General features: G+C 31.4%; 29 protein-coding genes, 1 long non-coding RNA gene and 1 other non-coding gene across 52 annotated transcripts; 19 read left to right on the top strand and 12 right to left on the bottom strand.

The window, feature by feature from the left end:
• The first annotated feature begins 13361 nt into the window (after nucleotides 1-13361).
• On the top strand, nucleotides 13362-18455 carry LOC124823735 (protein YLS7-like). Its single transcript, XM_047296028.2, has 4 exons — nucleotides 13362-13603; nucleotides 13814-14922; nucleotides 16122-16396; nucleotides 17482-18455. The coding sequence occupies exons 2-4, from the start codon at nucleotides 13959-13961 to the stop codon at nucleotides 18283-18285; spliced, it is 2043 nt and encodes a 680-aa protein (XP_047151984.1). The 5' UTR covers nucleotides 13362-13603; nucleotides 13814-13958; the 3' UTR covers nucleotides 18286-18455.
• A 5736-nt stretch (nucleotides 18456-24191) lies between these two features.
• On the top strand, nucleotides 24192-29564 carry LOC124823734 (65-kDa microtubule-associated protein 3). The gene is made up of 13 exons (XM_047296027.2): nucleotides 24192-24403; nucleotides 25170-25256; nucleotides 25385-25591; nucleotides 25783-26028; nucleotides 26150-26359; nucleotides 26463-26618; nucleotides 26707-26866; nucleotides 26948-27099; nucleotides 27205-27292; nucleotides 27680-27753; nucleotides 27899-27973; nucleotides 28157-28424; nucleotides 28799-29564. Exons 2-13 carry the CDS (start codon nucleotides 25185-25187, stop codon nucleotides 29272-29274), a joined length of 2184 nt encoding a protein of 727 aa, XP_047151983.2. The 5' UTR covers nucleotides 24192-24403; nucleotides 25170-25184; the 3' UTR covers nucleotides 29275-29564.
• Nucleotides 29565-41561: 11997 nt separating this feature from the next.
• On the top strand, nucleotides 41562-48523 carry LOC124823733 (AT-hook motif nuclear-localized protein 6-like). Its single transcript, XM_047296025.2, has 5 exons — nucleotides 41562-42355; nucleotides 44279-44346; nucleotides 45086-45217; nucleotides 47337-47498; nucleotides 47841-48523. Exons 1-5 carry the CDS (start codon nucleotides 42022-42024, stop codon nucleotides 48132-48134), a joined length of 990 nt encoding a protein of 329 aa, XP_047151981.1. The 5' UTR covers nucleotides 41562-42021; the 3' UTR covers nucleotides 48135-48523.
• Nucleotides 48524-49357: 834 nt separating this feature from the next.
• LOC148194579 (uncharacterized) lies at nucleotides 49358-49888 on the bottom strand. The gene has a single exon (XM_088096733.1). It carries the CDS (start codon nucleotides 49886-49888, stop codon nucleotides 49481-49483), a length of 408 nt encoding a protein of 135 aa, XP_087952859.1. The 3' UTR covers nucleotides 49358-49480.
• A 1508-nt stretch (nucleotides 49889-51396) lies between these two features.
• LOC124823732 (damage-control phosphatase At2g17340-like) lies at nucleotides 51397-57889 on the top strand. The gene is made up of 13 exons (XM_047296023.2): nucleotides 51397-51574; nucleotides 51911-52079; nucleotides 52860-52925; nucleotides 53154-53220; nucleotides 53385-53453; nucleotides 53757-53897; nucleotides 55846-55974; nucleotides 56082-56168; nucleotides 56603-56677; nucleotides 56756-56833; nucleotides 57176-57253; nucleotides 57398-57460; nucleotides 57557-57889. The coding sequence occupies exons 1-13, from the start codon at nucleotides 51397-51399 to the stop codon at nucleotides 57629-57631; spliced, it is 1275 nt and encodes a 424-aa protein (XP_047151979.2). The 3' UTR covers nucleotides 57632-57889.
• Nucleotides 57890-69980: 12091 nt separating this feature from the next.
• Nucleotides 69981-75106, top strand: LOC124823731 (uncharacterized). 2 transcript variants are annotated; one of them, XR_007027671.2, is made up of 3 exons: nucleotides 69981-72324; nucleotides 74315-74540; nucleotides 74717-75106. XR_007027671.2 is itself a non-coding variant. In XM_088097811.1 (1 exon), the coding sequence occupies exon 1, from the start codon at nucleotides 70178-70180 to the stop codon at nucleotides 72326-72328; it is 2151 nt and encodes a 716-aa protein (XP_087953937.1). In that variant the 5' UTR covers nucleotides 69983-70177; the 3' UTR covers nucleotides 72329-72521. The 2 variants fall into 2 exon arrangements, 1 of the variants encoding a protein (XP_087953937.1); XM_088097811.1 differs by lacking the exons at nucleotides 74315-74540; nucleotides 74717-75106 and having other exon boundaries at nucleotides 69983-72521.
• Nucleotides 75107-75163: 57 nt separating this feature from the next.
• Nucleotides 75164-76148, top strand: LOC148194578 (uncharacterized). The gene is made up of 3 exons (XR_015781500.1): nucleotides 75164-75605; nucleotides 75694-75769; nucleotides 75881-76148. It is a non-coding gene; the product is annotated as an uncharacterized LOC148194578 (long non-coding RNA).
• An 11371-nt stretch (nucleotides 76149-87519) lies between these two features.
• Nucleotides 87520-88573, top strand: LOC124823730 (DUF1442 family protein (DUF1442)). The gene is made up of 2 exons (XM_047296021.2): nucleotides 87520-87634; nucleotides 87727-88573. Exons 1-2 carry the CDS (start codon nucleotides 87578-87580, stop codon nucleotides 88336-88338), a joined length of 669 nt encoding a protein of 222 aa, XP_047151977.1. The 5' UTR covers nucleotides 87520-87577; the 3' UTR covers nucleotides 88339-88573.
• A 3381-nt stretch (nucleotides 88574-91954) lies between these two features.
• Nucleotides 91955-95221, bottom strand: LOC124823729 (receptor-like serine/threonine-protein kinase ALE2). Its single transcript, XM_047296020.2, has 4 exons — nucleotides 94539-95221; nucleotides 93809-94069; nucleotides 92839-93696; nucleotides 91955-92716 (listed from the first exon to the last, which is right to left on the bottom strand). Exons 1-4 carry the CDS (start codon nucleotides 94966-94968, stop codon nucleotides 92232-92234), a joined length of 2034 nt encoding a protein of 677 aa, XP_047151976.1. The 5' UTR covers nucleotides 94969-95221; the 3' UTR covers nucleotides 91955-92231.
• Nucleotides 95222-113291: 18070 nt separating this feature from the next.
• Nucleotides 113292-115847, top strand: LOC124823725 (F-box/kelch-repeat protein At3g23880-like). Of its 3 annotated transcripts, XR_007027668.2 has the most exons (3): nucleotides 113293-114656; nucleotides 115292-115323; nucleotides 115548-115847. XR_007027668.2 is itself a non-coding variant. In XM_047296015.2 (2 exons), the coding sequence occupies exon 1, from the start codon at nucleotides 113458-113460 to the stop codon at nucleotides 114634-114636; it is 1179 nt and encodes a 392-aa protein (XP_047151971.2). In that variant the 5' UTR covers nucleotides 113292-113457; the 3' UTR covers nucleotides 114637-114656; nucleotides 115548-115847. The 3 variants fall into 3 exon arrangements, 2 of the variants coding, with proteins under 2 accessions (XP_047151971.2, XP_087952380.1); XM_047296015.2 differs by lacking the exon at nucleotides 115292-115323 and having other exon boundaries at nucleotides 113292-114656; XM_088096254.1 differs by lacking the exon at nucleotides 115548-115847 and having other exon boundaries at nucleotides 113292-114656; nucleotides 115292-115324.
• Nucleotides 115848-117042: 1195 nt separating this feature from the next.
• On the top strand, nucleotides 117043-121809 carry LOC124823726 (P-loop containing nucleoside triphosphate hydrolases superfamily protein). The gene is made up of 8 exons (XM_047296016.2): nucleotides 117043-117300; nucleotides 117383-117460; nucleotides 117556-117776; nucleotides 118333-118405; nucleotides 119059-119343; nucleotides 119642-119785; nucleotides 120703-120753; nucleotides 121581-121809. Exons 1-8 carry the CDS (start codon nucleotides 117064-117066, stop codon nucleotides 121647-121649), a joined length of 1158 nt encoding a protein of 385 aa, XP_047151972.2. The 5' UTR covers nucleotides 117043-117063; the 3' UTR covers nucleotides 121650-121809.
• A 2715-nt stretch (nucleotides 121810-124524) lies between these two features.
• Nucleotides 124525-126586, top strand: LOC124823724 (berberine bridge enzyme-like D-2). Its single transcript, XM_047296013.2, has one exon. It carries the CDS (start codon nucleotides 124738-124740, stop codon nucleotides 126376-126378), a length of 1641 nt encoding a protein of 546 aa, XP_047151969.1. The 5' UTR covers nucleotides 124525-124737; the 3' UTR covers nucleotides 126379-126586.
• A 680-nt stretch (nucleotides 126587-127266) lies between these two features.
• LOC124823728 (uncharacterized) lies at nucleotides 127267-128366 on the top strand. Its single transcript, XM_047296019.2, has 2 exons — nucleotides 127267-127607; nucleotides 127968-128366. The coding sequence occupies exons 1-2, from the start codon at nucleotides 127393-127395 to the stop codon at nucleotides 128170-128172; spliced, it is 420 nt and encodes a 139-aa protein (XP_047151975.1). The 5' UTR covers nucleotides 127267-127392; the 3' UTR covers nucleotides 128173-128366.
• A 138-nt stretch (nucleotides 128367-128504) lies between these two features.
• LOC124823727 (pfkB-like carbohydrate kinase family protein) lies at nucleotides 128505-130880 on the top strand. The gene is made up of 5 exons (XM_047296018.2): nucleotides 128505-129125; nucleotides 129271-129681; nucleotides 130085-130219; nucleotides 130409-130525; nucleotides 130598-130880. Exons 1-5 carry the CDS (start codon nucleotides 128943-128945, stop codon nucleotides 130733-130735), a joined length of 984 nt encoding a protein of 327 aa, XP_047151974.1. The 5' UTR covers nucleotides 128505-128942; the 3' UTR covers nucleotides 130736-130880.
• Nucleotides 130881-132044: 1164 nt separating this feature from the next.
• LOC124823722 (CLP protease regulatory subunit CLPX3, mitochondrial-like) lies at nucleotides 132045-138292 on the bottom strand. The gene is made up of 14 exons (XM_047296010.2): nucleotides 137797-138292; nucleotides 137607-137704; nucleotides 137407-137486; nucleotides 137036-137086; nucleotides 136407-136481; nucleotides 136244-136321; nucleotides 135345-135401; nucleotides 134855-134925; nucleotides 134642-134741; nucleotides 134304-134408; nucleotides 133526-133588; nucleotides 132734-132856; nucleotides 132476-132628; nucleotides 132045-132341 (listed from the first exon to the last, which is right to left on the bottom strand). Exons 1-14 carry the CDS (start codon nucleotides 138183-138185, stop codon nucleotides 132267-132269), a joined length of 1518 nt encoding a protein of 505 aa, XP_047151966.2. The 5' UTR covers nucleotides 138186-138292; the 3' UTR covers nucleotides 132045-132266.
• Nucleotides 138293-138666: 374 nt separating this feature from the next.
• Nucleotides 138667-139970, bottom strand: LOC124823723 (22.0 kDa class IV heat shock protein-like). Its single transcript, XM_047296012.2, has 2 exons — nucleotides 139636-139970; nucleotides 138667-139505 (listed from the first exon to the last, which is right to left on the bottom strand). Exon 2 carries the CDS (start codon nucleotides 139399-139401, stop codon nucleotides 138826-138828), a length of 576 nt encoding a protein of 191 aa, XP_047151968.2. The 5' UTR covers nucleotides 139402-139505; nucleotides 139636-139970; the 3' UTR covers nucleotides 138667-138825.
• A 769-nt stretch (nucleotides 139971-140739) lies between these two features.
• On the bottom strand, nucleotides 140740-143622 carry LOC124823721 (alpha/beta-Hydrolases superfamily protein). Of its 2 annotated transcripts, none has more exons than XM_047296009.2 (6): nucleotides 143074-143597; nucleotides 142027-142138; nucleotides 141815-141908; nucleotides 141511-141688; nucleotides 141364-141433; nucleotides 140740-141273 (listed from the first exon to the last, which is right to left on the bottom strand). In XM_047296009.2, the coding sequence occupies exons 1-6, from the start codon at nucleotides 143481-143483 to the stop codon at nucleotides 140971-140973; spliced, it is 1167 nt and encodes a 388-aa protein (XP_047151965.1). In that variant the 5' UTR covers nucleotides 143484-143597; the 3' UTR covers nucleotides 140740-140970. The 2 variants fall into 2 exon arrangements, with proteins under 2 accessions (XP_047151965.1, XP_087952032.1); XM_088095906.1 differs by having other exon boundaries at nucleotides 140978-141265; nucleotides 143074-143622.
• An 8004-nt stretch (nucleotides 143623-151626) lies between these two features.
• On the top strand, nucleotides 151627-156892 carry LOC124823719 (PHD finger protein At1g33420-like). Its single transcript, XM_047296007.2, has 5 exons — nucleotides 151627-152417; nucleotides 153267-153393; nucleotides 154061-154276; nucleotides 154742-155362; nucleotides 155802-156892. The coding sequence occupies exons 1-5, from the start codon at nucleotides 152081-152083 to the stop codon at nucleotides 156637-156639; spliced, it is 2139 nt and encodes a 712-aa protein (XP_047151963.1). The 5' UTR covers nucleotides 151627-152080; the 3' UTR covers nucleotides 156640-156892.
• A 3843-nt stretch (nucleotides 156893-160735) lies between these two features.
• Nucleotides 160736-163359, top strand: LOC124823720 (peroxidase 47-like). Its single transcript, XM_047296008.2, has 4 exons — nucleotides 160736-161028; nucleotides 161724-161912; nucleotides 162032-162194; nucleotides 162689-163359. Exons 1-4 carry the CDS (start codon nucleotides 160774-160776, stop codon nucleotides 163066-163068), a joined length of 987 nt encoding a protein of 328 aa, XP_047151964.1. The 5' UTR covers nucleotides 160736-160773; the 3' UTR covers nucleotides 163069-163359.
• A 1919-nt stretch (nucleotides 163360-165278) lies between these two features.
• LOC124823704 (zinc-finger homeodomain protein 4-like) lies at nucleotides 165279-167939 on the bottom strand. The gene has a single exon (XM_047295981.2). It carries the CDS (start codon nucleotides 166233-166235, stop codon nucleotides 165636-165638), a length of 600 nt encoding a protein of 199 aa, XP_047151937.1. The 5' UTR covers nucleotides 166236-167939; the 3' UTR covers nucleotides 165279-165635.
• An 897-nt stretch (nucleotides 167940-168836) lies between these two features.
• On the bottom strand, nucleotides 168837-172331 carry LOC124823718 (SET domain-containing protein). 2 transcript variants are annotated; one of them, XM_088095704.1, is made up of 6 exons: nucleotides 172206-172331; nucleotides 171620-171992; nucleotides 170894-171090; nucleotides 169899-170172; nucleotides 169756-169790; nucleotides 169457-169678 (listed from the first exon to the last, which is right to left on the bottom strand). In XM_088095704.1, exons 1-6 carry the CDS (start codon nucleotides 172214-172216, stop codon nucleotides 169591-169593), a joined length of 978 nt encoding a protein of 325 aa, XP_087951830.1. In that variant the 5' UTR covers nucleotides 172217-172331; the 3' UTR covers nucleotides 169457-169590. The 2 variants fall into 2 exon arrangements, with proteins under 2 accessions (XP_047151960.1, XP_087951830.1); XM_047296004.2 differs by lacking the exon at nucleotides 169756-169790 and having other exon boundaries at nucleotides 168837-169678; nucleotides 172206-172330.
• Nucleotides 172332-175122: 2791 nt separating this feature from the next.
• On the top strand, nucleotides 175123-187397 carry LOC124823717 (uncharacterized). Its single transcript, XM_047296003.2, has 12 exons — nucleotides 175123-175470; nucleotides 175912-177356; nucleotides 177555-177562; nucleotides 177880-178061; nucleotides 181479-181539; nucleotides 181641-181739; nucleotides 182325-182419; nucleotides 182809-182922; nucleotides 183440-183507; nucleotides 185965-186075; nucleotides 186386-186617; nucleotides 187104-187397. The coding sequence occupies exons 2-12, from the start codon at nucleotides 176011-176013 to the stop codon at nucleotides 187212-187214; spliced, it is 2427 nt and encodes an 808-aa protein (XP_047151959.1). The 5' UTR covers nucleotides 175123-175470; nucleotides 175912-176010; the 3' UTR covers nucleotides 187215-187397.
• Nucleotides 187398-190714: 3317 nt separating this feature from the next.
• On the bottom strand, nucleotides 190715-191971 carry LOC124823703 (uncharacterized). Its single transcript, XM_047295979.2, has 2 exons — nucleotides 191787-191971; nucleotides 190715-191528 (listed from the first exon to the last, which is right to left on the bottom strand). Exon 2 carries the CDS (start codon nucleotides 191521-191523, stop codon nucleotides 191131-191133), a length of 393 nt encoding a protein of 130 aa, XP_047151935.1. The 5' UTR covers nucleotides 191524-191528; nucleotides 191787-191971; the 3' UTR covers nucleotides 190715-191130.
• A 556-nt stretch (nucleotides 191972-192527) lies between these two features.
• Nucleotides 192528-192601, top strand: TRNAI-AAU (transfer RNA isoleucine (anticodon AAU)). Its single transcript has one exon. It is a non-coding gene; the product is annotated as a tRNA-Ile (tRNA).
• A 1390-nt stretch (nucleotides 192602-193991) lies between these two features.
• Nucleotides 193992-195082, bottom strand: LOC148194577 (uncharacterized). The gene has a single exon (XM_088095604.1). The coding sequence runs from the start codon at nucleotides 195059-195061 to the stop codon at nucleotides 194096-194098; it is 966 nt and encodes a 321-aa protein (XP_087951730.1). The 5' UTR covers nucleotides 195062-195082; the 3' UTR covers nucleotides 193992-194095.
• A 7259-nt stretch (nucleotides 195083-202341) lies between these two features.
• LOC124823715 (eukaryotic translation initiation factor 6-2-like) lies at nucleotides 202342-206590 on the top strand. 2 transcript variants are annotated; one of them, XM_047296001.2, is made up of 8 exons: nucleotides 202342-202453; nucleotides 202915-202989; nucleotides 203104-203200; nucleotides 203330-203415; nucleotides 203784-203828; nucleotides 204598-204728; nucleotides 205943-206053; nucleotides 206137-206590. In XM_047296001.2, exons 2-8 carry the CDS (start codon nucleotides 202980-202982, stop codon nucleotides 206392-206394), a joined length of 738 nt encoding a protein of 245 aa, XP_047151957.1. In that variant the 5' UTR covers nucleotides 202342-202453; nucleotides 202915-202979; the 3' UTR covers nucleotides 206395-206590. The 2 variants fall into 2 exon arrangements, with proteins under 2 accessions (XP_047151957.1, XP_047151956.1); XM_047296000.2 differs by having other exon boundaries at nucleotides 202364-202453; nucleotides 202931-202989.
• A 3851-nt stretch (nucleotides 206591-210441) lies between these two features.
• Nucleotides 210442-219579, bottom strand: LOC124823714 (T-complex protein 1 subunit gamma). 12 transcript variants are annotated; one of them, XM_047295999.2, is made up of 13 exons: nucleotides 219369-219579; nucleotides 218887-218948; nucleotides 217610-217682; nucleotides 216218-216285; nucleotides 215961-216030; nucleotides 215649-215717; nucleotides 215488-215559; nucleotides 213942-214015; nucleotides 211917-212579; nucleotides 211718-211843; nucleotides 211520-211624; nucleotides 211368-211442; nucleotides 210442-211085 (listed from the first exon to the last, which is right to left on the bottom strand). In XM_047295999.2, exons 1-13 carry the CDS (start codon nucleotides 219391-219393, stop codon nucleotides 210897-210899), a joined length of 1671 nt encoding a protein of 556 aa, XP_047151955.1. In that variant the 5' UTR covers nucleotides 219394-219579; the 3' UTR covers nucleotides 210442-210896. The 12 variants fall into 12 exon arrangements, with proteins under 12 accessions (XP_047151955.1, XP_087952582.1, XP_087952577.1 ...); XM_088096456.1 differs by lacking the exon at nucleotides 219369-219579 and adding an exon at nucleotides 216450-217038 and having other exon boundaries at nucleotides 217212-217682; nucleotides 218887-218954; XM_088096451.1 differs by lacking the exon at nucleotides 219369-219579 and adding an exon at nucleotides 216540-217038 and having other exon boundaries at nucleotides 215961-216090; nucleotides 217212-217682; nucleotides 218887-218954.
• Nucleotides 219580-223578: 3999 nt separating this feature from the next.
• On the top strand, nucleotides 223579-240084 carry LOC124823713 (uncharacterized). 5 transcript variants are annotated; one of them, XM_088096082.1, is made up of 23 exons: nucleotides 223585-224052; nucleotides 224261-224305; nucleotides 225024-225086; nucleotides 226410-226509; nucleotides 226610-226751; nucleotides 226844-226946; nucleotides 227035-227097; nucleotides 227200-227259; nucleotides 227384-227488; nucleotides 227640-227750; nucleotides 231214-231255; nucleotides 231387-231494; nucleotides 231569-231753; nucleotides 233202-233491; nucleotides 233577-233698; nucleotides 233844-233886; nucleotides 233971-234062; nucleotides 235553-235601; nucleotides 236508-236578; nucleotides 236715-236834; nucleotides 238116-238216; nucleotides 239033-239081; nucleotides 239673-240084. In XM_088096082.1, the coding sequence occupies exons 2-23, from the start codon at nucleotides 224264-224266 to the stop codon at nucleotides 239715-239717; spliced, it is 2106 nt and encodes a 701-aa protein (XP_087952208.1). In that variant the 5' UTR covers nucleotides 223585-224052; nucleotides 224261-224263; the 3' UTR covers nucleotides 239718-240084. The 5 variants fall into 5 exon arrangements, with proteins under 5 accessions (XP_087952206.1, XP_047151953.2, XP_047151952.2 ...); XM_047295997.2 differs by having other exon boundaries at nucleotides 223583-224305; nucleotides 226410-226497; XM_047295996.2 differs by having other exon boundaries at nucleotides 223584-224305; nucleotides 227041-227097.
• A 12417-nt stretch (nucleotides 240085-252501) lies between these two features.
• LOC124823712 (uncharacterized) lies at nucleotides 252502-255475 on the top strand. The gene is made up of 2 exons (XM_047295990.2): nucleotides 252502-252785; nucleotides 254794-255475. Exons 1-2 carry the CDS (start codon nucleotides 252618-252620, stop codon nucleotides 255316-255318), a joined length of 693 nt encoding a protein of 230 aa, XP_047151946.1. The 5' UTR covers nucleotides 252502-252617; the 3' UTR covers nucleotides 255319-255475.
• A 9622-nt stretch (nucleotides 255476-265097) lies between these two features.
• Nucleotides 265098-267038, bottom strand: LOC148194576 (putative UPF0481 protein At3g02645). Its single transcript, XM_088097245.1, has one exon. It carries the CDS (start codon nucleotides 267036-267038, stop codon nucleotides 265227-265229), a length of 1812 nt encoding a protein of 603 aa, XP_087953371.1. The 3' UTR covers nucleotides 265098-265226.
• A 4390-nt stretch (nucleotides 267039-271428) lies between these two features.
• On the bottom strand, nucleotides 271429-273506 carry LOC124823711 (putative UPF0481 protein At3g02645). The gene has a single exon (XM_047295989.2). It carries the CDS (start codon nucleotides 273480-273482, stop codon nucleotides 271650-271652), a length of 1833 nt encoding a protein of 610 aa, XP_047151945.1. The 5' UTR covers nucleotides 273483-273506; the 3' UTR covers nucleotides 271429-271649.
• Between the last annotated feature and the right edge of the window lie 2907 nt (nucleotides 273507-276413).

Raw genomic sequence — 276413 nt, 5'->3', positions numbered from 1 at the left:
ATTAATGGATGAAGTTTGACTAGGAATAGTTATGAGATGGAGGAAGGTGGAAGAAACATATAGATAGTGGTGTGTGCTAAAGAGGATGATATTTTGCTGTTATATGCAGCATATAGACATATGAGTATATATGGTGCAGATTAATTTTAGATAGTGAGAAAATAATACACCTAGCTAGCCTCCTCCGCGGTCTAAGGGAACTAGGTCACTCATTCACATCACATGGTTAGTGAGAGTGTGTTGGTGGGATCAAATGCTCTTGGGATATATTTTTCAATGCCTACTTGGGAGTCTCAGAAGGTGTAATTAAGATTTAGTAATTAAGATTTTGATGAAGGAATTAGGAGATACTATATATGTGCCAAAAGTAAATGGAGTCCTAATTAAAGGCTTGTTTTTTCAACCTTTGCCTTACCTTTAGCCAACCAATGGAAGGCCAAAGGATTTGTATGTTGCGTTGTCGGAAAATGAAAGAGCAACCATGAGCCCATTCTGCATTGATATTGATGCCTTTAAAAAGCAAACTCTTGCATTCCTTCACCCTTCTTCCTTCCTCTCAGTTATTCTAACTTTGTAATAATTTTTCCCTTCTGCTCCTATACAAAGACAGCTTGCTACTTCTATTATTATATTCTTTCATTCACCTTTTGCACATGGAGCAAAAATTGGAACATAAAAGTATAACTGATAGAGCCTTACATTACAGTATTGGGATGCTCCAAATTGATTTTCTTTTCTTTTCGTTTCTGTTCATCTTAATTAGCTTTATTTCCTCATATATCTCCCTTAATCCAATGAGATCCAATATGTCCATTAATTGCATGAAATCGAGGTGAATATATATAGCCGCAGGGATAGGGATATGCAGTTAAGGAACAGAAAATTATTGACCTTGCTAAATCCTAGACAAATGTTTTTATATATAAAAGAGAATTTTGGGGAAGGAAACCTCAAATTGTTCTTGCATCCAATGAGTGAAACCTTGAATGTGGCACGTGTCATGTGAAAATGGCTAATATACAAGGTCAATCCTGTTCGGTAATCCTAAACTGATTGAGTGTCGCCTTCATAAATCTCAGTCAATAATCAGTAAAAAGAGGATAAGTTTGAGAGTGTTCACGAAACATAGAATGTGGATTTTACTTTGTCCTTTTGTAAGTATGCAACGAACCCATTTGCACAATCTAGGAAGATATTAGATTCTGAACCCATTGTGCGAAGTACCCAAGTACAGCTTTACCTTAATAATTCATGCCAGACATTGTGCAACACTTATAATTAATGACAGGTTAACAATATAATGAACATCAAATCCCCACAAAAAGTGATGAAAAGGATGCAGAAAAAAAGCAATATTCTTAAATGGTAGGTTAACCAAAGATCAAGCATTATAGACCCACCTTTATCATTGTTTTTCACGAAACGGATTCCTCTTTATGTAGTAATGTACAATTGAGGAGGTTTCCTGAACCTTCCTGAATTATAGACCAAAAAGTTAATCATATATACTTGTTCCTTTGCAACTGCAATTTGATCAGCACTGTATACATAGAAAGATGAAATCAATTGATAGATACGTTCTATGAAGAACAATTCCAGCTTCCAAATTATATACAGATAAACGTTACAGTGTTGATACTCAGATCTCACCTAAGCCATTAATGGAGCTTTCTGTGTTTTCATTATGCTTGTCTTGTACACGTTGCAGTGTACAAGTAAACACACATAACAGCATACTCTCCACACCAACATCATTCAATGCACCAAGAAAGTTCGAAAAGGAGGTGTTGTTTGTTCTGGATGGTACCATCCTAATCTAGTTCCATGCGTGGGGCTATGTAAGAAGCATATATTCGTTGCAAATTCATAATCAATCACAGAAAAGGGTGCATATTCGTTGCACCATGCGTGGGGTTATATAAGCATGCATGTTGTCTTGCTTGCTTGCACGCTGGCATGCCACGAACACCACAAATTCCTCAAACAAAAAATTATGGGGCTAAATGTCTTTCTTTTGGAGAGTGCTCAAAAACAGCTACGTGAATTCATTACATCTACTTATATAAATACATAAATATGCAGTCCAAAGCATGTGTACTATAATGGTGAAGAAGAACTGTGAAGTTTGCAATCATAATGTGTGATGTCACTTTAGGTCCTAAGATCATGTATATATATAGTGATTACTCGAACTGATTTTTCCATAAGTGGGGCAGGGAAACCTTTGTTTGAGAAAGCTCATATCAGTGTGAAAGCCATGGAAACATAAAGATTCATTTGGGGCATGAGGTGGGTTTCCATGGATGGATAAAGTCAAAGCATTTCTTCTATACTTTCGGCTCCAGCAAATCTCATTCATGACTATATATATCTTCCACCTTCAAATCAAAATTAGTTTATTAATTTTCCACTGTCATCATATAGTTTGTTGGAAGCTTTAGAAGAAATATAAGTAGTGTTCTGATCTTTATACAAAATAATTCAACATTTCGTAGTCTACTTCTTGAATAATCTTTCAAACAATTAAAAAAAAATCATAATTAAGCCTAACCTGAAAAAGTTCCTAATTGGGTCAATCCAATATCGTTAAAATAAGCAAAATCCTTTTCAAAAGTGTTAATATGACATTGTAGAGACCTTCAAAATCAAGACATACAGTCTATATTTTCTTCAGAGTGGATTTAAATTACAAAGAGTATTTAATATTTTTTGATTAAATAATAGTTTTTTTTCAAATAGGAAATTTACTTCACATAAGTGATATATAATGTTATATATGTTAATTAATATAAATTTATATAATATCTTGTTTATATCAATCAAAATTGATGTAACTTAATTATATTGATGTCTTAATAAATAGTTACAGGGTTTAAAGTTAATATTAATTATTTGTTAATGAATATAATATAATTTGTATATTTATATAATTCACTCTCTCCTCATTCTCTCACCCACCATTACACCAACAAAATAAATTCCAACATTCATTTAGAATATAAAGACTATATTTAATAACATCAACATTTAAATGTCATAGGTAAATAATATCTATTCTAAACTAAACCATAAGTATTAATCAATATTAAATAAGCTACTAATCAGAACTAAGTGTCTATATACCATACTCTAATAAATACTAATTTCTAATACATTAAAAGTTTTTTTTTTATAATAATTTTTTCAATTGTTTGCATACCCAATGACTCCTCACTGAAAAACAAAAACTGTAATATATAAGGATAATAAATAATAGTATTTTTATATTTTTCAAAAATAATTTAGATGTGTCATCATATTATTAAAAAAATATACAACACTAACATATTTTATGATCTAGATACCATGCAGGATACAGTAATCACAGACAATATAATTGTCTTCCTTTTAAATAATTAACAGTGACAAAAGTATTTTTCATTGATAACTGTTGAGCTAATTGTAAGAATTCTTAATGACATTCTTATACACTCTATGATTTCACTTGCATAACTTTAATATGTTAGTAGATACATCATAAATGAATTATGCATGAATATGTTTTTTTATATCTCTTTGATCTTCAATTTTTAAAAATATATAATCCTTTTAATTTAATTATGTTAATTGTTTTAAAATACTAAACAGTATTTTTAGACAAGCATTCAACCGTTTATACAGCTTAAAACGTTATTTAATACATAAAAAAATTAATGTCATTAAATTTAAAAAATTATATTTATTATTTTTAAATTTTGAAGAAAAAAATATATCCAATTTTATAATAAATACAAATTTTAAATTTAAATCCAAGTTTAAAAACTACAAGCATATTTCATTCAATATTTTCTTTCCAAAAAAAATTATCTGACTCTCTCGTTCACAAAATTATCTTTTATATTTTATTAGTATATAATTATCACTTTTTATATTTACAACAAATTTTAACAATGCGCATTGATTTTTGTATGACACAAGAAAAAAAATATATTATCAAACAACTACATCCAAATATAAATATGTACTTAATCAATATAAAATATAACCAACCAAAATTTTCGTACAATAAATATATATATATATATATATATATATATATATATATATATATATATATATATATATATATATATATATATATATATATATATATGAAAAGGTAGTCTTAAATGAAATGAAAATGGAATCCAGTGGTGAGAATTGTTTTAAAGAGGACCCAGAAGCCAAATGATAAAAAGTATTTAAAAGACATTTTGAAAATAAAATAATAATAAATGAAAGGTTCTCTTTTCATGCCGAACAAACACTCATTTTGCTCTCTCTCTTTTCTCTCTCTGCCCCATATTTGATAGAGACATAACTCTGGCTTACCAAGAACCCATAAACAGTGCTTTTGGAAATTAAGAGTCTCAAATTCACCCAATAACTATGTAGTAATAATAGATGAATTAAAATAATTTTCTTTAATTTAGGAATAATAATATATTAACACATTTTTTTCAACATTTAACAAATTATAGTATTATTTTCTCATTGATATTAAAGTACGTTTACACAATAATAAATAAATAATAAATAAATAATAATAATGTGTTAAAATATTATAAAAAAAGTTTTGTCAACATAATTTTTTCTTTAATTTAAGGGGTAAATGGATTTATTAGGACCTCTCATTCCTGAGAATTGAAGGGGTTGTGTCCCACTTTGAGTAGACATTCCTTTAATAAAATAATAAAATAAAGGTGACTAAACAAAGACTTAGATGATGTTCTTTCCCTTGTCTTTCCTCTTTTGCCCCCCACTCATCAACCATAATGTGCACGTGTGTCATCATTATTGTAGGCACGTACTAGACCCAATTATTCATTCTCACAAGTCACAACCACGTGCATTGCAATGCCAATCAGCTTAGTTACCCATTTGAATAACAACTTTTAGGCTTTTACTTTCTACACCCTACAGTTCCTTTGCACATCTTTAAAACTTATAAAATATCCATTTTACCCTTTTAAAAAGTGATTTCTGAATTATATATTCCGGAAGCTTTTTGGAACAAGTTTTCCAAAATAATATTTCCCACATAAAATTTTTGGAACATGAGAAATGTGTTATGGAATCAATTTTTTTCAGAATGAGATATTTGGAAAAAAAAAATTCTGAAACACATAAAATGCCTTTCAGAATAGGTTTTCTGAAATATTCATACATGAAATATGTTTTTAGAAGAAATTCCAGAACATATATACTTTGGAAAAAGTTTTTAGAAACAGATTTTTTCTTTTTTTCTTTTTTTCTTCTTCCTCACAGCAGTATGACGTTACTGGTGGTAAAAGTGGTAGTAATGGTGGTAGACATTTTAAGTTAGTTTATTTCATAGAAATTGGTAATAGTTGAACCAAAAGAATTATTTTATTTAAAAAGTTTACATAATTAAATACTCATGAAACTCTTGAACTAATTTATTGGCTTTTTCTAACATATTGAGTATTTTATTTTTAATAATATTTAAAAATTATTTGGTTAAGTTATCATAATGATTTCCATTAATAGTATATTATTGATCAAATTATATATTTGTATTAACATATAATTTTTTTAAACTTTATAAACTTATGTATATTTTTATTCAATTTTTTGATATAAAAAAAATATTTATATTATATTAGTATTGTTTTATAAAAACAATAACTTATTTGATTTTCTTATAAATATTCTTTCTAGAAAAAAACCATTTTTTTTAAATTCCTTTATTATGTTAAAAACTAAAAATAAGTTAAAACTTAATTTATATATAATATTTTTTAAATGGTTTATCAAAATAAGTTTATAAAAAATTTCAAAACATGAAAGAAATAAAAAAAAATGTGTTTTTACCATTGTATCAAAATACAAGTAATTTTTAGACTTATAAAAAATTACTTTTTTAAATTTTTTTAAATTACTTTATTTTTAAGCTTAAACAAATTCAACCTATATTATATTTTTAACTTTTTAAAATAGTGGAACTATATATCTAAAATATGATTATAATTAAAAAATTATTTTGAATAACTTTTTATAAAACTAATATTTATATGTTCTTTGAAAATAATAAGTTTTCATGATTAGAAGTAAATACAAATTAACTTCCATTTTTCAAAATCTGTACAAAATAATCATTACATTCTATCAAAATTATTTTTTATTAGATAATAAGAAAAATTACCATTATACAATAAAATTTTCAAACTACAGTCTTTTCTATACTCAACGTAGCATAAAGATGTTTGGAGTAAAAAAACATTAGTAAAATATAATGTGAAATTTGAAAACTGAAAGAGAGAAATAGTAAAGAAAATAAAATAATTAACTATTAAAAATAAACTAATTTAATTATGGAGATTAAGTACATTCTAATTCGTGTTCCAACCTTCTTTATAGAGTGATGCTTCCTCCACTACCCCATCTTCTCACTACACCTTTCTAATTTTTTTTAAATTTCAAATTTATCCTTTTTATCTTTTATTTTTACTAATTTTACTTTTTATTTTTTAAAACCCTAATCTCAATCTCCTCTCACTTTCCCTTTCACTCCTGTTAACAGAACATTTTCCATTTTTTTTCAAATTTCGCGAGATTCACCAAACACCAAGTGATCATTGAAGAGAAGTTCAACTCTTGTGACCTAAACAGTTTGGTTTACAACGGTAAGGGTTATCTCCTGGTGCTTCAGAGTTTCAAGTTTAAGCATAGATTTTCAAGTTTGATTATTAAAAGACAAGAAAATGGGGAACAATTTTTTAGCATATTATATTATGGAATCAAGATACTTCAAAACTCATCGGAAGTTATAAATGTTTTAAATTTATACGATGCATAATTTGTTTTTTTTAATAAAATTTTGTGTTAATGGAAGTGGAAATTAAGAGACAGAAAAAAAAAGTGACAGTGGAGGGGTGGGGGCTTGTTGCTGAGAGTGAAAGGAACATCACTCCTCTTTACATGAGATTTTGGGACTGAAACTTTAAAAAAAAACCTTCTATTAAGTGACTCATAAATATATGATCTTATTTTAGAAGAAATTAAAATAATTAAGGACTCAAATAAGAACTCCTAATAACCGCATGGTGTGTCCAATAGTGTGAAGGGTGTTTTAATATTTTCCTAGCAGTACGAGGAGTGAATTTACTGATTGTGTGGGTGCAGGAAGCAATAACCCTACTTTTATTTATTTTAAATTAAAGGAGTTGGGTTGTTTGGGTTGTCCCTTATGGTAAGGACTCGGTGACATAATAAAAATGTCTACTATTGGACAAAAAGCGTTGTAGTTAGGATTTTTTCTTTATGTACCTATTTTTTTCCACCTTATACTTCAACAACAGTTAACACGGGAAATTTCAGTATTACTCTTCCCTAAATTCAACCATTTTTTGTTCGTAATTTTGGATTATTATATTTACAATATAATTTAATGTATTTCAGATATAATTGTTGCTTCATATTAGCGAGTGAATGCCGAATTCATTAAAAGAAGATTCTGATTCAGTAAGGGTTATTTTGTAATGCACTTGTTATATTTTTTGGTTAGTTTTTTCATATATTTTTTTAAGTGGTTATGTCATATATTTAATTTTGGTGATTTATAATGTTACTTAGTGCTATAAAAAAGTTTGTTTGGCTTAAAATGTTATTCTTGATACCTTCTTGACTATGAAGTAAAATGCTTTGTTCCGTTGTACGTGACATTTAATAGGTGTGAGACAGGTGAAAGAATGCACTTCAGCTTTACTCTAATTTAAAAAGACAACAAACATCCCAGTTCTTTTGGTGAGCATACATGTCAAACCGAATATTCTAAGATAAATTGAATAGAGAGAGAAGATGAACCGTGAATATATATATAGTTGTTTTATTAATCTCAAAAACTGTTTAAGTCATGTACAAATAAACTATTTATAGGAGATTCATTTCTGTTAGTAATAACTGTCATATCAAAGTATACATGATAATAGAGAAAATAAAGTGCTATACAAAATACAAAGAACTGACTTAAAACCAGTCACTTAAAAACAACTATCAACTCTGTAAGAATAATGCTTGTACTCTAATATTTTTCATCATATACATTTTTTTAGGATGACAATTTTCCTTACATGTTCTTTTTTCTTCTCAGTTTTTTCTTATGGTAAAGTTAGAATTTCTTTAATATTCTCTTAGTGAACTTAAAACAACTGCATACTTATTTATTATGCACTAATGAATCATTTGTAACATTATTGGATCATTTAGGTTCAGACTTCTTTTTTCTTATATATTCATCTTTTTACTCATTTTTTACTCGAGACGGGTTAATATTCAAATTAAATATTAAAATATTCCATTGTTAGGTTTTTAAGTTGTTTTACTTATAATTTGACATCTTACTTATCTTTACATGATATGAGGATAAACCTCATACACAATAGATTTATAAATCATTTTTTGATTATATATCAATGATCTTATCATTTTTATCTATGTGAGACTTTGGACACACATTAAATTCAAATAATATACCTTTATTAATCTTATTCATTTTTACCATAAACCCTAACATTGCCCACTCTACTTATATATTAATCTAACTTATTTTTATCTTAAACCGTATCACTAACTCCTTTTATGTATATATGAATGTTACTTTTTTTCCCTCAAAACCCTAACACTAACCCCTTGTGCTTATACACTTACCGTACTCGTTTTAACCTTAACATCAACTCTAATCTAATACAATCATGTCCAAGAAAGAGTACAATTATTTTCAAATTTGAATCTTCAAGAAACACAACAAAAATAAATCAAAAAAGAATGTGGAATAAAATAGGGATGAGATACCACAATCTAGTATATTGGTAAGTCAAGTGAAAATTCGTCACAAAGATGTTAATCTTTGATAAATTCAGAATTATAATCCAAGAAACAAGAAAAACAAAATATGTTCCTCAACTTGATAAGTTATCATTGATTTACATGTAAATGTCCTTCATTTATTAGTAATATTCTATGCAATTTCTTTTTTGATAGTTGTTATTTATTGTTGAACAAGTGCATCTTTCAATAATTATTTTGGAACGGTTGTATTATATAATTTAATTTTGTTTTTAACTCCTTTTCAAGTAGTTGACTTCAATTTTTAGTTATTACTTTGATAATGATTTTGATATAAATAATTACTCAAGGTCTAAGATTTAGATATAAATGTTCAAAGCACAAGATCAAGTTAAAGATTTTAAATTTGTGAAATTGAGTCAGAGGTCAAAATGTAAAGTCGAACTAAATATAATTAAAGTGTAACAATGTCAAAGATATTTTAAGCATAAAATTGAGCCAAAGATATTTAGAATATAAAGACAAGCTAGGAATGTTTAAGACTTAAGATTGAGTTAGAGATGTTCTAAGTCTGGGAAGCTAATGTGTTTTATATGGAACCAAATTACAAAGGTTTAAGATAAGAGCCAAACCAAAAATGTTTCACAAGTTGTTAGGCACAAGTTGGCCTGGATATAAAAGAATGTACCTATTATGTGTTTTTTTTTAAATAAAGAAAATAAAAACACAAGCAAAAGCTAAATTTGTAACATATCAAAATGAATTGGTTAAATATTTTTTATTCTGTGTATGATTAAGCTTGACAATGTGAGATTAATTAGCCACATTTAATCAGGTGCATGAATATAAGTTTTTTGTATTTCATAGATATGGGTTTATGTGTCACATGAGAAAAACAAAAAACATATAAAACAATATAGATATCTTAATATGTGAAGTCTAATAAAAAGGACATTTATGACAAGTTTTTACACACTTTTGTCAAACTCTCATTCTTTGTCAAATAACCTGGGTGTGGTTACGCATATGTGAGTGTAAGATTTGCTCTAAAAAAATTATTAGATGCTCAATCACAAATGTTTGGTTGCAGCCACCCACCCGAGTGTTAAAAGATGCACTTATATAGAAAATTATATTACAAAGTTGACTAAATTATTGTAGTTACATCCACATGAAAGTAAACAAATATGCTCATATAAAAAATTGTACTAAAGATTCAATCATAAGATATAAGAATACAAATTTAGTTAGGTTTAAAAAAATCTATCGTCATTGAACCCAATTAAAAAAAATTGTATTAAACCAGGTTGACTTCCTCTATTTATTTTTATTATACTTAATCAAACTCAACTTACCTTTAATTTTAAAACATTTTCTTTAGATATTAAGATTTTTTAGAAAATTAACTATATTCTTTAATATTTTAAGAATTGAGTAATTTAATATTTTAAAATAAACATTTATTTAATTGGATAATAAAGTAATTTTGACTATTAATATTAATGTCATTTAATAATTTTGATTCCATTGAGTTGACTTGAGTTTGGTTAGGTATTAAGTTTATTTATCCTTAATATTTTCTTAATTTATTCTTTCACCTAAATAAATCCGTACCACTGACAAAAATATTTTTAACTTTGTGGTGCAAGTTAAGATAAGATCAGGAATTGAGATATACATGTAAATCTCAACTCAAATAAGTTAAGATATGAATGTATATAAGTTGAATTAAATACTTTTCTTTCCCACATAATTTTAAATAATATCTCCCACTAAATAAGTATAATTTAAAATAAATTAAATGAGAATTATTTAATAGGACAACTTTATCAGACAAATAGTTTTCATAAAATTTGTGTGAATAACCTGACACAAGCACAACAAATTCATAACAGGTAAAAATAAATATATACTACGAACAGCGAAAAGACATGGAGCAACTACAGGAATTCGTTAATTAATGTTTATTCTGGAAAAATAAGGTGCAATGTAATTAAGCTAAGAGCTTTTTTGGTAAAGCTATCTTATTTTAATGAATTAGAATTTAATATTTACATATTTCAAACATAAAACCTTCTGTATTACTTTTTAAAACACAATTTCATTTTGTGAAATCTAACATCTATTTTTGTGAAATCTAACATCTGTTCTTATATATTACACAATTTGGCTGTTACAGATAAGTCTAAAATATTAGTAGAATTTATGTACATTAAATAAAACTTCATTCTATGTTATTCTTATAGAAGATACTATAGAAAAAAAATAAGTTTATTTTGTTTATAACAATTATCATATTTCATGATTAGATACCTATATAATTTCTATTACTTACTTCTTTTTTTCCTTTTTAAATGTTTTTCCCACTTAAACAAAGTCTCCTAGAAATCTAGTTAAAAAGGAAGACTATTTCCATGATTCCCATAACCCGTACTCATAATTTACTATTGGAATCACCAGTATGAGATCTATATGATTGTGTATTAAATTGTGTACATTTTCATATGGAATTTTGGCATTTCTGTATTAAATTGTGTACATTTGTATCAATTTTCCCCAATCTAAGAAAGATGAAATGTAATCATATGTTTTTGAGTTGTTGATTAAAAGAAAATTATTTGATCCCTATTTTGTATATATTTAAGGTAAATTAAGAGAGAAGAGTAAATCCTGCAACATTTCGCCCAAGCTAGAATGATCTCGCTTAAGCTAGACTCGTCCAGGAAGCCATTACTTTAAAAGTCATTTTCGCTTAAGCGAGAATAATTTAGCTTAAGCGAGAATTCAAACAATATATATACTCATGAGTTAGAAAGAAGACGGAGAGCGCAAAGAAAAGAAGACACAGAGCTACCCAAAGAGTTTTTCTTCCACTTTAGCGGTAGGATCTTCTTCTTCATCTCTTAGAATGTCAACGGGCACCATGAGTGGTTGATCTTTTCTCTCGGGATTGAATGTAATCGATTCGAACTCGGATGTAATCTAGTGATATTTATATATAGCATTTCTGTTTTATTCAATATTGGTATTTTTGTTCTGCTCTTAGTGCTTGATTCTATCTAATCAATAGTTTCATGAATGTGGGTTTTAGTTTTGACTGGAAAGTATTTCTAAAATCTGATTTGAACAAGAATACTTGATATCATGTGATGCTAGGATAGATTTTAGTTTATCAATTGCTTTTGACACTTGATTATAATGCTGGACAATTTGTTGGATATGTGAGGAATCAATATTCAAGGAACTGATGTTATAATTTTATACACGAGGAATCGGTATAAATGACTTTTGTGTGTTGCATCAATATTGGTAATTTCAGTTGCTATATGTTTGTATTCACCCAGATTGCAGACGAGTGAGATAGATAAATTCAATCTCAACTTCTCGTATTAAACTTTCTTTAACTTATCTGCTGTTAATATTTTACTTTTACGCAACGTAGTATAAATTATCAAAATCCATTATGAATCAGTTTGAATACCCTTGTATATATGCTGTTTAAGATAAATTTATCTATTTAATTGAAGTTGTTCCTCGTGGGATCGATACTCTTACTTAAAAATCATTATACTATAGTTGACTATTGGTACGCTTGTCAAAAGTTCAACAATGATACACTTTTTCATAGAATATTACTGAAAACTTCTTTTATAGCGTTTTATGATGAATATGTAGATGTATTCATGGCCAATTATATCATATGTATATATTAATGATGTAGAAACGAAAATAATAAAAAATGTATTATAAATATTTTATTTAAGTCAATAAAATTTATTGTATTTCCTTTTTTTTTTTAAAGAAAATCTTAAACAACAATAAAAAGAAGAACTTGAATAGTAATATATATATATATATACTGTTTTATACAATGATCAAAGCTAGCAACAATTCATTAATAAAATTTGCATATAATTTTAAAAAATCATTCCACTTTTAAATATCTCACCCTCAGAAAAACAAAATAAAATCAATTTCACATTCTAGTAGTTAGTCAACATGTGACAACTTGAATTATTTATTATTTTTAATGATCTTGGAGAATCTAACTAATCACTTTTAGTAGTTATATGTTTTTCCTTTACCAAACTTAATGTCGATACATTATTTAAAGAAACTGAGTTAAACATAACTTAACCCAACTAAAATAATAAATAATTCAAGATTTTATTTAAAAAAGAAAACGACAATAAATTAAAGATAAAACTAAATTGTGTAAATTGTCAAAACATAACGGGATATTTGGCTACATGATCCACTGTACTTTGAATTTTGAAGTGTGTCCATTATCAAAACTTTGTCATATCTTTTGATAAAATATGTTTTGGATTTTTGTTGAAATAGTTAAAGTTCAATTTTATTTTAGTATTCAGTTAAAAAAATAATGCATTTTAAAGTTTGAGAGATTAAAAATGGACTTTTTAAATATTAAATTTAAACCCTTAAAATTTGTAAAGGGGAAAAACTTATTTTACCTCTTTTCTCATGAAGAACAATCGGCGAAAGGTAAAAAAGCACATGCAAGTCATATAGAAGTTTGAAGTGGCCATGAATTTTAGGTAAGATTCTTGTTGTTGATTAGCTACATCTGAGACTCTTTCTCTCTCTCTCTCTCTCTCTCTCTGTTTTCGATCACCTTCCATTCCTCGGGCACTGGGTCAGGCATCGGAAACACAGGCAAAACTTGTTGGCACTGCACCCAATTTCCTCGTTGTTTCGGTGATCCAACATTTTCACCATTTTCTTCATTCTACATCCGGAAAATATCCTCACTAAGGTTTATGCTTTTCTTTCATTATGTCTTCCAAATCTGTTTTTTTTCTTTTTCTTTTTTCTTTTTGGTGTACATTTTCTTTTCGGGGTATGTTCATTTTCTTGAAATTTGTTTCCTATTTAAAAAACAAATTTTAGGTATTTCCGCCTCTTCATATTTTCGGTCACAATTCTTCGTATCCTATTGATTTATGTGTTTTTGTGGTTATGACAGGGTTTCTCTTGGTATTGATCTAATCTCAGGCACTAGTTACCTAATCTTTGTGTTTCTCATCACTGAAAGCTTAGATATTTTGTATGGTTTTGAAAGATTTCGTGCTTCGGGATTTAGTGTTGAGCTTTATTATTAAACGAATGACATGGCTTGGACTGCTCTCAAAGGTTCTCCCAGAGCATCTTCTCATCCAAGGCCGCTTTCTTGGATTGTAGTTATAGTAGGAGCACTGGCTGTTTTCTTATTTTGTGCTTCCTGGGTTCTTGTATCTTCCCCAATTGGTTCCAGGGTTCAGGGTTATTTTTATAGTGTAAGTAGTTCAGAAAAGTTAGATTTACCTGTTTCTCCATTGAATGAATATTCTATTGATGATGGTCACTGGAATACGAGTTTAGATCATGTTAATGATAAACCGCCGTCTGAGAATCTGCAATCTTCCTCAATTTCCAACGAGGTGTCTAATGATAGTAAGATAGATCAAACTAATACTAAAGCAAACTCGCAAGTAGACTTGGGTCAGTCTACTCCAATGAACCTTCCAATGAACAAGGAAGTGAACAAAGATCCCGCAGTTTCTAGCTCAGGAGAGCCAGTGACTACTGTTGGCGACAGTGCGGATGTATCCAACAGTATCCTACCTTCTCAAGAAAGTACAGATGTAGCCAATAGTGGCTTGCCTGCTCAAGAAAGTGCTGATGCATCCAATAGTGGCTTGCCTGCTCAAGAAAGTGCAGATGTAGCCAATAGTGGCTTGCCTTCTCAAGAAAGTGCAGATGTATCCAATAGTGGCTTGCCTGCTCAAGAAAGTGTAGATGTAGCCAATAGTGGCTTGCCTGCTCAAAAAAGTGTAGATGTAGCCAATAGTGGCTTGCTTGCTCAAGAAAATTCACAAATTGATTCGAATTCAAGTAAAACTATGCCATTGTCAGGTTCCAATTCTTCCAATGAAACAGGTAATATTAGAATGGAAGAACCTGCTTCTGTGGCTTCGATCAATCAATCTACTGTTGTAAGTACCGTATCAAATGAGACCTCTTCGTCTTCTGATGATTCCACATCAACTGCTGTTCCAGCTTCCGTAGAGAAGCCAGAAAGCACATCCTCTGCTGGTAAGCTGGTTTGGTAAATTCAGGTTTCACTTGTAATCCTTTCACCTACACTAGCTTGTTGTGCATGAGTCATTGTGTATTACCCTTCCTTTTATTTTGGTCTTTGTGTGAATTTTCAGTAGGGTTAATTAAGAGTGAAGATTGTTTTCCATTTTTCACGATTCATAACTTTGGATGATCATTGATTCCTATCTAGGAAACTTTTATTTGAATTTTACCTGTATGTTTTGTTTAAGACACTTCTGATTTTATATTGTTAATTATGAAATGAATTTTGTGTAGGTTTTATCATTTTTGAGAATTTAACTGCATATAGATAGTATAAATTATGCAGACTGTATGACAAATCTTACAATTGCAACTATTTGCAATAGCAACTATCTTGCTATATTCTATCTTATAATAGCGCTTTTGATTTCAGCTACTATCTGTGTCTTTTCAAGATTTAAAACAGTTTTTACGCCTAAATAGTGTTGTTTAAGGATATTTGATTTGTCCCTAATTTTATGTATTTTGTTGTGTAAAATAATAAGTGTGATGTTATTTATCTTTAATTTCTTTATTTATTATTTTTGTGTATTTATATATGTAGTATAAATTATGTATCTTTTATTTAATATTTAAAGTATCAGCCATCCCACTTCCCATTTTAGAGTTGGTTGCTATGTACTGCTATCCACGATTCATAAATATGATGGGGAGCATAAAACTGATTATGTTGTGGGTTGGAATTTTGCCACTGTGCCTTGAGTAAGTTAGTGTTGTGTGAATGACCAAATTATAATATATAAGTGAGTATAAATCTTACTTTTGCAAGCTGGTTTTCTGTAGAGTTGAATTAAGTTTAAATTCATTTTCTAAGATCATATCAATGTCTATTCAAGTAAGGTTTGTTGGACATATTCTGTTAACCACTAATGGTACTTTACCACACCACCCACAAATATTGGTCAACACATACAAACAAACATAGAATCCGAACCATTGATCTTACTCTTGTGTTTTTTGAAGTAAAGAGATTTCATTTGTGTTGCTTCATATTTTTGAATGTTCTCAAAATATGTTAATTGTTGGAAGTTGGATCTTGTTACTAAAATTCCTCATATATATAGAGGGATAACCTTTTTTCTCAATTATATCGTTTGGAATTACAGTGTGTCGTGAATTTTTTAATTGTTGTTCAACGTTCTGATGGGCAGGTTGTGATCTGTACCATGGACATTGGATACATGATCCGTTGGGACCATTATACACAAACAATTCATGCCCTGTACTGACACAGATGCAGAATTGTCAGGGTAATGGGAGGCCTGACAAGGATTATGAAAATTGGCGATGGAAGCCCTCTCAGTGTGACCTCCCACGGTTTGATCCGAAAAATTTTTTGGAGCTGATGAGAGGGAAGACCTTGGCTTTCATTGGAGATTCAGTAGGCCGAAACCAGATGGAATCAATGTTGTGTATTCTGTGGCAGGTTATTTTTTTATTCCTTATTGATCTAATTTGTGTGGAAAATAAAATGATTCTAAGATGATACATATTTTCAGTGTTTTGCTAACTTGTCATTGTTAATATCTTCTTATGGCTGCTACATATTTTTTGTGATTACAATCTTTTAGATACATGTTACTGTAATGGCCAAGGTCCACCTCTTTGTATTTCAATTCAATGTACACTATATATAATATGTTCTTTTGCCGTGCTTGTGAGATCCAAGTATTCCATCATATGACTATCTATCATTACTTATACATAGTAACTAGAGCCTAGTTGAATCCTTGCCCGCCGGGTGGACCCATTGTTCATTACTGCCTATTTTTTTTTCCAAAAAAATGTGTTTCTTCCCTATTTCTGATGTCCTCTTATCGTTTTGTCTCCTTTTACTGCTGTTTTACCCCATTTCCACCATATCTCCGTCTGTTTCCATTAGCACTCCAGCCGACAACCCCACCATTTACTGCAAATCATAGATAATCTAAAGGCTACTCTTTCAAGGGAAGGACTTCATGATAATTCTTTAAAGAAACGTATGGGGTGGCTTTAAAGAAATTTGTATCCTGAATTATTGACATAAGCATGATAATTCTTTAAAGAAACAGATTGGGATTGTATCATCAACATGTGATCATAGTTTGGCATTCATATTTGTTTTGTTTAGGGTCACCTGAAGAAATAAATTGTCTTTCTTATTGATTTGGTTGCTTATCAAATCATACAAGCTTAGATTTTAAACTTTCAAGAAAACCTCTTGTCACTTTTCAAATACATCCTTTTTAGCATCTTGATGCAACACCTGATTACTTTTATTTGAGACATCTATCTGTGATATTTATCCTTGATAAAAATGTTTAGGAGGTCAGACAGCTCCAAGTGGATGGAGTTATCGTGTGGCCTTGGTGCTGCACCTGCACCATGCCATGTTCACGATAAAAATGGTTTGTTTCCTGGCAGTTTCGTGCATTTGACTATAAATATACATATACACATACGTAGGTTTCTGGATATCGGATTATGTGAGTTATGACGGTGAGAAGCTTAACTAAAATTTTGTACTTTCAGGTAGAGACACCGAAGAATCGGGGAAATCATAATATGCAACGTTATTATTTTAGGTCCACTTCTTTTATGATTGTCAGGATATGGTCCTCGTGGCTTGTCAAACTAACAACCGAACCATTTGATTATGCTCCAGCCGGTGTAGATAAGCTCCATCTTGATGCCCCAGATGAGAAGTTGATGGAACACATCCCAAACTTTGATGTGGTGGTTCTTTCTTCTGGTCATTGGTTTGCCAAGAAGTCTGTGTACATTTTGAACAATGAGATAGTGGGAGGACAGTTGTGGTGGCCAGACAAGTCTCGGGAGATGAAAGTTGATAGTGTTAAAGCTTATGGTATATCTGTTGAAACAATTCTAACGGCTATTGCTACAATTCCAAATTACAAAGGGCTTACAATTGTGCGTTCCTACTCACCTGACCATTATGAGGGTGGGGCATGGAACACTGGTGGATCATGCACAGGGAAGGTTAAGCCTCTAGCACCTGGTGAAGGGGTGGAAAACTTGCACACAAACATAATGCATGAGCAACAGGTGACAGGTTTTAAACGTGCTTTGGAAAAGTCAACAGATGGATCGAAGTTGAGGCTAATGGATATCACTGAAGCCTTTCAGTTCAGGCATGATGGTCACCCTGGCCCCTACAGGAGTCCTGACCCAAATAAGATTACAAAACGTGGCCCTGATGGAAGGCCACCACCACAGGATTGCTTGCACTGGTGCATGCCAGGCCCTGTTGATACCTGGAATGAACTTGTCTTTGAAATTATTAGGAGAGAATTTGAAGGTGGAAGTGCATCATGAGATTTGTTTATTCTTTTTTTTACTATTAAGCTCTGTGATGTGCTTCTGCACTCGAGTCAATAGGTTGCGACTTGTGTAGAAATGTGACTGTCTTTTTCGAGGGATAAAGGTAGTTGTACCACTTGAATCTTTTCATAGAATAATATAATATATTTATTTGTTATAGATAAGTTAATTTATTCTTAGATATTGGAATGATAAACATTGTGTTGAAGTTTAAAGCTAAACAATGTTCTTGTTTGGAAAATTGTCTGAAAGGCCAAGAGGAAAATGGTGGATTTCCAATAACCTTTCAACATATTGTGCTACCTTTTTAAGCTATCCAGCCTTTTGAGAATTTGGCAAAGGAAGCCAAATTGAGTTATTTCTAGGTAGTATTTCAATCTATTCTTAGTTTCTTTTCTATAAAACTAGTCTAAGATCCGCGCGAAAGTACGGTTCTTTTTCTGTTTTTTTTTCTTTTCTAAATATAGATTAAAAATTAAAATAATAGTTATTATATTAAAATAAATAATTTATTTACATAATTATATTTACATGTTATACTAATATATACAATATTTAAATAATGAATTAGATAATATGACAACAATATTTTTATAAAAAAATAATTAAAAATAAATAATATTATTTTAATATGGATTATTTTATGTTAAAGTAATGAAATATAAAAAATACAGCTAATATACCAATATTAATAATAATTATAGATTATACTAATAATAATACTATTAATAACAATAATACTAATAATAATAATAAGATTAAAAATAGTATTTATATATGAAATTGTTTATTTTAAAGGTTTAAACCCTCCGTTGGTCCTCAAGTTTGTATGAAAATCTCAGTTGGGTCCTCAAGTTTTTTTCTGTCTCAATTGGGTCATATTTTTTGTAAAAATGAACACATTTTACCCTAACCGTTAAATTGTAACAAACGGCGTTAGTTGGTGCTGACGTGTTGCATAGTTACGTGAAATTTTTATTACGTGGAATTTTTATTTAATTTGAGAAATTATTACATGGCAACTCTATCCTCTTCCCCTCCGAGCCAACTCCCTCCCCCTTCGTCTCCGAACTCGTCTTCCGATTCGAGCCCCTCATAATTGCTCTCGAGTGCAGAGACCTCTCCGCCGCTCACTCCCTCGTTTCCCTCGCCATCTCCTGCGGCTTTAGAGAGAGTGGCATTACCAATGCCAAGAAGCGCGTCATCATCGCCATTCGCTGCTCCATTCGCATGGAGGTGCCGTTGGGGGATACGCGCACTGTCATGGTCACGCCCGAGTATGTTCGTTATCTCGTTCGGGTCGCAAATGACAAGATGGAAGCTAATAGGAAGAGAACTCAGAGATTTTTCGAAGTTTTGCTGTCCACTGATTCCTTGATTGCTGATAGCGGGGACCGTTTGTTGCCGACGAATGAAGCTTGCAGCCATCTTGAAAAAGTCTGAATCTTTGAATGGTTGGCAGGGTCTGTGAGTTCTCCTGGTTCTGGTCTATCAATTAGCCATTTTGATATTGTCGGTGAACCAGCCGAGAAGCTTTTCCTTTGGGGCCACTCAGCTTGTGTATTGAATAAGGCTGGTGACAAGAAACTTATCATTTTTGGTGGCTTTGGAGGCTTGGGAAGACATGCCAGGAGAAATGGTTTGTTGCTGCTTGATCCATATTCTGGCAATCTTGAAATTGTTAGCACTGTTGATTGTGCTTCTCCCACTCCACGATTGGGCCATACAGCTTCTGTTGTTGAAAATTGCATGTTTGTGATTGGAGGTCGGACTGGTCCTGACAAAATTCTTAGTCATGTATCCTTGGAAGTTACTGTAATTTAGTGAAAATTTATTTCCACCCAGGTAATGCTTAACAGCATTCTTGTGTTACAACTTTCAGCCCCTTTCCTGCTTAAAAGAAAGCCCACTGATAAAGCAACTTTTCAGTAATGAAAAAAAAATTGTACACTTGTTTTTAAGATGACTTTATGTATTGGATGAGTTCTGGTATCAGTATTTTAATTCATATGCATAAACGGAACAAGTTGTCCCCTGTTACTATTTCCAACTACATGACAATCTGCAGAAGAAGTTTTTTCGTTCAAACTACATTGAATCTGCATACGTCTAATTTATTCTTGCATTTATTAATTGTCTCTGTGACTGTCGCTGTCTCCGTTCTTGAGCCTCGTTCTTGAGCCTCGTTCTAATCCGGGGATTGGTAGTGTTCCTAAAGCCATGAAAGGTGAACAGGTTGCAGTTGGGTGGCGCCGATGGAAGGAAGCAGAGGGGAGGGAGGAGAAGATCTAGTTCTAGTCAAAACATCACCACGTGGCCTTTCAATTTTAATGCACAATGCCACGTCAGTAAATGAAAAATTCCAGCTCACAAAAATTTAACGCCGTCTCACACTACTTAACGGTTATGGCAAAATGTGCTCACTTTTACAAAAAATATGACCCAATTGAGACAGAAAAAAACTTGAGGACCCAACTGAGATTTTCATACAAACTTGAGGACCAAGGGAGGGTTTAAACCTATTTTAAATTATAAAATTGACATTAATTAATTAGTAATGTGTAATAAAACATGTGATTAAAATTTACAATTAAATTTTTAGGTTCCTACGCAAACTAAAGTATTCAGTGTAAGCATTTTTCCTACATTTACAACATAAACACAGCTTTTCATGAATCAATGATAACTGGAAAATCATAAAATTTCACCAGAAACAAAAATAGAACAAATGAACTGTCCTAAAGCAACAATACTGGTTAAGGAGACAGAATATGTTTATTTATTTTTCACAGAGAAACTGCTAACTATTGTCAAAGTTTTATACAATGATAAGAAAAGAAGCATTATTATATAGGAAAATGATACTTGAACAACCATTTTTGACAACATTTAGACACGCGCACACGTGTCAAAATCTGAGTGGTCCATTTTCATTTAATTTTTCCAACTGGACCACTCAGATTTTGACACGTGTGCGCGTGTCTAAATGTTGTCAAAAATGGTTGTTCAAGTGTCATTTTCCTATTATATATAATTCCAACGTACACAAATTCACAAGAAGACATTACTTAGCTCGTTAAAACAAACAAAAATTATATTTAAACTTGTATCTAAAAGGAAATAAAGGAACTGATGAATACAAAATTATGTTGAAATCCATTTCATGTATTATGTATGTAATTATTACCTTCGTAAACATAAATAAAGAGGAAATAACTGATAGCAAGACCGATGGGAATCCCAAATCCAAAAGCAAAAAAAAGAAACCCATCCAATTTCAAGCTTGTGGCTCAACTTAAAAACTCTCATTTGGTTTAATTTAGTGAATTATACAATGATATTGTACAACAACATGGAAATGTTATTTGTGCTTTTGATGAACAATCTGCAAAGCTAAATTACAATCTACAAAATCATTCAACAACAGATTCCAAAAGAACATAGTTAATAATAACATAATAAATTAAAAAGCATAATGAAACAATATTCTCATCATAACTAAAATATCATACTAAATAATCTGATAATGATATATATTTAGTAATAAAGTTCTGATCAACCGTGTTTCAGATAGTATAACAAAATTGATTATGTATGAATACTTATAATACAACTCTCATAACATTACCTAAATTATATTGTAAAATTAATCCTATAATAAAATTAGAGCAACATGAAATTGAGATTACAGTTTTAAAATAGAAAATACATGCAAATGTAGGGAGTTTAAAAAATTGAAATAAATAGAAATGTGAAGTTTATGTTAATTTTTTTTAAGTAGAAGATATAAACAACTTAAAAAACGAATCTATTAGCATATGGAGTTAAAACAAAAATGAAATTGAATTTAAAACATTCTAAACAAAAGTAACATGCATGTATAAGTAATTTAGTGTAAAAGACATTGTTGAAAGTCATTGACTAGAAGAAGACCAATTTTAAATATATAAGTGGATGTAAATTTTATTTTAAAAGTTGACTTTGCATAATTGAAATAGACTTAAAATCTATTTTTTAGACTATCAATTAATATCTAGTATCAATTGCCAATAAGATCCAAATTGAAATTATTCCAAAACTTTACAATTTACAAAATTGGAAAATTTTATGAAAATCCAAAAATTAAAACATATAGCACACAAAACCATAAAGTAGAACCAACAAATGTATTTAAAAATAGTATATCAACACCTTAAAATTAATTACCATTAAAAACCAAAAAACAGAAGCAGTAAGACGTGTACATTTCAAAAAAAAAAACACAAATGTCATTATACAAAGCAAAAACCATAATACAAAAGATAATAAAATAACTTAAAAACATGTCTATTTACCATTTATTTCACTAAATTCAATCTCAATCATATAACTTTTTTTTTGGAATACATCTTAAAAAAAGTTACCAAATTATATCAACTCATAAAGCACAAAGAGAGTACAACAAACATATATATTAGATGACAGGTGATGAGATAAAAGTTAATTTGTTTTAAGAAATTAAGCCCTTTTTAATTAATAAATTATTAATAATTAGAAACTAATCTTAGGAGTTTTTAACATTTTTGTATATCTTATATTCGAGGTATAAAAGTCTTTACCCAACGGTTTTAAAATTTAATTATATATTTATGGGTATTAAAAGTATGACTCACCAAAAAGATTTTTTTTAACTTTAATTTCTTATTTTTTAAATATAAGTTTCAAATTAAAATTAAATATGAGTCGGACATTATTTTATTATTGATAAATGGTGAACATATATAAAATATATTGTTTGTTTTTAACTAACCTTTATTTTAAACATTGTAATATGCATAAGGAAAATCACTTGTTATTTTTATTGTCAGTCAATAAAACAATTATTACACGTGTAACTGTAACTTTTAAATATAGTTGTTGTAAAGGTAAATAAATTTACTACTATGATTATACTAGTTTGAGTGTTGAAACTTTTACAGGTAATTTTTGTCCACTAAATTGTCATGATTGTGATTGAATATAATATATATATATATATATATATATATATATATATATATATATATATATATATATATATATATATATACTTTGTTATTAATGAATTTCAATTAAAAAATGTTTATTCTAATGTTTATAAATATAAAATGAATCATAAATGAAAGTTACCTACATATGTTGTTATTATATTTATAAAGTACTAAATACAAATACATAAAAATATGGATTTTAAAAACAAAAAAAAAATATATCTAGCCATTATGCTCTGACTCCGATCTAAATTGTACCACTTTAATTATCAATATAATTTCAAAATGTTAGAAATATAAATATTCTGATATTTAGCTTTTACTTTTATTTCAAGAAAAAATTATGCAAAATTGAAAATGTTAAATAAAAATTAATAAACATTTTACATTCCTTAATAACTGCATTTGTTTGGTGCGAGAAATATCACTATTTAACAACAATACCTTAACATAAACAAGTCAAACGTTATACTCTTAAGTACGACACCACCCAAATTAAATCATCCTAATTTAACCAACAAGCAATTTAAAAAAAAAACATTAATACTATTTAGTTTAGTTATCAATCAAATTAAATAGAATTCCAATTTAAAAAAAAAGAGGCAACTCTCCTCACTAAAAAATTATCAACTAATCGATAATAAAAATAAATAAATAATAGAATCCCAATTCTATCCTTTTAAGTTGGTAGTATTACTTAATGACTTTCTCTCTCTTCTGAATTTGAAATTCAAACGCCTTTTTCTTTATAATTTCCCATTTCATCGTATTTTTTAACTTCAATGTTTTTTTTTCAAAAAGAAACAAATTTTGATTATTTTTATATCAGTTTTTTCAAAGACAGATAGGGAGAAGAAGAAGGGCAACAATTAATTCAAATCAAAATCAAATCCACAGCGAGCGCTTTCGAAAACGGTCCCTTTCTTCAAAACGGCTATATTTCTCTCTCTCTCTCTCTCTCTCTCTCTACAATTCAAACTTCAAACTCTTTCTCACGAAAACCCATTTTCATTCTCTGAGAGAAAATAAACTCATTCCTCTTCCAACAGCGACGACGGAAAATCTAAACACGAGACAATTCATAGATCACTTCTGTTGTTCAGGTCAGTTATATTCTCGCTCGCTCTTCACATTCTGATGAAATGCACCATGTCAAATTCGTAATTCGAAATTGAAACCCCTTTCTAAATCTAGATGCGTGGAAATTCAGTTTGTGTCGTTGACTGATCTGTTTCTTGCTTCTTGAACCTGCACGAGTTTACGATTCGTTTCTCGCTGTTTTGAAATTTGAATTGCATAGCTGCTTCCACTTTCTGCTAGCTGAGATCGATGTGGCGCTTATCTGAGTCGGATTAGTACGATATATTTTTGTGCTCTTCTTTCCTTTTCAAATTTGAGTTCTGATTGAATTCCGGGGTCGCTTAAGTTTTTTGTTTCCCAGTAGTGTTTAGTTGTTTCTATTTTTCAAATTTATGAATGGATTGAGAAACTAATGTGCTACTTCAGCACTGGTAGATATTTCACTCATATAGTGTTTCTCTTGAGTTCTTTTGCTGAGTCCTTGAGATAAAGGTGTGGATTTTAGGTTTTTGAGGTTCTTGGACTATATTTCTATATTAGTAATTCACGGTTCAGCAACGAAGAATTGTTTGATGGTTTCACTCACAAATATAGTGGAGTCATAACATGATGGGGACGGCTGCGTTTTTCGCATTGCCGCTTTAGCTTCGAAATTTGCTTTTGGACGTAAATCAAAATTAAAAATCTTTCTGTCACAAGTGTTTTTTTTTTCTATAAATATCTAGTTAATTTAGACAGAATTGTTTTGCCATTGATCTTTCTGAATTTTAATGGGAATGTGTCTGGCAGATACAAGTGCCAAAAATGTCCAAACCTCAAAATGATCCCCTTCTGCAATCGGAAACAACTTGTGGAACACTTCTCTATGAGCTTCAGGTACGTATTAAATTTTGATGCGATCGTCCTTCTAATTATCCCTTTCCTCGCATCTCCAGCAGTTGGGTTGGAGAATATTCTGTAAGGTTGTGAAAATTTGTCATTGTTTGCCTCATCTCTCTTTTTAGATAATATGGGACGAAGTTGGGGAGTCTGAAACTGACAGAGATAGAATGTTGTTTGAGCTTGAACAAGAGTGCCTAGAAGTATACAGAAGGAAGGTAGATCTGGCAAATCGATCTAGGGCTCAATTAAGGCAGGCTATCGCTGATTGTGAGGCAGAACTTGCCGCTATTTGTTCATCAATGGGAGAGAGACCAGTGCATATTCGTCAGGTTAGATACTTTAAGAATTGCTATAATTTATTTGCTGTTGGTTTTAATACTCGATTTGTATTAAAAAAAACTGCACCCCTAAGTGGATGACCACCCTATAGCTTACAAGCTTGATTTTTTTTTTGTCAAGATAATTTGTTTTACAGTTAGACTGCTAATTCGTTTGTACATTATCCCTTTCGTTTTTCTAGACTGATCAAAATGTTGGTAGCCTCAAGGAAGAGCATGCAAGAATTCTTCCGCAGTTGGAGGAGATGCAAAAAAGGAAATCTGAGCGTAGAAATCAATTCATAGAAGTCCAAGAGCAGATTCAGAGCATTTCAATTGAAATACATGGTCCTAGAGAGTATATTTCCGCTGTCATAGATGAAACTGATTTATCCGTGAGAAAACTTGAAGAATTGCATAGGCAGTTACATGCACTTCAGATTGAGAAGGTCAATTATCTGCTTATACTTAAGTTATTTTGAACTGTTTCTTTGACTCAACTCATATCATCACCTTTTCATCCTTCCTTTTGGCTATGTGTAATCGTGCTCGTATCTTATACGCATGCAGAGTAGTCGCTTAAAGCAAGTCCAGGAGTACCTGTATACATTAAATTCTCTATGTTCAGTGCTTGGTTTGGACTTCAAGCAGACAATTAATGGAATTCATCCTAGTTTATTGGAATCAGAAGGATCTAAGAGTGTAAGTAATGACACCATTCAACAATTAGCGGTTGCTATAGAAGAACTGCGGGAGGTTAAATTGCAGAGAATGCAGAAGGTAAAGATTGAGTTAGAAATTAATTGCCAATTTTTATTTAGTATTTTGTGAATTTTGTTGTTTTCCCCTCTGGTTATATTTGTAATAACTTAGGGTTTCGTAGCTCCAAGATCTTGCTACTTCAATGTTGGAGCTCTGGAACTTAATGGATACCCCTGTTGAAGAGCAACAGATGTTTCAAAATGTTACATGTAATATAGCCGCTTCAGAACATGAAGTAACTGAACCAAACACCTTGTCTGTGGAGTTCATCAATTTGGTGAGTTACAAGTAGCTTGAGGGTAATAGGATTATATTTCTTGATTTTTATGGTTCAAAATTCATGGAAAAGTAATAATGTCATCCAGGTTGAGGCGGAAGTAGCTAGGTTAGAAAAGTTGAAATCAAGCAAGATGAAAGAGCTTGTATTAAAAAAGAGAACAGAGCTGGAGGAGATTTGTCGAAAGACTCATTTGATTCCAGAAATAGATAATGCAGTGGAATATGCTGTTGAAGCCATAGAATCTGGTAACTTTCTACTTTCTACCAAGTTCACTGCAATTATTTTCTCTGCGAACTTAAAAGTATGCCTCTTCCTTTTTTATGCAGGTTCTGTGGACCCTGCTTGTGTGCTTGAACAAATTGAACTTCAGGTTGCCCACGTCAAAGAAGAAGCTTTTAGCAGAAAAGAGATACTTGAAAGGGTTGAGAAATGGTTGGCAGCATGCGATGAAGAGTCTTGGCTTGAGGAGTACAACAGGGTTAGTAATTTGTAACGTGCTTCAACATTGCCAATTTTGACCCACTTTTTAACCATAGCTACATTTGAAAATTTAACTATGTATTTTGTTTTATTTATCCTCCAGGATGATAATCGATACAATGCTGGGAGAGGTGCTCATCTTACTCTCAAGCGAGCTGAGAAAGCTCGTGCCTTGGTCAACAAAATTCCAGGTACACAATAATTACCATATTTGTCATGATTTTCTTATTTGTTATGTCATGGCTTAATTTATGCAACATCAAACTGAATCACGAACTAGCATAATATTATAGTGGATTACGTATTAAATTGTAGTGTTGTGAGTCAGACCAAAGTTTTCATGGAGCGTCATCAAAGGTGCCAATTTGGATGTGAAGTTCCATAAGCAATTATGGAGTAATGAGCGCCAGTTTAGTTATTTGTTTGGTTTGATATTGTTTTCTTCAAGCTAAACTATATTGGTCTTTCAACTTCATTTCTCTGCCGTGCCATTTGATTCTGTTTGTTGGATGAAACTTCTTTTTCCTGCCTCTGTGTTTGTGTATAATTTCAAAATGGCCTCTCTTTTTTGCGTGTAGCAATGGTGGATGGTCTGACTTCCAGAACTATTGCATGGGAGAAGGAAAAAGGCATTGAATTCACATATGATGGTGTAAGTGCTCTGTTCAAGAAGCTAGTTCTTAGTAGTTATTTTGATGCATTGCGGGCGGTGAGGAGTGAATTAAATACTAGTTTCTTTTTAGTTGGTTGTTCAAGCAAATCTGCTTCAAAATGTCCTTCTGTTTTGTGGTTTTCAGATTCGTCTACTCTCTATGCTTGAAGAATACACTATATTACGCCAAGAGAAAGAGCAAGAACGCCGTAGGCAGCGGGTAATGTCTTCTAATTGCATTCCAGATAGATTTTCAACTCATAAAACCTTTAATATTTCCCCTAGCTCTCTGTGTTTTGAAACCCTGAGCAACATCTTTTTTTTTTACTTTGTATATCATTCGAGAAATAGATGTTTCATATAATTTAACAAAACTTGTTAAAATGCTATTTTTTTGTTTCAGGATTTGAAGAAACTACAGGGACAAATGATAGCGGAACAGGAGGCACTATATGGGTCAAAACCAAGCCCTTCCAAGCCCCAGAGTGTAAAAAAGGGGTCTAGGATGTCAACAGGAGGAGCAACTAGTAGGAGAGTCTCGCTTGGGGGAGCAATGCTTCAAACTCCAAAGCCTGATTCAAAAGCTACTCGAGCCATGAGAAAGACTGACAAAGGGCACCAAATTGAGCATTTAAGTTACCTGGATGATGGCATTTCAGGTTTATCAGCAGGTGCTTTCATTAATCTCAACTAAGAAACATAACTGGTATCAAACTTTTATTCAACTTGTCCCCAAAAGCCAGGCTCGATATTGTCGGCCCATTTATTCCTCTGTTTTAGTAGAAAAAAGCTCCATCGGATTCAGTACACTTAGTTTTTTACTTGTTTGATATTAAAAAATGGAAGTCTGAACACATCACAGCCGGTAGATTTTCCCTTGATTTATTGATTTATTCCTGTCTTATACGGCACTTCTCATTCCCTTTATGTTTTGTCTTTCATACTAAGTTGCACAAACATTCTACATGATGTATTACTATCTATATTCATTTGTAATTCATGAGCTTGTTTAGAACTAATTGTTTCTTTCCCTGTGTTTGAGCAGCTAGAAGAGGGCTGGATATTGCTGGCGTTCCTGTTAAAAAACACTCATTTGGTGCTGGGACTCAAATCATAGAATCTCCTCTGACACGACAACCTTTTTCTCCTATCTCTTCTAACAATGTAGCTTCAAAAGCTAATGTGGCAAATGCTACAGATGAACATAAACCGGGTGAGAAGTTGCAGAGAACACTGTCGCTTAACAATGTACCATTCACTACTCCCTCCAAGACAGCTACTACTTTGGTAGATGAAGAGAATAGAACTCCAAAGACAATGCCCATTCCTTTCCCAGCTACACCATCCACAGTATCAATTCCAATGAGTATGGCTATGACTCCAGTTCCTTCATCAATTATAAAGAATATAAACTTGAATCCAACTCTCACAAACACAGTAGTTCCTTATGGAAATGACTTGATTCAAGAGATTGATTATTCCTTTGAGGAAAAAAGGCTCGCTTATATGATGTTAGCATGATTTTTTCTTAGGTGTTTTATTTTACTTCCTGTGATGGATTAATCACAAGTCAATTGTAATTGGCTTCCTGATTGTGGTGTACATTTGGAGAAGTGAAACAGACGTACACTGATTTGAGATTTTTTTTGCGGTCTAATTGTCATTTAGTTTTCTTCATTGCAAAGATTGTTTCATCTAAGAATGGCCTTGCCGTATTTTGAGTTCAACAAAAATATCTTAATGGAGATGGATTATTATTAACACTTTGATTCAATATATTTGATGATGAAATATAGCATTTACTTGCCTTATTGTAATTCTCTTGAGTGGGGAGCCTTGATTGACAAGGGGTGATATAGGTGTTTGGGAAGATGTGTCCCGTGCAAGTTAAATCGTATCATATCATTCTCTAGCTTTTTCTTTTTGTCTTGCCACTTTCTCGACTTGTATCGTCAAAATTATTTATTATTGACTTCAATCGATTCTGATTATAGTGCCATCGAACCTATTCATTTTTCATCGGCTCTTCATTTGTCGCCTTGAAAGCTATATAAAGTCATCATATTAGACAACTCCTTAAATTATTGAACAGAAAATATGTGTGGACATAAATAAAATCTTATGGATTTTTTTGGTGATTTTCACACATAAAATTTGTTAATGAATTTAGGTAAAAATTCTCCAATAAAATATCATTTCAGTTCTCCAAAATAGTAAAGCCTTCCACTTAATTTTGGTGTTCTTTTGCTTGCACATAAGTCAGTGATCAAATGTAAGTCAATATTTTATAATAATAATAATAAAATAATAATAAAGCTTAATTAAGTTTTAAGTTTCTCACAAATATGAATATTTTTAACTGAGTTTTTATTATAATTTTTTTGTCTATAAAATATTCAGAATATTTTTGAATCAGGTCATTATTATTTCTTTTTTAATTTAATGACATGATTACTGTAAGGGTGTGTTTAATTTTTCACTTTATAGGTTATTTCTCTAAAATAACATTATATAATCAAGAGTTTGAACGAATATGAAGTTATATATTTGTATACGTAAATTTATAATATTGAAATTTAATTAGATTTAATTAAATTTTAAGTTTTAAGTATTTTAAATTATTAATATTTATTTGTTGAGTACTTAAATGTTTTATATTTTCCAATGAATATATTTCATTTAAATTTTCTATTAAATATGTGACATGATGATTGGTGTATTATTGTGTCTATTTTATTTTATATTAAAAAATATATAACTTTTGTAGTTAATATAAAAAGATATTATGATTAATATAAAATAATACTAAACTTTACTAATTTCATTAAAAGTATGATAAAAATATTATACTCTTCTTTTATGTTTTCGTCTTATTATGTAATTGGTAAAAGATAATTCGACCACTACAAACATGACAACCTATATAAGATCTATGAAAAATATTTACCTTAATAGTAATAATTTTATTACTAGAAGTAATAATTTTTTTTTATGAATGGAAAATATAATTAATAAGTTTATGTAAAAATAAAATGTGGAAAGCTAAATAAGAAATTTTGGTAACTTAAATCGTAGAAAATTGTGGTGATTTTAAGAACATGGGTTCAAACTCTTTTCTACCTTTTTGTTTAAAAAAAAAGAAAAGAAAAGAAAAAGAAAACAAATGGACAAAGAAACTTTCGGTGATTGAAATAGCAAAACACCAAAACATCTTTCGGTGATTGAAATGATAAAAAAAATAAATAAATATATATAATAATAATAAATAAATAAAAAATAGTACCATAATCTTGGCCTATAAATACCAAGCAAGGGGAGGGGGATTTTGCACCAAGAAGTAGAGAGAAATCATAAGATTAGGAAGAATTTAGAGTAAGAAGGATTTTAGTGTGGAGATTCTGGAAGTTTTCCGTGAACAACCTCTGATCAAGAAACCAAGTCTGGAATAGAGGTAGAGGAGCTAACATTTCTAAGGTTTTATATTATGATTTAGTATTGTTTTATTAATATTCATGTCTTGAAATTCTGTGTGAATATTGTTAATGAAAAACATATGTGCTTGGTGTATATCTATCTATATTTAATTTCTGTGTTAATATTATATGCTGTTGTTTTGAATCTGTAAATAAGAAATTTGTTAAAAACTAGTTGAGGAACATTTTGGCTAAGGAAAGACTTGGTACTTAAGTTGTCCATTGTGACACACCTCTCTTTTCTGGAAGTCTACTCGATAGGTTCTTAACTTAAATTCTATTGAACAGATTAAGTATTGTTAAACTATTATGCAATATACTCAATTGATATAAAATATGTGATGGATTCATCTTTCTGGAAGGATAAGAAGATGTCTAATCGGCTATGCCAGATTCAACTTCTTAGTTTCCCAAAACGTTTATATTAATGTTATAATTGTGATGGTAGGATAGAGGAATCTTAAAAACCGGAGTTGGTACATCCCTGATCATAGAGCAACCCTGGTCAAATCCAGTAAGTTGTGACTAGTCATATGTACTGGTATTTATGGTGAGTTTGATTCGTCAAACATTTGATTCTTCTCCGGTGACCATTTATAGTGATATTTTAGTATTGTTAATTTACTTTGTGATATATTCATTTTGTATGATTTCTGTGATAATTGTATTTTATTATATTGGATTTGAATTTATGCATCTGAACATGATATGAGTATTATGAGAAGATTTTGTAATGGTATAATATGAGTTGAGGAATATGAGCATGGTATGAGTCTCGTGGAGAGATTCTGTAATGATATGGTATTAGTGTATATGTTGATGTTGAGGGTCCTGTTGTTGGAGGTTATCCTGATACTCTAATAGTCATCCAGTCTCAAGTAGAGAAGGATTAATTATGTGGTGAGAGGGGCAGGAAGTCCTGGTCTATGTGACGGTTTTGGACATAGTGTTGAGGACTAACCTTGTGGATTGTATGAAGTATTTTGGAAGTGTATTTGTAAGAAGAAGTAGAAGTCATCACAAGTGCATAACCTCCCGTGACCGCTCATCAACGTATCATCCGAATGAGTGTCTATTGGGTATTGTGGAATGAGTGTCTATTGGGTATTGTGGAATGAATATCTATTGAGTATTGTGAGATGAATGTTTATTGGGTATTGTGGGATGAGTGCCTATTAGGAATTGTGGTATGATGGGATGAGTATCTATGGTGCGATTGTTGTATGATGGTATGAGGGTGTCTGACATAATTATTATATGATGTTTGTTGAGTGTATCAAAGTAATTATGCATGTTTTATAAATGATTTGTTGCATGTTAGCTCATCCTACTTGTTTGTGTTTGTGTTTGTGCGATGATCGTATAATTCGTTATAAGAGAGGAGATGAAGGAATGTCGTCTGATTCAATGCCAATGAAGAAAAAGATAGAAGAATAAATTAGAAGAATTTGAATTATATTTATGAGTTTGTAGTTGAAATTTACGTTTAAAACATATATATATATATATATATATATATATATATATATATATATATATATATATATATATATATATATATATATATATAATGATCAAGTGTCCTTAAATGTAATGTTACAATATATCAATTATGAATTAATATATCAATTATCAATTAATTATGAAGTGTGAGACACAACTTATTAAACCGAAATTAAATAACAATTTTCGGTTCTGTAGGGTTAAATAGCCTATCGTTTTAACATAAATCAACTTTATTTTAAAGTTTTCTATATGAAGTTTTATTTTATTTTCTTTAATATAAAGTTTAATTTTATTTTCTTTAATATAAAGTTTAATTTTATTTTCTTTAATATAAAGTTTTATTTTATTTTCTTTAAAACATAAGATCTAAAAACCTATTCGTTATTTCAAGGTCACGTAACATCACTTTCACAACAGTAAGACATTTAGTTTTTGTACATCTAACTTAAAAATATTTATAAAAGAGATTACATGACACGGTATATTATTAAAAAATGTGAGAGACAAAATTAAGATAATTTAAAATTGACATATTAATATCACCAAACGCGTAAATCAAATCATACATCATTCTAATTTAATTAATAATTTTTAGTTTGAGATTATTTACTTCGAAAACACATGTGATCTCTTAAATTAAATGCAAACTTGGGATTCTAAACTTGAGTTTAGGCCATCGGGATGTTAAAACTGTAATGGCACCAAACAACGTAATTCACAAATACATTAAGTTCGTACTTAAAAATAAACTTTTTTTAATTATTTTTTATACAAATAAAGACAATGACAAAATAATTATTACTTGTCTGCTTCCAAAGAGTCGTTTATGTGAGACAAAATGACTTACAACGTGAAGATATAGAAAATTGTATTTTAAAAGTGATAGTAAATTAAAACAGTGAAACTCAAATATTTTAGTAATAAATGGTTTTAATATAAATAATTTAATTATAAATAAATTTTATTATTTTAAAATACATTTTCTTTTTATAAATCATTTTTTTAGAATTTTTTGACTTTTTTCTAAGAATTATTCTTCTCTGCTCATCTAATTGAAGGACTAAGATTGTATAAGTGATTATGACAGCGAATTCTTTCGATTTAAATCAATTATTTTCTCCATTTGAGTAAATTAAGTTTCGACCTCGTTTCTCTGGTCCTTTCTTTCTTCTGTTGCATGTGGGACTCGCTCATTTACATGTAATGTCTGTGTCTTCTATAAAACTCTCTCTTGATCTATGGTATTAATGGTATACTTTGATCATGATTTTGTTGTCTGTAAGTACATATAGAGCTCCTTAAGTTGTGTGAGCGGTATAGGGTTCTTTAGAACGGTTGGTCTTCTAAAAGGTAAGGAAAGCTAGATATGTTTGTGTTGTAAGTTTGATCCTTGTATGCATGTTAAATTGATTTAGTTATAATTTCCATATTTATGATAGTGTTGGTTCATTTAAATGTGTGTGATTAGTTATTTGATGATGAATTTATGATGTGATTAATTTGGATGATATTGTTGTCATGAATTGTATGTTATAATGTTGTATTGATGTTTGGAATTGGTTACAAAGTTTACGGAGTAACGAGTTAAAAATCTAAGGATTTTGTAGTTAAAATGGAGGTTTCGATAGTGTTTGAATTATGAAATATGGTATTACAGGTCTGTTTATATGTTATTTAAGACTTATTGGTATCTTAAGTTAATGAAATATGATAAGAAAGAAGGAAGAGTAAATGTGGTGGTTTTAAGAAGGTTCTAGATCCATTTTGAGGAATTGAGATTTTGAAGGAATAAGCATAGGAAGAAACTGAGTTTTTGACGTGGGTTTTTAGTTATTTGAAACTAGGTTGTTAATTAAGAGGAAACTGAAGTACAAAAGGATTAGTAGTTAATATGTTGAGTTTTAAGTAAGTTTTATGTTCAAGTTAGGGGTTTGAATGGTGAGATTCTAAATTAGGAGGTATGAAAAAGAAGGATGATTTGGGGTTTGTTGTTGAGTCATTTATGACTTATTTGTAACCTTTATCTATTGAAATTGATGTTAGAAAGAGTGTAAATGGATTTTGGTAACTCAAAGAAATGATTTTGGTAACTCGGTAGAAATAGTCAAATAAATAATGTATTTTGATGATTAAAAATAGATAATTATAAATATAAATTTAAATAAAAGTCATGAAAATTATATTAAAATAATATCAAAATTTGTAGAAAGGATTTGTAAAAATAATATTTAAAATAGGACGTGAATATATGTCATTCAAATAGTTATGTGGGCGTAACATTGTCTCATGCACAACGTTATTTAAAATTAAAATGAAAAAATTTGTGTTTCCAAATAGTCTAAAATTATCGAAAACAAATGTGTGACAAACTCATCCATTTTCACAATTCTACTTTAACCTTGTGTTTGTTTCCGACGACGGAAACTATGAGAGTAATTAATTCGCTAAAAACTCGAAAATCAACAAAGAATTACACGAAAATAATATAAATTATTTTTAAAATCTTTCGTCGCACAAATTTGGAGACAAGGATTAACATTCAAAATAAAATAGGTATATATATATATATACTTATTTTGTTATATTTATCTATATATATATTATTTTTATATAATTAGATTTTATTATATTTTTATAATAATATAACAAATAGAATATAATATAAATCATTGCTAAAATAATAATATTAATAATAGATAATAGTAATATAAATAATAATAGTAATAAATTAATAATTATACTAATAATAATATTTGAACTCGTATACTTTGTTTTGACTCGTGAGAGGAAACAAAAATTACGTGTTTAAGCCAATTAAATAACTTCACATATTTAATATGAATTATACATACTCATTGGGCAAGTCATAGTGTCGCTCAACAAAAGTGGTATTTTTTAAAATGAAAAGGTTATATTGGATTTTGGGAAAGATTAATGTGTATAAAAGTTTTAGAATGTGATAAATTATAGTTAATTGTTAACAAGAAAAATATTTGGGATGAAGATGTGTAGATATAAATGTGATAATGACGTGCAATGAAATAACATAGACACATATTTAAGTAGCTAGAGTCCATGAACGTTCCTATGACGAAAACTTGAAAGATAGTCTTTCTCACATCAATGCAGATATTTTAAGGGATGGAGAGTGCCATGGTTTCCTAAAATTTTTGAAATTTGAAATTTATATATTAGAAATTTATAAAGTTAAAAAAAATAAAAATTATATATAATATATATTGGGAACTTATGAAAATTAAATTAGATATCTTTTTATTTTTTTTATAAAACACGACATTTAAAGTTATTAAAATAAAACAAAATTAAATATTACAATGAATAGAAATATTTATTAAGATGTTTATTTTATTTTATTTTATTTTATTTCTTGTTGTGCTTTGAGTTTTTCACAGGTTATACTCGTATTTGACTCCCACATGTTTTCTTTTTGTCTAAAGAAAATATGGAGTTAGATACAAACTAACTGTTGTTTCTTTCATTTATCAGATGCTATCTTTCATTATTGAAGAAAGGGAGGTATTTCTCTTATCTAACTTGATAGTAAAATATTAGTTTAATAATTAATATTGTTTTTTTTTATCTCATGAGTTTTTATATATTCATTTTTACTGATGTAGAAGAAAAAATAATGTATTATGTGTTTTTCATAATCAATTTTTAATTGTGGTTGAATTATCATAATTTTTTCTTATAATAGTTACATGTTTTAATTTTTAATTAAATCATATAAATTATTTTTTAATATTTACATTTTTTTAATTAAAATGATGAAGAATAAAATAATAGATTTTTTTTAAAATAATAAAAGAGAAACTACCTGTGAAGATGAATTTATTGTCAATAATATGATTATTTAAATTGAAAAAGAAATAACTGAAAATTTTATTTTTGATTCAATATTGATCAATTGAATAATACGAAAGAAGGAAAGACATTATGATAGATATGTGTAATATCTTTTGTAGTTTCAATTATATTAAATTATGAATTAATATCTATTGTATTGGTGACAATAATATATATAGATAGATTTTGAATGTATTATTTTGACTCTTCTAAATTCATCGACCAAGATCTACTGCTAACATGTTATAATGAACTAACTCTTTTATAATTTCGAATAAAGTCGGAGTAATATATGTCAAAATCTATTATTTCGAATAAAGCCGGAGTAATATATGACAAAATCTATTAGAATTCTTATGAATGATGCAAATTTTATAAATGAATTTGTATAAATAATTGCTTGCAGTGAATGAATTGTTTGAAATTGATTGTTGTTTTTATTAATTATTGAGCTATATATAAGTTTATTTATTTTTAAATATACTAATTTATCTTTTGTGATTTTGTTTTTATTCAGTGTAATCACACATTTTTCACAAAAATAAAAAACACTATATGAGAGATTGAATAATCAGTTAGTCTTATAGTGGTGTAGACAATGGAATAGCTTATCTATTTTTTTTTTATCGTAGATAATTCTCCATTATTTTGATTAAGAATTATATTTTGAAAAACTTTGTTATGTAAGTAAAAGAGAGATATTTATATAGTTATTTTTGCTTAATACCAATCATAAAAAATGTTTTAATTAATAGATTACTTCTACTGATCCGGAGTGTTATAAAATTAATTATAATTTTTTAAAATAAGTTATATTTATGATGAAAATAAATTATTATAAACTATATTATAGATCAATCACGTATAATAATATAGTAGACCAGTTATCCATGAGTTGTTAAAGTATTTTAACAGTACAGTTATCTTAAAATAACCATAAATTAAAAACTTTAAGAAACCGTATACAAAAACAAACCATAAGAACCCACCGAACGGTCCTACACTAATACAAAAATAAGCACAAGACCGACGGTCTTACTCCAACGAAAATCATCCTCTCCTGCTAGCGCCTGCTCCAGAGAACCCTCATCACCTTCTGCTCATACCCATAGGGTGATCAATACAGTGACAAAGACGACCGAACGAACAACATGACAAGACAGGAAATAAGGGTAAGCTAGTGTAATTTAATTAACCATGTGAACATGCAATTCAGACACACATATAATACAATCATACATATATATAAACCATACAATCATGTTATAACCGATCACTTTTACTCTGACTATCCGGATTGTATGAATTGTATAGCTACGACGTTTTTGCACCCGGATGGTGTAGTAGCTGGGATGCCCTCAACAGCTGCCATCGGGATTAGTTCGTTATACCTCGTCCAAGTTACACTTACGGACTAGGACCTCCTGCCATTCTCACACATGAGTTACTCCTCTTTACGTGAGAATGAGTAATAACAAAATATCAGGATAAACACCAACTTAGCAATAACTGCATTCATACTTTACAATTCCATAACCATCCATGAGATATTCCTCCTTGCAATTCTCTTTCTTATCCACATATCATACCATACTTCAATACCAACATACTTCCTTATCCATAACACATTTAAGTCAAATCAAACCGAATAGTAAAACAACCACCACCCTTGAGCACGACCGAACGTAAAAGATCAATATAACTTATGAACAAGACCGAACGGGAAAAACTCTCCCTACATACGAACATGACCGAACAGTCATTTAAAGAGTAAGACTCAAGTAGGAGTCGAACACATGAACTTATACTGAACACTTATGATTTAGAACGAACACTATTGGCTTAGACCGAACGCCATTGACTTAGGCCGAACACTATTGGCTTAGGCCGAACACTATTGAAATAGGCCGAACACTATTAGCTTAGGCCGCACTCTATTGGCTTATGCCGAATACTATTATCTTAACCGAACACTAATGGCTTAATACAAGTACGATATTGAACACTAGTATAAAAACGAGCGTTAATAAGAGACAACACAACCCAATAATATCGATCGCTAACACTATCATAAATGCTAGTACAATATCGAGCGCTAATACTAGCATACTGCTAGTATAAGACCGAGCGTTAACAAGAACGAGTGCTAGTACAAAACCGAGCACTGTACCGAACGAGCGCTAGTACAAGATCGAACACTACCAAGAATAAGCGCTAGTACAAGACCGAGCACTATTAAGAACGAGCGCTAGTACAAGAACGAGCGCTAGTACAAGACCGAACACTACTAAGAACGAGCGCTAGTACAAGACCGAGCACTACTAAGAACGAGCACTAGTAAAGGACCGAACTAATAAGAACGAGCGCTAGTACAAGACCGAACGCTATCACTAGCATAACGGCTAGTACACGACCGAGCGCTAACACTAGCATAACTGCTAGTACAAGACCGATCGTTACTAAGAGATCTCACCACCTACTAAGAACGATCGCTAATATAAAATTGATTACGACTAGGAGACTGACTACTCACCTAAGACTGACCGGTCATGCACGGGTAAGACTAAAGAGATCGAACCCACTTAACGACCGAGTAATAAACATGAACGAGCGGTCAATAACGAACACTCAGTTTCTACCTAATTTTGCAGATACTTCTGCAGATTTATGAACCAGCTAGGTTTACCAAAATAAAATATTTTTCCCAAATTTCACCATCACACATCCTCACAATTCACTCGGCCATTGAACCAAAATTATGCAGAATCTCAAACCTTACGAACATAGCATATAACAGTCCACACCAAGATCACCGAACATCAAATAATTCAATTTCACACACATGCAGAATCATGAACAACATATTCATACATCAAAATCCAAACAATTAAATTAACTAGCTTCCCTTACCTCAAAGCAACTTGACAACTTTAACTTCTTCACAGTTTGCTAACCCGCAAGTGATACTAAGACAGTCTACAGACTTTGGATCGGTGAAAGGAAACCAACTACCGAACCAGAAACATAAATAGAATCAGAATGAAAGGCTCATGAACACATGCAAGACCGCACAATGCTAGCATGTGACAGGAAATGCATAATTTTTCAAAAAGACAAAAGAATTGAACTTACCAGCTCAAAACAACACTTAATCGGTGCAAAGGAAAACTCTTGACACCATGAAAGCTCAGCCACAGCCTGATTGATGATCAGATGAAGAAAAAGTGAGAATTTGTAGAGAGAAGGGAGATGAAAGGTAGATGATTCTGTTTTACAGAGATACAGAGTTTGAAAATAATGAGACTATCTTTATTTAAATTTTCTATTTATATGCTCATACAATATTTGGTCTCTTTATTTTGACACATTTGTCTCCCTCATAACACGACCGGACTCACATAAATTAGTTTAGATGAAAAACTATATTTGTTATTTAATATATTTTTTAAATTTTTTCTAAAATGCTAAAAAAGATAGAAAAGCAGGGCAAAACATAATTCCTAAAAAGCCGATTTCTACTCTGTTTGACAATGCCCCCAATAAGTGATTGGAGAACAGAAATAAGTTTTAGGTGAGTCTAATTTTCAACACGAGCAATAATAATAATAATACTTGTGTAATAAATTTCTTTGAAACCTTTGTTTGGGAAATAGTTAATTGATAATAAAAAATTGAAAATAAGATTAAAAAGGAGAAAAAAATAAATTGTAAGGTGAGTTGAGAATAAGAAAAAGAGAAAATCAAACCATAAAATATTGAAATAAAAAACAAATTTTAAACATTAATTGGAATATTTTTAATAGAAATAAATTATTTAATAAATTTAAAAATAGTTAAACTTATAAAAGACTTAAAAGTTAATTAGAATTAAAAGATATTTTAATTTTTTAGGAGAAATAAATTAATCTAAAATTTAATTTAGAGAAAAACGTTAATAAGTGGTGCTACAGACCTGGAAGTTTTATAAAAAGGTAAGGGTGTTTGAAATATCCAATAACAGGGAGAAAGATGTGAGATTTATTAGGTTAAAAATGAATTTTGATTTGTATGAATGAAGGGTGAGAGAGAGAGAAATGGAAACTAAAGAAGTGGGTTCCACAGAAATGGTGAGAGAGTGGTACCAATACAATAGCTAAAAAGCTGGGTAATTTAGGAGTACAGTAGGTAGCAGAGGTTGAAAGACCTGACGTACTGTAACGGGTCCATCATATCAGAACAGTGGTACCATTGCATCACTCATTAGTTACAGTACCTACCCAGAATTCAAAGCTAGCAGATTTTCAGCATCATAATAAATCTCAACAAAAATTTTCTGCCAAACATTAACAAACATCATAGTGTGTCTGTCTTTTGGTTTTATGTTTGGTAAGAAAGAGGGAAAAAGTGGGGAAACAAGGAAACACTGGCTTGGTCAACAGAAGAAGCTGTGAATGGGGAGGAGAAAGCGGAGAAAAGAAGATGCAGAGAGCATGCCTTGTGTTCATTACAGTGGCATTTCCAGTAGATTCACCAAATCAAAAGGGCATTTCAAATTTCAACATGAATTTGAGTTTCTTGGTCAACTTTAAGTTAATTTAACTGAAAAGACAAAGAACTTGTCAGTAGTTGGGAAAATGTAATGGCTCCTATCTTAGCTTTACAGCTTTGAATATTTATTTTTTAAGAAAACCTTTAAATAAATAAATGCCGGTTTTATATAAAAAAAGCCATTTTCTTTCCTTTTCAAAAATGTTACGTATTTTTTTAATGCATTCAAATTAAGTATCTGCATTCACAGTCATTTATTAAATCACCTTTATTAAATTTCCAAGACGGACTTGAACCAATTTCTTAACCAAATTTTATACTTTCAATTTTATAATTAAAATATTAATTCATAATTAAATTCCCATTATTTAATTACTTTATTTTAACATTTATTTAATTTTCCAGTTTTTTTATCAACTTTATTTATTTACTCCACCTTTTCCTGGAAAACCCTAAATTCACATACCACTCCGGAGAATTTATGAACCGGAGTTTGTATTTTTCTCTGTAATTCTAGATTTTTTTTTCTGAATATTTTCTGTTCATTTCCAAGCTTTCTGTGTTCTACGCAATGGTGCAGATTTGAGCTTACAGCACTGCGATTTTCTCGGAGGCCAAGCTCAAACTGCTCCAATTTCGTTTCTGGGATTGTTTTCGCCATTTCATACAGCAATTTTTTTGTGCCTTAAAGTTTTCTGTGAGATTGTAAATTTCCCGTTACCCAAATCTGATTTCTCTTAAATAAGTTAGCATTTACCCCCTTTGAGAATTTCATTTTTTTTTTTGTGATTTTTTGGCTGATTGGGCGTGGAAGAGTTTGAATCTTCAATGGTCAGGGTTTAAGTAAAGTTTTAAGGTTTTTAGGTGTCTTGGTTTTTCTCTGATTTGCATAAAAATGGAGGGAAGAGAGAGTTTTGGTGTTGTGGTGGGTGATGAAGCCCCCGAGAGCTTCCATGTTGCTCCTAGAATAATTGAGAACAACTTGGACTTTTCAAGGGCCATCGTGCCTGCGCCGTCGACGGAGGGTAAAAAGAAGAGAGGGAGACCGAGGAAGTATGGGCCGGACGGGAAGGTGGCTGTGGGGGCGGTGACGGCGCTTTCGCCGATGCCGATTTCATCGTCGATTCCGTTGACCGGCGAGTTCTCCGCTTGGAAGAGGGGTAGAGGAAGGCCTGTTGAATCTATCAAAAAGTCATCGTTCAAGTTTGAGGTTGAAAGCCCTGTTCAAGGTATTATATAGTTCTTCGATCTTTTCAATTGAAGACTTTGAATTGTAGTCTTTTAATTTTAGTCACCGCTGATGTTTTTAATCTTTTCGCCTAGGTTTTATTTTTAGTTTTTTACTGTTTCATTTGCAGTTTTTTGAGATACAAGAGTATCAGAGTCATAATAAACGAGTGAATCCTTCTAACCTGTTGGCCCTTGTCATTTAGCTCTTTAATGGAAGAGCATCATAATGTTTTTTTTTGGGAGTTCCAACTGATTTGATTTTGGGGTAAATCATTTGGACCAGTTAGGTATTTACTTTGATCTTGTGTTTTAGCGTGCAGTGAACTTTTTGGACTTGGTTTTTTGCTTTTGTGAGAGGTTATATAGGGGGTGGTGTGGGAGGTGCGAGTGGACCCAAAGCTCTGATTCCTTTTCAGATCTGAATACAAATTGTGAGGTGGATGGGGATATTTTGTGGTTGACAAGTCAGGTTGGTTTTTGTTTCAGGGTAGCATATGGTACTCTTTATTTTTCTTTGTGAGGGGAGGAGGATTGAATTTTCTGACCATGGAAAAACGGTTAGAGTAAATGAAGGGACCAGCTTATTTGGTAGGTTGAGTCCAACAGTGTTTGATAGCTGATGTGCCACGCTTGAATTGGTCTAAAGTCTACTCTAATAATTATTTCTTGCAGCATGTAAAACTTCCTTGTTGAATATTGGCATGATTGGAAACTGGATTTCGTAATTGCAATATTGTCGGGAATATTTTTGAAAAGTGGAGCTTATTAATTAAGGGATGCGAGAGTGGCTTCAGAGACTGATAGTGATAATTTATATAACATTAAAATGCAATGAAGAGATTTTCAAAGTTCATGCAGGAGATCTGTGGTCTCCTAAATTTGGACGGAGCATTATTGAAGGTTATTGGGTGGACTTTCCCATGTGTTGACGTTTTTATAAAAGAGAGTTAGCACATATGGGATCATCGTTAGATCATTATTAATTTTCCTTCATTCATTTTTTTTTGCACAATAAAATGTTCTTCCAATTTTGGGTGATTTTAAACATTGAATCAAAGGTAAAGAAATAAATCATTACATAATCCCTCTTTCTCTTATTTTTTGTATTTTATTCTATTTTTCCTTTCTCGGGTAACACCCGAACATACCGCTAAGTGCTATATATAGTTCCACATCTTGACAAGGAGATATGTGAGCTCTGAAATGTGTTTTTCAAGATATTAGGCATACTTGTGCTGTGTGTACTTGGTGTTCAACATGACTTCCATATCTTTCCCGATGTTTCATCGTTTATCCTGAATCTAATTCCACATTCATAATTGCCCTGAACAAGATTGGTACCGGGTTCATAGGTTTGGCTGTCTTTGCATTTGATGGTTCTGTAGGAGGTCTAGAATATGACATAATGGACTTGATAGTTTAAGCATAATTCCGGGGTTGGGACCAAGTTATGGGGTATCTTGTGTGGGTACTGGATAGGTGTGGCTTCTGGTATCCACTATATTATGGTATAGTTAGCAGAGGTTAGAATTTAATAAACAACACATAGAAAGACGGATGTTTATAGACGTAACTGGTGGCACAGAGTAGATTAAGGGTAATGATGAATCTGAAATTAGTGTTATAATAGGGTACATTAAATAGCCTAAGTCTCTATCGTGTATATTTTGATGTGTGCGATTCACTATTCTGTCCATTTAATAGACAAAGAGGTAAAGATAAGACATATGTGGCTTGTTGAATGCATCTTCTATTTCTGGCTAAAGAGTATAAACATGATTTATTCTCCCAAATTTATCTTGTTATTTTGAAACTTATTTCTTTGATATAATCAATTACTTTATATGACGAATTTATTATTGCATTTTCTTTCATTTTGTGTCTCTCTCCTTGTATTTATCTTCCCATGTATGCATTTATAGGTGATGGAATATCATACTCCGTTGGTGCCAATTTCACACCACATGTTCTCACAGTAAATTCTGGCGAGGTATTCTTCTACATGCTGAACTTTATTAAAATAGTTCAAATCCAGTCAATTTGTGTTTGAATGCCATATATACATTGTGAATGCAAAGTCCATTTATCTTGGTTACACTTCATTTATTTTTTCATGAAAACAATTTTTTCATGAGAAGGGAGACAACGTAATATGTTCTTTTCTCTATGTATATTATCCAAACTCCATATCTGTTTCTATGCTGTATATGTTTTCATTGCTCATTCCCTTAATAGTGTTTTTATTTTGTCCTTTACGTTTAATATCCAATAACATTTCTTGTGATAATTTTTCTGCTCAGTACTGATTGTAAGGAACTAGGATATCAATTAGATTATTTGATTTAAATGCTAATTTTCTGTCTGAGAGTTAGCTAGACATTTTAAATGAACAGTGCCCCTACTTGCCAAGTGGTGGTGAGCTTCATTTGATTGGAAGTTGTGTAAAAATAAATGAAACAAGTTATTTCTAGTGATCTCTAAATTACAAGTTTGTAATGTACAATTTATCCATGAATTACGAATTGAATTGGAAGCATGTTAACTTCATTACAATGTTATCATAATAATTTTTTTTTTTTAAATCTGCAACAGTGACATGACTAAGTTGTGTGGATCATATGTATGATTGTGTATTCATTACTATGGATGAAAAGTACCGACTACATGTTTTAATTTCATTTTTTGTGCTGTGTACTTGTTTTTGTCATTTTGTTATGGTCTTATACCAGGATGTCACTATGAAAATCATGTCCTTCTCACAACAAGGATCACGTGCTATATGCATTCTCTCTGCAACTGGGACAATTTCAAATGTTACACTTCGTCAACCATCTTCTTGTGGAGGTACTTTAACATATGAGGTGAGCTATATCTTATGTCTTCGTCAGAACAAAATAAGTTAAGATATTTGTTTATCTACTAGAAATAAACTTCATAGTACTTATTACTAGTTACTGGTGCCTGTGTTATGTATGCAGCTCTGTTTATATGGCATTGTAATATATTGGTATTAGATATCACACGCTATTTTTTTTAAATGCCTTTTCTACTTTACAAAGAATTGTGCAGTTGGATGGAAGTGCAAATGGATGCATCAAATGCAGTTTTTTAATTTTTTAACAGAAATTGATTAAATAATCAGGGTTTGCTGGTTAAACATTTTCATTATATTTGATTTTGGCTAGTGGACCAGGATAACCTTTATTATTTGATTAAGCTTCTCATGAAAACTTATCCGAAGCTGATGTTATTAGTTGCACTAGTCTTATGAAGTGTTTTGTACAAGAGAAGTTTTCCATGTTTGTCAATCATGAATTTTGTGAATCATGAATCCTAAATGACTAAAATCTGTTTGGTTAGACGTAAGTATTTTTACCAATACAAGCTTCCCAGAAAAAGTGATTCCAAAAATCATTTGATTAAGCTTCTCGTGCAAAATTATCTGAAACTGATGTTATTAATGCATTATACTTATGAGGTGCTACAAGAGAAGTTTTTACAGGTTTGGCAATCATGAATCTTGTGAATCATAATTCCTAAGAATGACTAAAATCTGTTTGGATAGCCTTAAGCATCTTTACAAAGACTTATTCAAGCTTCCCAGAAGTTAAAGAGTAATACCAGCAATTTTAGTCATTCGCTACTTAAATTATTAAATAAGAGTAACATGGTTTTTTTATCGTAATATTTTTTATTTAATTTCGGGAAATTTACAGTCACTCTTCCCGCATTAGAACAATTTTATGGTAAACTTAGCTAAAAGCATTCCTGAGAACATTGTTTTGTGGGCATATTACTTGTTAAAGCATAACAGAAGCATGGGAAATAAACATTTCAACTTCCAATTCTAGGAAAATTATCACTACAAGAAAATATCTAAATAATGACCAATTTTAGTGACAAAAAATAATTGGTAATTATATAGATACCAATTTAGAAACTAAAAATTATTGGTGACTAAAATAACTTCTGAATTGGTCACTATAGTGAATTGGTCACTATAGTGAATTGGTCACTATAGTGAATTGGTCATTATGGTAAATTAGTCTCTAAATTGATCACTAACATTAGTTGCCAAAAGTTTTGGCTGCTAACATAACTGATCTCTAAGTTTGTCTTTAATAATTTTTAGTTTATAAATTGGTATCTAAATAGGCTACTATAGGGACTAATTATTTTTTGTCACTAAAATTGGTCATTATTTAGATATTTTCTTGTAGTGTATAAATTTCCCTTGTATTTCAGCTATGATATTCTTTTTAACTAATTTTAAAGTTACATATGTACAAAGGCTATTGTAATTTGTAATTGTTCTTGCTTCTTAACTACGAATTCTAGATTTGAGAGGCTGTTATGTTTTTATATATTCATGATTTCTTGGTAAATTTATTTGTTAGTTACCTTAACAGGATAAAATAATATCTCTGAAGAGTTTGTCTTTAACTGAACGAAATGGTGTCATGTGATTCATGTAACTAATCTCTCCTGGTGGGATAGGACTTTTGTTGTTGCTTTTACCTCTATAACTCTACACTATGAATGTAGTGGTTGGCATCATGTTAGTTGAAGACCGTGGATGAATCCCCCTTGTACAGTATTTGTTTTTGTATCCACCTGTCCCAGATCACTTTATTCAACCCACCTAGACATGCTAACTTATAACCAAACCCACAATTAGTTTTAGTTTCCATGCTGCTCACATCTCAAAAACCACTTTGGACCACCTCTTTTTCTTTTTTCTTTTTGAAAACTAATGTCTCTTTGCATGTCATACTTGTTATGGGTATTAATTATCCGGTCTCAGGATAAAACTTACATTGCTTTTGATTAAATCAGTAATTTCCTCAACAAAGATATCTCATCCCTTGTGATTTATTCATTAATATCAAACTGATTTTGCAAGTATCTTGAAATTTTGTTTGAGCTATGACCAAAGTGAATTGATTAAATATGCTCAAACTTACTCTTTTGTTTTTACAGGGACGGTTTGAAATTCTTTCCTTGTCTGGTTCCTTTATGCCAACTGAGAATGGAGTTACAAGAAGCAGATCTGGTGGCATGAGTGTCTCTTTGGCCGGTCCAGATGGTAGAGTAATGGGGGGTGGGCTTGCTGGTTTGCTGGTAGCCGCTGGTCCAGTTCAGGTAGACCTTATGTTACATAGAAGGGATATTTAATAAAATATTCAAGAACCTTATGACTTGTTAATCTGAGATTTTTATAACCTTTGTAAGGAAACATGATAATATTAATTCTATGTAGATATTGATTGTTCAAATTATTCCCATCATCATAAAGCAAGTTTTAATTTGTTTTATTGGTTAGATTACCAATGCTTTTTGGATAGACATTTTCCTGATTGTTTTTATGCTATGTCAATTTCCATGGAAAAGTAGGAATTGAAACAAAAAATGTTGTGAACAACAAAATTATGCCTACGATACTGATATATCAGTAGTCACTTCTCTCACGCTCTTCTGGATCAGGTTGTTGTTGGCAGTTTTCTTCCTGGTCACCAGTTGGAGCATAAAAACAAGAAGCAAAGGGTGGAGCATATATCAACTATTACCCCTTCTCCTGTTAATATCATCTCTAGTGAGGAACTAAAAGTCAGTTTCGGTGGAGTAAAGCCTATTATGACACCTGCTGCTTTTCAAGAAGAGAATATTGTTTCTTTTAACAATGGTCAAGACTCTAGGAACTCAGCTCCTGATGATAGAGATCCTTTACCCGACAAGGAGTCTAATATAAGCCAATCAAACGCTGAGGCTGCATGCTAAACATTCCCTGTGAATTATTTGATATCATGCAGAGTCAACTCTTTTAGGCTCCTCACTCATGCTTGACTGACTGCTGACAGTTAACTTACAAGACAACTCTGATGGTCAGATGGGTGTCACGCGATGGTTTTGACTCAAAAGTTGCACTCTTTTGTATTAGGTGTTAGTTGGCAAATCTGTTTGTTAGGTTTCCACTTGTCATTTCTCCAGATGTATCTTTAGTATTGTTTACTCATTGGTGTAGCAATTAGATATAGGGTATATGTTGTGCCATTTCCCCCCTTATTTATATTCTATATGGATGTTAAAAATGTGAGTGGATGAGTGTTTCTGAACTGTAACTCTATTATTTGTTGTGAAAGAAATTGCATATCAACTTCCTAGGCTTACCTTTGTGGTACTGTGATTCTTTGCTCAATTATTATATCAAGGAACAACCAAACGACAACATTTTAAATGAGTTATTATGTCATATATCTGTAATTTGACCAGACATAGGACTATGTCAGTTCAATTTTTTGTGTTTTCATACAACTGGCTTAATTTTCAGACTATGAAGACTGCCTGAAATACAACTGCACTCATTGAAACTTAGAACAATCTTGTCTATCCACAGCCAAGTTAATTTTTGGATTAGTCTTTAAATTTATACTTTTACTACCACTTTAATTTTCCTAGAACGTTCAAATTCACTGTAATAGGTGCAACAGTTTCGCTGCATTTCTTGCTATTCTTGATGCTCTACACCTTTGAACTTATTATGTACTAGACCCTTTGACGAGAAGGTAAACCATTCCCCCCCTTTTGGCTTAGAGCATAAAGTATAAGGAAAAAAAAAAAAAAGAGGAAATGAATGTCATGGAATTATTTCCTAGTGATAAAATTTGAAGTTTCCACACATGATGCTTCGTGACATACTTTTCATGACATTCTTTTTCTTTCTTTCTACATGTAACACTCTAAACTAGCTATAGAATAAGCTTCTTAATAAAACAATTCTATTTATCCTTTTATTGGTGGAGCTCACTCTCTCTATTCAGACACAGATTTTAATTTTCATACATTCTTATGATAAATAATTGATACTAATTAGATGATAGTATAAAATCTATCATAATTATCATATAAAACAACAAACTTAGTATTAGTGTTTACCATATTTACTTTTTACAAAACCACTTCACATTTCTTGAAAGGTAAATCCAAAACAGAAGTAAGAGGAATTTTCAGTCAGAAAAGTTCAATGGTAGTATTAAACATAAAAGGTCTAATTTCGCTTCAACTGTTGTAAGAATGAGGACTAGATGAATAAACTGACAGATCAAAACTCTCACTACAAAAGTTCCTTATAACAAACTTGATGAGCTAGAATGCTCTGCTTTCCATCCTTCATTAATTCTCTCTATAAACTCTTCCACTCTTCTCCTCAACTCATCATCTTCCTCAGTGCTGTTGCAATTGCAATTATCATTACCTTCAATTTCAACTCTATCCACCACCACTTCCTCCTTGACATGTGCCACTTCGATTGCTTGTGGAGATGATGTGCTTTTGTTGACTAAGCACTTGGAATTGGCTCCTTCTACGCCCGTGTTTGTGAGCATGGACAGAGGGATTTCTTCACTCCTTTGATTAAAACTGAGCTTGGGCTTCAAGTCCACTAGGATAATGACTATGATCAAATTGCAGAAGCAGAAAATGAAAGCATAGCTGGAAGCTGCCAGAGTGATGTACTCCATCAGAGAATCTAACATGGCCAAGGAAGAAGGGGATAACACAGATGAGAAAGAGAGGGTGGTTGTTCTTGTTGTTGGCTTGAGTTAGACGCTGGTTTAGGCCTCGAGGTCTACTTAAAGCGGTGTTTGGATAGATGCAAACGTGGACAAAACCTTATTTTTAATAGCAAAATTTGAGGTGAATGCTGATGGGTGAATGATATCAGAAAAGCACAGTACAATATGCTTTTGTGTGAGGGTTGATGATGCATAAATGTACGTGGGATGTTTCATCCAACTGTACGTGCAACTTTTATTACATTAAACTAATAATCAAAAGTCTGTTGTAGCAGCGGAGAGCCTCACATGCAACTTTCTTTAAGGGTCACAACCACAGTGTTCTTTGTCATCAACTTAGACATAAGACATCACCCACCAAACTTTTATGCAGCATTCATTTTTCTATCTCTAGATCCTTACCCTGATTGGATAATAAGCCCCTTTCCCCTTGATAATCGTGGACAGTTAGGATTAAAATAATACTAGATTGATTTCCTTTTTCTGGGGTGGTTGAAGATCTTGGAAATTTGGACCATTCCCCACTGAAAACGACCAAGGACCTAACTAACTAATCCTTTCGGTCTGTTGGAAAATTGTTTTGTCTTGTTTTGTTTGCTTGAAAATGTTTCAATTGATGTTCTTATATATCTTGTCTGTTATTGGTGTTCATGCAGTATCTTCATATGAAAAATGAAAACAAACATAACACCATTGAAGAGATTACAACAAAAGTAACTATTTAGTTATGTTAACTCAAGCAAGAAATGAAAACAGTTTCTTATCATTAAGGATGAATAATTTGTGAGAATTTAGGAATTAGTTTTCCTCCGTTATCTCACCGAGTCATTGTCATCATTTCCTTTTTCTAGATAACTATCTTCAATTTTGATTTCATCTTAATTTGACTTTTCGCTCAAGTATATTCTTAAGTTAGAAAATCTTCGAAGATTAAGAAAGCATTTATAAAAACACTTGCATATATTCACTTTATATACTTAACTGTGAACTCACTGTGAAAATTTTTCGAATTATTTTTGCTTGAAGCACGATTTGTGGTCAAATAAAAATTAAATTATAGTTCGTTTTTATCAAATAAAAATCTTGTTTAACATATGGTAAAATAAGATTAATTTTGTAAGATCCTAGTAATAATGTTAAAGTTTTAATTCTTCTTCTGTAAAAAAGTAATTTCGTAAATATTTCTATCTCTAATTTTGTGTTTCCTTTTCATACTCCTTAGATAAAGTTTTATTAGTTATTTATTGCATCTCACCTTCCATTCTTCTGTAAGTTGATCCAACAAAAAATTGTCTTTAAGGTGGGAATAAGGATAATAAACAAGTACCTTTTTGATATTGTTTTTAATGGCTAAGAAAAAGTCAAGTAATTGTTTTAGATTCTTTTACCATACCAAAAATAAGTTAAACAATGATGCAAAAATAAATTAAAAATGAAATAATATTTTATTTATTGATATTTACAATATAATGCACCATAGTTTATTTTGTGCAGAAAAAATGGTAACAGTTTCAATGGGAATTGTATCACCAATTCTCTGTTCTCCATCAATCTCCTTATATGTCTATGCTTCTTCTCTTACACTCTCATGCAAGGCTAAGACCATTCATCAATTCACAAAATCTTCTGTTTACTCCAAATCATTAGGTAACCCTACTTCCAAAATAGTGTTATATTTTTTTTTGTTCATTTTTAAATCAGCACATTTCTTATTTTTAATTAAAAAAGAGAAAAAAATAAAAACAGCAAAAGTTAAGAATGCTAGATATTTGTCGAAACTAACCAATTAGGAGTATAAAATAAGTTGTAGTTACAAGAAAAAGTGTTACCAAAAGCTCACTTACATTGTGAAGTCTGATATGTATCTGTGATTTTGTGATTTTTTGATTTTGTACTTGAATCGGTGTGGGACTAGGTAGAGTTCCTTTGTCTTCAGAGTTTATCTCTCTCATTTGCCGTAATAATTGTGACTGACATCTTCAGAGGAAGCCATGGGGAGTACATCACAGTTGGTGCCATTGCCGTTGTTGGCGAATGACAAATACACAGCAAGCACCATTCCTTGGAGGTTCCCTTCCGACGATCCACACATTCCCACTGCCACCGAGCTATCTTGGATTAATCTCCTCCACAATACTATCCCCACCTTCAAGTATGTTATCTTCTTTTTTCCCACAAAACAAATTAATGGGTGTGGCTCAAATTTCTTCGTTCTTTATTCTTTATCTTTTAAAATGGAGATAATTCCACAGATCAAAATGGGGTGTGGATCAGATTTTTTATTTTCATAAAATTAAACACTTTTACTTGTGGTTCACAATCCATATCTTGCATGCATGCCCTTTAGTGGTACGAAGGGTACACTGATCCCAAACATCGTATTTCTCGGACCTTAGGTATTAGGATGTAGTGTTGAGAAGTAATAGAAACATCTACTGAGTACTGGGTCAGAGTGATTGGTAAACATTTAATGGTGAGATCATAGTCATCGATAGTGAAAATGGATCTCCAAACTGAAACAGTGAAGTTTGCAACAAATTAATGTTTCGGTTGACGGATTCTGTTCTGGTTTTCTTTAAATTGTTAGACACATAAGAAAGTCATTTGTGGTCCCTTGTCTAACAACTTCACATCTTTGGAATAATTGGATGTTGGTGTGTCCAACAACTTGATATCTTTGGGCTTGAGTATTATTCATCATGCTTCAATTCCAATAACCAAAAGTCTGAGAGTGTTTCTTAACCTAATTTTTCTAGCACGGTGTAGTTGCTGCTTCTCATTATTAATTACCGTAAACAGAGAAGCAACTGGTGGAAAGCAATATTAATGTAGCCGTTACCTGGTTTGGTGAGGTGTGATTGTTGTATTATTGCAGGGATTCTATTTTCAAATTTTCTTGGTTACATGATGTTTTAGTTTTTATTTGGTACAGGAAGCATGCTGAGAGTGATGCTTCTGTTCCTGATGCTGCAGATAAAGCTGAAACTTTTGCTCAAAGGTGGGTCTCTTACTGACTTCCTATGAGAGGTTTGATGCATGACAACGACCTATGTATATTTTTTCAATAACCAAATTTGACATGAATAACGTTTCTTGAGGATATTAAGCTTATACTGTTTTATCCACCTCTTGTTATATTTGCGTAATTTCTTAGTTCAAGTAATTCAAATTAACACGGGAGTTGTTGATTGCAATTAATTTTCTTGATACATTTTCTGCAAAAAAGGTATGCTAGAATACTTGAAGATTTCAAGAAAGATCCTGCAGGTCAAGGCGAGCCTCTGGATATCTTTGTACGTTCTTTATCTGTATAGAAATTTTGTTTGAACAACAAACCATACCTCTTCTGTGTTTATCAAATAATAAAATAAAATGCGGCTGTTTTGGTGCATATATCTAATTTCTTCAGTCTTCTTTTTCCTTTAATTTTTCTTTTTTGCGGGAATGGGTGTTCTAGCTTCTATGCAGACTTCGTGAGCAAGTCCTCAGGGAACTCGGATTCTCAGATATCTTCAAGAAAATAAAGGTAGGGTTAACTAATGGGATTCTGTGTGCTAAAGGCTAATACTATTCTGCTAGAATGTTGAAAACAAGCATGAGTATATCTGATTAGATGGGGTTGAAATACTGTAACATCTCACTTAATCTAGTGAAATTTAATGGCATTCTTCTCATAGTGGAGGCCAAGTTTATGTTAAACTATTTGAAGAAACTTAACATCATTAGTTTTCAATTGAGGGGGAATGGTCTTGTGAGTTGTGACTCTCAATGAACAATGTTGTTTTATTATGCTCGGGATTTGTAATTTCTCTCTGATTGAATGGTACAGGATGTAGAGAATACAAATGCCATGTCCCTATTTGAAAATGTTGTTCGTCTTAATGATGCCATTGAAGATGAAGAGAAACGCCTAGAAAATTTAGTTAGAGGAATTTTTGCAGGGAATATATTTGATCTTGGTGCAACACAGGTATGCTGATTTTCTGTATGTAATTTTTTTCACTTCAGGAATAATGATTCTCAGTATAATAAATCCCAAACACATTGAAAAGGTTCAGTTAATACGGAGTTGACATAATAGTTGATATAGTACTTGTCAACTCCTTAAAAAGTATACTAAATCATACAAGTAGTAAAATTGGAAAGTCCAAATATTGTGTTCTAAAAGATGTGCGTGTGTTTAGTGAGTGTCAAGTTTTAGTAATTTGAACTAAAGACTTAAAGAAATTGGTTTATTCGAATTTAAAGGTGGAGATAATGCAAAATTAGAAACATTCAAAAACACCAAACCTTAGATTATATTACTTAAAAAAAAGATAAATATTCACTTGGAATGAATTTCATGAACTCAACTCAATGCATGTTTTCTAACCAACATATCTCTAGCATAACTCCAACATTCACACACCAAACTTTCTAGCCTTAATTATTTAGAGATGAGTTCTAAACCTTAATGCAAAAATACTAATTCCTTAGTTCTTTATGTACAAGTTTTGCATGAAGGATAAGTGTATAGAATGAACAAGAGATAAAATTATGTTTAGAATCAATATCCCTAAGTTGTTCGATCTTGAGGACTAAGTTCTAAAACATTTTCCAATGTTTAGAAACAACTCAAGGCATAGATAATCAAACAATGCAGCATAAAGCATAAAGAAAAACACAAGAGTGGTGTAAAGAGATTTATATTGCAATAGAAAAACCACACATAAAAGTGATTCGTTACATCTAACCCAATGAAATGGGGAGTTAACTACTCCTAGACATTTGGAGCACGTTAAGTTTTCACTTTTTAATTCACTTCCAAAATGTGGACTCTCACTGGGCAAGAAGCAGCTTTTTAAAGAGTGCAAACTTTCGTATCTCCCTTAGGAATGCACTGCTGGTCCAGTGAGTTCAACGTTCATCTCATTAGGAGCTAGGCAAGAAGGTCCGAATTGACTTCCTCCTTCCTTGGCTTGAAACTTCCATTTCTCTACAAAAAAATGATGGTAAATAAGTAGTAATCACTTCTATTCCCAAAAGGTATTTAAACCATGGATTTCAGTATCAAATGAACAAAGTTATAGCATAAATACAAATAAAGATGTTCAATTCATATGATAAAGCAAATTATTATCACAATTATCAGTACTCAAGGAAAAGTAACTTGCATATCAGTAACAGAATTATGAAGAAATGACTTATGCTGAATGAAGTTTAGAGGTGAAGAAGAAGTCTAGAGAGAAGGAGGGAAAGGGGGGTAGTTCTCACTTCTTGGCATTATCTTCCTCGGTTCTTTTCCCCGTTTGTCAGTGCCTTAAATACTTTTGTTAGAAACCTTCATTCTGATGCTTTAAGCTGTACCAAGCTGATATGAGTTAGCAACTCTTATCTTACATCCCACAACTGAATTATCTCCCGCAGCCTCTGACTTGGAATGTGACTCAGCTTCACTCATAACTTGTCAATAACTAAAACCAATAGTCTTGGAACAAATTGGACTGACCTATATGTTCATGGTTTTAGTTGCTTATTGTTTTGTCATTGTACCAACCCTGTATTGCTCCACTCTCCCATTGTTTGGTATGGTTTAGTTAATTTTCAATATTGTAGGTCACATGGCGTGGATACAGTCAATTGACATTTGATAGTACTTGGCTAGTTGTTAGTAGTATTTCTAGGTAATAATTACCTGTATAGACAACTTTGCATAATTCTAATTGGTTTTAGGATGAAATATGACATTATTTACCCATTCTATTATCTATCAACGTTGTACACAACAATAGGTTGACTATATGAGTGGGAAATCAGAAATGGCTCAAAATTAACTTTATTCAAAAAATTTAGCCTAATTGAAAGAGACAGATTTTGTTATTTATTACAAAGGTTAAATATATTTTTTATTACCTTTTAATTCCTTCAATTTCTTGAAGCTTGCGGAGGCTTTCTCCAAGGATGGAGTGTCTTTTTTGTCTACATGTCAAAATCTTGTCCCTCGACCTTGGATTATTGATGACCTTGAGACTTTCAAAGTGAACTGGAGCAAGAAGTCCTGGAAGAAGGCAAGTGTCATGTGGCTTTAGAAACGGACAGTTTTATGATATATTTTATGCCTTCTTCTGTATTTTAAGCGGGGTTAATGATCTAATTAATTGTTTTACATCGGCAGGTGATCATATTTGTTGATAATTCAGGTGCTGATATCATTTTGGGTATTCTGCCATTTGCCAGGGAGCTCCTTCGTCGTGGGAGTCAGGTTTTCCGGCATTTTTATTCTCTTTCATGTCTGTTTTTTGGTCAGGCAGTTTAAGACTTATACCATAACTAGTTTTGCCAGTTTTAGTTCACTCTCTTTTCTCACGGTTTATTTTATTTTTTTGTTTTGAAATGGGGGAGGAAAAGGGAAGGATAGTGGTAGCCCTTTTATCATTGAACACCGTGTATCAAAGTATTGAAATACTTGAAATTTATTGTGCATCATAAGGAAGTTAAAGGAACTAAATTTATGTTAGTTATCATCAATACTTTAACTAGATTCTCCTAACTATTTTTGGTCATGACGTGATTCGTTTTTAACAGCTTTGTGTAACAGCACTTGTTCATTTTTAAGTTCTGCTTGAATTTGAAATTGCTTTTCATGCAGCTCATACGGTTGCCTGCTTCAATATATTTTATGTGATTTGCATGCAGGTTATATTGGCTGCTAATGAGTTACCTTCCCTCAATGATGTGACTTACTCTGAGCTAACTGAAATTATATCAAGGGTAAGGAAAAAAACAATTAACTCTGGCGGTTTATGTTATGACAAAACTCTTTCCTGACTACATCATCTTGATTTCCAGTTAAAGGATGAAGAAGGGTGTCTCATGGGTGTCTCTACTTCAAATCTTTTAATTGCCAATTCTGGGAATGAACTACCTGTAAGAAAATTTGTTATATTAGGAAAGTTCTAGTTTCTATATTGTTATTGACCTTTGTAGACCCTCTTTACTCCCTAGGTTGCTTTTAACCGAGACAATAGACTCCCCCTGTTTTGAAACTGAGGCAAAAAAGCTACATTTTGCCTTGGCTAGATATATCTCAGTTCATTAACCGTTATGAATAGTCGAAAACAATTATTGTTGTTTTCTTTTACTGTACTGTTGTCGTTTTCTTTTACTCACTGTTGTCGTTTTCTTTTACTGTCCTGATCCTGTACTGTTGGTTTGCTGATTACTAATTACATTAAATGTCTCTTTTCTGTTTTGTTCAACGGATTCCAGATTATTGACCTTACAAGGGTGTCACAGGAACTAGCATACCTCACCAACGATGTAGATCTTGTTATCTTAGAAGGGATGGTAGGCTCTTCCTTCATTATATATACTTTCTGTTTTGCTAACTTACAGTTGCACGCTCCTACAGTTATGTTAAGCAAGTTTTAAGCCCTAGTTTTGGGTTCTTAGTTTCTTCAATTCTTGCTCCAATTTTGATTCTCTTGACAGGGTCGTGGAATAGAAACAAATCTCTATGCTCAGTTTAAATGTGATTCCCTCAAGATTGCTATGGTGATGCATTTTATCATTCTTTTTACTTCCTTCTTAACAAACGAAAATTTGATTCTGATGCATCTGTTTCTTTTTCTTGTTATCATTATTTTATAGGTCAAACACCCGGAGGTTGCAGAATTTCTTGGGTCACGTTTATATGATTGCGTGATCAAATATGATGCAGTTTAGACTTTAAATGAAGAGTGGTTATTTATTCGATTAAATAGCTAATCAGTGCTACATTTGCAATTGGTCGGTGCTTATTGACTTTGGGCATTCAGGTTAGGGGAGATTTAATATTATTTTCAACCTAAAATTTTAAGGTTGGTAAGTCTTTATCATTTTTATATTTTACTTAACTTTCATTTTGATGACATGTGAAACTTTTGTCTTACACATGAACTCCAAAAATCGATTCAATTATAAACACATTCAATGATTCAACTATATATGCTTCCAAACGATGCTGTTTTCGAACTAAATATCTTTAACATCTCACAATATATTGCTTGTGTAAAATTACTTAAGCAGTGATTAAGTAGAAAAAAATATTGAGTGTCCAAATAATTTTTAAAATGATCATTTTACTTTTCCTAAAGTTGATTTGAAAATCTTCTAGAACAAACTTTTTAGAATTTTTATAACATGATTTTTGGAATAGGATTTCAAAAACAGAGTTTTGGGAATAGAATTTCAAGAACAGATTTTTTGTAATACATGAAATATATTCTGTAATAATTTTTTCACTTCATGATACTTCCTGAAATGAGCTTTTTAAAATAAGTTTTTCCGAAAAAAAAAATTCTGAAACCAATGTAATGTGTTTTTGAAACCAAATTTCCAAAACATAATTTTTAGAACAGAATTTTCAAAACAAGTTTGTTTGTTTGTTTTTTTTTCTTTCTTCAGAATGGACTCTTTCTTCTTCTTCCTCTTAAAAATGTGCAGTGAAGAATATAAATGCACGGAAGGAGGACATCTGAAAAACCTGAAATTTTAGTATTTATTGAAGAGTTCTCTATTGAAACTTGTAGAGTGATTTAGTTTAAGCGTATGAGACACCAAATTTTTACTGAGTTAATTTTAACATGCCTATATACTTCGTGGTATATCAGCTTTTATCACATTTTCTACTATTAGTTAAATTTATTAAAAATTACAAAATTAAGGAATTTTTTTATTAAAATAGAAATTAGAAATGACAAAATAATTATTTAGTATTTATAGTAAATTTGATGTTATGGAAATCTTGAACATGAATTTTTGGACTAGTGACAAAATCTTGGTGGTGGTTTGAAAACTCTTGCTTATCAAAACGAAATTCCTTACTCTTCATAAAAGGAAGATTTACCTGTACAAGACTTGTTCTAGTCAATGAAAGAGTTTAAAATATGTGACAATGAGCATGAGATATTGAGTGAATATTAAATAAGTATTTCTTGAAAAAATAACAGTTGTATATAGGATCCACATAGAACCTGAACCTATGTCATAGTTAGAATAATATTTACTCCAACTATATAATAATATAGTAATTAATAATAACTTAATAATATCTCATCATATATATTATATATATAGTAATTAATAATAACTTAATAATACCTCTCATCATGTATAATACTATAATAGATTTTGTTTGACCTTACTCTTTATTACGTCTATTAAGTTGGATAAAAAAATTAAAATTAATAATTATGTTAATTTCTGCCGATTTTCTGAATTCATGAATTCATGAATTCAAATGTCTTTTTTTTAATGTCGTTTTATATCAAAAAGGGTATGACACAGTTATAGTAATATTTCGTGTGTAAAATTTGCTGTAGTTATACTTTATTTTATCTTCAAGTACGTAATAAATTAGTATTGCGGCAATAGTTAAATATAAGTGGAAAAAAATAGTTAATAATGCTTAGGATGTTTAAAATATCACTAATTTTGGGGGAAATAAATAAAACATATATGATTTAAAAAAAAAAAACAAACAATCCTCGTACCCTTCCCCACGAGTACCAGTTTTATTTATATAGTTTATTGAACTGATAACAACTTTAACATAAAATCCAATCTTTGTCACATTCTCACTACGTAAAGTTTGGCGTATGCTTAACATATACCAAACACTTTCAAAAGTTAGAGAGCTATACACACTTACCTAGAACCCAGAATCACTGAGAGACACAATACCAAAACGATATGAGTTCAACTATATAAAGAATTGACACCACTGTTTACCCAAAACCTTAAGGTAGTAGATTAATGGGTCTTTCACCTTTATATAATGCTCTACTTTCTCATTTCTATTCAATGTGAGACTTAGACTCACACTTAGATTACCAACATTTGCTTCCTTGATTGAAACATCCACAACATTCACAAATGTTTTATATAATGAAATTTTACTGTATTACCGTGCAGTCAATCCAAGATCGAATGGTCCATCCAATTAGAAACGTCAACAAGATCATCTAGTGATCGAGCGGTTGAATCATGCAGATCAAGCGATCACACTTTAATAACATTTAGATTTGATAAAAATTAGTTTACGATAAAACATGATTAACACCTATTAGATCACGATTAGACCATTAGTAACACAAAGCTTATATCGAAATATATAAATACAAGTTTGAAGTAAAGAAGTAGGGGATTGAATTTATTACGCATTAACGGTTGAATTCGCCGAATCTTTACTGACTATGGCATCAAAGTCCTTTTTACAGACAACCTCTCAGTTTGATCGAACAGTGTGAAGAAGAATATCAAAATATTCAAGACTTAGTAAACAGATAACCTCAACCCGTAATCAAAACAAAAATAAAATTTATCTTTTTAATAATTTGTGTGAAATTTTTGACATATACTTGATATTGATGTTCTTTTGACTTATATAGTCTTTAGACAATTATTTATTGGTGTTGAAGTCGCATATTGACTAGAGATTAAATCAATTTAGAGTATATCAGGGAGTGTAAATCTTACTTTATAAGTCTATTTTGTAGGGTTAAGTTAGACTTAAAACTTATTTTTTAATATGGTATCAAATAAAGAGTTAATTTAAAATATATAAATAAATGTAAATTTTATCTTGTAAACCGATTTGTAGAATTGAGTTAGGTTTCAAATTCATGTCTTTAAGAACTTTGCGTGTTGTTGTTTTGTTATTATTATTTGTGAAGTAGGGTGGGTGGGTGAGAATGGTTGTTATATAAGGATAATTTGGCATGGTGGTTGGTTTCAGAAAAAATTGGAGAGTGTAAGAGTGAACAAATGATACGTGGATAGAGTCCTAGACAAGTCCTTGTGGCACTACAATAATTTTGCCTAAGGGCCCCCGACCAAGTTTTCAGTTTTTGTTTCAATGTTTGTTTCAATAACAGATTGAAAATTAAACAAACAAATATACCTCGTTTCAATGTTAATCTTCACATCTCTTGCCAACATATTTGATTCTAGTTGGTTCTTTCTACTATTCAACCTGCTTGGTTTTGATGAATGCATGTTGTTGTTGTTGGAAGGTTAAGCAGAAGCCTAAAATTAATGGAAGATCTTCACCTACATCCAAAAGTGATAATTTTTGCTAATAAAAGAAAATTCAAAATAGTACACTCTCTCATTGCTCCTGGACTTTAATAACCTTCACACAATAATAATACCATTCATTTTATTTTAAGCTTAAATTAGTAAAATCATAGGCTTATCAATTACTTAATTGTTTTTAATTAGATACTCAAATTAAAAGAATGTTGTCATATTTTTTTAATCATGTAAATTCTTTTAATTTGGTTATTACATTTTTTAATCATCACAATTTGTCATGGGTTGTCATAAACTGATTCTAAATTTAATTATATCTATATATTACAATATTATTGATCAAATTATAATTTTTTATGAACTTAATTAAAACAAATTTAAATAATTTTGTCTCTCAAACCAAAGTAATATTCAATGTAGTGTCTCTTAATTACAAATTTCTTCCACATTGATATAATACAAAAACTAGCAACTTTGATTTTACTTTATAAGTTTTTGAAAAAAAACACAAGAGAAATTTATAACATATAAATCATGAGTAAATTTACGTAAGAAATTATGACATTACCTTAAATTCAAAATCTTAAAATAATAAGTTTGTAGGTTTTTTCTCGTTAAATATTTTTGTTCTTGTTTATCAACGTGCAACTCACACTTAACTCCAGCATTCACCCTGTGGTAATATGGTTGGTTGGTTATTTAGTATTTTGGATATAATATATAATATTGTTGAGATGTGTGTTATATATGTAATTGTATTATATATAATATTGTATATGAATATGGTATGATATGGCTCCCTATTGTGATTCTGTATAAATACTTAATAATATGGTATTGTGGCATATTATAGACATGTGTGGACAATTAAGATGATATTGTGACCCCAATGGAGGTATAGAATTAAGTATAAGAAACCATTATTAAAAAAAATTACAATAACTTCATTGGTTATTTATTAAAATAATAGGTAGTGAAAAGTTGAAGGAAATTTCCACATCTTACTCTTATAAAGTATAATCAATGAACCACTATGACATAAAAATGATGATGAATTTCTATGATGTTTATGATGAGTCAAGTTTCAATATCTGGTAAAACATGTTTAATATGATTATTTTGAAAGAAATTATATCTGACAAATTATCATGTCATTGAGATATAATTAAAAATTTATGTATTCTTGAAAAGTGATTATTAATGTGTAATTCATTGTATGTTTATAAAGTGCCAATGCGTGAAAGTTCTTTAAGATGTGAACATGAGTTGATATATATTATAAAATATTGGGTGTATTTAGTTAGAAAAATAAAAATAAGTATTAATAATAACAATAATAAAACAGGTATATGAATAAAAATAAGTTGATTAGTCAAATAAACAATAACAATAAGATAAAATTTTAAATGAAAAAAAAATGATTAAACTAAGTAATAATAATAATAATAAATAATAATAATAAAACAGATATATGAATAAAAATAAGTTCATCAGTGAAATAAACAACAATAATATAAGATAAAATTATAAATGAATAAATTATCAAACTAATTAGTTGAGACACATTGTCCTTAGATACCAAACGTCTCCATTGTATAAGGGAAAACAAAATAATATATGTTTCTCTTCCAAGATATAAGTCATCTGATAATAGAGTGCAATAAAAAGTCTATCAAACTTATGAACACCAATATTTTGAATAGCAACATAGAATAAAATACTGAAAAATACTTTTATAAGTTATTGCATTTATTATATCTAATAAGTTGTATTTATAAACAAAAGGAGTAAATAGTTATAAATCTAATTCAAGAAATAATAATAACTTTGATTTAAATCAAATAAAAAATAGTAATAAATTTGATTTAAATATAATAATATATAAATATGATTAAACTAAAATAAATGTTATACATTTAAAAAAATTGCATTCATAAATAATATTTATCTATAAAATTAAGAGTTCATAAAAGTATGAGTATGAGTATAATAATTTTTTTTAAACTATATTAAACATTTTCAACATATTTTCATACTTGACTTATTAAATGGTTTAAACTTTTTTTATATGATCCTTACTTAATCTTATTTAATGTCTGACACACTTGAATTTTTAAGATGAGTGCTAAAGAAATGTGTTCATTGATTCTCTAACCACAACTTTTAGATACAGTAACTAATTGTTTATTCAGATTAGAGGGTAGAAAGTGAGGAAGTGGAGAGAAAAAAAGGAAGAGAAAGATTATAGGAAATAAAATTATTTGAATTCAGCGAAACATAATAAAAGGTGATATAATTTTGTCTAATAATAATGATTTTATTTTTTATATTTCTAATTATAATTTTATTTGATAATAAAATGAAAAAAAAATACCCATATCAACACTGGGAATCATTGATAAAAAGTAATACAGACTTTGTAAATAAATAAATAAAAAGTTCATATAGTATTTTCATTACTATCATTATTAGATAACTATTAAATTATCTAACTTCACATTTTAGTTGTTCAAACTTTATAGGCGTTCTTAGAATTTACTCTAAGAATAAATATTAAATTAATAATATTAAATATCCTCATCAACCGTAAATGAAAATTTGGAGAACTACAAAATTTGTTAATGATAAACATATTAAGCTTACGAAGAACTTGTTTGATAACACATAATTAAAGAATAAAAGTGAATTTTAAATTTAACTAATGATTAGTTTTATAGTTAATTCAGAAAATCAAAGCTTGAAAACTTTGGTTCATGATAAGGAGTTAAAAACTTTAATTATAATGAATAATAAAAGAAAAAATCGAGCACAAAAACTCAAGAATAAAAGTTTATTCTTATTTTATTTTTCTTTATCTTGTTTTGTATCCTTTTCACCACTACCACTCTCCATATTTCCACTTCCTTTTCTTTAGATTGGACTCTTCAAAAGGACAACATGCACTTTTTACACTTTAAAAGACAACATGCGTACATTTTAAACATTCGCAATAATAAATAGTTAAAATGGCTATTCTCAATATTCCATTATTATTATTTTTAGCATTGTGATTATAGTGGACACTACTAACGGTAATAATGTCATACGTTATAGTCGTGATAAATAGTAAATTTTTAATTAAAAAAAGTAAATTTAATGAGATAAATTCAAACATATAAACCGTTAATCGTTGTATTTTTATTCGTTAATGAAATAAAAATAATAAATAATAAATATAAGTTTATAATTTAGTCTAACCACAAGTGGACATTTATACAATTGATTTCCATAAAAAGGGAACATTCAAACAAAATTCTTCTAAATAATTTGCTATTAAAAACACAAAAATACACACCCCATGGGAAATATATCATTATCGACATAATCTAAAACCTAGATCGCACTAATCATTTGGATTTTCACAAAGAAAATGTCATAATGAATTGGCGTTTGTGAACATTCACAAACAAAAGTGATTAATTGGAAACACTAATTTTGATTTTCTTGATGTAGAATTTTTGAGATGGCATGGAATGTTGGGAAGTTATCGTAGAAATAAAGCTATTATAATTATTAGACTTTTGCAAAGCCAAATCTCCGGACCAAACAAGGAAAAGAGGGATTATTGATTGAGTGCTTGAATTATTATATGTACCTTTGTTGTTGATAACAAATATAAGGTCAATATTTAAAAGATACACATGTGGTAATATGTATTGTGTAATCATTTACGACAACAATGATAATTAATCATGGCCACATATAATACGTGGGAAGGGTATCTTACCTTTTTTATCCCATCAACCATGCTGCCTTTTTCATTCCTCCAAAAAAGTTGAAAAATTCCTTTCAAATATCTTTTTTTATCAGCTACTTGCTTCCTGCTTTAACAATTTTAAATATGTCTATAAACGGAATGAAAATCTAACTAAATAGCTCATCATCTACATCTTTTTTTAATAAAGTGTTTTTTATTTCTTGTGTTCATTCGTGAGACTCGACTATAAATCACTTTTATTAAACTTCAACGAACTGAGTTAAAAAATATGTACACAAAGACTCAATTACGTTATTTGATTTTACGTAATTGTTATGTGTGTTTGGAAAAAAAAAATTAACTAATATGCAATTAACATCGAAAGAATTTTCACATTTTACTTTGTAAATTCAAAATTCTCTTAATGGTTTCTTTAAAGTTAATTGTATGCTAATGTTAATTTTCACTTTAATAAACGTGGACAATTACTAAAGGAAAAATACAAGTTCATTAATTATTAAAGAAATTTTTTCTTATCGTACTAAAAACAAATATAAAAATATATATATTGTATTAACCTATTTACCTGCAGTTGTTTTATTGAGTCTTTAATGGAACTCACTAATAAAACTAAATCTAACTACTCCATTAAAGTAATTAAATACATGATTGCAAGTCAAAATTATGTTTTCTTAGTTTAGATACTCGAGTTTTCTTTGAATAATATAGGAACCAATTAGTTAACTGCTTGTTACAATTCAAAACAAATAATTACATAAATTGAGCCACTGCGTGTTTTAAATTTTGAATTCAAAGACTTCAATCTGGTTAAGCAGTTCTTTCAATTTACATTATGATATCGACAATTTTTTTTTTCCGAAGAAGGCAAGGTCAATTTCATTAGAACCAAATGGTTGGTAAAGATATCATGATCTCCACCAATATAACAAGTACTATAGTTTTTGTTTTCCATAAGAACATGTAGTCTAAAGGCAGGCAATTACAACAAGATATTTACAATTGGTATAAATAAAACAAAAGATAATAACTAGAAAAAATTATTCGTATCCACATATATTAACAACTATTTTTTTTTTTTTGTAGATAGTTGGTATCAGGTAATAGGTACCAATGCATAGGTAATTTAGTATTTGTTATTAACTGATCAGATTTGTCCAAATATGTGAGTATCGTTACTCATTAAATAAATGAAATTATATTTTTATTTTTATTAGGTTTAAGTTGTTGTTGAGGTTTTATCCAAAGATGTTTTTTTACTAGTAATATTTCATAAAACATCCTAAATTAATTAAAGATATCTTAGAAAATGTTTGGATTATTGTAATTTATGAGATGCATTATAAACTCTTGCAAGGTTTCCCATCAAACCTATTCATTAGATGGTATAGAAATTGGAGAGATACATAAATACTATTGCGCTTCCCCTATCAAACTCATTCATTACATGACATAAGAATTGGAAAGTCACACGTTCAACATATTTCGTGTTTACATATAGCTGTATGTGACCTTTGCATTTTGTTTTCAAAAGGAGGTTGTTGGTTAATAGTTCTAATGTTATAACCAATTTATTTTCTCCTTCAAAATTCTACCCTTTAGTTCCTATAACTTGTTTTGATTTTTTGTGAAATAATTATTTTAAAGACTTTATTATAATTTTTGTTCTTTCTATTATCTTCATTTCTTGCGATTTAATTTGAATCTCATTTGAAAATTTATAAAATAATTTTTTTAAATATTTACGGATGTTGGTTGAAAAAGATAATTGAATTTTTTTAAGCAAATATCCAGCTAGTAATAAAATGGATAAGAGATACAAATTTTTCATACATGTTAAATAGCAAATAGATATTATCCGTATTCGGATCCAATCCATTGTTATCTTTAATAGTAACAAATTTATGTTTTTTTTAACTTTAAAGTTTTGTTATATCTGAAAAAGTTAGTTTTATTTGTTGAATGATATCGCTAAAAATTTCCATTTAGCAAATTTAGACAAATTGTTTTGGAACTTAAATGATATGAATGGATCTTTAGATCTATAGGAGAGAAAAGAGTATATATAGATATACCACAATGTTACTTATCAATGTTTTTTATTTAGTAATTTTTATAACTAATATTTTTAAATTATACCCATTTTACAATACCATTAAAGGTTTGTGAAATCTTTAACGATGTAAAAACGGTTGGGAATCCAATTGTGAGTCTAAGTCGCACATTGGATAAAAATGAGAAAGTAGAGCATTAAGATTTTTGGTAGAGAGTGATGTCAATCATTTATGTGGTTGAGCTCATATGTCATTGATGTTTGTCTCCCCGGTAAACCTCCTCCTTGTTATACCTAAGAGTGGTATCAGAGCCGATGGTTGGTTGGAAATGTTTCCAATGGAGGAGGAGTATGCCTATATTGAAGGAATTCACCCTAGAGTGGTGTCAATCTCTTACGTGATCAAACATGAAATATTTGATCGAGTTGATTAAATTATAATATAAATTGCATTCTAATTATGAAGTTAGTCATTTAATGGACGAAAATATAGATAAAATATTTTAATAACTATAAAGCTAATATTCTTAATTTTTACAGCCATGATTGCAAGACTATGAATGGATTGGCTTAAGTTTTACTCAACACGAAGTCATTAATAATTGGTGCGAAAGAGATAAAAAACGGAAAGGAAATACAGTGAATGAAGAAAATAAAGATGGAAACAAAAAGCAGTCAATTATCTGAATACATATTATACATAATGAACAAAAATTGAGGCATTATTTAACACAAAATACCGTCCTTACCCTTCTTTATCTTCCCTGTAAAGACGAATAAGACATTACAACTTATAATACTTGTAAAGTCTATTGTTAACAACCACATGTGTTGCTTTAGGTCAAATTATCTCATCCACTTTTCACCACTGTTAACAACGTCCTCTATTATTCATTCAATTTTATCTTGCTAACTAAATCGATAATAAACATGATTAATATTTTTGAAATTTCATCGATTAAAGACAAAATTTATTTATAATACATAAATGAATATATTTATATAAATTATAAATAAATTATATAAAATTAAATTAAATTTAAAATTTATTTCTTAACGTAATATTATTATTGGTTGAATTTATTATTTCGTTTATTATCATACCACTGTCAAACTTGATATATAGATTTACGTTTAATATATATATATAAAAGCATAATGAGATATAATTTGCAATTAGAACTAAACGTAAATTTTATTTTACAAGTTAATTTTTTAAAATGAAATTAGAATTAAATAGTAATAAAGTAAAATAAGATATCATCGTCTTAATTCTTCCTCGTTAACATAAGGGTTAGCAGTGGATTCAGTTGTGCTGTGAAGAATGAAAGAAATATAATTATTAATATAAATTAAATAAAAACTACTCATGTAGAAAGAAAAAATAACTTGTTATGACTTTTGAACGAGACAAATTAAAGAGTCCATATATCATAAAAAAACTAATTAAGAAGAAGTCATACTATAATATCTTGGGCTTAATGAAAAGTAAAAGAAGAAACAAAAACATGAATCATTAGTAACTTCAGGAATCAACAATTAATTTGAAGATGGATCAACTCAAGTTGTCTTCTTCTTTGTTTTTTTCCAGGTTAATTAGCTTCTAATTATCTTTTAAAAATGGGGAGAGTGAGAGCGCCATCCTAATCTCATCGTATAAAATTTTAACTTCATCCTTTAATATTCTTTGGACATGATGAATTTGAAAAGGAGTAAATAAATGAATTTGAATAAATAATGTATTATTTCTTTTAAGAAATTTAGAATTAAAGTGAATGAATTTTAAATAAAATTTATAAAAGTTTGTGAGAAATTTGATTGATTTAATAGATAAAAAAATTTAATAGATAGAAAAGAAAAATTATAAATTTGTCTTTAATATTAAAAATAATATAAAATAATTTTTTGGACGAGTTAAAAGAATGTTTTTAAAAATTTGTTATTCATTAATTTTGAAAAAAAAGTAATAAATAAAGAATAAAATTTATTTAGTATCAAAAATTAAATATTTTGGATATAAAGTTTGATGACATGTTTTATTCATTTTTGCTTTAATAATAATTGTAAAAGTAATGTTTGTTTTAATCTAAAAGTTATTATTATTAAACATTATTAATGATTATTGTTTGATTAATTTAAATAAAATTGTGAAAAATAATAAGCACAATATATATTTTATAAAACTATAAAGACTGTAGTAATGATAAGAGCATTTGTTATGAAGAAAGAAAGTTATAAAAACCATTTGTTTTGTGGAAAATGGAGTCCAAGGTTTGCATGTGCTATCGAAAACAGACAAATGAATTGAAATAACGGTACCCCCGAAGATGGCTTTGCGCAGGAAAAAGAGAAAATTATGTTCTTTGATAATTATTATAATAAATTGAATTTTTCTTAAAATATAGATATGTATTTAGTAAATAATTGTAACGACTTTACTTTAATGAATAGGCATGAAACAATGAGAGACTTTATAAAGCAGAGTTTAGGGTTAAAAGCTATTTCTCATCCTATAATCGGTTCTAGTAAGAACAAAACTGATTCTCACGTATCTCAGAATCGATTCTCTTTTCTTTTATTTTGTCACGAAATCGGTTCTTTTTCCTTTTATTTTGTTATAGAATCGTAAGAACATAACTGATTCTTTTGTTTTTTCAAGCGAGATCGAAGGTCGTGAGAATTTTAAATATTTCTAACGGGTCACGATTCAGTACATCTTCTACAATCCTACCAAAAAATACCTATTATTGTTATAATATTTAGCAAAACTTACATTAAAAACGCATACAATATCTCTAGTTTTTAATTAAATGTTTCTCATTACGGGACGTTATTTTAATTTTTCTTCTCATAATAATCACATTCTTTTAACAATTATCATAACTTTTAAAAATAACTAACAGTTCAAAAAATAAAAAATTAATTTAATTAAGATTTAAGTTGCGGTTAAATGTGGGTATTTTTAATTAAATTTATGTTAAATATGTTTGGTATACTAAAGTATTAAAAAGTTATGTTAAATTATGATGAATGAATGGAGTATTGGGTTGTTGGTTTCACCTAATAGAAGAGGAGAAAGAAGAGAAGTGAAGGGCATGCATGGAGATGGAGATGGTAAAAAATACAAAATTTGGTTGACTCGGGATTCGTTCCTTATACGCTCCACCAAACCCAAAACAAGAGGACACGTAGTCGCATGGACCCATGCTCCGTTTTTCTTTCTCTTCTCTCCATCCCACACTTCATTTCCATGCAATGCATCCAACTCTCCAAACACCAACTCTATATATACTAAACCCAACCTATCTAGCTCCTGTTACTTTTCATTCACACAATTCCTCAAACACCTTGCAACAACATGCAACTCCGGATACAACACTGCTAAACACCAATGGCTTCCACCATCGCTCCCGCAATGCCTTCCACCTCCACCGACCCCGACCCCGACGCTGCCGTCAGGGCGGTTAGGAAACGCTACGAGGGCCTTCTCACAGTGCGCACGCGCGCGATCAAAGGCAAAGGCGCGTGGTACTGGGCCCATCTCGAGCCCACTCTCCTCGGCAACGCGGTCAAGCTCAAGTGCTCCCTCTGCGACTCTCTCTTCTCCGCTTCTAACCCTTCTCGAACCGCTTCCGAGCATCTCAAGCGTGGTACGTGTCCCAATTTCAACCACTCCTCCTTGCCTTCACCGTCTCCTATTTCTACCGTGCTCTCCCATTCCAACAACGGCAGAAAGAGAACCTCCTCCTCAGCCTCTCCGAATCAGGACCGCTCCGTTCAGCATTTGATGTTGTCTGGAGGGAAAGATGATTTGTGTGCTCTCGCTGTTTTCGAGGACAGTGTGAAGAAGCTCAAGAGTCCTAGGAATTTGTCGCATGTTGCTCCTCCTGAGTTGACCCAGGACCAGGTTAACTCCGCTGTTGAATTACTGGCAGATTGGTTCTACGAGTCTTGTGGTTCTGTGCCTCTCTCTTCTCTTGAACACCCCAAGTTTCAGTCCTTTCTCACCCAGCTTGGTTTGCCGGTGACTCTGTTGAGACGCGAGATATATTGTTCTAGGCTCGAGGATAGGTTCGGGGCGGTCAAGGCCGAGTCCGAAGCTAGAATCCGAGACGCACTGTTTTTTCAAGTGGGGTGTGATGGTTGGAAGGGCGAGGATGGTGTGGCGAAGTTCATAGTGAACCTTCCGAATGGGACTAGCGTGTTCCACAAGGTGGTGCTTGGTGGGGAGGTGGTGTCGTCTAAGTATGCTGAGGAGATTTTGTGGGAGGTGGTGAAGGGTGTTTGTGGAAGTGATGTGCAGAGATGTGTTGGGATTGTTGCCGACAGGTTTAAGGGTAAGGCGTTGAGGAACTTGGAGGTTCAGAACCATTGGATGGTGAACGTTGCTTGTCAGGTTCAGGGGTTCACGGGTTTGATCAAGGATTTTAGCAACAACTTACCACTTTTCAGGGTTGTCACTGAAAATTCACTCAAGGTTGCTAATTTTATCAACACTGAGTCTCAAGTTAGGGGTAGTTTCCTAAGGTACCGAATGCAGGAACTGGAATGTGCTGGGCTGGTTCGGGTTCCCTCTCCAAAATGTGACGTGTTGAAGGACTTTACGTCTGTGTTTCCGATGCTGGAGGACATCCTGAGATGTGCTGCCGTGATCCAAATGGTGGTGATGGAGGACGCGTTTAAGGTGGCTTGTATGGAGGACCCACTGGCCAGAGAGATTGCCGGGATTGTTCAGAGTGAGGGATTCTGGAATGAACTGGAGGCGGTTTATTCGCTGGTGAAGCTCATCAGAGGAGTGGTTCAGGACATTGAGGCTGAGAGGCCGTTGGTTGGTCGGTGTTTGCCTCTCTGGGAGGAGGTTAGAACCAAGGTGAAGGAGTGGTGTGTTAAGTACAGTATTGTGGTTGAACCCGTAGAGGAAATACTCGAAAATCGATTTAGGAAGAATTATCACCCTGCATGGTCAGCTGCATTTATACTTGATCCTCTTTACTTGATTAAAGATGCGTGTGGAAAGTACCTTCCTCCGTTCAAGTGCTTAACTCGTGAACAAGAGAAAGATGTCGATAAGTTATTGACGAGGCTGGCTTCACGAGAAGAAGCTCATGTGGTGTTGATGGAGCTCATGAAGTGGAGATCAGAAGGGCTTGACCCTCTTTATGCACAGGCTGTGCAGATGAAACAACAAGACCCCATTACAGGGAAGATGAAGGTAGCAAATCCACTTAGCAGTAGACTTGTTTGGGAAACTTGCCTCAGCGAATTTAAATCCTTACGGAAGCTTGCAGTGAGGCTCATTTTTCTGCATGCAACCTCATGTGGGTTTAAGAGTAATTATTCTTTCATCAGGAAGCTTTCTGCTCAGAAGCACTCGAGAATTTCCTTGGAAAGAGCTCAGAAAATGATATATGTTGCAGCTCATGCCAAGCTTGAAAGACGAGATTTTTCCAATGAGGAAGAGAAAGAGGCAGAACTGCTTGCCATGGAAAGCAGTGATGATGGCATGCTGGCTGTAGTCTTTGCCGATACACCCCTAATGTAATGTGCCTCTTTTCAACTCTGTAGAATTCTGTAATTTTAGGATTTTCAGATTTTTTTTTTTCCAGAGCTGTTCTACCATTCCCTTATTCCAAGTGAAATATTTCGTGATTTGTGAGAGAAACAAAAACAGATATTGGAAGAGACGTGACTGTTATGTCATCTTTGATTCAAATGAATCATCAGTATTTTTTCCATCTTTTACTTGGGTTTCGTAGGCTTTTAGAGCAACAATTGCTAATTTATTAGCATAACTACAACTCAGGAAGTATGCTACAAGCGTCTGCTTGAATAATTTGTAATGGGAATTGTTTTGAGCCACATTCTCAAATTAATTTATACTTTATAATAACGTGAAAAACTAAGCTACATTACATCTTGTGAATGAATTTATAAAATTGGTCACAGTTAACTAAGTTCAAACTTAGTTTCTGCCCCGTCCGTGAATATCGAAGTACTAATTGCCAGAAATATTCACCAAGACATGCATTAGGCCTATTCCACAACTTGTTCTTTTATTTCACTTTGGGTAGATCAAATGCTAGCTGCAAGCTCTGTAAATGCCTATGGTATCAGTTGAAATATTGACCACAGTCTCAGCATCTTTCTGGACTGATTATTATCGTTAAATTTCTGTGGCTCGTGTTTATCTGTTAAAATTGATATGATGTTGATACCAAACAAGCGCTGAAGCAAGTTACTTATAAATTTAAAGCAAACTGAATTGATGTTTAATATTAAAAAACATAACGAACAACAGTGGGAAATATTGTGGGTGGAGCAATTTACTCCTTTTGTGTTAAAAGACTATAGATCTGTGGAAAGAGCTTTTAACTTAACGTCCTCACTTGAAAGTGGAAAAAGGTATCCTACAATAGTCAATGACTTTTGTATATGCATCTAATTGATGCTTCATGTCTTGATATGACATAACACCATGCATTGTGTAGATTCTGCTTGTCATGATCAATTGCTTAAGTAGAACAAGATGAAATATCTTACAGTTTGACCAACTGACTTCTATCACATCCAAAGGCCACACTGTTCACGTTTAGTTTCAGAATTCAGTTGACCAAAAGGTCCAACTGTTTTGACAAAATTGCTCGATATAGGAGTTTGAGTTCTCTACCAAAAAGAGTTTATTCGTGTTGCTCAAGTTCAAAACTACCTCAACATTCACGCACTAGCTAATTAGAGATACCTCAAAAGTTTTGCTTGACAAAGAAGGTCATCATATATCAAGCAATTATTCATATTTTGTTCTATACTAGAAATATCGTGTTCTTATCATCAGACAGTATTCAGTAAATCACTTGTCTTTAAGTTTGACACCACAAGTCAACAGATATTAAGAACAAAAAACAGTGTGAGCCAGTAACAAAGCATAAGTCCATTTTCAAGAAATTTCCAACTTCCATGTGCAAGAATTTCTGAACAATATTTGTTATCACTTGGTTTCCCTCTTTCTTAGAAGAATGTTGATACACGTGGTTGCTTCGCTATTGTGAAGTGGAAACCTATCGCAGGCCAGTTTTTGGCCTCACCTCCAAAAGTTGATTCAAGTATAGGATTCTTCTGTTTCCAACAAGCTCACAATACCAACCATCCCCTTCTAATTTCTTTTGAACTCCTGAAAAGAAAAACATAGCTGCAGATAAATCTAAAAGACAAAAGATACTCCATATCTATAGGAATAATCCTAGTAATATTCAATCATAACTACATCTATATGTCCTCTATTTGAAAGATAAAAGAAAAACACTGCTTAATTAAGAATTTTTTTTAATAAGAAATGCTCTAAAGACCACATCCATCAAGAAAACTGTTGACATTCATAATATTCACGTCAATAGGGAAACAGGTCTCACAGAATATATGGTTTACATATGCCCTAATGGTTAGATAAAGTTTTCATGTTGATGGTAACTACAAAATGACACAAAAGTAGCAGGCCCCCAAAATTTAAATGTTACTTCTTTTTTTGCTGCAGAGGTGGCATTGCTTGAAGCAGTAGGGTGGGTAGCAAACCGGACTTGGTCGCGACGTGGGTCAACCTCGGAAGAACATGAAAAGGAATCTTTGTGGCCGCAGAAGCACTTCTCATAGATAATCCTGCATATCTACTGGAGTGTTTGTCTGACAAATGGTGAGGCCCACCATGGTGGAAGTGGCTGTCCATGTCACTGCTTTGGTTGTCATGGTCAAAGAAAAGTGAGGTATGAGTGGCCTTCCTTTACATCAATCCACTCTCTGTTTCTGTGTGTTTTTCTTGTTGTTTTGGCTTAAGCTAATGTCCCACAGCTCTTGTTATGAAAACCATCTTTTGTGATAATATAAGCTTTTCAAATGAGGGCCTGTTGTTAACTGTTTATCTTAACGTTGAAAATTGTAGGTTTGCGGAATGAACCGTTTGGCTTACCATGATTGCTAAAAAGTTTGGGAGAAAGTTAAAACAAGGAGTATAGGGAAAGAAAATCAAAGTGAAAGCAAGGAGGCCTGTCGGCATAAGGAGGTGCATAATATGGGTCAGGGGATAATATTTCAATAAGCTGCATAAGAAAAGCATTTTTTGCATGTACGTTCAGGGGATTATTCTAATTTTTAACCATGGCAGTTCTAGAGTTGGTGGTGATGACATCTCAGATCACTCTTTACCCTTATTGTCGTAGTCATATCATACGTACATGAGTTCCTTTTTAGTGTCATACTTTTGCAGACCTGAGAAATTGATGTAAAGATTATTCTGACATATGACACACACTATCAATTTAATGCATGCATTCCTCAATCTTTTTGTCAATTATTAAATAAATTCTTTACCATATTGTGGATGGGAATGGCTGTGCTGGTCCGTCCATCCATGCATACAAGACTTTCAGAAATATGCAGTGCACGTTGTTTAAATCCATAAAATAAAGAATTCGGTTCGCAACCTCTGTTAGAACCACGCCAATTTATCTTCAACGTTTAAGAGCTTATTTCCTACATCATCTGCACTGTTACCTGATGTTGTGTATAAAATATCGACAAGTGCATGTTAGAATTTCTCCTCTGACTTCAAGGTTGTAATTTACTGCGCCTCCTTAAATCACTGGCAAATATTCAAGAAGTATCTAAATGAAAAAGTTACCTAAGCAGAATGAACTTATCAGCAGAGTTTAGTACAGTAGAATACTGTATTGTTGATTTGATAATTGATTTAACGTTGTAATTAATTTGGTGTAGACGCAGTAGCTCATGTCGGCAAAGGCAAGCAACTCTGACTGCTTACCAACTCATAGGTATTTGTGTTTTTATTATTTTATATAAAAAAATTCTTTTATTTTGGCCAGTTCTTAATATTCCGTTGCTTGTGTGGTATAATTTCAGTTTTTCATTCCGGTCTGGTTCTTGTATTAGAGAGCAGAATGTGATGATTGACACAGGAACACAGGAACATCTTTTTGTAATAGTCTTCTCACTTTCACGTTCCCTCATGATTAATCTTCTTTTTCAATACCTCTTTTTCTCCCTCTTATTGACACAATTCCTGTTTGAAATTTGGGTATGGTGATAGGTAGGCCAATCTTTTATAAAGAGAATCAAAGTTTAAATCTTGCATAAGGTAATTGTTGGGGAGGCTGCCCCTGGTCGCGGCAGTGCCTGAAGGGTTACTTAAACTTGTAAGAAATATACCTTGGTAAAGAGAATGTTGCAGAAACGGAGAAACATATGTGTATTCTACAATTTCTGTGGTATGTTGTGTAGCATTGACACCTAAACATTCTACTGTTATTGTTTTTAACCAAAACTCTTCATTAACAATGACAGAAAGAGGTTTTTCTTTATCATGTTTCTGGTTATCATGGAAGTGATCAGGAATAAGGTTAAGTAACCATGGAAACCATCTGAAACACGCACGTTGTTCTAAAGATGCAAGTGTAGGGTTTTGGACACACTTGATATTCTTGTTTGGGATTATATTTCTAATTCCAGTGCAACTTCTGTTTTAATTTTTTTCTATTTTAATTATTTCAAAAATTTTAAAAATGAAAGACAATCAAATATTAATCAAGTGGTATTTTATAATATGCTAAAAATAAGAGAATTTAAGTTTTAAATATGAATAAATATTTTTATTAACCATAGTCACTAAATTATAAATTATTTTATAAAATTTGAAAAACTATATTTTTGAGAAATATTGTTTTAATATAAAAAAGTATATATACATCTATAAAATTTATGATTAGATTTATTAATTTATTATTATTATTGTGTATATATATATATATATATGATTTTAATAATAGTGTAAATATAAATAAATAAGAAGTGTGGTTGCTAATAGGATAATGAGCATGTAAACTTGAACCTAAGATTTGGGAAGATTTGAATTAAAAATGTGTTGGGATGACAGTGATTGCATTCCTATAAAATTGTTTACTGTCTATACTTAAAGAATGAAACTCCCCAACCCATGTTGGGTTTCATCCTTCTTCATATTATGCTTAAAAAACAGAGGGGAATGGAGACTCTTTATTACACACCACCAAACAGCTATTAGAGAGAGAGGTGAATGGAGTGTAATAAAAATTTGGATTTCTTTAAAATGTAACTCATCAAACAATACCATGCTGTTACAAATTGTTTGAAATGTTTCCTTTGTATTTCTTAAGCTTTAGTACTTGTTTGGTTTCTTATAGCCATCTGAATTTTCCCACATCAAACAATAATTTCCTTTCATATTTTGTGCAAGAGGAAACCATGAGAAAACATGCAAACAAACAGCTACACAGTTGGCAAAGCATTTCTCTCATAATTTTGGTTGAAGAAGAAAAAGAAAGATTCCAATAATAATGCTGCAAATATAGAGTTCAAATGCTTAATTATGCAGACATGACATGCTCTGTTTTTAAATAACCAGACAAGAGAGTTACCTTTATTTTATTATTTTGTTATTTTGTTCGTAACTACTTCAGCTAATTTGGATGTATAGTAGGTTGAGTTTGTTTTAAGGAAAGTTGCTTTTTCTGGGTCTGCTTTGGAGTGGAAACTTTCCACTGTATCTTTTGGCTTTCATACCACACTATTTTCTACTAAACTATTCCAATTCATTTACTGTGAAGAAATGTTATATTATTTCTTAAAGTATCATGCCATTCTAAATGGAGGATACATCTTCGATTGTATGGCTTTGGTTTCAGGTCTCAATCTCTGGTTTGAAAGAGATAAAGTATCAGTTTCAAATAGTGAAACAATGACATATGATATGATGCTATGTTTGGTGGATTGTACCAAATAGAATACTGTGATATAGTAGAAAGGTGTCTGTTTTTCATACTTTGACCAGCTCCTGTTAGTATTATTACTCAAAACATGGTTAATTTAAATTAATTCAATTAATGATTCCTCTTCTCCCTGGCTTAAGCAAATAGTTAAACTGAATATAGATTAGTTTTCCTGTAATTAATGACAGATGAAGAAGTAAATTAAATGATGTAATTATCTGTTATTTGAGTGATTACACTTGCTTTAAGTACAAGGGATTGTGTGAAATTTCTATCACATGGTATGTTACTTTTGCAGTTTCCACTTAACTCCTGACCCTACAAACATTGCCAAGCCAATTTCTCTCTGCATCAAATATCTTTCTTTCTTTTTCTCATCCTCTCTCTCTCTGATTCTCCCACCAATCTTTGCCATAATGGCTCTTGTATAAGTGGTCCCATTTTAATAAAAAAATGTATAGCCATATACTATTTTCTTTGTTACTCATATCATCAAATTTTACATTGATTGCATGAGAGAATGGGTCCAATTTAAGAGTACACACATGATATCACCAATCAACAAGATTTTCAATGCTCAATTAGGTTAAACTACTTTGGGAAAGTGACAAACCGATAATCATTCCCACTTGATAGCTTACTATACCCTCAATCTGAAAGCAATGGATGCAGATCTTTATACTGCATACTTCTTCTTCAAAGATAATGCTCTGTTCCAACTTTTCTTTTTTAAAATAAAGAACGTTCAAGAAAATACATGCTAAGAAGATGAAAAAAAGACATAAATTTCAATTTTTTTTATCATTTTTATTAGTTTAACCTTAACTTCCCGTATATGATTCTTATGTTTGTCTGATCATTTCAAATTTTTATGTTAGTCATCTAAATTCTTCTACTTTTGTCGACATTCCTTTCATAATACCTACTTCAACTCACTTATTTATATATATATATATATATATATATATATATATATATATATATATATATATATATATATATATATATATATATATATATTTAATGTGTGAAATGTGTATAAAAATGTGTCAAATGTATTTTTTGGTTAAAGTACATATTCATAGATAACAAAAACGGTTTCAAGTGTAAGGTCAAACAATTTTCAAAAATACACATTCACAGTTTCCTTCTTACGACGCGCTAGGATAAGTGTACATTCATTCTACGTCTTTGTCCTCGCTCCAACTGATCCGGGGTACCTGTTAAAGGTACTCTAATGCTTAACTCAGTAAACAGTCCGTATGAGGTGAGAGCAATAGTCTTAAATACACAGTAAATGCGATCACTTATCTCTTCCATTTGACCTCTATTTATAGTTTTTTAGATAGGCTTAAGATTAGCAAAACTTTAATTACGGCATAATCTCAGCCAATTACACTTAGTTGATATTTACCTTTAACCCTGCTCGTTGATGTCTTTTTTGGGGAATTTGTTATTGATGTCGGTCGTCCGACATATGTTCGTTTTGCACCATCCAGTTCTTTGATTGTTTCGCTTCGCCTATGTCTCGCGCTTTGGGTCGTCCATTCCTTTCTGTTATCTAGGTTTGTTCGATCATATGGTACAAAAATCAAATATTTGGAGATTGTGTTAAATAAATTTTGAAATATTTAAAGTTTTTTTTTTCAAACAAGTTTTATGAATAGTTTGTACTTGAAACTAATATTTTTTTCCTCTATTGTTCACAGTTCATAGTTAATTATAAAAATGTAAAATAAAAGATCAAACTTATCCATCTATATAAATTTTATAAATAAATAGTATCATTTATTATTTAAATGGCGGGTTCTCGTATCAATATTTCACAGCTTTAGATTCTTTTACCCGATTCATTGTAATTGGAAATAAAATTTTCTGAAGCATAAAGTTAGTTTATTTATATCTGTAATCTCAATTTACTTTTCCAATTGTCGAGAAGTTTTATGATAAAGAAAAGAGATAATCACGGATCTTGTTTTACATTGAGAAAATACACTTTCAAGTTTCAAGCATTGACCTATCTAAAGGCCCCACTTAAAGCTCAAATTTGAAGCTTGATTTAAAACATCAAAACTTATCTTAATCAACTTTATATATTATGACATAAAATATGCGATCCAAGACAAGAAAACCTTTTCATTTCGAGCCTCCAAAAACATGTTTTTATTTCACTTGAAAATTCAAGTTTAATTTTAAATTTCACGTTGAATAAACATAAGTTGAACACGATACAATAAATGAGACTCAAAATTATCATTTAAAAAAAATTAAAGTGGTGTCAATAAATTTGAATTGATGTTTTATTAATTTCATCTAATTAATATTTTTTTTCGTATAAGCAACGACCTAATCTTACTATAGCTCGATAGTTATGCTAATTTTTTTTTAATTTTCCTTCTTTGTTAAATAAATACATAAGCTTGAAACTTAAAACTCTGAAAGATAGAATAGAAAAGAGAGATGAAGAAAGTAAAATTTGACGTAAAACAATGTCGCCCTTTTAGTTGGAACTTAACTTTCAAAAGAGAGGAGAAATTAAGCAGTAATGAAATCTTAAGTTTACCTTACTTAATGATACTTAAGGTGAATGATGATGATTAGAAAGTTTGTGTGTTTGTCAATGTTTTGTGTATTTTGAAAAAATTGTAATTATTGCTGTAGTCCCAAGCAATGCTTACAACTGGCTGCCAAAATAACATATATTCCATTGGACCACTTTAATGATATGCTAATGTTCTCACCTTCACCTCTTTCATTATAGTTTCTAATCTTATCCAAATATCCATGCATGCCTATCATTTTTGTTTAGTATATATAATAACTATACCTATTCCATAATCATTACCACATGTGAACGTTTTTTCTTTCATCATAAATTTCTAAACCTCTTTAGTTCATATTCAATAATTTCTGTCGTATAAAAGCTGAAATACTGTTCACGTTTTCATATTTTAAATCTCTTTTTCTTCTTTTTCTGCATTTCTTTAGCTCCAAACTTGTAGATGAAAAATAGTTGCATGATTAAAAGAAAGCGAAATCACGGATCTTGTTTTCGTTCAAAAAATATACATGTTGATGTTGTTGTTGTTCAAGAATTATAGTATAACCCAGAGGCCCCATTCAAAGGCCAAATTTTAGAACTAGTTTTCAAAAATAACAACTTTTCATCATAAAAGCATACATAACGCGACAAAGTGATACACAATTTACGACAACAAAAATGTTAATCATTTGAGACCAAAGATTGTGTATTAAAAAAAATTGTCATCAGAAAACGAAGCTTTTTTCAGCAAAGGAGGACAGTGAGAGCTACCTTCTGAACGACTTTAGCTTTTTAAAACCTTCATCTAAACTTGCTTGCTACGGCACAACATTTTCTTGCATTATTGCTTCCTTTGTCAACGTTTTGGTTCTGTTCTTCATCAAATCCAACCAGTACACCTCACAATATTCTTCCTTTTTTCTCCATGATTCTTTTTCCCAACACAACATTCAAAATTTACAACAAACAAACTTACCAAAAAGTGAAATTAAACAAAAACATAAGAAACCATCATTTGTTTATTACTCCTTCTAGCACAAATTAAGGTTATTTATCATCGTCACTACAGTTTTATCATTTTTCTAGAACATTATTACTTGTGTTATTATTGGTATCTTAATAAATTACAGTTTCTGATTTCAAATTGTTATATATCCCGTTTGCTATTTACAACGAACTGCAACGTATATCATAGAACCCAATTGATAAACGGGCTTTTCTATATGGAGATCATTCGTGGAGGTGTAAGTTGAAGAAATTGCTCTTAAAGTATTATGACTCATGGTCTCATTTTTTCTAAAATGGTCCAACAAGTTTTGCTTAACCCAACATTGTTTTCTTCCTACACATCCATGATTACTAATTGCACCTCTAGAAATCTTTTTTCCAGAAGTCCTATTTTAGAATATTTTAAAAATTTTATTTTTGAAAAATCTGAAAAACAAATTCCAAAATATTTCTGAAATGGGTAATTCGGAAGTTATCTTTACAAAGAGTAATATAATTATTTTAAAAATTATGGGGGTCAAATTATAAATTATAAAGTTACGGGAAGAAAAGGCCTCAGTTTTTGTGTTCTACCTGTTGTGATCTTGTTCAATTCACGGTCATAAAGATCCCCAATTCACAGCCGTCTGATTTCTACCTTTCTCCGCCCACTCAATTCGGACTACATTGTCCAGAAACAAAGTTAATAATTAGGATAATGATACTTTGATAATATTATTTTATAATATTTTAATATCATTCATGTATTATTCTATGATTGATTTAAAATTTTTCCACAATCAATAATAATTATAAACATCAATATTAACCAATAACAAAATGGTATGTAGATAATATTAAAATGCTATAAAAAAATGTTATCAAATTATTATTATCTTAATAATTATAGGTTCATTACATAGAGGGTTAATAAAGCAAAACCAGACAAAACAATACAAAACAATTTTTTTCAAAGTTCGCATTTCTTTGATATTAATAAATATTTTACCTTCATTTCATGTTGTTTTTATTTATTTTTTACTTTCTTATTTTTGATAAAATCCAAAAATTTTATATTTCATAACTATTTTATTTTTATATTTTATATCAAATGAATATAAAATGTATTAAGAGAAAAAAAAAGTGTTTTTTGGTTGAAAAATAGGCAAATTATCACATTACAAAAGGAATTAATAACTCATTGTTAATAGAAGATGAGAGTATCTTGGAAAACTCATGAAAATAATAGTGGAGGATGAGTTAAGATTCAATATTAACTTGTACCCAAGAGTATTTAATGTAGTAAAGAATACTAATTTGATGTAATATGAGTATCAGTTTTATTTTCTTTTATAAAGAAATATGAGTTTGATTAATACCCATTTTAAAATCTGGTACGAGGACAATGGTAGATATATGTATTTATTTTAAGTTATTAAAATTCTATTACTTTATTTAGTACTATATTTTAAAATTTATGTGATGATAATTTTTGGTTATTGAAGAGAAAAAAAATATATCATGAATATTAATAGACTTAAATACTATTTGAATTTGTTTACTTTAATTAATGTTATCATTTTCTTTAAGCTTTTAATAAAATATCAATTTATGCTAATTTTGTTCAATTTAATTTTTTTCATTTAAATCATTAATTGTAAAGTGAACATGCTATAACTCATTGTTATGACATCACTGGATTTATCTTCCACCTCCTCCAATTTTCTTCTTTTCCTTTACTATTTTCCTCCCTTCACCACTTTGACCGTTTCCTCCGTCCACCACCTCTTTTCTTCTTCTTCTTCTAACCCGCCCACCACCTTCATTTCGTAAAAGAGGTCATGTTAAAAAATACAGTCTATTCGCTCTATTATTAATGATTTAAAGAGTATTTTAAAAAAATTAAATTGAACAAAAATTAACGAAAGTTAGAACTTGATTGCAAGTATAAAAACGAAAAAGATAACTTTAAACAAAACAAAAAAAATAAAAACCAAATTATTATTTAAACTTTTTAATAATATGATGTTTTATTTAATGTAATTTAATTATTATTTGAATGGGACAAAGATAAAGTGTTTGATGATAAAAATGAGACACAAATTCTAGAATTATGGATTTAATAAAAATTAAGAGTTAAAAAAAATTATAATTTTACTAAATTTCAATAAATAACTTAAACGTCTTAAAAGATAAACAAACTTTAAAACCAGAGTCTAGAAAAATTCACATCACTTCTTCTAATAAAATAAAGTAGTAAGGAGTTATGACAATTTGAATGTTAGTATTAATTTATGAAAAAACCAAATTGTCGATCGTCATGACAACTTCATTTATGTGACAACTGTGGGTACAAACAAAGTTTCACATCGGATAAAATAAAAAATACACATGGATTTATATACACATAAGATACTTTATTTAGTAAGAGGTCTTTTGGAATCATCGAAAACAAATGAAAAAAAAAAAACTTCGACGGGAAGAACACCTTTTCATACATTTTGCATTGAAGCTTTGTATTTGGAGGTCATGCACCCATATGACTGAGCTCATCACCACTAATATTTGTCTGCCTTGTCCATCTTTGTAATATTTAAAGAAATTTACCCCATATATATAAAAAGGCCACAAAACAAAATACATTATCTTTCAGTAACTTTTCTTCCCTCCTTTTTCCCCTCTTGTAGTACGGATGGTGTCTGAATTACACGCAGTAGATACATGCATGCATAAATCACACGAGGTAGATGACAATGGTAGAAGATAAGGTACCATACTTACCTCATCAATGAGTTATGCACGCCCATAAAAATATGTCCCCTCCATCGATACACCAAAAACAAAACTATATTCAACCATAACAACTTGTCTACACTCATCATTAATTTTTTCCTTTTTATCTCTTACATATCTCTACACTTTACTTAATTCTAGATTGTATACGTGTGTTCAATTTAGCATCGATTCATTTTTGCGTCATATTCTCAGAACCCACGTTCTCCCATTCAAAATATATTATTAGATTCTTCAAATATCAAACATTTTCTTTTGGAAGAGAAGAACAAAGGAAATTTCTACAGAAAGTTGACAATTATTTTTTGCAGAATAAGACAAATGGGGGGCATCTTATTATAATGCAAATTAATTAAGAATGTAGAGACCAGTAGACAGAAAATTTACTCACCCTTGTTAACAATGTTCATGACAGAGGAAGCAATTGAATGTGATCTAGATCTTTGTTTGCTTTCTCTAATGCATAGAGAATCAAACAGCTAATTCTATCTTCTTGAGGGTGTTTGCTGCTGGCATGTCTCTAGGGTCTACCAATCCTATACTTTGCTTACAACTTCCTCTTTTCTCTTCTTTATTTAATATAATCCTCAAGCTTTTCGCCAAAAACTTCCTCTTTCCACCTCCCATAACAAGAGACAAAACTTCATTATACTTCAAAACTCAAATAAAAATCGACTTTTTTGTATTTAGATATATTTGTTGTTTACCATCTTTCTGTACAGATTTTATATTATATATCTTTCATAATGCAGATACTTTCTAAAGAGATTCTGCTATTTATTTAATAGATTTCTTAATGGTTGTTCAATGTTTGGTTCCTTTTCCGGGTCCTCTTTCATACTGGTAAACATATATACATGTATGTTGCACATAAAACTTATATAATTAAAAAGAACTTAGTTTCTTTTTCTGCTGGAAATTAAAGTCTAATATTTTTCTTACATTAATTACCATCTTTCAAAATATGTAAATGTAGCATGGTCATCATCATCATACAGCAGCAAACGTAATGCTGGCTGTAATTAACATATTTTCTGATACGCTTTTAAACTAAAGCCTTCTTTAACATAATGTGCTAGCTGTGTAAATTGTTTTTCATTTTGTTCAAAATTGTAAGGGCATTGTCCTTAGCTTTTTGTTACATATTTTTGATGGATAAGATATTATTTTAAAAATTACCATACAATTATAACTGCATGAATTCCAAACTCTGGAGGACCCAATTCCTGATGGAATAAATTTATAGCTTGCGTGAATCCAAAGTGTGATAACAACTTTCTGAGCAAGAGCAATGTACATAGACAATCCATGCAAACAAAACACTGTGCATATTACAGATGAATGTGCTTCTGTCTGCATGAAAAGTTATTGTTCTTTTCTGCCTCACCTAATAGCTAATTAGTACTTAATGGGTGGTCCAACACATTAATAGGAACAAATTCGTTTGAATTTTCATATCAGGTGTAATGCTTTATGTTGTTGTCTTTTCATATATGGATAAATAATGCCCTAATATGATCTTTAATTGTTTCTCTAACTGATCATTGCTTTAAAACTAGTTTATAATGGCATGATGATTCAAGATTCAAAGTGTATTTCCAAGAGATCGATGTTTATATTAGTATTTGTTTAAACATGTTTTCATAAAAGCGTTTCTAAGACAAAAAAAGTAATAAAAAATAAAAGCTTTATCCAATTTTTTAAATTCTTCATTTTGGTTTATATATATATAAACCCATTTTAATCTATGAAAAGTTTCAGTTTTATTCTACATAAAAGAAATACAAGAAGTTTGTTCAAAATATACTGTGACTGTGTGTTGAATATATGATTCCTTTCAAAATAAACGAGTTGTGAGAAAGAAGAAAGACTGGGCAACTGATATGGAAATTAGTGATTATAATTTTGGACACATTCTTAAGGGAGCTTTTATTTTAAGATCAAAACTGTAAAATTAATTTTATTGTAAATAGGAAAACGCGTGGCCTTCCATATTTATATCTTTATAACATTAAAAATATATTATTTTATTATTTTATTATTTTTCTGAATGATTAATTAAAAAATAGAAAAAATAATGTAGATAAAATTTTGTAAAAATAATATTTCAAAAATGATGTAAACATTATTTTTAAAAGGAAAAATTATTCAATCATTTATTTTATTAAATAAATGATAAATATATATTTTTTTTATTAAAAAGTAAAATTATCTAATTAAAAAAATGAAAAAAAAGGAGAAAATGATATAAATAAACAGATTTTGGTACTGGAATGAAAAGATAAGTCAAAGTGTATAATGTTGTATGCGATAAAAAAAATTTGTTGTGTAATATCATTACCTTAACATAACTTCAGTTTTATAAGAAAAAAATATCTACTTTTGTTTTAAATTTGGATTTGATCAATTTTTTTATTAGTGTTTTAGATAGTTTTTTTACTAGTTTTGAGATTCAACTTTTAACTTTTCAGAATTAGTTTTATAATTATGCTTTGTGAAAAAAAGGCTGATTTATGAGAAAGTACTTATGTGTTTCCTAAATAAATAGGAATATTGATTGAATTCGTAAATAGAGCAATGATTTTAACCAGGAGCCAAAGTTATTACTAAACATTTTATAATTGGTAGTCAATGTCCAGGAAGCTCACGTAAGCTCCATTTGGTCAATAGAAATTAATGAATTATATATACCTAATTTGTTTATTGCCATGGACAATATATGTATCATGTGTTGATTGTCATTTTCCCTTTTTTCCAAATCTCAAATCTTTTCTTCTTTATTTATTCTAATCCAAGAAAATCGGAGAAACTGTTTTTGACCTGAATGAAGGGACGTATTTGGGTTTATTAATTATTGCCAATTAAATGGACTTTTTATAAAAAAAGAATAAACATTTCAAAAATAGTTATATACGTATAAAAGAATCTTCTCTCTAATTTAAAATGAGAATGAAATTTGTCTCTTGGTGTTATACTTCTTATTACCCTTATAAACTCTTATGTTTCATAAGGCAATGAATAATTTGTAAATATTAAAACAAATATTTGGTCAAGTTTGGTATACTTGCATAATTTTAACCATCTCTGTTTTGTTTAAAAGTTATTATTTCCCAATCAGAAGAAAATACTAAATAGAAAGATTTTAAATTTTGTCACCCAAATAATGCATTATATAGTAAATTTTCCATATACGGTTTGATTGATGAAGGTCCTAGAATGTGTGTATGTGAAAGAAAGTCCGAATCCATGTCCACAATCTTAATGTAACTTTATAGAAAAACAATAAATGGGGAAAATAAAACTGTTTTCTTTCTCACTGACAGGTTTTTTCTAAATGAGAGCAAGTGTACGAACATCCTAACCCATGATTATTAATTTATTTACTAATGTAGAAAATTTATTATGTGTAAACAATCCAACACTGAAAACCCGACAAAATCAATTAAGCTTTGTTTTTTGGTACATACATGTCATTTTGCATTATCATATAATATTTTTGTGTCTGAGCTAGTTGGAATGACACATGACCCACTATGTCCAGCGATATCCCTCGGTTGCTCCTATATATTTATAAGCACAAGAACGAAAGCCAAGGCACTCATCATTTGCATCATATCTCAGAAAACCCTCAGAGGAGTTGAAACAATCAAGAGATTGAATCATGGCTTGCTGGTCTGCAGAAAATGCCACAAAGGCCTATCTCAGCACTTTGAAAATGGTGAGTATTCATGATTCTCTCAAAACAAGCTTCTTGAATCCCTCTCACTATCTTCAAAATCTGATCTTTGGGTTATTATATTTATTTTTCAGGGTCAAAAGTGCAAAGAGCCAGATGTGGCCGAGTTCATATCAGCACTTGCTGCAGGAAACAATGCACAACTGATGGTTGTGGCATGTGGTGGTGCAGCAGACTCCACCACACTTGCATTGGTTGCTGCTGCTCATCAAACTGGCGGCCAAGTGATTTGTGTTGTCCCTGGCCATGAAGAGCTGAGAGCCTCAAAAGTAGCCTTGGGAGTGGCTTCTCATGAAGTTCAATTCATGGTAGGAGAAGCTCAGGAGCTTCTGTTAAACCAATGCGATCAGGCAGCAGATTTTGTTCTCATTGACTGCAACCTTGAGAAGCACGAAGAGATTTTGAAAGCAGTTGAAGAGGGTAGGAAGGAAAATGGGACGGTGGTCGTGGGGTACAATGCATTTAGCTGCAGAAAGTCTTGCTTGGCATGTGGATCAAAAACACAGCTTCTTCCCATAGGAGAAGGTTTGCTAGTGACTAGATTTGGAATGACTGAAACAAGTCCAAAGTATGGAAGCAGAATGGGAAAATTCAAAAGCCGATGGGTTGTAAAGGTAGATAAATGCACAGGCGAGGAACATGTGTTCAGAGTCAGATCTCCTCACAGGAAAGTCATCCAAGCTTAATCATATGCATCGATATATATACTGCTAAATTCACCATTTTGTTCTTAGACAAATGAGTGCTAAATCTTGCTTCTGATATGAAGCACCGTAGGAATTAGTAAGTACTATTCTACAATGTATATACCAAATTATAAACATAATTGTTTTGTAAACACATGTTATGCTTCTCTTGTGTGTTCTAAAGAAACAAACTTAAGACCACGCATAAGTATAGACTTTGCCAAATTAATTGATTACCTTCGGCGAAGGTTCCTTTATGACATTTTAAGTCACGAGGACCTGTATACGAATCTTACTTATAAAATCTCTATTTCTGTTGGACATTCAATATAAAATCCACAAACAAGATTGATTCTTACCAAAACGTGTGCATCCTATTATTCACAATAGAATAATCATTTATAGATCTGCCAAATTAACAAAACACGTAAAATGCTATTTTTTAGCTTTATCAAAGATAAAATTAAGCGTCCTCCTACTCGTTTCAAATTCACCTAGATATATAAGTCTATATAGCATCAAACATTAACAGAAAATAAGTTATCTTAAATTGGAATTCCAAATTTTAATCTACATCCCATGTTAAAACATGAGGAATATAGCAAAATATATATATTTATTATCTCAAGGTCTTATATTAAAAGTGACGTAGATTTCATTGGATATGATATATAGATACTTTAATTTGGGTCAAGTATTCATATCTAATATTTTTTAATATTCTATCAATATTTATTAATGAATTATCTAATTTATAAATTAGTAATATTTTTTATAATTTTTTATTTTAACAACATTTAATAAATATGATTTTAATTTAAATTCATACAATAAAAATAATATATTTATCGTATTTTTAATAATTTTTATATATTTTTCAATATACATATATCACAATATCATATTCTATTAATTTTAAAACAAATGTATCAACTTATCCATACATCAAAACCAATGGTTAATCTTAGTGTTCAACCCAAATAAATTTATCAAATAGAGTTTCTAAATCCTTTATATAGATAAGACTCATATGGTGAACAATATGGTGGGTACTGTTAAACTTTTACATCATTATATCTAAAGTTACTGCATTATAAAATGTTGAAAATTAAACCAATGGTGAATAAACCAACTCATTTCTACTAATGATTATAGTCAAAACTAGGGTTGTTAAAAAAGTTCGAAGTTGAAGTAATGTATTTTGATAATATTGATGAAAGCAAAGGGAGTGAGCATCCACGTGAAAGGAGTAGCAAAGCAAAGTGGTGAGGGTGAGGGCCTGGTAGCAGCATCTTCAAGGTACAGACAACAGCCTGGATACACAACCTTAAATTAAAACATAGTGTTATGAGATGATCTAATTAAATTACAATCACCTGGGCCGGACTGCTACTTGCTCCAACGTGGGGTCTGTGTTGGTTTGTCCCTCAAAATCAGAGCACTGCTTAGTTGTGTATTAACATTAGCCAAGACTGGTTTAACAATTCATTAACCAACACTAACACCTTAATTACCACTCAACAACAGCTAATCCTTGCCTACATGTTTTGGGCTCACAGCCAGCATTACCATGTGACATGTCACGTTCACAAAAGTCTTGTCTTTAATGTTAATAACAAATAGCAATACCTCGGTGCAGTCTTTTTTCCGTCTTACTTGTACTTTGTTTTGCTTTCTAAGTTCGATAGAAGCCTCGCGTCCCTAAAGACAATAATATATTAGTTCGTTTTAAACATAATCTTATGTAAAAATATACGTTAGAGTTAAAATCTTTTTTCTTTTTTGGCAAATCTTATTCTAATTTTCTTTTCTGAGTTATAGTTTTATTTTTAAAAAACAATAGCAGTGTTATTTATCAGTACTAAAAGTTAAAGTATATTACTGCCAAACTAGTCCAAAATCGAAGGAAGTTCAAAATAATTATTTTAAACCTTAATCCGTCAATCCATCCAGTTAAAATTAAGAAAATACATGACTTCAACCGGAAATATAAAAAATTATGTTTAAGGATAAAAATACACTATAAAATTTAAGAACTTAGATAAAACAGATAAAAACTTCAAATACTTAAAATTTTCTTAGTTTCACACACTAATGTGACAAACATCATATGCAGACACTAACAAGACAATAGATTTTAGAAACAAATAATCCCATAATAATTTTATTAATGGTAAGTAACATTTCCCTCTGTAAAATGTCTTTTTCTCCCGTAATGTAATGTAATAGCTGTCTCTTTGTTGTAAAAGAAGAGTATGCTATCGAATTGCTTTGTAAAACGAATGAAATTTCTCACATCTTGGTTTCTTTTTTCTTTTTCCTGAAAATTGGGCAGACAGTGATGCGTGACCCATGACCATGAAATTGGACTATTGTGGGACTTGGTATTAAATATTGGACCCAGTTTACAAGTGGCTATGGGTCATTTCTTTCTGCACTTCCATACTTTCCATGTTCTCCCCATCAAGTGGGTTAAAGAACCAAATTACCCCCTGCTGATGTCATCCTTTGCTGTCGACACCGGCACCCCTTGCCGTCACCGCCCCTGGCCTCAATGTCACTCTTGTCTACACGTTATGTTGCAGGTGGACTTAAAACAAAGAAAGAAAGTGTCTTTCATTACATAATTTAAATGTCAATTTTTTTATAAAAAGAAAATGTGAACTGTGTGATCTAGAAGAAATTTTTAATTACATAAAAAATAAGTTTTAGTTTATACAATTAATAAAAAAAAATCTCAAAAATTGATTTCTGGATATATACAATCTGAAAAAAAAAAACTTCTTCCAGATTATATAATTTGAAATTCGAAAATGACTTTAGGATTGGATAACCCTAAAACTTTTTTTATGTAGAAAAATAATTTCTGAATTTATAATTCAAAAATAATAAAAATTTCTAGATTACGTAATATGAAAGTAAAAGGAAAAAAAACTCTCCAATTATATAATCCAAAACTAAAAGAGAATTTCAAAATTATGTAATATGAACATTTTTTTATGTTTAAAAATGACTTTCAAATTATATAATTTGGAAGTATTTTTTTTAAGAATAAAATGGATATTTTCATTATGGAAGGAAAATCTGAGGCACATGACTGAGCGAGTGAAACATCTTTAAGTAGTAGACAACTGAGCCCATGTACCCGGAACATGTGGGAACATCCATCCTCTGAAAAGTCTTTAGTCCCACAAAACAAAGGTAACCAACCTCCCTCATGTTTCTCAACAAGGTTAGGTTCTCTACCCCAATTTTCATTTTACCTCGTCCCCTTCTAACATGGTATATTCTAGCTACTTGTTCGATGAAGTAATGACGGTTCCACAAAAAAGGACCAGAATGAGCAATACATACAGTGATACAGATCCTGAACATTTTATGTACGACTATTTGTTATTACCCGTAGACACATACTTAATGAGTTTAGCAAAATGATTTTATGTTTTTCACTTTCGGATGAATATATATATAAAAAAAAATAACTTTTGACCTGGTGGAAAACACGGGTCCCCTCATATACTAGGTTGCGGTTGTACCAAAAATTAAAAGAAACCTTTTTGGAGTGAAAATCTTAAGGTGTGATGTGAGTAATGCCTAAAATGGCTTCATCGTTAGCGTGAGATGATAATCATGAGAATCCTTGACATTATAAAGAATGTGCGAGAAGAATATAATAATAACTGTAATTCGGAGTTAGTGAACAGAATCCTACTACGTTGGATCTTTGTCTGGTAGGTACGGATAGGCCGAAAAATCAAGCTTTCACCTTGTACAGCAAAATACATTGAACAAAATTACAGGTGATTTGAGGAAGAACCCACTACTGTCGAAAGCTAAGCAGTTGTTAAATCCCTAAAATGCCACAAACATAAGCAGTTGTTAGCACTAACTAATCAGAGGCAGCTACTGCAGTTTCCCAGTTCTTGAACAATGGCTTCCATGGATGGCCTCTCGAAAGGAGACTCATGGGAGCAAAGCAAAGCTATTTTAGCCAGTTTAGCTGCTTCATATTCAAAGTATCTTCCATGAAGATTTGGGTCCATAAATTCTTGGAAGTTGGAGCACTCTGCAGCAAGCCTTATTGAGCTGGTAGTGATTTCTTGCTTCCCAGAAAGGATCTGGAAAAGCAGCACCCCAAAAGCATAGACATCACTTGTCTGAGCAAGGCGCCCAGTAGTGGCATATTCAGGAGCCAGGTAACCCTTTGCTGCACTACCCTTCAGTGCAGAGAACACAATATCATTAGTAAGAAGCTTGTACAGGCCAGAATCTGCCAACAATGGATTGTACCGCTGATCAATCAGGACTCTGTCAGCTGAGATGTTTTGGTGAACCAAAACTGGTTTGTTTGCTCTGTATGCATGTAAATATGCCATACCTGATCAACAAAAAAGGCTTCAGTTTAGACCTCAAATAGAAAGCATAATGAGAAAGTACTTATAATTACATTATAGGAATGCAATTAATTAATAAAGGGTGATTGATAGATAGAGAGTTAACCTTTTGCAACCCCTTTCACAATAGAAACTCTAGTTGACCATTCAAGGACTTCACCATCTCCTTCCTTAACATCAAGGAAGCGTGAAAGGTTTCCATTGGAAACAAAATCATAAATCAGAAAGCATTCACCTCGTCCCCTTGAACAACAGAATCCTCTCAACCTAACTACATTATCATTCCTCAATGAGGTCAACATGTTCAGTCCCTTCATAAACTCAGCTTCATCCGACTTGCAACTAGTTTTACTTATGCTCTTCACAGCAACAACGGATCCATCTCTCAAAACTCCTCTATATGTTGCACTGAAGCTATTCTTGCCCAACAGATTCAACTCTGAGAAATACTGAGTAGCAGACTCCACTTCTTCCAAATTGAACCTCAAACTCTGGAACATATCTTGACTATACCCATTGAAATTTCTACTCTCAGCCAAAGGGTCCCATCCTGTAGAGTACTCAAGGCTGACCAAAGATCCGTTTTTCCTACACACACCCATGGCCTCCTCAGTACCTTGACGGTTGTCACTGATATGAAAAGAACCTCCAAGCTTTTGCTTTCTCCGACGATACAGTGTGAATGTCAAAATACCAATTGCAGACATTGCAATTATTACCACAAATATGACAACAGTAATTGATATGGATTTATTTGATTTTGATGAATTAAGGCACTGAGTACCATTGCATGGTAACTTCACATTTGCAGTTTCGGGGATATCTCTAGTGGCTGCTCCATAAGGCTCTGGTCTGCTTGGAATGACATGATCCGAAGCGTTGCAAGCTTTCAAGGATGAAAACCCAACTCCACATAACCCCAGATTGTACTTATACAGAAACCCATCCTCTAGTCTCTTAAGAGCTTCATCGAATCAAGAAAAGGAAAATAAACATATTTTAGATAAGAAAAACAAACTAATGAAGAAATGGAAAAAACTGACAAGATTAACCATGTACAGTAACATCGTTATTACCAGGAGGTACATTCCCAGAAAGTGTGTTGTTGTGAACATCCAAAACTCTCAGTGAAGGAGCTTCAGCAAGACTAGTGGGAATGGAACCAAAAAGATTATTAGAGCTCAAATCTAACCTCGCCAGCATGCCCAAATCACCTAGACTAGCAGGGATAGCACCAGTTAACTGGTTTGACTGCAATGCAACAACACTCAGCTTTTTCAAAGCACCTAGCTGTGTAGGAATGCTTCCAGTCAAGTGATTATAGCAAAGCTGCAAAACTGTAAAAAAAGTGAAAGGGACAAATAAGCACACTGAACAGTTTGAACAACCAACACAAAACTGAAGATACCCATAGGAAGAACAGGTAGCAAATTTAGTTTTTGAACAAATGCTAAATGAAGAGAGTAAACAATCAACAGAAATAAAACTCTTTTTTCAGCTTACAAGTTTGTCAAAATATACAGGATTCAAAAAGCCAACGTTCAACACTATTAAAGAAAAGGAAAAACCATTTTGGAACAAGTGTAAGAGAGTTCCGTGCACACCATTTGAGGGAATAAAGCAAAACAAATGGTATAGTACAAAAAATAATCGAAACCAAGCTCAAGTCTTTCAGCCAAAGCCCATCTTCTCCAAACAGAAAACAAAACAAAAAAAGACAAGCTTTAAACACGGAAAAATTGAAAAACAAAACTAAAACAGAATAATAAAGGTTTCGATCTTGTTCAACAGATCACAACCACAAACCTTGCAAGTTCTCCATGGTGGCTATCTCGCGTGGGATTTCCCCAGACAGATTGTTTACATTCAAATACAAATCAACAAGCTCAGTCAAGTTTGCAATCTCTCTAGGTATGTCTCCATACAGAGAGTTATAATGTAAGTAGAGTCCAGTCAGGTGCTTGAGCCCTGCAATGGCTGGTGAAAGCTTCCCTGAGAGACCCTTACCCTGCAGAGAAATATTTGCCACCTGACCCTTCTCATTGCATGCCACTCCTTCAAAATATCCACCACATGGGTCACCATTGACAGTCCAAGACGGTAGATAAAGGCTCTCTGGATCCAAACTGGCTTTCAAATCCATCAGTGCTCTTAGCTCTCCATTCCCACACACCCATGTTGGGTTTGAGAGCAAAAACGCAAGAGAGAACAACAGTAGCAGTACTGAAAACGCCATTTTCAGTTCCTAACGAAAAAAAGGCGTACAAATAAACAAGCTCTGAACTTTTGGTTTTTGAATGCGACCCTATGCAAGGCTTATGTTTCCGTGTGTAAAGCAAAGAGCAAAGAGCAAAGAGCAAAGAGAGTGGAAAAAGCGCATAGAGGACAAGTGAAGTGGTGAACGGATTCAAGTCAAGTCATAAATCAAAGACAGTAAAAGTGGTGTTCGTGGAATGTTGCAAAAACTCAAAACTAACCACTTTTTCAAGGAGTACTCTCCCACGCGTCATTATAGAACACTTTTCTTCATATCATTACGTAAGTTTTTGTTAAATAACACTTTAATCTTGTCCAAATAATGTTTAAATGATTGACGTTATCTACATAATTACATTTCCTTGTCAACATGGTATAGTGAATCCAAAAGTGGAAAATAAAAAGGGAAGTAGATCATCAAAGCATGGAAGAAAAAGGGGTAAAGTTTTCTTTTTTTGTGGGGTTGTGATCTTATGGCTTTTATGTGCATTTTTCTTCTAGAAAAAAAAAACATTTTTATTACTCTAATTGTTTTTACAGCTTTAAATACCCATTATTCAAGAAATTTCACACTTAAAAATTCATTTATCCTTAATCACCACCTGATTTATGTTATTATTGTTAGTAACAACGGTGGTAATTATATATGTTTAGCAATGTTATAGTATATAGCCTGTTGTTTTTCTAATTTCAAACTTTAGAAACAAACAAGCTTTGAATTAAAATATTGGGAGATTCTCTTTCCTTTGCTTCCATTTGTTATTGAGATTTTTTTCCATAATTAAATTCTATGTAGCAAATAGCATCACAGGTAGGATGATATAATATTGATACAAAACCACAGTACAAGAGAAATATACTAATCTATGTCGTTTTTAGTAATTCTTTTTGCTGTCATCTTTTCATTACTTAATTCTATTTTCATAGATAAAAAAATTATTTATTTATTTATTTATTAAAATAAATAATCAAATAGCTTTTTATTTCTAGATAATTAAATAATTTTTCTTTTTAAAAATAACTATCACAAGTTATTTCAACACTGTTCTAATAAAATTGTATTATTTTATCATTTTTGTAATATCATTCTTACAAAATTATTTTTTTAAATGATATATTTAATATAATAAAAGCCTAAATATACTTAGACGGAAATACATAATAATATAATTTAATTTAAAAAAGTATATGTGTTTTAGAATTATTACATCTGCATCTTGGAGTTTGAAAATTCAAACCGTTTAAGTTTTTTAATAAATTCCTTCTTTTTCGAATTTTTCTTTTTGAGTAGAAAATGTACTATGGACTGCGAAATTAATTTGTCTGCTTTACAGGTCCCACCGTTGGTACAGCGCCACGTCTGCCACGTTTGGGAATGAGTGTGGCACGCGCCTAGCGCGTGGAGTTGGTGAATGAAATGCTTTTCAAAATTCAAATTCCTTACATAGTTTAACATATCAAAGTGATAAGTTGTCTTCTATTTAAAGATGAAGAAAATAATGGATGAATTTCGTTGTAAAATTTCAGTTATTTTTTTTTTTAAAGATATGAATTGTGATTGGTTTTGGAAGTGGATTTGGAATAAAAGATAAGTGAAAATTGAGTTGTTTACACTAAGGGAAAAAATAAGAAAATTGTGAGTTTTGAAAAAAAAAAGGAAAAAGATGTTTTAATAGATTAAAATATAAGATTATTTATTTTGTTCTTATAATTAAAATTAACATATTATATTGTTACTATTATTTATTATTATTATAGGTATATATATTGCTTATTATTTTAAAAGAAATCTTTTGGTGTAAGTGAGTAGCTTTTACGTATAAAATAAAATAAACTAAATTAAAATATTGTTAGAAACATATATATCTATTCACTTTAGCTAAAAAGAAATCTTGTTGATGTATCTTAATATAGGTACGAAATCTATTCTTTTTTCTCTAGAACCGATTTCTCCACCATTACCAGCAATCAGAATTGGCTTCCTTTCCATTACAACATATTTTATCACTATAAATGCGTCCCAGAATTGGTTTACTTCCCTCCTGAATCGATTCCTCCACCACAAATTTTCCCATAATAGAGTGGTTATATAAAAGCAACATCTTCACTTTAAAACATTCTTTTGACAATATTTTAATATCATTTATATGTTATTATGTGATGTCTAAAATTATTTTACAATCAATAATAATAATTATAAATATTAATCTAAATTAAATATAAAATAATACGTAAATAGTGTTAAAATGTTATAAAAAAAAATTACGAAAAATAGTGTTTTGTGAAGCATTTAAAATTCTTTTTTCTGTCCCTTGGGTTTGTTTGATTTGATCTTCAAATTTGGGTAACGGAGAAAGTTGTCTCACACTTCCAGAAAAAGCCACCTTTGACACAGTATTTAATATATTCAACACAACACCGCTGCTTTTCAAGCATTTTGTTTTCTTTGCTATTTTTGCGAAAAAAAATAGCAAATAATATTTCATTGGTTGTGTAAATTAATATCCAACAGTACACAGGTTTAATTAAATTTAAATTTGAATAACTATAATAGAGTAGTTATTAAAATTCTTCTAATTGCAGAATATTTAAAATTTTATATTTTTTTGACTAAATCTTTATTATTTTTAATAATTTTGTTAATGGAGTAGTGTGGTTTTTATCTTATTTTATTTTCTTTTCAATTATTCACGTGTATTAATAAAGATAAGGTTTTTTTAATAATATAAAAATAATGTTATAGTTAATGTAAAATTAAGAGTAACTTTTACGGTTATTATTGAGAACATGTTAATAATGAACTAGTCATATTCAAATAACTTTCATATCATTTATAATAAAGGAATGGTTTGTGTCACATCTTTTTATTTAACACTTTCAATAAAAAAATATTTTTATTTAATATTAAATATAACATCATTTTATATTAATTAATACTTCACATTTCTTAAAAAATAATTACAAATAAGTAATATAACAATCAAAATTTATGTGACTTAATTAATAAACAATTTATACGACAAAAATTAAATTAAAAATATCAAAATTTTAAATGCTTAATAAAAAAACTAATAAAACAAAAAATTATTATAAAGTTGAAAATTAATTAAACCAACTTTAAATTATATTATAGAATTACAAAATAACTTATAAAACGCTCTATCCTTTCTCTTTTGTATCACTCTATTAAGCATTTATTTTTATGTGGCTTTTAATTTTCTATTATTTATATAAATTATTACTAGGGGAATAAGGCACACAATATAATGCCATATACGACTTTTATACTCTCTTTCAAAGGAATAATAATTGATAAGTCATGCTTTCACTTTATGTGAAGAAGAAAAAGCTTCCACCTCTATTTTCCTTTTACTTTTTGAAAGTAAAATATTAAACCTGAAATCTATATTTTATTAGAATGAGAAATACAAAATAAATAAACAAATAAATAATATTGTGAATGGGTAAAAGTTAAGAGGAAGAACATAGAAATTCTGCACATTCGGATGCTTAAAATTAGTAAAATAGTAAACAAAGGATGAAAAAAAAATTATAAAAAAATTATTTAAAATAAATTTGACTTAAGAAAACAATGAATTTTGTTTACCAATATGAAAATATGTATTATATGTTATAAAAATTATATAGATTTACAAATTAAAGGAAAAAAAATCCAATGCTTTCACCTAAGTTTGTTCGCATATAACCTATTTAAATGCATGTTAATCTATTTGGTTCAAGAGTTAAAGCTATTGATTTTCGGAATTTTCAGATCCATTTGTTTAGCCCACATACTATATTATTTAGAAAACTACTCTTTTTTCACTTTAAAAAGTGGAAACTTAAATTAATTGTTTACGAGAAAAGAAAATAAACTCAATAGTTATCGTACATCGATGTAGAAAACATTGAATCAGAACTTTAGTATATATTTATTATCTTCTTCTTTTTTTTAAAAAAAAAAGAACTTTTAGTATATATTTATTATCTTCTTCTTTTTTTTTAAAAAAAAAACATTGTCATTAGCTGAAATTTGTTATATTTTCAATTATTTTATATTTTATATCACGCACGCATGCGAGATTTAAAAATAATTTAAATTTAAAAATATGTAGCTCTAATACGAGTATTTTTTCACTTAAAATCATTGGAATAACTTTTAAAAAATTTAATGAATTATGTTCTGTTTTCTTAACAAGGAACGGAATAAAGCAAAATGATTTTGACAGAATGAAAACTCATCTATCTTGAAAGTAAGATAGGTTCTCTTAAGTAAGTTAAGCCAAAAATCTATCTCACTTTTCTCATATAAAACAATAAGAACAAAATCAAATCTAATTAAGATTCATCATTATGTTATTTTATTTAATAATATTCATTCAAGCAATGGACTATTATAATATGGAAATTTTGTGGGAGGATTTTTGGTAAAAAAAATTATATTAATTAAGTAGTTAAGGGGGGACCAAAATTTAAAAAATGAACTTAATTGTAAAATAACTTTCTATGTTAAAACTTTGATAATTTATCTCACTTTCTAAAGTGTCTCTAACACTCATATGACTCCAGCCACAAATTTTTGAGTAATTTTTTTACGCACTTAGCTTTGTGGTTGAACATTTTGGTATAATTTTGACTCTCAATATTTGTCTGATGCATCTTTAATATGTTTTTCTTTACTGACATTGGGGACATTGTGACAACATCATGTGAAATGGGCATTGTATTTAGTTACTTAGGTTTTGTTGGAGCACAGCAATAAAATGCACAACCAACAAAAGTGTTTGGTTGGAGAGAGTAATTTAGTTTCTCTGTTTTGAACGTTTTCCATTGTCTTAGAGTACTTGCATTGCATGTGTTGATTGTGAATAGACACCACTATTATACGTATGTGGTTGATCGATTGGGAATATAGAATACTATGAGTCGATGTCAACATCAAGATGAAAAGCATCTACTTTTCTTAGAAATATTTGTGCAGAAAAGCCAGAGGGCCTAGCAGCACTGACATAATGCCCCAGAAAACAACCTCCATGGCCAAGCATAAAGTTCGAATGATGATTATGGGCCCAAAAACCCAACTATCCAACTTTGAAACTAATATGTTTGATATGATTTGTTCATGCATTTCTTAGAAATAATGTTGAAATGAAAAACAAAATGTCTTATTGAAGGATTTTCGAGATTGAACTAAATCATTTCAATTGCTATCTATTTGGTTGGTTGGGCGCATTACACATGTTTAAGGAAGGAGACAAGGTATACGAGGTTGATTTACAATCAAATCACTTTGTTCAGTGAAATTTTGAAACTCTTCCACCTTTATCCTAAACCCTAACTTATTTCTCAGCTTTTATTCTTCTTTCAAATTGGTGGTAGGTAGCCACTCATACTGTAAGCATCAAAGTCAAAATGGATTAACTTATTAAACAAACATAACAAACATCACATGTGATTTGAGTCCCATAAATACATTGGTGCATCACAATTTTACAACCTATGTCCTAAAAACTGCAGACAAAAAGTAGAAGAACAAAGATTGATAGAAAAGAAAACAATATTTGTTAAAGTATCTCAAACCTTGAGCTATCAATTTTATATAATGCTTCTAATTAAACTAACTTAACACACTAATAAATATTAATAAGTAATTTTTAATTCTCAAATCATTCATAATAAAAATATATAAAATTATAAAACTAATAAACTGTTGTAAATGTGATTAGTTATACATTTCAAATTATTGGGTGATAAAAAAAATTATATGAAGAAAATAAACTGTATTCATTTTTTCAAAAAGAATATAATTTATTATCCTCGTAAAAAATCAGTAAAATATTTATGTAAAAATACGAGCATGATGTCTTAAAATAAATAAATAAATAAATGTTATATCAAAGTTAAATTAAATAAATCATTTCGTTTCAAAATATATATATATATATATATATATATATATATATATATATATATATATATATATAATTTTAGATTTAATAAATTCTCTATATGATTTAAAATTAAAAAAAATCGTACGTCTCTTAATCCAAGAATCCGTAGCTAAAATTCATTTGCTGAGGGAAAGGTAATTGTTTATCCAAATTAAATTCATATTATGTATTGTGATCACAAAAATAAGAAAAACAAAATATCGTAAAAGTGTTTGATAATATTCATCAATAATTTATAAATAATTATGATAATTATAAATTTTTCTGATAATACCAATCGATAAATTATTAATAAAATCTTTTAATAAATATTATAATTTAGTATTTCTTTTTTCGTATTTTTTTCTTTTTTTTTCTTTTACTTTTTTTCTTGTCTTCTTCTCCTTCCACCATGGTTACTAATACCATTAGTTCAACTTCTCCTCTTTCCTTTTTTTTCTTATTTGTTTTCTTATTTATCTCCTTTAATATATAAAAAAACATTATTAAACTTGTTGAGAATTTAATGATAGAATTTATTAACAAAATTTACCAATTAAATATATTATTGATGCAAAAATATATATTGGAATTGGAATAGAGATTCTAATTTATCAATAATAAATTTATTATCTAGAAATAATTTTACAAGTAGTTTAAATTCTAAAATTAGTTGATAAAATGTATCATTAAATTTAGTTTTATCGATCTTTATTCTTATAGTAGTAATATTGTTTAGTCTGTTTGAGGTGAACCAAAAAATGCTTGTTTTTCAGTATTCCAAGGGAGAAACTCACACATAAACTTCCAAATTTAAAATCGATTCTATTTTGATTTTGTAACGTGAATTTATTTGAAACCATGACAAGGACGCAAATTTTGGAAGAACTTGTAATTAAGGTCAAATTGCAGTCGATGTGGATCATGGATCAGGCTCTATAAATTAGAGTAAGTTTTCCAACTCCAAGGAATAAAGTTAAACACCTTAACTTTAGTTACTGAGATGTATTGTACATTTTAAGATGAATGATTTACAGAGTTGGAACCCTCTCACCTCACCCAAGAAGGATAAAGAGCAAGTTGTTACATCACTCTTTAGTCAAAAAACTTAAGATAATAGATTTTGGATTCGGAGGTTTATCGTGGAGATACAAACACCAATGATATATGAATCTAACTGTATAAAGGATTAACACTACTCTTTATCCAAAAATTTTAAGACAATAAGTTAATGGATCTTTCATCTTTATACAATGTTATACTTTCTCATTTCTATCGAAAGTGGACTTTGACTCATAGTTAGATTCCACCAAAAGGTTCACTGAGATGTTTTGCTAAGTTCTCAACCGGGCCTTCTCCAATGACATATATAAGCTTGGAAGTAGAGACCAACCATCGCAAACATAGCAAGTCTACCATTCTTATAATTTCCTTCACCTTTAGAAGTGCAGCTTGGTCTGGATCCTTTGCTAGGCCCAATGGCTCGAATGGACTATCTCAGCAATAACAGCAACAATAAGATTGATGGGGATAGGTTTCCCGAAGTAGTGAACGTACCCCATCAAGAAGCAAAGCTCCGGCTGCATTAATGTAAGGCTGTTTTAAAATATACTATGTGTAAAAGCTTAACGATGCTCAATATGAAGGTAACAGATGGTATTTTTTCATGACAAGAACTCGAGTAAATTGAAGTTGTCTTGTTCATGTCAGAGAACTGACAGAAGTGTTGCTCGCAGGCTCCAGGTTAGTACCATGGCAACTTTTTCATATTTTATAGTTATTTAAGGCAAGGTGAAGTTTGGAAAATGTCTTTAAGACCCAACAAGTGAGTAAGTGATATATGGCCTTTGGAAACACTATTCATAGTTAGAAAAGAAAACAAGAATGTGTATGAGAACTATAAACAGATAGGCATTGTGTTGGATAGAAACAAAGTTCCACATCAAATAAAACAAGAGATGAATATGAGTTTATATACACATAAGATAACGAAGATACCTCTTCATTAATAAAAGGTCTTTTGAAATGTTACCAAAAGCAAATCCATGAGGTTTATCTTATCAGCATAGAGATCTATGTGTACGTGTGTTCCTTGTTGGCAACAACCTTTTTCTTTGGAGGAGGTGCGAACTTCTTCTTGGAAAAAAGAGCAACAACCTTGAAGGTAACAGGTGTAGATGGTGATGGAACAGACCTGGTAGCACCTCTCAGGCCGACGGGGAAAGACAATGTATATGTCTGGTATCTATGATGATATCACTTATTTGAAAAGAAAGAAACTTTTGTTTATAAATATAATCCCAATATATTTTGTCTAATTTCATATTCAAAATTATCATGTGTTATTTATTATTATAATAAAACATCGTAGTAAAGTTTGAAGGTGAGAATTAGAATAAATCAAACCATAGAAAAAATTATTGTATTTTTAGTCCTTACTAATGGAAATACTATGTATATGTCCGGTAGTTATGGTGTCATCAAGTATGTGAAGAGAAAGAAACATTATTGTAGGCCTAATACTATGTCCAATTTCATATTCCAAATTATTATGTGTTCATTCTATAAAGTTTGAATGTAAGAATTAAAATAAGTAGAATAAATTATTTGGTGTCTATTATATCATCACTTATGTGAAGAGAAAGAAACTTTGCCCATAAATGTAGGCTCAATATTTTGTCCAATTTTATATTCAAAATTATTACAAATTCTTGCAAATACACCTTCTTTTTGTTGTTGATTCTTTTACACTTGTGGTAGATATTTGTGTAAAAATAACGAGAATGGATGTCTTAAATTTATTACAAGTCTTAAACTAAGTTGTGTATTTGTCACACAACTTTTGTATGAAAATAATGTTCATGCCACACGACTTTGGAACTGGATTCTGAAAAGTAGAGTAGTGTTTGGAAAGCATGACTTTAAAGTATTTTTTATTGTGCTGAAGTCCTACATGTGTATAACAACTTTCAATTAAAATTTTACTATATTATACTGTAGCAACTTCAAAAATTGAACACTAAAATTAATTAAAAATCCAAAATTAAATATTAAATGAGGTATAAATATGCATTTATAAATTGGAATATTGGATTGAAATTGTGTGAGAGTATAATGACTTTTAATTAAAATTTTTAAATTAGAAAGTATGTATTTAACATTGGTACAAAATGGTCCAGCTAGATGTTTTGGCCCAACCCACCCTTAATATGCCAAAAATGAACTGATCGAACTTACCCCCCACCCAAAAATGGGTTAAAAATAGTAATCTGTCCCACCACTTTATTTTTAATTTTTAATTTTTAAAATTTATTTATATATATATATATATATATATATATATATATATATATATATATATATATATATACATATATATATACACACTATAAATAAATATTATCACCGTATTTAATTATATAAATATTTTCTAATTTTTTTAATTAATTAGTTAATAATTTTAATTAAATAAATTTAAATAATTATTACATTTAAATATTAAATTATTTTATTATAAATAATAATTATAATTTAATTGGTAAATGTTAATGATTTAAATTATATATTACATTTTAATAGAATTCATCTTTTAACTTAATTTTATTTTAAGTTTTAATTTAAAAAGATAAACTAATATAAAAATGGGCTAATGGGCTCGACATGATGGTGTGCCAGTTTGGTAGATCACTTAGGTCAAGAGTGTTTCATCCTACACCTCCAAGATCTCATCCTGCACCTCCAAAAATTCCACTTTTAACCTTCTGACATCTCATCATCATCCAGCACCTCCAACTTTTTCAAAACTTTATTTTTAACTCTAATAAATATTTTTCCATTTTCTTTTCTTTTTTATTAAAAAAATCTTCACTACCTTAACAATAATTTAATTTAATTTATTTTAAAATTTAAATATTATTTAAAATAATTTTTTATTTTAATAATTATTAAAATATAATTTATATTATAATAATAATTATATTAAAAACATAAAAGTAAATTAATAATAATAATAATAATAATAATAAATAATAATAATAAAAATAAATTTGATTTAACATATTCAAATATATTAAATTATAATAAAATATTAAAATAAATTAAATAATTATTAAATTTTAAATAAAAATGAAAATTTTAAAAAGCTTATTTATATATTAAAATCTATGAAATATGTTAATACTTTTCTTTTTATTTAAAATTTAATAAATATTAAACTTAAATAAAAATTATAATATGTACTTATTATATTTTTATATTTTAATAATTAATAAATATAATTTATATTTTTAAAATAGTTCTATTAAGAAAATTGAAAAATAATAACTAAAATAAAAATAAAAATAATATTTAAAATCATATTTAATATATTTAAATATATTAAATTATATTAAAATATTAAATTAAATTTAATAATTATTAAAATTTAAAAAAAACAAAATTTTGAAAAATTTGTTAATCGGATATCCATAAGAAGGTTTTTAAAATTTTATTTTATATATAAATTTTAATAATTATTTAATTTAATTTAATATTTTAATATAATTTAGTATATTTAAATATTTTATTTAATATAATTTTATTTGTTATTTGATAAATAACTGTTTTAAAACTTTGTTTATTATTTAAATTTTAATAATTATTTAATTTAATTTAATATTTTAATATAATTTAATATATTTAAGTATATTAAATATTTTATTTAATATAATTTACTTTTTTGTTATTATTTTTATTTTTTATTATTTTATTATTTTATTTTTAATATAATTATTATTATAACATAAATTATATTTTAATAATTATTAAAATATAAAATTATATTAAATAATATTTAAATTTTAAATTTAATTATTATTAAGGTGATACAAAGTCTTCTTAACAAGAAAAAGAAGAAAATAAAAATATATTTATTAAAATTAAAAATAAATTTTCTATAAAGTTAAAGGTGTAGGATAATGATGAGATGTCAAAAGATTAAAAGTGAAATTTTTGGAAGTGCAGGATGAGATCTTGGAGGTGTAGGATGAAACACTCTTAGGTCAAAATAGATTGACGATTTGAAATATATTATTTATGCAATATAATTTAATTGTATTTTAAGGTGGTACATGACAATTTTTTGATAGGCCAGAGTTCCATTAACGTAGAATTGTTGTATTTCTAAGTTAGAGCTCTTATACTAAAATAATATTAATAAAAAACTTAGATCAATTATAAAAAAAGAGAATAATTTTTAAAAATATTGTAGTTTTTATAAAATAAATGAAATTAACTTTTTTTATAACTCGACCTTTTATTTTTTAAAATAATGAAATTTCATTCATAAATACTATTTATATTTTTAACTATTTTTTAAAATCTTGAAAATAAAATAATAGTAAAGATAATCTTAAACTTTAAAAGAAATAAATAAAAGGAAACCAAAATTTTGTGGGCGGTAGGAAATGAGCTGATTTTAGTGGAGGTTTAAGTTGTTGTTCACTTAAATAGATTTTGGGGAGAGTGATTGAATGAATTTGAAAAGATTTAAAGATAATTTTGTTGTTGTTTATTTGAGTCGATTTTGGAGGTAAGTGAGAGTGAATCTGAAAGTAAGTTTTTTTAATCTGTCACATCAATCAAATTATACACTAATTTTCACAAACTTTACTTCCAAATTTAATTTCACTTACTTCCAAAATTCACTCAAATAAATAATAAAAAGTTTTTTAAATTCATTCACTCACTATATTCCAAAAAAAGTGTATAAAAGTTAAATGTTTTGTTTTTGTTAAAATTTGTCATCTATTTATTGCTGATATGTTTCTTCAAGAGTATTAATTACTGTAATTAATGCACTCTATCTATATTAAAAGGTTTAATAATGACATGAATTAAGAAGTTTGTACTCATATGCCGCTAATATTAAATAGTTTAAGTAAACGCTTCTATTACGTGGACACGCTTTTTAAACATAAGCATCCAAAATACACCTCTTCAAGTGATATTCTCTCTCCTTACTTTTTAAACTACTCCTTGTTTTCAAGTTTTAAGAAAATATTAATTATATGTTATTTTTAAGAATTTTCAATATTAACTAAGTCAATGATATAATTGAAAAAAAACGTTATTTATAAATTTAGGAATTTTCAATATTAAACAAATGTTTGATTTTAGCATTTGTTCACCAGAAACATTTTCCCATAAACTCACCTAATTAAGGTGATTATTGCAAAGAAAAAACAAACACACACACAAAAAACAAAAAAAAAGAGTAAGCTAAAGTACCAAAGGAGCATTCACAATATCATAATTATCATTACAATTAAACAATATAGAAATAACCATATTAACTCTCAAATAAACCTAAATATAAAAATAATCTTTAGATTTGACCCTCCGAATACATGTATTGGTGTCAAACTATTTAGAGACCTGCGCATGTGTCGTAAAACAACATATCACCCAAATTACCATACAAGGTTAATCTGTCAAACACCTAACCCTAGGTTAAGGATCTCCTACTACTCCTCACGACATAACCACCCCTTTTTACTTGAGATTGAATGAATATTTGAGTGTTAGAAACATTCTCTCATTTCAAAGCTTCTACAACAATACACTACACACAAACAAAACACTAGGATATTCCTCATGGAATTCCTTTAACCACATACTTAAACGAAATACACTTTAATCATTACTATTCACAGGCATTCATATAAACCTCAAAAGTAACACATAACATCATAATAACCAACTCAAAGCAACCAACAAAAGAAAGCAAGAAAAAAAACATGAATGACCAGAAATAGGGTGCCCAGCAAAGAGACAGGGTGCTAGCAAGCCATACACCTTGCCTAGTGAGAGGACCTCTCCCCAACAAGTTAAGGGAAACAAAGGTCCAGACTTGTAGTGGAAAAGTGGTGCTCAATGTCCATTTCCACCTCTTAGCGTCCAAAAGTCAGAGAGCTCATTGACTTTGTGATGCCCAATGCCCAGGGTGGCACTAGCGTCTTGGAACCTAGTGGCTCTCGGGTTTGACAGCGCTCAACGTCACACAATGCCACTGAACACTATACTAGATGACAACAACTTATTTTTCTGATTTTAGTGCACCTTAGACTTATCCAAAAGACCAAATTGGTATCCTTGACACTAGAATTGATGCAAAAACATGTTTATGAGTGAAATTGAGTACCTATTTGCTCATTTAGTCATAAACAAGATGCATTAGATCAACCCAACCACTCAAAAACTCATATATTCAATTCTACATGTAATAAACCAAAAATGACCAAACTAAGTGTCTAAACAAGTCATAATTAACTCAAAAATAGATCCTAAATCTTTAGTTTCATCACAAAATAATTCCTTTAGATTTTCACTTGTAAAAACCCTCAAAATGGACCAGAAACTAGCTTAAAACTCAACCTATTGACTACCTTAAGATATAACAACTAATTTCATTAATTATAACCTTAACATATCATCTCAAGTTTTTCAAAACAAGTAATAATTAACCAACATTCATAATAATACTATTTCAATTCAAATAACACACATATAATTCAATTCCAAGCAATTATATCACACACAACAAAATCTCAAACAAACTCAATCTTTTAATCAAACTTAAGCATACAAAATCAGATAATCAAAGCATTAAAACAATAGATAAGAGGTATTTAACTTTCCTTACTTGACAGATGACCAAACCGTTCTAGAGAATTTAAAACAACCTCAAATGCATAAGAAGTCCTATTTGCTCCTATGAGCTACCTAATCATGATTAGGATATACTATTAGGATCATTGATCAACAAATACTCAAATTGAAAACTCAAATTGAAGACTAATAAGACACATGCAAACTAAGGGGATCCACGTACAACAAATATAAAAAAAACCAAATAAAGGAGTTGAAAACTCAATTTACTAAAACGAAAAATTTGATTAGTCTATATTCAAGAGCTCGTCATAAGAATAAATTATACGATCTCGATTTTTCAATTAAACGAACAAGGGGGAAGAACCCTTGAAGAGAAGTCAAAAAGCTTTAAAGGAATCATTTTTAGATAAATGATGTGTTTTAAAATAATAACTCTTTCGTAATTAAACTATTTATAATAAAATTATTTTTAAATACTTGCTAGCCATTCCACCAAGGTATGTCAATCCAGATGCCTTTAAATCCATTCTTCCTATTTACTTTTGTTTGTTTTTGTAGCTGATATATTTCACTTCTTATTTGTTTAAGTAGATTTTGGTCATGGTCAAGGTTTACGGGTAATGTTGTTTGTGACAGTCAATAATATGTCTGAACTTTTAATAGTGTAATATTACATGTAAGAGGTAAGCCCATCATCTCAATGATGGAAGACATTCGTATGTACCTCATAAAGAGATGGGCAACAAATAGACAGAAAATAACTTCATATGAAGGCAGTCTTTGCCCAAAGATTAAAAAAAGATTTGAAAAGGAATTTCACTTGACTAAATATTGGATACCTAGGTATGTGCACATGACTACATTAGCATATGGACTTCTTTATATTTTAAATTTTGTACTATAAATACTAATTTAAATTGGTTATCATTGTAGTTGGTCAGAACAAAAAAAAATTGAGGTCAGACACACTTCAATGATGAGTGAGAAGTATGTGGTTAACATAGATAAAGTGGAATGTAGTTGCAGAAAGTGAACTTTAACCGGCATTCCATGTTGTCATGCACTAGCTGCCATGACATTTATCAACATCAATGGAGAAGACTACATCCCACATTGGTTTACAAAGTCAACATACCAAGAAACATACATTCCAATGATATACCCTGTCAATGGTCCTCAGTTGTGGGAAATGACTTCTCAGCTGTGGGAAATGACTTCTCAGCCTGATGTTTTGCCTTCACCTAAAAGGGTGTTACCTGGTAGACCAAAAAAGAAAAGAAGGCTAGAGGCTTGGGAGTTAAAGAAGGATGACACATAACTCAACCAAAATGGAACTCGTAAGAGATGTTCCATATGTAGACGACTTGGTCATAAAAGAAATAGTTGCCCACAAGCTCCTCCAACAAACCAAAGTCAATCTCAATCAAGTCAGCAACCTCAAACCCAAGTTGAACAAACTCAGCCAACTATTGGACCAAGTCAGCTTACTCAATGCGTATTGGAACAAACTCAGCCATCTACAACAGGAGTTTAGAAGTGATTTAGAACTGACTTTATGTTTAGCTTAAGTATGTGTAACTTAAGTAATGACTATTTTGTAAACGTTGACATGTATTTCGAGACCAATTTTGAATTGGTTATTTGGTAAACTGTGAGATGTGCATTTCAAGTCCAATTTGTAAATTCAATGACATATTCTCTTTTGGATGTGCATTTCAAGTCCAATTTGTGATTATGATGTAATTATGAATGATGTTTGGATGATTATAATTTACATTTCAATGACAGATTCTCTTTTGGATGTGCATTTCAAGTTCAATTTCTGATTATATTGTCATGACAGGGCAATGGTTCTTTGTTGTGATGTATACTCATGTTACAACTTACACTTAATTTGTCATGTCAATGTCAAATTTCTGAATATATTGTCATGCTTTTGATTTCGTGTTGCTTTGGTCCAATGCAATTTCAGAAGTCACTTCCTTATTTTATTGTCAGTTACACATCACTTCCTCATTTTATTGTCATTTCAATGTAATCATCAGTGTGCTTATGTTCTATATATCACACAAAATGTAAATTGAAACCATAATTTCATATGCTTCAATTCAGATTTCACATTCATTTCAAAACATCATATTACAATAAGCCCAAAATGTTTTTCACATAAACTGTCTAATAGAACACATCATGGACTTTTAAACAAAATACATACAAGAATGATGTTAATGAACCCCATAAAACATATCATCGATATTAACATCTTCTCCCTTTTCTGACAATCCATAACACATTTCTCTAGGCTATTAATCTTTCTCCGTTGCTTAGCAATAGTACTAGCAGCATCATCTACATAATCTTCATTACGCCATTTAAGGAAATTGCATCCTTGAAGTTCTTCATTTCTTGTTCGCTGTTCAAAGTATCCAACCAGAAAAATTTCATTAATCAACAAATTTTTTTATCACAAACATTAAATTACAAACCTTGTAATTAGGGCAACCCCAAAATTGCTTCCCATCGTTCTTAACTATTTTTTCCACTCTCAACACAACAACCTTCCCATAATGGCATATTTGGCTTTCAACGAATCCTCTGGATGAACCACCACGAGAGCTCCCCCATGAGTAAGACAAACAACCTTGATTCGAAGACATTGCGAATTCAAAGCGAAGCCCAAAGGGAGACAACCACGAACCACGAAGCACTAAGCCAAGCAACTGCGAAAGAGGGAAGACAAACTCACCAAGCACGAACCACCACCAAGCAATAAGCTAAGCACAACTCGTAAACAACAACAGAAATGAGAAGAAGACCAACAAGAAGAAGAACACCCACCACTTTACCGTGTTCGCAATGTAGGCGAAGAACTCCAACTGCCCTAACTTTGTTTCTATTGAATTGCACAAAATTAGTTAAAAACCCTAACTGCTGGCAATTTATCCCCAATTGAAAAAACCCAATTTCTTATTAAAACTCATTCTTCTCTAATTAACTAATACATAAGCACGCACACAATTATATTTTGACACATAACCACTAACTACTGCCACATCATCATCCCATTAACTTCGTTTGGTTATATTTAACGGAAGAGACTAATTTGACTCAAAAATTTACAAGTAAGGACCTATTTTAAACACTTTTCTAACGAGAGACTAGATTGAGATTTGTCAACCAACCTAAAAACAAAATTGGGTATTAAACCTATTAAAAACAAACAAGAACAATCTCATTATGGAATGAGAGATGATTATTTTATTATTTATGAAAGTTACTAAAAATATGTCAATTTCATTAATCATCACAACACATTTTTTAATAAAAATAATAAAAAGTTATTCATCATTTTATATGAAAATAATTAAAGAAATTAATAAAACAACATGAGAACATGTAACTCAGTTAACAAAACTTAAACAACAACAAAATAATTAAAAAACATTAAAAATTTAAATACTTAATAAAAGAACAATTATTTAAAACTATTGAAACCAAATAAATTAAAACATATAATAAATATTGTAATAAATATATTCCATTTTATATTTTACGATCAAATATATTTTTCATTCTTTAATTTTCAATAAAAATTAGAATTAATCTACATTGAAAACTTTAGACTAATTTAGCTTTAATATTAAATAAATTTAATAAAATTTGGTTAAAAAGTCTAAAATCTTGTACTCTTTTCTTTTCACGAAAACAACCTTTGTTGTCTAGTCTGCTTGCCTTTGCTTCCTAAAATAAGATATACAAGAATGAGGGAAAGAAGCAATGAGAACATAAAACAATGAATGAAAGAACTTAATGAAACTTTCTCAATTCGAAATGTTAGAAGATGCAGAATAAATAGGTGTGAGAGTTGCTACAATTACTTTAGCAAAAGCTGCTATAGGTATGGGAACATATTGAGTTAATTAATTCATTGTGTAGCAAGAAATCCATTATTAGTAAAGTAATTATTGAATATGCAATATTGAGCTTGGTTCTAACTAAGGATATTGTCTTGTTTGCATTAATAATGACCTTTTTAATTCTTTTTGTTTTCTAAATCACACAATTTTAAACTTGAAAAATTAAATTAGTACAAAGATTAAAATAAAAACTCATTTTAATTGTATATTTGTTTACGAACAAGGAAGCTATAAGTAACGCAACTAAGAATTTCATAGAAAGTTTGATCCTGGCTTAGGATGAACGTTGCCGGCATGCCTTACACATGCAAGTGGGACGAGAAGTGGTGTTTTTCCAGTGGTAGACAGGTGAGTGATGCGTAAAAACCTACTTTTAAGAGAAGAACAATATAACAACAGCTGAAAATAACTGCTAATAGCCTGTAAGCTGAAGAGCAAAAAGAGAAATCCATCTGAATAGGGACTCAAGTCTAATTAACTAGTTGGTGAGACAATAACTTACCAAAATGATGATCAATAAATGGTTTGAGAGGATGATCAGTCACACTGGAACTGAGACACAACTCAGACTCCTAAAGGAGGTTTCAAAGGAAATTTTTTCATAATGAGCAAAACCTGATGAAGCAATGCAACATGAAGATAGGGAGCCTACGGATGATGAACTTCTTCTTCAAAGAAGAAACAATTTGGTATCCTATACATATAAATAAAATTTAAATAAAATACTTGGAGTAATAAATATTAATAGTATTTTTTGAATATGAATTAAAGCTATTTTCTGAAAAGTTAACAGGTGGCCCCAAGTCAACCCAGGTGGAAGCGGTAGAGGCAAACTGTAATGAGAGTTCTTCATATCATAGGGTTGAGAACCTATATATTTGTCTCTAATCTTAGGCATTTCCTCACTTCACTCCAATTTGTCCCATTCCAAAGGACAAACCTATTTCAATCTTTTATTGCAGTCTTCAATTCATGGCTTCTCCAAAGAGAGGAAGAGATGGCAGTGACAGTAGCGGTGGCGGTGGCGGTGCTGGGACTACTTCTGCTTCTCCAACTATGCCCGATGATTTGATGATAGAAATACTGTCTCGGGTTCCGGTGAAGGCTCTCATGCGGTTTAGGTGCGTTTCTAAGTATTGGAATTCCTTTGTTTTCGATCCCAATCTGGTGAAGCTGCACCTTCAAAGATCCCCAAGAGACAACCCAATTCTGTACACGCTATCCGAGTATGGCGAGTACGAAGATGATGCACATTATCTGCACCAATCCTCTACACAATGCTTACTCCAGAATCCAAATTCCGTTGTTGGCAACGATGGTGATGGTATTCCAGTCTTCGTCGACTACGACATAGTTGGAGTCTGCAATGGATTGGTGTGTCTGAGTAGAATCCATGCTAATCTTGACGAAATCTGGGTCCGATTTTGGAACCCTGCCACCAGACTCAGTTCTGACGAATCACCCTCCTGTTACATCGAATGCGGGGTCGCCAACATGGCGTTTGGTCACGACGCTTCAACTGACACTTATAAGGTGGTGGCAGCAGTGATGACTGACGCGGAATGTCACAAATTGGAGCTTATAGTTCACGATCTTGGAGATGATTGTTGGAGAGAGATTCCAACTACTGATGCTGATTTCCCTTCGGAGTTTCGTCAGACCAAGGGAGTGTTTCTGAATGGCACCCTTAACTGGGTGACAGTACTTGGCACTGGTAATTCCAAATCCCTTGTGGATTTTTGCTTTGACTTAGCCAGTGAGACGTACACATGCTTTAAACTGCCTAATAATGCGGAGGAAGGTTTCTCAGAACTTGGAGCTTTTGGGGGTTGCCTCTGTCTTTCCCACATTTACCATAGAGAATCTTTTGCTTTCTGGCAAATGAAGGAGTTTGGAGTTCATCAATCTTGGACTCTGTTGATGAACATCAGTTACCATTATTTCGAGTTTCCCCGTTATCTCATTCCGCGTCCCTTGTGCTTGTCTGAAGACGGGAATATCCTGATCCTGGTATGCCATGCAGAATACCAACTTGTTTGTTGTAATAGGAGACATAGCCAGATAGAGCATTTTGAAATTCCCCATAAATGGATATCGCTCAAATCTACAGATTACGTTCAGAGCTTGGTGTTGCCTTCTCGTACTACCTGACCTCTGTCTAATCAAATCATGTAAGTGTTTCTTTAAGACATTTTCATCCTGATGCATGACCATGGTCACATTCACATAGAATCTTCTAGTCATAGATAATTTTCCTTGTAGGACTGGAAGTTAGTTCCCTTCCCTATTTGGGTTTCAAGATGTTTTAAAGGCCATGAAGATCTTTCAAATTTTGAAATGCTTCTTAACTTCTTTGCAACTTTTGCATGTTAAACTTTGGTCTCAGCCATCTCATAGCAACATTCTGATTTTTCTGTTGATTCATGCTTTTAGTTGTGTGGCTCTGGATTGGTTTTGGCTGCATTTTCTGTTCTTCGTTCATGTCTTATTCTTATCCCTTGAACTTTCATTCATTCGCATCTTTCCGTAGATTTATTTTGATTTGATTTTACTCACAAGCTACTTGGATTTGTGTGAATATGTATGATAGCAACTTAGTTTTATTATTCGGATGATGGAGTCTGGATTAATGTAGTATTGATTAATATTAATAAGGCAACATGCGTCACCAATGCTATCCGCTTGTCGACTTTTGGTTTGAAGCTAAATTCTTTCTTTGTTTACAGAGGGATATGTGCTTCTTTGAGCATGATGGATTTATTTATTTTCCTTTGTGGGATAGTTTTAATTTTTTCCTGTGTTGCAGGTTTTGTTGTTCTTGGTTAGTATCTCATCCAGGTATAAATTTTGTTCTATATTCACGTAAAACAGAATCTTGTATCCATTTTAATAGAATAATAATTCTTAGGAGTTATTTGATGTGTGCGAAGACTAAACTTTGAAAAGGCATATTAGTTGTGAAAATGTTGGATCTTTCCTATCTAGCGTCTAATTGTTTAAAACGGAATTGTTTGTTATTCAAACTTGCCCATCTAAATTTTACCCATCTAATATGTTGGCAGGAAAACACAGGACTCCTTGATATGTGGAGCTTCGGCGCATCGTGAATTATGGAAGAAGGAAGAAGAAGAGGATTATTAGAAGAATAATTATAGTTTTTTAAAGTATCTGTTCTGTAAAAGATGTTTATTATAACTCTCTTGATGACTCTTTCTAAGGTTCTTTAGTAATAAATAGTACTCGAAACTTGTTTAATAGTATTTATAAGTGATTAGGTGCAGATCTTGCTGCACCATCCAGGTATATTGTTGTTCTTTGCTTTTTCTCTCTTAATAGTATAATTATGATATGTGTTGAATGGATTTTCTCCTCTCTTTCTCTTGTTTTTGGTTTTATTTGTCAACAAAACTTCTACCAGGTGTTTACAATCTAGAATAATATTCTTCTCAATTACACATATGTAGAACTTATTTAACTCAAAATTTATATGAAAACTTACTGATAAAATTAGAGAAAAGATGAGAGAGATTCTGGATTTATCTTTCTCTACTAACAAAATACTAATTATCAATATTTATGAATAAAAAATAATTTAATATAACTATTACAATAAAACAAGCGTTCACTCTCTAGTAAAAGTGAAACAAAAAAACCTTTTAGTTATGAGTAACTCTTTATTCAATAAATATGTAAAGACACCCTACATCCTAATTAGGTTAGGAATTGTAGGAAGGAAGAAAAGAAATATACTATTCAGTTATTATCATGCTTTCAAATCTATAAATTTAGTGAAAACAAATAATTTTTTAATATAAAATGAAAATATCAGTATAAGTTATCATTCTAATTAAGTTGAGACTCTAATAAAATAAGATACTATCATTTAACAGGAATCTTCTGTACTCATTTCCTATTTTGATTTTAATACCAAAAGTTTTATAAAGAGTCAATTTTCTCATCTTGAATAATATGTAAACTCTAATCAGACACACTAGATATTTTTATGTAATATATTTTATATTGTTTTTTAAAATTGTGAATAAACATGTCATAGCTAATGTATGTATATATATATATTTCGAAATTAAAATTTAATTATGTATAAATTAAAATAAAACTTAAAAATATATAAAAAAATTATTGTACAAATTAGCTCATAAACGAACTAATTTTGTTTTAAAAAAAGTAATTTCTTTTTATTTTTTTTGTCTTTATTAAAGATGTGAATGAATAAATTGACATAACTTACTAGTGTTAACCTGTTGAATCTTGTTACCAAAATAACAATATTTTGTTTTAAAATATATGAAAAAGAAAACTTGAAAATATATGAAAAATTATTGTACAAATTAGCTCATAAATAAACTAATTTTGTTTTAAAAAAAGTAATTTTTTTATTTTTTCTTTATTAAAAATGTGAATGAATAAATTGACAAAACTTACTAGTGTTAACCTGTTCAATCTTGTTACCAAAATAACAATATTTTCTGTGAACTAAATTTTAATTGAACAGCATTAAAGAAATAAACTATTTAATAATAATAGAAAGGAGAAAAGGGTGATAACGCAGGAAAGGAAATGGTAGTTACGAGTTGGTGTTCATCTTCGTGGCTGCCTCTGTCACTACGGCTGCCATGGAATTTGAAGGCAGCAAGAATGCCACTGTCACTGAAATTGAAATGTGAAGCGTTTTCTGAATACTCTTGTTGTCTTGTTCACAACGACCAAGCCGATTTGCAAGCTCTCTTACAGATCCTTCCATCTGATTTGCATCAAAGTCTCCTTGATCAACCTAATCGTTCTCAACTTCTGGAGGTCACTTTTCAATGTCAACGCTATTTATTTAATCCTTAATTCACTGCACTTCTTTCTAATCTAAAGTTCCTTTATTCAGTAGGTTGTATTGGATTTGGGTCGTTTTCCAGAAGCACGCTATTTAGGAGAGCATGGACGCCGCTGTTTAAGGAACACAGAGGTAATGCGTACCTTGCGCTCTTCATTCGGTGGTATTGTTTATGTCTATGTAATGTGATATCCAGAAATGTATTGAGTTATATGTTTTATAGCTAGGTAACTGTGAAGGAGTTGGAATATGCTGAACAAGCTGTTGGAGAGTTTGGCAAGGACAATAGAGCTGGAATTGAGGGTACTTTGCACAGAGTATCTGCAATTAGGAGTAGGAATGGTCACATAGTTGGCTTGACTTGTCGTGTGGGAAGAGCAATCACTGGCCAGATTGACATGGTTTATGACCTACTTCAATACGGGAAGAGCATTTTGTTTGTTGGAAGGTATAACACAGAATTCCCCTTTAATCATTGATATTTTAAGATTGATACAAGTTGAAGTGCTGAGGGAATCCTTGAAATAAAATTAGTTTGATTCCTCATTTTACTTTTGTTAAAAGAATACTTGTAAGAGAAAAAACAAGAAGGTAAAATGAATTAAATTTCTCCTACAAGTTAAAATCACACACTTTAGTACTTTAGAAAATAAAGTTTATATTCTGTGGATGTTCAAGTGAATAAGTTGATTTTACCTTTTTTGTTTTCTTATCCTGTAAGTACTTAAAGAGAGATTTTTCCAGAACATGTGTCATTTGGTTATTTTTCTAAATTTAAAATATTTTATGGATTCTGTGTTTGTCATTGTCAATTGTAACATAGGGCTTAAGTTGTTTGCTTTGGAAGACTTTTGAAATTTATGTTAAGATCTGTCTAATAAGTGATAAAATTTACTTTACCATGGTCTATTGACTCACCAGTCCAATAATGTAGAAGAAAGTTGCTCTGTTTCTCTATGAAAATTTGATGATTTTTTTCCATTCTTTTTCTTGGATTCTCTCAGGCCTGGGGTTGGCAAAACTACTGTTATGCGTGAAATTGCTCGGGTGCTGTCTGAAGAGCTTCACAAAAGAGTGGTATGCTGATTTTTCAGCATCTCACAGCATTTTCCTCTTCCTTAAAGTACTTTTTTATACTGGCTCAGGATAGAATAACTTCTTGCAAGATGAGTAGACGATTATTGATACCTAATGTGAATCCACTTGGCATGAATTCAATTTATGGATCTTTCTAGGATGGAGATGGAAACAAAGAAAGGATGTGGAGCTACAGCCTAGTTTAGGAAAAATTCCTTGATAAGTTATAGGCAGTTCTGTCAAGAACCCAATAGAAACAGTTCTATCAAAAGGGATAATCCAATTTTTAAATAATTCAAGCTTGCTTTGCACATGTACATGTACATAATAGGCTAAGTGAGGCCTGTCAACAGTTGCAGCTCTTAGGAAGCTAAAAGGACTCCACCCGCATGCAATTACCATGTATGTTAATTGTCTGTTACATTAATTTCTATAATTAAATAAGCACTAAGGAGATGACCCACTAGTAATTGTAGAGCACAAGGGCTGTCAAAAGTTGCAACACCTAGAAAATTAACAGGATTTCACTGGTTTGAAAAGCATGCTCGCCCTCTTCAAGAGACAACCATGGCTAGCGGCTCAAGCCTTATTCTTCCTTAAAGTACTTGTTTTAGATAGACTCATGATAGAATAACTTCTTGCAAAATGAATAGGTGGTTGTTGATACCAGCAATGAAATTGGGGGTGATGGCAATATCCCACATGCAGCAATCGGTGGAGCACGAAGAATGCAGGTGCGGGAGCCATCAATGCAACACAGAGTGATGATTGAGGCAGTGGAAAATCACATGCCTGAGGTGATTATAGTTGATGAGATTGGCACCGAAGCTGAAGCTCACGCTTGCCGATCAATTGCCGAGCGTGGGATCATTCTTATTGGGACTGCTCACGGACAGAAGCTTGAGAATATCATCAAGAATCCTACCCTTTCTGATCTGGTTTGTTTTAACTTTTATATACTTGTGCAATAACATCCAATAGTTTGTTGCTTTTGCTCCGTTTTTAAGCAAGTTTTGAACTCTATGTGGCCTTATTTTTACTTAATTTAAGACAATAACTGTCTCTTTTTACTTCATGTTTTGAATAAGTAATGAATGCTGTTTAGATGAGGCCTGAAACTGAATCCCATTTTAAGTTGTAACCTTATTTTCATCTGAATTTTAGTTTTCACATAACTTGAATATCACCCATCTAAGCACTCTAATATTCAAGATTCACCTCCATTTGCTTGATCAGATTGGCGGAATAGAAATTGTTACTCTGGGAGATGCAGAAGCCAAGGCAAGAAATTGTCTGAAGACAGTTCTTGAGAGGAAAGCACCTCCAACATTTGATTTCTTAATTGAGATGAGAGATAGACACTACTGGCTCACACATCAGGTATGTTGATTGAGCATTTATTACTGAAATATCAATAACCTTATCCCACTTGGTGAAGTTGTCTATATGCAACACCATTGGACTTACTCAAAAACTAATTTCAGCAATGCCTTTTTAAGCTCTCTCTACCCTTTCTCATAGGGCTAAAATTCATGAGATCTACTCTCATCACCGGTGCCTGCTCGCCTTCTTTACACTCGTCCAAACTACCTAAATCGATTTTTTATGATTTTTTCTTCGATATTTGACAACCAAGATCTCATACAATATTTTTATATTCCATCCTTGTTCCATGCATTCATTATCATTTCTGCTATTCCCACTTTTTTCCGTTTACTTTTATAGAAATTATTGTTGTTATTCATTTAACTTATTTTCAGAATAGCATCAGTGATTTTGTCCAGCCCTTTGAATAAAATGTACACAACACAATGAATGTACTAAAATTCATGAAAGAAAACGTATTGTTAAAATGGACTGTCATCAATACTATGTCCTTGGTTTAAAGCTGAACGTCAATTTCAATCCCCTACCTTAAATACGTTTTTTGACTCTCAAATTTAAGTCAAGTTTGTTTTTTGTCCTTTCAATAAAGAATTGAGGTTTTTGTCCCCTATAGTTTGAAAAAAAAAAACTTGTTTTAATGCCCCGAAGCCTTGTATATTAAACGTTGTCAAAATGGATATTTTGAAAGGAAAACAAACATATGGTTGGGTATTTGATGATAATTATGCAAAATCGAATTATCTTGTGTTGTTTTTATTGATAATTTCTTTTTGTTAACGTCAAATTACTTCAGCAGAATTATATGGGCCAATTGAAAGGCCAGGTAGGGTAGTTTCTGTTAATCATTGAGGGCATTGATAGGCTAAACTTTCATTTCGTTTCAATTATATCTTTTTTTTTTCCTTTTGCAGACTGACAAAAGTGTAGATATGTTGCTTCGGGGAAAAAGTCCACAGGTTGAGGTAAATTCTTTACCGCTGTACTTTTTCAGTTTATTTGATTGAAAGATTTTTCTATTATTATTTGTTTCTGCCTATACTTCATAATACTTATCATTTATATTTGTTGGAGTTGGACATTGCCTGATCTATTACTGTAAAATTTTACTGATGAAAGCGACTGTTAGCTTTTTGGTTGATGCCTGCCAGAGGAGAAAACCTTAAATCTAATGTTAAGTTTTTCCTCTGTTTTCTGAAACTACATCTTAAAGAGCAAACGGCATGATCAGGCTTCTGAGATTGTAGATAAACTCAACATAAGTAGCCATGGTCATAGAAATATAGGTTCACTCCTCGCATCTGGCCTTGTTCTTTCCTCTTTGGTTTTTTTCCTAGTCTTCCTTCCTGACACCTGATTACAATCATATAAGTGTGAGCCACAATGCATGTCCATCCATATGTTCCAGAAGCCTAAATCTGCAATAACTTCACGGGTTTTTAAACTTGTGTCTTCGAATTAACGGAAGTTCATCACGCTTTCTAGATAAATATATAGGGATATTTTGGATATTATGAATGCCATCTTTAACTTCACTATAGGTTACAAATGTTTGGACTTTGGAGTAGCATTCTAAATATGAAGATTTTTACTCAGAAGGTAATTTTGGAGCATGTTTGTGTTGTCATATGGATGTTAATTCGCTTTTAAAATTGGTTCATAGGCTCTGATGCATATGCACTTGATAAGTTGATATGTCTGACCAACATATAAACGATTCTCTTATATATCTTTGATACCATTTTTCCAGGATATTTTATAGTATGACCATCTCTCTAACTTTTTTTTGCAGGTAAGAAGAAAAGATGAAAAGTGTAAGGTCGTGATAGAAAAATCTAAGGCATACGATAAATGCCTATGATATAATTCAATTAGAAACAGTTTAGTTTATGACTTGTAAATTGTTTAAAAACCAATTTAGATTTAAAGCTATAAACCAGGATTATGTAAATTATGTATTTATTTCATTGAGATATATGTATATATTTTCACTCTGAAGTTATATCCAACACTTTATGTTCCGTGTTGTGTTACATTAACGCAATTTAAGAATTTCCTAAAGAATCACCACAAATAATTAAATAACAAAAAAAATAAGAATAACGGAGAAAAGAACATATCAGCATAAGAATTTTAATGTGGTTATATTAAAGTATTAACAAATTCTAATTTATGTGTATGGGCAAACAATTATTAAACAAGTTTCTCTTCCTTAAAAATATACTGATGAATATGCTTTGTCCAATCAACATATTTTGCACATGGTTCATATGTAAAAAAATAAAATAAAATAGATACAATAAACTCCATACCACGTCATGAATTATTCAATAAAATTTGTATTGCATGACACATTTCTCATACTTAGTTAAAATGTAGATGGACTATTAGAGACAATAGAAACTCTCGGTTAGCTTTAGGCATTTTGTACATTCAAGATTCTTCCAACGTTTATCACCAAATAATCCATAAAGTAGACTTTAGACAACCATAAACAAAATTAGGGTTTAACATGAACATCCTCACAACATTCACATCATATCCTATGTTATCATGAGGGAAAATTATTGTATACATCATAAAACCAATGGTTGTTTCCTTGCATCAGACTCTTGTATAAGGAAATCAAATGTACTCGTTTGAATAACTTAAAAGTATGTGACTTTTTTTATTGAGTGTCATGTCTCAAATGTCAAGTTACTCTCTCCTTTGTATATCTTAAAGAACAAAACTTCATTGTGTGATATTATTTCTTACAATAATCGAAATATTTTTTCCACACTTTCAATATGTTTTATTTTCAATTCTTAAACAATTATATATTTTTTCCACACTTTCAATATGTTTTATTTTCAATTCTTAAACAATTATATTTTAGTAGTAATAAATTAGACTCAGTTTTGTATTTTGAACAAATCTGACCTTTATTTACTAGATATTATATTCCAATGTTTCTAAAAGATCTTGTTGAACAAGAGTGTGCATCTTCAATCGTCATAGTCTAAAATCATTATTTATAATAAACTTCAAATAAAACATCTTTGAATCAGCTCACAGAAAGAGCATAACATACAAAAAAAATTTAACGTGATTCAATTAAATAAATAAATGAGATTTAAATCTAACCACGTAAGAAATTAATATCATTCTCTATTTAAAACCTTAAAACAATATATTGATGAATTTTCAATTTTATAATATTATATGATACTCTATTGTTTCATTTTTATTCAATGTGGAACTTAGACTCATTTAAATTCTCATCTAAAAGTTTCTCTTCTTCAAGAAGTCATAGAGAATACTTTTAAGAATTACAACTCAAATCATTGTTTTCTTGCAATTACATTGAATATAGGAACTCAACAACACCACCTCCTCTTTTAAACATGACTCTTTAATTTGAGAAACATATATAAAAAATTATGTAAATCATAATTCGTGACACATAAAACAAGTTTTTCACAGTAACTCGATTAATTAAAACTAAAACATAAAGTAGACTATTAAACATTAGACATTTTTAAACAAACTTACTCAGTGAGACAGTATGAATATTCTCAGTATAAACAACTTGTAACATATTCTAATTAGAGTCTACCATGAAAGGTTAAAATTTGTTGGGGTTAAATCATGTCTCCTCTTGGGCTATTATTGATGAAAGGTATCCCACGATATTGAAAACTTGTCCTGAAGGAAACGTATTTAAGAGGAAGATGGGTTGAAGTTGGAGCCTTGCGGCTGCATTATCTCTTCGTCTGATCCTAAGGCCATGAACTTCTCTACTTTGATTATTGATGACTCTGAAAACAATGTACCTCATAGTGGCTGCAATGATACTCTGATCCTTTCTTCTGCAGGAATATACTATCAGATGTCTTTGTTATCTTTACTTTTTGGTCCCACAGTAATAGTGAACTTTCAGCTTATGATCTCATTTTTACTACTCTAGCCCCTACCCGCTATACCAGTCGTAAGGGATTTTATATATGTCTACTACATGAACTCAAATTCATCTTTCTTGTTTGAAAAAGATATCTCACCATTTTAGTGCCATGTTTTGGGTAATAACAAGGCCTAATCCAGTATTTGTAGCAAGCGGGTTTTTCTATAAAGATGCCAATGAGATGTAAATAATACACCCGTAACATTAGCGTGTGGATAATATCCACAGTTTCAAACCACACAATTTGTCGCCTACTAGCCCCACCTTTGAATATTGTCTCTTGGATTTTGACTTCGTGTCAAGATCATGTACTGTCCAGAAACCAGTTAAAGTATGGCATGAAGAAAATTATGATATTTGCACTTCTGTATCATTATTCCAACTGTGTATTTTGGAAGACAAAATGTATAATTTGTATGTACAGGGTTTCAACAAATAGCATGAGTATACTGATAGAAACTCAATCCGTGGATTGTCACGGGCTTTTTTAACAAGAGCTAAAAATAACACTGATATGAGTTGACATTAACATTATTTAAAACCAATTGGATAAAAGCAAACAACATAGCAGGCCATGGAAACTTATGTTCTTTACTCAGCCGGCAAACTCTTTATGTCACCTAGTTATTCATTCTCGTGTGTAGCTACTCTCTCACGTAACCCACTCTTACACTTCAACTTTGTTAACCAGATGTTCCTAGTATTTTTTTATGTTATTCTGTTCTTTTTTGTTTTGTCTGCTTTCAATGAGTGAATGATTCTATATCAGTGTTCAAGTTCACTCGGCCCTGCTGGACCCCTCCAGAAAAAGAGTCCACTCTGCCACTTCCAAATTCCATAATTAAACTATGGCCGGCCACAACATATGCATGGTTGCTACGTTTCTCCACCCTTTTGTCTTAAACTATATATCATTAGTCATTCTCCAATGACAATAAACTCAAACTAGTTCTTCACCAATTACAGATCACCTTGCTTTTAGTTCTACAATTCAGAAGCTTAAGCCATGTTCTACCACCTTAAAACAGTATGCCTCATATGTTTTCTTTTACTATCCTTTCAAGTTTCACTGCGGTCATGTGTTTCACTCCCAAACTTGGCTTCTTGCTTGCTTAATCACAACATCAAAAACTTTACCACGCTCCCTTATAAAGAACACGACCAGTCCTCTTCCTATAATTACTTCAAAATTCTTAATTTTTCCATCCAAAACCTTCGGTTCGCAGAACCCGTGATTCCCAAGCCAATGGCCATTGTATTGCCGGAGAGTTTGGAGCAGCTGCAGAAAAGTGTAGGATGCAGTAGAGAGAGTTCTATGGAAATCAGAGTAAGATGTGGCGGACACAGCTATGAAGGGACTTCGTATGTGGCTGATGAAGGCACTCCTTTTGTGATCATTGACATGATGAATTTGAACCATGTTTGGGTGGACATGGAGACAGAAACAGCATGGGTTGAAGGTGGTGCAACGTTGGGAGAGACTTATTATGCAATCTCTGAAGCAAGCAACGAGCATGGATTCTCAGCTGGGTCATGTCCAACTGTTGGCGTCGGAGGACACATTGGAGGTGGTGGTTTTGGGATGCTGTCTAGAAAATATGGACTTGCAGCGGACAACGTGGTGGATGCCCTACTTGTCGATGCTGATCAAAATTTGTTGGACCGTGAAACCATGGGAGAAGATGTGTTCTGGGCTATTAGAGGAGGAGGAGGTGGTCTTTGGGGGATCATCTATGCCTGGAAAATCCAGTTGCTGAAAGTGCCACAGGTTGTAACCAGTTTCACCGTATCAAGAACAGGCACAAAAAGTGATGTTGCCAATCTGGTGCACAAATGGCAATATGTGGCACCAAACTTGGAAGATGACTACTATCTGTCATGCTTTGTTGGAGCTGGTTTGCCACAAGCTAAAACCAAAGGGTTATCAGTAACACTCAATGGTTTCTATCTTGGTCCTAGAAGCAGTGCTGTATCCATTCTAAACGAGACTTTTCCGGAGTTGGGTGTTACAGAAGAAGAATGCATAGAAATGAGTTGGATTGAGTCTACTGTTTTCTTCTCTGGCCTAAGTGATGGAGCTTCGGTGTCTGACTTGAAGAACAGGTATCTGCAAGAAAAAGAATATTTCAAGGCGAAATCAGATTATGTAAGAAAGCACGTTCCTCTTGTGGGGATAGAAACTGCACTGGACATCCTTGAAAAGGAACCAAAGGGATATGTTATTCTGGATGCTTATGGTGGAAAGATGCATATTATAAGCAATGATGCAATTGCTTTTCCCCACAGAAGAGGAAATCTGTTTACAATACAGTACCTGATATATTGGAAAGAAGGTGAGAATGAGAAAAGCAGTGATTATGTAGATTGGATAAGAGGATTCTATGATGCTATGACTCCCTTTGTTTCATGGGGTCCAAGAGCTGCATATATTAATTACATGGACTTTGACCTTGGAGTGAGGAAGAGGATAAGTAATTATGGTAATGTGAAAGATGGTGTGGAAAGTGCAAGAGATTGGGGTGAAAAGTACTTCTTGAGTAACTACGACAGATTGGTGAGAGCAAAGACCATGATTGATCCTAACAACGTTTTCACCAATGAACAGGGCATTCCTCCTATGTCGTCAAAGCACAGAGCAAACAAATGATGCCATATTTGTAAATCATGTCACTCTGATGCATACAGTGTGCTTCAGAATCTATGGTCGTAACCAATTCATGAATATGAAATTGTCCTTTTCTTTTACCAATGTATTCCTACTACGAGTGTTTATTACAGTCTCCACAAAAAAGTACGAGATAATGACAACACAGAAAACAATACAACAAAGTTTGATAGAAACCAAAATTAATTAATTGTCACTTAACGTTTTTATTTTTTTTTTATAATTTTTTGTGCTTTAATTTGAATAATACCTTTTTTTGCATTTTATTTCCTAGAAGATTATTATTATTTATTTCGTTTCATTATGAAAATAGTGTATACTTAATTTTATTTTTATGATTTGTTATGCTTTGATTCATATAATATATTTTTTTCATTTTAATTCCTGCAATAAAAAAATTATTCTTAGTACCATAATAATCTTAAATCAATTTGTAAATATTTTAGGAATTTTGTTCATATAATAATTAAAGTTAAAACGCTTGAATTTGCGATTTACACGAGTAATATGACATTTATATAAAACTCTGGGAGAAAACATGAGCGCTAGGGAAATTTTCCAAACATATTATTCATTGAAAATTATAAAACTATAAACGAAGTTGATTAATTTTAGTATCTATATAATTTTATAAATTTTAATTAAAGACAGAAGGTTAGTTTAAAAAAATTTACTTAATATTAGTAGTTTGTCTTTTTCCAACACAATACGGAAGAACAAAAGTCATTCTTTTAAATTAAAATGGTATTTTTGAGGTACAAATATATACACGAATATTTCTTTTATAAAAGTGAAATATAAACGTAATGATATATTACAACTAAATAATGAAATTTTTGTTAGTTTCCTTCTTGACTTTTGGACTGTCTAGAAAGTGAAGAAGATGAAAAATGAGTGAACTAAAACAACAGAGAAATTCATAGAAATTGTGAAGAAACTAATTGTGAAACAAGGTAGAGAGATCAAAAGGGTATTACCACAAAACAAGGCAGCTAAATGGCATCATCATTTGTGGGTACTTTATTTCCCAACAACTTCACACAAACCAAACATTCAGCTGTTCCTCTAAGTAGAGGAGTTTCAACAAGGAGGAGAGTGCACTTAACAGTAGCAGAGAGCATGACAACTGTCATAGAGAAACTGGGCATCAAGATTGAGAGAAACCCTCCTGAATCCAAGCTCTCTCAATTGGGTGTTAGGAAATGGCCCAAGTAATGCTTCTTTTCTTTAATTTCTTTTTCCCATTTTATTTCAGTTATAGCAGTGGTGATTTGTTGTTCCTTTTGTTTTTCTTATGAGGTTTGGATTAAGATTTTATGTTTCATTTCTTGATGAATGAATCATGCTATGTGCCAAGGTTTTCATGGGATTGAAGTTGATTTTGTTGTCTGTATTATGAACGACTGAAGAAATCGTAGGAAACACCTTTATGAGGTTCTTATGTACCTGTTGCCTTGATTACCAGATTAGGTGGATCTGAAAGGCTGCAAGAAGCTATCTTTTTAGTTTACAATTTTCATGATATTTGATCTGTCTCTGATTTGGTGTGAAACACATTTGATGTATAACAGATGGGGATGCCCTCCAAGCAAATTCCCATGGACATATGAAGCCAAAGAGACTTGCTATCTTCTGGAAGGAAAAGTGAAGGTCTTTCCCAGTGGGTCAAATGAATCAGTTGAAATTGCTGCTGGTGACTTGGTTGTGTTTCCCAAAGGGATGAGTTGCACTTGGGATGTGTCTGTTGGTGTGGACAAGCACTATAAATTTGAATAAATCCAACAAAGGGTGCCCATCATGAATAAGAAACAGGAATTTCATGATTTGGTGATGTAGTTGGATTAATGAGAACTTTGAATTGGTATTTAGCTTTGAAGATGTTATTCTTTTTTTCTGTTTTTCTCATGCTTTTTCTCCAGTTCACTTAGTAACACAGCGTTAACAATGGAATGGGTTGGATTAAAGTTCTAGTAATATCTCAATCAGCTTTCTCCACAGAAGCAATATTTGACATTTAATGATTGTTTAAAGAGAGGGTATGCTTCCTTTGAGACCTCCAAAATAGCATTCCCTATATGAATGGGTGGAATCTGAAACTGTGAACCAGAATTTAAGGAACAAGGGCTACTTCAGTAGTTTGTGTGGTGGCTTTTATTGTTCCTCTTCAAAAGCATTCATTCTCGGATCAAGCTTTGTGTTCTCTCATTTCTTGATAAAAGTGAGGGATAAGGTGCCTGAAAATTCGCTTAAAATTTCAACTATAGAGTTTATTATTAAAATAAAACAATAGATGTTTGGAATTTAACCGTAGTATTATATATGCTCAGTCAATTAAAAATGATCACAGATGTAACTATTATAATAATTATAATAGTCTATACTTGGATAAATCTAAACAAGTAAAAAGGAAACAAAAAATATTGCACTATCACTCCTAAACCTGCGATGAACATAAATATGGCACCAGCTGTGGCATTGTTAAGGTTTGGCCCTGAAACTGTTTTGTAAAACAAAATCACAAACATCAACGAGAGAAAGAAGAGGAGATGTCAGACTCAGCAGATCCATTAGTGATATCATTCGGTGAGATGCTCATCGACTTTGTTCCTGACACATCTGGTGTCTCCTTGGCTGAGTCTCCTGCTTTTATCAAAGCCCCTGGAGGTGCTCCTGCTAATGTAGCTTGTGCCGTAGCCAAACTTGGTGGCAATGCTGCTTTCATTGGCAAGGTTCTTGATTTTTACAAACATTCATTTCCCATCTAGCATAGAAATTATTCATTATCAAGGTTTTTTAAATCAAGGTGGTGTCACAGTTTTTGTCACGTTTCATAATATTGCATATAAATACAGCTTGATGATTGCAATGTGACAGGTGGGAGATGATGAGTTTGGAAAGATGCTTGTTGATATTTTGAGGAAAAACAAAGTCAACACTGATGGCATTTGCTTTGATACGGAGGCAAGAACTGCTTTGGCATTTGTGACATTGAGGAAGGATGGAGAGAGGGAGTTCATGTTTTACAGAAATCCCAGTGCAGATATGTTGCTGGCGGAGTCAGAATTGAATATGGGTTTGATCAAGAAGGCTAAGGTATTTCATTATGGATCCATTAGTCTGATATCAGAGCCATGCAGATCAGCACACTTGGCTGCAATGAAAGTTGCTAGAGAAAGTGGTGCTTTGCTCTCTTATGATCCAAATGTGAGGCTTCCTTTGTGGCCTTCTAAGGAGGCTGCTAGGTCTGGAATCAAGAGCATATGGTTTGATGCCGACTTCATCAAGGTACAACTTTTTAAAGTTTTTGAGTATAATATGTTTTTAGTTCTTAAATTTTGATTCAATTAAAATTTGATATTATCTGAAAGTTTGATAGATTTTGATTTTCAAACATAAAAATGAATGGATATAGTCTTTTTACTTAGTTACAAGTTACATTTTCTTAAGTATTAAATGTGTTTCCTAGTTGATATTAAAGTAGAATTGTGTCAAAAATAATGATTATATTTATTATTTTTAAGTTTGGAGACAAAATATATCAAAACTTTTAGATAAGAACGAATTTCAATTTCGTGTCAAAATCTAATAACTAAAAATATATTTAACTTAGTATTATTATATTTTCTAAAAGCCTAGAACTTAATATAAGTGAATGATTGAAGAAATGGAATGCTGACTATGGATGTAGGTGAGTGATGACGAAGTTAAATTCCTAACAGAAGGTGATCCTGAGAAGGAGGATGTTGTGATGTCCCTGTGGCACGACAAATTGAAATTGCTTCTAGTCACAGATGGAGAGAAGGGTTGCAGATATTTCACCAAGGTACCGTCCAATATACACCCATGATTTGAAAACAGTTTTTTTGGCAAAATTGATAAAGCATTTGATGATTAGTATTGGTTAGTTACATTTTTGCAGTTAAAGATTTGAACTTATGTTTGTGATCCCACATTCAAGAAGGATTTATGCAGTTAGATGTGGGGAATATACTGATATATTGTTTGACTGTAGAACTTCAAAGGAAGAGTAAATGGATTTTCAGTGAAGGCAATTGACACAACTGGTGCTGGTGATTCTTTTGTGGGTGCACTTCTCACAAGTGTGGCCAGGGACACTTCCATATTTGAGGTATCTCTCTCACTAACACTATAGAATGTTATGTTCTCATTGCCTGACACCATTTTTGTTTTGTTGAATCAGAATGAACAAAAATTGAGAGAGGCTTTGACGTTTTCGAATGCTTGTGGAGCAATTTGTACAACAGCGAAGGGTGCAATTCCTGCACTTCCAACCGTAGCAGAGGCTTCCAAATTTATTTCCAACTCTAAACCTTCATAGACTCTCTTCCACATTTGCTAGTCCACAGAACCAGCCATTCATTTTCATGTCAGAGTTTCGTCTTATTTATATAGCTTTGATATTTCATACCCAATCACTTCAAATTCTTGTTTCTGTTTATGAATAATAACAGATATGCTTTTCATTCTCTGCGTTCTATAAGCTAATTTTATGAAATCTGAGACTGGCGTACGATTTCATTTATACTAACAAGTATTTATATATATGTAGTTTCATCATAAAAATAATCAAAGATCTCTGAAAATCAACGGGTACAAATAGTAATATTACATTCTCATGGCTTTTTGATGAAATCTGACTCAGCTCATCACTGCTGCAATGAATGAAAAGATGATGAATCTGAATAAAATACTCTATTAGAAGGAAGTTCACAAGGCAGTTGGACAAGCAACGAACAGAGAAAATAAATGATAGAGAAATCTATTCCCTATCATTCTTTTTCGGTCACTGTCAGCCTTTAGCTTATGTTAAAATTATATTACGATCATAAAAAAATAGTAAAATCTCTTTCATTTATCAACATAACTTATCATGCTTCTTTGAGGATACATTTATTCTTAAGCTCTTCTTTCTTCTCTTACTTCCACTCAACCTTATATTTCTTCTCTTTTCGTACCTCTCCCTCTCATCAGTTATATTAAACAAAGCGTTAAAGCCACTTATAATCAATGGCTTATTTTTCCTTCTATGCATATTGAACACTTGTAGCATCATATATATGGCCTATATGGGTCTAACATGAGAAAGTTAATATACATAATCGAATAAGTTATCAACTGAAATGTGTAATGCAAATATCAACAAAGGATTAAAATACATTTTACATCGTTGTTACGGAACATATATGATTCTCAATGTCATCCAATTAGAAAACATGTTAAGCTTCTGATGTAAAGTAAGTGATATAAAATCACCTGATATTTACTTGCTACAATCGATTTGTATGATATCCTGATCAAATCGCTTATAGAAATGACTGCACCTTTCATAATCAATCCATTTACCCGTTTGATTACTTTTCCACATTTGTATCAAGAAGTCAAGTTTTCATGTGATTAATCAATTATTCAACTTTCGTAAAAAATAATGAGTTTTGGGGGGCAAAGAAATCATACAATGTAACCAGCTGGGTGTTCAGTTATAGATTCTCTGATAATTGAGAACCGTGTTTTCTAACATTTTTTTTTTCAGTATGTTTTTCTATTTAGAAGAAATTTATGTGAGTATAGTGAGTTTCGTTTCCAAGTCAGCAAGACGTATAGATTTAAACCAATAAAATATTATCAGATGAAAAAATAGACTCAATAGATTTTCATCAAAATACTTTGAAACTTTGGATGGCGTGCTGCCTAAATTAGCAAGCTATCATTTTTCTATATCCTTCCTATTCAATGTACTTAAAACAGGAGCTACAGCGTTATACAAAGGATAATTACAGCAAATTATGAATATAATTTTTACAGATAAAAATGACAATAATAATTTATACAACTTTGTGGTAAATATAATATTACATGCCCATAGCTCTTGATGAAATCTCTGATTCCCCCTCTTGTAAGTCTGGTTCCGCTACGTCATGATTAACCTGCAATACATGAAGAATTTAGGTCAAAATCACCTACCACATTCTCATAGCTTATCAGTGCTGCAGATGAGTGAAAACATCTTCATGAAAAAATAAAAGCATTAACAGACGTTCGTTCAGATGCAATATCATACCACTGAACTCTCCATCTTAGCTAGGTACCGATCTAAAGCACCCTCTCCACAGAGAATTTTTCCTCCACAGCCAAGGAAATTTACCGATCCTACCGACTCCTCGTCAACAACAACCGCATCAATCATTTCATTTCCTGCTTTAACATCTGGAATCTGGTGCAAGCAAGCATTCAATGTATTAGTCAAAGATCAGAGAGACCAATCTTAGATACTTGAAGACAGAACTCTATTTTTCAAAAATAAAAGACACATTGATACCTCAAACATAGCTTCCGTTAAAATGATTTCCAGTAGAGCTCTTAAACCCCTGGCACCAGTATTTTTGGCCATTGCTTTCTTTGAAATCAATCTAAGAGCTTTCTCTGTGAAGTGTAGCTTTACCTGAAGTTTAGGGATAAAGTTTCAGCCAAAATTACCTCTAACTGCTCACACTTCCCATTACTCGATTGCACACTCATAACAAGTATAATAGAAACTCAATACAACTCAAATTGGTGAAAGGGTAGAAGAGAGTTGCTTAAATGATTCTGAAACAAGCTGATCAGGTTTGACCTAGCAGATAACAACACCAAATGGTAGACCATAAAAAAGCTAAATCACTCAAGGGGGTTTAAAGAAGACTTCTAGTCTGTTCTTACATAGAATGGTAAAAAGTATCACCAGCCAGCAACTCAAGAAAGTTACAGTGAACCGTAGCCAACATAGGGGAAGAAAAATGTGAAAAAAAAAATAAGGAAAGCAAGAATATAGCTTTAGGTGGCAAGTGCCATGGTAAAAACCATGTAGTAATTATATAGTTTGAAAGAATATATATATTATGAATTATTATTAGATTAGGTCAACCATAGGCAACTAGGCAATTTCCCTTCAACTCAACCAGGTTAATGTTTGAATAATTTGGTTGTTTAAATACCCGAATTTAGTTGGTTGGGATGATCCAAATATAACAATAACTACTTGAGTTTTTACACCACATACACTCAAACAAAGTAACTCTCACAACAACAACAAAATATGTATTTGAGAGAGTGAATAAGGAGAACTTCTTACGTCATTCATGTCAAATAATTTCTTGTACTGCTTAGCAAGAGCATTTTTTGGTTCTGTGAGGACCTGCAAAATGAACATTTCAGTAGTTGTCTGACCAGATATCCGTGCAAAAGAAATTTATTCTAAACTAAAATACGCTGGTCTGTTTTAACTTACAATTAAATATTCCACAAGACAAAAAGTTAGAATTTTAAACTAGCATACACTTATGCAAGCAGCATATCCAGAGAAACATCAGATTTCTCAATGCCAACCACAAACTTCTTTTTATTCAATTAAAAATATAGATGATAAATTATACATCCACTGGAAAGAATCTCTTTTGCTTCTTCTGTACACATGGAGATATCTTAACAAATGTTACCCTTAAGTTACAAATCCATTCTGGACTGCTGTATCCTTATCCTAATTTTCTGTTCCTTTTGTGACACATAAACTAACATGAACCAAGAGCTTAGCCATACAGTCATTCCTTATATTACATAGTAAATCCAAAAGCAATGGCCATAATAACTTCTAGCTTTTCTAAGAAAACATATAATATAAAAAGAATCCTTATACAATAGGAGATATTCAAAGAATTTTAATGCCTCTAGAAGGCTTTAAAAGATCATAAGGTTTCTCAGCCTTGATATATGTGTGCACCCGTGCCAACAATGAGTGAGAAAATAGAATGATCATAATAACACAACAAGCAGAGTTAGATTTTGGTGCACTAAATTGCTAGTGAAAGCAGGAAAAGCTACAATAACTAAGATTTGAGCAATGCTTATAATACCTGCATGAGTTGGTCTTCAGTTAGAGCTGATAAGCTAACTAAGATTGGAAACCGTCCTATAAACTCTGGGATGAGACCATATGCAATAAGATCAGAACTTTCCACCTGAAATTACTGATGCCACTTTTAAATGCATTTCGAAGGTTGTTGGCTACAACAATATTATTCTCAAACTTCTGTATTTTTCTCTATGCTGTAGAAGTATGGAAAGTGCACAGCAGAATAGCTAATTCACATGATTTATTTTAGCTTGAATTAATCAAAGTCTCTGCCTAACTAGTTTTACAGAAAGGTGAAAGAAAAAAATACTCATTCCGATAACCATAATCAATTCTCACCGACTCAAGTAAAGATGATGTTACTGCAGCATGTGTAACCCCACTAGCTCTCATATTGGCACGGATTGGTGCCCCAAAACCAATTGAAGAATCTTGCCGTCTGCTCTTTTTCACAAATCAAAATTAGATGAGAAGTCTAATAAAATCAAGACAGGCATAAAACATCTATGAACAAACATTCTTTATAGACATACAAAAAATAGAAAAAATTACCTCTCTGAAATGGTTTTTTCAAGATCAATAAATGCTCCACCACATATGAAGAGAATGTTCTTTGTGTCAATCTATACATCACAAAAAAGTAGTGGACAGTTATTCAAATTAATGACTAAATGATTTGAGAACCGATTGTTGAACCTAACTAACATTGACAAAATTTTGACGAATACTTGCTAAGGGGATGAAAGAGTTCCTAAAGAACTAATCCATCTTATATTTTCATCCTCCTCATATCCAACCACCTATGGCCTCAGATGTATCTAGCATTAATGCTCTCGTGTTAATTATGTGATGGTAAGGTCTTTAAAAATGATAATTCTAAACATAAATGCAGTTCCCCCAAAATATAAATGCTTAATTCTGAATTGTTCAGGTTCAAAGGCAGCGCCAAAATAATACCAGGCAAGAAATTTCACAAATCATATCATATCACAGAACAAACAAGAAACAAATGACAGATGTTAAACTTTCCAAGACAAGATACCTGTATGTTATCACCCCGTGGATGCTTCCTTGCTCCTTTCTCAGGGACGTTTACTATCTAGACAATAAGAAAGCATTCCAAGTTCAGGATACTATCTATTAGAATGGTACCAACGATCCCACAACTAATTATTTTTTTCAGAAACATTTTATACAACAATTGATGGATTTCTAAGAAATGACATTGACAATGTTGCAAGAAACAGACAGGTGACAATACAACAATTTTATCACTAACAGACACTGAGTACAAAAGAAATTAACTTCAATAATATTTAGGGTATTCAAGAGACCATGTTCCCTCCTGGTCTCCGTTTTCTGAAAGTATAATCATTTATTAAAATGACAAACAGATCCCTCTCTCAACCTCTCTTATTTATAGATAATATCCATTACGTTATATTCTCTTGTTGCCCTTTTACACTCAATATTTAGTATCATTACAACATTGTTGATCTTAAATCTCTGCAGTACAAGTTTCCCTTAATAAAAAAAGTCAGCATCCTCTAAATGAATAGTCCCCTCTAAATGAATAGTCCCCATAAACAGTACTTTGAATCTAAAAACTAAGTTCTCAACAAGCAAAAAGAATATACATTTTTTGGTTATATATTGGAAAATACCACTAATGCATCAGTGATATGCTAAAAAAACCTTGCATATATGAAGGAATAAAAGATAAAAATGGAATTACAGAGATAACCTAAGCAAGGAAATTACTTATCATTTTGAAAAACTTAGGCACAAAATATAAAAGATACTACCTTCTTATGGCCAACACTTAAGGGTTATAATTAAATAGGAGACAAATACAGACAATTCAATGAGTTCGCTTAGCACTTAATTTACAAAGAAGTAAACCAATTACCAACAACTACGTTTTGGAATTATTTTACTTACAGTTCCTTCCAGCATTTTTAATAATGCCTGCTGAACACCCTCACCAGAAACATCTCGGCTAATATTCAAGCTTTCAGCCTGTAATATATAATATAACATTTAAAAATTTAAAGCTATAGTGGAAGGCCATTTATGAACTTAGCCATTAAAATTAGAAAAGAACCTTCTTAGTTATCTTGTCCACTTCATCAATGTAAACAATCCCTTGTTGAGCTGCTTGAACATTGAACTCTGCTGCCTATACGGGAAAAACCAAACTCATAATGAAGAAATGGCAAGTAGAACTAGAAACAACACAAGATATCTTCTGAAAATCCTTAAATTATAAGTATAGTTTAATAACAAAAGTACTCGAACAATCACATAGATTGAAACAAAAGCAAATGTAATACAAACATAGCAGTAATTATAACTGAAGAAATGCATGATTAATGCGTCTGTATAGCAACACACAAAGACCATGGACAATCCTTTGCTACAATTGATGAGGAGCTTAAGTCAAACTATCATTAGCTTCCTGATGTCTACACAAGAATTATCTGCTAGAAACAAAGAGACACCAAACCTTGGGAACATTGGCACACAAACCAGCCCAGAAAAAAATATGGGAAGCAAGGTAAAGCTTTTCAACAAACGCGGAAAGAGTGTGATTTATGCTTGTAAATGCTATGTAAATTTAGGACAGAAGGTGGAGATGTTTAAAGAACAAAAAAAAACATGTTCATTTCACTTTGTTCAAAGAATTGATAATTTGCTCAAACAACATCAACTTATACAGAACAAATTACCTACCGCAAGTAGTTTATACAATATTGACTCAACGTCTTCTCCAACATAACCAGCCTGCAAATTAGAAAAATTCCCCTTTCAGATCAGTACCGCCAAAATTTTTGTCCAAGGACAAAGAAACCACCATCAGTAAACCATGGAAGCAAATCAGAAGTAGACAATATACTAAATAATACTATCTGAATATCCACATTCTAGAAGAAAAACTTGTAATTCCAATTAGCATAACATCTTATCACTCAATAACCTCACTACCTCGAAAAATCACATATCAGGCACAAAAATCTGTATACATTATTATCGTTTAACTCAATCCTGCTCAACTATTACTCAACCAAACTCTAACACGACCTCGTCAAAGAATACATACTTGCCTGCGTTAGTGTAGTTGCATCAGCAATGACAAAGGGAACATTCACAAAACGAGCCAGTGTTTTCGCAAGTAATGTCTTCCCTATTTGATGGAAATTAGATTAGCATAGCATAAATAAAGTAACTTCGAAAGCTAGCAAGAAAAGCACAAACAACATGATGCATTAACAATTCTCAGTGAATAAATAAAAATATCATATACCTGAACCAGTTGGACCCATCAAGAGAACATTACTCTTTTCCAGCTCCACATTATCGTCATCATCCAATCCTTCGGAGATTCCCGCATCTTCCCCTGACCTAGTGATAAACCCAACATTCAGTCATAGAACACAAACAATTACCGCAACGAAAGAATAAACTGCGATAGCGAAAGAATAAAAGAAACAAACCCGTTAAATATTCTCTTGTAGTGATTATAAACCGCTACAGAGAGCACCTTCTTGGCCCTGTGTTGCCCAATAACAAATTTATCGAGACCCTTGCAGATTTCCTTGGGAGTCGGAAAATCCCTACCCAAATTGGAGCCTCCGATCCACCCAGTGTTCTCTTGGCGGGGCCCAGCGGCGGCCCGAACAAAATTAACACTGAAAGGAGTTTGCGAAGGCACGGCAGCGTCCTGATGCCAATCCTGCGGTGGCTCCCCATTGCTGCTACTGTACAATCTGAGAATCCTCGGCCGTAAAGGCCCAGTACTGGTGCTGTGCCTAGAAGAGAAAAAACTGGGCAAGAAACTGAGATGCAGCTTCTTCTTGTTCCATGCAGAGAATATTCGAGACATAGAGAACCTTCTTGCTTGGGTTCAGATTAAAATTAACGGAGATTCCCTCGGTTCAAGAAAATAGGATAAGAATCCCAGCTTCGGTATCCTTTCTCTTATTAATTGCATTTATCTACGCGTTCACTCTTTTAATATAATAATAATAACGAAAGAAAACGGCATATAATAACATATTTCATCTGTTTTTTTTTTCTTTTAACTGTCAGATTTTCAAAATATGCTGTTTTTATACTTTAAGTTTATGCTAATTTTTTTAGTTATAATTTAAAATATTAAATTTATTTCCTTTACATGTTTATGATAAAATTGAAAATTACAAAATTGTACTTAAGTATTATAAATACATTTTTTTTTTTTCAAATAAATAGATATTGATTTTAAGATTTTGATTGCGTTTAAATATTCACATTACTAATAAAATATCTTGAAATATCATAGAGGGTCCATAGATATTATAGTTATACAACAAGACAAGTCCTCAGAAAAGATGAAAAAGTAAGACATTCCACCATAGGTGGTGGTGGAAACCTTTTTTATTCACAAAGTAAACACAAACTTAGAAAACATTTTTGTTCTCGTTATGATGACAGATAGTGAAACACAGAAGAACTGACATGAAGATGATTGAGCAGCAAGTGACTCAAAGTTCCTGCTTGGTCCCATCATTGGTGAGCTTGGGTGGCTCCTGATCCTCCCCTGCAATGGTGACCACCCTGGGACCCTTGATCTTTTCCGGTGACAACTTGTTGAGAGTCAGAGTGAGAACCCCATTGTCGAGCTTAGCCTTCACACTGTCCAAGTCCACATTTTGTGGCAACCTGAACTGCCTCCAGAACTTGCCGTAGGACCTCTCCACTCTGTGCCAGTGATCCCCTTTCTTCTCCTCTTCTCTCTTCCTTTCACCACTCACTCTCAGCACCCTATTCTCTTCCACTTCTATCTTTATCTCTTCCCTCTTCAACCCTGGCACGTCCACCATTATTTCATGCCCCTCCGGGGTCTCCTTCCAGTCCACTCTAGCACCTGACATCACCATCGATTGTTCATCTTTCTCCACCCCAAATGGAATTTGTTCCAGCACATGAAACGGGTCTGGGAATCGATCAGACAAGAGCTCCGCCAAAATGCCTCTGGGAGGATCGAATGGTAGTAGAGACCCCTTCGCTTTCGCAACAAAGAGTAACAACAGGAACAAAATGAGTTGGTGTAGCCTCATTTCTAGTACTAATCAGGAAAATAGAAGCAGACGGTGATGGTTAATAGTGAAGAATTATTGAACTTTGGCACTGCAAGTGTGTGTCTTCAACCATGCGATGATCCCTGACACAAGTACACACGTATATATATAGAGCATGTATGAGACAAATGAGGCTAAAAGTTAGCAAGGTTCTTGAAGAATCCATGAGTTAAATGGAAGTGTTTTAGTGTAGAGAGATGAAGAAAGTTCTACCATAATTTGGAATATATTTGATGTTTGATAGGAGGGTACAAGAATTCTCTACCACGTTCCAGACAATTCATGTGTTATTTGTTAGTAACAATAACAGATAACAGATACTTTCAGTGCACTGTAGCTTTTTTTTTAGCACTTTTGCACTATGTTGGGCTTCACTTCAACAAAATATACACTTTCAATCCACACCATACCCACTACTTCGCGAAGTGGTTCAGTTTTGTTTTTCAAAGCTAGGAAGAATAGGAAAGGTTAATAGTTTTTAGATTTTTCTCATTTATTAAACTTGTCCATTTCTAAACCATGTATTATTCTGATTTATCTTTAAAAACTAAGACTTACTATATTTTTGTAGCCTTATATATTCTTTTATTTAAATAAATAATACATAATGCCCAGTATATTTTAAATTAAACAATTCATAATATAGATAATTTCAAGAACATAAAAATTAAAATAAGTTCTAAAATTCTGTTAATTAATTTTATAATTTATTTATTGTTATAGTTATTATTTGAAGACAGGTAGAGTTTGTGGCGAGTATTTATCGTCGTGACTAATGGGTAATTTCCTTTGTTTACAAGGTATGAGCATGGACCAGCAAAATTATTATACTAATTTATATACACTCATTTTTTTTTATTTTCTATTTTGTGTATTAGTCATTACAGCATTTGATTCGTACTAGTGATTGAACTCTCTTACTAGAAATGCATTGATTCTTTTCTATTAGTGGAGCATAAATCAGAGAGTTATTTTCTATCCTTTTTTTGCATCAAGGATAAGATGTAGACAAGGAAAGATTAATCCCTTAAGACGTAAAGATTATTGGAATTACTCTTTCAACAAAGTATTTTTACATACATGACAAAAAATATTTTTCTGTGAACATACTAGAGGTCCTCACATATTTATGGAATTTGTCAAACATTGTTGTGTATATTCCTAATTTTTGTTTGATTGTAACTATAGCTTCAGATTTATATTGTTTTGTTTTTACCTGATAAGCACGAGCGTGTGAATGGATAAGCCAAATTTCACATATAGAGGTATTATAAATCTTAGAAAAGTCAAAGATAAAAACAAGAAGGAAGAAACCTATCAAGGCAAACACAATATTATGCATAAGAAAGGCTCATTTCGATGTATTTGAAACATATATATGTAATCTATCTTAGAAGAAAATTGGTGGTGTGAATAAGAATACAAAAAAAAATTATGAACATAACCTATACAAGTAGCAGTAGTTATAGATAATGGAATCACGGCCTAAACAGTGACAGGTTTCAAGAGCTGGTTGCAGCAGCTGAGTACTTAACACTACTCTGAATTTCAAAGACTTGCCAACCAGGGAAGCAACTTTTCATGTACTAAGTCAGGTCTGTCATCATGGGGACAATGTCCAACACCTTCAAGTAAGAAGAGTTTAACATTCTCTTGTTGAGAAGGCAATGAAGAAAAGTACTTGCCAACAGGTCCATCAATTGGAGTAAAGGGATCTTCGTCTCCCCACAAAAGTAAAACAGGCAAGGATATGTTTGGCATCAACACCACCGGATTGGGGCCCGGTGGACCAGTCACAATGGACACAAATGCATCTAAGGCCCCTGGAGCATTGGCTGGTTCCCTGATGATCTTCATTTGCACAATCAAAAATGCAGTTAAGTAAAATGTTGTCAAAGAAAGGAAGATTAATAACAAATCAAGTGAACAACAAAGTATTACCTCCACTAGTTCTTCATCCACAGACTCCTTATTTCCATACACTGAACTCAAAACGTTTCTTAAATTCTCTCTGCATATCAGCAATGCAATGTTAGGTTGCCTCTTTACACATCCAAAGGAATTTATGGCCAAACCTTAAGAGAATACCTTTGTTTAACTCGCTCAAAAATTGCTGAGGCAATTCCCTTTTGCTTTAATAAAAAATCAATCAGCCAAAGCAAGGGTAATAGTAGCTTGATCCTCCAGTCATCAACAATCGCTTTGTTGTTCATGCCACCAGCACAATTTAACAGCACAATGCCTCTCACAAGAGTTTGATTTGAATCTGATTGGAGACTATAATTCATAGATAAGGCAAAAAAGAAATTTCTGATGCAAACTCTATATGCTTAACTGTTTTGAGAGAAATTTAGGTTACATAGCCAGCCTCTGGGGGATAAATCAGACATACCTGAGGCAGCAATGAGACAGGCGAGACTTCCAACAGAGTTTCCTATAAGTACTGTTGGCTTCTGAATAACTTCATTCAAGAAATCCAAGATCAACTGTTTACATTGAATACAGGGTACAAGTTAAGTTTGTAATGTTGTATGCTGGAAATTTCACCAAAAAAAGATAACGCTGGAGATTTGATCTCCAATTAAAACCGCAAGATATAAATACCTGAGCCCAAGTTTCCATGGTATATTGAAAGCCTGGAGGCTTATCTGAAGCCCCAAAACCTAGAAGATCAATAGCATACACAGTATAATTCTGGGCTAGAATATTGATATTCCTGAAGAAAAAGAAAAAACCAAAATGATTACCTACTAGTTCAATTCAATGACTACATTGTTAAGCAAAAGGACAAAATTAGTGATTTTTGAGGATTTTTTTTATGAGAGTAAACTAGAAAAAGGTTTCTATGGGCGGAGTTTGAATCATATTAGCAAAATAGTAATAATAATTGTAACCAAAGTGCTTGACTAAAATCGCACATTAACTAAGAAAATTCATGTAGTGGGAATTAAATTTGTTTGAGAGCCAGCAGCTCATCACCAAAGTCCAGTCCATGATCAGATAGATCACCGCCAAGTTCAACCATCCCCTAAGCATTTTGTTTTCCCATTAATCCTTTTTCACTGGGATAGTGAAGATTCCATCTGGATCCAGTGAAACTTTTTAAGATTTAACGTTTGGAATCTAAACTAAGAAATATCCAACCAAAAATTTCCGAAACCAAATTACATGCAAGCTCAATGGACAACCTAATAATTAACACGGTCACCCTAAAGTTCCATCTTTTCTTTGTCAACCATTTTCTGCATTGCAAATACTTGAAGTTGGTGATTACAAATGAAATTGAAAACGGGGATTGTCTGAACGGAAGAAGAGGATTCTGTACAGTTGCTGGAAAAAGATGATTGGCAATCCCAACAAAAAAACTCTGACGCATTACCTGATATACTTGGCTTCTAAATTTGCACACATTTTAATTTGGGTAATCAATCGCTGTTATAGAAATATAACTTCAAGGGGGAATGCAACACTTCATTGCCTATCTACTTAGAATGCATATGTTACTTTATATTATCCTTTTTTATGTGGCTACCAGCTTACCATACAAATGTGATAAAACAATATCCAAAAAAGAAAAAAAACGGGTGGACGAGAAAACAGCACATGAGAAGTGAAAAATATTGAACACATGACTGGTGGTGGCTAAATTACCTGCGCCAGTGAGGAATGGAGGCACCGAAGCCATGAACAAGTAAGAGGGGAGGGTGGTTGGCTTGCAACTGCTGAGGAGAGTCCGAAGAAACAAAGTAGTTGATTGAATATTGACCCTTCCATTGCCATGTACGAAACCTCTGCTTTATCTTTTCTACCTCAGAGAGGGACCCCTCAACAGCAGAAGTTGCTGTGGAAGAACCAGATGTTGAGTTTATTATGATGCTGGTTCTGTCACTACAACCAAAAGCATTACTTGAGTAGATTGGATGATGATGGTGATGGCAAGGAAGAGGGACCTTCATTTTCCTTGGTCTTGTAGAGAAGAAGAATTCTCCATTGTTAAGCCTCTGAAGGTGTGATTGTAAATGCAGGGAGCTAACAGAATGAACAGCACTTATCACTGCCATCACTTTGCTATGTCTGTCTCCTCTTTGTTCCTCCCTATACAGTTTGGGTATTTTTTGTTAAACCGGAATTTGGAACGGGTCGGGCCCCAATGTAGAGCGTCTTTAATAAACCGGCCCGACAAATGTGACAATGCATGCCACACAAATGCGCTTAAATTCGATTGGGGATTACTTAAATAAAATTTAGGTTAAATATGTAGTTTTTAATATATTTTTATTTCTAAATTTTAAGAACGAAATAATATTTTTTTTAATTTTATTAATCTAATAATATTAAATTTATTTTGTGTTAAACAATATTTTATATTGGTATTTAAATTGAAATGTGTTAAATTTTAGTATATTTAACACGGTATTAGAGAATTATATTGAGTCATTTTAAAAATTAGAAGATTGTATTTAGTCATTTTGAAAGTTTAGATATCGAATTATATTAAAATTTGAGAAAAAATAAATTTTAATTTTGTGTAATAATTTAATAACTAAAAACATATTTAATCTTAAAGTTACATTCTTTTTATTAAATAAATTTTTTAACCATTTTCTACTTTAAAAACAACACCAATTTATTAAATAAAGTTATCTTATGATATTTTTAATGTATTAATATGTTCCTCATAAGTATAACTTTATTACAAAACAAAAAATGTGGAAATCATTTACATTATTTAAAAAAAATATAAGGCAACATTAATAATTATATTCAACACAAAATTTAAAATTATTTCGTTAATCTCATTCTAAATTTTAAATAAATTCATATTAGACATTACTAACGTTGCATGAAAATTTTATTAAAAAAATAAAATTAAAAAACATGGAACCACACCTTAATAAAATTATATTATATATATATATATATATATATATATATATATATATATATATATATATATATATATATATATATATATCTGTGTGTGTGTGTATTATAAAAAAACTTAAAGTAAATACATAAATAAAAAACAATAAATCAATGCAACACCTAACAAATTAATAATCATTCAGTATAATGAGATTTCTTATTAGTTAACTCTCATATTTCATAAAAACTCTAAAATTCATTATTGCTTTTTAAAAATCCTTTCTTTAATAGATTTAATATTAATTTTCTTTGATTTAAACTTATTATATTTATTTGTAGTTAGAAATTATTCATCATAATTTCCAATATTAGAATCACCCATTTCATCAAGCGTATTATTTTATTATTATTCTATGTAAAAGTTAATTTCAATTTTTTTCAAAACGATTTTTTTTATAGGTTAAAATACTCATTATTTATTTAGTTTCGTTACATATTTATTTATTTATTTTATGACGCTCATAATAAAAGTCTTAATCAACTTATTTATTTTAGATAATGTGAAACCCCTTTTTTTAAATAGAAAAACAAAGCTTTATTTAGAACAAAAATTATTATTTGTAGAAAACTCTGAAATAAACATTGTCAAAACAAAATTCTCTTTAAAACCTTTGGATCATAATCAAGATCACAATTAGTTATCTCATTATCTACATTATCTATTCTTCCACGTAAAATCGAAAGTCTATAGTATAGTAGTCAACCACGCCTCTTTCTTCTACCAATCTTCAACCTTTGTGGATACTTTCAATAATATATTAAAAATATATAATTTAATTAATAAAACATTGTCATCTCATCACATTCATAATTATATTAAAGTGAGAAGTATAGAGTGCAATGCTCAAAATTCGAAGAGCAAAATTTTTATGACTAGAAATACCCCCACTTAAGACACAAAGGTTTAATGTGGCTGAAAAACATTTATAAAACAACAAAAATGGAAAATAAGATTTTTTTGAACTAATGGTCTGAATCTGATACCTTTATTAGAATGGCATTTTTTTTCGAGCTTCGTATTTAATACAAAACATAAAAAAAAATATTATATTAAGGCAACTGTTTTATTTAATTTTGATTATATATAATAAGTTCCCTTTATTAATGAAGTATTATGTATGTCATTAAAGATTAAAAAAAGATATTCAGATAGCTGTGTAATAGGTACCTCGTTTATTTTGCAATAATGAACAAATATAAAATTTTATTTTCTAAAAGTTAAATAAGTATTTGAAACGGTTATCGAAATAAAATTAAAGTCACAGTCATTAATTGACTTAAGTCTGTATTAATTTTTCAATGTAGCCATCAATCTTAAATATTTTTCTAAAAAATAAAAGCTACCAAAATCGTAACTAAACTTTCAGTTGCATATATTATTTACACTCAACATTGATCACTATAGTAGTGTAGTAACAAAAAAATAAAGTAGCTATATATAAACACCTTGTTTATTCCAATAAACAAAAGAGAAATAAAAAAGTTAATAAATATGAAAAATGATAAATGGTAAACAAATTAAACATTCTGTAAAATCCTGAAAAGACTATATAAAAATATCTTAATTATATTTCGTGACACAATAAATTATATCATGATACTTTAATAATATTTATATTTTTTTATAATAGTATAAATAGGTATAAAATAAATAATAATAGCTATATTAAAAATAGATAAATAAATAAACTTTACTCTCAATTTTATTCTTATAATTTAAATAACTTTAGTTTTACTTTTTTAAAATTTTCATTTTTCATTCGTTCAATCTAAAACATAAAATTGACTGTGAATCAAAATAAAGACTATATTTCTAACAACGAACTTTATTCGACGTTGACTTAATTGTTAATCTAAATAGCAACTAAAAAAGAAAAAGTTGGCACCAGTTTTTGGTCTCTAAATATTATTCTATAGAATAGAAAAATATAAGATGCTTTGATATATAATAGAAGTCATAAAATCATATTTAGTTAATTTGTTTTTATAACCGGAGGTATATTCTCCTTCCACATGATAAAGAAAGGAAAAATATTTTTTTAATAATTTTTTTTATAATTTTTTTAACGTCATGACTTGTTTTATTATGAAAAATTGTCAACGTTCCTAAAGAAAGTAGTGCCTCTGATTTTTTATTTTTGAATCATTTTAAATTCAAAACTTAAAAAATAAATAAATAAAGTGCCTAGATATTCACAACTAAATGGATCCAAACCAATTAAAAGTAATGGCTCTTTCTTCCTGTACTTCCTTTTTATTTTCTTGAAGATCTATAAATTCCAAATTATTTTTTCATTCAAACTATAATAGATAAAACTATTTCTGCATCTCTTTCTTTTTCTCAATTGTGCAATTGTACAATTGAAAAACTACTTTTAGATTCAGAAATATATTTTGAGATGTATATTCTAAAATGTATTAAAAATATATATTTAAGATTGCGTAATCCACAAACAATATTAGATTTCTTCAGTTAATTCTATATTTAATCCCTTAAAAATAAAATAGATAAATATTCTATAACTTCTAAAATACAATCTCTAAAATATCATATCTAATTAGAAACTTGCAATGGTGATAGGCGTACGCAAAACAAATTAAAAATTGTTAACAATTTCTTTATTACAAATTTAAAGATTTGAATCTATCAGAAGAGAAATAACAATTAGTCTTCCTTCGAGCGAAAAAATCATCAATAATACAACAGAAGTATCTGAAAACCTCAGCCCGAAGCATCTCCAACAACTCATCATGACTGAGCTTCTTCACCAATTCTTGATCATATAAATAAAAACAACACACTACCACCAGCCCAAATTATTTTCACTTATTATATAAGCATTTAATATCCTTTTTTAACATATTTATATTTTGTATATACCATAATTTAGATAGTTTTAATGCTAACTATTATATATACTCATCATATAGTATTTGCACACAATACTTTTACCTCATTGCTACATGGTATTAAAACAAACATTGTCTTGAGAATATTTTAATAATTAACTCATATATTAATTTTACGGGTCTTACACACGTTGAGTATTCATGAAAAAATACTTATAGGATTTTATTATATACATGGATATCCATAAATACTTACACATATTTTATATGTATTTTTTAATTTTATATTAAATTATTTAACATCAAATCTTTAAAATATAAAATTAAATAAAAATAATTTTTAAAATAAAATTTAAATCAAATTATTTATTAAAATGTTAATGTAATGTAAATTTGAATAAGTGGTATCAAAATATAAAATTTTAGAAATTTTTTTAATAATTATTTATTTTAACTAGTAGTTTTATTTTGGTTACTTCATTTTGAAAAAAGGTGCTAAAAGAAAACTCAATAATAATTAATTTCCAAAGAAAAAATATAAAAAAAATAATTATGAACAAGTAGCATATATATTTAAACAATACATGTACTCACTTCATTAATAAACGAATAATTAAACACTCATTTTCATTATTTACAAGTATTCTTTAAAGATATTCATCAAGTCTTCAACACTAATGTTGTGATAATCCAAAAAGTTAAATATTGCAACTATATTAATTGTAAATGACAATTATATAAAATTATAATTGTACATAAATACTTCTAATGTTTTGTCCCATTAATGAGAAATTCTTTGTTTCTCTCCATCCTCTGCAACTAGTGTCTTTCCTATGTGTGTTATATCTTTGAAAAATCATCAATCATGGTCTAATAGTGGTATCCAGAGCAACGTTTTCATAAGGGTTGTATAGTGCAGTTTACAGAATGTGAAGACGAGACCAATGAGAGGAAGTCTACTGCGTGTGATTGCTTCCATGGATGTTGAAGGATTGATTCCTGGAAATCTTGATATGTTTGTTGGAAAGGATATGATGATTGGTGCGTAAAGATGTAGGCAATTATTGGTTTCCAAGAAGTTGATGAGGTTGTGAAGTAAGGGTTTCAAGAACCTCCCAATAATGCTACTAACAAGGTGAGGGTTGTGTTCAAAGAAAATAAAAGATTGAATTGCAAAGCTAGGGTGTTGCTACACCATTTTGTGTCCGCTACAATTTTTTGTAAGATATATAAGGTTGTTACATCAAACGAGGCATGAAACATTTTAAAGAATGAATATGGAAATTTTGGGAAGATAGAGAAAGTAAAATGCAATCCTTGAGAAGACAATATGAGCTACTTTCAACGTTAAAACAAGATAAATTGCATGATACTTTGGAAGACCAGAGGTGGTAGTAATTCTACGAAAGCCTGTGATGAATCAGTAGACGATTGCAAAGCTATGGAAAAAATACTCAAAACCTCGACACCTTAGTTTGACCACATTGTGGTTGCAATTGAGGAATCTAAGGATGTTGGGGCAATATTTGTTGAAGAATTACAAAACTCTTTAGAAACACATGAGTAACGAATAATTGAGAGAAGAAATAATGGAAAAATTGTTGAACAAGCCTTTCAAACCAAAGTTGATCATCACGAAAGCAGAGGTCGGGGTGGTAAGAGAGGAAGAGGCAAATTAAGAGGAAGTATAGAAGGAGGCAAAAATGGAGTTTTCTTTGAACGATTGAGTGAAAAGAATGGTATTGCCCAGAAGGACAACACAACTTCTAGAGAAGGAAAACAAATCAGAGAGCAATCAGTGTTGCAAAGGAGCCTAATGTTGAACGACACAGAAGTGGCGTTAAAGCCACCTGGTCTTGTAGAGCTGGTGTTGAGCGGTGCTATATTGGCGCTAAGTGGTGGTTTGACAAATAGCTACTATTTTCCATTTTATTCAATGGTGTTGAGCAATATTGATATGATGCTAAGCGACGACTTTGCTTACATGTCAAAATGAGTTATTTGTTCATGTCTTTTGCGAGGTTTTGAAGCATTTTCTTCCTCTCATGATTTCTCTCCACCTAGAGCGACTGGAAAGGCCCCTAAAGGTTGTTTAGGGTGTTGGGAAGCTCTCTCACTCCTTCTTGGATCTGCAATTTTCTTTAATGTTTTATGACCCTTTGATGAGGAAGAGGATTTGCAAACTAAAAGTATTAATGTGAAGCTTACACATGATTGAAGCATGGAGCAGTTGCTAATAATCTTAGGAAAGGACATGCATATTTCTTTGATTTCAACACACATACACACACAATAGATCTTGTATCTAGGGATAGAATGAGATTCATTAATAATCTTAAGACTCTTGAGCTCAATGCATGGTTTCACTTGTTGATGGTCCAAATGGTTGGACTTTGATGAGTTATCATAGGCTAGAAGTTATTAGGAATAGGATTTGAGTAAACTTTTGTGTTAGTTTTGACTTGAATATGAAATTCAGATGTTTGTGGATGCATGAGAATGAAGTGAATGAAACCTAATATTGACAATTGTAAATACTCTAAAGTAAATTTTTGTTCCACATCAACTTATGATAAAATCCTAAAGGGAGTTTTATTGTATTTTTGTGAGTTTTATTATCTATTTGTGATTTGTAAGAGTTAACGAGAGTTGCACAAGTCTATTGGACGATAACAATATTTATTACTTGATTGGTGTGAGTGGTGTGCTTACTATTTTTCACTAATAATAATTGAAGCTTGAGTGAAAAAAAAAAATCGGTGCAACTATCAATTGATAATGAATCTGCTATTAATTTATCCAAAAATTTGTTTTCACACATATAAACTAAATTCAACATTTTAAGGGACCAAGTAAGAGCATATTGGAGCTTGTGCATTGCTCTAAAAAAGAACAAATAACTGCCACTTTTTACCGAATCTCTAAGACATAGCAAATTTGAAAACCAAAGAGATGTAAGAAGTTTGAAGTTGATAGACTTTTTGGATTAAACGGTTGTGTTGTGATAGTTCAAAAGTTATGTTGTAATTGTATTATCTATATAAATGACAGATATAAAAAATTCCGATTACACAAATACTTGTAATGATTTCTCCCCTTAATGAGAAATTATCTGTTTTTATCATTCTTCCACAACTAATATTTTTTTGATACATTTATATCTTAGTAACCATAAATCATGATCCAACAACTGAGATGTATCGAAGGGTCGTATTGTAAAACTAAAAAAAATATTTATATTTTTAACATAACACTATTTACTTTATATATAAATAAGAAAGAAAGTTAAAATTGTAAATACAGTTTTAGTGATAAATATTCATAATAAATTTTCTGTTTAATTTTTTTTATTATAAATATTAAATAATTTTATAATGATAAAAACAACATGAGTGAATCTACGTAAAACTATTAAATATTAATTTAATTTAAATCAAATTTTACGTTAAATTAAAAACAAAACCAAATGGAAACAGACTTGATTTCTATTCAAATAGCCATTTAAAAAAAATCAAATCACAAAACTATATTGGGATATGATTATTATAAATAATAACACACATAATTCTACACAAAACCATTGGTTAAATTAAAATAACAGTTAATTAATGTACACTTTCAAAGATACTTCTTATTATGTATGAGAGAATAATCAAGAGATTGATATGATTATATTAATAACTATTGTTTACTTCTGTACATTCATTAATAACAATATAATAAGCATATTCTAAGGCATTAATAACAAAACCTTAAATTTTGTATATTTAAAATTTTATTCTTAAACATAAATACACCCCCACACTTTTATTATGTTCTTTTTTCTCCAATGAACATCCCACTTAATTTCTATATATAATTTCAACTATTATTTATTTTTAATTTTTCCCTTTACATTGAATTACCATTCGTATCCCAACAACCCTCGGCATAATTCTTTCTCTGCGAAGTTTTGAATTTCCAAATCACAACTTTTATTGTTTTTAATGTTCAATTTTTTTTCTTTACAATTACACACACAATGTATATATATTCTTTCGGAAATAAATCTTCTACATTTTAATGTTATCTTTCATATTTCCCAATTTCGTAATTGGAAACTGCCATGCGAGCAGTATGAACAAATAAATAGTACTTAAAATTTATATCAATAATTTGGAATATATGAATTTAACCATATAACACATTTTAATCGAAAGGAATAAAAGATAATAAAGACAAGAAGTTCAAATTCTTTCATACACCAATACGAAAAAAAGAAGAAGAGAAGTCAACAAAATAAAGAAGAACATAAAAAGTTTTTTAAATTATTTTAAAAAAAAGACATGTCTTTTATAATTTTTTTTCAATGCATAGCCATTTTTAAAGCAAGTTTTGTTGGGATAATTAATTCTAAAAATAAGAATTCGCCATTTTTGTTTAACTTTTAAGAAAAAAAAAAAACTTGGTCTAATATGCATGAGCATTGATGGCGGTAAGCTCGCTTAACGGCTAAGATTTCCGATCTTGAAATTCTCTCTCCTCTAAATTTTGCCCAACTGACTCAGTTTTCTCGCGAATGCCCAGACGGAATATATCTTTTTTTCTTTTTCCTTTTCCAAAACTGTAAGAATAATTTAATGTGTTGGGTGTATAAATACAAAAATACTGATCCAGATTAATCCAACGACGACCATCAAATCTCACCATCCAAACAGAAAACACACTACCAAACCCTAATCTGAAACGATCATTTCCTCTCTCTCTTTCTCTCTCTATCAACTGCCAAACTCCGGCGTCTAATTTCTCTCCTTCCTACCCGATCCACAACCTTCCGACCTTCTCCTTTAAGATCTCTCCCCACGCGCCTGCTAAGCTGGACCACGCGCCTGTTTCCGCCTCCATGATGGTTGTGAGCGGAGGGAAGGGCCTCAAACGCGCCGCGAAGAAGAGAGTCACCGCCGATTTCTACGACTTCCTTACGTTCCCTTCGCCGTCCCTCGCCGAGGCGGAGAACTTCGCCGGCGGTCCCTTTCGTTCTAACGTTCGCTCCTTTCTGACGAAGCACGCGCTGCTTCCGCCGCCGTACGCGCTGTTCCCCCACCTGCTGACGTGGCAGATACTCTTCCGCGTTGGCGAGCTTACCGAAGGCCCCGACTCGCCTGTTGTGTGCCTTGACGTCGTGGAAGAAGACGTCGCCAGATCCAGATCCGTTTACTGTGATCAGTGCCGTGTTTTCGGTGAGTTGACTCGCCAGTAGTTCAGCCGGTTCTCTCTTGCATGAATCATTTTGGTTTCTTCGATTTTTTCCAGGTTTCTCTTCGGTTCCCGGTTCCCGATCTTCAACTTGTGAAAACATTAAAATGAAACGATTCACCGAAATTATCGTGTTCATTTCGCGATATGACGTTTATTATTATCATGATGATGATTAATTTATTATTTATTGTTATTATTACTACTTCAATATGCCTACATAATCATAAATTCGACGAAGTTTATAAGTATGATTAAGTGAGCATACAAAAGAATAATATCCAGTTATTATTATAAGGAAAATGACTGATAAATAACTGGAAGGGGACTGTCTATCGTATCGTCCATTGGGGACGATAAAATCCGGAGAGATATTGGAGTATAAGAAGAAAAAAGGGTTAGGTGGTAGGTGGGGCCGTAAGAACTAGGACAGGTGGAAGGGTTCTGTTATGCCACGCGTCGGTCTTATTTTTGTGGGGACACTCCTTGCTGTCTTTGTTGCGTGACAGCTCATACTATTTAATATTATATATTTAATATATTTAATCATTATTGTCGTGGTCCAACTTTGCTTAGTTAGTACTGACGTGCTTCTTAAGTAGTCCGACACGTATAGTAGTCTGGATATGCTGGTCTTTTCCATAAATCATAATTTTCATTGATTATAATCGTGATCTTTCCCAGTTTAGTGTTTTTTATTGATATTATTCATTAATACTGATTATTATTGTTAATGAGGAAATTCGCGTGGATTTGTCATTTTTTTTTGTCTCTGAAAATATTACTATTATTTATTATTTCTTTGAGTTGAAACTTATGGATTTATTATTTAGGTTGGAGCGGCCATCCAGTGTGCGGTAAGCGGTACCATTTTATAATCAAAGCCGATGGAAGCTCTATTGGTGGGTACCACAAGCCGTGTATGTGCTGTGGAGACATCCTGCATTTGTCAGAATCCAAGTAAGTAACTTATGACCACCTAAGCAGTGTTTTTTGTTTTTCTTTTTATATTAGTTTTTTTTTGCTTTTCAATTGCTGTCTAGGGGAATCAATACCCCCAATAAATTTGAATATATTTATTCTGTTCTTATTTCTGTAAATTTTGTGTTAGCCATTTACTTCTAATTTGCGTACTGTTTCTTTGATTGTAGATACAAATTTGGGAAACAAAGTCTCGAAATTTAGCTGTTCTCTAAATGAAAACATTGTTGCTACCGAGTTATTTTTCTATATTAATGTGGTTGATTGCTGAAATGGAATGCCTGTTTGGCAAAGCTTGAAATTTATTGGGGCTTTGTGTCATTGAGCGTCCTTCTGTTAATTTCAATTTTCAACAAGTGAAGTAGATCTGTTAGTATAAAATTTCACCTTTGCTGAAGGAGAGGGTAGTTTCCTTTCGTTTGAAGCGCAGAGCATGTTTGGATTGCCTTAGTATGAAATTTCGTAGTATGCTGAAGGAGAGAGTAGTTTATTTTCGTTTGAGGCTCAGAGCATGTTTGGATTGCCTTGATATTATTTGAAAGAGCTTATCACCAAAGTCATGTTAGCTGTTACGTGACCTTATTTTGGATGAGTGCAACGGTGCTGTCCTTGATTTTATATTTTGGGTAATGTTTTCTATCTTCAGATGCAAGTCTTGCAATCACGTGACCACCACTGATGACGTTGAAGACTGGGTGTACCACCAATTAGAGAACACGACTCATCTTTTACACGGCGTAGTCCACGGCAATGGATATGGGCACCTTCTACGGGTTAATGGCAGAGAAGGGGGCTCTAGATTTCTTTCTGGTTGTCATATTATGGATTTCTGGGATCGCCTATGCAACACTCTTGGAGTTAGGTTAGTTTTTTTTTTTTTTTTTATCGTAGTTACTAATATCAATCTCTTTTTTGAACTTATACTTCAATTGTCTTGTAGCTAATTCTTTCTGTATTTTCTATTGTATACTTGTGTCCATTATGACACTCTGATCTGATCACCTAATTAGCATTTGTCTTAAAGCTATTTTTTTATATAATTTCTATTTAATACTCTTGTCGCTCGTGACAGTCTTGTCACCTAGTTAGGAGTTAGACGGGGAAGAATGATATAGAAGCATTTCTTAAAAAATAAACTGTTCAGATTAAAATTCGTGTCACATAAGGATGTAACCCTGTTTTAGAGATGAGAGATATCTACAGTACTCAACTCTTTTTGGGTATCTAGAAATAACTTAACCCTTTTCCAGTGGGAGTAGTTTTGATTATTTGTGGTTTGTGAATATTGGCTTGAACTCTTATGTTTCTTCACTTTTGTCATAAGCAGAAAAGTTAGCGTGATGGATGTTTCAAAGAAATATGGCCTAGAGTATCGCTTGCTCCATGCCATTATGAAGGGACACCCATGGTATGGTGACTGGGGTTATAGATTTGGCTCTGGTAGCTATTGTCTCACGCATGAAGCATACAAGTCTGCTGTTGAAAACCTATCCAACCTACCCTTGTCCAACTTTTCACAGGGACAGATGCCGGTACCCCATTCCCGTGTGCAGGACATGATAAAATATTTCCAGTCTTTGTCAGAGCATGAGCTTGTAAATATAAGAGACCTCTTTTGTTTCATAATGGGTTTGATTGGTGATGCTCGCAAGAGTGTATCAAATGTTGATGATACAGCCTGCAAGAAGCGTCGTTTTAATGCTTCTGGACTGTCAATTTCTTGGGAGAAGGCTGACATTGAACGTGTGGAGCAAGCTATGATCAGAGTGCTGCGTGCAGTGTCCGAGTCTAAGTGGGTAAACTGGCGTGCTCTTAGGGGTGCGGCCTGCAAGGTGGGCTCTCCAGAACTTCTTGATTATTGCCTGGGAGAACTGGGGGGAAAAATGGTCTATGGTGGAATGGTTGTTAATAGCCGATGCAATCCTCAAACTGGAGTTTATGAGTTCAGGTTAGACTTCAACCCGATTCATATGGAATGTTTAACTTCATAAAGGAAGGTCATACATACTGACTCGTACACGAATCATAGTATAGATGCAACGATGCTTCAGTTTTAGGATTTTGTGAATACGGGCTACTTCATTGCATGAGGCTGAATTTGATACTTGTTATTGGCAATATCATCATGCATGATGTTTGACCAAAAAAATAATTTTTAAATATGTTTGATCGTTCCCTTGCTTTTCTCTTTGGGTTTTTCCATATGGATTATTGCTGAGGTGTTTGCTTATGAAGTCCATTAACATTGAGGTTGGGCCTTCAAATATTGATGTTCTTTTCAAAGAATTTATGCTATATATTTCTATTGTTTGAAAGATTCTCTTTTGGTTTTATGTGATGTGATTATGTGAATCTGTTCTAATATTGTGGCATTTTATTTGCTTTAGACTTGAGCCTGCCACTGGTGCTTGCTATGGAGTTTTAGCGAACAATAACTCTTCAGGCTCGAAGTATCCATCCGAAGAAAACCTCCTACAGTGCTTAAGATATTTATACGACTCTTTGCTTCATCCACAGATGATGGTAAACTATGTTGAAGCAGGGACGAGGACTCTCGCGATGAGCTCAGTTCAGAAGCTTTTTGACTGCAAGCAGTTTGTGAAAGATTATAGTCCCGAGTTGTTACCATTGTCAGATTTGCACAAATTACGCATCTCATGTCAGATTGAAATCGTAGATGAATCTGAAGATCCAGAAGCCATAGCTCCAACGGAATTAATTGTGCTGCCCATGAACGCCACAGTGGCCGAGCTTAAAAGTCAAGCAGCGATTGCTTTTCAAGATGTATATCTAATGTTTAGAAGATTTCAAGTTGACGAGCTAGTAGGCTATAGCGGTGTTGAAGATTCCACCCAGGTCAAGCTCTTGTTAGGATCGAAAGATGTAGTTTGTGTTCGAGGAAGATGCATTGGGAAAAATGGGTTAAGTAAGTTTCGGATGGAACGTGGACTTGAGAGGTGGACTGTAGATTGCAGCTGTGGGGCCAAGGATGACGATGGGGAGAGAATGTTGGCGTGCGATATATGTGGAGTGTGGCGGCACACTAGGTGTTCTGACATCCATGATACTGATCCCGTTCCAGCACGATTTGTTTGCCTCAAATGCCAAAACAATGAATCAAAACTCAAATCTGGTGGCCACTGCAAAGATGAGACTGTCACTAACGTTACCACTCCCACTAGTTGTTTCGGAAAAACCTTCCCAGTGCCATCTGATGTCAGTTAGTTACGTTGCTAATCAGATTTGTACGGAAAGATCCTCCTTTTTATGTTTCTTTTTTTTTTTTTTTGCCTAGGCCTGAATGAACCTGTACATAACACACAGATAGGCCTTAGAGATAGGTTCAGGGACAGGGCATGTCTTGTTCATATTTCAGGTTCTACCTTAGCTTGTTTATTTTGTGTACATAGTAGTCACTGACCGAAAGATGTGGAAGCCGTAAAATCCAAATATTCAACTTTCTTTTCTTCCCTTCTAAGTGAGCTTCATGGTTTTTAAAAATACTTCAACACTTTTTCTTTATAATGCTGTAACTGTAAGAGGGTTGGATCAATGGGCTTTTACAAGTATCTATGTTTTCTAACTTTTGTTAACTTATCTCTTATCAAGGATTTTACTGAATATAGTTGAAGGAAATTGCTTCCTGCACCCTACCAAAATTCTTCCAGCACCCTATCACTTTTCAATAAACAGTTCCCGAAATATTTTTCCATAAAGCAATTACCTTCTCCAATTAGGGAATGTAGGATGCAACAGCCTAAATTAAACAGTTCTCGATATGATTTCAATTACATAAAAATAAAAGTAAAAGATAATTGTTTGTATTTAATTTTAATTGAGAAAAAAATCTATTCAAATACGCTTGTAAACAATCTAGGTTGTGATGATGGAAAGAAAAAAAGAGAGAAGGATAAACTGGAAAAGATAGAAAAAAAGCAAAAAAAAAGGATTAATTAAAGGCAATATACGTATAAATGGTCCAAATAAAATAGATTTTTTAAAAGGGTCCAATATTTGAAAACAAATTAAATGGTCCAATATACGTATAAGTTTCCACTTCAATCTTATTTTAATTTAGTAGAATTATTAAAAGGGTATAAACTATCGGTCGAAATATCCCAAAATGTATATATTTTGTGCTAATAGAAACATAAAAGTTATTTGATAGTTATTTGAAGGATATTAAAATAATGAATAAAAATAGAATTGAAATTTGGAGATGGTAATGTGCACATAAGAATATTAAATGGTTTGTAAAGCAGGCAGCACTACCATAACAAACGTGTCTACATCACTCGCAAAATCAATAAAAGGTGTACAAATTTTGATGCTTCACCTTCTAGCTTGGATTCCATTTCATTACCAAGGACAAACATTTTGTAATTTCTTCTCTCTTAAATCTAAATGGCAACCAGCTGCATCAACTTTAGTAAGCTTTAGTTTTTTACTTACGTTAAATATTAAGTTGTCATATTATGGACAGCTAATCAGATCACAATACATGGCCATATGTAAAGATGCATTGCTTCAATTTATTAAATTAATAGGCTTTTATGTTTTAGGTTAAAGATTTAGGCAATAATATAATTGTTTAAATTTTTTTTATAAATAGTCATATTTCTAACTTTAAGGAATAAATACGTGAAAATAGTATAAACAACTATTAGAAGAGTGTTGAAGGAAAAAATATTTTTCTTTTCTTATTTTTTTCTTCTATTTCTCCAACACTAAAGCATGGAAAAGAAAAAGTAGTTATTATTTTATCTTGTTGAGAAAATAATGTGTTTTTTTTATTAAGTAAACTCTATAATAATTTTTTTTTATGAGACTTCTCTTATGTCATAGAACGTTTTTTTTCTTAGCAAATATCGAGAGGAAAAATAATTGGGTGAATATAAAATAAATTAAATTATGGAAAGAGAATGAAAAATTTCGTAATAAAAAGAAAGTTCTTAGGAAATGAGTCTAAGAGAGAATAGAAAAGTAAAATTTTGCATTTTACATAATAAATTAAAGTTTACATTATTGAACAATTGATGGTTAGATCAATATTTTAGCATAAAACATAAATAATAGGTTTAAATGCTTTCTTAGTCTCTATATTAAGTGATTATTTTTAATTTAGTATTTAAAAGTGTAAACATTGTGTTTCTATGTTATCAAAATTATATAAATGAATCATCCCGTTAAATTGATATAAACAGAATTAATTATGCTGGTTAATTATGCTGGTTATGAAATTTGATTTTTTTTTTATTTTCTCTGCTACGCTCTTTCTACAACCCAGCTTTTTGAGAGTCTTGCTGCCGCCGTGGAGTAGATGGTAGGGCTTTAATCATAAATTTATTTATATGTATTTTTATAATTATAATTTATTACTTTAATCATAAATCTGTCGATCTATTTATAGTGGGTTGAAAATATTTCTTCACCTAATCAATCTACAAAAATTTGAGGATTAAATGGACTAACTCATAGGCAGCACGGGATTAACAGTGGACTGGAAAGGAAATAAAAGAGTTTCAGGAAGTGGATGATGGGTTTGGTGAAAAAAAAGGAGAGAGAGAAAAAGAATTATTTCGTAAAGATATAGAAAAGAAAGAGAAAATTGGGACAGAAAACCGAGAAGAGAGAAGAAAAATGTAAATTATTTTGACAGTTGAAGTTAATTTCGTTTCTGTTCCGGGAGAGATTTCATTCAAACAATTTTACAATTTTAAGATTCAATATCTACACTTTTTAAAAATAAATATTAAACTAAAAATAATCACAAACATAAAAATTAAGTAACATTTAAGTCTAAACCATAAATATAAATACTAAAGAGAAACAAAAAATTATCAATGTGTGTCAATAAATAATATAATTGATAAAATTGAGATTTAAAGTTTTTTGAGATGCAATACATCTGTACATAAAAAAAATTGTATGATAAAAGTTATGATAATACTTTAGAGGTCTTATTAAACTTGATAGATATAATAAAGATGAAAAAAACCATTGATTCAGAGAGCGGACCAAAAAACTCTCTGTAAACAATAATTATTAATAAATAAGTTGAACAAATTTAAACAATAAAAAAACTAATTATATAATATTCATAATATCTAATTATGTTTTATTATAATATATATCAAATGAGTCAAACGGAATGAAAATTTATGTGAAAAAAAAGCTCATGGAATAAATTATTAAAGAGGCGAAAATACGATTTTAGATTATATAATAAATTAATATTTTTTTGTAATTTAAAACGAAAATTAACATAAGGTGAATTAGTTTAGACAAATTTTTCTTGAATTAATTTATTATCTTATTTGAAGCATTGATATAATTTTTGTAAAAATTGTGTTATTAAGAGAGAGAAAATCATGAAATCAATCTAACTCACTCCAATCAAATATGTTTAAGAGTGAGTTGTGTTAATTGAATTTAGCATTAAAAAAAGATAAAAAAAAACTCAAATCAACCTAATCTAATATATTATTTAGTGAGTTGGATAATAAATTTACCCAAGAGTCTACCTAAACCCATAATACCATAAGAATAGTTATTATTAAGAAATTAAGAAAACTTTTCTAGTATAAACAAATTAAGGAATTGGGCTTTCTATTTTATTACTTTAAATTTATTATGAAAGTGGCATTTGCGTGTTAATAGTCTTTTAGTAAGTAATCTTTTAACCATCGCAAAATTAATCATCCGATGTGGTACCAAAACTGTAATAGTCATCTGATGTATTGGGTCAATTTTAGATTCCCCTTTCTAAGCTAAAGTTGACTTCCAATATTATTCATTCATATTCTCAGAGCTTCTAACAATCTAGTCATAACAAATCTCAATTTTGGTTAAGACTCTTTTCTACATATTTTTCCACCTGTTTCCAACTCTTTCAAAGGTTCTCGTCAAATGATCTGGCTCTTGCACGTTCGTCAGTCACCAATGTGAAATTCCTAACGTGTCAGCTTAATTACATGCAATCACCATTCATATGCAATGTAGTTTTATTAAATCCACAACATTTACATTGACTTAGGTGATTAGGTAGGACTTTAGAAATTAAAAACATGGTGCAGGTCTAAATAATAAAGTGCACACACCACTATGTTCAACTTCTATTTTGTTTTAGTTATCTTTTTCCAGTTTTGGCCAACACTTCTTTTCAATCATTTTCATTATACAAGTATAATATGTGTATGCACACACACACTACACTACACTAGTGCCGTACCCCACTATGCAGTTGCCAACTATTCCCCCACTATATAAGGTTCTTAATTTTTGGCTCTTTTATTTTGCAGATCAACCTCACTACTCTCCCTACAAACACAGTATATATAAGTGTCTTGTTTTGTGAAGATGTTGTACAAATCATGTGTGAGGCCTTCAAAGGTCATCATGGCAAAATTTCTTACATTACTGCTGTTGTTGCTAATTCAAGTCTTTGCATATGGCTTCAGATACGGAGCAGATGGCTTGAACATGAACTACTACTTGATGAGTTGCCCTTTCCTTGAACCTGTTGTTAAGAACACTGTCAACAGAGCTTTGCTGGAAGACCCCACTCTCGCAGCTGCTCTTATCAGAATGCACTTTCATGACTGCTTCATTCAGGTTTTCCCCCCCTCTCTCTCACACTAAATTCATTCACAAATGGATGAAATACTATTCCATCTTTCTCAGGATACAGTGCAAATATAATCAATCTATCTACACTAACTAGTGTAGCTTTTAACTTCTAACAAAAGAAAATATAAATCTAACGTAAAAAATTAGCAGTAACAGTTTTGTATATAAAATGTCATTGTAGACTTCCATGGTTAGACATCAAATAAGACATAGATACATCAAATAAAGTATAGATGTCGACTACCAAATTAAACATAAAAAAAGTCCAAAAATATCTCATTTTAAGTGTTAATACTAATTATTTTTACGACATAGATATCAACTCCCTGTATTAGACGTCAAATCTTTTTTTAAACGTTGGTTCTCCAATTCAAACGTCAAAAAAAGTCTAAAAATATCTCCTTTTAAGCGTTAATATATTTTTTTTTACATAAAGATCGGTCCCTCATACTTTAAATCCTCCTTTAAGAGTATTGTATTTTTGTTACTTAGAATTGTGAATGGCCAAAACGTGAAAGTGGTTACCCAACTATTTCTTGTCGCTAAAACGTTCACCACTATGGAAGATGTGGTGTGGTGCATGTGTCTCAACAAAGGACAAACTTGCTTTAAGAGTTGCATCCAGATAATGGTATATAGTATAATCCACTAAACCATCAAAATTGTTTGTTTTCATATAGGGATGCGATGGCTCGGTTTTGATTGACTCCACTAAGGATAATACAGCAGAAAAGGATTCTCCAGGAAATCTGAGCCTGCGAGGCTTCGAAGTCATAGATGCTATCAAAGAAGAGCTTGAAATTCAATGCCCTGGTGTGGTTTCATGTGCTGATATTCTCGCCATGGCTGCTAGAGATGCAGTTTTCTTTGTAAGATATTCAAGTCAAATAATACATTACTCTTTCCTTTTCTTTTCCTATCTGGTCTGATCAAATAGTCATTTACGTTGTTTATCTGGATATTGATTATGATTATGAAATTATTACAGGGAGGAGGACCGGTATATGACATACCTAAAGGAAGAAAGGATGGAAGAAGATCCAAAATTGAGGATACTATCAATTTACCATTCCCTACTTTCAATGCCTCTGAGCTCATTAGGTCGTTTGGCCAACGTGGTTTTTCTGCACAAGAGATGGTGGCTCTCTCTGGTAGGCACATTATTTTCTCAATCATGTCCAATCATGCTAAATATATTATTGAGAATCCAAATATGACTCTAAGATTCACATAGTATAGAAACGAAAAAAATAGAGTACTATTAAAAAAATCAAAGATCTGCGTTAATCCATTATTTTGTAAAGTTTTAAATAGAAAGTGGTGTGAATTTTTTATGTCACTGGACTCATATTTTATTATTGTTTGTGTCTCCCCGTAAACTAAAAAGGATTACTCGTGACCGATGTCTCTCGGTGAACTTCCTTCATGGATCCAACACACGTGTATATATATATACACACACACACACACACATATATATATATATATATATATATATATATATATATATATATATATATATATATATATATATATATTCATAGTTTTATCCAATTAGTCTGCTTTCTCTTGAAAACATCAAACATGCATGAAAATTACAGAAACTCATGTGACAAGCACTTCATTGGATTGTATGCATATTCAGGGGCTCATACACTGGGAGTGGCAAGTTGTGGTTCTTTCAAGAACCGGTTGAGCCAAGTGGATCCAACTTTGGACACAGAATTTGCCAAGACACTTGCGAGAACATGCAGTTCTGGTGACAACGCAAAGCAACCATTCGATGCGACGAGTAACGATTTTGACAACGTTTACTTCAACGCTTTGTTGAGGAGAAACGGAGTTCTTACATCAGACCAAACACTGTACACTAGCCCCAAAACCAGGAACTTTGTGAACGCTTATGCATTCAACCAAGCCATGTTCTTTTTTGATTTCCAACAAGCTATGGTGAAGATGGGTCTGCTTGATGTCAAAGACAATTACAATGGTGAAGTACGACAAAATTGTCGCAAAATAAACTGAATGATGAATTCTGGCTTTGTGATTGTTTTAGGTTTCAGGCAAACGTCAATCCTTGCCACTAGTTAAAACTACATGATATGCATATTATATGTTATATGCTTAATTAGGTTGTTCTATTTGGTATCCCTTGGATGTATTGTGTTCATATTTATATGCCTGTAATCCTATGCTGGATGTAGTACTTTTTATGAGTATTGTGGGGTTGCAATTAGTAATTGTGGGACTGCAAGATGCAATTGCCTCGGGGTCTTGTTCCTGAGTTGAAATATTTGAACTTCTATACTTTAACCATATGATTATAACCAGTCACTATTAATTTCTAAAGAATAATCAACATTCTCTGATTTTTATTCTCGTGTTGGACTGCAAAATTCTCAAAATATAACAGGTTGAATTGAAATAATAAATCCATGAAAATAATACAACTTTTTAATCCATGCCACGGAGAAAAGGGGAATAAAGTTTAATCACATAAATGGTAGAATAACAAGATTAAGTGAAAAGTCATCACTCAAAAGTTATATCAAAGATAGTTACATGTAAGAAATCAAGTCAATAAATATTTATAAATAAAAATACTTTTAATGAAAATAAAATTACTTTTCACTTATACTTTTTGTTTTCCGTTTGGTAAATTTTGTCTCCAAATATTTTACACATATTTTACCTCAATTTCATTATAATTTATTAATTTTGTCTAAACATTAATGGATGATCTATGTTATTAATTGACGTGAAAACATATTTATAGTAAACTTTTTTACGCTAAGTTTTGAGATATTAATTAAACAGTAACTCTTTTAAATATGTACATGTTTTTTGTTTTGAAAGGCTTAAATTTATGAAAAGAAAATGAGTAGAATACTAAGATTAACTCAAAATTCATAAGGTATTAAAGATAAGAAATCCAGTTAAAATAATAATTTATAAATGTTTTGGATGTGAGGTTGACAATCAGGAATAACACTCCTTTAATATCATTTTAGGTCTTCGTTACAAAGTTACTAAATGTGTTTTATCTGTAAATATGTTCGATTTGATGCTGATGTCTAAACATGTACATGTTTTTTTTTAAACATATAAACTTAAATTTATGAAAATGGACATATAATGATGAGAAGAGAAGTCCCACATAGGTGAAAATTTATCTTGAGATTTACCTTTCATGTTATAAAAGGAGTCAAAGGTTTCCTTAAAGGGATAATGTAAAGTTTCTTCATTTAAATTAAACTAAGAATATTCTCTTAGAAAAAAAAAATGTGAAACTTCTTTTTTCCATATTCTCTTACTTGAAAATTTCACTAGTTTCTTTGAAATTTTCAGGTGATAGAATGTGGCAAGAGATCTTTTACATAAGTATAAGTAAGTATCAATTTTTCATTAGAAGAATTCTAAAAGAAAGTCTCTTTAGTTATGTTGGTTATTTCTTATATAACACAATGATCAAAATCTTTACTATCGTCTTATTATATAATTGTATATAATTGATATACTAAGCTTTAAGCTTAACTATATCTTACTAAAGCTAATTTCTTTCTGCGCATGCCTCTACTTTAAAATATTTTAATAAATTCCATTCTTTTCACGTTTTCAACTATTAGTCAAGTGTCACAAAAGTCACTTGTTTCATATATAGTTAATATTTTGAACGAATATGATTAGTTATATGTGATTAATATTAATTACTTGTAAGATAAAGTTAATTATTTATAAACATTTTAATAATTTTATAGTATTTTTAATTACTTTAAAATAAATTATTATGAACGTTTCAATAATATCGTGACACTATCTACATCAATAATTATATATAGTTTCATTTCCCATCAGCCACTTATGAAGCCAACCAAATCATGTTTATCCATTCAGTTAACTAAGTGTGATGATTAATTATCCTGTGATACTATTATCAATTGTGGATCAAATTTATAATAAAGTTAAAGGAAATTATACATACACACCTATATTTATCTATTACTTATATAACAAAGTTAACCATACACATTGTTATAAATAACGTTTATCTGATTAACTGATAGGTATGGAAAATGACAGTAGTCTGAATCTGCAGTCTTAATGCAACTATACGTAGCAGACAAGAGGTAGATAAATGGAAATGCCGTAATCAAATCCAAATTTTCAACATTATTTTCTGATTTATTTTGTTATGTACACATTTTCTTGACAAAATATGGTTTCTGTGTTGTGTCACCATTGTTGCATATATTACATCTTTTGAAAATCCTAAGCTAATCTGCATGGCATCCAGTTGAATGGTAAATGATTCTTTCTCTCAACTGATATCAATGAAGAAACACAAGATTTTAAACAACTAAATCTGTAGATTTTTGTTTGAAACACTCTAAACCATCTTGCTCTCAAAATTAAACAAAGAGAGATCAATGACACATGACTTTAAAATTAATATTCGAATGTTGCATTTCCTTCTCGAAAACACTGCATAAAAGGGGAGAAAATTAGGAAGGGTCTATAACAAAACACTGGGGAAAAAATCTTCAAACAAATGGAAATAATGAGACAAAGCAAAGATGTTGTATCATGCTAAGTTAGCTAGTTGAGGGATTTCTCTTGGCAAAAGTGTTCTTGTTATTGTGAATCCACACTTTGAGGACTCTTCTTTTGATTCCAATCTCCTGGCAAAAGTTTTGCACCACAGATTCATCTAGCTTCTGTATCCTCCACCCTGCTCTTTCTGCAAAAAGAAACATCTTCTCCTTTTGTTCTTGTGTGAACTTGGTTCTAAACCTCTTCTTCACCTTTTCAGTTGCATTATTTCCCACCTCCTTTGTCATCCCGTTTTCACAGTCCTTCTCATCAGACATATCAGAAGGACTAATTGAACCACTTTTGTGGGGAGATAACTGAGTCAAAATAGGCCCTATCTGAGTGGTGTCAGGAATAATCATCAGAGGAGTGATATAGGAATCAGAAGACTCTATCTCTTTTCTGTGGAAGTTTCTGTGGCAGTTGCAAGCCGAGCATCTGAGAGCCTCAAGCGTGCCTTCTTCTCCATCAGCAATGAACTCGCCACAACCATCAGTTGCATTGCCACCAATTGAAGCTGCATGGTTCTTCAGACATTCCGTGTATCTTATTATTATCTTTCTATCTGCCCTTCGATCAGCATGTAAATTGCTTGACTCCATTTGTTGAAGCTTCTACAACTGGTGTTGATTAAAGAATCAAAAAGGGCAACTTTATCTGATGAGGAAGACTGATGAGAGCTGTAACAGGTTGCTGCAAGTACTTATAAGGAAGTTGGAGTTGATGGAAAAAGGTACACGAGGTCTTGATTGTGAATTTTGTAAGTGAAGCAACAAATATATAACTTTGAGGGTGTGAAAGAGAATAAAAAAAGGTGTTTAGGGTATTTGATACACTATTTTATTGGTCACTTTATAGCTAGAAAATTAAAGTAGCTAGCTCAGAAGTTTATGGTCCAGATTTGTCTCTATGTATGTGTTGAGCGTGTGAGATAGAGAGAGACCTCAGAACCAAATTACAATGAAATAAAGAAAGCATAAATGTGTTTTAGACTAGAGAGTATGTAGAGACAGTTGAAAAGTTGGGTGCATGCCATTGCTTTGCTTTGCATACACTGTTAGACATCAAGCTTACGCTATTAGAATGTTGTCCTTTAAAAAGATTAAATTAGTGAAAGGATTGCCAAACAAAGATAAGAAAAGAAGAAAAGTTAAACAGGAAGCCGAAAGAGATTAATATTTGTGGAGAACTGTCCACTTAGAAGAAAAGACTGTCCATTGCTTTGCAAGCTGCAATAATTGCATTACTCAAAAAGAGGGTTGAACTGTCCTAGATTTGGACTGTGGTTGGTTGTCCCCACTCACCATTTGCATACCTATGTTCTATATAAGTTACCACAAAAAGGTAGATATCATTTTCAATTGCAAGGAATTAGGCAAGCTTAATAGAAAAGTCTTGATTTGTCAATATGCAAGTGGTTCTATGTTAGTCTTATATTTCCTTTATTTATGTATCTCAAAAAGATTGGTCCTGTTTTGAAAAGGAACAGGACTTGAATGTGTTTCTTTTCAAAAACAATATTACTTTGATTCCATGTCATTTATACTTAACAGAAGCTAGATTATTGACATGGCAAATGAACATGAAACTTACATATTTTTATGGTGATGATGTCTCAGTATTCATTTCTCATAACTTGTATATATATAATTAAATTTAAAGTTAATATTCTTCATTTCTTGGTACTAATGATGATATCTGTATTAACACTGTAAAGCCAACAAATTAAGAAAATAAAGGTGAAGAAAGAGGTGTGGAGGAAAGAAATCGTGAGGTTAATTCTCTCTAAAAACTATAAAAGCACAGCATTCAAGTCTATATCTATGATTTGAGAAGTAAATAATAAGTAATAGTTGTAATAAGTTGAAAATATATTTACTGTCATTGTACAGCTTTTGTATAACAATTGAACAGCGACTGTGCCAAACAACAAGAAGCTGCTGTGTCATCTACTATATTATTGCTACTCCAATGATTAGGCCCTAAGCACAAGTGACAATTATAGGCTGCTCATAATAAGTCCTCTCCACTCCATACAGCCGCTACATCCAACACCTCCAATAATCATAGCCTATGTTCGTGATAAATTCATCAATAACTTGTTTGTGACATTATTCTGAGTTAATTGTATACGAGCAGTTATATCAGAGAATGTAAATTTTGACCATCCAAAAAGTAAACAATGATGAAGAATAATGAAAATGAGAAATTGGAACAGAAGAAGGATTTGTAAAGTGTAAACTTTGCTTGCAACTGTACTAAAAATCAGAGTAGTAAAATGGGTTGGATTTCACAGGTTATCACTACTTAATTTATTTTTATCCAAAAAACAAGTGACAAAAGAGACTATTTAAAAAGTATAATAATATATTGTGAAACTCATTAAAAATCATATAAGAATTCAGAACAAATTTTAATATTGGAGCTAAAAATACTAATAGTTATAGTTATTAAATTACATATAACACTAGTGAACTTGTAAAAAGTGTATTAAAAACATAAAACGAGCTCTACCATCGAAGATGGTTCTAGATTTCATATTGCAATATTCACCTTGGATTGCTTGTTTACCTTCTAAGGTTTAATAACGTTAAATAAAGACCATTTGTTTATGAGCTTTCTAAGAAAATCTTTTTTTTTTTTTTGCATTACTTAAATTTATAACACTCATTTGAATTTTATATAGTCTACAAGCTAAAGCAGCAATTGAAAATCATGAAAGAAATAAAAGTCTCGCAGAAAACCACAAAATTCCCATAAGCCTAGATCTACACTTAATAATACCAAGTTACCAACTATGAATCACACAGAAGAATGATTACAAGAACCAAATTAATAAAGGCTATGCAACAAATGGTGCAAACAATCCCAAAAATGTCCCTTAGCTATCTAGAAATCTTGACCATTCACTTAACCTATACTACAATTATAATAAATTATTACGTTATGCAAACTCTTCATATATTACCTCCTTTAGTTATCTCAAAAACATGGATTTACTCTTTCAACCTATACTACAATTATAATAAATTATTAAGTTATGCAAACTCTTCATATATTACCTCCTTTAGTTATCTCAAAAACATGGATTTACTCTTTCATTAATACCAAATAACTGTATAAGGGGAAAATATAACATAAGAATGCAAGGAATATGAGAGATAATGGCATAAATTACGAAACACAAATGGTACACTGAATAATTAATGAAAAAGAAAAATGATAAATCATTTTTATTGCTGACAAAAATCCAATGTGACAAATGAGAGGCTTCTATGCTACTTTTTCCTAGGCCAATGACTGGGTGCACCAAAATATAAGTTATAGCATCTCATGAAAAACTAAAACAAAGTGAATGCCAAAAAAATCAATCCTTTTTCTTTGTCCTTTTCAATTTCTTCCTAGGTGAACTATGCTTATTGATTTCAAATGGCTGCGAAGCATAATTTCTGAGCTTTTGAAGAATCTTCCTTTCATTGATGCGCAGCACCAAAGAATGATACAGTTTCCTCTCTCTATCTAAACTACACCTTTCCAATGCTTCAATATCATCTTCCACTGAATTCAAACCATAGAGACTCTCCCTCATGTCAGCTAGCGACAACAGGGCATCACAAACCCTTTTGGACAGCAAGGACTTCTTGCTCATATTAAATACTTCGTTAGGAAAGATATTACCATTCAGATGGGTAGTTCCACCATTTGATTCAGGACAATTCCCAGCAACTGATACCGATAGGTCTAACTTTTGGTAAGCATCATCTAGCAATAACATGATGTGTAATAAAATGAGGAGTTCAATTTGTGGTTCACCGTCAAATGAGATCTCAAAATATTCAGAGTCTTGGCTGCCACATGCAGAATAGCCTAACCTTCTCCAAAGGGAAACTCTCGCTCTACTGTGGCGATCAGAAAAAGCTGAAGAACACCATTGAAGTACCAGCTCCATGTCTATGTTTACAATATCATAAGAATTGTCTTTCTCGGTAAATCCATATCTATGAAGCAAAGCAGCATTACCCAATAGCCCATAAGTATTAAATACCTGTTGTTAGGCAAAAGGAACTCTTGAGTATGAGAGTAACTTCAAGGGAATAATAAGAGGTTGTGTGGTACACTGACCGTTTCAATTCGAAGTGTACAACATATTTCCAAAACTACAAACGATAGATAAGCATAGTACTATGAGGTCGTTTCTATGACAACAAGCGACTGATCACTGACTCATGGAAGAAAAATCATATAACTGAAAGGAAAATTCTCACCTCAGTTCCACTACTGACATCTTTTATCGTAATCATCTCCAACATAGAAGTATCATCTCCACTAACTGAAGAACTCTCCAAACCACTATCAATGTTGTTCCCAACATTAGCATCAATTGACGCAGTCATATCCGTAGAGGAATTTTGAGCCAATGCTACTTCTTCCTTAACAATGCCCTCATCATTATTACTACCATCAACATCACTGCCTGATTCATAATTAGAGGACATAGCAGTGAAATGCACATCCTCTGCACCTGTTTTATGATTGAATCTAGTGCAGAAGACAGTATACACATTATTAGAATGGGAAAATCTTCAGATCTAGATCTTATACATAAACAGGAAAGCACGGACTCTTCAAAATTACAGTTGTGTCATGTAGGTTTTGAACATTTCAGAGTTATATTTTTATATTGTTTTACTTTTATTTTTAAACTTTTAAAGCAGTGCCGATGGGAATATCATAATAATTGGATGGGAACAACAACAATAACAAAAGTCTTGTGTGCATACAATGATTCGTTTACAAATACAACAATTCCATATTTTGAATTAAATTTTTACTCTGTGCTAAAAGCATGTATTGTATTATAGTCCTGTCTGTTCAGCTATTTTCTTGCTTCATATCATATGTTGTATTTGTGTTTTCTAGCTCAAAAGACAATTTGTGCATATTACACATACTGTCAATCTCTTTGGAAAATTTACCACAACCATTTACTTATATTAAAAAGTAAAGCATCACCAGATTCTCAGGCACTACTGCAGTTCTTGAAATAGTATACAAATACAAGAACCCACAATTTTCTTGACAGAACAGCATTTGCTGAACTTGGAGTTGGAAAGCCTTAAAGCTAGACCTAGAAATTATCGCTCTTAAAACCAGTTACAAATTCGAGTTGCAGCAGAGTTAAAATGTAACAAATAGAAAATAAAGGCATACACTAAGACTAGAAAAGAAAACCATGTTAATGGCCATAGGCTTTACTTACAGATCTGCCAAGGGAACCATGCCAAAACCATGGTAATCATCAATCTCAAAGGATCGAGAAGATATAAGACTTTTCGCAGCAAAGTATTGTTCTATCTCAAAGAATTTCGGGTTTAGCTTTAAAGGTGCTGAATCCAATAGGGGGAGAATATTCTCTTTCCAGTCCTCGTAAATCAGAGCCTTGTCTTCTTGCACTGTCTGCCTAAAATTGTAAGAGATCAGAAAGTTTTCATGAATGGTAGAGCACATAGTGTTATATTCTAAGATTCAAATCACTGGTATGATGCGCCAACATAACTTCTCCGATATTCTGAGTTTATTTTCCTCATTAGTACAGAGTTCACCAGGCGATCAGCATATAAACTAACTAATATGTATCATTTCCACATCTTTAACGTTTAAACTCCCTTTCATTGGATGTAATTGTCACAAATACTATAATACAGCTTTTAATCAACCCTGCCATGACATAGTTCAGAATATGAAGATTCCAATGCGATTCTGTAATGCATAATTCAAAAGAAAAGAACAAGCCAAACATAAGGAGCTCAATTAAATTAACTATACATGAAAGGCAAGTTAATAACAAAACATCGACCAAGAGACAAAAGCATCCTATCTTCATTCGAATTAACAATAAAAAATTACTAGCATGTATAGCATGGCTCTATATGGTCAATGTTAATTCATCCTTCTTGATTATTAAGCTCAACAATACTAGGTATACCTGGTGAAGCTCGGTACCACACAAAAGCTCGTTTACTTCATTGAGGGTCCAAACAATTGGCACGCATTCTTGGTAAGGCAAGAGTTGAAGGTATCCATACCAAGGTGAGTCCTCACCCAAGCTTCTCTCATACATGATGGCAAATGCAAGCCCCAAATGACCATCCAAACCAGCCTCTTCAATGATCTCACGTGCCCCACTAGTCTTGGTGGTAAGGCAAGCTTCTTTTGGCATTTTGGCCACAACATCACCTTCCTCCAATTGGCACAAAGCTCTCACCGCTATTCCCTCGCCAGGTGTATCCACAAACTCCAATGCATCGCTCCACTGGAAACCCTTCGATTTCATCCACCGATTGAATGCCCTCAAACGCCTGTGTAGACAGATAGAAAAAGAATGAGTTGTTCACAGACAGAAACACGTTCTGTGTTTAGTGGCAAATGGGTAAAGCATTGTTCAGTAACAATGACAGAAAGATTATGACTTTATTGGGTGAGAGCGTCAAAGCTTGGCTTTTTGGCATAACCTTCGGAGATGTTCGTTCGTTTTCAATGAAAATGAGAGAGAAATAAGAAATTAGATGTACCTGGAAGCCATAGGTGGAGGAACAGAGATGTTCGTTGGGGGAAGACGTGGCAAGGGTTTTAGAGTTACAAGCTACCTCCACTAGTGGTAGTGCCGCAGTGCTTTCTGACTTTCTGGCTTTGGGCTTTTCGTATTTAATGACTCCAAGCCTTTTGCATCTTACACCTATGAGTGTTATTTCCTACACCACCACACACACTGCTTCTTACTCTCTCATTCCCTTTTTCCCCTTCCCTTTTTGCCCCTTATCAAATTTAAATGATAATGGTTAAAATATTGTTACTTTTCACCAATATCCACCAAATTCATTTAATTAATTATGAATTAAATTAATTATAATTACATTACTAATTATAAAACAATTAATTTAAAAACTATCTATAAATTAATTTACAAAACAATAAATTAATGAACTAAAACAATAAATTAAAAATAAATAAATAAATAAATCATTAAATGGCTTCAAGTCAACCGATCTCAAGATTCGTTAAAGACTGAACGAATTTTCATAATGATTTTTTTATTTTAATTAACAAAACAATATTTTTTTATACATAAATAATAATATAAAAAATCTACAAAAATAAACAATTACAACATTAAGAAAAATCTACTAAAAATATATATTAATAAACTAAAAAAAATTAAAAGGATCAAAAAGCGAAAAGCTTCCACAGATATAGGAAATTTGTTGAGCCTCCAACGGATCTCAACATTCGTCGATAAATCACAATATCCTTTGAAGGTTCAACGGATTTCCCATATTCATTGAAATCATTCACATTCTTCTTCTCCATTTTCCACAAACAGAGGCACACAAAATATATACCTAGCACAACCTATTTTCACATAATACATATCAAGTATAAGAAAGACGATATACATTCAAATCAATTTATATATCATGCTATCTATCATGCAACAGAACTACCAATCTGGATCAGAGACCACGAGAAAGGAAGCACCAAACTCTACGGATGGAGAACAAACAACAACACAGACCAAGCACCAGCACGAACCCAACAAGAAAACGGAGAACAAACAGCAACAAAATGAAGCAAAACGAAAATGGAGAATAAGGGATGGAGCTTGACGAAAATGTGGAATGGGGAAATGAGGAAGAGAAGAATATGGGAAGAAGAGAGAAAGTAAGAGTGCGAGGGGTGGGGGAACAAGGAAGAGAAGAATAAGAGGGGTGGGGTGTGGGGGAACGAGAAAGAGAAGAGGAAGAGAGAAAGTAAGAGTGTGGGGTGAGTAAAGTTGGAGAGGTAAAAAATTAGGATTTTATGAAAAAGTTAAAAAAGGTTAATGATAAAATTAATAAAGGGTATTTTTGGAATTAAAAAAATTGGGAAGGTGTAAAGAACCGTGTGTGGATATTTAATCTAATTTATATTTTTTTAATTTTATTTAAATTTTATTTTAAGAAATTATAAAATATATATCTTTTTAAAATATTCATACGTATCTAATATATTATGTTTTAAAATACTAGCAAGTCTTTTTTTAAATTAATATCCACACAAATAACAACAAATAAAAGCAACAATTTGTTTTATTGTAAATAATAAACACTGTCTATATCTTACCAACAGTTGTCATTTTTAAAAGTATCTCATGTTTAAAAAAAATTGTTTTGAAAAATATTATATGTCTTCTAAAAAGTTTGTTTGAAAAATATTTTATATGTTTCAAAAAACTATTTGAAAATTCAATTTTAATAAAAACCATTTCATACGTTTGGAAAATGTTATTCTAAAATCATATGAATCTTTAATACAATCTTGAATAATAAAAAATTGATAAATTTAAATATGTATTTTATAAATATTTTAAGGTTATTTTAAATGTCACTCATTTTTATTTATTATAGAAATTAAGTGTTTTAAGATTCGGTTGGTATGAATTCAGTCATTGAATTAAAAATTAATTAATTTAATTTAAGTATTTTTTTAGTAAGTAAATTTTTGTGTGATTCAACTTATAACAGGATTGATGAGTTGACTAATTTAATTACTTTTATGATTCGACTTATAACAGGATTATGAGTTGATTAATTTAAATTTTTTTCTATTTTATTGCATTATAATACAATAAATTACTCATTTTGCATATTTTATAACTATATAATAAAATTATTTACCCATCTCATCAAAGTTATTATAAAAGCAGTTGTTAAAAATTAAAATGTCCATATACATAATTTTTGAAAAATAAATAAATTAAATATTCAAACTATTAAAATATTTTCTTAATAACATTATAATCTTTAAAAAAGTCAAATAATCACTCCACAATAAATAATTATAATAAAAACTTACTAAAAAATGTTAAAAACATGATAGTGAGAATTTAACCTACAACCCAAATAAACCAAATTTAGTTTGACCGGGACTTTAAAACTGATTTTTTTGAACTTAATTTGGCTAGAACATATGACAAGTGAGATTGACGTAATCCATTTTAACATATCTTATAAGAACTTAAATTTTATATTTTTGTAATAAAATAATACTCATATTTTCTTTATTTCTCGAATAAAGATTTACCTTCTTTGTATAAATTTAATTATTTTTATATCTTCACTAAAACGGGGTTGAATTTTTATCATCTTATTTAACATCACATTGAATGTAACTTAACTTGAATAAATGCGAGAATGAAATTCCGAAATATAAAACTAAAAAACCAAATACTGTAATTGTTATATATTAAGTGGAATTTCCCCTAAATAGTTGCATGTTGGAAAGGGTAGATTGGGCACACAATTAACATTTGAACTATGGGCGTGAGCTGCGGCCTGTCTTTCGGAACTCTTGGGTGGATAGCACACAATACAAGACACGCAATTACAGAGTAAAAAAGAGAGAGATAAATTGCAATTAAATCACACATATTAACATTACAATTTACATGCTTTTTAAACGACTGCGAACATTTCACGCAGCCTCCGCAAAAGCATAGACAGAGCTAAGGAGACAGACCCAACGTAGCAGAACACAGAGAAAGAGGGTCTCACCACTCTCATCCCCAACGCATCCTAAGGTCAACCAAACCAACCACAATTTCTAGGGTTTTATTTTCCAATTTTCGCAATTCTGCCTTCGATCACTCTTTTTCTTCTTTCTTCCCTGCTCTTCCTTGTAACGTCACCACTACGAGTAGGGCTGTTTCGTCATTCATCTGCATTCGTTGCTTAGCATATAACGTTCAATTGCCTCTCTCATTCATCTCGTTGGGGGAAACACTGCTTTTGTTTATTCCAGGTTCGGTGTTTCTTTGCGTATGCTTTACTTGTATTTAATTATTTGCGAGATCTGTTACTGCTATATTTTTAGTTTTCACTCATTGTTAATTGTTATTCTACGGTTTTTTCTTTTGCTTAGTTCGTACGCTTATTATACCGTTGTTTCTGGTCGTACTTGAACTGCATGTATGTACCTGCGGTGTCTAAGAAGCAATTTGAAATTTTCAAATTGGATTTAATATTTGCTTTACGCGCTGTTAATTTGATTTGGTGTCGAATATATTGGGATGATGCATCAATTACTGTCTCCCTCGTCGCCTTTGGTTTGTGTTAGGTTTGAATGTTGCCATTGTGTGTTTCAGTGTTGGTGATGCATTTGTTGTATAATCATTTTGAGTGGTTGTGAAAATTGATGTGGCCTTGTGTGGTTCCTAAACTTTATTTTTTTGCTGCCGTACAGTTACTGAGTTTCGTACAGCGAACGGGCTGCTGAGGCAGGGATTGTCTTGGCTGCCAGATTCTTTCGTTTTATGTTTTATGACTCTGTTGGCTTTTCATTATGAGTGGCGCACCTAAGAGATCCCATGAAGAGTCTGTTCATCCATCTCCGAAGCACCCGCATGAAGATTTGACATATTCGAAGTTGGTTTCATCATCAGTTTCAAATGAGTACCACAGGCCTTATGATGTAAATCAGGACTCACGAGTGGCAAAAGCACCCCGAACTGAATTTCGTGATGCAGATAAACGATCTCCTCTTCATCCTGTGTATCGGATGTCATCATCTTTAAATGACTCTCATGCAGATCATCCTACTGGTCCTGAGAGCAGGACAGAATCAAGGGATGCCAAGGATATTAGAGACATCCGGTTTGAGAATCGTGATGCAAAGACTGAAAAGAAGGAATTGTATGGTGAAGCAAGAAGGGATCCTCCAAGTGCTAAGAGTGAAAAGGATGTACGTGTAGAAGGTAAAGGAGATGACAGCAAGGATATTAGGCATGATCGAGATAGTCATAGTGATCTGAAAGGTGACATCAAGACAGATAAAGATGGTTATAATGTGGTTAGCATCCATGTGAATTGGAAAGATTTAAAAGAGTACCATCGAGGAAAAAGATATTCTGATACTCCTAGTGGGAGTTTGGACACATGGCAAATGTTACGTGGAAATACACAAGGTTCAGTTGAGGTTGGGAAGGAGAGTTCAACAACTGAAGAAAGGGATTATGTGGAAGCTCATGAAGCTGTTGCAGAGAACAAAGCTGATCCTAAAGGTGATGACAGAACTAAAGAGAAAGATAGAAAGAGGAAGGATGCAAAGCATCGGGACTGGGGAGATAGGGAAAAAGAAAGAAGTGATCGTAAAAATAGTACACAAGTTAGCAGTAGTATTGTTGACTGCAAAGAACCTGCCAAGGAAGATAGAGATGTAGAAAGGTTAGAGAGGGATAAAAAAGATCTTCCAAAAGAGAAAGAAAATTTAAAAGAGAGGGAAAAAGATCAAATGAAGAGGGAATTGTGGAATGGAATGGAGAAAGAGGTTTCAAATAACGAGAAGGAACCTGCTGATGGATTGGCAAAACTTCCTGAACATGGAAGTCTGTTACCAGAGCAGCAGAAACAAAAGGATGTTGATAGCTGGAAAAATGTAGATAGAGAAGCTAGAGAGAAGAGGAAAGAAAGGGAGGCTGATTTAGAAGGAGACAAGTCTGATAAGCGAAGTAGGTGCCTTGACAAGGAATCAAATGATGGGTGTGCTGATGGAGAAGGGGTGTTGGAGAAGGAGAGAGAGGCCTATAATTACAGCAGTCAGCACCGTAAGAGGATACAACGATCTAGAGGGAGCCCTCAGGTGCCTAACCGGGAGCCTCGTTTCAGATCCCGTGCTCAAGACAATGATGGGTACTTTCTTCCTCTATCTTTCTTGGTTTAATTTTAATTTAAACCATTTGTTTCAGCTATACAAGTTGAGGCTTCATAATTCTATTTGTTAGAAAATCTGTCTCAATTGATTGAAACCTATTTCTATGGTGTTGTTAGTTATGGTCTTCATACTATATTTTTCTTTTTAGTGATTATATCTCGCTATATATTTTGCAGGTCTCAAGGTATGGCGTCATTTTGTTTCACTGGCTTGATTTAATGTAAGACTACCAAATTTGTACCTTCATGAAATAATGCAGGTTTTAGCAGATTGCTATTATTAACCCTTTGCTTTATATTTTTTGATTTATTCTCTTCTTTCATATTTATGCATTTCGATTACACTTATTTCTTACTTTGTTATTTGACGTGAAGTTGTTATCAGTTACTACTAGTCTACTGTTGGTACTTGATACTATATGTGTATGGAATTGAGAAAGTTAGTGTTTGATGTTTCTGCTTTCCTTTGCATGTCCACTATATATAATTTATTGTATTTCAGGTAAAGTAGAAGTTTCTTCTGTTGTTTACAAAGTTGGTGAAAGCATGCAAGAGCTGATAAAATTGTGGAAGGAATATGAATCATCTCAATCTCAAATAGAAAAAAATGGTGAAAGCTCTAATAATGGCCCCACTTTGGAAATTCGGATACCATCTGAACATGTCACGGCTACAAACCGCCAAGTAAGCTTTTTTTTTCTTTTTCATTTTATAAAATTGAATAATGCATGTCTTCATTTTTTTGTAAGAATGACTATTATTCTTCCTGCTTATTTTCTGCAAAATAAATTTTAAATATTTGTTGTTTTTGGTTTTCTCGTGACTTATTTTTTGCATATCTGATGTTTGTATACTTGTACATCACACCATGAAAGAAAGTGTATTTTTGTTAATGTCAAGGACAAGTCAGAGAGGTTTGAGGACTATGTAGGCTGAAATCATGCTCCTTAAATGTTTATTATCTTATTATTTTCGTTCTTTTATTTTTGTATGTTCCTCATATTTTGTTTTGTTTTCCCTTGGCTTTATGTTATGCTTGTTGATGCAATAAATATAACGTTTACAGTCCATTTATAAATTTTGTAAAGTTCTTTACATCTTGTAGATTCCTTCTTTCCATTAACATAAAATTGTTGAAATATTAAAATACTGCTTTTAACTTTTTTTCATTCAACCTTTTGCTACTACCATATGGATCCCTGTAACTGTGACTTGAACTTTAGTTTACTATTTTCCCCAATTATCATGTTCATTCTGGAAACTATTGGATGCCTTTATACAGAGCTGGCTTGTTGAGAAGTTGTAAATGCTCATATCTGCTCTTTGATACGGTTTCACTTCAATATTCAAAGGTCCTATTCTCTATTTTTTAACACTCAAACTTTTGAAATTTATGTTAGTTGAGTTTCTGAAAGGTCATTGTTTCCCTTTGTTCCTGAAGAAAGTAAGGATTACATAAACTATTTTCTTGTTTGTATATACTTTGTAAAAGAAACAATATAAATGATTCGTTTACTATTGCGATGGTCAAGGTGTTGACCATATATGAATTGATGTTTACTATGGTATTGGGTATCATTGTTATATTGTATTATCTTTAAAGTAATTGCTTATTGAGAAGTGGTTCAATTTATTTGATAAAGTTGAGTTATCTCCCCCTTTTAAATAGAATGATATATGTTCTACTCTTTGAAAATTGTTTAAGCTATAGATGTTGTAATACTTAAGCATAACTGTGATAAATCCCCCCCATCTAAATAACTATTTGGGCCATTACTTTGGTGTTTAGAAGCCTTAATTTAAATTTAGTTCTAAAATTGGGATTCTGAATCCTCCTAGTTCCTTAATTGTTTTTTTTTTTTTTTTTTTTGCAAATTTAGCTGTCAATTTTCTTAAATAACATTGTTTCTAATTCTTTCATGATCTAATCTAGCCTCTGTTAAACTTTAGAGTGGAAAATTTTTAAAATGTTGTTTGTCTATTCATCCAGGATGCTCTGAGACATCAATATCCATATTCTGCCAATTATCTGGTACCTCTTGATTTATTCAAATCTTCTGCTTCTTCCATAGTAACACCTGTCTGTATGTGAGACTGTGATTTTTTTTGGTCAAGTGACGATGCCCTAACTTATAGATGTCCTTAAAAGATTAAGAGTTAAAAAACCCTTGCTTTTGCTTGCTAGAGTATTTTTACAACCAAACAATTGCAGGCCTGAACTTTTCTATTGATCTTGAATTGTTTTCAATATGTAAGCCTTCCTGTAATTCTATCCTATAGCATGTTTTTATTACACAGAGCAGTTGAAAGATTGATGGTGATTAGGGTACCTGGTTTTTCAACTATACCACTATATGCCTTAGCCTTCAGATAAAAATTAACCTTCCTTTTGGAGAAAGAAACTAGTAATGCATTATTGAAAACTGGATCAGTGTGGCTGGTTTGGCCCAAAAAAAGGGACTTCTTGTTAAGAAGTAGACTTGAAGCCTAACCCCACTCCATAAAATCGGCTTGTAAAAGGAGTTTTGTACCCACATTTATACTCTAAATTGGTCTTATTTATAGTCGATGTGAGACTTTCAACACCTTCCTAATGCTGAGGTATATACATCTCATGCATGGGACTATATATTACTGGGTGGTTTGATAGCGGCTTGTTAGCGAGTGAAATGATATGTGTAACAAATACAAATCTCGTTAGGATAGACTCTAACTCATAGCTCTGATATCATGTTAAGAAGTAGACTTTAAGCTTAACTCAACCCTACAAAACTGACTTGTAAGGTAAAGTTTGCACCCACATATATATTCTAAATTGTCTTTAGTTGATGGGGAGACTTCCAACACTTCTAAATCCAGTCTGGCCATCTGTGAATAACTACTGAGCCAAGCCTAGTTGAAATTCCTTTGAACTATAGTTGATACGATTTGTCCATGGGGCTGAACTGAGCAAAAAGCTTTCATTTTTTCGCTTTTATTATTGACATCTTAGACCGGGTGACTTCTGGTAGCATTATTGAAAACTAATATATGTTGAAAATCATGCTTTTTAAAGTGAATGAATTAAATTTTTTGTTTAACAATAACTTCATGATGTTTTTCTATTAAAAATGGATTAGGCCTAACTCGATTCCAAAAGCTAGCTTAACCCTTATAAAAAAATATATTTTGGTCATATTCTTAGTCAATGTTGGACGTCTTAACAACCCCACCCAGTACCATGTGCTGACATATTGAGTGTGTATGTTTGCACGGCTGGACATCTATAGGTGGCCTAACTCATTTATGAGTAGATAGGCTCCAATACCATATGAGAAATGGGTTAGGAAAGCTGATTAAGGGGGAGGTATTTTGGCCCTAATTTCAAATTGATGAAGGAAAATAACTTCTTAACAGTCTATTTATTTCAAAATATATGTTGTATCTGAAAAATATTTCATTTTGTCCGTTTTTTTAGAAAACCAAAAAGGTGTTGAATATCTTTCGTTGAATTTGATCATTGTCCTTTTATATGAGGGCAAAAGCCTTATCCCAATGGCAAGCTTGCTGTCCTTGATCTTCTGGGTTCAGACCGTGACAACAGCCTCTGCTTGTGGGAATAAGGGTACATCCATCTGCCCTTCCTAAACCCCACAAGGTTGGAGCCTCGTGCATTGGATTGCCCTTTAATTTTTGTCTTTTCATATCTCCACTGTGTGGTATGAGAGAACATTGGGGAGCATCAATGGGGTTGGGAGCATTGATTGGGATATTCTTGTGCAAAACCTTAAGTGACAGATATTTTTGAAATAGAGACATTTAATTAGCCATTTTGATAAAATAAAATAATATACATGACTGATTTGTATTTCTAGACATGGAAGAAAAGCCCATGCATAAAAGCATTAAAGTAAAGAATGTTGAAGTGTTCTTTTTTTCCTTCCTACTTGTAATCCCTTTTTCTTTTCCATCTGCATTTGTTTGATGTTAATGTTTTTGGTGAAATGAGTTTTTCTTTTGCTTCTTTGCCCTTTCTTCTGTACAATTTTAAATCTAAAATAGGATACTATTTATTTTCTATAGATGCTATCCATGTCTTGAGAATTACAATATTATATTCAGGTCAGAGGTGGCCAGCTTTGGGGGACTGATGTGTACACGTATGATTCAGATCTTGTTGCTGGTATGAGTCTTTATAAAGCATATGCATTAGAATTTTCTTATAACTGACAGGCCACTTGCTGACAATAGTATGGATATCGCAATATTTTTGCACCTGCACAGTTCTCATGCATACAGGTTACTGTCGCCCAACAGCATCTCCACCTCCTATGGCCATACAAGAGTTGCGTGTGACTGTTCGTGTGCTACCTCCTCAAGATTGTATGTCCTTACAGCGTGTCTTTACTTTTTTCCAAAACCATCGTGTTCCCTGAAAATGGCTTTCTAGATAAAATATTTAGATCTAGGTTCTAGGTTGCTTCTCAACAAGTTTTGCTCAGGTTATGAGTATTTAAAGTCTCCTGGTTGAACTTTAGTTTGTTATTAAATTGTTTTAAAAGGCTTATGATTGAGTTATTTTTTTCAAATAATTAAATATGGTTCTAAATTCTAGAACAATGAAGCTGAATTGTCTCCTTCATCCCCTCAAATTTTGCTCAGACGTACCCTTAGAACTGTTTATTGTCAAATTCAAATCTGCAATGGCTCTGGGAACTTTTGTTCGGGTTGGACTTGATTCTTGTGAACTGAAATCTCTTTTGGGGTAGCACCTTCTTGAAACTCATTTAATTACATGTGCATAATTATTTTTTTGGAATTTTATATAATTGTTTATCTTCTTGTGGCAGGCAATTTAGCCAATTGTTAGTTTTTTGGTTTCCTTTTTGTTTTTGTGGCTATGGATACTGTTTTCTTTTGAAGCTTCATTTGAATAATCTAATGATGGTAATATGTATGTAATATCAGGCTATATTTCTACACTGAGAAATAATGTACGTTCCCGAGCTTGGGGTGCAGCGATTGGCTGTAGTTATAGAGTTGAGCGGTGTTGCATCGTGAAGGTAGTATCAGAATCCCTGCAAAGTCTCCTTTTGTCCTTTGCAATTTTCACCTCATGAAGTTATCTGAGTCGTTGTAGTTTCATATGTTTAATGTTGTCATGTAATCTACTTCATTATTTTCCATTTATTAAATTGGATCTCTTCTGTTTCTAGAGAATCAGAGTTTTGTTTGAATGCTTTAGTTCTGGTTTTATAACACGTTAAACTTCCTAATGAGGATATTATTTTGGTTGAAGAAGTTCTTGAGCTTAAATGGGTTTGTACGTCTACCATTGACATCTGCTTCTTTGTGCAAACACTTACATGGAAATATCTAAATATTTTTTACTGGTTAAACCTGGTACCTATCAATATTAAAACTTTTAACTGTTCATTTTGTTGCTCTTCAGAAAGGAGGTGGAACTATTGATCTTGAACCTTGCCTTACACATACATCAACTATTGAACCCACCCTTGCTCCAGTGACTGTTGAGAGGACGATGACTACCAGGGCTGCAGCTTCGGTTTGTCCATTATCTTATAATAAAAAAACTGACCACAAAATTTAATCAGTAGTTATAATTTTAGATTATGATCCATGCCTACTTTATTTGTGTTGGGTAGTTTGATTTTAATTTTTTTTGCTTGCTTAATATTTTGTTTCTGCCGTGGCCATATATAAACTTTCTGACTCGTGCAATGTATTTTAACAATTTCGTTTTATTCATTTCTTTTTCTACCCTACATGGCCCTTTTTGAGTTAAAGTGTTGTTTTAATTTCTGTTGTATTGCCGGTTCAATAATTAAATTGATTAAATTCTATTTTCTGGCTTCAGTAATTGTACATTGCTCTGCTTTCTAAAATTGATGTATTTTTTTCCTCCTTGAAGTTGGGGAATAGATGATATCAGATAGTGGAAACCCAAACTACTCTTGTTTTTGTATTGGATCTGTTTTCTTTTGCATATTCCGGGGAGTTAGCTTTCTATGGGTTGCTATATACAGAAAGCAGCTATTACCGTTGTGTCCATTATTTTTCAGAATGCATTGCGGCAACAAAGATTTGTTCGAGAAGTCACAATACAGTACAATCTCTGCAATGAACCCTGGTACGTGTTAAGGATTTTTACAAACGATCCTAAGTCCACAAGTAATAAAATAAATTTTTATTTTCGACTATTTAATCTCAAGGGATTATTGCAGTACCTAAGTTATAAAATGTTTATATATTAGTTTCTGCAAAAGTAAAATATATTGTTTTAATTAAAATTTAAACGAATACTGAAAGATAAAAATATAAAAGTAAAGATAAAAAGATAAGTGATAAAGAAATCAAACTCTGAACTGAGAATGTTCTTGAACAAATTGAGAGAATGTGATGTGATAAACTATAATATGAAGATGTCATGGTTGAATTTCTCAAAACCACCCAATGTCAATTACTTAAAATAGCTGCTTATCTTGGTAAATCTCAATCATATTATCAGCTCATTAGATTATTCAAATAGTAATTACTTAAGAGATAAAGATAAAAGAATCAAACTTTGAATTGAAAAGGTTGTTGAACAATTGGTAGACAGAGGGAAATAATGTTATGTGATAAATTATAATATAAAGATGTTAGGGTTGAATTTCAAATAACCACCCGTAATGATATAATTAACTCACTAATTTATTCAAATATCATTTCCCTTAGTAAGTGAACCTAAATTGATTAAGTATAATTTGCAAGAGATTATAATCAATCAATCAATCAACATTATAATATAAAGATGTTAGTATTAATTTCAGTTAGGTATTATTCCCAATATCCCAGATTTAAAAGCATTTTTAAATGTCAATTAAATCCCATTTAAACACTAGGTATAGAGGAAAACAATATAATTGAAACAAACCTTTCATGAATTCAAAATCAAATGTTTACATGAGTTGATCTCGGTACATCTAATTCTAACGAAAATGAAAAATAGTTACTCCTGTTCTCACTTGAGGGTAATTTCTGACACCGAAAGTTGATTCAGAATGAATGCTTGTAAAGATGTTTTTCAATCGTGGTTCTAAGAATTTAGGATCTTTTTTTTCACCAGAAGCTATGTAGCACTTCTCCTTAAATCTTCATTTATAAGAATTCTATTGGACCTAAATTAAAGGCATTAATGAGTTTTTTTTTTCACAACTTTTTTTATATTCTCTTATGAAAACTTATCTCTTGACCTAATTTAACCTATTCTATCCCACATTTTCAACAAACCATCAAATTTGTTACATTTATTAACAATGTTAAAATAAAAAGAAAAAACTTAAAAGCAAGCATTTTTTTATGATAAAAGTCCAAAAGCCTAGAATATATGTTCAATAATCATTATGAAAAACACAATTATCAAGTTTTTGTTGGCAAAGTGTTTAACCTAAGGTTTAATACATCATTTGGTCCCTACTTTTGGGGGTTTTGTTCAAAATGGTCCCACCTTTTGAAAAAGTTCAGTAAGGTCCCATATTTTGATTTAAAATGTTCAATTCGGTCCTTTTCGTGGACGGCGTTAGAAACTTAACGGTGGTGGTGCCACTGTGGCGAAATTTGAGTGAGCTGTTATGTTTTCATGGTTACGTGGCATTGTAAATTGGGGAAATATCCTAAATTGGGGATCCTAAAGTGGAAATTAGAATCAGAAGCCTTAAATTGGGGAAAAATCCCCAATCTTCTCCTGCTTCTTCTTCATCTCTACTCCCTGCAACCTCATCCAGACTAGACACACCTTCACATTCTGAACCAGCACTGCAGCAACTACGGTGAACACGCTTCTTCTACTTCTTTTTCTCCTTCGCTAGACGATTGATTTCAGCTTTTGCTTGGTTCAGCAGCCACTCCACGGTATTGCTAGCTTTGTCAAAGCCTAGCATATCTTGCAAACCAAAAAACCTCCTTGCAACATTAAGGGAAAGTCTCATTCTCCTATCCCTCAGTCCCCTGTGGTGCTGTTGGAGGGAAATATGAGAAAGACTAACCGGTTGAGGGTCAGGGTTTTGATATTGGGGATTTTTCCCCAATTTAGGGTTTCTGATTCTAATTTAGGGTTTAGGGTTATTAAAACTTTAGGGTTTTCCCCAATTTAGGATATTTCCCCAATTTATAGTGTCACGTAACCATCAAAACATAACAGCTCACTCAAATTTTGCCACAGTAGCACCACCACTGTTAAGTTTCTAACGCCGTCCACGAAAAGGACTGAATTGAACATTTTAAACCAAAATATGGGACTTCACTGAACTTTTTCAAAAGGTGGGACCATTTTGAACAAAACCCCCAAAAGTAGGGACCAAATGATGTATTAAACCTTAACCTAATTTTGTAATGTGTTTGTATAGAAATAATAGAAACTAATACTTTTAATTTGGTAAAATTTGAAAATATCTGAGCCTTAGGTAATGTGGATTATATTGCAATATTTCTTTTACTAAATTAGAAACCTCATATCCAACATATTTTTCACCTTATTGTGATTACTATATAAACCTACTATCTATACTTGTAATTATAACGTAAGTTATAATTCTGTTAATGTCAGGATCAAATATAGTATAAGTATTGTTGCTGACAAGGGTTTAAAAAGGCCACTGTACACATCTGCTCGTCTGAAGAAGGGAGAAGTTTTGTATTTGGAGACACATTTGTCCAGGTATTTTTGATATGGAAGTTGTGCTAAATTGGTATCTGTATTTCAACTGTCACTGCAGTAATTGTTAAATACTGAAATGTCACACGCAACAGGAATGTACTTGAAAATGCAAAGCCATATTGGATGAAATTTCGCTCATATCAGTGTTATTTTCGTGTACAAGTCATGTTTTATTATCATACTGACTTTTAAATTGTTAAATTTTGACGAATCCACGATGATGATCTTGAAAAGTATTATTCCGTTTGAAGATGTTCTAGAAAGTCCGAGTTCTTGGTCTCTCTTCTAATAATGATTCATTTATTTTTAGATACGAACTTTGCTTTGCTGGAGAGAAGATGGTCAAGGCTACACCAGCAACTCAGTTGCATGACCCTGCCTCAGAAAAGTCTCAAAATCACCATGCACATTCTGCAAATGGTGAAAAGAATGATTGTGAGAGTGTCTTGATTGACTCTTTCCGTTGGTCTCGTTGTAAGAAACCCCTGCCACAGAAAGTGATGCGTACAATTGGCATCCCTCTGCCTCTTGAATATGTTGAGGTATTTTTAAATCACTTTTCATTTATTTTAACTGGCGTGTTGAAAAATGTCTTCAGAATTTTCCCCCTTCTCTCCTTTTGCGAGTTCCATTGATGTTATAGATTATTGTTTGTTGTTAGTAGCCTCCAGCCATTGGGGTTTGGCGTTGGGGCCCAGGGTTGTTAAGATCTCCTCCAGTCACTAGTCTTCTGTTTTCAAAGTCAGTATGCATGCTGCATACCTGCTCTCTTGTTTCAGTTTCTCTATAACACACAAAGCCTTTTTATGTTGGCCTATTGTTAACTCGATACTTTTGAATTTTATAAGCACTATGTGGTTCAGTTCACTTGGTGATCTCGGGTAGTCTTTTCTCTCTTGTTTGGCTTTCTTCAATTCCTTATGCAAATTCACGCTAATTACAATTGGCATGCTACTCAAAGTACGTGTAGAATGCATATTTAAACTTTCCCATTGTATCATAATTGAAACTCTGAACTTGCTGTCCAGGTACTGGAGGAAAATTTGGACTGGGAAGATGTACAATGGTCGCAGACTGGGGTCTGGATTGCTGGAAAGGAATATACCCTGGCACGGGTGCATTTCTTGTCAATGAATTAATTTGCCATAGTTTGGGGAGGTGGGGGATGGGTGAGTTTGTAAACCTCCTTTTTATGTTTTTTTGGCCCGATAGTGGGATGATATATAATGCCTATTTAGAAAGATATTGTGTCGTGTAACTCAAGATGTCGTGTAACTCAATAAACAAATATTTACATTGTAATTTTTCTCAGTTCATGCCTACTTACTGCAACTTTTGCTCTTACTGTTTCTTAGAAGTTCAAGGGTTTAACTGTGACACTCGATAAATCGGGTTTATACATTGTATCTGTTACAGTTTCTATTTAAAGAAAAAAATCTTGGTCTGAGTTGACTAAATGTTTAGACAATTTTTTTTATAAACATTTTCTTACAAAAGAAAAGCAAGAAATTTATGTAATTTTTTAATCAGTTGAAATTAGTTCATGTATAAAATACTGTTTTTTACTAGTGAATTGTGTCAACTTTTTGTATTCATTAAATTTTTATTGTTAAGTTCTATAAGTTAATTTAATCTATTGGAGAAATTGATTTAATTTTTTTTTAAAAAGTTTGGAATTTTTCCAAACTAACAATTTTACATTCTGGAGAAATTATATAATATGTTCTGAAGTATGGTAACATTTTTCTGTATAATAATCACATTTACTTTAACTAGAATTTTCTTGATTTATGCAGAATTTTGTAAAAGAAGAATGTTCGGGTATTCTTATATTTCCTACCTGCATCCTTTGCATACAGGTAAAAGACAAAAGTATCTTAATATTTGTTTTTAAAAATCATTCCTACGTCTACATTTCTTGCACAGCTGTCTTCAAGTCCTTGCTGTTGGTGTCAACAGAAAATTTTCACTCCCACAGACATAAGGTTCTTTACAGAAGTATTTCAAAGTGGATTATCTATAAAAGTATAAAAAAGTAATTTAATTTTAGAATACTTGCTCTCGATAAAAAAAATATATATTTTAAGTATAGATTTTTTGGAAAGGAAAACTTGGAATAGATTCCTAGATGAATCAACCCAGTAATATCTTAGGTTAAGCAAATAAAAGTAATTTACACTGAGCTTTCCGGAATGGTTACGATATTTTCTGTTCTAAAATCCAAAATGTTGAAGTCTTTAGGATGTAAATCATGGATTAGGTATTTTAAAGTAGTAGAGTTCGTTTTTTATGTCATGTTCCAGGAATGATATCCCATGAATATTCATGTTAGTATTGTGTGTTTTAGAAGAATTGTTACGTGACTTAAGAGAATTGACTTGATTTTATGGCTTAATACCTCTTTTGGTTCCTCGAAAGAGGGATTGTGTTCAAAATGATCTTACATTTTTTAAAAAGTAACAAATGATTTCAACTTTTGAAAAAATGGGTCAAGTTAATCCTTTTTTGTTACGCCGTCAAAAATTAAATGGTGCAGTTGTCCCCTACTGGACAAAACTTAATGACGTGTCAATTTTATGTGATTGTGTGGCAGTGTTAGGTTTATTGACGTGTAAAATTAAAATTGGGAGAAAATAAATTGAGTACATGGCAATGTACTGTGAGAGAGGTTAAAAAAAAGAGGGGTTAGGGTTAGAATGAAAATTGCACTTTGGGATTAAACATTGTGGTGAAAGCTGCATTGAAATTGGAGTCAGTATTTATCTTGTTAAAGGTGAAGGTTTTCTCATTCTTATCCGTATCAGATTTGAAGGTTTCCTCCAAAGGGTTTTAGCAGCCATTAATATTTTTTTTGTCCCATTTGGAGGACGAATAAGACATACACAAGATTGTTCTTTTTTTCTTGGTTAAAAGATGTCGGCTTTGATTTCGTCTAGGCTAAGCTATTTGGTTTCCAAACTGAAATTGAAGCTGAGAACAAAAGCAAATCTAATAAGGTTAAGCCATTTGGTTCACCCAATGAAAATCTCAAGAGCAAAGGAAAGTCCTTTGACACTAATGAAAAGAAGAAGAAAGCATATAGGGTTGTAGAAAAACAACAAATGGAGTTTGCCCCTTTTGCTGCAAAGTCATTTTTAAAACTTGGGCTCCCACATGTGTTGATTGAGAGGCTAAAGGAGGAGGGTTTTACTATTCCAACTGAAGTTCAGTTTGCTGCAGTTCCCTCCATTCTGAATTACTGTGTTGATCAAGTACAGACCCAAGCTCAAATTCAGCAAAGACTAAGCGTCAGTTAATCATGATTTTTCAACTGTGCCTTTTTTCATCACAATTTTAACCTCACTGCCACGCAACTGTCACACAATAAGATAAAACTAGACACGTCATTAAGTTTTGTCCAGGGTGGCAACTGCACCGTTTAATTTTTGACGCCGTTAGCAAAAAGAATTAACTTGACCCGTTTTTTCAAAAGTTGGAATCATTTGTTACTTTTTAAAAAAGATAGGACCATTTTAAACACAACTCCTCTTTCGAGGGAAAAAAAGAGGTATTAAGCCTGATTTTATTTACATATTTGTGATGGATGGGATAATTGCATGTGAATGTCAAGCTGAAGAAGAGGGCCAATTGCCTTTGTACAACAAAAAAGGATGGCTCACATAGTTAAATCAATGACACGAATGATGTGAGTTAGAATCACATTAGTAATGTTATGTCATATTTTGGAGGGTGTGTTAATATTATTACATATGTCAATCATGGACCAAATTTACACATACATAAACTTAGGTCAACTTTGATGTGATGAGATTAAAGGATGTTTAGGCACATTTATTCAACGAGATTTGGCATATATATTTTGAGAAACTTCTCCACAGACACTTTAGGTAGTGAAAAAAAAATCAATTTCTTTATTTGTTAAATTAACTTATTGATGAACAGGTTTGCAAAAAATATTTATTATTCACTTTTTAAAAATTTGATTTTTAATTCTTAAACTAATTATAACTTACAATTCTCTTTTTTCTTATAGAACTGTTTATGTCCATTGTTTCTTATAAAATTTTAAGTTACAATTCTCTGTTAAACAGACTCTTTAACAGCGACGTATACATTGTGTTGTATGCAAAACTTTGATGTTAAAATCATAACCTTCCTGTACAAAGAGCTGTAACAGAAACAAAATGAATCAAAGATGGTCATTCCACTGCACGAAAAGCATTATACCAGAAAAGCAACAATCATTCTAATGTTACAAAAATAATATTAAATTATTTATTTCTACATGATATATATTCTTACATGGAAGATTAGCTCCCATTTGTGAGTGAAAATCAGTTGCTTGTTGACAACCCAAAGATAGAAAAATGGTTTCCATGCTGCTGTTCTTCGAGAGTACAAAGTTCCCATTTTGAATTTCTCTGTCATTGAAGTTAGTAGAGAAACAGCGTTAAACATAACATACCCTCATAAACATATGTAGTCGTGTCTATTTCCCTCTAAATCTTCGAATAGCACACTGAATGACAGCAGCAACAACGATCATCTGAGCTGCATTTAATTATAATAAGGTAACACCTTGTCAAAAAAAAAGAAAAATTCAATCCAAATGTTAAAGTCGTGACGTGGGCACATAACGAGTCCAAACAAGCATAGTATTCAGGGAAAGTTCCGAACTTGGTCATCATCAAGGACAACCTTAGTATAACATTGCCAAACAAGATAAAATAAGTGCATAAACTGCAACTTAAATTTGCAAGCTACCAGCTACAGTGACAGTAGCCAGCAGCAGCTGGTACAAGAATAAGTTCCATCTGACAGGTGTGTACCTACAAAGAGAACGAATGTGGCAAAAATTGTTTGCAATTCTGATGTATCTGTTTCATACTTTCAGAAAGCATTTCAAATTTCCCATTATGCATAACACAGCAATCCCAACAATAAACTTAAAATTATGGGATTGGGGAATTAACATTCAAAATTCCAAAACTATATACATCCCCTCTTCAACCTGCTTGACTGTACAAAATAATCCAATCACTTTCACAAACAATTTCAACTATGGGGGGCACTCAACTTGCACTGCAACCATGGCAACCTCTTCTCACCCTTGAGAGAGATGAAAATCTCACGGGCACTGGAGTTGTTCTCAAACAAATCCAAGGCAAGAAAGTAGAGCTGTTCATCAACACCTTGCAACTCATCCAACACCTTAATGCACTTGCTTATGGAGAACCTGTCCTCATTCTTCAGAATTGCATTGGCCCTCATCTTTGAAGCAGCAGCAATCTCCAGCATGGCATCCACAATGGCATCGCCGTTAGCCTTGCGGCTCCGCTTCCGACCACCGGAACCAGACGGCACAACAACCTGATGACGCTTGTGTCCATCCAACATATGCACGTCTTCACCAGAGCCAGAAGAGCCATCCTCATCCACATACGCCATTGCCACTGTAATAAGTAAAATAATCACATCACCATTCAAAATTACGACCATGCCTATCCTAGCTAATTCCCATCGCACAGTACAATTCACCAACAATGGGAGAAACAATCACACCGAAAATTCAAAGCCAGAGAAAACAAGGAACCCTGAAGCTAATTCTCACTAAGTGAACAAAGTTCAACAGGCCCAGAATGAAAAGAGACCATTTGTAATGTAGGATTAGGTTCGCAATGCGATTAAGGAAAAGGAACGAAACATCGTACCGTGTCGCAGCGCGGATTCCGCCAGATAGAATAAATAAGCTTTTGGGGAATCGCGATCTTCTTAGAGACTTGGTCACTGAAAACGCATTAATCAAAGTTCGAAGGATGCGTGAAATCAAAGTTCGTAGGATGCCTGAAATCACTGCAACTTCAAATACCCTAACAGGAAGAGGACACGAAAAAGACACTACTTTATTCCATTTTTTTTATAATTAAATAGTTATTACTAAAACTATGTTTTTTGTTTTGCTCTTATTTAATGATGTTTTTATTTTTTTTGTTATTCTTTTTACTAGCTGAATTAAAAAAAAACCCTCAAATTTCATCATAAATTTCATATATTATTATAATATTTTAATTTTTAAAAGTATTTTTTTCGTCAGAATATCATGCTAATAATTAGCACGAGGGTTAAATAATTTTTTAATCACTTTTAAAATTGATTTGGATTGAAATTGATTTTTCAACATTTTTTAAAAGTTATTATGTTACTTTTGAGTTAATACTAATTTTGATAGTGTCATAATTAACTATGTATTAATAAAATAAATAAATGTCATTTGTTAATTTAAGAGTAATAAATAAATTTTTTATTGGATTAATATATTTATAATGAAGTATACCAATATTTAAACTATTAAAAAATAATTTAACCCATAGATCCAACCTCAGAAGTTTGCAGAAGTAAAATTAGTTTAATTATAAAATATTTTAAATAAAAATAGCACTTGATAAACAATTGGTCTATTAGCTCAGTTGGTTAGAGCGTCGTGCTAATAACGCGAAGGTCGCAGGTTCGAGACCTGCATGGGCCATTTTCTTTTTGCCTTTTTTTCACTTTTGTGTTATCTCAGAAGTCTCAGCACACCTAGTAGATGATGCTCCACTCTTGACCATCCATGCTGCTAATTCAGAATATGAGATATATGCTTCACATGTGAAAACTTTCTGAAAAGAGCCATCTTTTCTATCTTCTCTCATTCCTTCTTTCTTTTTTGTCAAAGGGAACCAACCAAAAGACAACCACAACTTCAGCTGCTTCAGTTTATATACTCATTTCAGTGTGTTCTTTTTTAGGTCTTCAAGTTCATTGAATCTGTCAAGTCTAGGAACATGTTTTGGCGTCTCCTTTTCTCTTGTTGTAGAAAAGAATAGTTGCTTATATGTAGAAGTTTCTGTCCCTGTTTTGCCAAAATTAAAATTAACCAATCACCTGAAACCTATGGTGAAAGAGAAGAATAATGGTTTTGTCATTTCAGTATAAAAAAGGTTGTTTCTGTCCCTCCTTTAATGAACTTTTTCTCTTACTTTTTTAACATTTTTTGTTTTCCTATCTCTTCTTTTTCATCAAGTACAGATGGTTTGCTTTTGGAAAGTGCAAAACACTAAGAGGATTTGGATGCAATGAACTAAACAAGGAACAACCCACTTTTAATAAAATTTGAAACCATGCAAGCATTAGGTCTCTTAAAATTGTAGTAATATAATACGAACATTATTTAATTTTTTAATTTATTTTTTTATCAAAGAACATTTTTAGTAAGATTTGTTTACGGTAATTCTTAAACTTATGAACCATACTTCATACAATTTTACTGTTTTATTAATTTACTTTGTAATTCTTATAAGCTTAATATATTTGTAAATTCTAAAAATTAACTAGCTTTAATTTTTGTTCCTATATATCTTCTTCATTTTTTACCCCTATAAAATTTAAATTATTGTTTTTAGTCCTTGTCAAATATGCGAATTTTAATTTAAAGTATTGTTTAATTTCTATCATTTAATCATTTTAAAATACTATAAATAAAAAACATTTATTTTACATTGTTAAGAGTTTTTTTGACGTGTTATATGTTAACATTATGCAACAGCCTTTTGAGTGTTATTTATTTGGAGTAGTTTATTGAACACTTTCATATAAGTAGTTAATATTTTACAAAGTTAAAATCAAACTTAAGTTGTTTAGTTTTAGTTGATATGATATGCTATAACCTATCAAAGTTGTTTCTAAAGTTGATATACTCAGGCGTACGAAACTAATTGTCTATTCTAAATTTAGCAAATATCAGTAGCCAGCATCATCACACACACACCATCTTAAATTAATAAGTAACTTAAACTAAGAAAGAGAAGATCATCTCAGAATGTAAGAGAAAACACAAACATTAAATATAAGAAAAAGTTAAAAACTATATAATAAATTATGGTGATCAGTACAAAGATTCATTGTAAATATACGTATTAGATAAAAGAATCTATACATGAGTAACTGTCAGCAGCAAAGTGGCATGATTCGAGAAGTGATTCTAATTGGATCTAAACAGTGTAGTAGGCTGGGAAAGAATCCCCAACAAAGTCATTCTAACATCAATCAAACTTTTATACAAAGTCTTCACTCTTTCCTCAATAATTTCAACCCCATGCTCCAGTTCCCTGCAGCTTATCTTCAGTCTCTCAACAGCATATTTCATCTCCTTTTCCCGTTTACCCTTCATCTGCTCCTTCAATTCTCTAGCTGCAGCTTCTGTCTGCATCAACAAAGATGACCAACATCTCCTTCTCTGCATCTTCTTCTTCTTCTTCTCAGCACCCCCTTCTGCTTGATTTTCCAACTCCTCCAACATCTTCAACCAAGAACTCGTAGCCTGAGAAATCTTCATCAGGGGCAATCCACGTTTTTTATCAAACGATAGACCAAGCTCAAGAAACCTGCAGGACATCAAGGCCATGGCTTTAGACCCACACATAACCTCACTCAGTTCGGTTTCGTGACACAGCTTTTGCCGTAACATCTTCTTCAAACAAGAGTCATGGTGGTTCTCCATTGCTCTGCACCTCTTTTCCATGCTTTCACATGACTCCAAAAGCTCCAAAGCACGAGTCGTAGGCTTTGCAGCACCACCTCTATCGGCCAAATGCAAAACCACCCTCAATGAGTCCACGTACTTATTGATGTGTTCCATTTTGTCCATGAAATAATTGCATGCATCAAGAATCTCAACGTTGTCTTCAAGGTACTTATCAACAGAACCACGATCGGCACAGTCTTGGTAACAAATTTTGACAAGAGAATCCGAGGCTATTTTCTGTGTGGTGATGGCAGCATCAAGCAACTGAGCCAGCCCAATTTCGCCTTGTGAGCGGAGGGTGTTGAGCTCCGCCGCAAGTTCCCGGTGGAAGCGGGTTTTTTGCGGCAAAGGTGCGACCTGAGCCGGTGGTTTTGGGTGAAGGTGGCGCATGGGGAGGCTCCTTAGGATGGTTGGTGCTCTCATAATTGGTGGTATAAAGGTTTAAAATTGAATTGGGTGCATGAGGAATTGATAAGGTGGTGAAATATATATTTATAGAGAGAGGAAAAAGACATGTGTGAATATGAGAATGAATAAAAGAAAGTGATGGTACCGATAAGGTGGCTTCTAGCTGCAACTGATACGAAGCAAAAAGGGTGCATGGATGCCGTTGAAAGGGGTGTGGTGGGGTCCACTTCAATTCTCTTTTAATTTGTGGTGAATGAAATAATTGGATGACAACGGTGGTTGTTTTGTTTTGTTTTGGTGAAAGTGAGATAGCTGTATTCAGACTGCGTGGTGGATCAGAACATTGCCACCTATTCAACCACTCACTCTCATCGACCCACTTCCCTTCACCAATGTGACTTTGCTTCCAATTATTGGGACACAACTCTTGCATACCAATAACATCTAAGCTTAAACCTAAGGTGCCACTGATTATTACTACCATAATTATCAAATTATTTTCTACACATGAAATAAGGTTTTTTTTTTTTCATAAACTAAGCAACTTGTTAATTTTGTTATATATAAGTTGTTAAATAATAAGAATCAAAATATATTTTTTTCATCTCACTGTTTACTTTTATACTCGTATACTGAATGATCGTCCGATCAATATTTTCATAATTGACCGTTCGATCAATGACTTCAAAGAACATTGAAGATTTTTCTAATCCTAAAATAACGTCAAAGTTGACCATTCAGTTAATATTTTCATAGTTGACTGATTGATAATTATATTGTTAAGACTATCATTACAAATTCAACATGTTTAACATGTAAAAATAACATGTAAAAACAAATAAACAAGCTTATGAATTTTTGGGTAATTGAGTTAATCATAATTAAAAGTTGATTTCGAAATCTGTAAATATAAAGGTAAAGTAAAAAGATAATTGATTGTATTTATTACGAATTTAATGTTTTATTGTGATAAGCACTCAAATAAGTTTAACTGACTTTCGCATAAAAGTGTTTTTAATAGATGTTCACTTACTCTGTTGACCTTCAAAACCAAGGAAGAACTAAAAACTATAAGAGTATTATAACGGACATTCAATGATAAAGTTAAACGATTGACCTAAAAATGTAAAACAATAGTCATCAAAAAAGTTATATTTATAAAAAAAAATAGAAAGACAAAATAATAACAATAAAGTGAATTTAAAAATTTATTGAAATGTCATGGCCTAATAATTTTACCCAGGACGCATATTATTTATTAGTATTTTCTACTATATTTATATATTTATTTTTCTTTCCCAAAATGTGAATAATTGGGGATATTTAAAAAAATAGTATTATGAGTGGGGCCAAGGCCAGATGGTTACTATACACAACATAATAATTGAATAGTTTAACATCAAACCCTCTTGTAAATTATTTTCAACTGAAATATCTTTCATATTTTTGCATTAATATTCGAAATGAGTTGCTGAGAGGAAAAGAATACATCATTGAGACGAATACAGAATATACCTTCAGAATGGTAGGCGCATAGCAACCTCTGACAGATGAATACTATATTAGATGAAGGATCCAGTTTGCAGGATTTTTCTCAAGACATAATGGAACTCATTGTCTAATAAGAAAGTTTTTATACGGTGTCAGGATCATATAACACTGCATGTTGCAGATGTAAGCATAAATTGATTTTAACAACGTTTTTTTTTTAATTTATATATTTTCAATCATTTCTTCACAAGGAGTAAATACTAAATTTGTTATCTTACATATATTTAGACATGAGAAAATTAACAAATAAAATTGGATAATATTTTTTTAATTAAATTATTTCTAAAAAGTTTGTGTGTGACAAAGTTGGGCAAGTCACTCAAACATTGTCAGCGGTGGAACCCTCCACATGTCATGCACCACGAATCTAACATTTGCTTACATTGTCCCTTTGTTCGCCACGTTTTATATTGATTTATATTTTATGTATAATATTTATCTTGGGAGAATTTGTTATATAGAAAAGTTGTTAGAAATGCCCTAAAAATTATTACACTCAAAATCTTTTGTGTAAAAGGTTACCTCTTATTCTAGTTATATATAAAATTCTAAGACTGATCCTTAATCATGCATAAAAACACCCTTCTTTTGGAGAAAAAAAAGAAAAAAAGAAACTAATATTAGTAGTATTTTTCTATTCTTCACAAATTTTCATTGTTTTTATGCTGATTAACATCAGTTGATGTTTTATGGGATTACTAGTTTAAAACTAATAATTGGATTCAAGGAGCAAATAAGATTATTCAACAACTCAAAACATCAAGGCAAACTAGTAGTTCGTATATATAAAAGAACAGAATTCATACAAATTTATTTAAATATGATATATATTTAACAAACAAAAAAGTTTAGTTGCATATATCATCAAATAAATGAAGTATTTTAGATCGCTCAATGATCTCAAATTTAAATTTTGATAGTTAATTATATTAAATGTTAGGACAAAAATTGACAACTATAATAATTTAACCTAGATATTACCAACATGAAGAAGAGTAAGTCTATTTCTAAAATAACACGATAAATAATGTTAAAGAAAATGCAATTTGAATAAAGATATTTTTATTTTTATATAAAAATACGCATTTCTATTTCCGGATAAAATTGAACAAAATAACAAAGCTCTGTCTTTCTTGTATAAATTTTAACCAAAAATTGGACGAAATAAAACTTTAGGGTTTTCTCTTAGCTCCTCAAATCAAACCTTCTTTCTTCGAAATAAGAGTGTGTAAAATGTCATATATTGCAAACAAAACTAACTTAGGTCACTATGACATACATTTTTAGTTAGAAAAGTGACTGAAATTAATTTCAGCAAAATCACACTTAATAGTTTATAAAAACCAGTAATCTACACTAAACAAAGGTCGGTGCTTTCTTTTTTCAAAAATGAAGAAACTGAAACAATTATGGAAAGATGTTGAAGGAATCCTTCTGCATATAATGTCAGGAATTCTAAGTACAGCAATTTGTACAAGAGGCTATACATGGGACTAATGCATGTATGTGAATTTTAATAATGGATTCTCAACATTTCTGGATTTGCATTAAGATTCGCAAATCCATCTGCATCATATCTAACCCTTTTGTTCAGACAACAACACACTGTCACACTGCACTTTTTCTCTCTATTACTTATTCATGATTTTTATACATATGAAAAATTAAGTGAGAGTAAACTATCTTAATTTAGAAGTTCGTTTAAACTAAAAATAAGATTAATTTATAATATATAAGTGAAAGTAAATTTCATCTATTTATTTTTTAACACCATATTAGAATTATGTTAAAAAACCTATTTATCGAGAAATTTGGTGACGTAATTCTTTACAAAATGAACTTAAATTTATAATTAACCATGTTCTTTGATTTTGGGATGGAGTGTACAGTGTTTTGTATTAAACATTTCACATGCTGCTTTTGAAATTTTATAAATCTGTTCTATTTTGTATCCTGATGGAATCCAATAACTTTAATCCCTAGCTATACATGGAAAATGTTGAACGTTGAGACAATAATTATATGAATGAATGATAATTGAGAATGGAATAGAAATTTGCAATAATTAAGTATTAGAACTTAGAAAGTTGTAATAAAATAAATGTATGCTAACACACCATAATTGTAATTGATTCAATGGACCTGTCGTACAACAATACGTACAAAAATATTTATGCAATGGTACTAACTGGAAAGATGCATGTATATGAAAAATTCTTAATTTGACTCATTAATGGCAATTAATAATGCATCATAACAAATTAAATGACATGGACAATGATCAAGTGAGGGTATTATTGAAGATGAAAGAGCCATGATGGGAATGAGTGAGACTACTCTAGATCTAAAAATGGCTTAAATACCATGTTATTTGATAGATGTTCAATTTTTATATTTTTTTCCATCGTATATGAGACATTGTTAGGAAAGGTAAATCAACTTAAATGATCTTTATATCTCATATTTAGTTTCATAATTCCATTTTTACACAAGTTTTATTTTCTTATAATAGGAATATCTTGTTTTCTTAAAAAATAAATTAGATCATGACTATATAAATAGGCATCTCATTAAACTTTTCATATAAGTGAAGTATTGGATATTATTTTCATTTGAACACTAATTCACTCGTAACACCTTGTTTAAATATCGTCTTTAAATTAAAAATTATTATATCTAAAATAGTTTTTATTATTAATAAAAAAATTATAATTGACTTATAAATTAGAATCAATAATAATAAATAGTTAAAATTTTGATAACTATAATACTAAAAACTAATTTAGATTCTAACTTTTAAATTAATTATGTTTTTTATTAATAATAGAGACTGTTTTAGATAAAAAATAATAATTTATAAAATAGTGTATAATATAATCAATATAGTAATTAGTTATTTTTTTTTAAAATTTAGTTGTTATTTAATTATTTGTTATAATCAATAAATAATTTTTCTGACACTTTGGTGAGAATACGTTGTATGTAATTTAAATCAGCGAGAAGTTTAACACTTTAAAGTGAATAATCAGTTCTTTAGAGTCAATATCAAATTAATCCATGAAAGATTAATGCATTGATTGTATATTTCTGAATAAATATTTTGTATAAATATTTTTCTTAACATTATCTCTGTCCGACACGTTAATATCTTCCTAATTTAACATTCCATAAAATGCTTCATGTATTCCTTTACAATGGAGTTTTCATAATTATATAAGCCGATGACTATGATATTTTAATAGTATGAATATAATCCAATGTTTCCAAAACCTGATTTTTGTATCAAATTATTTAATGTTTTTATTTGATTTAAGAGTAACAGTTTTTTTTTCTTCCACTAGTGTAATAATCGTTTTTTTATAACGAGTTTTTATATTAGTTAAAATTTCATCAATATAATAAATAATATTAAGATATAATTTATATCAGTTGTTTTAATAATATAGAAAATTTAATCTTAAAAGTTGATTAAATGTTTAAATAATGAAATCATGTTATTTTAATATTAAAATAATTAAAAGTATAAATAAAAATTTAGTTAAGGGTTTTATCATTTAAAATACAAATTATTTTTTTATAACTTCACTAGTGCGCAAAATAAGTGTTAACGTTAGAGTACGAAAAAACCAACTATAAAAATGATCAATAACATTTCTCTAAATAAATGTTCAATTTAGATGTCAGAATTTATACTTTTCCAATGTCATATGCTCATTAGAAGTTGGAATTCTCAATTTCTAACTTCATATTGAATAAATTTCATAAAAATGTTTGGTGTAAAGGTGAAAATGTACCAACGTATAATGTTAAATGTCCTAGTTTCAGACGTTAAAGAGTTATCAGACATTGAAATTTGGAGTTTTCCAACTTCATATACATTGTAATTATTTTTTAAAAGCAATGTCACCACATTGTTTCTTTGTGTTTTCTTTTCTTCTTGAACGAGGGACTTCGTTCACGAGTGGGAAAATGTTTATATTACCTTTGTTTAGATATTTCTTTAGTTTTTGTCGATTCATATTGTTTTTTCGTTTAGTATTGACGTCCTAAACGCGAGTTCAAACTCCACCACTTTTAGGGAAACAAACTCTTTCGTTCACAAGTGCAAGGAAAAGGAAAAGATCAGTTTTGTGTCATTTACCTTAAATGTATGTGTTTTCGCTACCTTGGTTGCCATTTGTTTGTGTTTTGATGAATTCATTTCATGTTTTCGTGCTCCATTGAAGCTTCACCACAGAGAGCAACATCAGGAAATTCTACCGGATATTTTGATATGTTTACTTTAATCATTAACAACTTTTTTGTGTTTTCAATAGCAAAATTTTGACATTCCTAATATTGAGAAAATTAGAAAGGAAGTTTTATCCCACATTATCGTCACATGGAGGGATTTTAAGACTAAATTAACATGTCTATACATGTTCGGAGACAAGCAACAAGATCACATCCATTCGGCCTAATCAATTCGACATTTGATGGACCTCAACAATTTGACTTCATCCATTTGCCCTGATCCATTCTGTCACTCGGCCTGATCCACTTGGTCTTTAATCGACCTCAACCATTCAGTCCCATCTACTCAATCTCATCCATTCTGTCTTTGATTGACCTCAACATCTCAACCTCATCCCCTCACAATCGGGCTAAAACATTCGGCTAAGAGCGAGTTCTAACTAAGGAACCCTTTCCAAAAAATTCCATCGACTATGTACGAGTTTCAACTAAGGAACCCCTTCTGATCATACTAAAATATTCGGCTAAGGACGAGTTTTAACAAGGAAACCCTCACAATAGGATTATAACATTTAACATGCATGGACACCAGTACCTTTTACTTTTCAAACTCATCCATCCCTTCAGTAACAGAAACTCGAGTTTGGAGGTCAGTGTATTGTACATATTTTTTTGGTCAATAAGTCAGACTGATTAACAAATTAATTACCCTGATTAGTTGGTGGATCGACCACCCTAATCGACTTAAGAATCGACTACTTTAATCAATTAACAAAGTCGACTTATTACAAAATAAAAAGCTAAACTAATCCTTAGTTAACAATAATTACAAATCAACGAACTAATTTTGATTAAAATATAATTAAATCATTATTAAAACAATAAAATATAGAATTCCATATCAATCATACTAACATTTAATATTTTCCCCGTCTATAAACATAAGTTAACTTTAATAATATAAAACTTTAATTAATTATTCAATAATTCATTTTTTTTCCCTTCTTTTTCGATCCTTAATTTTCAAACTAAATATCCGACAGTATGTTATAATGAGGAACCGATTATTTGTTACCTTCAGTTTTCGAAGGAACCCTTTTTAACAATATTTATTTACATTTGATTTTTTAACAGTTTTAAGGTTAAATATTTTTTACTTAATGAATTTTGATTTTAGTCACTAGTTTCCATCTCTTAAAAAAATTGTTTTCACTTATATGCTATTATATTGTGTGATATTCATCATCTATTTGTATGTTAAAGGAAAAGTCAAACTATTATCTAAAGCAATATCTGTCTGTTGCATATGATACACGGTAGTATATGAATTTTTAAAATAAAATAAATATTATTTATTTTGAAATTGAAGAAATAGTAATTTCATATTTTGAAAAATAAAAACAAGAAACCAAAATCAATATGGTAGAGAACAAAAATAATAATTTAAAATCTTAAAGAAATAAATAAAAACATATAGAAAAACTAAAATATGTTAATTCATAAATTAAAAATATATTTAAAGCATATGTGTCATGAAATCGGTTCCATACCGTTCGGCGGCACCCTACACTGTGTTGTAGTGTTGCGGTGACCTCTTCTCTTCCGCGTGGAAGTTCTTTGCAGGTAACCGATATACCCTTTTCATGTTTCGGAAATTTGTAGTGCAAAGTTATTATCTTTTGTTGATTAGTGTTGGCGAATGAAGTTGAGGTTGAGGTTTAGGAGATTGAACCTGTATGTGTAGGAAGCTTGATGCTTAGTAATAGATTAGAATTAGATAGTGTTGATTATACTTATATGTGGCTCATTTACCTATCATACAATACAACTTTGTTACTTGATTTGTAGCTTGTAAGCATCAGTCAAGTGTTTTATGTTGCTTGCATAATGAAAGGGGCATTTTGCAGCTTAGTACGACACAGTACTAATAAATTATTTCTTTACATTTGAAACTGAAACCCTTCACTATCAGGATTCTTATTATCAACTTTGACATGTCAGTGCTTATTGTTATTGTTAGTTATCATTGTTATATTTTGTTCTCATATGAATCAGGGTTTCTTTCTTTTCTTTTTGGTTATTAGATATGTAATGCTGCAGATATTAAGTTGATTACTTGGGTCAAAGTTTGATTTCTGGCATCTCTGTCATGGCAACTAGTAAGTGCTGTTATATTTACATTTTCCCAGTTCGGAAATACTTATTTGTCTGCATTTTCTAAGATTTTTTTTCTCCTTTAAATAATATACTCTAGTATAACGTGCTTCCTGCAGGACTTCAGTTTGAGAATAATTGTGAAGTTGGAGTCTTCTCAAAACTTACCAATGCCTATTGTTTGGTTGCTATTGGAGGTTCTGAAAACTTCTACAGGTTATCATTCTTTTTGTACTATTGGAGGTTCTGAAAACTTCTACAGGAAAAAGTCTTTGTGCTTGGTTTCAATTGGATGGAAATTGCCAAAACATTTTTCTATGAGTAAACTAATGTTTTGTTTAACAGTGCATTTGAGACTGAGTTAGCAGATGTTATCCCCGTGATCAAGACCTCCATTGGTGGCACCCGAATTGTTGGTCGTCTTTGTGTTGGTAAAGTTTTTCTCCTTTAGTTTCTTAAATCTCAATGATTATAACTCCTTGCCTTGGATTACAAACCAGTTTAGGTTAACTTCTCAATAAACACTTTTGGAAAGGAAAAAAGAGGTAAAAGGAATCAAACTTCTTCCATCTTCAGTTCTGTGAAATTAGATGAGAAAGCTTCTAAAAAAGTTGAGGTGGATACATTGTTTTTAACTTCAGGAAAAAAGTTGATTCATTTAACTTGCTTTATTCTCCTACCAAAAGTATTTCTTGAGAAGTTGGATCTCTGTAATTTATTTTTATTGATAGATCTGAGCTGTCTCTTTATCTATTACAGACCTTTCACCTAATTAGCTTACCTTCTTATTGGTTTCCAGGAAACAAGAATGGCCTTCTCTTGCCCCATACCACCACAGACCAAGGTGTTTCTTTTTATTCTGCGTTTTTGTTTTTATTCATAATAGTACGTCTGAAGAGTGTATGTATGTTAAACTGCATTGTCAAACTAATCTGACCAAAACTTTCTGGCATCACAAAAGGTTAAACATTTGTGTACAAGATGTACATACCTTACTAGTTGGGGAAAGAAAAGGCAATTTAGTACAAGAATGACCAAAAGTTAATGCTGTAGTCTTTGATTTTGGCATGTCAGAGCCTTATGGATGCTTGGTTTTCAAAGTTCATTTTTTAAAATGATCAAACTATCAATTTTTGTAGAAGAGTTTTTGGTTGTACTATACTTTAAAATGCTATACATGTTATCCTATTTAACATTTTCCTCTTCTCCTCTACAATATGAAAACAATTTTAAGTGGTAGGGAATTAGAAGGTATTCATTCATGATTCATGCAACAGATCACCAAAAACTGCTTGTTTGACGATATCCATTTTTGTGGCTTGAGCCTAAAAGTACTAGTTTAGTCACCAAATTTGAACAGGGTACCCTACTTTGAGTCTGAAAACTTTTGCTTGGCTGCATGTAAGCATTTGGGAATTGGGATCTTTCTGGATACCCTAGGTTTATCCCTTCCAATATCTTCTAGTTCAAAAATGATCTTTGTATTATTTTCCTCCTTTATGGTGTATCCGTTGTTTTATCTGTATTGGTGACATAGAACTCAGCATTAATTGTGATGTTGTACTAACTTGTGGACATGGTACTTGATCTTTTTACTGTCACTATTGCCGAAGAGCTTCAACATTTGAAAAACAGCCTACCTGATCAAGTTGTTGTTCAGCGTATAGAAGAAAGATTATCCGCACTGGGAAATTGTATAGCATGTAATGATCATGTGGCTCTCACTCATACTGATCTAGACAAGGTATTGCCTTATTATAGATTAGCCTTTTCTTTCATATGCTGAACTTTTATACTAATTGGATTTGGACAATCATATTTGCATGTTAAAGAGGGCACTGATAAAGACATGGCCAGACTGCTTGTCGTTCTGAATTTATCAGTTTGAATTTGATTTTTGCTAATGTAGCAAAGTATTTTCTAAAAGTAAGTGTCAAATTTCATCTTAAAACCAATTAGTGTTAAGCAAAGTTGTCTAAGAGAAATATAACTGGTACCTGAAGAACTAAAGCAGGTGATGTGGGACTGTTAGGTACTTGGTTTGGAACCTGACAAGATCACACTCAGAAGATAGAAAGAACAATGAAAGAATGAGTTTCTGTATTGAAACTGAGAACGATGTTCACTGATAGCGCTAATGGAGGCCTAATCCCCCTCTTAGCCCTAACGGAGGCCTAATCCCCCTCTTCTGGCCAAAGTCCAGATTTACAAAATAATACTCAATAATACCCCTGACAACATAACAAGGTCTTATTTATACAATTTATCCACCTTCTATCCTAAACCCATTACCCATTATATCCTCTTACCCTATATCCTAACAGGGACATTCCAATACTCTTTCTGCACAAATGCCTTCTAGAATGGGCAAACCTATCAGAACAGACAATTTACCAAGATGAATTATAAATTATTGTGATACCCTGTTACATTTTGTTGCAAAATTAATTTACACTAAGGTAGTTGATCAATAGATATATTAGTCAGCAGTAAGGATGTATGCACCCTTGAGAATTGAAGGTATCATGTAAACTTAAACCACTTTAAATCAATTATGGACACACCCTTGCATTATAACTTCACAAACTTCCTCACTTTACCAAAGCTAAATCCTAATTTTTTAGGATATAACCACAAGCAACTTATGAAAAGTGTAAATAGTTTTTAAAAAGCATGGATAAAATTTCCATTGAAAAGTTTACTGGCATGTGGTAAGACTAGATATTTGACCACTCTGAACCATGTGATCTTAAAAGTCATTTATAAGGAACGAACATTTAGGTTCAGGATTCTGTATTCTCTATATTATCCAAGTACTTTTACCCTCTATCAGAACTTGAAAATAATGCAGGCAGGGTAACATACTTTTGACTTAAATTATAGTGGAAGGTGACAGTTGTGTAAATGCCCTTTTTCTTGCTCTGTTATATTATTATTCACTGTGAAATTTATGTTCAGGAAACTGAGGAGATGATTGCAGATGTTCTTGGAGTAGAAGTTTTCAGGCAGACTATTGCGGGCAATATTCTTGTGGGCAGTTACTGTGCATTCTCGAACAGGGGTGGTTTGGTAAGTACGAGGCTTGTCCTATTGAATATTCTGGTCCAAAAACATGTATAGTATAGTATATTTTAACCGTACACTTTGTGCAGGTCCACCCTCATACTTCCATTGAAGACTTGGATGAACTTTCAACCCTTCTTCAGGTTCCTTTGGTTGCTGGGACTGTGAATCGTGGTAGTGAAGTGATAGCTGCTGGCATGACAGTAAATGATTGGACAGCATTTTGTGGTTCAGACACCACAGCAACGGAGCTCTCTGTCATTGAGAGTGTTTTCAAGTTGAGAGAAGCTCAACCTAGTGCCATTGTCGATGAGATGAGGAAATCACTGGTTGATACTTATGTCTAAATTTTTGTCACTAGTTGACACTTTGACAACATCTTTCAGTAGTTTTATCTCTGTTTTTCCTGGTAAACAGTTTGATTTCTAAGATATGAACACATTTCAATCAGAAATGTGGTTTCCATTAATTGTTTCTTCTTTTAATTCAATTTTGTGGTTGTCGGCCATAAATCAAAGGCAATATATGGGTGGTTTTACGTTACATGGGCTTCTTAAATAATTTCTATTCAGTAAGGAGATAGGTATCATGTTTTGATGTGAACAAATTTTTAGAATATTTTCTCTCAAATCATTTTACCTATACGACTCTCTTAAACTTTGTCAATATCCTTGAACTTTTTTCACTTATATATTCTTAACAGTACAATATTTTGCAAGTAACTTTTAACTTCTGTTTTTTAATATTTGTCTAGAAAAATATACAAGCAGGTAGGATTGTCAAAATGAATTTAGTTCGATGACCTGTAAAACTTGTTAAAAATCAAATCTATGAAAGAAAATTATAACTTAAGTTGAATAAGACTATTTTTAATTTAATTGGTTTGGTAAACAAAAATTGTGACTTAAGTTGAACAAGACTATTTTTGGCCAAATTGGTTTAGCTAATGAGATTAGATTAAATTAACCCAGGAATTTATTAATTAGTCTTTTTATATAAAATAATTACATTTAAGAAATATTATAATAAAAATATTTAGAAAAAAACATTTCCTTTAAGATATGTACATGCATTATGTGAGACCTCGGAAAATTTAACCATAATTATCTTGTCTAAATCTCAATTAATACACTGCTGAGTCACCTGTCAGCTTCCATAAATGCACCCACGCCACACGTCTAGTGCATTAAAAACGCACTTTGCACTGCATGCACGAGTGCCACTTGTCACGTTAGAAGCTTCTGAAGTTAGAAGTGGGAGTGCAGGTGTCGGCTGAGGAAATGTTCGTCTGTTTGACGTGGATTGAACAAAACTGAGTTTTTGAAAATCTCTCCCACTCACCTGCACGCATTCTTCTTCCTCAGAACTCAACTCTCCATTTTTCTCCACCTTCTCTCTAGAAACTTTCACCTTCTCTCTACTGTAACTCATCATCTTCTTCTCCGATCACGTTTCAGAACCGTAGGAACGTTCCTGGCACCGTGAGCTTCAATCCGAACCGAACAGATCCTAGTTCTGTAACCGGTAAGTCACTCGACTCTAGACGTTGATCTGAACGTTTGTTCTGTAGTACATGCAAACTAAGATTCAGTTGCATGCATGGGTTATAGGTCTGAGTTGTTTCTGATTTCTGGTGTTTTAGATTAAGTGAAAGTTGTTGAGCGAAACCTGAGGGTAGAACGCTGTTAGAGGTCGAACAAAACCTTGCTTTCGGGAGTACACTGCTATCCTGGTAAGGGAAGCTTAGTAATTTAATTTATACTTGTATGTTGTATGTAAACATGATATGAACTGAATGTATGAGATGTATGTCGGTTGAGTATGCATGGTCGAACGTTGCTGTACTGAATGAATATGATATATGTTGGTTGAAATGTATGATATGAGTGATACGTATGAATACGAAATATACATGCTTAGGAACGAGAGAATGTAAGTGAAACTTGAATATCAACTTCCCTATGATAACGTATGTCCGACATTAAACGGTTCTCGACCGTTTGGTGTTCTAGTAAACTTCTTTGAATTGGAATGCTTTCATTTGGGAAGGGTTCTGGTCGAGCATGAGCTATGTAGGTCTTTTACTTAGAGCTCATAATGAGCAGTGTCGATCTTACACGTAGTAATCGTATTGGGTAGTGCTCGGTCTTACACCAAGCGCTCTTACTCTTTTCGTGAAAAATCTTTGTAATACAGATCATCCATCTGTGTCGATCTACAGTGTCGAGCACCCTCGAAATACATACCATTCATCTGTATCGACCGACAGTGTCGAGCACCCTTGATATTACAGATCGTCCATCTGTGTCGACCGACAGTGTCGAGCACCCTTGTAATTCAGATCATTCATCTGTGTCGACCGACAGTGTCGAACCCCCTTGTAATACAGATCATTCATCTGTGTCGACCAACAGTGTCGAACCCCCTTGTAATTCAGATCATTCATCTGTGTCGACCGACAGTGTCGAACCCCCTTGTAATACAGATCATTCATCTGTGTCGACCGACAGTGTCGAGCACCGTGTTAATACAGGTCGTTCATCTATCTGGTAGTCAGTATTACTTTATTTTGGAACGGGGTAAATTCTTCAGTCTCGTTCCTCATGGTTATCCTCGTTATAAAGAGGGCTGAAAGTTCAATATTTACGTACTCGGACTGAAAGACAAAAATGAAAATAAAAGTGAAAGATTTTGAATGATGAACATTATATGAGATGATTAAACGTTTATGAATGTTGTACGAGCGTTCCAGGGAGGAACGACTCACATATGTTGAATGTGGAATTTGGTAAAGTATGACTGTGGGCATGCTAATGCTGGCTTGGTCCATCCTGATATTCCGTGACACTCGTCTTCACGTAGAGGAGAGTAGTTCATGTGTGGGAATGGCAGGAGGTCCTTAGTCCATAAGTTAACATGGGCGACGTAAGAAACGGACTAACCTCGAGTGGCAGCTGTTGAGTGTATCCCAGTTACTACACCACTCGGGTGCAAGGACGCCTGTAGCTACACAGATCATACAGTCCGGACGGTCCGTCTAGAAATAGTTGTTGGATATTTATTTATTTATTTATTTATGTTGAATCATTCTGGTATGTTTGACTTGATTGAATTGATGCTTTAATGTATGAATTAAATTACATGAGCTTACCCTGTGTTCTCTTCTTTGTGTTGTCGATTGTCTTTGTATGTCCGTCTTGTCCTTGCGATGATCATCCATGTGGATGGGAGCAGATGGAAGTGAGCTGCTGGAAGAGGCGCTGGCAGAAGAAATTTTGGAAGACGTCGATCCGGTTGAAGTAGGGATTAAGGTCGAGTCCTAGAGTGCTCGACATGTGGTAGTCGTTAGTATTTTTGTTTAGTCTTAGATGTGGAATACCGTTGGCCACACTACATTTTGTACTTTCAGCCGTTCAACGATTTGAACCTCGTATCTTTTTGTAAAGACTGCACTGTTTTAATGATTAATGTAATTAATTCTGATTTATGGTAATTACTGTATTTTGGGATGTTACACATTAATATATATATATATATATATATATATATATATATATATATATATATATATATATATATATATATATATATATATATATATATCAAACTGTTATAATTAAAACTAAAATTAATTTCATTAACATGATTTAAGTTTTAAAAATATGTGAGGGAATATGATTTGGCGGAACCGGCATAAAAAAATGTAGTCTCTTTATAATACAGAGGAGATTAATTTATTGAGTGATTCATATAGTTAGAATCGACATGACATAATAATTCTATATGCATAAAGTGTCTTTATCTTCACTAGAATTTATGAAAGGATTTACACACACTTTAAATATTTTTTTTAATAATTAGTATAGTTTGGGAATGATATTTTTGAGAAAATTATTTTTCAAAAATGATCTGAATTTCTATTAACATATTATTCTAAAATAAACTAAAGACTATAATATTCACTTATAATTGTCTCTTTTAAATTTTAGTCCATACCAAAAAAACAAGTTTTATTCCTCGTATATTTTTTTTTATAGTGTCTTAGCACAGATAGAAAGTGAAGTTTCATACTGCCAGTAAGTTATTCTGGTGTTAATAATGACAAATATCAAACTAAATTTATTTTTATTCAGTAACTAAAGTTTAAAATAGTAAAAATTACAAAAAGGTTGCACTGGACTAAATTAATCATACACGTAGTCTTTTGAAAAGTTGTCAAAATACCAAGGTAGATGTTAAGAAGTTTTCAAAAACTGACTTATAATAAGTCAAGTAATCCAAGTAACTATAGATATGCAAGGATAAAATTGCAAGATAACTCTATTTTAAATAAACTTGATTTATTTTCTGTTTTTCTTTTAGACGAAAAAAAAAGCATTTGTCACTCAATGAGCTAGCATAGTAATTGCATTTTCATAAGAATTCTATTATATTTAGAAAATCTCCCGGACTAGTACAGAATAGTAAATAAAAAAAATAATTGTCAGTGTTTACTGCTTAAATATTACGATTGATAAATAATTGCCTGGACCCTAAGTACCAATTGATGAAAAGAAAAATTATACTGGCAGCCTGCATAGCGCATGAACACATTAAAAAAAATACTGACACTTCACTGCTTCTCAGATAGAAGCTGACTTCAAAACCAAGTCAGAAACCCCGAAACATTCCAAGTCGTGAAAACCGTGGGGTTTGCACAAAATCTTGAAGTGATGGACGAAAACTGTCAAACTGTCACATGCTTACCAAGAACAAAAACAAGAGGAATGATTATTAGATTTGAATAGTCACCAAGAACCTAGCACATCTTCCACTCTTAAAGTGTCAAAGAAAATGCTGTTCTATGTTCTCAATCAGGAAGAATTAGCTCACTGTCAGCATCTGCCTCGGTCTCAATCTTAGGCTTTGAAGGAACCTTGCCGGTTCCAGGGGCCCGCCTCTTAATACCACTCACGACATCATCAATCCGCAGAAGCATGCAAGCAGCTTCAATCGCAGTCTTGAATGTTTGTGCTTTCACACTGTATGCATCCCAGATCTAAAATCACATTAGAACAAGGCATCTTCAGAATTCACCAACAATCCATGGTTATCAAGTGATCAAAGAAACAACATAGAGAGAATATAAATCTTGTATTAAGTTGGAGAGGGAAGCAATGGGAATAAAAATGATTTTTTTTTTTCATTCTGTTGTGTTCTGGGAACAACTGAATCGTGTTAGTTCAATTCTAAAACAATAACTAACTCTAGTGGGCAAAAAGGTAATTGGTGGATTGGGCAATCTTTTGCATGATTACAAATAAAAAATAAATAAAAACACCTTGCACTCTTTCATGTCAGTGATGTCCCCAGTATTTCCATTTATGCCAATCCATGCATTTTCTCCATTCGCATGCTATACTCCAAAAAACACCAACGTCAAACATAATCACAGAAAGAATCATCAACAGCTGTAACGGCAAAAGTTCTTACTTTTCCTTGTAGTGCGGTCATAGTGCGGATGACATTTACTCCACAATTTTGTGCCAAAGTACGGGGGATCGCCTCGAAAGCAATGGCAGCAGCTTCATAAGGCCACTGTAGTCGACAAAAACATCAAAATGAGAATAACCATGGGCAACTGCCAGGAGAAGAAAAATAGTATTAGTAGACAGTTACTATCACACTTACCTTCTCTATACCTTGAATAGATAAACTCTTCTGCTTCAACGTGGCTGATACAGTCAATTCTGTAGCACCACCTCCAGGAACAAGTTTTGGATTTTTTATTATGTTCCTTGCTACGGACATGGCATCCTGTCATGAGAAAAACTTTAGAAAGCAATGATCAAACCCCAAAGCTCTAAGTAGAAATCAATAGTTTGTTTACCTGGAGGTTTCTTTCAACTTCATTTAGGAGATCCTTGCTAGCACCCCTCAGTAGTACAGTGCAAGCCTTGGGGTCTCTGCATTCAACAATAGATGAAAAAAATTCATCTCCAATTTTCTTAACTTCAAATAATCCGGCACCAGTGCCAACATCAGACTCTTGTAATTCATCTGGTCTGTTCACAATAACAGCACCACATGCTTTTGCAATTCTATTATTATCAGTTTTTCTCAGCCTTCTGATTGCACTAACTCCATGCTTGCTCAGAAAATGACATGCCAAATCACTAAGGCCTTTCTCTGTAATCACTAAATCCGGTTTAAACCTCAATATCTGCATGCAGAGCTCCTCAATGTATTCTTCTTCCATTCTCAACAGGAGTCTCCAGTCTTCTTCTTTTAGCAGTTCAGCATTTGTTTGATTTTCACCCTTTTTATACTCAAGGGGACAATCAAGAAGAATGACACGCGGATTAACAATCTTTCTTTTCATTTTGCCAGGGGCAACCACATCTTTGTTTATCATAACCCCTTTAAGAACTCTTGAATCCTCCAGCTGCCCACCAGGGACCTTCTCAATTTTTATATAATTTTTAATATCTATATCTCTCAAACCTAGGCCAAGATCAATATCTACTGTGGTAGTAGCATCAATAGCTAGATCCTGAAAGTTAAACAAAGTAGAATATGCAAAATATGAATGGGTAAAAGGGTGTTAACCTGTTACGTAAAAACCACAACAATCATTTACACTTAAGCAAAAAATTACATTCCAATTCACTAAAAGAAAATGATAAAACAATAAGGAAAAGGGGAGTAGAAATAATGCAAAATATGTTACATTTCTACTACAAAATAGTTTAGGTCTAACTCATGACCAGTAGTGCTAAACATGAAGGGGTAAAATTCAAGTCTTACATCAACTAAAGGTAGTGTCAAAATGTAATAGATAAGTGGGGAGAGTCCTATATAAACAATTTTGTATCTGTATTCGATAATGACGAGCACGTAAAGATGTTCATGAACCAAATAATGTTGTATACAACGAGTGACACCATCTAGTATAAAGTCTTTTCTACCTCATTGAAGGGAGAGGTCCAAGCTTGACTTTTGTTATTCCCATCCTATTCTATCGATTGTTTTGCTATAATCCGATCAAAATTTGGAACTCAGTTTGCCACAAACCAACCACGCCACTTGACCTCGCTCTAGTCAATGTTAAACAGGAGAAGGACGAGTCTCTCTGAGCCTTCATGGACCGCTTTAGGAAGGCAGCCCGGTAGATTAGGAACCTCAGTTCTGATGTGGCCATACACCATTATCATAGCGTTACGGCTTGGACCATTTGTTGACAACCCATGGATGCAACCTACTAAGAACCTCAACGAGTTAAGACAGAGGACAGCTAATTTCATGCGGGTGGAAGAGACGAGGGATTTCCAAAAGCGGGTGAGAGTTGAATCATCAGTTGATGACAAGGGTACGGATAAAAGATTGTCCAGAAAAGGTGGCGTGCAAACTAAAGAACCAATCAAGGAGTCATGTTTTCATCAATATACTCCCCCTGCACACTCCTCGAGCGAAAATCCTTGAAGAAGCCTTTATTGTATTCAAAGAGGTTTAAACCACTTTGTAAGAATTTGCATGTATATGTACTAATTTTATACAAGAAATACACTACTAGAGATAAATGCATAGACGAGGCACCTCAATTATTCAATATGTCCGTTATATAACCTTGTCTACTTGTCAAAACCTTAACATGAAAAAGTTGTATTTATAAAATTAGCAAATGAATGCAAGTTTGCCTAAAGAAATTCATTTCATACTCAAGAAACTATATACTAGGCAACTTGCAACATTGATACATTTTCATTTCTTCAAGTAACACTAAAAGGATTATGCCTTTGGGTAAGGTTGTGTATTTCCCATGCACTAAATTTTCACAAGTCAGAATAAAGATAAAATAACAAAGAAGACAAAATTGAAATTTAAAAATCTTGCCTACGGAGTACAAGATACTCACAGCAATTAAATCCCCAAATTGACAAGTGAATTTGGTACCTATGCAGCTTTTGACTATCCCCAGCATAGTACCTCCTGCAGTTTTATTTACATTAAGATTGTGTGTCAAAAAAGAAACTAAATATCGGTAATTATGCATATTTATTTAGTGGATAATGGACCTGTGCTATGCATGGGATAGATATTTATACAATATGCGTAAAAAAATAAATGTAAAATTGAAATAAAAATAATTTTTCAATACAATATGAGATAACATCAAAATAAAGATATAACAGGTTAAGTCTGCCTTAATTATTTCAAATTCTAAAAAACTCCCTGTAAACCAAATCTGAAATCACATTGAATACTTGTCATTTTTCGTAGGTTATTATCTTCAAACCATCACGTTAAGTAACTCGTACAAAAACAATATAGACTACTTTCTATAATAGCCTTTCTTCATCTGTTCACCTGATTAGTTTCAAATTTAAAAGGAAAAAATAAAAAGACCTAAAACCAAATTAGTGCACAAAGTAATCTCAATTTAAAAGCAAAAAAAAAAAAACACAAACAAATCATCTATAAGGAAAAAGTATTGGTTTCAATCTTCTGAATTTATTTTTAAAGATTTAACTGGTTGTTCTATATGTAAAACAAATCACTATGAATTGTTTCCGGTCTTATAGGGGATAGGAAAAGGATTGAATGTCAATTTAGAATTCCAATGTTCTTAAATAGGCAAATCAATTTAAAATTGATATTTTCGTGGTCTAGTTATAATAAACACTAACTATTAACTTTTCAATGTGGTGATAACAGTAGAATGTTTATTATCATGAAAATCAATTACCCTATAATGTTATAACTAATTACCGTAAAATTTATTGTCGTTGAATTTTATGATCACTAATTTATTCATTTAATGTTATTTACAGAAGTAACCTTAATTTTGACAGAAAAATGCTTACTCTAGACTTCCTTCCTCTTAAATTAAGATGAATCTTCTCCAATATTGATGAGTCTCACTAGATGAAAATGCAATAACTGAAAAAAGTTAAAAGCAAATCTATCAAACATGAAGTCCAGAAGCTCAATCTAGCAATTCCCCTCTGGTAGGTAAAAGGGTTGTACCGATGTTTATATCCCTTTAAGCCACAAGAACTAAGTCACCCCCGTCAACCATATATCATCCTAATATAAAAAAGGCACCAACTCACCAAATGAATAATAAAAACAATGTCAATGTCGTAATAGTGCAGTTTTGTTGTATGTCCACGGTCTTCCTAATTATTATTATTATTATTATTATTATTATTATTATTATTATTATTATTATTATTATTATGTTACTACAAATCGCCAGAAGATTCTGGTAAACCCGATTTCATTTCACTAGAAACTATTTAAACAACCACCTATTAAGAAACTCCTTCTAAAAACGAAACAAGTGGGGTAGATTATTGAAAAGTCTCAACTCAATGTAAATTTCTGCATTTCGTTTGGAATAAGAAAGGATGTCATCCTCTTCCGCTCATATAAAAGGGGAAAAGTAGTAAAAAACTTACGATCCTTGGCATCAATGGGCATTGCAATTTTGTCAAGGACGGCAATGGCATCCTCCAAAGCTTTATTATAAGCTGCAGGAAACATTGTTATATAAATCATCATATACAATATGATATCCTTTTAGAAAAGAACCACTTGTTAATACTTATAGACAGATTACCTCGACAAATAACTGTAGGATGATAACTCTTATCTATGAGTGCTTCAGCAACATGAAGCATCTCACCAGCTGCAAGTGGGGAGACAACATATAGCCCAGTAAATCAAATAAAGATCTGTCGCTCCATTAAGCACAAAACAAAATCTATAATCCATCAACCCCGAGCCATGACTTGTTACTAAACTGTGAAAAATACAGCAAAACAAATCTGTGGAACATTCACCCTTAAGTTTCAATTTCATAATCAATTATCAATTATTAAGAGATTTACAGCATAGGATGACAAAAAGTATACAAGTGCTCCAAACATACCAAGAATGATGACAGATGTTGTTCCATCTCCAACTTCTTCATCTTGGGTGCGACTCAATTCAATCATAGACTGCATCCATTCAAATACCAGACCAACATTTGAAAATAACACACCAAATAGAAACTAAACCTGTAATGGTCAACACGAAGACAGAAAACTAGATTTTCACAAAAGAAATGGTCAAAACGGATTTATAACAATATTTCTGAAAGGGAAGCAAATGTCAAAGAAGTGGAGGAAGAGTGATAAACCATGCCTTTGCAGCAGGATGAGCAAGATCTATCTCACGCAAGATAGCATTTCCATCATTTGTCACCACAATACCTATTAATTACAAAGAAATCGGGGGTCAGGAAAATAGATTGAAACATAATCCTTGCAAATTAGACATTGCCATAAACACTAAACAGAAAACAATTTTTAAATCAGAATCTATACTTAACATAGCTCCTGAACAATCCACAAACAATATTTACTAAAGAATTCACCTTTTCAAGTTAGAATAGCCTCCGCTGCCCACACCAAAAAAGACTAGAGATAATGCCAAATTATAATATATAAGTAAGTGCAAACCTCACCTTACAAGCCGGTTTTGTGGGGTTGAGTTAAGCTTAAAACCCACTTTCTAATATGATAACATAGCCATGGTTAGAGCCTATCTTAGCGATATTTATTGTTTCTTGGGCATTTCTATTTCATCCGTTGTCGGGCCGCTATCGGACCATCCAATTTCTACTATCACGCTCGAGATGTCTATACCTCGGCGTGAAAGAGGTGTGTTGGAAGTCCCACATCAGAGAAAATTATTTCCAAAGGATAAGATGATTTAAGAGTGGATTCATGGAAAGGAAGTTTATGACTTTTGCTAATTTGACATGAGTTGCAATCTGATTGCTGGAATTTATTTGAACCCAAAGAAAAATGTTGTTGAATAAATGTGAAGATAGAAGAGGAGGGATGCCCAAGTCTATGGTGCCATGAAGTAGAGGAGTCTGTGCGGATAAAGTGGACGAACGGGGAGTTGGCAGGCCAGATCCACACACAAGCCCTTATGGTTGTTTGACCCGTCTGCAAGTTCTTCACATGAAAAGAGTTTGGCAAGAAAACAACAGCAGAGTTAGTTTGTTTGGTAAGCTGAGAGACAGAAAGAATGTTCTGTTGCATGGAAGGAACACACAAAGTATGTGAGAGGGATAAATCATTAAGTAAAAATGTTTCAGAATGAGAGATGTTTAAACCTGAACAGTTACCTTCCAACCGCAACACCCTAGTGTCCCGCTGCCTCTTCGTTCCTCTTCTACTAACCCTAGACAGGTTCAGGTCTATACTACAATTGCTGGCACATCTCAAACTAATTTTCTGGTTGACAGTAGAACGACGCATCACGTCACCAATGACCTTGCCAAACATCGATTAGAGATAAAACCAAATTATAATATATAAGTGGATGCAAACCTCACCTTACAAGCCGGTTTTGTGGGGTTGAGTTAGGCTTAAAACTCACTTTCTAATAAAAGTAGAAACTTTAAGGCATTGTAGGCATGAATAAGAAAATATTTTCTCTTCACAATTAAAGATTAAAAAAGGGTATGGCTCACGAAAATCATCAACAATGAATTATAAAATTATGTAAGATAAATACACTAACCTCCCGAAGCATCAAGTAGCATTTTCAACATGGACCTGGGTCCCAAGGTTGTACGAATTATATCAGCAACAGCCTGATAGACATCAATCATATTAGAAGAACTAGAGAGTGGACAAGACGAACTACATGATTGAAAGGACACAATGTGTGAATTTGTTTTAAGTTTTGCCATAAACACATATATTGAAATATTTATTTTTGTTCAAGTGCATGGAACATCTATGATTACATAGCCCTTCCAATAAAGGAGAAAACAAAAAACATAATGACTACTTTGGAATTATACATTCAAAAGGTGAAGAGTTCATCCCAAATATAACGGCCAAGTTAAAAACTACAATTTTTTTTAAACAGAATCCTGAAAAAATAAACTAAGAGAAGAAAATGGGATACTAAACACATTGCCAACACATGTTTAGGATAACTAGGAAGTCACCCTGTCGAATTTCATAGTCTCCATGATTACAGTCACTTTTCCTAAATGTGAGATAAGCATGCATTATAATTTTTTTCCTCGAGAGGTTCGTCATCTTTTTTCATATGCTTCTGAATTCTGCTCTCCAACAATGATGGTTAAATTACACAGATATAAAAACTTAATTAGGAAAGACCAAACATGCTCCTTCACAAACTCCGAACACACTTCAGAGTGTGACCAACTCAACCTTTTGAGAAGGATGAAATTGAAACTTAAACAAGCACCTCCCCTTAAGGACAATAGGTAGAAAGACTTTCTGTTATGACAAAGCGTAGATTGTACGATTGGAAAATCTGAGAACTTGGAGAGTCAAAATGAACCACCACTGGAAACCAGCCAAGGTAAGGGAGCTTTTATGGGCCATGAAGTAGAAGCTAAGGCAAGGCTTAGCACTTGGACCAATATGTGGATAAATAAAAAAGCTAACAAGAAGATTTGGGTTGGGATGGCTATGCATTTGTTTTACTTTCTCTGTTGCACTGGAGAGTGGCTCTCTCGAGTTTTTCTCTATCCCGGTCCACTTGCAGTTATCATTACCTTTTCCAGTAACTGGATGCAATCTTTCCATCCATATTTCTTGGCTATCGGTAGCTCTTTGACCTAAATTAGAGACGACTTGTGCCTTTGTTGCAGTGCAGCATTTTTTTTAATCTACTTTTTTAGGGCTTGTCTCAATCCTTTAAAATTATCAATTAAGTTTCCCTAAAAGGAGGAATCTCAGAAAGTAAAATGTCAATAATAGATTCATGCAAAAAAAAAAATCACCATAGAATAGTTGGTAATTTCTAACGCTTCATACCTTTGCTGCATGAATATTCGCATGTTGCGCCTTGCTTCCAGACTCACGTTTCAGTGAATCCTCTGTCCAATGTAAACAAACATTCGATGAGTGAATCAATAAATTACAAGAAGCTAAAAACGCACCAGAGATACTCCATCTTAATCTATTTAATTTACAAAAATCAGGAACAAGCAGTGCACTGCAGTTCAGTGGACAAATGAAAATTAAAAAAAAAATAATAATAATCGAGGGGAAACGGTACTTTATTTTCATTGACCGACTTCACAAGGAAACTGAAGACGTCCAACTTTTTAGAAAAAAACGACGACAGTTCTTCGAAATTGAAACAAAAGAATAAATCGAAGAGAGTTTCAAGCAAACCAAATAACAGTTTCGGTAAAGATTAAGAAGATCGCAGTGTTGTTGTGTTCTTATGAAAATGAGATTATTGAAATGCATTAATGAAGAAAACGAATCCACGAAAAAGAAAGAGAAGTTACTGAGAACTAGAACCGGCGACTGCATGCTCTGGAGCTTGAAGGCGATAGGAACGAGTTGTTAGAAACAGAAAACGCTGCAATGACACACACGATCACTTTAACTTCTCAATCTTTGGCGGAACTACAACGAGTGGTTATTCACCCTGTTTTCTCGTTTCAATTTGCTTATTTGTGTTCTTTGTACTGAATCGATGATTTAAGAAGTCAATAATGGAGTTAGTTTTTAGTTCTCTGTTTTTTTTTTTCATCTTGTTGAATTTTGAATGACATTCTTTGATTGCTTAAAATTATATAATGTGGCTATTTTTAGAATTTTGATGTCTATGACTATTTCTTTTCTCTTGTCACGGATCCTCGACTAGAAACTAAATCTATTCGTAGTGCTACATACAAAAAAAAAACTATGTATTTTAATAATTACAAAAAATATTGAATATCTTAGTAATAAAAAAAATCAAGTTGAACAAATGAAAAATTGACTGAAAGAATTATAGCGAATGAGCCGGACTGATGTGCTAAACATGAATGATGGGCACCACTGTGTTATTCCAAGTAGAGGTAGAAAAAAAAAATCGTATTCCATGTACATCTAGAAGTAAAATCTCTAATAAATATCAAATGCGAAATTTTATTAAGTACATAATGTATGCAAATATTTTAATGGTATTTGAATCATAATTTAAAATCAAAGTTTTATTTGAGTTTAGATTTTCTTAAAAAAAATTGAGTAATCTGATATAACATTTTGAAAATATATATACAAGTATTTTATTGATAGACTTAAATATATAATATTGAATTAAATATGTTTGTAATTATTAAATTTGAATATGAAATTATAATTAGTATCAGAATTTGATATAGTTTTAGTCTTTAAATTTAAATAACTTATCTAATTAACGTTAATTTTTTTTACTAAAAATGAACTCTTCAAACTGAGAAGGTGAACTTATCAAAGAATATAAATAACTCACCTGTGATATCTTACAAAATAATACAATTTATTCCTTTTTAAATTTTAAAGACCAAATTATATTAAAATTTAGGACACAAATGAATTATAATTTTGCATAAGAATTTAGAACTTGAAAACATATTTAACCCTACAATAATTCTATGTAAATTGTTTACGTTGAATATAGTAAAATTTATGTATGAGATTAATCTATCTTGTGTTGTACACATGGGTCCTTTTTTATAATAGACGAAATATGAACTAAGCCCAAAATACAAATAAAAAATAATAATAAACTAACAAAGATTAAAAAAATATAAAATAAAAATAATATATTTAACACTCCCCTCAAACTAACAAATTATATGTATATATCAAGCTTGTTACTAATACAATCCATAAAGACTTAGTGGAAATATCGGTTTCTGTACTCGAGTGACACCAAATTGCTAATGATTTTGTAAAACGTCATAAAAGATAGAATAACGACCCAAAAAATTCCCTTAGGAACAAATATGGGAGGTTGATGCATGTGAATCTCTTCTTGCAAATCGTCATTGAGGAATGCATTGTTGATATCCAGTGGATAAATAGGTCATTGTTGGAGAGTCAACACGACTATAAATAAACTAACAAAAGTCATCTTTTCAATAAGAGAAAAAACATATATGGATGAGTCAAACACAATGGTGATGAAATGGAGGTTAGAAGAGACGAAAGTGGAAAACGTTATGGATGAACAAAAAAGAGAAACCATAAAAATCCAAAATTCTCCAATCAAAATACTTGAAAAAGGAAAAAGAGAAACCTCAATGCTTTGAATAGTTGCCTAAGAGGAGACGGGACGTGCGACAACGCACGATGAATCTGAAAGAGGAAAACCAGCGACGCTCTAAATTGCTATTAGACATGTCATCATGCACAAAGATAAATGAAGCAAATCCACAACTTCAAAAGGTGCTGAGAGCGCGTAGGAGTTCCAATGAAAGCGTCGTTGATGACATGGTGGTCGCCTGATCGAGATGATCAAAATCATGTGATCATCAGTCAAAACTAGAACTCTGATAGTAACAATGATAGACGATGGTGTCGTCGGTGGCAACGATGGGTGTAGTGGTAGAGGAAATATTTTTTTTTCCCTTAAAAGAACCTAACTCTAAATACTATAATGAATATAGTAAAAATTATGTATGGATTAATTTCTTTCGTATTATACACATACGGTCATTTATTTATAATAAAAGAAACATAAACTAAATCCAAAATATAAATAAAAAATAATAATAAACTAACCAAAGATAAATATTAAATAAAGATAATATATTGAATTGTTTATCACTATATTTTCAAAACAATTTTTTTTAACTTTATGTACATTCATATTAAAAGTTAAAAAGTAAAATATTTATTTTATTACATCATGTCAATATTATCATAATTGCATTTTCAACTATACATTTATTTTTTATCGTAACTACATTCTTCATTACGAAGAGGAGGAACAAGAAAAAAAAATTATTCATTTGGAAAGTTTGTTTTGAAAAACTAAAGATATCATATATGTGATAAAAATATTTGTTTGAAAATTGTTTTGGAATATGAAACACATATCATATCCTCTTGAAAGTTTATTTTGCAAAGTTTATTTCAGAAAACTCATTTTAAAGAGCATCTCATATGTTTATAAAAAAACCTTTTTTGAAAATCTATTTTGCAAAGTCATTCCAAAAATGGTGTAAAAACACAATTCAATCCCTTTTGGCAACTTCAAATAGGCATTTATTATATTATTCAATTAATAATGTTGATAACGTTCTTTTGGACTGGTCTTAAAGTCATAGTGTCAACTTTAAATTCCAAGGCAATGAATTCTAACATGAAAGAAAAATGAATGATTAATCAATGAAACACAATTCGTATCCATTGGACGTAGCATTAAAAATAATAACAACATATATTAAAATTACTTTCTATCACATTTTATGATATGGATCTTAAAGTGGTTTATTCAATTTTACAATTAATCATTTCACTAATAATTTCATTAATCCTTAACATTGAGGAAATATTCTTTTCAATTCTATTTATAAAGTTAAGTGCTCGGTATTAACATAACTAAACATGTTATAAAAAAAGGTCAACCAAATAATTTTATTTAAATAAAAAAGAATAAAAACAATCATGTTTCAATTTTTCCACCAAACTAGCGGAAAAACGTTTCAATTTATCATGAGTGACGATTTCAAAGAATGAAAATTTTCAATCAATATCCTTCATTATTTTAATACTATATCCCGAATGCAAATTAGAGTAATAAATGAAAAACAAAATCAAAATATACCATTCATTGTTTTAATATTATACCCATTGACTACAAATTATGGTCCACCATTAGATAACATGTTTTCCTAATCAACCATAAAAACCACTTGTCAAACACCTATTTTCCAAGAAAAACACATTGTTTTAACAGAGTTAATGATTGGATAGAGTTATCATGGCAAGGTAAATGCAAGAATCTAAGAATAATTATGGGTGAGATTGTCATTGAGAAGAAAGATATCATTAACCTAATGAAGTTTGAGGTTATTGAAGTCGGCAGAGGTGGTGTTTATAGATAGGTTTTCAATGAAAAAGACAACGAGATCTTCATATAGAAGTTACACATACGGTGAAACAAGCCAAAATTACAGTGGATACAAAGAAATATTCTATTTCCCAATCTTAAAAGTCTCATACACATACACCATGAATAAACTATAGTTTATAATTGAAAAAAGACATACAAATATTGGTTTGCCTACCGAAACACACGCACAAAGAAGTACGAAAAGCAAAAGGCAAGATCACCACACAAAAAAAAAAGAGTGGAACCATTCAAATGAATAAATAGAGGAGATAGAACTTGAAGTCGTGAATTATACTTCACTCCAAAGGAAGTGTGATGATAATTTCCATCTCATTAATCTGAGAAAAAAATCATTGAGAGAATGTAATCACAAGAGAGAGGAGAAAAGAAAAAGGAAGGAACCAATTGAGTTGAGACAAATACATGGCATGCATCTATTAAACAGCCAAATAGAAAGACGTGAGAGAACACATAAGGATGGGTGGAAGAGATTTATTTATTTATTTTAATTTTAATTTATTTAATATTGTTTTAATGAAAATTTATTATATTGTGAAGAGAGGACAGGGCGAACTCAAGCAATTGGTTAAACCGAAACTAATTATAATTTCGAAACCAATCCTAACATCCTATGAATGAATCCTACGACCGAAGACCCACCACGCGCCCTTGACCACACCAAAGTATTCATTCATAACCATCACATTCATCACTCTCGTCTTCATTTCCTCACCCTTGTTTTGTTTTTTTGTGTTTTTATTTTTGCTCTGTTTCACTTCTTTTAGGGTTTCAAAGTCTCCCATTCATTCTTCCTTTCCAATTGAAACCCTTCTTTCATTCCCAACTCGATTTCCTCACCTCGATTCCCAGTATTCTCGCTTTCGATTTCTGGTTACGCGATTGCTTTCTCATGCTGCGCCAATTTCGATTTCTTTGCCGTTTGCGAGGGCTGGAATCGCTTCTGGATAGCTGCCAATAGCTTTTCTCTGTTTCGTCTCCTTATCGCGAAAGAGGAGGTGCAGCTGTGGAAGTGTTTCCAGGTTCAGTAGACAGTGCTTCGTGCGGATTATGATTTGAAGTAACCCTAGACTGGCCTGTAGGTTCGTGGTTTTTGGTGATTCTTTTGGGAGTGTGATTACTAGAGAGTTTTGATTTTTTTTTTGGGGGTGATTGGAGAAGGGGATGGAGAATGGTCACGATGGGAAATTAGCCGAGAAATTCTCCGGCTTGAGTGTTAACCAGCACGGTCAACAACAAGTTCATGATCAATCTAACCTCTCTTCTAACAACAATGATAACTTGTATCAGGTCATGAAGGCTGTTGAAGCTGCCGAGGCAACTATAAAGCAACAGGTACTCTGGTTTCCACACGTTCTTCGTTAAAAGTGTGATTCATTTGGTGGCGCTTGTTCATTATTTTCGTACGAGGTTTTATCATTAATGTGTATTGCCATGCGGTCCAAATTTCAATGTTTTGATTGTGCTTATTTAATTGTGTATTTGCATTTATGTGCTGTGGTGCTTGCTTGGAGTTTTTATAACTGACTATCCTTTAGGCATTGAAAAGCCAAAGGTTGAACTTGGGTCTACAAGACATTAGGAGCCCTTATCAGTAGGGATAGAGTTTGACTGGTAATCAAGATTTTAAATTGTATTCTCAGTCCTCGATGCTGTGGAAAATTACAGACAAATTCAATCTATGCAGACACAATTATGGTCGATGCTGCCACAAGTGTGGTGGCTTGTGTTGCTGTCGTGGACATCCAAAAAACCTTAACGATGTTGCTGACATTGCATTCATAGGCCGTTTTTCAAAAACTTGCCTGTATTTAATAATAAGAGATGTGATATATGAACCTCATTTGTCGTCCCGCTTGATTCTTTCTCCCTTCCCCTCTTCTGCCTTGATTGCTATCTCCAATGGGGTTTCAACTTCTGTTATGCTCTTAAGAGGAGAGTGCTTTCCCCTGCAGTTTTGGTTTTAGGTTCACTTTGGTACAATGTGGTGGCTTCTTTCGTATCATACCATGTTAGACAAGATATTAATGGTGCAACATTTATCTTTTGACAGGTAGAAGAGAATGACCGGCTTAAGTCTGAACTTCTGAGTAAAGTTAAGGAATTAGAAAAATATGTAAGTTCTGTATTCTGTGATGGCATCTGCTTCATTTATTGAATGTTTATCCTGTTTGTTATAATACATACTTTCTTCTTGTTTTCATTTGATTGCTTGGTTGTGTACTATTTGCTTTTTGTCTCTCTGCTTTTTTGAATCTTAGTTCCGTTTTGCTTGGGTTGGAATTGCTTACTGGAACAATATTTAGCTGAACTGAGGACACATTTAGTTTTCAAATGTCCAATCTCTAGATTATCGGACACATTGTATACGTAATGTGAGTGTTTTGGATTATTTTGTTTTCATTAACTCAAAGAAGATAATTACAAGGAGTTTGGATGATAAGTGGTCATTCTTAATGTAGAAAGAAGACATAAAAAGGAGGAAAAAAGAGAGGAACATAAATGGTGTAAAGCTTCCCAATCCCTCAACATATACTGCGATTATATTCTAATTTTTTGGGCAAGCAGTTCAAAAAGCAGAAGTAATTTGAAAGTAGAAAAATATATTATTAGTTAAACACCTTGTTATCTTAATAATAGGCTTATCCTAACTAAGAGAAAGTTGTAATATTCTCTTGGATACAGCGGTTTCCACTCTTATCTTTTCATCTTTTTCTACTCATCCATCATCCATGGATCCACATTGACCTCCTTATTATGCTACATTTATTTTCTTTTTTACTTGTGTTGGTGCTTCACTGCTCAAAATTCTCCATGTCAGAGCATCACTATTTTTGGTCTTATAGCTCTTTGGTAGAATTTTCCTTTGGAAGGTGGTTTTTGACTACCGATTACCTATAATCTCTGAAGCTTTTCACATTTAATCCACTCAACTTGAATCTTTTTTGTGGCATGACCATGAAAATCCTTATCATTCCTAAGCTGAACCCAAGAAGGGCAGTGATGATTTTCGCAGCCTGTGGGGACTTCAGATGATTACTGTTGTACACCTAGAATGCAACAATGAACAAGGGGCATAAACTGATACCACGTGGGAATAGTTCTTGCACTTGAAGAAGTGCTAAAGTCCATGCACATACAGTAATGTCATGAAGCAAATTCAAGAATTGAATTATGTGCTTCATCTGCAAAATCAAGATGTTTACTCCATAAAACAATGTTTTTCCATGAACTTAGATTTTAAAACTTTATCCTCCATTCAGTTTCATAAGCGTTTTATTCTCTTCTCTTTTCCTGTTCTACTACTCTTGAAAATGTAACATTATTTTTAATAAAATATGAAATATTATTTGAGAGGAGTAAATAGATTCTTAAAAGCAGTAATTTAAAAAAAAAAAACTACTAAAATCTCTCTGTGCAATTTTTGCTTTTTTGGCAGAGGAAAAAAGAATCAGTGGAGCAAAATTCAGATTTGGTTGCTCCATGGAAGGATCGGGATCACAGATCTTATGAAGCTCATCAATCAGGTCCTTCTATAGGTATTTGAGTATATCTGCTTAATGTTCACAGGGGCCTATTTTTTAGCTGATCTACTAGTATACTAATTGTCCATCAATAACAAATTTCAAATGAATGCAGCCAGAGGCAATACGGGTGACCATTCTGATAGCAATCAAATAAATGGAACATTGAGAGTGCAGCCAAATGACCAGTTGCCTCCGGATAATATAGGCTACTCTCAGTTGTCTTCACCATCTACAAGGTCAGTGTCTCCAAGCAGGTATGTGATATCAACTGTGATGTCTTATTTATTCTATTTATAAGTACGTTGAAGAAGGGTTGTGTAATTTTAGAATCCTGTATTTGGCATAGGCATCTACTGGAAAGAGATCATGATCCTAGATTTAATTCACCTCAGCATGGTTTGATGCCTGTGGCTGAAGCAAATAATAAAAATAATAGCTTATTGAAGCAGGTACTACCTTCAGTTCTCAAATTTTATATTTAATAATTGCTCAATATTTCTGGAGTCGTGTGTATTTATTTATGATCTGACTATTAAGATTCAGGAACATGAAGAAGAGATCATCCTATTAAGGAAACATCTTGCAGATTATTCTGTAAAGGTAAAAGGTGTACATATTATTTAAGCTGTTATGCATATGTCATTAGAGAATATTTTGCCTTAATGTCCATTTTAGTGACTGATAATCTGTCCATGTTTTTAGGAAGCACAAATACGCAATGAAAAATATCTCTTGGAAAAACGCATTGCATATATGCGTCTGGTATGCATGAAATTTTGTTGGCGGATGTGAAATTTCTTAAGCATCTTTGTTCTTTACCTTTTTATCTTTCATTATATTTGATTGAGCATATGCTCAAATGAATAATTTGTAATGTTGCTGCTAGGCCTTTGATCAACAGCAACAGGACCTTGTAGATGCTGCATCAAAAGCTTTGTCATACCGACAAGACATTATTGAAGAAAATATACGTCTTACATATGCATTGCAGGTTACTTTTCCTACCTGTTTCCTCATTATTGGTGTGTTTTAAAGTTTGGATAGTTTCTATAAGTATTTTCAGTAGTCTCCACTGACAGTAACTTGTGCTGTTGTGTTTCAGAATCAGTTTTTAAGTTCTTGCATTTTCTTTTTCTTGCCAGGATGCACAACAAGAAAGATCAACATTTGTTTCGTCTTTGCTTCCACTTCTTGCAGAATACTCTCTGCAGCCACCTGTTCCTGATGCACAATCCATTGTTAGCAATGTCAAGGTCAGCTTTGATATGTTTCCTTTAAAATTAAGTGATGCTTCTATCCTTGTATATACACTTAATAGTATAATCTACAAATATGACGCTTGAATGTATTTAAGTCTCTCTCTTTCTTATACTGCCTAGAAGAAAAACCCTTGAAGCTTTACTATGTTGAAATAAGACTAGTGGAGGGTAGTCAGAGATATTCATGAATCTGACTTTTCTTTTTCTCATTTTATATAAATTTTATGCTGGGCTGTGTTTTTTATCAATTGAATTACATACGAATAGAGAAAAACGTATTGAATTACAGAAACAGAATAGTCCAAGGCTCAAGGACCAGATATTCTCTTAGTACAATGCAATAGGTGGTGAATAACATGGAATTAGAATGGAAAGATGTGGAATACATTGATACTTAATTCAGAAAGCATAAGATAAAATGCATATTTATTTCCAAATGAAATAAATTACTTGAAATAATGATTTCAATCCACATTTAACTGGAGCAGTTTGAGATATACCACTAATATGCTATACAAGTTTATGCCCTTTTTCCGGGGTTTCTCTTACATGTTGCTATTGAAAAATGGCATATATGCTTGCGAAATAAAAAAACATGAAATTTTGGTTTCAATCTACCTTAGTTATATATGTATCAGTTATACCTCTGATATGGTCGGCAGTCTTGTGGCCTCTTCTTTTGGGGTTTCTCCAACATATATGGATGTTAATGAATTGGGCTGCTTTGCTCCATTACTCTGCTCTCTGCCGTTGTTAGTTGTTTTCTAATTTGCTCTTTTGTAAAAAATTGAAAGCAAACATAAGCAAAAAGAAACTTTGTATTGATTATTCTGATTTTGTAAGTTTTGAGCTACTGTTTACAGCAGCTATATATAGATTACAGTAGCTCATCTAACTAACTGGATCAGTTATAACAACCTGACTCTGACAGTTTTAACGAACTAGTCTAACAGAATACTGCATATAATGATGGCTGCAACTGCTAACTATCTGATAAAAAGGAGTACTCACAGTCGAGTAGTGTTCTGAATTCTTCCTTCTGTATTTAGAGTAGTATTGCCAATAACAGGATGGATGAATACCATTTAGCTCAACATTGCATTTTTGCAGGCCTGTGCCACTACTCCATTGTGATAGTTGGCAGCACAGACCTGCGATGCTATAGTAATATTTGCCACTATATTTGTTTTTGGATACCATTGATTCAGAGGTAATTAAGTTGAAAATGTTAATAGAATAACCTACATGGAAGGGGGCAATTGATATTGTAGGTGTCAATCACACATTATCATGCTGTTGTGGCAGATCACCTTGGTCGAGGGGCTGTTGCACTACCATTCAGGGTTGAAATGCCGAAAATCTTGACAAATGTGGGTTTCACGGCTAATCTGGGATTTAGGCTCTTGAAAGTAAAAAAATCCCCTAAAACCAGTGCCATTTCACGGATTTTTGTCTGAGGAGGAGGGGGAAACTTGTAAAGTCATTTCTATTAAGTTCGAGTTTTTCTCCTTGTGAAACGCATTTCATTTTCATGTTCGTTGAGAGCACCTGCAACATCTTTTCTTACACGATCTATGCTTTTGAAGAAGGGGGAAGGACAAGTTGGTGGCTAATGGGATGGGAGAAAGAGACTGGATTTTTTGGGTCAGAATAGGTGAACAGTTTTATGATTAGAAGTTTTTTAATTGAGAATATATTATATTATTGTAAGACCATAGGAACACTAATATTTTAGAACAGTTAAATTTTATAAAATATTTATGCATAATTATTATATAATAATAATAGACAGATATATAAATAACAATATAAATAAAGAGAACTGGTTGAGTTACTCTTCGTTCCATCCCTTTGTTTTTTTTCTCTTAATCTAGTGGTGTTAAAGTTAATTTGCACTTTGGAACCATCAAATTAAGAGTAAATATAGAGTTGAGATGAAAAGTACTCCTCTATAAGTTACAAAATGTTGTGTGTACATACACACTAGAGATAGGATCCATTGACCCCAGGTGTCAGTTTAATGGTTTATAATATTTCAACTAAAAGATAAAAAAGATATAACCAAATTCCTTAGGTGACTCTTAAACCTGTCTCTTATTTTTTTCTCCCTCGCTATCCTGTGCTTTCTCTCTCTCTCTGTCTCTCTGTCTCTGTCTCTCTCTCTGTCTCTCTCTCCTTCCTTTAAATTAATTCTGCATTCACAGCACTAAGTTATAGTTTGTCTGCACCGGTACACCATATACCAGCCTGCAGTGCACAACTCTGGTAGCTTTTCACCCATTATTGTATTTTAATATTTAACTCTTTACTTCATAAGTTTGCAAGTTATCTATGGAGCAGAAGAAATTCACCCATATGTTATTCCACAGCTGTCTTCCTTATGGTTAACTTAAAAATGCAAGCTGATAAAAATCCGTGCTAACCTATGATTCGACTCAGTGTTTGAAGGCCTTTATGAGGAAAATTATAGGAATACGGAAATTACTAGCTCTGGTTGTTTACCCAACTGAGGTGAAGACTTGGTGAAAAGAATAATTCCATAAAATGCAATTGTTTGAATTTGAACACAAGAGATAATTATGTTAGTGTTGAAAAGATTTCAAAAAATGATAAATTTCCATTGCTGTTGTGACCTAATAGAACTGAATTACTGAGAGTTGAGATGGCGAAGATGATAGGGTTGCAACAACAATGGGTTTCAGATCATGTGACCTGTATTTTAATTTTTAATTGAGATCTTTGAGTCCTTACATTGCTTCAATTCAATGGATGAGATTTGGTGTGTTATGCCACTATCCAGTGTCGTTATTGTAGAACTGTAGCATCTTTCTGATTTTTTGATCAAGTTCTTAGTTTATCAGGGAAATTTATCGCCCTTTTTGTACCTTAGACTTGTTTATAGAATCTGTACGTACATATAATTATAATTAGCTTATATTTTTTCTTCTCCTTTATGTTATCAAAGCCCTAGATATACTCTTGGGCCTATAGTCATAGTTTCTAGATATGGATGGACCAAGGGACTTACTAGAATGACCAAATGAAGTGTCGTAGTGTAGAACCATCTAGAAGTTGGCTCTTAGTAAACTGAGATCCTACATCAATTACAGATATGATCTTAGTATAGTCAATAAAGACTTACATAATTTTCACCTTATAAGCTGGTGTTGTGTATGTGTTATGTCTTAAGCTCAAATTCCAAGTGATATTTTTTAAGAATTTGATTTTTACAATGATGTGTGATTTATATTGTAATCTTACATAGTTGTTTAAGGTTACTGCTGCTGCTTTTGTTTTGTCTTCCATTATCTGTGGTGGGAGCATAAAAGTTAAGTTTTGCACTTCCGTTTTCTCAAGCAGTGTTTGATATCTTACATGGAAAAGTCTTTTAGATCTCTGTATAAAAAGTCATGTGGTGATTACTGAAAGTGTTGTCTCTTTGTCCACTTTTTTGCAGGTTTTGTTTAAACATTTGCAGGAAAAACTTCTTCTAACAGAGGTATGTTGTGTTCTATTCCCGTAGGCACTTTTATGGTTCGATAGGCTGTAGATGCTGCTGAAATTTTGAAATGTTTACTTTCCCTTTTTGCTAGAGGAATTGATTTTATTGGTTATATTTGTCTCTTACAGTCAAAGCTAAAGGAGTCGCAGTATCAATTGACACCTTGGCGTTCAGATACAAACCATGCTAATGTTGCCACACAATCACACTCGATTGGTGCACCTTTGGCAAATTCTGTATGTTATTGTGTAACATTTTTCCCATTTCTTTGACATGATAAAATTCTAAATAAAAGCATTTTTTTTATCAGAATAAAAACAGCCTTGAACTGGTACCCCAGCATATGTATTCTCAAGTAAAGCCTCAGGTCTCTGTTGATGCTCAGGCAGGCACTGATTGGGATCTATTGGGTCGCCATCAGAATGGCTTCAGTGGTGGTGTGGCAACAAGTGTTGATGCTGATGATTTGGGGAGATATTCACCTCTTGCAAGCAGGTGAGCCTGGTCAAATGGAGACTGCTACTGTGAACTGAATGTATTGGTGGGTTCTGTTTTCATGGAATCTTTGTTAAAGTGGTCCTGATGCATGAAATTGTTTTTGTTTCATTTAACTGAAGTTGATGTGGATAGACTATTCTTTCTAGGGCAATATAAACCAATGATATTACTGTCATTATTATCAGCAGATGTAAAGGTTGACTATATTTTCTATTGTTCTTGAATTAACTGTCTTAGAAAAAAAAACTTGTGGTTTGTAGATTGTTAGGATCTCACATTGACCGTATATATTGCCAAAGTAGAGCTTATAAAGGCTTGGACAATCCATACCTTGTGAACTAGTTTTTAGGATTTTATGTTGGGCCAACAGAAATGTAAGATGCTATTAGAGCTTAGCATGGATGTGATCTTGGGTCACCTCTACCTGTCCAAATTTCTACTTGGTTTTCCTAGTGCAGTAAAAAAAGTTCTACAATCTCCTTGTGGTAGATATTCAATCTTCAGGTGTAAGGGATACACATCTACTAAAGAATATGGATATGGCCGAACTAGAGCTTGTTGAGACAATTCTCACCTCATGAGCTAGTTTTGGGGTTTATCAGGCCTGACCTAATTCAAGACAAGTATTCAATTATTGAGCTCTTGAATGATTTTTTTTTTGTGACATGTAGCTGCCATTGGAACAGTGATTGATGTGTGCATTTAGCTGTCCTGTCAGTTATAAACTATAAAGTAGGAAATTCAATTATTGTTCTCTGTAATGTTGGAAATTGCTAGTGGTACATACTATGGTATTTTCTAACTGTAGATCGTGGTATGATTGGCTTTGATATCTAGGTTTCAAGTTGCCATTGACAATGCTTTTCTGAAGTCTTACATGTAGGCTTATATAGAAATTGTTCTTAAGTGTTACATGTTTGGTAGCTCAGTTCTTATTATCGATTATCTTTGTTGCCTGTTGTAGAAAATTTATTCAAGACTAGGTTGCTTAGTTAGCAATGGGTGCCGTATGAGATATTCTTCTGATTGCCCATGTGTTCCAATATAGATACAATGAATTTTTGCTTGGTTGAGAAAAGATGGTCATCTAGCTTGACTTGTTTTATATCACCTAGAATTCATGTGGTCTCACAGCTTGTTATTAAATTTTGTTATTAAAATAGAAATTCTCGCTGGGTTTGTGTCTTACAATTTGAGAAGGGCTTTAATTTGTTAGTGAGTCTTTTAATAAAATAATAAATGGTAATTTATATGATTTCTCACTTTCTGTTTATCTATCTTTTGTGTCATAATTTCCGTAAGTTGAACTAAGTTTACCAGCAGGTGTGCATTTTTTAGTTTTGATATTCAACTAGTAATGAAAACAGCTTGGTAAAGTTAGACATTCTTTGGGCTGTTGGAAAATGACATCTTTGCTCAATTATATTGGTCATTTCATTTCACAGGAATTTATCGGCCCATGACACACCCACCCACCTGGTGGTTACTCAGGGTGATACCCATCCTGCACAGTATGGAGAGGAAATGACTAACAAACAGGTCACATTTCGTGACCCTGTGAGCAACACTGAAGTTGATGATCCTGATGGAGATGGAACTCATAGTGAGAGAGAAACACCTGCTAATTGGAGTTCTGGCAACACTCCTTATACAACCACTGTTGATGATCCCGGTTCTTCATATTCTCCTTATTTACCACCAGTTCTTGAAGAACCTTCTTCTTCTTTTTCTGAGGGTAAGAACTAATTGCCTTTTAAGCTTTACTATACATTCATAGCCTTGCTGTTGGCTATTCAAAGTTAAAATAAATTATGCTGCAGCTGCAGATGAAGATCCACTGCCTGCTATAGAGGGACTTCAAATTTCAGGCGAAGCCTTTCCTGGAAGGGAACTTCAGGCATGTGGATACTCCATCAATGGCACTACAAGTTGTAATTTTGAGGTGCATTTTATTTTTTTGTAATTTGGATCTTGTTTCTTCTTGCTTTATTTTCTTAAAGGTTTTTCCATTATGTAGTATTAATGTTTGATATCTATTCTAAGCATTTGACAATTGATGTTACCTTGTGTCCATGTTGGACTACCAGTGGATTCGGCATTTGGAAGATGGTTCCTTTAATTATATTGATGGTATTGTTATACTTCTGCATAGGATTATGTTCTCCTTTTCTTCTGGTATGTGATGAACTCAGTCATGATTTGTTTAATATATAGGGGCGAAGCAACCTGCCTATCTTGTCAATGCTGATGATGTTGGCACATTGCTTGCCATTGAAGTCCAACCCCTGGATAACAGGAAGCGCAAGGTACTTTTTTTCGTGGTAATGTAATAGAAATCTTACACGTGTATGCAAAAGAAAAAGGAAGCCGATGTAATGTGGAAAGCCATCTGGGCCACCCAACAATGAATTAAGAATTTCAAGTAGTGGTAATAAGTGACTACTATTTGTAATTTTAATTGATCATACTGTTGATTTGGGTATATCGGGATTGGGGTTTGAGTGTCTACTCTTTGTTAATCTTGGTGAATTTCCGTCTTTCACTTTGGATATTTGGTCATAGTCAGTATAGGTCAGAGTCAAACCACATCAATTTCCATGTCTCTCCAATTCCCTTTGTTCTGAGTTCACCTGATTGCTGAAGGAGTTATCTAATCACTATCTTTCCAAGACAATTTTTCTTGATAACACCCCCAACTCACTGTCTTGGCAGTGTGGTCCATGACAATCTGGCATGAAGAGACATCAGAGATTGATAAGCCAGATTGTCATAGGTTTATTCATTTAAAATTTTCTATGTATTTGAGCACGGGAAGTCCACATAAAGCACCTTGAACATTTGTACTATATTTATGTGTAAGAGCATACAGATTTCTTTATTCACCAATTCACCCAAGAAAATCCTTTACCATTGGCATCATTAGCATCCTGTTCTTGAGTGAGATTGAAAATTTGATAGGTGTTCTCTAAGAGAATATATGTAAGGTGAGATAATAAAAGGGGGAAACTAACTCTAGATGCTAGTGGAAGTTCCACTTTGATTAGAGATAAGATCAATTTAGAGTATATAAGTGAATGTAAATTTCATCTTATAAGCCGGTTTTGTAGGGTTGAATTTATAGTCCACTTCTTAATATGGTATCAGAGTCAGGTTAGAGCTTATCCTAACGAGATTTGTTGTATGTTAGACATATTGTTTCATCTGCTATCGGACTATCTAGTAATGTTTAGTCTCATGCATGAGATGTATATACCTCTACGTGAGAGAGGTGTGTTGGAACTAGAGATAAGACCAATTTAGAGTATATAAGTAGATGCAAACCTCACCTTACAAGCCGGTATTGTAGGGTTGAGTTTGACTTAAAGTCTACTTCTTGACAGATTGAGATGTTGTGCATATGTGGGCTCAGTTGGGGTTATGAAAGTAGAAGATTCTATTAGGAGGGTTTGTACTGAGTTTATCATGTGTAATTGGACTTCTTTGCTGCTATAGCGTTTGTTCTGAATTACAGCTCATGGGTCAATTTTGTCCAATTTTTTTTTCTTTCTCCAATAATAGTGAAATGAATACCATCCTGTTTGTTAAACGTTTCTCACCTGTTCTGTCCGTCTAACATGGTACAGAATAAGTAATTTCATACTCTAATAATGCTTAACAAATAACTTCTGATGTGGGAAGTTAAATCATGATTCGTGGATGTGTATTTTGTGAATTGAGTTAGACAGCATTTCGTTTTCGGCTAATGGTTGTCTGGCCTTCTATTTTACTGAATCTTGTGCATTCTTTGTGATTGTAGGGAGAACCTGTAAAGGTTTTTGCCAATGATAGCAAAAAGATCGTTTGTGGTGAGTATGTGTATCATAATATTATGTGTGATAATATCTGATGTTCAATTGTTGCTGCCTGCTGTGTAACTCGAAAGATTTACTTTATAGAGAAGTGTTGTGCATTAGGGTGATTACTGTAGTCTTTTTGTGATTAAGCTCCCGTCATTTGTCATTACATGTTGTAGAAAATGAAAAACATATATAGAAGGACATGATGGTTGTTCTGACTAGTGAGAATTAAATTGTTATATTTATGGCATGTTCTATAGTCAGGAGGCAAGGAGAAGGGTTCAAGAGAGAAGGAAGGGTAGGACAGGATTGTAAGCCTCCTTACCCTTTTCTGGATCAGTGTTATCCAATATTGGAAAATACCAGGGACCTAAAAATCCTTAATGAAAATATATTGGAAGCCATAACGGTTTATGGCTTATGCATAGTAGCCAAAAGAAATACAATATATGCATATATAAATAATATAAAAAGACAAAAATACATATAGATAATTTTAAAAGTTACAATACATATAAATGATTTAAAAAATCCAGAAATATAATTGTAATACGAAATTAATGAAAGACAATTGTAATTAATAATAATAATATCATGTCTAGAAATTCAAATAACAATAAAATCAAATTAAAACACCACAATTTTAAGTTCAAAACTTAAAATAACAGCAACCTAATAGAAGACTTTATTGAATAACAGATCAGAAGCAAGGAGGATAAATGTTGTCCCATGAGAAAAGTTAAAAAGAATTTAGTCTTAACCGACCTGCCTGCTTTGGATGTGTCATACATGTCTTGATTTGAATAGTGTTATAGCTTTTCTTTTGTCTCCTTGCTTATCTTTCTAATTGGGCTGCAAATTTGACCAGTCATAAAATAGTTTATTGAGTTATTCTCCTTTTGTATTTGTTTTCAGATCCTGAAATGCAGAACCACATAGAAAAGGCTTTTTATAGTGGACATGCTTCATATAGAGTTTCTCATTCGGTAATTCAATGAAAGTAGTTTTCACATTGCTATGATTTTCCTTCAAATGTCAATGTCAAAATATTATTGTACCTATTAGTTTTGTTTATTAAGAACTCCTAACAGTTTCGTAAATATTTTTTGGTTGATATTTCAGACTGGATATCTTGATATATGGGAACCAGCCACATTGGCCATTAAGAGGGAAGGTTACAGTATCAAATGCAGTGGACCAAATGGAGTTGCCATCACAGAAAAATTTTCACCGTCCACCCAAGTATGATGGTTTATTCTTTTTTCATATTATGTTTGGATTTTTAGCTAGTTTATTATTTGGGAAACGCAGTATAATTCATTTGTAATCCATTTCACTTTTTAAATGAAATCTATTGTTTACTGTCTTCAAAGTTCCTTATGTTAAAAGGAACTCAAGTCTCACATGGCTAGAAATAGATTCTGAAAAGATTATGTAAATCAAGGACAATCCTAACAACACAAACTGTTTTTGGAAGATTGAGTTAGGCTAAACCTTTGTTGAAACATGCTCGCAGTGTTGGTTTGAAAATGATAATTTAGCAACACACCGTGTTTAATCTCAGGGCAATTAGGTTTACCTGAGCATATTTGGCTATCTAGAATAATAGTTATATTGAGATTAGAGACTACAAGAAATTGTAATTAAATTGCAAAAGATTTGTCTTTTCAACTTTATGGATTATGTTGGGTGAACCGGATTATCTCATCCGATACATCATTCATGTACCGTGCTTTATTTCTCAATAATAGAACTTTTCAAATAGTTATTTTAAATTCTAAGTACTCCCCCCATGTTTTTTGTATTTTTCTTTTTCATTATTAATAAGTTTTTTGCGTGTGGAGGCAAATGATTGTTGTGCTTTGGGATCTCTGCATAATCGAGATACCAAAGTGCACAGTGATGCACAGCTTGAATTTATAAAAAAAGTTAAATTCTAAGAAGTACATATTGCCAAGTTTATGATTGTCTGTTGAACTTTCTAACCTTTGGTTGGAGTTATCTCACCTGATAGATATCATGATAGGACCATGAGGGTCTATGTTAGGAGAAAGGGGAACAAAAAACAAAGCATAGGTTGTTAGGAGGTTTGGGGTGGTTAGGCTGTTACAGTGTTCCTTGGGGGATGAATATATATATAGGGGGGAGGTGTCTTGAGACAGACAAGTTTTTGTATCTTTGTTGTGGACAGGTTTGTACCTGTGAGAAGGGAGATTGTTCCCTTTGATGTTATTGAACATTTTCTGTTACCCACATAATAATACAAGGTTTTTCTGCTGTGAGTGTGTTGTGTGTTCTGTCATCAAAACAGAGGGAAGGCTTGGTTTCTTTCTTGTCACCAAGAAACCTAACATATCAAGAAAGCCAAAAAGATTGACAATGAGTAATTTTTTAACCTTGTTTATTTCATGATGACAATTTTTTAGTTGTTGCCAGAGGATTAAACTGTTTAGATATATTATATTTAATGATCTTGAGTGGTTAGCTAATTTGTATATATCCATTCTTCATTTTCTTCTGTAGGTTGTGATTCCATATGGACACGCATCAGAATTCATTATTATTGGTTCCAGTGGTTCTGAACACCTTTTAAAAGCAGAAAACAACTCCACAGAGATCAGTGGGTAAGTATTCTCACTGATGTTTTGAATCCTAACCTAAAACTTCAAAGTTTTGAACCCTTACCTAAAACTTCAAAGTTTTGAACCCTTTTGAAGATACCAGAAAGTCCGATCTCCGTTCTCTCTCTGAACAGTCTCTTGGATAGAAAATAGCCATAGGCCTTTCGCGTCCTTGATGTTTGATAAACGAGACTTCATGTCAGTAGCCAAACATGATTTTTGTGCCTGTTTGTAGTTACTTCTGCACCGTTCTTTAAATGTAATACTGGCCTCGAGCAAAATTTTAATAATTTTCTTCTGTAATAATATACTCCTTTAGTTTTTGTAATTCATCATCAGAAATTCGTTGCAATTCTGAGAAAATAATTCTAGTTCTTACTTCTGTCCGTTTTGGATGACAGAGGCAAATACATTTGCCGAGGATGACAGTTAATTTTTTTTTCTCTGTTAAAAAAACGGTCAAGATATTCTCCATAATGTATTTGAAATTTTTTATTCCTTTTTTAAATCCCGCCACTCCCCACTCTCAACTTTGTGCAACCTCAATTGTGTAAAGATTATTATGGAGAAAGAGAACGAGACAAGTGAATAAACTTGTAATATGTTAATTTTAATTTGTTTACAATTGGAAATTAGAATAATTTTTCTTATCTCTAAGCAATAAATAGCAATTACCTTTTTAATCAAGAGAAGTGTCCTACGTCAAGTTTTAAATTGTTGCAAATGGCAGTTTGTAATCTCGTGTGATTTGTTTATTTCTGAATTTTTTTCTTATTTGTCTTCTGCTTTTAATAGTATTTATGTTTATTCTTTTTGCAGTGCAAGAGACACTATTGTGCTCACTTTGAGATTATTCATCCTGAGGAGGGTATATATAAATTTTTTCCTGAATTTATTTACTGATTAATAAAAATGCCGAAGTTTATATGCTAGAATATTTCCATTTCGCTTAAGTTTGTTTGGCATGTCATTGATCAACACTTATAATTTTTTTTTCTTGCTTGACTTGGCATGAGCCCATGCACCGTGCTACGTTTGTTGGTAAACCAAAAAAATAATAGCAGTGAGAGAAGCTAGAGAGCATCATTTTTCCAACATAGAAAATTTTGTTCAATTTAGTCAGTCATTGTTGTTAACCATGAACTCTATTGCTTCTTATGTAGAAACTATAAATAAATAGCATTGATATATATGTTCCCTGCTTAGGTAGTATATAGGATTGTGTGAATAGATATTCCTTTAGTTCCCTTGATTTGAAGTCAAGTGAGCTTTATAAGGTTATGATTCTGACTTATTGCTTCAATTCCGAAGTTTTATTGGAAAGCCAGAAAGAATGTGACTTCATGTGTTGTTGATGTGTTTGGTTTATTGGTGTTTTTCGTTTGTTTTAGGAGTATAATATTGAGTTAGCATGGAAGAGTATATATTGAAGGTTTGTTCTTATTTTTGTCTTGTGCAGCCTGGAGAGAAAAGGAGAGTAAAGAAAAAGGGATTATTCTTCTGAGAGGGAACATGAGGCGGTTGGCAGAAAAACTCCGGACAGAGATGGGGATCGGGAGTTGTGTTTTGTGTGCTACCTAAAGTTTTGCTCCTTTTCATATTCTATAATAGGGCAGAATTAGCTTGAGCTGTAATTGTGAATTTATGCAATCATTTTTTCTTTTGTTCAATATTTAGCAATTCTTTTTTAGCTCTGCTCTTTGCCATGTAAGTCCATTGTTTTACTGCATGCTGCTGCTCTTACCATTTTCTGCATCTCTTTGCGTGGGCCCGGGTACAGCGTGCCTGCATCCACATGCTATGTACCCCCACTTTCATTAACTAAAATGGTTCAGAGAAAATTATATAGTTGCCATTTTAATTTAGTGAAACATGTCTCCTACATCATTCTCGTGTATTTTTTAAATAAAGAAATGTAACTTTTGCAAGAGCATGAAGCGTGTTTTCGTGTTTTGACGATGATTCTAGGAACAATTTGTGTTTGGGGTTTTTGCAAAGAAACAAGATGCATGTGTTAAATAGATTATAACGAGTATATAGAAAGTGACTTATGGATCCCATAACCAGAAACCAAAAGAATATTTTCTATTCTGAAACTTTATATAGATAAATATTTTTAAATTACACAATCTAAAAATCAATATTATATTTATATATTCTACGGGTAATATAAAAATTAATATTTACTTTTAAATTCGTTTTTAGATCGCGTAATTCGATAAACTTTTAAATTATATCTTCTAAAATGAACTTTAAATAAAATATGATAGTTTTCATATCTAAAAATCCAGGAGTAAAAAATTCCTATGTAGAATTTGTGCCGTTGTTCGACTTCTATTGAGTTCATGGTCATATTTAATTAGACCCAAAAATTATTATTTATTATTTTAATTTTTTTATATTTTTTTCAAAGACTATAAATACTAAATATCCTTAATATTTTTTGAGTAAACTACAATTACACCCTTACAATTTTTTTAAAATTATATTTATGTTCCCGATATTTCGTAATTACAATAACTACCCTAATTAGATGGTAAAGGGTAATGTTTTAAAATCAAAGAGCATGCATGCATAATGTTTTAAAGAAAAATGATAAATTCGTATGTAATTTGGGAAAATATAAGTCTACCATTGTAATTTGCTTTATTTTTTAAAATACTGCTATTTTTTACTTGCTTTGAGTTTGGTAATGAGACATCTGTTCTTATTCTTAACATAATTTTTTGATTTGAGATTGCCTTCTAGATCTCACGTATACCAAAAACACTCTGATTAATAGATAGTAGTAAAAGTACACATTTTTACTATTCTCTTTATATGTGAACCTAAGAAGTGATGATTTAATTGCAGTAGTAGTTTCTGTCTATTTTTTATGTCTTCTTATGACAGACATTGATTATAAACTCTAATCGTGGAGTTCAAAGGTGAAATCTCCAATATGTCTATGTGACAAATTTCAGTTCGATGTTTGCTTTCTAAGAGTGGAAGAAGAGGAAGATCGTGATGGAACCTTTATATGCCAAAAAAGTATAGAAATGAGATATTAAAGAAGTTCTACATAGATAATTGCAGAGGTACCATCACTGAAATGAATCACCATGAAAAAAATTCAACAAACAGGATAAAATTGATAAGGTTGATGATTACTGTCCTATAGAACCTTAATTGGTTGCTTAGTATACCTTGCAGCAACCAGAACCAATATTATGTTTGTAACATAAATTATTTGAAAATTTATGAATTGTGTCTGTGAATTGCATCATGACGCCGTCAAAGAGATTATGAAATCTAGTAAAAGGAGTACTATAAACTATGATATCAAGTATACTTATTCTCAGAAGTTTCAAATATAGGAGTCTACAGCAATTAAGGTAAGGTGGAGATATCTTGCAAGACTACAACATTTCCTTTCCTACTTTTTAGGAGTTTTGTTTTGCTTCTGTTTCACGTTTCAAATCTCAGGTGTTACATACTATTTGTTTCTAAGATTTATTATGTCTGAAATTAAAAAATGTAACTCACATGTTATAGTACGCTTCTCTGCATGTTATTTGTTATTTTACGTTCTCATAAAAAAGAGACGACAAAAGAAAATATATGCTTTAAATAGGATATTATATTATATATATATATATATATATTAAAAACTAATTTTTTTAATAATGTAAAAGCATGTCAAAGCTTAACTGAAAAGCAAATAGTTATAGTATAGTGCAAATGGGTCTGGTTTGTCCAGATTTTTGTTCACTTCTAACCTTATGATTGTGTATATTGCAACTTTTTTTCTCAAAGTGCATCATATAATGCGTGGTTTAGGATTTGTTTTCAAATAAAGGTTTAGAATTGCCTTTTTGGGCACAGGTTTTTATGATGTAACAATCCAATAAGAAAACTACAATATCACCTTTTCTTCTTTAATTATCAACAACAGATATTCATCTTCAACTCCAAGTGGACAACGCCCCAACCTTCTTTTTGCTGTGTGATGAAACAAAATCTTAATCTTTATCAACTTTAGCTTCTTTAATTTCTTTCAATCCTTCACAATGCTCGTACAGTGTGATCCGCTTTATATTTTTTACAAAAGTACATTTTTTTAAAGTACAAAGCTTGAAATGTTAAAACTAATATATTGGGCTCAAGAGATCAATTATATACACATGGGAGTATTTTTCTTTCTATTTTATCTTAAAGAATAGACTTTTAAGTAACTTTTTGTTTTATTTTTAGTTGATATAAAATCTTCAACACACTCAGTCACTTTGAATCATATATATCTTGACATCGAAGTGGACATTAATAAATTATTCAATAGTACTTCGATAATGATGATACAATAATCTAACAAACAACAAATTTCATTATAATCTAACTTAATCTTATAAAATCAACTTGTAAGATTAGTTTCGTTTATTTATAAAAGATTATGCAATACTCACGTCAACAAAAAATACAATATATAAAAAAATAACAAATAATATATGAAATTGAGTTTAGTCCTATAAGGATGAATTGTATTTATAGACAAAAGTGGATGAAAAATTATAAAAAGGATAATTGATGGACAAAATAAAGTTAATAGGTAGAATTTTTAATATTTAATCCATTATTTTTTATATGCCGTTAATTATCATATTTAATGAGATTTGTATATATTATACTCATAACTATATTTATTATAATATAATATTTTTATGATATACTGTAATCCTATTTATTACAAGAATAATGTATGAATATTATTACAATAACATAAACTCACCTTAAACGTGAGAGCTCTAACATTTTACCTTGTGAAGTGAGAATATATATACTAATCTAACATTAGAATTTTGAATAAAAGCTTCTTTCTATAGCCGACTTAGTAGAAAATGTCCTTTTTTAATGGTGGAAGACTTAATTCAGAAAAGTGTTAGTCAGTGGAATAGATAGTTGATTGTGATTGTAATTTTGTGAGAATATTTTTAGATTTTCTAGTGAAAAGATTTACCATCTCACATGGTTTGTATTCAATGAAGCAAGATAGAATGTCATCATCTTCTTCTTTAATTAGTTAATTTATCCAATGATGTTAGCTTATTCTTCATATTCTCACAATTGAACTATATGGTCACATGGATATGATTTTAAAAAATAACGTTAAGGTTTTGCCTTAGCTCTTAAAGTGATTTAATTACACTAATTGTTTTAGTATAGAATCTTCAATCAGATAAATTACTAGTATATTGTAAATAGAATATTTGTTGAAATTCTATAAAATTAAATTATAATATATAAATGAGATGCAAACTTTATTATATAAACTGATTTTGTGTTCTGGAATTGAGTTAAACTAAAATACCTTCTAATAATATTTTATCTAAGATTTGAGTACTGTTAATAAAAATTATTAACTTTTTATTTCTTTCAATAAATTCGCCTATTTTAATTTGTTGAACAAAAAAGTATATGCAGATAAAAAAGAGAGACTAAATTAAATATATAGGTAGTGCCTACTTCTTCTAATTCTGAATTTTGAATATACTTGTTGACCAAATTTTTAAAATGTACCTCAAATAGTAAATAATAAAAAAGAGCTTAAATTATTGGGGTTAAAAGCAATAACCCCTCTTTCAAGAAACAGTAACAATCCCAAATATAGTAAAGAAATTTAAAATAATATTTATAAACTATTTGTTTATCAGGAGAAATAGTAAGATTAGGTAATAGAATTTCAATAAATAAAGAAAAGAGTGTGAAAGGTGAAAAAGTGAATCTTGTGAAAGATATTTAAGTAGTGGAGTGAATGCAGGGACTGCTTACATCCATTCACTTGCAAAAATAATGTTTATTTATCCTTTACATGTTTTTAATATTATTTTTATCACTTTTTTTAACAAATAAAAGAGATGCTTTAATGATGATAAATATTCTGTTTTTAATAAGCATATAGACATATTGATACATGAATAATAAAGTTATATTTTAATTATATTATTAAAGCCTACTAAAGCCATAAATGCACCATCTCAACTCTTTAATCAGATTGGATAAATTAAAGGAGCCAAAGAAAGGATAGTTGCATGCTGATTATAATAATATATTATTATGTGTATTTTATTGTATTTTTATATTGTAACATAACACTCGTGGATTCCATAAGCCTATCCAGATTCCAAGACAATAATAATTGTTGAAAGAGAAGAACGTCATCAAAGGACAATTAATTTATCATCCAACCTTCGAGAGTGCTTCTTAGAGCCAAAATTTGTGGCTATGATGCTACATGGCATCTCAGAGTACACACCAAATTCAGCACGATTTAAAATAAGTTAAAAAAATTATTCATATATATTTAATAAAAAATATATTTTATGATGATATTTATTTTTTAATTTATTGAATTTATTTTGTTATAATAAAGACTTGAATCTCCTATTATTATTATTATTATTTTACATGTAGTAGTATTTATATTATGTAAATTCATAAATAAAGGATTATCTCCCTATCCCTTACAAGAGGTTAGTCTCGTTCATGCCTTGGATCAAATTATTGTTTATAGATTATGATTTTCTGTTACTTTCACTGCATAACTCATATTACTCTATTTGAGTGTGAATAATTATTAGAGTTCAAGATACCTCATTTTTGACCTCCCATAAGTCAAGCATACACTAACTCTACATATCACATAATTTTTCTTTGAAACTCTATCCAAACATCTCACTTTATACCCTTCATTTCATTTAAACATCATCATATATATGAAACATGCATAAGTACCATTATCCATCCAAACTACAAAATAAACATGCATAGAATCTGTGTACTTCAGCTAAAAAAAAACACAAAGACATGCCCTACTTCAAAATAGGAAGCGCTTAATGTTAATTATGAATCACAGACAAAACTAATGAGCAATAAACTCTTAACATGAGCAGTTCCCAATACCTTTTAAAACAGGTTTAAGTGTCAGATTGAATACCAATTCGATCAAATGACCAAATCATCGATTCTCCAATTCAACATCAATTTCATTCAAAATAAACACATTCCAAATAACAAACATAACAATAACTCAACATACTAAAATAACTAATTCAGACCAAACTAAACATCCAATGACAAAATGACCACATAAATCTCGCTATGATTATATATATACATCTTGAGCGTACAATTAATGAGTGAGATATAGACATCTGGAACGTGGGAGTAGAATTAATGGGTGGTCCGATAACAGACTGACAACAGATGGAACAGAATGTCCACATATATCCCGCTAGGATAAACTCTCTCTTGACTCTGATACCAAATTAAGAAGTGAGTTTTTAAGCTTAACTCAACCCTACAAAACCGGCTTGTATGGTAAAGTTTGCACCCCACTTATATATTATAATTTGACCTTATCTCTAGTCAACGTGGGACTTCCAACAAAATGTTAAAACTAGAAAAAAAAACTAACTTACTATTTTGCAAGAAATAATCGCATAGACTTGAAGACCTCATCTTAGTGATCACTTAGACACTTCCTGATCTTCAAATAGATAACCCAATCATTAGAAGACTAAAAAAAAGGGTATAGAGTTTTTAGAGAATGAGTTTTATTAAAATAAATAGAGTTGAAATTTTATTTATACTTCAACCTTTTCATTAATAAAATGTCTAAGTCTCGTTATTTAAAACACGCTTAAAACTCTATTTTTTAATTCTTACATAAAAAAACAAATCCAATATAAACAAAATAAAAAATATTACAAAAAATACATGATTTTACAAAATTAAATAACAGATTACAAACTTTTCTTTAAGTGAAAAATTAAAAACGTGTACAAGCGCAATTTCCAACCAAAATAAACTTAAAGAACATACTATCAATTTTATTTTATTTTTTAAAAAGAACATGCAACTGAGTGTGTCTTTAACATGAAAAAAAAGTCCTCAACGAGAAGTAATGCTTTAGAGCATGACTTATTCATTTATCACACCTATTATTTATTAAAAATCTATCCATTTATACAAATAAAACACTGAATTACACCATTTTAATATTCTTTTAGCAAATATATAATATTCATAAATTATATATATATATATATATATATATTAAAATATCCAAAATAATAAATTTTATATTTGAGAAAATATTAAATAGAAATAATAAATAATGTGTATTAATTCTCTTTGATAATTAGAAAAAATATTAACATTTATAAGAAAAAATTATAATTGTTATATAATACAAATAAAAGAATTTCACTTATCTTTCTTTGATTGGGTAAAATTTTGGACTATGTGTATAAATTAAGACCATTTTTTATTTTTAAATTTGGATGTTTTATTTTATACTTCCAACATCTCATCTGCATAATTTTTTTTAAATTTTCTTTTTAACCTTAATAATATTTCTTTTTAATTTTTTCTCATTTTTATTAAAGTTATTATGCACCCTTAATAATAATCTAATTTAATTTAATATTTTAATGTTATTTAATATTACATTTTAATAATTATTAAAATATAATTTATATTATTATTATAATTATATTAAAAAATAATAATTAAAATAAAATAGTGACAATGAAAATAAAATAATAATAATAATAATAATATAAAATATGATTTAATATATTTAAATATATTAAAATATTAAAATAAAATTAAATAATTATTAAATTTAGATAAAAAATAAAATAAAATAAAAATTTATTTATCGGATATCTGTATCCATTACCATAGTTAACGGATATAAATCCAATTAAGAAATATTTTTAAAATTTTATTTCTTATTTAAATTTTAATACTTATTTAATTTAATTTAATATTTTATATATTTAAATACATTAAATATGATTTTAAATATTATTGTTTTTCATTATTTATTAGTCTTATTTTAGTTATTATTATTTTAATTTTTTAATAAAACTATTATAAAAATATAAATTATATTTTAATAATTATTATAATATAAAAATACAATCAATAATATTAGTATTTTAAATATATTAAATATTAAATTAAATTAAAAAATTATTAAAATTTAAATAAAAAGCTTGTTAATCGGATGTAAAAATCCGTTAAGGATATGATACTCGATAAATATTGTTTTAAAAATTTATTTTTTATTTAAATTTTAATAATTATTTAATTTAATTCAATATTTTTATATAATTTATCATATAATTATTAAAACATAACCCTGTATTATTTTTGTAGTGCTTGAATCATATAATAACATCTTTATTTATAAATATAGTAAATTATTTTCTCTTTTATATATGAATCAAACATAAAAGTTATAAATTGTGTTATGTATAATTTAGTTTAACTTAAATATACAAAACACTAAACAATATTAAATCAATTTTTATCGTTGATTCATATATTTGTAGTTCTATTATGTATTTTTTCATTAGTATATATTTGTTCTTATATACTACTATGATTTTTTTTTCTCTTCAACATCCTGTATATTATTAAATAATATTTTTACATATGTGAGTATCTTATTTTCATACCTTTAACAATAAAAGAATTAAAACAGAATATAAAAATAAAATGATAAAAGGGATTTATATGTATTTATATATTAAGATATACATAGAAGATAAACTCTTGGATCTACCTCTCATCACGAGTCTAATAACGCTCCTCAAACATATATTAATATTAAGTGAAATTTAAAACATAAACATAAAAAAACCAGTCATACATTATATTATATTACTATTTTACCATAAATTTATAAGCTTGAACAAAGTTAAAAACATTAATTTTTTTCCCAAAGATATATTTATCGTATATAAATGAAATAATAAATAATATAATAATATTTAAACAATTGATTTCAATTCAAGATTTTAAAATGTTAAATACCAAATCAAACTAAACCACTCTGTTTAAAAGAAGAAAAGAAAGAAAAACTAAAAAAATTAAAAAAAATCCAATTTTTAATTGATTATCTTATTTTTTGGATAATTTTAGATTTTTTATGGGTTTGGTTATTTAATTATTAATATCAAATAAGTTATGTATCTTTTTATTGTGACGACATTCACATGGTGGGCATTCACTAATGGCAACATGGTGACTTGAATTCAATTATATTTTAATTTAATTTGAAGTAGGAAGGTCTGCCTACGTCTTAAACTATATATACTAGCTGTAAAAAAATCTTGCATATAATTAACGTTATAAACAACCACATCATGAGAAATATAAAGGTTAATTTTAACACAGAATATAAAATGTAAAAAAGCATATTCTGACATATGGCTATTTTTAGGAATGTGCAATGCATTGTTTTTGTATTTTTTTTTACTATGTAAAATATCATATTGATTTGCATCATTCCTCCCACTAAGAAACGTGCCTTATGAGAAGTTTCTTATTAATGGAAATTAAAATAAACTAATGCTCATCTCATTCACTTGGTCTATACCTAATCAAGTTCAAATTCAACATCACTATTAATATATTGTCTTATCTTGCAAAATTACAACAACTGAAAGGAGTGCAGATTAAATATTCTACTAAGAATTTTAAAGTTTTTGGTATTTTTTAAAGATAATCAATGTGAGGATAGGTTAATTAATCATTAAGAGAAAATGACCATTTTTAAGTAGTTATATTCCTTACCTGAATTAAGTTTGAATTTTTCTATGATGACTTTAGTTTATTTGAATTTAAATTAATTTGATTTCTATCATAAATTTTGGTTTGTTACCTTGATAATAATTGAGGTCTTCTTTTTTTCTTAATGTTTTTCTTAGCGCATTCGACATGATTGATATATTTTTTTTTATTGCGTAGATTTTGTTAAGATTTATTTATTTGACAATTATGTCTTTTTATTATTAGAGAATAAACTTTAAGTCTAATTTAATTTTAAAACTTTAATAGAGTCTTGTATGACATGAATTTTTTTAATTACTCATGCAATTTTATCCATGTAAATTAATTTACCAATAAGATAGAATTTAGGATGGACTTGAATAAAAATAAATTCATCAATAAAAAAAATAAGAGATAGAAATCAATGAAGCAGCAAAGCGATGACAATTAGGGATGACAACGGGTCAGGTCGGGCACGAATAATACTTACTCACAACCCGATCCGTCGGATAAAATTGTATCTGTTACCCGCACAGGTAACCATTTAGAAAATAACCACGGAATTTTAAAACCTGTTGGTACCTGTAGATACCCGCAAAAAAAATATTTTATACATTTTTAAAATAAAATTTAAAAAAGATTACAAAAAATATATATATATAATATAATATAAATTAAATTAAATATAAATTAAAATTTAATTTTAATTAAATTTAACCTAATACAATATAATTTAATTTAATTTTTATTTAAATTTAATTAAAATATATATAAATTATTTTTTTTTAATTTTTTGCAGGTAACGAATACTCGTGGGTTGGATAGTATATTACCTGTACCCGACCTATTTAGAAGCGGGTATTAAGATACACGCTACCCGTTACCCAAGGATAGTAAATATCCGCGAATAGTAATTACCCGCCATGGATTTTACCTACGAATATCCGTGCCCGCGAATTGCACAACTCATAACACAACATTCACATGGTAATTTAGTGCAATTCTAAGAGACCATACAAATTATAAACTTTTTCATAATTATAACTAGCTAATAACAAATAAAAAATAAAATAAAATATTTACATCAAATTTGTCTTTAAGTAACATACATATGAAATCATAGTTCACGTACTCTCAAGACTTTGACGTTTAACTATACTTCTGAAAGGCATGTGTATTAAGTAGATACAAAGATTATGCACCTGTCATCTCTCACCTCGACCATATAAGGGCTATAGTTATATCACAATAACTATAGCTAATTATAATAGATCATACAAATTATAAATTATCTTATAATCATAACTAGTCACATATAACAAAAATCAAATGTCTACATAAAATCTGCACTAACTAGCATACATATGAAATCACATCCCACTAACTCTTAAGTTTTTTACATTTGACTCTACCTTTAGAAGACACTTACTTGTATTGAGTAGACTAAAAGATTGTGTGCACCCGTACCTACAGTTAAATCCTAGTCAGGTAAGATATCTCACAAAGAGCATGACAAGGTAAATTCTATATTTACGAGTTTGATCTCTTACCAAAGCTTCAGACATGAACCCCTTTTGACTCTCATAACTAGATAACTTTTTCTGTATGAGTAGGATTATAGCATAATCAGATAATCCCTATACAAAACCAACATTTAATACATCTTAACTCGATATTAGTGCAGCATTTTCTCCTTGAAAATCACTAGACTATCATCATCTATATAATCAAACATCATATGTTGCATATTAACTCATTCATATAAATTATTCAATATATATATATTTTTCAAATAAAACTCCTAAACATGAAAATAGTATAATACAAATTATAGTCCCATGGAAAGTTCTCTATGCCTAACACCCTAAGCCACAAGTATCCCTGAAATTCAAGATGGCGCCAAACCCGAGGACAAGGGCCTAATGCACTACACGTGGAGCCCAACGCAAAGGTTCAAATGCACAACATCAAACCTCCTGAAGCTCACTACCAAGTGGGCACCCAACGGTTCTAGGGTATCGCCTGATGCCTTGAATCACTAGAACTCACTGTCAAGTGAGTGCTCAATGGTCCTAGGGTACCGCCCAATGCCCTCGACCTAGGATCTAATTGACTTGAGTTCTCGACTTGGTGCTTAAAAGTTCTATAGTACCGCTCAATGCTATATTAGAAAAACCAACTCTTAATTTAACTGAGATAGGTTATCCAACTTCCACATCTAGGCAATTCTAACTTTTTCGTAGTTCAAATATCTTGTTTTTAATTCAAAATAGATCTCAAGTAGAGAAAATTGGATAATACTAGCACAATCAAACTAGTTCCACATACCACATTTCAAAATTTTAAATCAATAATTCAAAGCAATATCCCAATAGTTTCAAATTCATCCATTCAAAAGGTCAATCATTATAATCAAACCAACATCCTTTACTTGGATAAACACTCCTAACTAAAAAAAGTGTTCCACACTGATTCTATCTCACAGAGGTTGCTCTATTTATACATAGAAAACTTTACCCCCTAACAATCCTTATCGATCAAAGATTCATCTTGAACCCTTAAATGCCACATGCAAGCTTAAAACACCCCAAATACAACAAATTTCATAAAAGACCAAAAAGAATAATAAGAAATGAACTTAATTTGTTCAAGATCATGATGAGATAAGATTGTAGACCTTTTTATTCTAGGTCTACGAGTGGTCTCTAATAATAAAATAAATGGAAGGCGAATTCAAAAAAGCTAGAAAAAAAATAAAGGAAGTTCTATAAAAAAATTCTAGAGAAATAATGATTTTATATCATAAAATTCAATTAACGTCAAATTTATAAAGTATAAATTGACGTTATCTCTAATCAATGTGAGACTTCAACCGTTACTCGTAAACTTTTTCTTAACTTATTAAAACATACCAAAGAAAAACTTTCAAACATTTAATTTTAGAAATTTAAATTAAAAGTAATTTCATAATTTTTTATATGGTTAACTATTAATGTTAAATATTCCCATATATAATTTTTCATTAAAAGTCAGAATATAAAAATGCAATGCCAAAGGAGGTGATGCTAAAATATGTTAAACAACAAAATCTGCAATTGTTCATATCAAAGGATTGGATAGTAAATAGCATGAACCTTTATCAATGGAACAAAAAGCAAATTACTTAAAAAAAACAGAAAAAAAAGGTGGTAACAATATTAAAACCGTGGTTCAATAAACCAATATAAGTTAATCTGGGTGTACAATTTAAATCTGTATTCCTGATCCAACAACAACCAGAAAAGCAATCACTTAAATTAACCAACATAAGTTGGCGTTGGTGTGCGTAATTATTTATTTTCATAAACAAATGGCAATAACTTAACCTCCATTAATAGCGCTACCACTAAGTAACCACCACGGCCATTACAAAAAGTGTACTTCCCAGCATCTTTTGCCATTTCATTCTTCCACTCCCCACATTTTAATATATCTTTTATTATATTATTTTCCACACTCAAATTATTATTCTGAAAAAAAAAAACATTCTTAAATTAGCAATAAAACATATTTCTTGTGCAATTTCACCTACCTTGGATATCTTATGTAATATATAGGAAATATATAATTAAAAGAAAAAAACGTGTTTACGTGTCTGACAAAAAATTGCACCCCACTCACGTGATTTTCTCTTATAAATGAAACTTCTGAGTCGAAAACTGAGGAAAGTTGGGTTATAGAAAGAATCTGCAAAGGGTGATTGAAAAGAGAAACAGCAGAGAAGGGGAAGTTGAAATTGTTGAGAGATCGTAGAGAAGAGATTAAGATGGAATGGAAGAAATACTATTTGGATGTGGCGTTGGTACCATTGGGTTTTGTCATAACCATTGGTTATCATGTTTGGTTGTGGAATAAGGTTCGTACGCAGCCTTCTTCCACCATAATCGGAATCAATACTCATGGAAGACGCTCATGGGTCCCTGCCATGTTGAAGGTATTCTCTTCATCCTTCTTTCTTTTCTCATTTTCTCACTTTCATGTTCAAGGTAAGCTTTAAACTGTTTCTTTCTTTCTCATATTGAAACCATGAATCATCCATCTGATTGGCTATGCATGAGTGTTGCCTGTCAAAGCCACACTCTTCAATAGTTAATTAAGATACTAATTTAATAAAGATATGTGAAAAAAAAGGTATTGTTTTGCAAGTTCAAGGTAATGTGTTCTTCGAATATCTTGCTATGAAATTGACCGTTCCAGTGATTATAAAATAATTATCCCTTTTGTTTACGTTATCTTCGGTTAATCTATCTAAGTTTGCGAATAAGGGCACACACACATCTTTCATCTTTTATTCGATCTTACTCACCTTGCTTATTTGAATTATTTATATATATATATTTAATGCAGAGAAAATTTTATTTCAAACTATAAACACCAAATTTGAAGACATATATATATACTTCTCTTGAATTAATAAAAACAAAATTAAGACAAAAATCTTACCAGGATCAGAATCATAATACAAATATTAATTTTTTCTCATGCCTAAACATGATGTCATTATAAATAAACACACAGAGAACTATATATGTATAAGTTGTCGTGATATAATTGTACTTGAATTTTCAATATTTTCTCTTTGGGCATTTTAAATCATTATAAAACGACGAAGTGTTGAGAATTTTTGTTTGAATGCTTCTGGGAATATTTATTTCTTTTGGTTTGTGTTTAAATAAAGAAAATTATTTAACGTGTAAACTGTGTTGGAGTCGCTCAGATTTTCGTAAGAGAAAAGATTTTAGTTTTTATGTTGTGAAAGTAATGATGTATTTTTTATAAATAGTAAATTACGTCCCTGGCTGTAGTTCCAAAGTTCGTCAGACAAAATATAAGAAAAAATACTTAAACAAGAAATAACTGGTATTACGTATAAGAATTAAATATGATTTTATTGGAAAATTGAAATGCCCTATACCTTCCATCCTCATGTGGTTCATTTCTTGCGAATACTTTTTTTTTATTTTTAATCCAAAAGTTGAAATGTTATGATACGAGTTAGGCCCAGTGCCAAGCAAGCTTCCACTTGAGAAGCTGCGAGGTTGGGGGAATAGATTTTATGAATATTATTATTCTTATCTTATGAATATTTAGTGCATAATTAAAATTAATTTTAAAATTTGACACGTATGGAGTAGATATATAAGTAGAAAATAAAACTTATTTTTGAATGTTTTTGATTAAAAATAGTGTTTTTAAAATAATTAATAAATAATGAAGCAAGACCAGGTTCAAAGATATTGCTTTAGTAAATGGATTCCAGGGCCCTATCTTTGGCGTGGTGTTTATCAGTTTAGAATCTTGAAATGACAAACATACAAATATGAATATTCTTGAGAATCTGCATACTACTGGCTGCCCTAAGATTTGGATTTTTTTATGACAATGTCTGGGTTGCCTTTTGCAAAATATGGTCCATCACTTTCTCATAAAAGTGCCTTAGTAACTTCATATAAATAAAAAATATATAAAGTAGGTTAACGACAACGCATTTTTGTTTTTGTGGTCTCTTCTTCATTACAAAGTGGATCACCCTTTTTCCAGAGTTAGTTCTTCATCAATTAATTGATTCCCAGGAATATAAGTTTCTGCTTTAATTACATCATACACTAAATAATTAAATCATGTGTTCGGCACAAGCATTATCATACTTCTAATCAACTTAATTTTAAGTTTTCAAATTTACCATTTAGATTAAAAGATCTTTTCTTTTTAATCTCGAAAGAATATTTTTTAAAAGGGTAAAATCAAAATTACCCGAAAGCATAAAGGCATCTATATTTGGTTCTCTTCACATCAAACATGATTCAAACAAGCTCACACGCATCTACACGACCTAAACCTGAAACTAGAAGGGTATATAGAGAGAGAGGTTGTGGTGAATGTAAATTAATTTATAAATTTATAAATGGTTTTATATATCTGAGACGTTTTTAGTATGTCAGGATATTGAAAAGAAGAACATTTTAGCAGTTCAAACTCTTCGTAATATGATTATGGGATCGACTCTTATGGCGACAACATCGATTCTTCTCTCAGCCGGTTTGGCAGCCGTGATAAGCAGCACTTACAGTGTGAAGAAGCCTCTGAATGACGCTGTGTATGGAGCCCACAGTGAGTTTATGGTGGCACTGAAGTACGTGACACTGCTGACCATATTCTTATTCTCATTTTTCTGTCACACCCTGTCGATTAGGTTTTTCAATCAATTGAGCATCCTGATTTGCACACCACAAGATGTCATGTCCATGGTCACACCTCAATATTTGACTGAGCTTTTGGAGAAGGGAACTATTTTGAGCACTGTTGGCAACAGGCTCTTCTACTCGGCTCTTCCTCTTCTTCTTTGGATCTTTGGACCTGTGCTCGTTTTCTTGTCTTCTGTTGCAATGATACCTGTGCTTTACAACCTAGACATTGTTTGTGGAACTGTCAAGACCAAGAATGACAAAGGGGACGACTATGTTTGAAAGTAAATACATTATCTAATAATATGTTTATATAGCTCCTTAATTAACTAGGTTGCATCATTTACAACTTTAACGTTGTAAAGGTGTTGTGTTTTACTCGCACAGCCACATGCTGAAGCGTTTTTCTCTCAATAATTCAACTACTTTTTCTCATGTATATCTTTCATTCTGATTATCATTGTTACATGGAACCTTTTATCCTAAACCACTCAAGAAAAAGACTTCAACACTACTCCTTTAATAATCTTTTATCGCCATATTTTTACACTTAAACTTGTCACACCTTTTTCTTTCGATTGCAGAAAAATCAGTGGAAATTTGTTGTACAAGATGGTTTTTTTATTTAAATAATAATAATGCTGTGAAAGCTGGCCACAGTGCTGTTTTGTTCTTTTGTGGGAGTGGTTTAGAAATAGATAAGGGCTAATTTATGTGAACCACTAGTTTAATCACCTAGTCTTTGTTTAAGAAAATGAATGTTCCCCTCTAAGCTTTATTGTTGTTACACCTTCGTTACTTTTCATAAACAAATAAAACTTTATTAATGTGCGTGTAGCTCTATTTCCACCTACTATTTATATATAGGATTTTGGAAACAGATCATTTTTCTTATAATTTCTTTTATGATGGTTAGATAAGAAAAAAAAAGTAAAGTTTTGACTTAATTAAACTGGATTCCATCTAAAATTTCCATGAATCTCTCTTAACTTACGTAGTTACTTTTACTTTCCTATATAAAGGGATCAATAAGAAAAAGCAGATTGTTTAAGCAAGTAATAGTTAAAAGGAACAAAAGCAAATCCAATAGCAATTTTAAGTTGATGATTACTAGTATATATGACGATATTATAAGTATTGATGAATTTTGTAAAGTGAAATCACTGAGAAAGAAAATGATACGTGTACATATTGATTTCTTATAAATTGATGATTATTAGTATATACTAGTGAAAACGAGAATAGTTAATGTTCACTTTTTTTTTCATCATAACAAATAATAATAAAATGATAAATATAAAAACAAATATAAATATATTTTGATAATTTTATTATAAATAGTTTTTATTTATTTTGTATGTAATATTTCATAATAAATAATTATTTTAGTTTAAAAATTATTAAATTTTGTGTAAAAGTTAAATTTTAAAAAATAAATAAAAACGGTCATTTAAAGAATAGAATTGATAAACAATTACTTAATAAAGGGTAAATTTAGAAAAATAAATATTTATACGAGAACAAAAAAGAGAGAGAGAGAGAGAGAAAAATGATCAAGGACCGATGTTATAAAGTCTATTTGATTAATTTTGTAAAGTTAAATCATTGAAAAAGAGAATAATACACAGAAAAACTACAACTACGTGTTAGTTTCTTTCCATATTAAATGAGTTTAGTTTCTATCTGTTATCGGTTTCCATATATTTATAATTGATTTAAGTTTGAATTGAAAGTTATATATTGATTATGGATAGAAAAGAAAAAATATATAAAAAAAGTATTTACAAACATGTTAGTTTTTAAGATTTTGGATTAGAAGAGCTATCATGATTTTTTTATATTCAAAACTTTGGAATTTTTAGTTTATCTCCATTAAAAAAATATTCCAATATTAAAATTAGTGTCAATAATTGATCAAGGACCTCGATATTTATATTTAAAAAATGTAGAAAAAAAAATCTTATGAGAATTTATATCAAACTTTAATTTTAGAAATCAATTATGTGAAGGAATAATTAACACTTACTAGTATGTTACAAAGGCAATTACATATAATTCATTGACTAAATTATTTATAATTTTTTAAATATTTATGTCACCTAACATTTATAAAAAAGTTAACTACAAAGTAAATTATTATTTAATTATTAGAAAAATATTTTATTTAGACGAAGACTAAATATGTTACGATTAGTTTTATGTGAAAGAAAAGTTAAAGGTATTACTTTTCTTTAGCTATCTTTTAGGTGACAAACAATATTCCAAAGAGAGTAGGGAGGAGAATTGAAAAAGAAAGAGTTAAATTTTTATTCACACCTCTTGCCTTCTTAGCTCAACCCTTTCCCTTTTTGAGTTTATGTCTTTTTCGGCCCAATAACCAAAAAGCCCAAATTCATGTATTTGTCACACTTGTCACTTAAACATTATTAGCATTCTATTAAAAAACAATTTATTGAGTTTTAAATTTACAGGGTTGTATTACTTTATCCATAGGTAAAAATTTGAGGTCCAGTATATATGTTAGTGTTACCTTTTTGTTTATCAATACCTTTTAATATTTTCATCATAGAAAAATTCCAAATATATAATGTAAAATATATTTTCTTTTAATTTGTTTATCTTGTGCATTGTATTAGTAAACAATCAACTAGTAATAGGAATATTATAAAGATTGTTCTTCGCTGAAGTTCACTGTCATTGCCTGGTTATCATCGAATGTTTTTAAAAGACAAATGTTTTGGTTGGATATATTAGATAATTATGGAATGTTTTACCATCGAATGTTTTATAAAAAGTGAGAGACAGACAAAAAAATAATAATAAAAGGTAAGATTGTATAGATTAAATGAAAACAACAAAAATCGATGAGGTTTAATATTATTAATTATTATATTAAAGAAAAATATAAATGTCAATAAAACATTAATGATATCATCAATTATTTAACGCAAAAATAATATGTAAAAGAGAACTTTTGACACTTCCTCTTTATATTTAGGTGGAAAACGAATTGTCTTATTATCTTGCTTTTGTTTATATATTTTTGGCATATCTATTAGTTTTCTGGATAATTTAATTTTCACACCTTGACCTTCAAGCATACAATCATAAGGGATAAAAAGTTATATAAATATTGCAATCTCAAGTTCTCTACATAATTACGGTTTATAATTTGAATTCAACCCATTATTGTGAAAGGTGTTTCATGAGGTTATAAGAAATATATATATATGGGGTGAAGAAAATGTTAATCTTTCATCCAATTTTTTTTGTCAAATTCAATTTTAATCTTTATGTTTGAAAAATTATTACTTTATTTTTTATATTTATTAAATGTGATAAAATCATCACCCTCCTGTACTTAAATTTGTTTTGAGAAAGGGTAAAATTTACTATATTTCAGTTAAAAAAATAAAAATATTGACACCCACCAAAGTCCCAACATCTTATTGTAAGTGGCAAAAAGAAACAGATAAAAAATAACAAATAAAGTCACATAAGTGTATGCTAGAGTTTTTCATAAAACAAAGTAGATGAACACACAATATTAAATTTGAGGACCTCGAATACATTTTAATTAGCAAAAAGGAAAAAGAAAATAGTAGTTTTAACATGTGGGTGGGACCTCGAATACATTTTTGCTCTATATGACCTATGCAACCTGCAAAATGTTCGTCATATTGCCTAAGAAACAAACATATTCTTAGATCAAACAAAAATCACCGAAAGTAGGTCATGTGAAGTATGACTACTGCGAGCATTTGAAAGTGTTCTCGTGAAGATTCAAACTATAAATAATAAGGGCCAAGCAAATGTGGTGCAGTGAGGGGAATGAATGATGATTGGAAAGTAGTATCATTGTGATAAACCGATGATAACTATAGTATATATGGTCCAGTTTTGTGGTGATAATGCATGCAACCTCAGACTTTTTGAAGCACTATGAAAAAAGTGAAAGCAATTGTGCCATAAAGTAGATATGCATCAAGAAACAAGCAGACAGAACTTACCTCCCCATCATGGTTGCCCTCAACAAAAGGGATCACAGAACCAACCTAATGGGTCCCCCATATATATATATACTTTCATTCATCAGAAAACCCTTTGGCTCATATGTTAGATTCCTTCATGTTTCCCTTTCTTCTGCTGTCTTTCTGTCATGAATACTCAAATTTCCATGTATCCCAGTAAAATATATATCCCATGTAAAAAAATTGTAGCTTTTGCCTCATTTCAACTTGCATAATTTGAGAGTTGTAAACAGATGGAGACATTTTAGGTCCCCAGTTGCTGGGCCTGTAGTGGAGAAACTTACAAACTGAATTAATGATTCTTTGCTGAGGCATCCAGCAGTGGTTATGACAAGTTAAGGACTAAAGGTTTTATCAAAGTACTGAAAGATTAACTTATTAGGCGAGGCATGTATCATAAAGGTCCCGCTAGAGCTTAAACCAATAATTACGCCTTCAAATGGTTTAAATCTGTCTAGCAGACACTGAAACAGCACAGACAAGAGGGGAAACATGTGGCCTATAATCTTTTTGTTAATTTAATTATATCTTGTCTTTTTCTTTTCGAGAAATTTGCCTACAGGACATGAAAACTTTGTGGACTATTGTGTAGGTCAAATGATGGCTTTCTCCTAACCTCCTAACAACAATGTTTAAGAACTTTACGAGGTCAATGTTTTGTTTGGAGATCAAATTCTAAATTCTAAGCATATATATGGACATCAGTCAAACACATTGTTGGACATCTTTGATCTTTTGAAATTAAGAGAAAATTCATTCATGACACATTGATAAACTGGCTATAGGGAGCATATTCAAGACACCTCCATGTGGAGTTTGATTAGACTTTAAAGAAGAACTTTGCTGTCATTTAATTTGCTGAGATGCGTTACAGAATATTTTGTTTTTAGTAAAGGAAGTTTACTTGGATGTGCTGGCTCTGACAAGTACACGCTGTCTCGGTTCTTTCAGAATATTTGTATTATATATAACTCATTACAGTTTCCACACATTCATATCCTTCAAAGCTTTACATTCACATAAGCTCATTTTTACCTACACGGTGCTTTTTTACATAATCGCACCATAGACATTTTTTCTGACTTTTTCTTGCATGGATACTTCGTATTCTGTACTTGGCATGTCGCAAATTTCTCAATCATGAAACAAATCTCTAACCGTTATCCCAATGAGGATATATGTCTCTCAATTATTCACGAATACTAGAAAAAGGTTGAATGTCAGGCACAAACAAATAACATTAAAATAATGTTCTCTAAAAAGGTTATCCAAAGTGTAATTCATCTGTTGCAAAACAAGTCTTTTTGGTCTAAAGCAGTACTAATAAAGAAAAAAAAAGAAGAAGCTCAAGCAACGATCTGAAAATGAAATCAAAAGGAAACGTCTTGTCGTAAACTTTAACCATGATATAAGATTAATTCACGTAATACAGAAAGCTTTATTATAGAACATAACACTGTCGTCGCATATTATGTCCAACATTATGTGATCCTTGGCCACCAGAAAATTGAATGCGCTACACTGTTAACCCTCTCACCCCTTTATTTTAGGGATTCCAACTTGTCATGGGTCAGTATCAAGTCGTATGCTCTGTTACTTTTTCCCATATAGGCACCTAGCAAGGAACAAGATTCATGACAGAAATGGAGATAGTATAAATCATCATCTTTACCCACACAAAGGCCAATGAAAGATTCCTATCTTTCTATCTTACATAACATGTAGGATATGGATGACACAACAAGACCAAAAGTGGGCCCAAATTTCTTGACCTGGTCCCCTATCTACTATACCCAATCAAGCAAGTTTTTTTGGATGAATTTGGCAAAATGGAAATCCAGCGGTTTTGCTTTTGCAGTATATATGGCTCTTGGTTTACAGATAAGGTTACCACTTGCTACTTTTAGAACTCAGGTGTATAAATGGTATTACAGAATCTTATAAATACATATAGAACCCTAGTGAGTGAGCTGCATGATTTGGAAGCAGAAAATAAGAGGCACATCCTCCTAAGAGGGACTTGCATGAAGGAGCAGAGAGTGTAGTGCAGCCAAGGATGACTTGCCGGCATTAGCCAAGTTTGTCAGCCTCTTCGCTCATGTTCTTGCCGGCAAGTTGGCCTTGGCTATATTGTACTTTCTTCTTCTCATGTAAGTGTCACAATTAGGCTCAGTCATTGATGCAGGAAGCCAGCTAGCATTTTCCCTCGGCATGCATAAGATAAGTGCACTTCTGCCGATAATTATTCTCTCTTAGATAGCCAAACTGATGATTGTTTATATGCTAGTTTAACAGTGGTAATTGTCCCTTTCTTTTGTTGTCATTTTCTTTGACAAAGAAGCATGAAGCAAAGTTAAGTAAACAGATACATTTTGGTGAGAGCTGAGATTTAAAGTCTGAGCTAATAACTGCAGATGGAGAAGGATTGATCAGCATAGTATTCATTAACTGTGAATTTCCATTGTGACGTATGTACAAACAATTTGCATGCATGAACATATGTTGAACTTTTTGTACATGAAGAGTTATATGGTATCCAAACAGGGGCAAGCTTTTATCACTAATCAGTAACCTAAGGCTTTTGTGAGTGTTAAATGATGATTTTAAGGTGAAGTTACCAAAGCAAAATATAAGTGATCTTATCTTCATATATTGTAAATGCGTGAAAAAGATATCCTAAGTCCCTTAATGGGGTACTTTGTAGAAATGTGTATATAAGATCTCACTAAGATAATGTAAATAAAGTAAGGGTATATTTTATGGGGTCCACACATACCTCAAAGAAAAGGTATATGAGAGAAAATATGTGTTTGATATAATGGCTGAATATCAGTGAGAGGCCAAACAAAAGAAAATGACTGAAAATGATGGCTAAGTTGGTGTCTTGTTTGATATGTAGTTTGAAAACACACTAAAAGGAAGTATTAGATATCTCATTTAATAAAGCATATATAGGTAAATGGAAATTGATTTTTGAAGATTAAGTTATGGTTAAATTTAAATTTTAAGATGGAAAGTATAAGGTGTCATGTGCTATCACCAGATCATCTATAAGTATTTAGTTTTATATTTAAGATGTCTCCTACGAGAAGATGATTTGATGACTTCACGTTATATAAAATTATAAATAGAGTATATAAATTACGCAAATATTATCTTAAAAAAATAAAAGAAAAACTTTGATTTAGATTTTTATGTAGGAATTAATTTCTCTCTAATGGAATCTTACATTTTTTTTCCTCGAAAAAGTAATATGTATTTTTCACAATATTGGAGTAACCCTACTTAAATTGAATAAAATTATTATTAATTTCAGTCATTTGTAAGAAATTTTATTTACTTGTATAATTAAATGACATGTCTAATACTTCCTTTTGATTCTTATAAGTGTTAGATATGTTTGAAAGGAATTTTACTTTTTAAGTGATTAAGGAATCTAAACTTGGAAAACATATTTTTTATGTTTCGTTTAACATTTAAAATAATATTATTGAGTTAAAATATAAATTTTACGGGAAAAATATAATAATACTTTTACATGAATAATTAATATTACCGACGGTCATAATCCGTCGATAATGTATAAAATTTGTCGATAATTGTCATTTATCGATAGCTTACCGACGGTAAGAATGTCGTCGATAAAAACGTTGTCGGTAAAAATGTAATGGACAAAAGCCTCCTATAAATCTGCCGGTAACTGGATACACATTATCGACGACAAAAAGTCTTCAATAAATCCGTCGATAAGTGACATACACATTATCAACGATCAAAAGCTTCCGACAAATCCGTCGTTAAGTGACATACACATTACGAACGGATTTACCAAAATCTTTTGTCAGTCGATAAATTAAAATTTACGGACGAATATATATTCGTCGGTAAATTAAAATTTACTAACAAATATATATTATTCGGTAAAATTTACTGACAAATATATATCCGTCGATAATAAGTAAGATTTTTTGTAAAATAAGTTTATGGCTTTATAGTAAAATAAAACTTTACACTTTTTTTATAAAACTTATATATTATTTTTAATGAACCGTACAAAATTAAGTTCGTTAATAAGAATCATAATTCTCAAATATAAAAAATTATTTCGACATTAAATATTATCTAAGAAGTTAATTTTAAAGGACTTAAATTTTATCTTCATTCTTCATTTCCTATATATTAATATAACAAAGTAAATTATTTGTTAGAATATATTAAAAGATAATACAAGTAATTATTTGAGAAATTTTTTTGTTTTTTGTATTTTTATTTTGGTCAGCTTTAGTGAGTGAATACACGTTTTGATCATAAGTTGCCAACCAACCTATCTAACTGGGGTGACTTATTTTCCCCAACTCAGTCAAAAGATAAAAGAAATGATTTACTAATAACAAAAAATTAATATTTTAAACTATTCAAATTATAAATATTTATAATCACACGTTGAAAAAAAAACTTTAAAATTTTACAACATAATTTATTATTTATATTAACATTTTTTATAAAAAAAACTGTTAACCTATTAATTCTGTTATGCAAATTCCAAATCAAAGTTAGCTGTGTTACTCGTCAAATTATATTTTACAATAATAAAAAAACAGCAAATTAACAAAAAGTTTGCTTTTGAAAAATAAAATGCATTATTTTTTGTTTAGATATTTGAAAACAGAAAACAATTTTTAATTAACGAGTAAACATAGAATAAAACCCAGAAGAATAGGAATGGAATTAAAAAAAATTGTGGGGTGCGTGAAAAAATTGATAGGATGTAGGAAGCAATTGCCTTAATTAAAATAGCAATGTAAACCAAGGAAATGGGCCTTAAAGACAACAAGCCCATTTCAAAAAGCGGGATTGGGGCAAGCCCAAATAGAAGAGTTGGAGAGGGTTTGCAATTGTTGGTGAATCTGCTTATTCTTCAACCATAACAATTTACACACGTTTTATCTTGTAGCAGATGGTTCTTATACTTTATGTCTTTTGGGAATATAGCAGTGTTGATTTTATTAGAGATTCTATTTTTTAAAATTTTAAATTCAATATTAATAATTTACATATAATATTAGAAAGTACAAGTATTATAAGGTACAAATAGTTATGGGCCTAGTTAAAGAATATTTCAAAAGAAGTTAATTTATAATTTCTAATGGAATTGCTTTAAGTATTTTGTTGGAGCAAGTGACCTAGTGATTCAAGTTGATTAAAGAATATTGCTTGTACATTAAAAAAAGTAAAAAAACTATGTATTTTTTCCGCATATAAAGAAGAAGAATAGTTGGAATAAATTAAGAAAAACATATCAACATCAAAATGAGGTATACGTTGACCATATTAAAATGAAAAAGAAAATCATAAATAGATCAATATCACAAGCAAGTCAAAATGAAATAAATTATAAAACAAATAAGAAGGTATATACAGATTAGAAGATCAATAAAAAAATATAAATAAAAAATTAAAAAAGGTGGGGGGGCTTCGTCAGTGTCTTCTGTGTCTCCATCTTGTCCCTTCTCACACCTCTCTCACTGTCTGTATCCGCCATTGACGTTGGTAGCTAAAAGAAAGAACAAAAAAAAAAGTGCAAGTGTCAGTGAAGGGAAAAAAATAAATTGGATAAACTTATCAAGTTAATTAAAAAAAAAAAGTCGTAAGGGATACAATCGAGATATGAAACCTCCTGAATTACGCATCTAACTTTATGCCTGTATTAAATAGAAATCAAGATTTTAAATGTAATTGATATTATTTATAAATTAAAATTTATTATGTATTGTCAAATTTTTAACCAATAGATTTATTTATTTTGTTATTTTGGTTATGAAACTAGTTGTTATAAACCTGGTAGTTATAAATATTATAACTATTATTATACTATTTTTAAGTATTATGGAAAACTCAATTTCATCCTGATTAATAATAAATATTATTATTAATCATTATTAAGTCTAAATATAAAATATAAAATAAGTAACCACTTAAATTTTGTCTGGTGACGTGAGTTTAGAAAATAATGTTGTAATAACACCCGGATCTCATTTCGAAATGTAAATTCCTTTGATTGCCAGACTCTAACTGAACAACTTAAACTATTTTATTTTTGCAAACGAGAACACAAGGCACACACACAACCTAGTACAGTTACGAAAGACAATCAGAACCTTAAATAGAACTTATTAAACCATTATCCGACACTGGTGAAAGGTTCCCAGAATTTGAGGAGACGTAAGAAGCGCAGTCATAAACAGAGCAAAAGGTTTGCACGGTGGTGAGAACAAAGAAAGAAAGAGCCGCAATAACTGTGAGGATCTTCCAAGAAGAATACACATAATCTGTGACCATCTTCTGTAGCCAATGGCTTTCTTCATACTTCATTTTGACTTTCTTAATCACTTCTTCCAGATCAGGAGTTTCGGTAGGCTTAATGGATGTGCTCATCCCGTTGAAAAGATCTGTCACCACTTTATCACTCAGCTCAGTCACAATGATTTCGTTCTTCACCAACAGCTTCACATCCTCAGGAATGTCTATGATAGCTCTCATAATCTCAATGTACCTAGTGAAGATTAAGTAGGTGGATCTAGTCAATGACTCGTAGGCCACCAGGTTTCTCATTATCACCTCCGAGTTCTCATTCAATTCGATAACAGGCAAAAACAATTCCTTCTTTCCCGCATCGAATTTAATGTCTTTGATGCTTTTCACGGGTTTGAAGTGAAACCCAGCACCATCCAGTTCAGTCACGGATTGGATCGTAACAGCGGGGCGTGTATCCTTTTCCTCAAAAAAGTGCCGCCGAATTGTATCACCCGCTTTCTTAGCTGAGTCGATCACCGTTAAAACTTTTCCTTGTTCATAGTCTTTTACGTCTTCAGTCATAGGGAGAAAGAAAGCTAACACTTTCACAAACACCCTACATACCTTTTTAAGAATATGATATAGAAAACGTAACACACTAAAAACTATTTGCCAGATGAAATAAAGCAAATACCACAAAATTACGCCTATGACCACGAAAAACATAAAAAAGTAAAAGCATATGGAACCCAATATGGAACAGCATCCCTTTGCCTCTGTCTTACTGCCACTCTTGTCTGGGCTCTCGGCGTTGTCCGTAATACCCGTGGGCTTATCCGAGAACTCGGGAGGCTTGTCAGTCGTCAGTACCCCAGATTCGGGGGGCTCATCAATCTTCACTTCCAGAGTCTCGGGGGGCTTGTCAGTCGTCTCTGCATCTGTCTTAGGGTCGGGGTCAACCTTAGTTTTTTGTTTAGTCTTACGTTTGTTTGTAGACTGGGGGTCGGGCATGGGTGCTACCAAATGGTACATGAGATCCAACAAATGAGCATGATCTTCTGGGTTTTTGGAGAGTTTTTCGACGTGGACGAGTGGACAGTGGTGTTCACAGAAAGCTAACATTTTTGCACCGAAATCGTGTGATTGAATTCCGTGTTGGGTGTTGGCTAGGTTGATTTGATGAAGAACACGGGTGGGAATTTGGTTCTCGAGCATGAAAACGTCCCTGGTGATAGCGTCGATGGTCAACTCTACACCAAAAGCGTTGACGAGGGGCATGCCGTGTTTTCCCGTCAAGAAGTAAGTGTGGTGCTGAGGTTGGGCATCGAGACTCCTGTTGAGCAAAGCCAGCAAGAATAAGCCATCGATGGTGATAGCCTTGAGGAGCATGTCTTTCTCGTGGGCATAGGACTTTAAGGTATCTTGGTGGTAGAAAGGTTCAACATCGGAGAGGTGGATTTCGAAGGCGTGGTTCATGATCCTACTTGCTGCAGCTAACTTGAGGTCGTCTGTCATGGTGAGCTCAAAGCGGGTATGGTGGTAGGGTCCAAGCCCCACAAAGTGAGGGCTGAAAGCTTCTGGGTGGCCGCTTATCAAGGATTTCGGGACACGGCACACACACACTTCATCTTCTTTTTTCTTCTCCACATTATTTTCTGCTTTCTCCGTGACGCTCATGGTTTAGGTTTTACAAATCTCTGAATATTTCTTTCTTCGGCGTAACGTATTTATATAGAGATGGAAAGGGTTTTAAGAATTTGGTATCATAATCATCACCCCATCATTTTTTTACTATTATACTATCATCACCCCATCTATCCAACAATTTTTAAAATCCAATACCAAGATTTCAACAACTTTTGATAGATTTCCCTGTCTTATACTCTTTTTTTAACATTTTATTTAATTTTTTATTTCAATAGGGAACCTTGAATTTATTTTTTTTAACGATTATAATGTGTATTTTCTTAAAAGAAAATAATTTAAAATGTATTTTTTTATTATTTTGAAAACTTTTTTCAATTTCTATAAAGAAAATATGTTAGAGATGTGTCCTTTCTCTAATACAAAATAAGAAATTTTAATTATATTTAGAATTTTTGTTAGAGATCCAGATCTAAATTTGGTCTTAGGATAATCATTCTAAAGATCCAGTGGGTGGAAGTCTTACTTTTAATGTTATTTACTGAATGAAGGGAAAGTCTTTGATTTTGTTATCATAATTATTTACTCCTCGTTCACGTTGTATGACTTAAAAAAACTCCGAGGTTAGGGGTCTTGGTCTTCTTTTAAAATGAAAAACTTGTCTATAACGTTGAACGGAAAATATGTGTTCCATTATTAATATTTTAAATTTCAATCAGTTTACCTAATCCTAAAGAATGAGTTCGGATATAGACGGGTTTTCTTTAAGACATGTGAACTTTCATAATTTCAGATCAAGTTGTTGATTAACAAATGTTTTTTTTCTCTAGTTAATTAAATAGACATATAAGCTTTTTGTGCGCGACTAGTTTAATGATATTATTTTAATACTAGATTCTTACTAACTACCTTATCCTCCACAAAAAAAATATTAATTATTTAGTGTTCTCACACGTTTTCATGATTCATTTTATAATATACAACGCAATGCAATTGATTAGTATAAGTCAACAAATTTTAATATGTAATATACTAATAGAACAATACAACTATTATTAATCAGTGTTATCATATAAATATTGATTAATGATTTAAAATAATTTTTAAGATTTAAGAAAACATTGATCAATAACTAGCATTTGCCTAGTGGCCATAGCGTTCAAGACAAAATTCAGATTTATTTAGACAAAGCATCTATCTTCCCCAAATACAAATTCCACTTTACAATTATTAATAAACTCCTTCGTCATTTATATGACATCAATACTCTCACAATAGTTTAAAGTCCTTAGTTGTATTTATTCTTTGACTTAGTTTGCATTCACTTTATAATTATTACGAATTTGTCTTAATATAAATAAACTAATATTTCTCACCAACTTTTCAGGATTTTAAATATTAGCATGATGGTGGCAACTTGGATAAAAATATTTGCTAGAATAGTATGTCAATATATAAACCGTAGAATTTTCATTAAAAAACATTATAATTTAGCAATCAAAATTTGTGATCGAAAAAAGCTGATCGTAAATTGTAATTGAAATAATTATCAAATGGTAATAATTGCAAATTAATAATCGAAATAGCAACCGAATTAATGCATATAGTAACATTTCTTTGTATCATAATTAAAATAGTGATCAGATATGTTTTTATGGTTAAATGTAACTTGCTAATCACCAAATTAGTGATCAGAATAATATTATATTAACTACCAAAAATAATAATATTGTATTAATTACCGAAGATTCATTGGTCGCTAAAAATACTTTAAGATTTCGTTGTACACATTAGTTCTCATTTCCTAAATTTGATGGAAAGATTCACAAACCAATAAATTTGAAAACCTTAGGTTCGTTTCATCCAATTTCACATCAATGCTTGAAACCCCATGCATGTTTGGCAAAAGGAATAAAATATCAAGAAAGAATGAAAGGAATTAACAATTAGGATAAAAAGAAAGATTTAAGAATTAAATCTTATAAAAATGTGTAATTTGTAATTATTTAATTTTATTGAAAGGAATGTTTAATTTTACTTTTTAACATTCAAGAATAGTAATATATTAGTGCTATAATTTGTAATTGAATTTCATGTATTATTAGGAGTGAACTTTAAGTCTAACTCAACCCCACAAAATCGGTTTGTAAGATGAGGTTTGCACCCACTTATAAACTATGAATTGACCTTATCTCTAGTCGATGTGAGACTTCCAACATGTATTTTAGTTTATAAGTATTTAATTTTCTTATTTGTGGTTTATGAATGTGCATATCATGGAATTGAACATCCAATTTTGGAATTCCACCGTCCTTTGAATTTGAAAAGAAAGAAATCCTTCTTCTAAATGGCAATAGCAATGGAAAATTGTCATTGATTATTTTGTTTTATCTATAAAGGTTTAATTTATTTTTTTAAAAAAACTTATCTTGGTTTTCAGTGGGTAAACAAAACTAGTGAGGTCTGAATCTTCCTAACAGGAGAGTTTAAGAATCTTATGTCAGATTTTTCTAATCTTCCTAAGAGGAGAGTTGATATAGACCATGATGATAAATCAGATAACCAAAAAATCATTAGTTATGTTTATTTAAAATTATTTTCATTTTGGTTTTATGTCTAATCATGCAGATTTTAACTTTTGTATTATTGTTTTCTACATTATATAGTGGAGTTGATTTATTTAATATGGTTAAATTTTTATAATTTATCAGTGTTTCGGCTATAGGGTTGAAGTCTCTTACTCAAAGCACTCTATGTTGTTTTGAAAATCGGATCGATGCTGCTCAAAGCACTCCAAGTTGACTTGAAGACTGGACGTTTGATGTTCAAAGCACTTCAGGTTGTCTTGAAGACCAGACAGACTTCCTAGTTGTCTTCCTTCCTTCAAGTTAGGTATCTGTCAAAGGCATTCCGACGCTCAAGTTAGTGATGTAACCAAGCGGTTGGCACAACAAGTAATGCATATATTGTGCATCGTGATCCTAAAGTCATACCTAGGACCTTTATTTATAGTAGTTGGTGATGGACCTTTACCTTTTATTGGCTTAATGACAACTCAATCACACCTTAACCTGCATTAGGATTTTAATGAATTATCATCATTTATAATCTAACCATGCGGTTGACCTGGGTGGTTGGCCTAGTGGTCGGTCGGCCTGGATGGTTGGCCTAAGTAGTCGATCAACTTAGATATTCGACCTAGATAATCGACGTGATGGTGCACTGGAAATCATAATGTACAATAAGTTAGAAAATTATTCATAAACCTATCAAAATTTTATTTATAAGTAGGTCAAAGTCTTGTTCATAAAGTTAGTTACTGATATTTCTCTTGTTAAAATATTTAAATTTGTTATTTACTGATCAAAAGATATTGGTAGGCAAATGTTTCTATTTTTTGCCACTAATTTAACTGTAAAAACTATTTTAAATTAAAAATCTTACACATTATTGACTGAAAACTAAGAGTTGTAACCTAAATTACCAACCGATTTTTTAAATTAATAAAATTTTGTATCAATTTTTTTTAAAAAATAATAAAATTTTGTCTCATTAGCCAAGAATTAGCAACTTAATATTTTTAAAATTCAATCAAATTTTGGTTACATTACTGGTCAATTTTTTTTTAATATCTAATAAAGTTTTGTTCAATTAGTAGCACAATTTTTCAGCACAATTTGGTTATTAATTTGGTCTCAATACTTGGACGTGACCAAATTAAAAATCGAATTTTCGATAATTATTTAGCAATCGAATTAAAAATCGATCGTAAACTATTTTACGACTAAGATTTGTGTTATTACATTTTTTTTTTTCCTTTGGGTGTTAAAAGTCTTAACTATCGATTGAGGCTCTTAACAATAAAAAGAGTGTTGTCAAAATGTTTTATTTTTTGTAGTGTTTATTTTATTCAATTTTTGGATTAAAATGTTTTTTATTATTCAAAACATTATATAATCTTAGTTTAAAGAATAATTTTAAAGAATTCAGTTGTAATTATTTAATTTTTTTATAATGTGAATATATAATGATCTTACTCACGTTATCTTAAAATGAAAATATCCATATCAATAAAATGAAATAACAATTTATACAAGTTTTTTTATTACATTAACTAACATCACTGCTTATTGATACTGACATAATAAGTCTAACATAAGCTAGAAATTAAACTTAAGATTAATGCTTAAAATATATTGTTGTGATTTTTAAGGAATCTGCTTTTAAAAATTAATTGACAATAATAAGGAAATGATAAACATCATAAAAAAATTTCGTATGCTATATTTATTGTAAAAAAAACAGAAAACATGAAATTGTTACAATATAAATAATGAAATGACTAAATATATCACAATTCCAATAGTAATCCCAAATAACCTGAAAAAAAAGGGGAAAATCTCTTATTTAACCCTAACCATAATAACAAAAAAAGGAAATTATATATACCTTACTTGTAAAAGGTCAAATAAACTAAGAATGACGATGAAGAACTTCTACCAAGGTAAGGAACCACAGCAAAACAATGGATCCAAACCATAAGTAGAGAAATGGAAGGCACAACGAAGGAAACCGAAGACATACTCAAACACGGTACTCAAGTACATAAACAACCAAGTACAATTACGAAATACAATGATAGCCTTAAATATAACTTATTAAACCATTATCCGAAACTGCTGGAAGTTTACCCAAATTTGAGGAGAAATAAGAAGCGCAGTCATAAACAGAGCAAAAGGTTTGCACGGTGTTCAGAACAAAGAAAGAAAAAGCCGCAATAGCTGTCAGGATTTTCCAAGAAGAAGACACGTATTTCACCAGCTTGTGTAGCCACTGGCTATCTTCAAACCTCCTTTTGACTTTCTTCATCACTTCTTCCAGTTCAGGAGTTTCGGTAGGCCTAATGGATGTACTCATCCCATTGAAAAGGTCTGCCACCACTTTATCATTCAGCTTAGTCACAATGATTTCGTTCTTCACCAACAGATTCACATCCTCAGGAGTGTCTATGATAGCTCTCATAATCTCAATGTACCTAGTGAAGATTAAGTAGGTGGATCTAGTCAATGACTCGTAGGCCACCAGGTTTCTCATTATCACCTCTGAGTTCTCATCTAATTTTATAACAGGCAAAAACAATTCCTTCTTTCTAGCCTCGAATCTAATGTCTTTGATGCTGTTCGCGGGTTTGAAGTGAAACCCAGCACCATCCAGTTCAGTCACGGATTGGATTGTAACAGCGGGGCGTTCATCCTCGTCCCCAAATAAGTACCGCCGAATTCTATCAACCCATTTCTTAGGTAAGATGTTGCCCAACGTTGAAACTTTTCCTTCTTCAGGTTGTTTTGATTTTGGTGCCTTCATGCGACCAATTACTGTTGCCATGTCCTCACTCACGGGGAGAAAGGAAGAGAAAAACATCACAGATACTATTACCACTGTTTTAACAATACCAGCTAGAATACGATAAGGAATAAGTAACACACCAATAACTATTCGCCATATCAAAAGAAGCAAATACCACAAAATTAAGCCTATGATCATAAAAAAGATTAGTATCGTAAAGCATATGGAACGGAACATGAAACAGCATCCCTTTCTCTCTGTCTTACTGCTTCTCATGTCGGGCTTCTCAGCTTTCACTACCACTGACTCGGGTGGCTTGTCAGTCATCACTGCCACAGGTTCAGGCTTCTCAGTCGTCGCTGTATCTGGCTTAGGGTGGGGGCCAACCTCAGGGTCAACCTCGTTGTCAACCTCAGGGTTAGGTATTGCAGTCTGGGGGGCCATAGGTGCTACCAAATGGTACATGAGATCCAACAAATGAGAATGCTCTTCTGCGTTTTTGGAGAGACTTTCAGGCTTGGCGAGTGGACAGTACTTTTTACAGAAACGTAACATTTTTGCACCCAAATCGTGTGATTGAATTCCGTGTGGGGTGGTGACTTGGTCGATTTGATGAAGAACACGGGTGGGAATTTGGTTCTCGAGCATGAAAACGTCCCTGCTGACAGCGTCGATGGTCAACTCTACACCAAAAGCGTTGACGAGGGGCATGCCACGTTTTCCCGTCAAGAAGTAAGTGTGCTGCTGAGGTTGGGCATCGAGACTCCTGTTGAGCAAAGCCAGCAAGAATAAGCCATCGATGGTGATACCCTTGAGGAGCATGTCTTTCTCGTGGGCATAGGACTTTAAGGTATCTTGGTGGTAGAAAGGTTCAACATCGGAGAGGTGGATTTCGAAGGCGTGGTTCATGATCCTTCTTGCTGCAGCTAACTTGAGCTCGTCTGTCATGGTGAGCTCAAAGCGGGTACGGTGGTAGGGTCCAAGCCCCACAAAGTGAGGGCTGAAAGCTTCTGGGTGGCCGCTTATCAAGGATTTCGGGACACGGCACACACACACTTCATCTTCTTTCTCCACATTTATTACCACTTCCACGTTGTCTGTGGTGTTTTCTGCTTTCTCCGACACCCACATGGTTTACGTTTTGCAAATCTCTGATATTTCCTTCTTCGGCGTCGACATATTTATACAAATGGAAAAGAGTTTTAAGTTGAAGAATTTGGTATCATAATCACACCCCGTCATTTATTTATTATCATACTATCATCGTCCTATCTATCCAACAATTTTAAAATCCAATATATTTAACGCAAGATTTCAACAACTTTTGGTAGATTTCACCATCTACCACTATATACTTTTTTATTAAATTTTTTAGAATTTCTGTAAAAAATATTTTTTTATGTTAGAGAATAATCATTGTAAAGATCTAGTGGGAGGAAACCTTAAATTTAATGTTTTTAAGTAAATGAAGGGAAAGTCTTTGGTCTTTCTTTATAAGGCAAGTTCATAATTTTTTACTGCCTCGTTAATCATGCGTTCACTTTGTATGATTATAAAACTCCGAGGTTAGGGTCTTCGTCTTCTTTTAAAATGAAAAGTATGTCTATGGCATCTCAAATGGATAACGTTAATAGCCAAATGATTTTTGTTTTACCTTTCACATTTGTGTTGAAATTTTTTTAGTGTTCATAATCTATGCGAAACTATATATAATCAGTCAGTCAAAAAAATAGATACCGAAAATATTTCTATTATATAATTATAATAATTAATAAAATGACTTTTTATTATATTTTTTATACATATTTAGGTATTTAAAAATACAAAAAAAAAAAGTGTTATTTTAGTACTCTAAAAACATTCACCTAACAGCTTATTTTAATAATATAATAATATATATTAGTTTTTTTTAACTTATATATAACTAAAATACTAATGTGTTAATCATGGAATTTTTTATTAATTTATTTTAAATATCACTTTCCATGCAAATATATGATTGCTCAAATATACTATTTTATTGTTTAAAATTTACTAAAATTGCCTAATACAAGAATTAAGATTTGTTAAACCAAAGAAAAAATCACATAGTTTTATAATTTTTAACACATTTCGTTGAATGAAAAAAAATGTGTGATACATTATTAATATTTTTAATTTTGATCAGTTTACCTAACCTTAAAAGAACGAGTTCGGATATAGACGGATTTTCTTTAAGACAAATGTGAACTTTCACGAGTAAAGATCAAGTTGTTGACTAAAAAATGTTTTTTTTTCTAGGTAATTAAGGAGACAAAAATTTTAAAATAGGCAATGTTCGCAATTAGATTAATTATTTCACTCGTAGATTCTTACTTTGCACAAAGAAACTATTATTAAGTGTTCTGGCATTATCGTAATTAATTTTAAAATACAATGCAATGCTATTGATTTTTAGTATAATTTAAAAAAAATAATATATAATATACTAATAAATCAATACGAGTGTTATTATTTTAAGATTTAAGAAAACAGTTATTAATAGATAGTTGCCTATTGGCTAACACATACACAGACAAAATTATAGAATTATTTGCACAAAGCAACTTCCCCAAATACAAACTTTACAATTATTAATAAAAAAAACATAATTATGAAAAAGCTTAATATTTAATTGATGCAACTTAATGTTTTTAATTTTTTTTCAGTTGTAAGTTATCCTTGAAGGTTTCACTTGTTTCGGTAATCAAAACATATAACGGACTAGTTGGGATAAATGATTGTTTCTAAAACATAAAAAGAGTAAAATAAAATATTTTAAAAAATTAAAAGTAAGAATTTTAAAAACCATGTTGAAAATTGATCAATAGTTTTTAGAATCATGCATTGTGATTATTTAGGAGGAACTAGAAGTAGAGGAGAAGTGAATCTGAACAGCAATAAAACGCGTGCGCAAAGAAGAAGAAAAACAATGTTGTGAGTGTATACAAAGCGCCAACTTAGCCGCCTAACACGGTAACTGAGTAGAGGAAGAAGATGGTTGTAAAGGTTCAACTGGGAGACTTTCAAACATACATCATTAGCTTTCTCAAATAAAATTTCGAAAATTTCTCTTTTATTTCGTTTGTAGTATAAAAAATATATATAATCTTATTATAAAAGTTTTAATTATATTAATTTTGGTTGAAATTTATTAATGATTGATGTAATTAAAAATGTATTTAATATTCAATAATATCACACTATAATAAAATTATTAAATAACAATTAATTTTAGAAAAAAAATAAGTAATTATTATAGTGATTAATTTAAATAATAATTTATAAATTAAAAATTATTAATATCTAAAATAACATCTAGGATGAATACAAATTTATAATTAATTGATTTATAAATCATAGTTTAAATCGAAAACAATACATGTAAAGAAATTTTTTAATTTAAATAAAAAAAAAACACTTAGACCAAACTAGTTTCATCTTGATCATGAAAATTAGTGTTTTATTTATAAGTAAAATGATTGCAAATAATTTTTATTTTCCATATAAAAAAGTATTTTAAAAATTACCGAGATAAAAATAAGATTAAATATGTTTTTAGTCCCTGAATTATTAAGCAAATTTATTTTTAGTCTCTCTTTCAAAGTAAGGTACACTTTTGATCCTTCTCCTTAAAGAAACTATAATTTTTGGTCCTCCAAAACCAACGGCGTTAAAAATCTGTTGAGGTGGCTAAAGGTGATACCACGTCATTTTATTTTTTCTAACACGAATCAATTTTTCTCACATTTTTTCCAATCCTCTCCCTCCCTCTTCCTTCTCAGAAATCGTCACATCTTTCAACCTTTTCGTCGCCATCACCGGCCCTGCCTCAAGCACCGCCTTCCTCCACGCCGTCACGAAGAACCCTCCGCAAGGAGAGAATGGAGAAGAGGTCACTAGAGAAAGAGAACAAGAGGGAAAGTTAATGGTGCGGTTATTGATTCTTAACGAATCATTGATCTCTGTTTGGACTTTCTTGACAAAATTCTCTTTCTTCTAATTCTTCTTTGTTTGTTAGTGTCCCTACCTCTTTGATCTGCA

The sequence above is a fragment of the Vigna umbellata genome, chromosome 8, assembly GCF_029865625.1.
Source record: "Vigna umbellata cultivar VRB3 chromosome 8, Vumbellata_1.0, whole genome shotgun sequence".
Taxonomy (NCBI): domain Eukaryota; kingdom Viridiplantae; phylum Streptophyta; class Magnoliopsida; order Fabales; family Fabaceae; genus Vigna; species Vigna umbellata.
This window is presented reverse-complemented; position numbering and strand designations above follow the sequence as displayed.

What these genes read in the sequence shown, in the direction of transcription:
- LOC148194577 (XM_088095604.1), bottom strand. Translation starts at nt 195,061, where the DNA reads ATGAGAGCACCAACCATCCTAAGGAGCCTCCCCATGCGCCACCTTCAC.
- LOC124823735 (XM_047296028.2), top strand. Translation starts at nt 13,959, where the DNA reads ATGGCTTGGACTGCTCTCAAAGGTTCTCCCAGAGCATCTTCTCATCCA. An exon ending in AGAAAGCACATCCTCTGCTG is followed by an intron (nt 14,923 to 16,121) that starts GTAAGCTGGTTT and finishes TCTGATGGGCAG; the next exon opens with GTTGTGATCTGTACCATGGA. An exon ending in TGTTGTGTATTCTGTGGCAG is followed by an intron (nt 16,397 to 17,481) that starts GTTATTTTTTTA and finishes TTGTACTTTCAG; the next exon opens with GTAGAGACACCGAAGAATCG.
- LOC124823713 (XM_047295993.2), top strand. Translation starts at nt 224,135, where the DNA reads ATGGAGAATGGTCACGATGGGAAATTAGCCGAGAAATTCTCCGGCTTG. An exon ending in AAAAACTTCTTCTAACAGAG is followed by an intron (nt 231,256 to 231,386) that starts GTATGTTGTGTT and finishes TGTCTCTTACAG; the next exon opens with TCAAAGCTAAAGGAGTCGCA. An exon ending in TGGATAACAGGAAGCGCAAG is followed by an intron (nt 234,063 to 235,552) that starts GTACTTTTTTTC and finishes TTGTGATTGTAG; the next exon opens with GGAGAACCTGTAAAGGTTTT.
- LOC124823731 (XM_088097811.1), top strand. Translation starts at nt 70,178, where the DNA reads ATGGCTTCCACCATCGCTCCCGCAATGCCTTCCACCTCCACCGACCCC.
- LOC124823703 (XM_047295979.2), bottom strand. Translation starts at nt 191,523, where the DNA reads ATGGCGTATGTGGATGAGGATGGCTCTTCTGGCTCTGGTGAAGACGTG.
- LOC124823734 (XM_047296027.2), top strand. Translation starts at nt 25,185, where the DNA reads ATGTCCAAACCTCAAAATGATCCCCTTCTGCAATCGGAAACAACTTGT. An exon ending in TTGAATTCACATATGATGGT is followed by an intron (nt 27,754 to 27,898) that starts GTAAGTGCTCTG and finishes TGTGGTTTTCAG; the next exon opens with ATTCGTCTACTCTCTATGCT. An exon ending in CATTTCAGGTTTATCAGCAG is followed by an intron (nt 28,425 to 28,798) that starts GTGCTTTCATTA and finishes GTGTTTGAGCAG; the next exon opens with CTAGAAGAGGGCTGGATATT.
- LOC124823712 (XM_047295990.2), top strand. Translation starts at nt 252,618, where the DNA reads ATGGAATGGAAGAAATACTATTTGGATGTGGCGTTGGTACCATTGGGT. An exon ending in GGGTCCCTGCCATGTTGAAG is followed by an intron (nt 252,786 to 254,793) that starts GTATTCTCTTCA and finishes TTAGTATGTCAG; the next exon opens with GATATTGAAAAGAAGAACAT.
- LOC124823718 (XM_047296004.2), bottom strand. An exon ending in GTGGTACCGAGCTTCACCAG is followed by an intron (nt 171,091 to 171,619) that starts GTATACCTAGTA and finishes AATTTTAGGCAG; the next exon opens with ACAGTGCAAGAAGACAAGGC. An exon ending in ATGGTTCCCTTGGCAGATCT is followed by an intron (nt 170,173 to 170,893) that starts GTAAGTAAAGCC and finishes CTTCTGCACTAG; the next exon opens with ATTCAATCATAAAACAGGTG.
- LOC124823717 (XM_047296003.2), top strand. Translation starts at nt 176,011, where the DNA reads ATGAGTGGCGCACCTAAGAGATCCCATGAAGAGTCTGTTCATCCATCT. An exon ending in AATCTCTGCAATGAACCCTG is followed by an intron (nt 183,508 to 185,964) that starts GTACGTGTTAAG and finishes TGTTAATGTCAG; the next exon opens with GATCAAATATAGTATAAGTA. An exon ending in TGCCTCTTGAATATGTTGAG is followed by an intron (nt 186,618 to 187,103) that starts GTATTTTTAAAT and finishes CTTGCTGTCCAG; the next exon opens with GTACTGGAGGAAAATTTGGA.
- LOC124823721 (XM_047296009.2), bottom strand. Translation starts at nt 143,483, where the DNA reads ATGGCAGTGATAAGTGCTGTTCATTCTGTTAGCTCCCTGCATTTACAA. An exon ending in CTGTCTCATTGCTGCCTCAG is followed by an intron (nt 141,689 to 141,814) that starts GTATGTCTGATT and finishes GTCTCCAATCAG; the next exon opens with ATTCAAATCAAACTCTTGTG. An exon ending in TTTGAGCGAGTTAAACAAAG is followed by an intron (nt 141,434 to 141,510) that starts GTATTCTCTTAA and finishes GCTGATATGCAG; the next exon opens with AGAGAATTTAAGAAACGTTT.
- LOC124823711 (XM_047295989.2), bottom strand. Translation starts at nt 273,482, where the DNA reads ATGTGGGTGTCGGAGAAAGCAGAAAACACCACAGACAACGTGGAAGTG.
- LOC124823729 (XM_047296020.2), bottom strand. Translation starts at nt 94,968, where the DNA reads ATGGCGTTTTCAGTACTGCTACTGTTGTTCTCTCTTGCGTTTTTGCTC. An exon ending in CACCATGGAGAACTTGCAAG is followed by an intron (nt 94,070 to 94,538) that starts GTTTGTGGTTGT and finishes CTTTTTTTACAG; the next exon opens with TTTTGCAGCTTTGCTATAAT. An exon ending in TGTGAAAGGGGTTGCAAAAG is followed by an intron (nt 92,717 to 92,838) that starts GTTAACTCTCTA and finishes TTTGTTGATCAG; the next exon opens with GTATGGCATATTTACATGCA.
- LOC124823723 (XM_047296012.2), bottom strand. Translation starts at nt 139,401, where the DNA reads ATGAGGCTACACCAACTCATTTTGTTCCTGTTGTTACTCTTTGTTGCG.
- LOC124823727 (XM_047296018.2), top strand. Translation starts at nt 128,943, where the DNA reads ATGTCAGACTCAGCAGATCCATTAGTGATATCATTCGGTGAGATGCTC. An exon ending in TTGATGCCGACTTCATCAAG is followed by an intron (nt 129,682 to 130,084) that starts GTACAACTTTTT and finishes CTATGGATGTAG; the next exon opens with GTGAGTGATGACGAAGTTAA. An exon ending in GTTGCAGATATTTCACCAAG is followed by an intron (nt 130,220 to 130,408) that starts GTACCGTCCAAT and finishes GTTTGACTGTAG; the next exon opens with AACTTCAAAGGAAGAGTAAA.
- LOC124823724 (XM_047296013.2), top strand. Translation starts at nt 124,738, where the DNA reads ATGTTCTACCACCTTAAAACAGTATGCCTCATATGTTTTCTTTTACTA.
- LOC124823719 (XM_047296007.2), top strand. Translation starts at nt 152,081, where the DNA reads ATGATGGTTGTGAGCGGAGGGAAGGGCCTCAAACGCGCCGCGAAGAAG. An exon ending in CTGCATTTGTCAGAATCCAA is followed by an intron (nt 153,394 to 154,060) that starts GTAAGTAACTTA and finishes TTCTATCTTCAG; the next exon opens with ATGCAAGTCTTGCAATCACG. An exon ending in TGCAACACTCTTGGAGTTAG is followed by an intron (nt 154,277 to 154,741) that starts GTTAGTTTTTTT and finishes TGTCATAAGCAG; the next exon opens with AAAAGTTAGCGTGATGGATG.
- LOC148194579 (XM_088096733.1), bottom strand. Translation starts at nt 49,888, where the DNA reads ATGTTAGATTCTCTGATGGAGTACATCACTCTGGCAGCTTCCAGCTAT.
- LOC148194576 (XM_088097245.1), bottom strand. Translation starts at nt 267,038, where the DNA reads ATGAGCGTCACGGAGAAAGCAGAAAATAATGTGGAGAAGAAAAAAGAA.
- LOC124823725 (XM_047296015.2), top strand. Translation starts at nt 113,458, where the DNA reads ATGGCTTCTCCAAAGAGAGGAAGAGATGGCAGTGACAGTAGCGGTGGC.
- LOC124823726 (XM_047296016.2), top strand. Translation starts at nt 117,064, where the DNA reads ATGGTAGTTACGAGTTGGTGTTCATCTTCGTGGCTGCCTCTGTCACTA. An exon ending in AGCATTTTGTTTGTTGGAAG is followed by an intron (nt 117,777 to 118,332) that starts GTATAACACAGA and finishes GGATTCTCTCAG; the next exon opens with GCCTGGGGTTGGCAAAACTA. An exon ending in AAGAGCTTCACAAAAGAGTG is followed by an intron (nt 118,406 to 119,058) that starts GTATGCTGATTT and finishes CAAAATGAATAG; the next exon opens with GTGGTTGTTGATACCAGCAA.
- LOC124823704 (XM_047295981.2), bottom strand. Translation starts at nt 166,235, where the DNA reads ATGGAGTCAAGCAATTTACATGCTGATCGAAGGGCAGATAGAAAGATA.
- LOC124823732 (XM_047296023.2), top strand. Translation starts at nt 51,397, where the DNA reads ATGCACCATAGTTTATTTTGTGCAGAAAAAATGGTAACAGTTTCAATG. An exon ending in TAACTGAAATTATATCAAGG is followed by an intron (nt 56,678 to 56,755) that starts GTAAGGAAAAAA and finishes CTTGATTTCCAG; the next exon opens with TTAAAGGATGAAGAAGGGTG. An exon ending in ATTCTGGGAATGAACTACCT is followed by an intron (nt 56,834 to 57,175) that starts GTAAGAAAATTT and finishes AACGGATTCCAG; the next exon opens with ATTATTGACCTTACAAGGGT.
- LOC124823720 (XM_047296008.2), top strand. Translation starts at nt 160,774, where the DNA reads ATGTTGTACAAATCATGTGTGAGGCCTTCAAAGGTCATCATGGCAAAA. An exon ending in TTCATGACTGCTTCATTCAG is followed by an intron (nt 161,029 to 161,723) that starts GTTTTCCCCCCC and finishes GTTTTCATATAG; the next exon opens with GGATGCGATGGCTCGGTTTT. An exon ending in CTAGAGATGCAGTTTTCTTT is followed by an intron (nt 161,913 to 162,031) that starts GTAAGATATTCA and finishes AAATTATTACAG; the next exon opens with GGAGGAGGACCGGTATATGA.
- LOC124823730 (XM_047296021.2), top strand. Translation starts at nt 87,578, where the DNA reads ATGGCTTGCTGGTCTGCAGAAAATGCCACAAAGGCCTATCTCAGCACT. An exon ending in ATCTCAGCACTTTGAAAATG is followed by an intron (nt 87,635 to 87,726) that starts GTGAGTATTCAT and finishes TTTATTTTTCAG; the next exon opens with GGTCAAAAGTGCAAAGAGCC.
- LOC124823715 (XM_047296001.2), top strand. An exon ending in CCATACCACCACAGACCAAG is followed by an intron (nt 203,829 to 204,597) that starts GTGTTTCTTTTT and finishes CTATTGCCGAAG; the next exon opens with AGCTTCAACATTTGAAAAAC. An exon ending in TCTCGAACAGGGGTGGTTTG is followed by an intron (nt 206,054 to 206,136) that starts GTAAGTACGAGG and finishes CACTTTGTGCAG; the next exon opens with GTCCACCCTCATACTTCCAT.
- LOC124823714 (XM_088096449.1), bottom strand. Translation starts at nt 217,781, where the DNA reads ATGGCAAAACTTAAAACAAATTCACACATTGTGTCCTTTCAATCATGT. An exon ending in TCCTACAGTTATTTGTCGAG is followed by an intron (nt 215,560 to 215,648) that starts GTAATCTGTCTA and finishes TGTTTCCTGCAG; the next exon opens with CTTATAATAAAGCTTTGGAG. An exon ending in AAGTTGAAAGAAACCTCCAG is followed by an intron (nt 211,844 to 211,916) that starts GTAAACAAACTA and finishes TTCTCATGACAG; the next exon opens with GATGCCATGTCCGTAGCAAG.
- LOC124823728 (XM_047296019.2), top strand. Translation starts at nt 127,393, where the DNA reads ATGGCATCATCATTTGTGGGTACTTTATTTCCCAACAACTTCACACAA. An exon ending in GGTGTTAGGAAATGGCCCAA is followed by an intron (nt 127,608 to 127,967) that starts GTAATGCTTCTT and finishes GATGTATAACAG; the next exon opens with ATGGGGATGCCCTCCAAGCA.
- LOC124823722 (XM_047296010.2), bottom strand. Translation starts at nt 138,185, where the DNA reads ATGTCTCGAATATTCTCTGCATGGAACAAGAAGAAGCTGCATCTCAGT. An exon ending in TACAAGAGAATATTTAACGG is followed by an intron (nt 137,705 to 137,796) that starts GTTTGTTTCTTT and finishes GTTTATCACTAG; the next exon opens with GTCAGGGGAAGATGCGGGAA. An exon ending in TATTGTATAAACTACTTGCG is followed by an intron (nt 136,482 to 137,035) that starts GTAGGTAATTTG and finishes TTTCCCGTATAG; the next exon opens with GCAGCAGAGTTCAATGTTCA.
- LOC124823733 (XM_047296025.2), top strand. Translation starts at nt 42,022, where the DNA reads ATGGAGGGAAGAGAGAGTTTTGGTGTTGTGGTGGGTGATGAAGCCCCC. An exon ending in GGTTGAAAGCCCTGTTCAAG is followed by an intron (nt 42,356 to 44,278) that starts GTATTATATAGT and finishes ATGCATTTATAG; the next exon opens with GTGATGGAATATCATACTCC. An exon ending in TCACAGTAAATTCTGGCGAG is followed by an intron (nt 44,347 to 45,085) that starts GTATTCTTCTAC and finishes GTCTTATACCAG; the next exon opens with GATGTCACTATGAAAATCAT.